General features: G+C 40.0%; 4 protein-coding genes across 6 annotated transcripts in view; 2 read left to right on the forward strand and 2 right to left on the reverse strand.

The window, feature by feature from the left end:
* Positions 1-86421, forward strand: part of COLEC12 (collectin subfamily member 12) — a 95674-nt gene extending 9253 nt beyond the window's left edge. The window contains exons 2-10 of the mRNA XM_084306675.1: positions 1368-1418; positions 66716-66838; positions 72855-72953; positions 75494-76540; positions 77932-78420; positions 78864-79000; positions 79792-79901; positions 81598-81743; positions 82937-86421. Coding sequence (XP_084162801.1) covers positions 1368-1418; positions 66716-66838; positions 72855-72953; positions 75494-76540; positions 77932-78420; positions 78864-79000; positions 79792-79901; positions 81598-81743; positions 82937-82956 — 2222 coding nt within the window. The 3' untranslated portion in view covers positions 82957-86421. The remainder of the gene's footprint in view (positions 1-1367; positions 1419-66715; positions 66839-72854; positions 72954-75493; positions 76541-77931; positions 78421-78863; positions 79001-79791; positions 79902-81597; positions 81744-82936) is intronic.
* A 16048-nt stretch (positions 86422-102469) lies between these two features.
* On the forward strand, positions 102470-121944 carry THOC1 (THO complex subunit 1). The gene is made up of 21 exons (XM_084283086.1): positions 102470-102540; positions 103141-103214; positions 103318-103378; positions 104499-104565; positions 105408-105526; positions 106223-106271; positions 106767-106862; positions 107151-107233; positions 107749-107822; positions 108434-108542; positions 109771-109902; positions 111177-111277; positions 112788-112854; positions 113026-113076; positions 113705-113775; positions 115031-115126; positions 116001-116066; positions 117985-118068; positions 118293-118440; positions 119851-119929; positions 121537-121944. Exons 1-21 carry the CDS (start codon positions 102493-102495, stop codon positions 121830-121832), a joined length of 1971 nt encoding a protein of 656 aa, XP_084139212.1. The 5' UTR covers positions 102470-102492; the 3' UTR covers positions 121833-121944.
* A 969-nt stretch (positions 121945-122913) lies between these two features.
* On the reverse strand, positions 122914-139673 carry USP14 (ubiquitin specific peptidase 14). 2 transcript variants are annotated; one of them, XM_084307017.1, is made up of 17 exons: positions 139515-139673; positions 137934-138079; positions 137305-137337; positions 135783-135887; positions 134520-134623; positions 132149-132207; positions 130158-130288; positions 129788-129868; positions 129348-129427; positions 127791-127905; positions 126360-126425; positions 126053-126145; positions 125414-125542; positions 124567-124627; positions 123770-123877; positions 123460-123637; positions 122914-123150 (listed from the first exon to the last, which is right to left on the reverse strand). In XM_084307017.1, exons 1-16 carry the CDS (start codon positions 139528-139530, stop codon positions 123486-123488), a joined length of 1479 nt encoding a protein of 492 aa, XP_084163143.1. In that variant the 5' UTR covers positions 139531-139673; the 3' UTR covers positions 122914-123150; positions 123460-123485. The 2 variants fall into 2 exon arrangements, with proteins under 2 accessions (XP_084163143.1, XP_084163142.1); XM_084307016.1 differs by having other exon boundaries at positions 122914-123637.
* Positions 139674-144539: 4866 nt separating this feature from the next.
* Positions 144540-231662, reverse strand: ROCK1 (Rho associated coiled-coil containing protein kinase 1). Of its 2 annotated transcripts, XM_084281827.1 has the most exons (35): positions 231643-231662; positions 230871-231520; positions 204126-204207; positions 200070-200170; positions 199141-199278; positions 197647-197822; positions 194797-194881; positions 192801-192945; positions 192357-192495; positions 190994-191085; positions 190605-190764; positions 187855-187921; positions 183752-183840; positions 182131-182179; positions 181413-181548; positions 180985-181076; positions 180599-180845; positions 178720-178826; positions 177432-177582; positions 176425-176585; positions 175473-175657; positions 174908-174977; positions 173376-173470; positions 172174-172339; positions 171279-171372; positions 167038-167126; positions 166240-166428; positions 165551-165716; positions 156688-156758; positions 152764-152852; positions 151583-151661; positions 151198-151459; positions 150207-150414; positions 147722-147799; positions 144540-146059 (listed from the first exon to the last, which is right to left on the reverse strand). In XM_084281827.1, exons 2-35 carry the CDS (start codon positions 230961-230963, stop codon positions 146056-146058), a joined length of 4155 nt encoding a protein of 1384 aa, XP_084137953.1. In that variant the 5' UTR covers positions 230964-231520; positions 231643-231662; the 3' UTR covers positions 144540-146055. The 2 variants fall into 2 exon arrangements, with proteins under 2 accessions (XP_084137953.1, XP_084137954.1); XM_084281828.1 differs by lacking the exon at positions 147722-147799.
* Positions 231663-238753: the final 7091 nt, after the last annotated feature.

The following is a 238753-nucleotide window of genomic DNA, read 5'->3' on the forward strand; positions in this document are numbered from 1 at the left end:
AGTCAGATGTGGATTAGATAAACCACGTTGCCCTCCAGAGAAACAGGAGGTGATTGTGTTAGCAAGGGAAGGCAGGAAGCTGAGGGCTCTGGTGCTGTTATCTTTTTTTGTGCAGCTTTTATCTTTTGTGCAAGAAGGGAAGATTTTTACTGAGTAATTCACTGTGGGGATGAGAGGCTTGCTTGTTGGCTGTTAATAGTTGCTTGGTTTGTCAGGATTTGTCATGTTTTTTCAGGTGACTGTGTCTTCAGATAAGGTTTGGTATGATTGTGAGGTGTTGGGTTTTTTTCAAAACCAATCCTGATCAAAATGAGGATTTTGACCCTCATTTTGATCCTAAGGAGCTTCCACTGGTTCTTGCATTTCTTAAATGTACATCTGAAATGAGGGTCCAGCTGAAGACAGACAAGAGCACCTCTGACAGCGAGTGAAATGTGTAATTTCTGGTGAAGAACACAAGTTTTGAGCTGTTTTGTCAAAAGTGCTGTCTGAGCAAAGGGTGACGTTGTGTGAAATGATGCATTTCAGGGACTTAGCTGGATCAGGCAACATCTTTCTTGGACTGCAACATGTCAGAGGGAGGCGTGGGTCAGATTTGTTCCTGGTCATACACCCAAAAATTTAGATTTTGCTGAGCCTGGATGAGGACCGTATATTTTCTTCACCTATCCTTCCAAGGCTGCAATGCAAGTGAAAGCGTGGGTGCAGACGGATTTTGGAGGGCAGGGCTTGCTGTCAGCCCCTGGCATTTTCCGCAGCATCGAGGCAGGCTGGCACCCCTTGAGAAGCAATGCCCTAGGTGTTGATTTAAGAGGGCCCTGGAGGCTTCCCCACTACATGAATAGGTGCATGCAGGAAGGGGAATGTTCTCTTCTTCTTCCCCCTAGAAATCAGGAATCTGAGGGCAACCTGGGCTTGGGTAGAACCTGGTTCAGGGAGCAGGCAGAGCTCTCACTTCCCTCTGCCTCAGCAGAAGGAAGGGTCAGGTTAGTAGAAGGAGGTTGAATGCACAAACACAAACATCCTTTTTATTTAAAAAAAAAAAAAAAAAGTTGTGAGTGTATTTCTTCTGCTGATGCCAGCTTTTTCCTTTGTGTAATTGCTGCTGGAAGGAAGCGAAGAGAAATCCAGCTTCCGACAAAATACATTTGTGATTATTAGCATTTTACAGCTTGGTAGCTGGTGAAGATGAGAACAAAAAGGCTGAAACAGTTTTTATATTTGTCATCTGTTTGAGTTTGTCAGCTCTGTGTCCCGCCATTTAGGGGATCTCGCCTCTTTGGGCAAAGCTAGTGCCCCTGTAACAAAACCTTCCCATCTTTTTCCAGTCGTAGTAGTAACCTGGTGCTGTATCTTTCTTTCTCCAGACGATTTTGCAGAAGAGGAGGAGGTGCAGTCCTTTGGCTACAAGAGGTTTGGTAAGTGACAGCAGATCTTTCAGCTCACCATTGCTGAGTGCTTATGTTAAGTGAAGCAACTGCTATTAAAATCTCCCTTAGTGGCAGCATGAAAACATAGAGGTACAGGCCCATCATCAATGCCCATTCAGTCTGATGTCTGCCTAGCAGCAGGTGTGATGAGAAACAAACCAATTAATTACTGGATCATTGCATGAAGTAGTGTTATGAAAAGCATGTTCACACTTCAACGGAGAAGTGTGCTGGCTGTAAAAAAAGAGTCCGAGCCTCTGAAACATCATCTGTGCCTTCCTTAGGCCCCAGACTGATGCACAGCATGGTCTGTAGGTATCTCCAGAGCAGTTGTATGGGACCTTCTGCACGCTCTCCAAAATCATTGTGACAGCTGAGCCAGGAACTATTCCAGTACTATTCGTGACAGCTGATCTCAAAAAAAAAAGGAAGCAAAAACATACAGTATAAATGCATTCTGATATCAAAATACAGTCCTGGTAACAAGAATCCCTTACCACAGCTCTATCTGCCCCTGATCTGGGGGATATGATGATCTGGGTGTGTTTGATTTAACCAAAACCTGGTTAAACTCTCCCATGTGGTGTTCAGGGATTGAGCATGTTCTTTGTTGTGCCTCTGTTGATGTAAGGGAACTTTTTTGCCTGTATTTACCTTTGAATGAACCCAAAGGTTGGACTTAATACGCTGCAGAATAACGTTTTATACACTACACTTTAAGCTAAAAAATTCCATATAGATAAAATCTTAAAGCAATGTTGATCAATATTTTTTTTTCCCAATGCTTGTTCATTGAAAATGGCCTTGTTGTGGGAAGAAAGCAGGGCCATGTGTCTCTGAACAGGGATCAGCATCCTTCGAGACTGGAGCAGGAGTCATTTTCAGCAACCCCATTTGGCAAACAGATAGGAAAAACAGGCTGAATTTAAAAAGAAAAAAGAAAAAATGTCAACAATTACGTCCAGCCCAAGAGGAGCAGGGGGAGACACACTTGTGGCATAAGGAGTTGCAGTGGCTGGGAGGTGGGGATCACATTCGCATGACCTCTTCTACCCCCTGAACTACTCCACCACTCCCTGCTGTTGAGCTTTATTTTGGATAGGTCAGCCAACCACAGAGCCAGCATCTGTGGCTTGGAAAGTCCTGCCATACGGCTGCACATAGTTTGTTTCTTGCCTTTTTTTTTTGTTTTGTTTTGTTTTTTGTTTTCTGGATTAGGCCCCGGAACAGCAAAAAAAAATCTTGAGAAATGGGAAAAAGAATTTATCTGTTCATTTCTGTCACCTCCAGCTGAGGAGAATAAGAAATATTAGGGTTCATTAGCACCTATAAAAACAGCTTCCCTCTGTGTTGCCCACTAACTAACCACCCCATGTCAGCATGCTCTTGCAGTGAACTGCGAGAGGTTTCAGCAAGGACTGTGTGTCCCACTATCCTCACAGTAAGAGTAATAGTTGTTGTGACCTGATGGGGTTTCTGGGTCTTGACTTGCTTTCCTCCCTTTCTTTTTCTTTTGCCCTGGGTAACATAGTGCTGCCCACAAGAGGTAGGTCAGATTTATCTGCACTTGTCCAGGAGTGCTGTTGCTCTTCCTAGGGCAGAGGGCAGGAGGAGAATGCCAGCATTTGTGGAGGTACCCACAGGGCACAGCCCACCTACAGGGTTATTTTCCCTCCCTTAGAAATCCTGATTTGATGCATTCCCATTTCTACAGTGACTGCTGCATCTCCAGCCACCCTCCAGGCTACATCTGGGGGGAACAGGAGCCATATACCCTCAGCAGTGTTGGCTCCTCCATTCAGGAAGGTGACATGCACATCTTTTGGAAACCTGAAATATGCTAACCATCCAGAAAGGCATTTCCAGTGGGGCACCACAGGTTGCTATTGGGCCTGAAATACAGCCAAGTAGTTTAAGACCAGTAGGAAGTGTTATGCCTGCTGTCCCAGATTGTGTTCCTTCTTGGCCCTGTGTCCTCATTTGTAATACCAGGTAATATTGGGAGCATTCAGGTAATTAAAGATATTATTAAGGATAAAAGGAGAAGGATAAAGGAGAAACACACTATTACTAATGCTGGGGAAGAGGAAGGATGAAATATGCCTTTCATACCATTGAGAGGTTTTACATATGGCACTAAGGGATGTGGCTTGGTGATGGGACTTGGTGGGTCAGGTTGACACTTGGACTTGATGATCTTGAAGATCTTTTCCCACTCCCATGATTCTATGATTCTATGTTTGGAGAAGCCCAAGGCAAGAACCACGCTTTGTTATGCAAGACTTTGACAGAAGGTCATTTTGAAAGGAGGCCTGTCCTGTCTGCTGGGTGGTGCTGTAGAAATCTCAGCACTTGTCGTATATAGCCACTGGAGTGAGCTAACAGCCATAGCTATTTTGTTTGTTTCAGGAGCCATCACATAGCAGTTATACGAATATATTGTGACCAGAGGAGTCCCTGTCCACCCTGTTAGCACAAGACAGGGTAGGAAGACTGTGACTCAGGTGCCTTTGACTCCATCTTTTGTAAGAGGGAGGCTTTGTCTGAAGCAAAATGTGTTCCGAGAGGGAGATGGCTAAAGCACAACTTGTTCATAAAGAACATGGCTTGTGGTGAGTCACTGCTGGCAGCTGGGAACATGTGTTGGTCAGCATCTGGCACGCAAAGCCTTGACCAAACTGCTTTCCTCGAGTTCAGCTGAGGAGTTATTATTAGCTGCCTTGTTGCTGGAGCCTGTAGTTTGGTTCAAGGAAGGAAGAGATCTGTGAAGGGCAGGAAGCACTCTCAAGCAATACTCATTTTAGGGAAGAAGCTTTTGAAAAGCAGAGTGAATACTCACCATCCTGCCAGCACGCACCGCTTCCCCTTTCTCTGAACCTTTCTGTCCCTCCTCCTCAGATAAGCTGATTTGAGAGAATTTATCATGCAACTCTTTAGTCCACTGAACTCTAACTGGTTATATTAATCCAAACACACTAAGCACAACACAGTAACACATTAAATAACAATCAGCACACGTGTAGACAGCCTCGAGATCCTAGGAAAATACACACCAGCATTTTTTCGCTTTTGAGTACAGGACAAATTCACTGCAGGGGGTCAGGGAGGTGGAGGAAAACGCTCTTTCCAGCTGACTGAGGCTGTTTGCTTCTTCTCAATGGATGCTCCAGATGTGCAGGGATGCTGCCAGAAGAGCGCTGGCTGGTGGCTCGGCTGCCCATGGCTTCGGGTTGCTGCACTGAGAAAACTATGAAGCATGTTTCTTATCACTGTTACTTCATCATCAGTCACTGCTGAGGCTGCTTTGAAGTTATCTGCTCCAGATAACCAGCTGTGCCTCTCCACTGGCAAACCTCTACTGGACTGCCAGATTGCCACCAATGTTAACCCTTCCTTCAATCAGAGTTTTACACGCTCTACCCCCTCTTTGGGAAGGAATGAATGAAGAGAGGTCAAAACTTGCTCTTCCGAATTACACATTTTTGGGATGCTCAGGCTTGAGAGCTCATTTTCTAGATGGTAGGTATCAGGATGAAATCTCTTTATGTTCGGGTTTTGACTCTCTCCTCCGAGATTCTAGTTCTGATCTTAGTTGCAGGCAACGGAATTAAAGGGAACTAATGGACTTTGAGGTGGCAGGTCTGATCTTCCCAACTTCCAGCATTCCCAGATAAAAGACATATAGGCAACAGTGAATTTTGTTCTTTTATGTTAATGTTTTAGAACTTAAATCCTACACTTAGAGTATTTACTGTATGAATTTCAATGTGAAGTTATTCATCAAATGTACATTGAGTAGTTTGGAGCTGTACCACAATATGAAATAAGCAAAACCAAAGGGAATGGCCTTTGAACTGGTGCAAGCCCAGTTTTCATGTTCCAGAAAACAGACGTTCAAGAAATGAACTGAAAGTCCTGATGATGATGAGAAACCTCCCAAGGAAAAAAAAGATAGGGCCAGTACGCTGCAGATAAGCAGAAGACTAAACAGTTCATGTGAGATAATTAGCCTTTGCCCTCAAAAAACAAAGCCTGAATTGGAGGCCATAAGCCTGTCCTAAATATTAGGGCCCATCTCGTCACCTGTGCTCAGGACAACGTGTCAGGACCCTTCACCTTCCATGGGGGATGCAAGGGATGACTGAGTGGTGATGTCCATTCCATGCAGTTACAACAAAGCTCCTGACCGTCATTCCAGCTCTGAGAATTAAATCTTAGGGATTCCTGGGCCAAGAAAGGACAAATCATCTTGCCACACATTAATGAAATCTGCTATACTAAAACGAGGCTGGGAAAAAAAAAAAAAAAAAAAAAAAAAAAAAACAGGTTCTAAAACATAGTTAGAAAATATATTTTTTTCCCCCTATGATTGTCTTAGGGACAGCTGAACTTGATCCATGTAATAACCATTTTCTCACTTTATATTATTTATAATATTTTACACAGAGAGAAGCTGTATATCATTTGGTGTGTATTCCTTTGATAGGATACAACTGGGGAGTTTAAAGAGTTTAAGGAGTTTAACTGCTGATGAAAGCCTTATGAACAGTTTACAGTGAAAAAAAATGAAAACTTTGAGATAGAAGACTTTTTCAGAAAATGATTTAAACTAATACATTTTTTTCCTGTCTATAAATAACAATTCAAACACGATCATGGTAAGCTTTTTTTAAAACTTGTGACTTGGATTTCTGTGATAGTTCAGAAATAACATTTATTCATTAACACTGCACAGACAGAATAATTTTAGTCTTTATCCCTGGATAAATCCAGGCCATTGTTCACATCTATAATAACATGCACAGAAAAATGTCTGGCATCAGTCTGGTGGTGAGCTATATCCACACAAACCTTAAGCCCCTGACGTGAAGAATAAATAAATAAATAAAAATCTAAGCTTTAGGAATTTGTCAACTTCTCTTTATGGTTTGTAAACGACCAGCAAGGGATTTCAGGTGCCACAAGCCACATACCTCTCTGGGCATTCTTCCACGTGTCTGCCTGCAGCGTGCAATTGTGTGGCTTAATAAAAAGTCAGGGGTCACCGTTACTCAGAAAGCCAGAGGAAAGCCTGGCGTGTCGCTTCCAGGTCAGCAATCTGGCCATGTGTATCAGATGAGAGGATTTTGTCTGCATGTGTCCTGGGGTAATTAAACCCACACTGTGTGGTGGTGTCGGCGTGGCTGTTCATTTTAGGCAAAAATATTTCATTTGGAGCCTCTGTTCCCATTGCAATGTCTCCTCAGGTGAGCCCAGCATCACCAGCTGCCCTGGGGCTGATCCTGGGGGCTGAGGAGTACACAGGCACTGTGTGTGCAGGAGTTTCTTTGTTTTTCTTTTCATTTTCAGGACGTATCCAGAGTACTGGGGCAGTTAGCAGGGAATTGAGCTCTAGATAAAAAAATAAAAAATAAAGAGGAACGTATGCAGGGAGCTGTTGTCAAGGTGCCTGCATACCTCTGGCTGTGTCCCTCCTCTGTCAGCAGCTTCTGTCTCTTACCATGTAGAAGGCACAGCTGATAAATAGATTGTCATTGAGATATCCCAACTGCAAATACAAAACTGCCAAATCTTTCTGTGCTGGTAAAGACGGAAAGCAGTTGGCGCATCCTGACAAATCCATCAGCGTCAGGCAGTAATAGTGAGATCCAAAATGTTGACAGAGCTGTGTGTCCCAGGCTGACGTAGCCTGGAGCTGTAAGAGCTGTTGGGGTTGATGGGCATGGAGCTGCCCTTCTCCAACCTGTCCTGCTGTGCCTGGCTGAAGGCACTTCTCCTAATCCAAGCCCCTAAAGAGGCCTCTTAGCAGCAGAGTGGGTGACCAAAGTCATTCCAGCTGTGTGCTGGTCTGTAGGCAATCTAGTTTTTCTTTGTTATGGGTTTTTCCCAATCGAGTGCAATTAAAATTCTTGACGTGTTTCTTCCTATATTGCCTTTGCACGCCTGGAGTCATACCTGCTAAGTCAATCTCTGCCTTTCCCAGAGATGCATTGGAAGGTGGCATGGTCACCATTATGTGTAAATTTTGCTTTCTATTTTTCATTAGGGCTATAAAATAGGTGTGTGGGCTGAGTAGAGTGTTGTATTTACAAACAGAATGAAAGATGCTGGCTACACTGTAAGCAACACCTGGGGATTTTGTATTTATTTTCCTGTAAACTAGCTGGACAAATAATGAAGCACTTTGCATCAGGTTGCTGCCAAAACACCTAGGCTGCATTTTGGACTGTTTAAGCTTCATAAGTAATTACCTGTGAGATTAATGTCATGGAAGGAAACTACGAATTGTATTTTTGGCACTCAGTACTGTTTCCATGGAAAAAAGCAACACAGAAAAACTATGGAAGAAACGAAAATTTAAGATAAGAAGCCATTATAAGGAGGAAGGGGGAGATAAAATAGTTGGAGATGCCTGCTGGTGGGTTCTCCCAGTGTTGCCCTGTAGCTGTAGCACACATCAGCATTACTAATGTCCCTGGTGAACTTCCCTTGAGCTTTATTTAGAATACAAGTCTGCCTCTGTAGCCAGCAGCCGCCATACTTTGCTCTTTACAGCCCGCTGCTAACTATAAGGCTGCAAGTGCTCAGATCTGCCTAACTGATCCAAGGCTTTTCTGTACCTGCTTCAGAGCCATCCCACACCAGGAAGCTGCAGTGCTGTGCTTACTGCTGGTGTCACAGGTTTGGAAGAGGCACACTGGTGTACACTATGGCAGGGGATGAAGTTTTGCCTGGAGGATATGTTGTTAGATATACCTAGCAGCACTCAAACATAAAACCCCTACCTGTCAGGTGCTGCCTGCATTTGTGTCCCAGACACCTTTTATTTCTTGGGATTTTCATCAAAATGTCCAGGAGGTCTAACACTGACATGCCAAACCTGATCCAGCAGGGCACTGAGCTCTTGGCAGACTCTCTTCAGCATCCCAGTGCGTCCTCAGAGCTGCAGTCGGTGTGAAGCAGTCCTGCTGCCATGACTTTGTCAGCAACTTGTGAACAGCAAGCATGCTAACAGCAAAGAGCTGGATGTTTTACTTAGCAGCTACCGAGATGAATAGTCGGCACAACTCAGCTTGACAGACGTGTCGCTAGACACGCGCACTGCCTGATTCAACAAGCTCCTAGCTGTCAGATTAGGAACAAAGGTGCCACAGAGTTTTGACATAAAATGCCATCTAATATTACGCCAAGCTTCTCTTGGACCCAGACCTGGTGGTCTCTGCCCTCTCCCACCCTCACACTCAGCAGCCCTGAGCCTGGCCAGCATCCTGGGATCGGTGACACCACCCATGCAATATGTCATGTTGTTGTACTTGGCAAATTCCATGATGATTTCAGGGAGAAAATCTTATGTTCAAGGATTGACTTCCATACAAAAACTTAATTTAGGGGATAGGCTGGGATTAATTCCACCTGCTTGGGAGCCTTTAAAGACACCCAGCCTTCAAATGGCAGTGGGAAGGAGAGACAGAGGCTATGTGAAGGGAGATCTGTGCTGAGCCAGAGCTTCTCATTCCTTGCCATTTTGAGTGACTGTACAGATCCTCATCTCCAGGTCTCTGTTTTACATGCAGAAATGCTGGGGAAAGCATACAAATGCTTCAGGAACAAAGCCCATGAGAGATAAAATGGATAGTGCAAATAGACTCAAAAAGCTTTTCGGGCTGTTTTTGCCTGTTGCAGACATTAACAAGGAACAGCACGCTGCTTCGCGAGGTTAAAAACTAAATCAAACTCCACTCTGCTGCAGCGCAACAGCTCAGCCAAAGGAAAGCTGGAATACAATATCCCCCAGTCTCAATTAATCTTCTGCATATGGGTAAACCTAAGCAGAGCAGGCAGAGAGCCGACAAATTTCCGCTGGTCCCGCTTCGGCCCGGGAAGCGGGTGATGGGAGGGAGGCGCGAGCGGGAAGAGGCCTTGTTGGGTGCCTGGAGCCAACGGGGAGGCCTTGCGCAACAGGGAGCAGAGAGCTTTGTGTCCTGCTGATGCTCTTCAGCTCGGTCAGGAATGCATCTGGAAAATCCACCCGGCCAGAGTGAGAGATGGATGCCTTACGTAAATAAAACGTGCCTGGGTTTTCCATGGCGCAGCTAGTGGCTCTTAGTGGAGGCAGCTGGAGGTTTTGTGGGAGCTCGAGTGCAAGACCAAAGGGGTCCACTTCTCTTCAGCCTGGCTAGGGCTCATTAGGAGATTTTGTTTTAACAGTCTTATCCAGATGTTTAGGTCCAGCTTAACTCAACCTAGGAGCAACTGATTTTTTCTGCAAGCCATCCTGTGATGCCACAAACAGGCAAGGCAGGCAGGTTTTCTTTTAAGGACGTGAGGGCACTAGGATCTGCTCAGCAGGGCTTCACCACATATGTTTCAAAACACGGCATTTTAAAAGTTTGGAAAATGCCTATTGATTTTCTTCACGTAACGTATTTCTGCGTGCTTGTTACCAGGGTCTTGGCCAGGAGCACGGAAAATTCCACCAAGTTTTATATTCTGAGTTAGCCTGGGAATGGGCATGCAAGCTTTCACTTGCCAGGCTTGTTAAGGTCAATGGAGTCTACTCGGTCGTGTTCAAAGGCAGAAAAAACACTAGCCTTGTATATTTTGTTAAGAGGCTAAGGCATGATTTCAGACCATCTGTGTGTATAGGGACAACTGGTAACTGGAAGATTTCTTATATACATTTCTGCTTTATTGTTTAACAAAGAGCAATCTCATTACAAAAACTTAAGTAATACACGGAGCCAAGGGATATTTTTCTTCCTTCCTCCCTTCTCCCTGGAAGTTAATTGCTTTGGGTGGAAATACGACATATAATGCCCCATGTAACTAATGATTTCATTTTAAATCTGGCCTGGAAGACTCAAGTTTGGAGGGGAAGAGCTCTTGTCCTTAATTAACATTTTGCACAGGCTGAAGCCAGAGTAATCTGAACACCCACTGTCAAGTTTCAATGTAGCATCTGTGCACAGCTAAAGTCACTTCTCCCCAGAAGTTATTGCATATCACCGTTTGTGTGCGCGGATGTTTATATTTAAATGTATGTGCTCAGTTTCGTATGAATACATCCAGATTGGATTTGGGTCATTGTGTTGGACTACCTGGCAGCACAACTTCAAATATACAAAACCCAGACCCGCGGACGTTTAGCTGTCGTGTAGGTTCCATCTGGAAACGTGTTCCGAGTGTGTTTCTGGGCGTGCTGTTCCCATGGTCAGGAAAGCCAAAAACCTGAGAGGTTGGTTCTCCTTCTCACCCTGTTCCAAGACCCCAGTTGAGAGTTTAGAAATCATCTTGCCACGCCAAAGAATGATGCTGCATGTATGCATTCCTAAAATGGGCCAGCTAAGCATTGCTCCATAACTTATTTGTCTCCTTCGGAAAACAGGTTTCTGCTTGATTAATGGTACTATGTGTTTAACCTCTTTCACAGATGTGTAAAAATGACCATATGTGTATTTTGGTGCTAGGGGAAGTTTCTTTATTAAGTGGACTAAAGGATATACAGCATGGCTCACTTCTAAGGAAAGGAGAAGCAAACAAACCAACATCTGGTTCTTCTGCTTATTGCAGAGGATTTGAAAAATCTTTCCTGACTATTAAAATATCTAAAACTGGTGCATTTTTTAAATAGTTGGTCACCGTTAGCTAAAATTAGGAGAACACTTTAAGGTGTCAAAATAATGACTTGAATGTGTGTGAGGACTTGAACCAACCAAAATAGCGGAGGAAACGGAGGAGGAACAGACACGTCTGTCTGGGTCATCAAACAGAACCAAATACAGACCATTTTTCAGGGGTCTGTAATTCAGCCCCTCTTTGTTCCATCCCTGCTGGTCTTTCCTCTGTCACGGATCACCCTCCATGCAGGTTCCAAATCTGCACGTGAAACCATCTCTGGGGGAGATCCCTTCATTTCTGTGGCATTCACAGCTCAAGGTGTGGTGCTTTGCGGAGATGCTGCTCTGGGGTGCCAAAAGGGAACCCCACATTCTGCTGTTTCTTCTCTAGCCACAGCAGGAGCAGAGCAGAGGTGACTCCTGTCCTTCTGCTCTGCCCATGGCCTGGAGTAGGCCAGCAGAAAGTAGAAAGCAGATCTCAGCCCTAGGCTCAGTGCTGAGCCCACCAAGACGATGCAGCAGGGAAATTTGGTAGCAGGAGGAAATGCCTGCCAGTGTCAGAGTAGCCTGAAAAACCCATAAACTTCACAGCTGGCCTCTTGCTTGAGCAGACCCTGACTCTGGGCTGGGATCGGAGAAGGGAGCTCAAGTTTTAACCCCTCTGCCCAGCACGTTTCTGCTCCACTCACTGCCACGTGGGATGGGGGCAGTTAGCCGGTGTTTTGCCTTTGCAGCAGTGGCCACATCTGTGGCTCTGCTGCAGCTTTGCATCCCAGCTCCTGAGCAGCTCGTATTCATGGCAGATGGCTTTGGGAAAAGCGGCGTTGTGGGGCTGTATTTTGTTCTCAGCCATCTATGCGAGAGGTTACTGTGAGCGGTTCTGTGATTTATTAGAGAGAAACGGGGCTGTGTTCACCACAACAAACCCTTTCTATTGCACTTGGTTTGAATAGCAATTGAGCTTCTAATCATGTCTCCAATGGAAAGAGGACTCCTTGTGAAGTCCGTCATTTATTGCAAAGAAAGAAATTTCACATGCCTGAAACCAGATGACCTAAAAAAAAAAAAAAAAATCAAAATTCAGAATAATCATAAGAGCTTCAAGAATAAGTATTTGTCCAGCAGGAGTTCAAGGTGGCCTAGGAGAGATTTAGGGGAAGTCTCTTTGTAAAGGGAAGCAGAAGAGCTGACAGTGAAATTAAAAGGCAGCCTACTTAAGCAGTACTTACGTCACTGCAGTTCTCTCGATTTGGAGCTTGCTGGTTGCGCTGATGTGGCACTATAATTTAATCACTTTATTTTATTTTTCCCCCTTCTGGGAGGTTTCTAAAACACTCTTTTAGAAAGAAAAATAAATAATCTCTAATGTCTTTTCAGTTATTCTTCTGGGAAGACTTGTGGTGAGTTAAAAGAAAATACTCAGTGAAGCTGTGAATGGGAGACATTTCCAGGGTGGGTGTGTTTTGAGGTTTGTTTGGGTTTTCATAATACTCTACTCCTATGTCTTTTTTTTTTTTTTTTTTTTTTTTTTAATAGCTTTCAGATGCTTTTAATACAGTGGAAATTCAATTAAGAAACTCCTCCAAATTCCACAAGTTATGGGAGCTTTGTGGAGCGACGTGTTATAGGACCATCTCAGCCACTGCAGATACGCCCTGAGGACAGTTCTCTGGTCCTGCAGCCTTTACTTGGGTGAATTCACAGCAAGGAGTTCTTTTGCGGACATTTTCTTCTCCTTTTGCTTACAGATCCACATTCAAAATGGATTTGTAATCTCAAAATTGTCGTAGGCACAATTGTTTGTGGACACTGGAGTTAGGAAAGCTGAATGGGGTCAGATTGGGTCTCTCTCCTGCCCTGTGCTGAAGTGCGGTGCTGACAGCAGCAAAGAACAGAGGAAGATGCTGCAATGTGTGTGAGATGCTCTGGGACTGCAGTATCCATCGTGAGAGTGTATCCACAATTTTTTGGATGCCGCTCAGCACAGTTCATATTTCTGAGCCCATTCATCCAAAGCAATGCAAATTGCTCCAACTGCTCCCGCGCTGCTTGGAATTGCTTTTATTTTACATGCTGTGCTTTACTTCATCAGCGCAGGGCAGGCACGCTGCAGGATGGGGTTAAAAACATCTGCAGCTTGGAAACCAGCGGCGTTCCCGGGAGAAGGCGTGAAGCTTGGGCAGTGCTGACCTGTTTCCTGCTTTTGTTATTATTTCTGCTCCGTAACCGAATCTCGGCCGGAGCTGGCACGGACGGGTGTGAGCCCGGTGCAGCTGTGTCAGCAGGGCAAGGGCCGCCGCTGCCGCTCACGTCTGTGGGGCCAGCCACCCAAATCCCAGCAGAGAGTTTGCTCATTTGCAGGTCATTCCACCTAAATCGGTGGGTGCTGGCTGCCCTTGCTTGCAAGCTCCAGGGAGCAGCACAGCAAGTAGGAGAGTAGGTAGCGAGGGTCAGCTGCAGCTGTCCCCATCCAGAAGGGATGTACAGGGCTATAAACATAACTCCTTGCTGCTTATATAGCTCCCAGCACAGCCCTTTAGGAAAATCCCATAGCAAATAAGTATGGCATTTAAAACACTGGGTGGGGATGCTTTTTTTCCGCGTTGAACTCCAAAGCTGTTAATAGGCTTTGTGTTCCCAAAGAGAAAAAGCACATTACCCACACATTTCCGTACCACACAGTCTGCGTGGCATCACAAGCTCAAGTGAATAAAACGGCATGTGGGGGACGGGGAGATGTGTAGCATTTGCTCAGTGCTCACCCCTGGCACAGCCCCGTGCCTCTCCCGGGCAGCATCACCTTTCCAGGTGCATCTGCTGTGATGCCCTCTGGCTTTTTTCCTCATCTCCCCAGCTCACCAGGGCCACAAAAAGTCATCTTCACTTTCTGTTTGTTTTTTCTTCTTCCTTGTGAGACCGATGCGAGCTGGTCCTGCCGTCGGGTCAGTGTTTGATCTTTTTTCTAGCGCGGGCTGTGTGTTTTTCAAAGGGTTTTGCTGCCAGAGCTGACCACTACTAAGAGAGAGGGAAAGCAGTCAGCAAACTTCCTCGTTTACAAATGTGCTGCTTGAAAGATTTGCAGATTACATTGCTTGTTTTTCAAACCAACTCACAAGGATGTTGCCAGCAGATTTCCAGTAAACTAGACATTTAAGTCAGAGTGGCTTCTTTGAAATATTTGAACAGTGGTGTATGGAAAGTTATGGTGAAAAAAAAAACACAAGGGAGAGGAACTGCAATCTATATGCAGCTCTTCCTAGGGCAGATAAACAAACCGTCGTTCTCTTCAGCTTGTCATCTGTTATGAGGATTTTGCATTTTCCGCACAGATTACCCAGGCCTTAAAATACAGATTAGGCAGTTCAGCTGTAGTACACTAGGCAGAGAACGGGTTCTCTAGGGGATTTCTTGCTTCAAACTCTTTTGGAAATTCATGGGAGCTGTCTATAACACAATTTTCTCATAATCATTTTAAATGACTTTTAGGAACATGTGGAGAGTCTTCTGACTAGTCCTCATGAGCTACCTGCTTAGGTCACAGGTAAATCTACTGTAAATAGGTAGGGCTCCACTGACTGAAGTAGCGTGGTCCCTACCGGTGTCTAAGTGTGAAATGATTTGTTTGGATTCATGTCATCCTGATCTGTGGTACAGGGAGTTAAATGATGTTCATGCAGAAAGGTCTAAATAAGTACGTTGCTTTAAATCACAGTAAGATTGATCGTATACTTTCATGGTATTTTGTGAGATGGGGTCAGGCTCTCAGTGAACAGGACTCATTTCATCTACGACAGCATATGCCATGCTGTCCATTAGCACCTGTCAGGGGAGTCTCCTGGTTCCTCCTGCAGAAAATAAGGTGTTGAAGTATGTTTTAAGATCCTAAATATCCATGTGGATCTGTACCTGGCCATGACTGAGCACTAGCACAGGTTGCCCAAAGAGGTTGTGCAGTCTCCTCCATGGAGATCTTCAAAAGCTGCCTGGACGTGGTCCTGGGCACCCTGCTCTGGGTGGCTCTGCTTGAGCAGGGGTTGGACCAGATGACCTCCACAAGTCCTTTCACACCTCAGCTACCTTGTGATCCTGTGATTTTAATTTTGCACCTTTATATTTTGTTATACGTATTGTAAAAATGAGCATAGCTTAACGTAATTATGATATCTAGTACATAACATAGGGTTCTCTCTCCCCATCCCCAGTTCAAGAACATTATATGAATAAATAAACAAGTGTTTGATAAGACTGGTATAGTGTCAAAATATTTTTGTGTCTCACTGTGAATGTATTAGAGTTTTGCAATAGTAAAGTTAATCCTATAGGATTTACTAAAAATAAATAACATTTTTTAAAAAAATCCAGTTCTAGATCTTCTCACTGAGCAATAGTAATATCTCCTTTTATTTGTTTTGAGATTTTCTACAAGCTGTTTCGAAGTGGATGTTCCTACATCCACATTGCTGTTTCAGTAATTTTTAATGAGTAAAAGAGTTGCTGAATGTGGCCCTAGATGACTGGGTGATAAAATGGCCAGCAGTTGAACTTGGTTTTAGGACATTTTATGCTTCAAAACTGTATCAATCTTCATCTCTATTTGTTAATATGTATTATCCCACTTTGTATGTTTCTGATATTTTTTGAGCTTTTACTGGGGAAAAGGTTAAAAGAAACCAGATGGATAACTGGAGAGTTTACCACCTTGCAGCTCTGTTCTCTATCTGCATTTCTTGCTGCGCATAGAAGAACCATATTAGTTACTTCTAGTTACACTCCAGCTTTCTTTCAAATACATGCTGAAGGAGAAGTAGCAAGGACCAGGCTTATCTGGCTTGATCTATTTTGCTTCAAAAAGCATCAATATTCTCTCAGCTCCCTTGAGGCAGTCCTCTGCATTTATCTAGATTTAAGAGGGGAGTTTGGTGCTACTTTAACATAGCTATTCCTCCAGGCCACGTGCATGTCCCTGCTCAGTCCATGACCTGAGAGAGCCTTGCTTTTAAGACAAAACATGGTTATGAGCATGAGCAGCATCATGATCTCATCCGAGCTCATGCTTCCAGCCGTTTACTAGATGGCATCTCCACTGCAACTGCAGGGAGTGTGCTGGGAAGAGGCCATAGGAGAGAGCACCTGCTTTGTTCTCGTTGCTGCTCGTTGCAGGATCAACGTGGTCTGGGCTAACCAGCACTGACAGCAATTAAGAGTAATTGAGGTTGTCTTTCTAACTCAGTGATTTCCCCGTAGCTTTTAATAAGGAGAAATCAGAAGGAAAAACAAATGCTGTTGTTCCCTAAGCTCTCACGAGCCATTTCTGATTGTCTCGGGATTCAGCAACTCATTAGATGGAGAATTGGCAGTGTTCAGATTGAGTAACACCAGTTTTCTGCATGTCTCTATGATGACATTTTTGTTTACATTCTTTCAACATGTGGAATGTTAATTGTTTTTTTTTCTTTCTTTCTTTTTTTTTTTCCTTGGTACAGGGCTCTGGGGTTATTTTGAGTCTGAGCTTGTTTTCCTCCATTATGTAAGAATTCAAGATAATAGGAAGTGTGATGTGCTTTCCTCTCATGATACTGCACTTAAAGGAACTGCAGAGGCAGGGCTGGCCAAACAGGATCCTTGTCACAATAAATCACTGTCTTGGAAAACATAGCACTAATAAGATTTTTTTCATGGGGGGGTAGGGATTAGAGTATTATCTGTTTAGCGTGATGAGGACAAATAAGTACCATATAGACTACAAAGGGGAACCATGCTTGTGGTGGTGACAGCCCTGGCTGCCTCACCTGCAGCTTTTGCACTGGGCAGTCTCCTCTGGGACCGTGTCTGAAATACCAGACCTGTGAGCAGTGGCCGGTGGCTGCCAATGAAAAGAAAAAATGTCTAGAGAAATATTTCTGTTTTATCCCCCTGTCCCAAAACGTGTTGCTTTTTTTTTTTTTTTTCTTCCCATTTATTTTGGCCTAACTTCAGGACCCCAGAGCAAGGATCACAAATGGTTGGTGAGATGGGGAAAATAAGGAGCCATGTCAACTGCTTGTCCTGCTGCCCATGCAGTGGGGAGCCCCTCATGCCCCCCAGGCAGAGGATGCCCTTGTCACCCCATACCTGTAGGCGGATTTTCATATTCATGCATATCTAAGAATGTGGGTCTTCAATAGCCTCTCTTCAGAGAGCACAACCAAAATAATGAATTCTCTGCCATGTTCTCCTCTTATACACAAGACTTCTTTTACAATAAAGCCATTCCAACATTGCTTGGCATCAGTGATAAGCTGTGGTGGACTGATAAGCCTCAAAGGGGAAGATTGTTGGGAAAATTTTACTTGTAAATGCATAGGCTTTTTCAGATACAAGGAGGCAGATGCTGATAAATTCTTCTAGTTTACTACAGTTTCTCCTAGAAAATTTGCATTTTTCGCTTTCTGGACATCAAGACTTCGCAAAAAAGGCTTACAGGCTGGGTACTCCTTTAGGTACCCACCAGGTAACTCAGATATTATTTTGGAGACTCTATCCTCTCAGTCTATCTGTAAACAAAAAACATATGTATTTATCGCATCATAGAAGAAGCAAAGAGAATGAAATGCCTTAATCTCTGCTTAGCTACAACTTTGAAAATACTTTTTCAAAACACAGTTTCCATGTTTAAATAACAAACTGACATGTTCTTCCTTCTTATGCACCAGCTGCCTCGCCCAGATGTTCGTGTGCAGTACTCCTGTTGTCTGTGCAGAAGCAGTCATATTCAAGTTTGCTTTTCCAAAGCCTGATTAAACCAGGTCCATAGACCAGAGCCTTTGCCATCAAGGGCGGAATCCTTTTGTTGGCTGTGGCTGTCACCGGTGGCACTGCAAAAAGGTGTGAGGAACTTTGCACTGGCAAAACATCAAATAACTTGCCCCTTCTTTGGGCTTCTGTGACTTAGAGGATGGCCTTCATGCAAAAGGATGAAGATCCAGAATTTCACCCTGGTTGTTACAATAAACACTTTTATATGTCACCACTTTGAGGAGTGAATCTGGGAGCTTAATGAAAGACAGGATAGAAAATATATTTTTCTGTCTGTTTTCGGCATGGTTAATGGCTCATGTATTTGTGATGTGGAAGTTTCTAAGCACCAGCTACCTCTACCATTCAGGTCTCATTTTTGGGGTAACATACAACAAATGTGATTGCATTGCACACAGCTGAAATTTGTTTTGAATTCCAAGTATATTCATTTGTTTTTATATCCAAATACTTCTGTTCAAAGAGAATGCGGTGTTGGCATATTGCTCCAAAACTAGACTTTGCCAAAAACTTTGATTCTTTTGTCAAAAACTTTGATTCTTTTGTCATAGAAAAAAACTCTGTTATTTTAATGTTTTTTATTGCTGCCCTGAATAAAGACAACATAATTTGCTCCCTCTTCTCCCACCAACACGGGGCAGCTGTAGAAGGGATCATCTAAGAAGATCCCAGAATGCTTTATTTCAAAGTCTTCAATTGAACTGAAATTTCAAAATTTCTGAACTACTCAGCTATTCCACTTTATTTTGCTTTGGTATTAAATTCTGTTTCTTTGTTTCATGGGGAAAACGGATTAGATGAACTATGTCTCAGTTTTCACCAGGAGGCTGGGCTCCTCAGCCAGAGATGCATGGAGTCTCGCAGCGATTTAGTAAGAAATCCTGTCCAACTGTTTCCCTTTTTCGTCACCTCAAAATAAACACATTTCAATTCAGTAAACCAATTTTTCGGTTTTACAGAATGTTTTGATGCTTGTTCATTGTAATTGCTTTCTCCAGAAATCTAAACACGGACAGCTTATTCTAGCTTTCCTAAAAGATTTGAAAATGTTTGTAAAATTAAATCTTTTGAAGTGGAACTGCCTTATTCCATCGACACAATATTCTACTGCAAACTTCCACTGGGTTTAGTTTCCAAAAAAAGGTGTCACATTCTTCACTACGGTTTAATCAGCAGCACACTGCTCTAAAAATATTGCAGCCTGCTGCTCCATTTGTAGAAACTATACATTGCATATGTGCAGAAAAGCTGAGAAGTGGCTAAAACACTTCATGCTTGCAGTGAACAACTGTTCATTTCCTGGTGTCTAAATGATGGGCTCTTGCTTTTACTAATGGTGCTGGTTTTGGTAGTATCTGTTGCTGAGTAAACCTTATGCTAAGAACTGTGCAGGTATCAAAGTGCTTGTGGTCTCAGGAACTGGGATAGCAAATAGTGGGTAATAACCTGTGGGCCAAGGGGATGATGTGGCAGCATTGGTCAGCACAGTAGATCTGCAGGCTTCCAAGCTGGAGGCCTAAATGGAGTAGAAGTAGAGGACCAAAGGGTGCAAGTGGACACTGAGGCAGCATTTTGTGAGCATCTGTGATTCCAGAGAGCCTCCCCACTACTTGAGGGCTGAGTCCTCAAGTCTGAAGAAGTAGTAAATAAAGGAGTTTTTCTGTTCACTCTCATACAAAAACAATGGTGCCCAGTGATGTAACAAGAGGTGACGGGCACAAACTGAAACACAAGGGTCCCCATGAACATCAGGAAGCACTTCCTTGCTGTGCAAGTGGTGGAGCACTGGTACAAGCTCCCCAGAGAGGTTGTGGAGTATGCTCCTTGGAGATTTTCAAAAGACACCTGCACAGGGTCCTGGGCACCCTGCTCTGGGTGGCCCTGCTTGAGCAGGGGTTGGAGCAGGTGACCTCCAGAGGTCCCTTCCCACCTCAGTCATTCTGCAATTATGTGACACTGTTTTCCACAAACATTATTTTGAACAGCCAACTGCTTCTAGATCTGTTTGTAAACATCTAGTAAACAGAAGGTCGAAGTATTAACCAAGAAAATTCATAAAGTTTTTGTTGTTTTTTTTTTTTACCTTTTGAGGTTCTGTTTCATCTAACACATCTACATCTGTTGCTGCAAGCCAAGGAGAGTCTTTATATGTTGGTCATCTTCATCTCATACAAACTTTGTAACCTGGAACCCACACAGGGACATTTTTTTTTTTTTCTGAGAGGTTTCTGGTCACTTCTTTATATATATATATATTTATATATATATTTATTTATTATATATTTTTGGAGTGACAGTTTTTTATATCAGAATATAATGTGAGTCTGTTGTGCACAGTCAAAAATCCCTGAGAGGATATCTAGTAGAGCTCAAAGTAGTTCCTGGTTGCAGCCAAGGTATGCCTTAGAAAATAAATAACTCTAAAACTTGAAGGAGAGGACATGGGAGTGGACGATGGGGAGACGTGTAGCGTTCCCATTTCTTCTGATCAGATCAGCAACCGTTTAGCATCAAGCACTCTGGTTGTGGCTGCAAAACTGCTGAGCTTCCCACACAGATCATGGCTGCATTGGCCCTGAGCACTGTGTGCTGTAAGAGAACTTGTTGACAGCCTCCTTGCTGCAGCAGCATCACAGACAGTATTACAGCTAATTCAGCCTCTCTGGCAGGGGTGAGGCAAGTTTGAGGCTTCTGCGGTGTCCCTTTGCTTCCACATCAGTGTTTCTGAGAGCTTACTCAACTCCTTGTAAGCAAATATAAACAAACTAGTTCAAGTTGTACAAATTCCAGAGGTGGTACCAGGGCTCGCAGCTGTGGCAAAGCAGGAGCGTAACCTGTCCTGAACAGTGGGATAGTGTTTTTCCTGAAAGCCTCTCAAAGCAGAAATGGAACCTGCTGAAAACATATTTTTACTCCGATGAAAAATCAACTGTTAAGTTAGTGGATTTTCTGATATTTAACTTTTTCTGTTCGCCACCTGAGAGGATGGCAGGGGCCGCTTATTATTTCTGTAGAATATTTTCCTAACAAAGAACCAAGTTTCATGTGGTTAGACCATTTTCAGCAAAAATAAACAAACTGAATTTTATTATGAAGGAAGAGAACAGCGAGAGCTGACTCTCATGCAGTTTTTTCCAGACAAAAATCTATGGCATTCAATTATATCTTTGTTTTGGGACTGTGTAAACAGACAAAGTGCCTGCTGAACCTGATGAAAGTCTTCCCTTGGATTACTCAGGCAGTCAAATCCATCAGCTCTGCCTAGTTTTTCAGCTGAATTAGGTTGAATGGAATGGAGCCAGGTATAGCAAAGCAAGCTGGACAGATCATGCTTCTGTACAATGCATAGCTTATTGTACTGATATTCAACATTTTTTTGAAGGCTCGCAGCCCGTTCTGCTGGATGTTTGTAGGTGGATGCTGGCTGTGTTTGCCTTCTCTGAGTGACTGCCATGAAATGTTCAGCTCGCAGAGGGAGGTCAGCATTGAGGGCTCCCATGGTCCGTTATGGAGCAGTCCAGGAGCTGGCTGCAAATATTTTATGATCTGCAGCATTACAGCTGAAGTCCTCTGTGCCCTAGCTCCCAAGATGTGTAATGCAAACAGGATAAGCATTCTGTTTTTTTCTGGTGAGGACTGCAAGTCTTCCTGACCTGCTATGTTTCTCTCCAAAAGGTTTTGGACAACTCACAGGAGCTAGGGAACAGCCAGGGGGTTGAGGTATTAAGTTGTGAGGAAGCTTTTTAAGGATCAGTTTCAGGTGTGCTCATTGCTGAGGGCTAGTGAAGTATAGCTGCCTTTGGCTCAGCATGCAGCAGTAAAGGAGGGGCTGACTCCCTTGTGCATCACTCTGGGTGGTGGAGGTCTTCAGGGGACAGGAGTTCCCCTGAGCTGTCTGGGCTGCTCAAACCTTTGCACCCTGTTTTCTGCCAGCTGCAGGCTTGTGCTGGTGGGGAAGAAGCCTCCATACCTGGTGTGAGCACCCTCAGCTCACTCTGGCCTCTCCCTCCCTCTCATCTCCTCCCCAGGCTGCAGTGGGCTTTTTATGGAAACTCCTGGCTCCAGTGCTCCTCGGGTGACCCTGTGACGTCTCCCTCTGTTCTCAAAGGATAATACTGAGATGTTCAGCCCGTGGGCCAATTCGATATAAATTAAACCCCTGGTGCCTTTCCATGTGGGGGATTTGGGATTGCACCATTCCTTCTTCTATTCAGAGCACTTTTGGGGTGGTCTTCATACTTCTGAGACTCGCACAGCTGTACAAAGCGTATATCCCAGGCAGCGCTCAGCATGCAGGCCTCTTCTTCAGTCCACGGTCTCCATCTCTGGATGAAGCACCAACAGGGGGTCAGAGGACCAACCACCACCAGCTCACCCCCTCCCCGTGCCTGCAGTCATGCTCCTGGATGTGCCTCTGCGTTTGGCAACGGGAAGGGCTGGTTAGGCCTCAACCTGAGCTGGGAGGAGGCGTTTGGAAGAAATGCCAGCAAGCCATCAGATAGATGTGTCTCCTGGCAGCACTGACCTCTAGCCCTGTCAAACTGGGGAACTGGCACTTGGTCTGTCTCACCAGTCTAACTTGTCCAGCCTCAATTTTTTTTATTTTTTTATTTTTTTCCTATTGAAAACATTTCATCATGGCTAAGTGAATTAAGGAGGCATTGGTGTGAGAGAATTTTGTGTCCTGTACCGTCCATTAACTATTGCTTACACAGGACTGTGAGCTGCAGGCTTTTTCTGCTTCTCTTCCCCCCTGTCTTCACAGGCTATTTCCATGACAAGATTAAACAGCCTTCCTCAGGATGCAGGAATTAGGGTGAAGGAAACAGTCATTTGCAGGAAGGATGGAGCAGCATGGAAAGATATGTTAACCTGGGCACTGAAATAAATTCTGGACTCTTGAAAATGTTTTGCGGGGGCCATCCCAAAGCTCATGTAGTCTCAGTAATCCATGATCTCTTCCAGCTGTTAGCATGAGCACCACAGCATAATAATCACCTCAGCATGCATTACTCATTCTTCGTTTAATGGTATGTCTCTTTACTTATTAGATCATTGACAGAGGCAATAAGCCATCCGTTGAAGGAGACCTGGATGTAATTATGCATAGTTCGACTGGATCCTATTAGTGCTAAACAACAAAAGATGTTACACGTAATGCAAGTTAGTAAGCTACACGGAGGAGTATGGCATAGTCAGGAAGACAGGGACTGACGCTCAGCAGAGACTGCTGCTTGCAGCGATGCAGTCCCGATGAAATATTAGCCACAGTGCATGTTAGCAATGGGTCATTAATTTTGGCTTAAAATTCTCTCCAGGTATGAGAAAGAAACACTGAGATTACACAGGAGGAGTTGACTAATGACAAACAAAACCTTGCCTGGCTCAGGAGAGCAGGAGTCTTTCACAGTCTATACTGAGCATACGTCCAGGACGTGTGAAGACAAGAAACATTTCAGGCTGGTGCCTCTGCTTTGTCACAGGAATAGGTGTGAAATTCCTGGGGAATCCTCTGACCCTCTGAAACAAACCAGTAAGAGCCAGACAGACCGCTATCAGCCGCCCACAGCACAGACATCAGGTGGTGCAATGCAGGGACACGCAAACACGTTTGAGCATTCAGGGCCAGGGCTTCTCAATCCCTGCCGTAGGGCCTGAGCAGGCTAATTAATCCCCAGCCCTGTAAAGTACCAAGATTGTTTTCTGATTTACTTGCTTCCAATGTGCTGTTTGCACCTGGGCTCAGATCACTAGGAGATTTAAGGGACCAGTTTCAGGCTCTGGCTAGATGCTAGTCTTGCCAGTGTAATTGTGCTCAAGCACTCAGTTTTGGACAGCTTTCCTCTTAGCACTTGGAGACCCATAAATGTTTAAATGAAAAGGTTAGGGGAAAAAATCCCTCAAAAGTGAATCACTTGATTTACCACTTAATGTTCTTGGTATCAGTGCAATACTGTTGGCTGACCGTAACAGTGTTAATCCACCATAAAAATGATAAAAAGAACACAAATTTTCAGTCAATTGTGCAGGCTTTCCCTGTTGGTATAGCTGTCAAAAGAATCTTCCTGATTTTTAATAAGAAATAAAATAGCTGCAGCGTTTAGTTTGTACTTCAAGTGTTCCAACACAGTGAAATAACATAGGAGTTAGGGCCAATGGGCACAAGTGCTGAATGTAATGATGATGAAAGCAATACTAGTAGAATTAGGGAAATATCCTGGTCATTATTATTTTTGTTATTATTATTTCATCAGAGGCCATTATCCTACAATTTTTCTTTCAGAACCAGATTTCAAAACTCATGAAGAGATTTTCTTTACCCAGTCATATTTCAGGAAATATCATTCTCACAGCATATATTTACAGAGAAAGATGCTTGGTTACATCTTTCACATCAGTTTGACCTATTAAAGACATCTGAAGCAAGGAAGATGTTTACTAGCCACTCCTCCTTTTTTATTAGAAAAAAATAAATCAGTCTGTCTCCAGCACAGATCTTCTGGTTTCTCATATACCATATCATGGAAAACTGCATATTCATCAGCAAGGTGAGGAGAAATGAAGAGTTTTTATGAAAATCTTTTTTTCACCAACAGTAGGAATTCACTGCTCATCTCACAGTGATCACTGATGTTTTCAACAGGGAGGCAAGGCCCCCAAGCAGCGTTTCTTGGTTGCACCTTAAATATATTATGCAGGAGAATGTATTTTAATTACATACATAATAGCTTCTCTAGCATACATCCTTTAGGAATGCCTCCCTCTTCCCCATCTGGTATTTAATCCATAATTCAGTCCCATGTCTCAGCTGATAGCACATTCAGAGGGAGCAGATGCCAATTGTACCACTGTTCAAGACGAGTTGCATCCAGTCGGAACTGGTAGGAATCCAAGCTCAGTTGCATTGCAGGAAGGAGAGATCAGATCTCAATTTTAGATCAAGTTTGACTTTGTGATCTTTGTTATGAAGTGGTTTCATATCTGGGAGAGATCTGTAGTTTGCACAAAGTTCAGACCTTAAAATGCTATTTTTTCGAAGAGGTTTCTGCCATTCAAAATAAGCATAATGTTTTGTTACATTCAAACAAGAGCCTAATATATTTTCCCATGTACCAAGCTCTCTGATCATCTGTGGTAGCTGTGTTTGTCTCAGGTGAAGGAATTTTTCAACTGCAGGAACCGAGCATTGTCCAGTTTTCTGTTTTGGTTTTTAAATGAAACTGCAGAAGTACTGCATGTCCTGTACTGACTAAAAAAGTCATTAAAGAAATCACCTGAGAGAACTTTGCTGTTGTTTTCAGAAAATCCATGACACCATTTTCAGGTAAGACATTAAACTGGAGAAAATAAATACAAACCTCCCAAGTCCTACATTTGACAGGTATCATCCAGATTACACATCTGTGAAAAGACAGACTTTTAGACCCACAGACTTTGTCCCGGATTTGTGTGTTGTTTCACTTGTAGATGGAGACAACTGGTGGTCCACCAAGGCCCTCTGTTTTGTTTCCAAGCCATGTTGTAGTAGGCAAGTGAGCGCTTGTAGAGACTGAGTTAGGAGCAGCTCTCAGCTGGCATTAGTACTTGCTGACAGGCAGAAAATTTCATTTGCATAGGTTTTATCAACACTATTTTTACACAGAACTTTTGGTAACAATAACAGTAGCATATCTTCTTGTTTACTGCAACGCTGAGTTATTGACACACCACTTTCCCTCCTAACCATCAAGCAACGCAGGGATTTGGAGAGGTGGCTGAGTTCAGTGGAGTCAAGCAGGCTTTTTTTGAACTGCACACTTACTGTAACTATGGGAGAGACAGAAACAAAGTTTGGTAACCCATCTCGAAGACCACCAGTTTGTTCTGTACCCCAGTGTCTAGAATCACTAGAGTGTGGGTCTCAAGATCAGTGGAACAAGCCAGCTGCCAGGTGTATACTAGCAGTAGTATGGAAAAGTAGTCACTTGAGGCAGCAAGTAAAGTGCAACTCTTCTACTGCTGAGAGAATGGAAAGTAAAATCGGTCTTTAGACTGGCAAGGATGATATCCAAGCTCTTTGGCTCCCCTTTGACAAGGGTAATCCCCTTGTTTGTTAGCATGTATGACTCTCCTTGACCCTCAAGAAGTAAAAAGAAACTTTGGAGGAGTATTTCATCAGATGCTTGCTGAGCAGGCTGAGCAACATTTCTCATTTTTTGAGATCAAGATATATCTTAGCATTTCATGAATTGCTGAAAAAAATCCCTTACTGACATTCAGCCAGGGTAGCCGTAGAAAGGCAGCATGGCTTGAATGTCTGTTGTAATTCCTAAAGTCACTTTAAGTACCCTGTGCTACTGTGGGAGAAGTAACTCCTGAAACAATGCGGCTCCTTCATGGCCATGTAATCTGTGCTGCAAGATGGTTTGGTGGCTACATTTCTGCAGGACAGGACCCTACTATGGTCTGCCAAGGCATGGAGCTGCAGTTAGCTACATGGCAATCACTTCATGCAATGCCAACAGTGTGATGAAGCTCTCTGTCGTCTTCTTCAAACTGAGATGCCCAGAGCAGAGTTCCTGGTTACACAATAAAATAATAAAAATGCTAGTTTAAATTTCGAATTAGTAAAGGACTATTTTTGGCTTTCTCAGAGACAGCATCTGTAAATAATCAGGCAGAAGCCTTTCCATAAAACAACACAGAAAAACCTCAAAGAGCATTTAGATTCTGCAACATTTAAACAAGATTTTTAACCCATGGGGAAGCCAAAATCAACACAATGCTTCCTGCACATAAAAGCATGGAATTTCTTAGCAGTGTGGGGGCAATAAATGACTATCACATTTCCCTCCTTTCTAAAAACTAAATATTTTTCAATGGAAATAGTAATATCAATGGAAAAAGAAAAGAGGGCTATGAGTTATGTAAGAATTGATTTAAGGTCTGAACCCCCATACATTGCAGACTGGAGGCTAGTTAAAGAAAAACTTAAGCTGCTCAGTTTTGCTCTAATTGTCCTCCAAACTCAAGAGATCAAATATGCTAGCTGAGATCCTTCTTGTAAGCATCCAAATTCATGACCCAAGTTTCAAGTTCATTCCTGCTGCTCCCAGCCAAGTCCATCTGTAATGCAAACAAAAGAAGTGAATAATATACTCTTAATTATGTTCCCTACAAAGAGGGGGGAGCATGATGACTAACAGCTCTACATATGTATGCTCCTAGCAACCCCTGACCACAGCACTTGCCCACAGTGTGTGTGAAATCAGAAATTTGACCATAACCAAGTGCATATGGATGGGTTATTTGCTAAGGAAAAAAGTAAACGTTGTCCAGTGTAAAAAAATAATACTTTATGCAAGATGCTGATACCTTGATTTCCTGGCTCTTGCAGGAGGAATGCTGTTGGCTTAAGGGGCTACTGAATCAAGCTCTTGTGTGTTGAGTAGAAAATTGTTTATTTCTGTATAATTTCAGTAGACTGGCTACATTTCTGGTCATTAGGTTGACCTGACTAAAACCTATATATCTTCAAGCTGTGGATGAATCAACATGTAAATATGATTTTGGGGGGTACAACTGGTGCAGGCAAACAAAAATGATACATTTTATGATTTAATACAGCTTCGTGAGCAAGTTGTGTGGTTCCATGAACCATCCCTGGTTTGTGAACTGCTGCTAAAGAAGGGCTGAATTAAAAATTTATTTCAGCTGTGTGAAACTGAGTAAAGAAGCAAAAATCACAGCCTTGTGATTCCTGTTTACCAGTCTGGTTAGTTTTTAGCTCTAGTTCATAAGTTGTCATTTAGAGTGACTAATTGTGTAGCTTCCCACAAACAGTGGATTTGTGTCTTTTCCCAGATGAGGCGTAGTTATGAGAAGTTATATAGTACAAGAGTCAAGCTAATGGCATGGCCAAAGTGTGCCTAAATCTGTTTTTCTCTGCTAAATGATTTTGCTCATTTTGATATTCCAAGAGATGCCAAGGCAATTCCAAAAACAAACAAAAGAAAGCAGTGTTTTGCCTCATCAGCAGCTTTCAGACTTAAAAAAAAAAAAAAAAAAAAAAAAGTTGTGGCTCAGACATAGGAAAAGATCATCACAGAGATATTGAGTTACCAAAGCACATCCATTGTAATAAATCCCCAGAGCCCTCAGTAATGTGTCATGCACAGTGGGTGAGACCTGGGAGCCCAGCACAGCCATAACTCTTGGCAGAACCGTGTCTCCTGGCCATCTCCTGCTTTTTGGCTCCTCTGGGCACGTAGTGCTGGAGCACAAGGAGCTGTGCCCCTTCCCAGCTCATGGGTGGTCTCTGGACTTGACGCTGATATTTTCAAAGGGACAAAGAGCATCTAAACTGATCCACACCTTTGAAAATACTGATGGACTAGTTGGGCCTACCACATCACAAAAATGCTTTGATTAAAGCACAACATGAATGATGAGAAACTTCATCTTTTGGAGACGGAAAGGTTTTACTCTGTCGCACAATGTCGTGCCCTAAGTATTGCCTGTACATTAATTTGCTTGCTTGTTAACGCAAGTTGCGGCTTTATGCATTTCTTTTTGACTATAGCACTTAATGATTTATGGAAGATACAGCGTAATTGGAAAGCATGCTGAACAAAGGAACTAGCACAAGAGTTAACTAACAAAGTAGGGCAAGCCTTCAAGTGCAATAAGAAAATGTCACCTGTAATATGGGTGATGGAAAGGTTTTTTAACTTGTTCAACATACATGTCTTTGATATACAATTATTCCGGTTGTATAAGCCAATGAGAATAGATTTTTAGTACCAAAATTACCAAGACATAAGAAGCAGACATATTTCCCTCTAACTTGACCACAATGGTCTTACACTGCTACATTTTAATACAGGCATTCAAACTTTTTCACATTAAATGCAGAGCCTAGGCTCTGCCCAGGCACAGTTGTGCCCAGGCACAACTTTTCACAGTGCTTTTCATGAGTATGAAAAGTCGAGGTAGGAACAGAGTTGAGGAAGTCTTGTAGATAAAAAAAAAAAAAAAAAAAAAAAAAAAAAAAAAAAAAAAAAAAAAAACCACCAATATCGTACTATTCAGGTATTATGAAACATTTTTCACTCTCAACTCAATAGTTAATATGTGCAGCATGATAAACACAGAAGTAATAGTGCACAATATGGTTTTGAGTTTTTTTTTTCATATCTTACCCATTCAGGCTCTTCATACCATGCGGGTAGCAAACAGATGTATTACATTACACTACATTAAATCCTGTGGAGGCAATAGTCTTAAGTGCTGCGTCAAATATTTATAATGTGGAATTATTTTAGGACAGGAGCCAAGTGCAATATGGCATCCTTCATAGCGTCTCTCTTGTTTTTGTAAGAACCGGAAGCTTAGCTACTGCCTTACAATCATGCTTCTTCTCTGACTTCCAACATCCCTTTTCATTTGTCACCATCTGAATGTGTTTTAATTATTATCATTTACTAGCGCCTCTATTGTTTCATAAGCTTTCTCACTTAATCTGGGAAAAGCCAAGTTTTCAGGAGCTCCATCCTAGCCCTAACACTCAACTGGGTGGGCAAGACCCCGCTCTCTCGTGTCTGTAAGACACATCCCGTGCCTACAGCTACAGGTGAGGTGCTCATGTATCATCTGTGTGGTTGGGTGCAGGGTGACCCACGCCATAGCCCTGGCCACAACAGGGGTCCTAGGACACATTTGGTGCTTCTGGTGGCCCAGGGGAGATGAGTAAGGGCAAATAAGCTTGGTACATCCAGCCAGCTGTGTTACGATTGAGTCGCTCAAAAGAAGCTACATGGTGGCTTTTCAAGACTGTATTCTCTTTTGTTCATGAGACAATAATAATTTCAATAGAGTAATTTCCACCCTTAAATATACGTTATCTGCAGAGTGTTGCATTTCTAGGTGTCATCTTACTTTTCTTTTACTTTGCAAAAATTAAGATCCTAACCACAGGAGCCTATTCTGAAAACACGCAACATATCTTTAGCTATTCTCTCATTAGAAAATTGGCGTGTTAAAGGAGTTTGTTGTTAATCTATGGCCATGTGTCTTCTATTTATGAGTCTATTTAAATGCCAACATTTTGCATGCTTCTTTTCCTTCCCTTTGACTTCCAAGCTTAGCCAAATCACCTTTTTATGGAATTAATTTACATGTCAAGTTAGTCATTAGAAATTCTTTACTCAAAATTTTTGGTAATATGTTCATTCTTTACTCAAAGTTATTTCTTTCCAAATGCCTTTGTTGCACAACTAGCCATAGGACTGACTTCATAAATGAACTGTTCAATTCCATTGATCATTTTAATAATTTACCCACAAATACAGGTTCCCACCTCCCAGCTTCACAGTTTGACATTCAGCAGGTGAACTTCCCTTTGTTTTTAGATGACTTTCTGAAGACTTTGAATGTCCTTTTGTCATGCACATGATAGTTTTGGAGCATGATCTGTGCCTGCTGCCAGCCTAGCACCCCAGCTGGCCTTGGTTGGGCTCTGGCAGCTGTAGGGTGAGGGTGCACCTCAGGTAGGTCCCCCCAAAGCCCAGGTGCTCAGGATTAGATGCTGATCAGCATGGTCCCACAGATTTCACATAGAGTCTACAAGAAGCCCACAGACTAAAGCCTGTGGGGGGCAAGTGCAGCCTGCCTTACTCACACACAGTTTTCTTTGCCGTAAAGATGCAGCTTCATGTAACCTAAGTTACACAAGGCTGGTTTGTCTCCCTCTTACCTCCTCTTTGTGGTTAGAATATTTAACATATTGGCAGATGCATGAGAGCCTGTGGGTCAAAGCTGCCAGAACAAGAACATTGCTCTTCATAGTGTGCTGCCTGAGCCTGCTGGAAGGATTGGTCTTTCCCTCTGTGTGTGGCTAACGTAGCATGGAGGATGCCTGCACATTTCCACAGGGTTATAGTGTACCGCCTCAGTCTCACGAGGGGATACATAAACAGGACTCCTGGCTATCGCCTGAAGTAAGCCTTTACACTGATCAGCCGTTGCAATATATGGCATGCCGCCCCCACCACCCACCCCACAAAAATGTGATCAGATAGGGAGCATGCAGAGCTGAGCAAAGAGATATGTGGCTTTGTCTTCTACAACAAATGTTTGGCCTCTCCCAGCTTTTGTCTAAGCAGAACCAGTGCTTAAATCTGCAAAAGAGGACATGCATTCCTTTCAATGCTATCAGTCTGTTGGGCATTTTTCTCCACATTTGAGAATTTGGAGAATGTATTCAACTATGTAGTGGTGTTTTATTGATATTTGCTTGCCTTAGAGCTTATTTCCAAACTAAAATCAATACCTTCTTTATTCTAATGCTTACTGTGGTATGAAGAGGGGCAGCTATGAGCAAGTATATAGCAGGGAAAATGAGGACAGCCTCCAAGTTTCTCTCTTTGTCAGGGCCCTCTTTCAATACTTCCAATCCCAAATCCTAATGTGAAAGCACCATAATTCTTATCATGGCATCTTGACAACATTAATCCTTTTTTGCTGGCACAGGCTGTAACTCACTCTTCAACCCCTTTCTCCTGTTTGAAAATGTCTCCAAGGAAAATGGAAACCACTATCTGCTGTTACTTTAAAAAAAGCAATTGAAACATAAATATCTTGCCACAGAAGTCCAAGTCAATCTATTTTTTAGTTTCTCAAATTCAGCACAGAATTTTCTCATTTCATCAGAAAGGAACATTGTCTGAGGTTTCCAGTTCCTCTGGGTGGGCTCATGAGGCAGTGAAATGGAGGGGTGGTTTTTTACCAAACTTGGCTCAGTTTTGTGCGGCAGCTCGTAAATACAGTGATTTGCATAACCTCTCCAGCATCTGAGGGAAAGAGGCTGTCAGTCAACACTTCTGGTATGTCAGGGTCATTCTTAACAGATTCGATCTGAAAGAGCACCACCAGGGTGAACTTCATGTCTTCCCACTGATGTGACCCACATACTATCTGAGACGGGGAATGATACCTTCAGTCAAGTCAAAATGAAGATGATTACCTGATGAGACCATTCAATCTCTGAGCCTTTTATCAGTCAAATTTCCTACGTGATATTCTTGAAACTATCTAAATTTGAGGTCTCACTGAGACATAAAATACCCCGAGTGTCAGTCTGGTTTTCATTTGCACTCCTTCCAGATATGATGTAATTGAGAGCAGACCTAATACAGTTTATCTATAGCTTCCATATAACTCTTTTAGGCCTGTTTGATTCCTGGTTTCATACAGGTTCTGCAAGCATGGCAATGAAAAATAACTTCAAGAAAAGAATAGAAAGTGTACAGAGCGTATTTTGCACTGACTATTTGACTAGATGATCCTGAAAAAAATGTATATTTTTAATTCATGCTTGCCTTCAATGTAACAAGGTGATATTTTTTGCTTGTCTTCTAAGGCTTCTTTGATTTCAGGAGGATTTAATTGTTAAGGCACTTTTGAAAGTTACAGAAGGTTTGTATTGGCATCTTTAGGTGATACTGTGCTTGTAAGATGTTGTGCCTGTGTGATTTACTCTGAGGCCCAGTGGAAACTAATGGAAGGACATTGTTCGCTTCAAGCCGATGAGCTGGCTCCTGGGATGGTTTTCCTCAGCTGTACCATCATGTGTGATGTACAAGAGGACAACAAGGAAAATTTAAATTAAATTACTTTTTTTTTTTTTTTTTTAATTAAGGCAAATGGCTTTGTGAAAATGGCTACATCTGGGTCTGAATCCTTCCTTAAACCGTCCATCATTTCCTAGGACAAGTAAGAGGAGTTGCAATCCTTGACTATCTGGAAGTCTTGCTTTCACACTGTGCAGGTAGTTAAGTGCTATTCCTCTCCCCCTCTGAGCAGGCTTGGAAGAGGGAATTCTTTTAGTCAGGACTTCTGAAGGCTTATCCACTGCCCTATTAATCGCCTGTTATGGCAAACTAATCAGCTTCATTCTTCACATATTTCCTCAACATTTGCTTGGAGCTGTTCATTAGTTGTTGGTTTTTTTTTTGTTGTTTGTTTTGTTTTTGTTTTTGTTTTTGTTTTTGTTTTTCTGTTTCACTTTAGATATAAAGAGTTGTTGGATGTTCTGGTATATGGTGGTATGCCTTCCTCCTAAAGTCCACTTATTGGCTAATATTTTTCTGAAGTAAATATTTTAAAAGCAGTCAGACTCTGCATATATCTGTGATAGCTTTCCATCTTTTACATCCAAGTATGATGATAAAAATAATACCTGAGTTGTAGATTTGTACGTTGTTCTTTTGGCATTAGATGTTTCTGACCACATATTGCTTAAAGTGGTAAATGCAGCTGTTGTCTTCCTAATTTGTGGCCTCATCTCCTTTTCTCCATGTCCAGGGGAACTGTATCTTATTATCAAGGTATGAAAATTAATTGTGTGCATTGATTCTTCCTTCCAAGTAATATTTATACTGGCCTCAAGGTTCTCATTCAATTTTTCTTTGGGGGGTAGGGGGGGAGGAATTGGGGCGGAGATGACAAACTAGTCATAATTTATTTTTGTGATGCTGAATGCTACTTAGATATTTGAATTTTGTCTGGGTTCTCACTTAAAAGAGCAGAGCTATCAGCAAAACATAGCTTACTGTTGATAAACTCAGTGATAACTGTATTGTAGACTGCTACACGTTTTTCCCCAAAAGTGAAGTGCTAGTCAACTAATAGAGCTGGATGTGGGGATATTACTATGGTGTGGGAAGCATACGGTTAGTATGAGTAAAAGAACCTGGGAAGAAATATAATTTTTGAAAAGATAATTTTTGAAAATAATAATAAAATAAAAATATATTTTTTGAAATTTGACAGACTGGTGAATTCAAACCATAAAAGTGTCTTTGGAATTTTTCTAGATTTTTTTTATAGAGAGAGATATTTTTTATCTCAGGGAGATCTTAGCTGGGAGTTTTTGAACTTATTCAGGATGACAACTATAAGTACCTTCTTTTATGTAGAGAGACTAATGAACAAATGTTTTCCCACTCAGTTTCCACAAAAAGGGATTTGGATTTATTTTTACCAAAATGAAAAATCTATAAACTGTCAATGAACATAGGAATTAGCCTGTTTCAAAGTTAAAAATCAACTTTGCTCTCGTGAGCCGAGTACACGGGAGAACAGCAATGCATTCTGTTTTGATTTTCAGCCATGAGCCTTGTAGGCTCTGAGGAGCCAGAGAAATTGGAGAACATGGAGGAGCTCTTCCTTGATAAGCTGGTGGTTTACTGGGCTGACACAGTCTCTTTTGGGCATTGGAAATGCCTCAGGAATGGGTTTGGGAAAGTTAGGGAGGGTGTGCACCCTTGGGGTAGCACCATGTGGTACTGAAAGCATGAATTCATCATGATTTTATTGGAGCAAAATGGTTACCCCAAAACATTTAGCATGATTAATAAAAAACATTGTATTGGATGTAAGGAGAAGAATGTGCTTATAAAATTAAAGACAGATCCTCCTTACAGTCTATTATAATGCCTGCCTTTTGTAGACCTGACTATTAATCAACTTTAAAAAGGGACCGAAACATCATCATGCTGAACCTCATTTGAAGATTAACAGTTAAAGTAGAAGGGAATTCAGATGGAGATCCTTCTTCTTCTTCATTTTAAATAACTTATTTTGAATAAGGTCCAAATGCAAAATCAGAGTAGTTTTCTGATGCTTTTTGTCAATTGATTTTACTTCTTTTTGACAGATTCATCCCTGTGCAAATGTCAAATATGAACTCCCCGTGGAGTCTAGAGTTTGGAATAATTCAAGCTTTGTCTGAAAATCTTTTTCCAAGCACCAGTACTGCCATCCTTTGTGTATATATGAAGTGCAAGCCTTTTTGTTACATGAAAATGATTGAAAGAATTTTTTTCTTAACTGAAGACTGGTTGAGTAATGTTTAATGCATTTAATTCCAAACAGTCAGTTCCACGTGTTATTATAAAATGCTTTGCTCTGCAAAAAAAGTAATCTCTTCATTACAATTTTATAATGCCAATACATCCTTCTTTCTCATGAGTCTACTAAGAGTGCTATAAAAAGATCCACTTATACAATATGCCTGTTTCTGCATGTACAAACACATAAAACATACATGAGCATTACACAAGTCTGTGTAAGTAGTATCATATAGAGCTGCAGGTTTATCTTTTGCCACATTTATGTTGTTTAAGATGATGGTAAGTTTCCAATCATATTTTGCATATGTTACACTGAGAAACAATGAGAGCTTTCCAAAATAGTTTGGATGCCATATAATTATTTTAGCAGCTGTGGTTTCAGTTACCTTTAATTAGTTCCCCCTGCAGCTCTAAATAAAGAGAGGCTTCTGTTAAATGCAGTTACTTTCTTCTGCAGATGGCGTGGTAAAGCGTGGCTACTCATAAAAGGAGGCTACTGAACATTGCACGGAAAACCTGGGGGCTTTGATCAAATATGATTATTAATTAAGGACCAGTTCTGTGTGGATTATTCATGATTTCCAGTAATCATGATTTAATATCAGAATGGTCAGCCTAAGGTCTTATGCCAGCTGACATTGTTAAAACAGTTAGCTTAAATGCTAAAGAGCTGGTGAGACAACCCTCCACCACGTAAGCAAATGGTGTTTTGACATTGCACTGTGTTTTCCTAAATCATTTACTTGGTTCACTGACCCTGTCATTCCTAGAGAATGTGGCTCTGTCTCTATGAACACATGTTAAGCAGACGAAAAAGCCTCCTATAGAGTATTTCTTTCTCTTACATATAGGGCAAATTCTCAGATCCCACTGAGGCCAATATGGTTTTAAAATGCTTCAGATAGGAACTGTAGGACCACATTCTGTTTCCATGGGACTTAATGGTACATGCCAACTGGCATCCATAGGATCAAATGTAGGCACTACTTCCTTCCAACAAAGATTTCATACAATCCTTTCTTGTAGTGTCCTTCAGATACTTCAAGTCTGTCGACTCTATGATTCTTCAGTCATAGTTATAAACAAGACTCACATGAAACACAGTAAGGGTTGACAAAAGCACAACTTGATATTTAAGAATTATTGTTTCTCAATGTTTACTTTTCTTTTTAAGTTCTGAAGGATCAGGCCACTAAGATAAACATATCTGACTCTTATGGCTGCTGACTGACTGCACATCAGTAAAGGAGTGTCTGCCATAAACATTATCATTTCACTGAGCAACTCTAGCTAGCTTCAGCCAGGAATTCTTGGAAAGATGAACTGTCAGAATACATAAGTATTTCTATTCAAGTACTATCACTCTGCAGAGGGATGCAGATTTGGGATGGGTATGCCTGTTAGGTGTGTAGTGCTGGTCATAACTACGGCAGCTTGTGGGGGCACATCCCGAAGAAATTTCTGTATCACATTAGCAGCATTGGTGTGATTTTGCTAATAAAATTAATCACTGTCAATAGGAAACTAGTTGTTTTGATGGGTAAATTACAGCTCTAAGCGTGCTTGGATAAGTGAGAAAGCTGACCAGAACAGGTAAGAGTCCCATGAAGTCTCCGGTTTTCCCAAAGAGGCTGAATATGTTGTAGTCCCTTGGCACCAATAAAAGTGAAATGCAGAGAAAAAGGAGAATGGTACAAGAGTCATGACTTATTCCCTGAGCTTCTGCTGGGAAGGCACTGTAAAATTTAGTGCAGTAGGTCTCACTAAGTAGGAGAGCTCTGCTGGCTTCTTGCTGTCATTTCTGGATCATCTAATTAATTAAAGAATCGTTTCTGTTGCAACCACAAATGTTCCAGTTTGCACTATTACCCAGGGTCAGAACTTGCCTGACCTCCCTGGCAGAGGAAGAGAAGAGTAAGGAAATTGGAAAAAAGAGAGTAAGTAAATCTCTTCAAGGAAGCCTTGTTTCCCTCACTCCCAAACCCAGAAGAGCAGAAAAGGCTGAATTGAAAGAAAAAAGGGCTAAAACTAAGGCTGATTAAGAGAGGTCCAGCCTGAAGAAAAGGCAAAGAATGAAACAAGTAAGACAGAGAAAAATAAACTTCATTAAGAGTAAGCTTGGATGAGAGAGTCGGCTGGCAGCCAGGAGGGAGCAGCTGCAGCAGGAAGGCCCGGATCCCATTGAAACAGAAAAGAGGCCATCTCTCTGTTGGAATGAAAGGGAAACAAAAAAATAATTCACCTTTAAAGACACAAGAATGGGATTTAAGGCAAGGGGAAGGGCAGAGGGGAATGAGAACTTGTGAATGAGATGAGTTATTTTTTCGAAGAGCAGTGCAATGACTGTTAAAATCCTTCCAGAGATCTGCGTGATGGTGCAGATAAATCAGAGTGGCCAGAACGGATAAGCCACTCTGAGCAGTTTCATGTTGCATTAGGACTTTCAAATGAATGCTAAGCATCAAGCAAATTTCCTCATTTTTACCAGGGGAGATGAGGCAGATGACATACCGTACTGATGACATCATGCCTCGTTCCAGATGTGAACAAAGAGGGAAGAAAGTGTAAGATAGATATTTCACCACAAGCCAGAGCAGTCCTCAATATTGAGGGGGAACACGAGGCTGCAAATCTCAGCACATTGAGGTTCAACAAAATAGAAGACAAGAAGAAGCAGGGTGAAACCCTGGGCAATCCTGAGAGGAAATTTCAGGTTAAGGCAACAGAGAACTTGTATCTTGAGTTAAATACTTATACCTCCTTGAAAATACACCATGCATAGTCATAGAAGCATAGAATGGTTCGGGTTGGAAGGGACCATAAAGATCATCTAACTCCAATCCCCAGGCCATAGGCAGGGATGCCGCCCACTAGATCAGGTTGGCCAAGTTCCCATTTAGCCTGGCCTTGAACACCTCCAGGGATGGGGCATCCACAGCTTCTCTGGGCAACCTGTGCCAGTGCCTCACCGCCCTTAAAGTGAAGAATTTCCTCCTAATGTCTAGTCGAAATCTATCCCCTTTTAGTTTAAGACCATTCCCCCTTGTCCTGTCATTATCTACCCAAGAATGCTTCTCCATCTTTTTATAAGCCCCCTTTAAGTACTAGAAGGCTGCAATGAGGTCTCCCCGGAGCCTTCTCTTCTCTAGGCTGAACATCCTCAGCTCTCTCAGCCCGTCTTCACAGGAGTGGTGCTCCAGCCCTCTGATCATCCTTGAGGTCCTCCTCTGGATCTCCTCTAACAGCCCCACATCCCTGTTGTGCTAGGGACCCCAAACCTGGGCACAGTACTTCAGGTGGGGCCTCACAAGGGTAGAGCAGAGGAGTAAGCGAATGTCATCAAAGTTTCAACTGGCTGTCATTTAGAAAGACCTGGACAGGCTGGAGGAATGGAGGAACACGATTTTCAAAAAGTTCAACAGAGAAAAACACAAAGTCCTGCCTCTGAGAAGGAAGAGCATCTGGCAGTGAAACAAGCTGGGCCCTGGCTGGTTCAGGAGCAGGTGGGCAAAAGACGACCTGGGGCCCTGGTCATTAACAGGAGGACAAGCAGAAAATCAAAGGGAGTGACTTTCCTCTTTACTTGGCACTTGTTAGATCATATACGGACTACTGCAACCAGTTTTGAGCCCTTTGGTACAAGAAAAGAAAGTCAACTAGAGCAATTTCAGTGGAGGGCCATCAGGATGGTCAGGGGCCCTGGGAAGAGAGACAGTGGGACCAGAGCTGAGACAAGAGGGCATAAGGGGCTCCTATCAGCAGCCTCTGGTACCTGTGGGGAGATAATGGAGAAGATGAAGCTGGGCTTTCCATCGTGGTGCATGGTGGGAGAACAGGAGACAATGGACATGAGTTGAAACAAGAGACGTTCACGTGGGATATAAGCAGAAATGGTTTCACTCTGAGGACAGCCAGGCAGCAGCACAGGTTGCCCAGGGAGGCTGTGCAGTCCCCATCCATGAAGGCTTTCAAGACCCAGCTGGGCAAAGCCCTGAGCGACCTGGTCTGATCTCACAGCTGGTCCTGCTTGGAGCAGGAGGCTGGACCAGAGACCTCCTGAAGTCCCCTCTAACCACAATGATTCTGTGTTAGAATTTTGTTTTCAGAGTGATTTTTGTCCTCTAAGGTGAAAATAGAAAGGGTCTTGAAGATGGCTAAAAAAAATAGTGACAGATGATTGCTTTCATTTGGAAGTGACAAGATGGAAGTTCTACTCCCTAAGACACTCTTCTTAGTAAGGAACTAATTAAATTAGACACTAATATAGCTGTTCAGCTAAAACTTCTTGTAGAGATGAGATGAGGACTGAAAGAGTATGTTCAACAACCAGCTTCCTGAGGTGACTCTCCTTTTTGTTCTACATTCCTTCCTTCCCAGTTTATGAAGTGCACATAAAACTGAACATTTTTTGAAAAGTCCTACAATAAAAAAAAATAATAATAATAAATAAAATATAAAAAAATAGTAATTTTTAAAAAGCTTATTTAATTCTGGGGGAGGAATGGAAATAATTAATGCATCTGTTTTATTTTTCACTTCTTTTTCTTGATCTTATAACTTTTTTTTATGATGGTAGAAGTTAATTAATAATGAACTGATGTGAATCTCTTGGTAGTGTGGCTGTCATCTTTAAATAGGTGATGTCTTGTGTGCCAGATACTAAAACATCTCACAACTCTACCAGAAGTAACTGTTTCCCAGCACTGCACGAATTGTCCCAGATTTATACTGACAAACTGTGCAAAGACATTCCGGAGTTTTACAATATTGCAATGCATGTTAAAGCTCTCCTGTAAACATTAGCTTAAAGAATAACCACCATTGTGGCTATTTGAATCTTTTGCAACATTTTCCCAAACTCCCAAGTACTATTGTAAACAAACAAACAAAGCCACAGGAATGATTACAATTAAGCCGTGTAAACAGGCTGCATCCAGATCAAAACAAGGGCTAGCTAAATTCAAACAGTTATGGTTGCGTTCTTATGCAAAAGAGGTTGGTCTGTAGTCCCAAGGCCCCTATCCTTGCTTATTTATATCAGTCTTTCCATTATGTTGTTTACTGCTAGAATCTGCACTTGGATGAACTGGAGGCTAGAGGACAGCCCTGAGAGGCTGTGTCTCAGCCTTGGCTCTCCAGTGTCTGGCACATCTCTCACATAACCATGGCCTAGTGCCGACCTTCCACCTTTTAAAGCTTTCAGGGGTAATTCAGTACAATCACACCCACACTCCTGGTGGCTTCTCTGAGACGTGGTTTCTCAAGGTGAGCAATGTACATGCAGCCTGAGTTACGGATCACCCATTCCTGCTCAGTGCAATGGTGCACAACACAGCAGAGCCCAGCCCAAGCAGAGCCCCCAGCTCTGCAGGGAGGTTGGCTTGCATTTCATCCTTATCTGGCACAGGCCCAGCAAGAAGAGATGGTGGGAAGTCAAAGGGGCATTGAAAGAGCCTGAGGAGGACGTCTGTGCAGAAGGAGACACAAGGATGATCCTGGACTAAACAAAGAGCAAGAGGAGAGGAGAAGGCAGAAGCAGTGAGGGCCATCTCTAGATGAGATGGGAAGATTTGGGAATCAGTGTATGTAGCAGCATACCCAAAAGCGAGATGCTGCCTAAACTTTGTGTGGATCAACCCCTGGCTGTCCAACCTAAGCAAGCTAGCTTCTTCCAGCATCTTCCCAGCATCTCAGCTATTGCAGCTTAATGCAATGTCGAACACGAGAGATGTGAATCTGTGCAGTGTGTTGAAAGAGTTGTTGTGACGTGTTGCCTGTGGTGAGCAATTCCTAGCAAGTGGGAAGCCAGTGTGAGGCAGCTGTTGCCTCTGAGTGATCCTCAGGGGTAGATCCAAGCTTGAGTACATTGCGGTTGTTACATCTTGAAGAAAAAATAAATAAGTAGAAAGCTTTGGTTAACTACGGCAGGACGTGGGCCTGAAGAAAGGGTTGTAAAGCCTTCAGTGAAGTAAATCTTCCAATGATGCAAATACATGTACTCTGGCAACATAACCAAGAGGGTGGCGCCAATTCCAAATCATGAGCTTCTTACATGGAAGAAGAATGAGCAGTGGAAACAACCCCTTCCAGTCCACAACTTATCTTTCAGTCCTGTCTCTGGAGCTTCATTCCAGGCCAAGCTGAGCTTCAGCAAAAACTGTCAGCCCAAGCCCAAACCAGAAAGTGAGAAGCAAAGAAAACTGTATTGCACAGCTTTATTGAAGGCAGGTTTGACATACACATTTTGCCTCTGAATAACGTGGAAGCCACATAGCACTTGCTGAACAGGACCATTGGCGCTGGGATGGGCAAAATAAATTGCATACACATTTTTAATTTCTAGTTTGATTTCTTCAAAGTCTACTTTGTCAAACCACTGTGGAATGTTAACTAAACTTTTACTATCTCTTTATATGGCAGAACAGATATTTTGTATATGCTTATTGTCTCTAGTTGAAGCATTTTTTTAATCCAATCCCAGGTTTCCTTGGTTTTCTCAAGATAAAGCCAGAAATGTTAATTGTTGTCAAATGTTTTACACTACTTTGGTAATAGGAACATAAGAATTTAGGCACAGTTAGACTTAGCTTCAGTTTTGACCTATCTGTACCCAAGTGCTTTCTCTCTAAACTCTTCCAGTTCTCTATATCATGCTTTAAAGAACATAACTCTTGTGAGTGGATATATAAACATCCCCCCCACAGTGTGAAACGAGGCGGCGTGCAGAACGTGTGGTTGAAGTTGTCAGCTACAGATATTTCTCCACATGAAGAAATGGATATCTCAGTGACATTCAGCTGTTTTCAATCTGCTGAAGTATTTTTTTTTCTTTTGGGGTACTAATTCTTTTAGGTTTTTGGTTAAATTAAAAAGATGGCAGGCACCTTATAACTTCTCTGCAGAATTTATAGTGGATGTCTCTGTCTGTAGGTGGTACATCACACAGATATGCTGCAGTAAACAGCTTCAGATGAGATCTCATGTGCTTGCTGTAAGACTTGGAGTCTAGCACTGTAGGTCCCTTCTCTGTATGCCCTCTCACAGAGACATTCTCTGAAAGCTGTGAGAGCTACACCATCCCTGCCTGATGCTGTTATCTTTTTAAAACTTTCTTTAGCAAAATAGGACAAGGAGATGGTCTTGGGATTCTTGATGTTTCTGGATGAAAGAAAGAAAAAGGCTAGAGGTAGATCACTGCTAAAGGTATTCAAAGGACAGAAAAAAAAAAAAAAAAAAAAAAAAAAAAGGCTTTATCTTGACTCAAAATCATTTAAAAAAAAAAAAAAAAAGATATGGTTAGCCCTCTACAGACTTTCAAGATGGTTAGGAAAAATAATATGAAGAGATTTCCCCTCTTTGTGCAAGGACAAACTAATAGCCTTAGCCTTTTGCTCCAGAATGGCAAAAGTCTGGATTCAATGATGGGAATTTTCTTTTTGGTGTAAGGAGCAGTTACAAGTTGAATACTGGCTGTAAGACCAGACCTTTAAATGGCTTTTCTGAGTATCAAAAGTACTGAGAGCAAAGCTGCTGACCCTGCACAGTTATCACATGGCCTGAGCTAGATCTGAGGCTTTGAATGTCAGTGGAAGCTTAGCCTGGTATCAAACTTTGTGTCCCACAATGAGTAGGCTTATTCTCAGCATCCCATAGTGATATAGGTATTTGTCCTTGTGCAGAGGAATACAAGGCTCATCTGTCTATCTGAACACAAATGCCCGTGAGGGGTTTGTGTGCACAGTGTTTTGTGAGAAGCAGACTTTGGCCTCAAGAGGACATATCATCCTTTCACAGCACTAATCAATCAGCATTTATAATTTTACATATAAATGCTTTTACACAAGAACATCGGCATCTCTTCCTGGCCCCTCATTGCTTTTCATTGCAAATCACAACTGTAAAATGGCTCAGCTTTGAAGCTGGAAAGTGAAAGCCTTTTTATTCTCCTGGATAAGAGCAACCACATGAGGACCTAACTTGCTTCGATTCACGTGCAACATGCTTCATATGTCTAATTGATTTATCTTAGCTTTCCCACAAGTCCTCACACAGACATGCCTCAGTGCAGCTTGAAAGGAGGGAGTACAACCTTATGGCTGAAAAGCTGGTGGTAAGTAATTAAACCTAGCAGCAGCAAGAACCCCTGAGACAAAATCTTTGGCAGTTTTCTACACCATGTAGTGAGCTTGGGTCACCAAGGGCCTGTAAATAGCATCATAATGACTGGTTCCTCAGCAGGGATAAACATGTGCTTTGAGTTTTCTAAATGATTCAGAGGCGTGCTGTGAGATAACTACTGATAACAAGCAGATGTGAAGTTTGCTTTTCAAGACAGGGAGGCAGAGGGGGAAAGTCAAGTAGATTTTTGGCTTATGGTCCACTCAGAAAGCCTGATATTTGAACATCATTAAGGCTTTTTTTTTTTTTTTTTTTCTCCAGAAGAGCCACTCAGCTGTATCCAATGAAGGTACTGCTTCAGTTCTTGTGAGGGCTAGTGAGATAACGTAGGCAAAGCTTTCTGAGAGTCTGTACCTGAAGACAAGACTAGAACTTTATTTTGCAAGATTAGGAATTTGTATACCTTCTAAATGCATTTTACATTATGCTAGTGTCTTCCCAAAATCTTTCTCAAAACTTACGTATGCAAAATGTTTTTTATTGGATTTTTTTTGTTTGGTTTGATTTTGTTGCTTTTTTTAACATACTTAAGCACTGAAGGATGCGTTTCATCACAGCAGTCAGTGGGACGCAAAATTGTTACACCAATGTGAACAACAGATCTATGCTGGTGCACTGATGGTACTCAGCAGCATTACTTCTGTGGTGCTGTAAGCACAGGGATGGGGTCAGTGTTAATGTGGGGCTCTCAGCACTGTGTTTTGTGTTAGCAGGATAGATGTGGAAGTAGCATTCCTGTAGGATGGTGTGTTTGCAGGGTCTCAGAGGAAATCTGTTGGAGCCTCCCAAATCAAAGGCTCTTACCAACAGGTCACTTGCTGTTTCTCAGGGAGATCTGGAGTTTCACTAATAATATAAAAATGAATTAAAAGAAAGAAATTGCGTTTTGTGCATTATTAAAAAAGCTAAAGTACATGGCAATACTTTTCTCAGTTGCAAAGATCCCTGGCAAAGTGAAAGCTGGGATAAAAGCTGTTACAGGGCCCAAAAACAGAATGTGGACCATTCACTAAGAAAAGAGTCTGTTATCCACAGTGATTTTTCTGAAACATACTGAAATATTTTCAGGATAAATTTTTAAATAAGCAATTTCATGTGAATTTTTTAGGATTTCCCTTCTAAATAGAGTACCCTAATGTCTTACAATACTTAAAAAAAAGGTAGAATTTCCCTAAAATAGCAAATGAAGGGAAGAGTTTCCACTTGCCTGTTTGTGGTGGGAGGGGATTAGAAATGAAAAGCCTCCTGTGGCTCATCAGTTGCCTTATACCCATCTGTGTTGGCCTCTTCGGTTTCTGCTTTGTCCCAGATTTCCCAACAGAACTGTACTGACCTGTTGGGTATGGGTTTCCTACCGAGCAATGGCTCCCTGTGTACTGTGACATCAGTGCACTGTCACAGAGCCACAGAATGGTTTGGGTTGGAAGGGACCTGAAAGCTCACCCAGTTCCAACCCCCTGCCATGGGCAGGGACACCTCCTGCCACACCAGGTTGCCCAAAGCCCCATCCAGCCTGGCCTCAAACACCTCCAGGGACGGGGTATCCACAGTTATTTGAATGCTGAGCCCCACAGTGCCGTGGTGATGCACAATGCCTGTGCAGGGAATCGCCCCTGGTCTGAGTGTGGAAAGAGCCAACTGGGCCTTCAGGCTGGCAGCCCCCACGCAGTGGGGTTGTGGTGACACTCAAGTCCTTTGTGTCCTGCAAATCTGAATGTGACCAGTCTGACCCACACAGCTCTTCCAGCACCAGTCCCAGCACAGTTACTACAAATGAGAGGGAGGTAGCCAGGGTCACTACTGGTGCAACAGGAAAACTGAGTTTTTATAAAAATTTCCCCCAAACGCACAAAAGGGAAGAGCATGACACAATATTAATTGTTTCCTTTCCGATCTCCTTCATCCCAAAGAAGAGTCTAGCACGGCTCAGGAGGCCTCTGGGAGTCTTTTGTACGAACATCCATGTGGCATCTGAATGTTCACTGTTTGCAGTTGAGTCCATTTCCTATATGCATTGCAGCTGGTTACTAGCTGTTGTGAGATACCCTTTTCTCCATCTAGACAGTGACTCATTTTTATAATCATATAGGCTGTTGCTATTAACTATTTTCAAGAGCTTAGAGTGCTTTAAAAATGCAAAGGCTCATAACTTTACAACCAGAGGGTACCATTATGACCATGTCATCTGACCTTTTACAGAACAGAAGACAGAATAATTGCTGAATGATGCCCATAAATTTTTTTCTGGATGTAAGGCATGTCTTTTAAAAGACATCCAGTCTTAATTTTAAAACTTAATGTGACAGAGAATCCATTAAATGTCTTTTCTACTGCTTCCCCATTGTTAATCATCATCTCTGATACAAAAAAAAAAAAAAAAAAAAAAAAAAAAAAAAAAAGGCTTGTGTTTGCTAGGAAAATGTTTAACTTCTCTGCCCACTACATTAGCTTTTGTTGTGACTTTGTGTACTAGAAAGCCCCGTGTTATCAGAAAGGGTTTCATCTATGAACAACACATGAATGTCAGCTTAGCCTCATCTTTGATTAACTGTATGAAAAGAGGTTGTTCAGTCCCTCATTTTAAAGCATTTTTTTATCCTCTTTTCTCCTGTACTGTTCAAGCCATTGCTGCATTTTAGGTTTTCAATGAGTGAATGCAAAAATTACGTACATTATTCCAGAAGTGTCACCAGACACAGTTATACCAGATCTCTAAATCTTGGTTATACATCCAGCCATTGCATTTGTCCTCTCCTCAATAATGGGTTTCCTGCTGACAGGCTCTGGTGGTTACCCCCTCTGCCACCACCCTCTTGTTGAAACACTCTCTCCAACCTGACTGGGCTTTTGGTTTTTATATTTAGTTAAAAATATTTTTTTTTAAATAGCGGCCAAGTTAAATAATTTGCCCCACAGCCCAATTGCTTTGTAGATTTGTCTCATCCATATTTTTTTAAGTTTACCTCCTCTGCTGGGGTTTCCAACCCTGACCATACATTCAAGACCCACAGGCTATGCTGATCCCTTCTGAGTGTCCTTGGCAGTTGCCAGGTATTTTATGCTGTACAGACATAATTGCTCGTATCCTCACAAGTCCTGTTAGAGGTTATATTGCCATCTGAAAGGATGAATACAGATTTTGCATCAGGCTCTTTCTGGCTTAGCACCTCTTTGATGTGTCCTATTTCAACAGCCAGGTAGGCTGCCAGCTTAATACAAAAGAAAAAGGTAATGTTCAGACAACGTGTTTCTCAATGCAGTGATAACTGTCTTTTGATACACCATCAACATCTATTTCTGTCACAGACGTCTTACATGAGCTGGTTCTGTGATTTTGGTAAGGCATATGTTCCCCTGAGTCTTTGTTGAAGTGATGTTGCCATGGAAATAGGTGGATTATTTATCTCCTGCTCTTTTGGGGGCTGAGGGGGCAAGAGGGAAAGATGTTAGAGGGTTTGGGGCTTTGTTTTGTTTTGCTTACGAATTTTGTTCTGCAGTATTTCAAAGGCCCTCACTGTCAGGACTCCAGACAGAGTATCTATAACACTGCATTCACCAAGTCATTCATAATGCACATGGGGTTACACCATTCAAACTGGAACACATTCCAGGTTGACTGTAGAGCCCCTGCCCTGAATTTCTTCCAGGTTAGGCACAGGGATGTATGTGACACAAGGGAAAATTCAGAAGAAAGCCAGGCCACCGACACATGTGCAGTGCAGCCACTGGGTCTCAATGGCACCAGGGACTCCTGCAGAGGAACAGAGAGCAGGAGGTGATGGAGCGGGGCTGGGGCTCTCCTGGTGCACAAGGACCAGAAGACAGAGAGCAGACCCAACGTCTCACTGCATGTCTGCAATTTTGCAAGGGAAAGGATGAGAAGAAAGAACAGGGTTTGAGAAGAGAGACTTCAGGAGTCAGAAGATGGGTATAAATTGACCTCTGGAGCTACCAATAGGTCCATTTATGTGTTACGGAGATGGAGAATTGAAGGTGAGAAGAACAGACACATAGCAGAGGAATGCAGAAAAAGCAAAAGAGTCAGATGGAAGAAAAGGAGTTAGCAGTGCTCTGCTGGAGGAGGTCAGAAAGCAATGTAAAGAATCTGGTGTCAAGGGGATTTTAATCATTGAATCAAGAGGTGGCCAACGTGGGGTCCAAAATTTTAGTAGAAAGAATGTGGAGAAAGCATATTGTAGAAACTTCTAAAGAAATAACCTATAGGACTTAATGACAGCTTCAGCCTGAGTTAAAAATCTCAGATTTATTCACAAACCAGCAAGGAATGAGCCATTGATATGCTCCCCTTTGAAACAACATGGAAAATTAACACATTCTTGTGGATACCTATAAGGAGGGATTTCTGGCAGCTTTAATCTTGTGTTGTGCAAAGCTTTAGCTATCACAGGGAGAGCTGAAATTCCTGAACAGAGGAGAAACATCCTGCAGAGGCAGGCAGGGTACCAAAAGAAGCGGTGTGTAATATCTAGCTGTCTATGTGTTCGTACGGGGGAAATTAGCTGTGTGACAGGTACTGTCAATGGAGTGTCAGAGACCTGCAGAGCTCTCAGGATGTTTGTAAGGGAAAAGATAGGGATGTGTGAAGTAGACTGAAGTGACTATTCAGTGAATGACACCACATCAGTCACTCTGTTTTTACCTCCTCTGGCTAAAATTCAAAGTCTGGTTACAGAGGGCTAATTTATCCGAGTCCTGTTCTCATTTCTCCAGTACCTACCAAGCTGGCTAGCTAAATTAGAAGAGAGACCTGGGACTGGAGCAGCAGGAAAGCTAGGTAAGGATGGAGGGATGAAAGCTGGGATCACACTATTCCTCAGTCTCTCATAAATACTCACTTGACTGAGTGATGTGCTGTTAATTATGAAGCATTCTGAATGCAGGTCATTGCTGAAGCTGTTAAGTGAGCCTTTATATTTTTCTCATATACAACACATATAAAGGAGGAAGTACAGGAGGCATTACAATCATGCACAGTGCACAGTGACCATGTAGACAGGCTTTACTTTGCAGTAATTCTCCTAATAAAATTATTCCCTATGGCCCAGGCTAGATCTTGTGCATTTGCACAGTCCCCAGTGGTGTTGATGGAGGCACTGCCTCAACAGAGAACCAGGAAGGGCTACTGAAAGATTTGATCCTGCAAAGAGAGAAACTGATTTTGAGCATTATTTTTGTTCTGAGTCAATGGCCTTTCTTCACTTTTCAAGCCCATTTGGGCATCCCAGAAAATATCTTAAAATACACAACCAGAGCTATTGGACACGGCTTCTACAGTTTACTTCAACAAGTAATATCTAAAATACTTCAGGTGCTGTTCTATTTTTGCTTGTCCCAATTTAGATCTAGAGTTACAACTCTGGAGTCGTTCTGGATTTGTGCTGATGTAAAAGAGTTGAGAATTCAGTTCAGCAGAAACAATTTGTTCAGAAAGGCAGGAATTTCCAAGAAAACCTTTGGCTATGGCTTTGCTTGTTGTATCTCTGCAGTAGAGGGACCAGATGTTTCAAACCCTACCTGCTGGGGATCAATTTTTGTTCCTGTGCTGTTTAGGGAAGACAGTCTGTATTTAAAGTCAAAGGAGTACACAGAAAGGTACACTTAAAAATCCTCTATCAAATGTAGCAGAATACTGCAGATCTGATCAATGTAACATATTTTAGGGTTGAAAATTGACTTATGCTAAATACCTAAATTTGGGGCAAAATTTTTGTAACCAAAGTAAAGAATTTTTGGTTAGAAAAATGTTAAAATTATAGAAAAAAAAAATCTTCTCTTTTCAGTTCTGCAGTCATTGAATCATAGATTTTCCCATGAATTCATTGTTTGTACCAAGTATGTAGGTTTCTTTGTCTAGAGCTGTTGTTTCGTTCTGCCTGCTCTGCCTGAATCAGGAACTCCAGTCACTTTTAGATTGACAGAAATAAGTAAGGAAGTGGGATTAATCCATAGTCTTCAAAACAGAGACCTTGGCTATGAAGGAACTAACTAAACAGTAATAACAGACCAAATTTTAAAAGAGTGGAACCACCAGCAACTTCAGTTAACCTCCTACTCATGTATTTAATGCTAAACTGTTTCTTTGAGTGGTCCCAGTTTCATTAGGAGTTCCCAGGTAAATTTTAAATGCAGGCTGTTTCATCAGTTACTTTCCTGAACCTGGAAGTGCTTTACATTCTTGTAGCAAAAGAGCATCCATTTTTCATATTCCAAGTAGATCTGAATGGCATGTCACACTGAAGAAATGTTTGTTTTGCTAACTAGCATGTAGAGGCAGAGGAAGATACACTTGAAAAACTGCAGTAAGGTCAGAACTAGAAAACCCACTAATTTCCACTTTCTCCTCATTTTTAACAACGATGACGTTTTATGCTAGATATCCTGAAACTCTTTATTACAAAACATCTTTAAATACTCTGTTCACTTGGCAGTCATAATACTTTAATTGTGTTATCAAACAATTGCAGAGTTAGGGACAAATTCTGTAGATTTCTGAATGCCTACAACTGCAAGTGAGTTGGCACATCTGCAAGGCCATATGAATACCAGACTTGATTTACAAGGTGAATTTACAGTACAGAAAGTTACCCTAATTCATTATAATAATATTTTAGAGCTGAGTTTCAGCCTCTAATAGCTGCTAAACAAATTCAATCTGTTTAAATAAATATACAATCACCAAGAAGAGTGTTGATCAAGCAAAGTGAAAATACAAATTTTAGAAGCCATATGTTTTGTAGCATTCTGTGTCCTACAAAACTGGAGGACGGTTCATCCTCTTTCAAAAAAAAAAAAAAGATCTGAAAAGCAGGGAATGGACAGCAATCAGCATGCCAAATTTTGTGTTAAGTTTTATCTGTGAGATGGTAATGACTATGTGAGGCTCCAGGGAGCAAGTACAAAGAGAATTTGGCCTTGCTACTATAAGAAAGTGAAACAGATTAATCAGAGACTTAGCTTGAAGATGGAGTGAGCCAATGGGAACTGGCAATGAATCCGAAGACTAAAACTTAATGAAAATTCAAGGCAATGTTTTCTACGTTGTAAGGTTGCCAGGTACTATTCAGATAACTTAAGAAGACACAGGCCCTTGGTATTTTGTTTTGCAACACATTAAGCAACCTTGTTGAAATGCCACTCTGTTAATTTAAGGCACCCTCAGTATTACAGTGGCATTTTATCAGTCAGTAGGTGTCAGACAAACTATATAATCCATTTGCCAGCAGTGGATGCTCAGCTTGCCACATTTGGATGCCTACTAGACCAAAATGGCGCAAAAAACAGCGGTACATCTACAGGATGCCGAAAAACTCAGCATGAATGTGAACTCCCCCGGCTGTGGCGAACACAGTGAATAATGGAAGTTGCAGCTTGAAGGGAGGCACTTTTCTTGACTGCGAAATGCTGATGCACTGAGTATTCGTTACACCATGAAAAGCTGACAAGAAACCTCATCAGTCTCTGTTCTCCTTGCAAGTTGAGGGAACCATCCCAACAGAAAGTTTGCAAGAAAACAGGTTTTAATGCTTACACCTGTGTGCACAGTTGCCCGGTAGCCCTAGAAATTTTCCAGTACTCAATGTATATCATTCATTCTGCCTTCTTTGGATGTAATCAAATTGTCCTGAAATGCAGCATTGACTTTTTTTGCTGTAACTAAGGGGTGCAAATACAGCAGGCACTATGTTTGGGGTAGGGACTCTAGGGACTGGCTGGATCACAGTGTTTTCTTGTGAATACCAGGTGAACTCAATCTTAAATAGTACTTCAGTAAATAGATTCTAGAAGCCTGCAGTTAGCACTTTCCAGTTTTCCAGAGGATGCTACTGTTTCCCATCCTGGTCCTAAATCTTTACTTCCCATATTGTGCCATTCAGTAGTCACTAGCATTATCAGCAACTTTTCATTGATTTGTATAGTCATGGTACATGTGGTTTAATACTATATCTTTTCACGTTGTGTATTAATTGACTGAGACATTCTTCTTCTCTCATAATTTTCCATATACTTTGAGTGCTTTTCAAGGAAGAAGTTACACATTGATAGAAAAAGCTTCCCTCCAGAATTTGGTGAGCTACTCTGAAATAGTTCTTGCAGACTGGAAGGGTCAGCTTCAGGACTTGGATTCTGTACATTTATTTTAAAAATAAATACATGAATAAAAATAAAGAAGGAAAAAGATCAGAAATGTGTCCTTTCACCACTAGCTGAGAGATACATACTTGCTTTAGTTGTTGTCCCTCTAGTTACCTGTGTGACTGAAGATCCTGCCTGAGAATGGCCAGGTCTCATGCTGAAAAGGGTGCCCAGTCTCAGGGCAAAATAACTGGGAATGTGTTAAGAAAATGGGACCAAAAATCCCTCTCCAAAGCTCTCAACATCTTCTGGTAATATCACAGGCCCATGATTCAACATAATGGACTGTCCCCAGGGAGTTTCTCCCATTGTATTAATAGCTAAAAGGCTTTTAATTAGCTTCCAGCCTTTATTCTTTTTGATTCACATTCTTTTGTTTCTTCATCAAACAGACTTACCACATGCTTTATAAGAAAAAAAAAATAAAATGCTATGGTGTTCCAGCGTACAGAGAGCTATGCTGACCCTCATCATCTGCTCTCCCCATCCAGTGCCATAAAACATCTGGGAGAGTTATCTGCTCGCTCCCCGTTTTCATTCTGGGCTAAGTTATATGCAAGGGCACGTCTCCCTTAGGGCAGTGAGACACCTTGTCAGCACCACTGATTTCCCCTAAATACATAAGCTTTCTGTGCAGCAGGCCAAAGCAAAGACACACCTATTTCCATTTGTAGGGATTAGAGCCAAAGCACTTAACTGCTCTGACCTCTTGTGTATGATAGGCCGTACAATCATATCCTGTTACTTCTGTACTAGGTCCAATGAATTGTTTTCTGGCTAAAGCATATCTTTTAAATGAGGAGACAGGCTTGATCTAAGGACATTAAAATACAGGGAATCCCCAGTGATGGTAATTTGTTCCAGTTGTAATCACCCCCACTGCCTGAATTTTTGCTTCATTTCCAACAGGCATCTTTTAACCTCCAACTTGTAACCAGGGGTTCACGTTATGCCTTCTCTTCACAGAACTGCCCTTTAGTGCCAGTGCTTCATTAAAGCACCCAGAGACTTCAGGCAAATCCTTTTTTTTTTTTTTTTCTTTAAAGTGTTTTCTTCTGAGCAGAAAAGGCATTTGGATCAATTTAGGCTTCTCACTGCAAACCCTGTTCCCCTGATAAGACTCATAGCAAGGTAAGACTTTGAGACTCCATCCTATGGATGTAGTTGTCATCCATCCTATGGATGTAGGGGTCATGGGCATCCATGGCGCGATGGCAGCCCCCTCCCATATGTGCTCCCTTGGAGTTTTCAGCTCTGGAGGCTCCTGACCTCACCAGGAGCTGCCTTTGGCCACCAACTCCAGCAGGCCTTTTCTCATGGCCTATGCACAACGTACCTGGCCCACAGCCACCAAAGCTGTCCAGGCTGCAGATGTTGTCTCCAGCGGGAGAAGCCTGGAGAGCTGCAGCGATGGGTCAGATTTTTTGGGTCCCTGTGTCAAGCTGGCCGTCCATCAGTGACGTGTTCCCCAAAGCCTGTCCAACTTCCAGCTCCTTGTAGCAGGCCAGAAAGCTGGATCTGCCCTCTTTTGTACTAACGTTGTGGTGGGAACCCTTTGTTAGTCTTCTTGTCTTCTCACCTGTCGTTATCCTTCTTGGAGCCACTGCTCTCCAAGCACACACAGCACACAAGGCTTATACTTTTTTTTCCTAACATGCTTTAGCCATGCAGACAGTCATTTTCTGTAAGTGGTCCCAGCTTATCCCGCAGTTCAGCTAGCTTGAATGGCTGCCCTGTATGGCTCATTAGTTACGTGTTAAGTTTTGTGGTCCTTTGGAAACCTTACCAAGTTTGTGTCCACAGCCGAGAGAGGCCAAAGAAGGATCTCCCACAAAGCTGGATGCTGTTTTCAGACAGTGCAAAACATTATGGATCAGCTAAGCAGTTTAGTAACTAATGAAATAATGATTAAAAATAAAGTGCTCTTCTGTCCTCTGGCTTCTGTCCATGTACAGCAAAATTCTGACCTGAGGTTGCTCATGCACCTTGGCAAAAGACCTAGAGGAAATTTCTGTAAGTGCCTTTAACTTGTGCTTAATAAAGCTCTCGATAAAACTAGGAGTGGAAGAGAGAAGAACCTGCCTAATAAATTGTACTACCCTTAAAATTTCTACAGGATTGCAGTGCCTTCACTGGGTGTATCCTCTCTTATCTTTTGACACAAGAGCTACCAGGATATTTATCAAGCAGTTTAATCTGTTATATTTGCATTGTGTGTGCAACCGTGAGCTCTAATTACACTGCATTCATCTTGTAAAACTGTAGAGACTTTACCTTTGATCTTGCCAGTAAGCAACAGTATTCACGTGGCAGGATATGAAGGAGCTGGATCCATTCATTCACCTTAATAGTTTTAAAAGTTTGTTTTCAAGCATTAAAGGAAGTCTTACTTAAGCTATTTAAAGAGGAATGCATCTTTCAAGTGAGCAAACAGGATGCTGTCTTTTCTTGTGGATCAGGCCAGTAGTGCAGAACAAGAGCAAGCAGAGTGGTAAAAACCATTATACCCTTGTGTGGCAAGGCTACATCTTCTGTGTACAAATATTGCTTCTTTGTGGAGGCTTGAGTAAGATTGTCAGAGTACAAGGAGGTGATGTGGGACACATGCTTAGCAAACAAAATACGGCTTTCATCAAATTCACGCTAATGGTTCTGCTCACACTGAAAGCTCTGCTTTTCATGATCTTGTCTGTGACGTGAGCCTCTAGCTATAGTTTATGGCTTTCAACATTTCCAGCTCTGCTTTTCAGGAGTATATAGTTCAACCATGGAAAAATTAATATTGGGCTGGAACTTGGCATACAAAGAACCAGCCAAGAAGTGAATGCTCAAAGTCAAATAAAACTGCTGAGAAACAGATATTTTTAGAAATACTTTCACTTTTAAACACGAAAATTATTTTTCAGCCTATTATTTAGAAGGCTTAGAGCAGTACAGGGACTTTTTGTCTGTGGGCTCTGAAGACACAAGGAAGAGTTAAAGTTCATCAGACTTTTCTTAAATAGGTTATAGTGCTATGTGTTGGGTTTTTTTATTCCAAAGTTTCCACTGAGTTGCCAGTCTGGCAGCTTCACCTGCTCTTCTTGGTCTATGCTTTTAGCTTGGTGTGGAAGAAAAGCCATTTTCCAGCTCCCTGGTTTGAGTGATGCACCTGCAGTGCTATAAATTGTGTGCAACTCTGTGGAAGCAAGAGAGGTTACACTTGTGTAAGTGCAACCATGATAAGAAACAAGAGTGTTTAGTGCAGTGATCTACTGAAAACATTTGACACTTGCATTGAGCAAATAAATTATAGTATCTCCCCACTTAGGTTGAAAGAGTGTGGGTCAAGGGTGCAATGTATTTCTCTGTTGGAGTTCCAAAGTGCAGCTGCAGAGTATGGCATAAATAACAGCAGATATTGACTTCTTTTGGAGTGAAAAAGCAGGATGTATTGACCCTGAAGTTAGATATTGACCCCAGATTTGCTTCAGTCTGTTTTTGCTTGAAGGAACAATAAATCTTGGAGTTTGGCAAAAAAATAAGAGTTGAAAAACAAATTCAGGCTTGACATAGTTGTGTGCAAATTTGATACCTTTCCAAGTATAGAAAGGGTCCATTTCCCTTCTATTTCCAGTGGTATATCACATCAAAATAGGGAAACTTGATTATTGCAACAATTATTTGAAGACTACAACATTTTTTAACAAGGTAAAACGTATGATTTAAAAATGCTGGAAACCAATGAGTAAGTTATAAGGCAGACATTTAGGTTTGCAGTCTATAACACTTTGGCACTAGCTTCAGGAAGAATATTTTTTCAAAATCAAAAAACGTACACATCTCATCATTCTCAGTTCACTCCGTTCCTTTTCTCCTTCTTGCCTGGACTGTTTCCTTCCAAAGAAGTAAACATTCCTTTCACTTGCCTTTGGCTTGCTTTCACAGAAGCACAGGCTAAGATTTGGGTTTTTATTTTGTTGTTGTTGTTTTCTACTTTAATGTATAAGATTATACATTTCTCAAGAACTTATATATTTGCAAATTAGCTGAGAAAAAAAAATCGGGTCTTACAAATTCAACGCTAATTAAAGCACATACAGTTGGTAGCAAAATCTGATTTCTGTATTTGTCCTTCTGAATAAGAAAAACATTTGGTTCAGTTTAAGCCTTTCTCCATAAGCCTCAATTCCCTGATTCCTCAGCAATGAGCCTGAAACGCCTGGTTAACACCTGAGGCCTCTGCCTGCAGATGTGGGAGTCACAGGAGTCCATGGCTGCTCCCCTACATGCTGCTCTGAAGCCAGAGACCCTAAAATTCCCTGGCTCCATTCAGAATATTTTGCAAATACTTAGTTTTCCATGATTTCATAAGGTCCCTAGCAAAGGATTAAAGATGTTCTTTTTAGCAAATTCAGCAAGGGGTATATGTTTCAGGAAGATTATTATTATTGCAGGCATTATTATTGCTATTATTATTGTTACTGTAGCAACACGTCTACTAGTTTGTTAGGGGGTGGTCTAACAAATTTCCCATGATACCTAAAAATGGCAGGTTGTTACAAGGCAGGCATGTACAGAACAGATTTAGTAGGTTAATGCTTCTGATGGGTTTGTCAACTTTTGTGTTTCTGTGTTTGCAGTAGAGTTTTCATCTCTTTAATGTGGTGATTGCATTGGCATTAGGAAGATGGTAGATTGGTGCTACATGGATGGGTAGTATGTTCCTTATACTCCTGGCTAACCACTTACCTTGTCTGTGACAAGTGCTCTGGATGCCATTTGGCATAGCTTTTCCTCACTTGGAATGAGCAAATTTAATTATTCTATTTTCAGTGACTGTCAAGACAGTGTAAATTTGCTTGTTTCTTTATTAGGAGGGAAAACCAGAACTGCATTTATCAGCCATGCTAATCCTGCACTACCTTTGTGCAGGAAGTTATAGTAATGTATGGAAGAATAAATTTTCCTCTCTAAATACAGAGAAGAACACTAAGCAGGGAAAAATCACAGGAACTGTGATGGTATTAGGTGGAAACACCCCATTTATCAGGGCTGTTGCTCCTTACATTGCACAGCCATTGCACATTGGCTCAACTGTGAAAAATGTTCTGATCACATCAGGAATTCACTCTTAGTCTGCTTTTTATCCAGGAAATTGGATGCTGGTGAAATTGAATGAGCCGGGACATGGGGAGAGCTCAGGAGCTGGAGACAGTGCAGGGCATGGAGAAGAGAGGAGAGGGGAAAGAAAGGGGGAAGTGAATGAGAAAACTGTAAGGTGGTAGCTGAAATGGGTCACAGTCCTTTCTTTTAGCCCAGAAATCTAGCTTTATGGAGAAAAACACATCTTTGGAAAATATAAGATTCAGGAAAAGGATATAGAGACTGAGGTTGGTTGGGGGAGGTTGGTTAGGTTGAAGATGGAAACAGGGTTTTTTTTGACTCTACTATCAAGACCACAATATTTCTGAAGAAAAAGCCATACCTTAGGTGGCTTTAGAAGAACAGTAAGGTGAAAAATAAGTCCTACCCCTGTCAGCCCCTTGCCTTTGGAGGTGATATAACACTGTGTTCTCGATTCAGATGAGAGGAGTAAGGCAGCACCATTCCAGAGGAACACTGTGCCTGGATATATTCTCACTCCTGTAATTGAACATGTAGCCTTAGGAGATGAGGTATGAATTTACAGTCAGTGGATTTGTGACCTCAAGCTGTGTTCATTGCAGTGCCTGCGTTCTTCTCCACTCAGGTACTTCAGCCATGCAGTCTTGATATTTTCATGGAAAAGGTCAGTCAGAAGTGGCAATTCACATTCACAGCCATAATTAAATAAACCAGTAGAGCATGCCTCCATAAATGTGCTGTTTTCTGCACCCGCATTCCTCTATGAGGTCCTACTGTGTTCTTCCTCATGACCCTCTCTGTCTTTGGGACCCAAATTCAGTTGCTTGGTCATGTTCCACTCAGGAGCCTGTTTCACTGTCAAGCACCCAGCACCGGTAGGAACAACTTCACCTCATTTTTTACACACATAAGTCTTCCAAATAATGTCCTCAGACACACTTTTTAGTTGGAAAGAGGCAATTCCTGTACTAGAGGATGCTTCTTAATGAAGGCAAAAGAAGCCTTGCCACTAGGTCCAGTGAAGGCTGGATAAAGGCCTGCATTTCAGCTTGAGACATTTGATTAACTTTTTTCAGTCCTGTTCATGTCAGTTGTTCATCACAAAATTCCAGTTGGAACATGTAACAACATGTAAATTTGTAGATAAAGATATATCTGCAATTTAGTGCTAACTAATTACAGTCTTTATAACTTTTTCAAACTTTTGCTTTTCTGCGTGAAGTTGGATATACTTGATCATAGCCTGCAGGCAATTATTTTTTTCCTCCTGAAAGCCTCATCAAAAGCAGCTCTGTATTTTCCATAACGGAAAAAGAGAAATACATTTTTATGACATCAAGTATCGTTGAAAGTCTATTTTGTTCTGCTCCAGCAGGTAGTGGAGAAGAGAAAAAAGCTTGATGAATGAGAAGGGCATCCAGCATGCTTCTTCCTGCCTAGTGAAAATTGGTTTAGATTCATATGTGTTGCAGGAGTTTAAAAGCACTTTACAGAGACACATGGGATTTTATAATACGCTTGAATGAACGACCTGCCGCGACGGCATTAGAAGTGCACATGTGCACATGCACACGCTCGTAGAAACTTTCACAGAACAGATGGGCTCCAAGTATTCCCATTTGACTTGTGCAGGCACATAAAAAAGTTTAATTTCTGTAGATAGCTGGAATAGTGTGTGTGGCAGCATCAGTGAATACAGAGCTGTTGCCTCGTCACCTATGACTGGAGTGTTCATTTGGAGAAGGCAAGCTTTTCTTTGGACTGTAAAACAGTGATCTGACCTATCACTCCTCAGCATTGTCCTCAAAATGATGATAAAATTTGCAGAAGAAGTTAGTAAAACCAACAGTGGGAGCTTCCTGCAGAGAATGTGTTTTGCACCTGTGCCCTGGCTGACTTCACCACAAACTGACAAGCCACATTTGCAGCCCCAACTGAGATCGTGTTGCCCTCTTAAAGAAATGTATCTTAACATCCAGAAATCACAGAGTTGTTATTTTTTTCTACCTACCAGTTAATGTAACATCATTACTACAGTTCCTACACCTAAATGTTGTGTTATAAAAATATAGAATATTAGGGAAAATAGATACTTAGAGTCAGTTACCTTGTTTCCTTCTTTCAGTCTAATGTAATTTGAATTAAGGCTAAAAACTATGTACATTAATCATCAAATTATACCACGTTAATTAAGAGCTAAGTTTAATAAGGAAGCTTGCTTAGTTAAGAACAGAGGGCCCAGATGTAGACAGAAATGGCATTACTTTGCCATCTGGCTAAATGCTGTAACTCTGAAGGACACATCCCTTCTGTGATTTTGCTAAGGCTTTGTTCAATCTAGTTTTAATTAACTCATTGGATGGAATATCCTCAGATTGTCTTAGGAGACTATTGAACAAGCCAAAGATCTGGCTTCGATCTCCCTATAGCTCTGGCTGTATATCTTTTTGCGAGTCAATCTAAAACTCTCTTGTTTGGGCTACAGCTTGAGAAGGGCTTTTTGCTGTGATGTATTGTGGCTGTCTTCCTGTCATTGAACAGGTCTTTAATTCACACATGATTTTTATCTTCTTTTAACTGTGATATTTTTTCTATAATTTTCTGAAAAGCTTAATTAGATTTTTGGGGTTAGATCCAGAGGCATGCACTGAGTGATCTCCTGCTTGATTTTCATTAACCGAGGGCAGACACATCTCTCTTGTTCCAGACAGTTATTTAAAAATAAAATCACTTACTGTTTTTTGTTCTGGTTTGAGTTAAGCTCTAGATGTGTCTTTAAATCTAATAGTCTATGGGATGTTGGACTCTTTGGTAGTGTGATATCTTTACCACATTGCTATGGCTGGACCTTAAACTACTGCAAATCTATGATTGTTCTTAAACTCTACCACACTAGTTCTTTAGTTCTGCTCATAATATTTGCATAACATACAGTTCAGATATTCAGCAGTCTTTGTTCACTCTGTGTTGTGGTTGGGCTTTTTGTATCCTTTCAATTAAGATATTTGGTGTTTAATCACAGTAGGACATTGTTTAGTAATGGTATATAATTAAATGGTGATGGTTGTTGAAGTGTATAATTAGGATTTTTGACAATTCATTGTGAATCTCTGGTCTGCTGTGAAGAGGAACAAAGCCAGAGAGAAATGCTGGCTGGGTTATATAAATAAGTGGGAGATGATGGTCAGGCTGAAAATGAGGGTTCTCCCCTCCTGTAATGAAAGGCTTTGTGTACATTACATAGAATAAAGTATTTCTTAGGCTGAAAGCTTTCCAGAGATAACAGTGTTGGCCCTCTGAGACTCTTTATTATGTCAGATGTGGGATTATGGATTTACGGGAAGTGGCTGCTACCTCTAACAGACTTGGTCTCATGGAGGAGACTTTGTCTCTCCTGCCTGCAGAATTTCAGGCTGCAACCTGCACATCATCACAGCTGGGGGCTTTCCAAGTCCTCCAAGAGAAGAAAACCCCTCTCCACTGAAATACCCCAGGCTTTTTGGGCAAGCTGCCCTCTCATGTCTGCCTCCAGTTTCAGGGGACAAGGGACATGGATGGTGAGCTCTGCTGGCCCCAGCCCAAGCATTGTGCCCACAGTGGTGACGATGGCTCTTTGAGGGCAAGATTATGAAAAAGCCCTGTCAATGGTGGATTCTTTTATTGTCTTCTGGCCTTCAGCCTTATGGAAAGACTTCTTTTCTTTTCTTTTTTTTTTTTTTTTTTTTTTAAGAGTCTGAGAACATGCTGTTCTAAAATGCAATCTGAAAGCCTCTCATCACTATATAGCTGCAAGAAAGGGATATTCAGGTGAAAAAGAAAATACCCCAGTGTGAAGCTCATGATAAAATCAGAGGAACCAACATGACTGTCCCCAGGAGGAATTGCACAGTTCTTTCAAGAAATGAACCCCCGTTCACAGAGCAGGCTTTGGAGGTGTGCTTTTTTCCCTCCAGAGGTTATTCATGCAATCAGGTTGTGTGAGACCCTGTAGAAACCTGTAAGGACAGAGTGGTTTGGGTTTGGTCTGTTGATTTATTAATTTAAGAAGAAAGAGGCACTGTGTCTTGCAGTGTTTACTTGAAATATCAAGTGGCTGTTTCAGCCACGGCCTTGCTGCCATATTTCATGATTTTCCACCTGGCACAGGAAAGCTGGCACAAGTGAAGTGAGTACATACCCACTGCTTAGGTTTCAAGTTTAGCTGCTTTAAGTGCTTCCTAGTAAATAACCACAAACCTTTCCAAAATAAACAAAGCTTTCTTTTATCCCTATTTGATTAGAAAAACAGAAGCGAAACTACTGAATTCCAGAACAAATGACAGCATGTTTGTGCTTAGTATTTTTACCAATAGCACAGTAAAAATCTGAGCATGAAGTCAAGCAGGTCGTTCCCATTCACCTAGCCATAAGCCAGCATCGCACCCCCTGGGCTAGCAGGACCACTGTGATCATGAAGACTGTAGATGTGGGAGGAAGGCTGGCACCCATGGGCCCCTCAGGGTCTAGCAGAAAGGAAATTGTGGCAAGAGACTGAGCAAGGAGTGAAGCAGAGGGTAGCAGCTGGGACAATTTGGTAAACTCACTACTCTTCTATTAGGTCTAACAAACTGAGAGTCTTGGTTTTGCTGGCTGATAGCTCTCTTCAGCAAAGCCCCAGAGATGGGTTTGTAACTTAAGGACTCCTGCAGACCTGTCCTGCAATAACCACAAAGTTTGCTCATTCACCCACACGTAGCCCTAGGATGGGGTTGTCAGGAAGCATTTAGGTCACAGAGAGGGGCAGTGGCACCATGCGGTCAAGGGGCAGCTGCTCAGAGAATCCTCAGTCCATGCTGTGCTTACCAGGGCAGCAGCCTCATGCTAAACTCTCCCCATCCCATAACCTGGTGTTGCATGGCCTTACATATGGGGTTGGATCATCAGTAAGGGGGAAAAAGAGTGTTTATTTGCCTTTAGCTCAAGTTACAGCCTTTATAGTGCAAGGACATACTCCAAACTAAGGGAAGGAGATTTTTACTCAGGTAAAAAAAAAGGGAGGGGGGGAGGGGAATGGGGGAGAAGGAAAGAAAAAAAAAAAAGAAGTATGAACCAGTCTGAGCTTTTGCCATTTATAACCATTATAAAGAATGATTGCTTTCTGAGGTAAGTTAGTCATATGGAGCCATCAAATCATCCGTTTTGCTGACTGCAGCTAAACCATTCATGGAGGATCACAGGAATTGTTTCCATGAAGAGTAGGTTAATAACCTGTAAAACCACACAGAAAAGAAGACAAAAACTTCAGTTTGAGTTTTGTGGCTGGCTGGATCCAGTAATCTCAAAGCTACATGAGGTTTATTGTTGGCAAAGATGTATCTGCTTTTCATTTGAGTGTGCTAAAGTAGTATGCTGAGTTTGTGTCTGTACAAAAGCTTATTTCTAAAAAACATATACATACACAAATATGTATATATGTGAACATAAGAATGTGTAAGTATATATACTTATGTAATATATATATGTGTATGTATGTGTTCATTCACATGACAGAATTTTAAAATCCTCTCAGTCCTGTAAGACAGGTTTCCTTTCCTAATGCCTAATCATGTTTATTTGTATAAACAACAACAACAAAAACTGCTTTTGCACTTAGGTATGTGAATTTAAACACTTACAGTTTTTAAAGGGTTTTAGTTATCTAAACCTAGAGATAGATTCTTCCTGGGATCATCTACTTTTACTAGTGAGTTCAGCACCCACTGGGAGCTTGTTAAGTGCCTCTCAGTATTTGGTTCCTACCTACATGTTGCATGTACTCAATAGTTTATTCAGGCCCCTTTAAATATAGCTGTTAGATCTACTGCTCATCAGTTTTGAGAACATTATGCTGGAGAAATTTATCATCTGAAGGCTGCAAACCAGGCTTGAAGTCTTCCTTCCGAACTGCAATGGATGTTATCTCTTCACAATGAATCACACTGGGGAAAACCCCTCCTAACTAATGTACGTATTTTCGTTTCCTGTGCTGTATTTCTTCAATCATCTTATCAGCACATTTTTTGTCAGGATTGCAAAGGGAACCTTGCATCTTTGTCAAAACTAATCTGCTAGCAGAAATATTATGGGGCCACCTAAGATCCTGCAGCAAGAGCCAAGAAAAGAACACAGAGGAAAAGACTTCTAAAAGAATTATTCAGCAAGAAAATGTGTGTGCATAATCATCCTCAAGTGTTCAGAGCTGTGCTCCTGAAGCGCAATATAGTTGAGGAGTTAGGTATTTTATAAGGTATCTGCTGCATGTCAAAGAGCAAAGATATTTGGTCTGCCATTAAAAAACACAGAACAACAATGAAAAAAAATAAAAGCAAACAAACAAAAAGCTCCTCCCCCAGCAAAATCTCTGCTTATCTGGAGCCCAAAAGGCATCTGCAGATGTATACCCCCTGCGTGAGAACAAAGTCTTCAGTCACTGGAATGCAATGCTATAAAAACAAATACTACAAAGCCTGGTAACAGGGGGATGTCTCACTTGCATATTTTTTTGTGACCATCTTGGTTTGCAGAGAAGGGGGTCCCCAAAGCATGTGAGCCAGCAGGATCTCTTTGTACTGGGTCGCTGTCTGTTTGGCCAGATGTCTTCCCAACAGTGAGATAGAAAAACCAGAGATCTTATTAAAATAAGTCAGGGAAGGGAATGGAAAAAAGCATGTGTCCAGCGAAACAAGGCACATCATGTCCCATCTGATATTTATTAAACGTTGATCAAATCAGCAGTGAGAAATGCACATCGTGCGGAAGTGACCTTGGCTCCCTGGGTTTTGAAGTTAGTGACAAATGTCTGGGAGCAGACCAGCATTAAAACCATGTGTACAGGACATAGAGAGGAGTATGCTGGGCTAGAAGCAATGACAAGAAACCAAGAAGAGCAGACTGGAGCCGAGAACCCAGTTTTGGAGGTTTTATGTATGTTCTAGCAATGGAATGGGCATGCATAATCTCCCTGTACATTTACTATATGGCTTTCTGTATGAGCTGTTACACATCTCCTGGAAGAACACAACATTATGTGTGAGCCATGAAAACAAGCAGTCAAGTGGGTAAAAGTGCAATTGATTCCGGTGGAAGTTTTGTCAAATTAAAGCCCAAGAGTGGCTTGCTTCAAGACTTGGCTCTGAGCTGTTGTGATAAACCTGTAGGCTTTTATGCCAACCTGCTGGCTGTTGTGTAATCACAGTGAACATTTCAAACCACCTCCTATCTGTTCTTGCATAATGTTTTGGCTATCGTGTCTTTTCAGAGCAGCCCTTCAATAAATAAATGAGTGTCCTGAGAGTGTGGACTAAATGTTTCTCCTGAACCAGAACAATGTTATTTGGGATTGGTCCTAAAACAGGGAACAGGGAAAAACAATAGGGCAAGATGAAGCCAGGTTCCTTGCTTGGGGAGGCTATAGAGCCCTGATTACATTATAGTTCATCCCTATACTGAGAAGGTTGCACTCCTGGCTTTTACCTTTACTCATAGTCTCTTTTGTTTAACTGCACAAAAAGACATCAGAAAGAGTCTTCCAAAACTTTTCTTCAAGGTACCTCTATCTTCAGTAATTTTTAAATGTTTAGTAAGCTACAGAAGCAACTGGGATTAGCAGCAGAGGTCTATGCATTTGCAATAAAGAATACCTGTGATGGCTCTAGATGCCTTTACTGTGTCCATCTCTAGTGAAGGGAAAACAACAGAGCCTGTCAGAGCTCCCTGGCTTTTCACTGCAGCCCTGGACCTGGGGCACATTAGATGAGGGTTGGGGGGTTTGCTGACAGTCAAACACAGTTTTAAGCTGACAGGCAGAAAGCACCAGCAGGCACTGCTATACGCTGTTCCAGCCCCGGTTAGTTAATGGAATTGCTCTAGCCTGTGCTATCGCTTTAGTACACGGTGTTTATGTTATTAATACCAACAGCGCCAGATTGCTAAGGGATGGAAAGATCTGGCTTTTGTTGGGGTGCTGTTCCTCCGTCTGTTTGAAATACACTGAAAGTAAAAGTTCCAAAAAGCCAAAGTGCTCTTTTATTGAACCAGCGATAGAGAGGACTGAGACGAGTGAAACGAGATCTTTATGGTGCACTGGAGCATGCACGATACTAGGTGTAGGACTGCGATATATCCAATGACATCAGCACTGCTTCAGCTCCTTACACTACCCAGGAAGTTGGAGTACAGTGACAGAAAGCAGGTCAAGTCATAAAATGAGTAATCTTAATATGAGACTGCCATCAAGTGAAACTTTTCTACGTGTAGTCGCTGTCAAACGTTTTGTTTTGATTTCTGCCTCTCTCTGGGCTTTGTACCTCTGCAGTCTATCAGTCTTCCCGGTTATGGATTTGATCCTGCTTCCATTAACATGGAAATAATGAGGATCAAGCTTTCTGTTATCTGTACAGCTTAGAAGGTGAGTCTGATGTGCTTTGTGCTGCAGGCTTCCAGTGTTTTTTGACATGTGGGATGTTCAAAGACTTAAAGTTTGGGAATATGAATTTTAAACCCTTCAGAGGAGGAACCTTGCATTCAGCACACAGTACACAGCCCTCAATGAGCCCATCAGTACCATCTAACAGCAAAATGGTGCTCCTTTACTTTGTTTACTGCAAAACTTTAGAAAATTGTTCTTTCCTTCTTCGGCTTTTTCAGCAAGCAGAGCTTCCCCACTTGCAAACTCCTTGAGACTATCAACTGGACAAAGAAAACCACCTCACACACCAGAACCCATAAGCAAACTTGACTATCAAATTATGGACTCCTCACTTTTCTTTTTCAGGAGTTACCAGTCTTCCAAGTCCAATCACTGATAAATGGGCTCTCCAACTGCCCATGTGGGCACCAGCTCCTCTCCTTCTCAGCCTCACAGGGAGGAGTGAAGCTTTTCCCCTCCAGTTCATCTTCTGTGGCTTTGTCTTACTTTTCCCTACCATTCCTGACAGAACCAGTTGTTCCCAACTGGCCTTATGCCGAAACCTCAAGTAACCCAAATCTATGACATCGCATTCATCACATGGCAGAAGAACGTGTCGTCACAGCTGAAAGGTTTAGGAAACATGAGATAATGTAACGTGGAAAGCAGGCTGACCTGTGAGAGAGGCATTTCTGCCTTGTCCATGGCTTGTATATGCGCAAAGGGAATTGAGAAAAATGCGTAGTCAAATAAACTGTGTGCAAATCCTCCTCCTGAGTTGCTCCAGTTTGTTCATCCCTCCTTCATGTACCGTAGGCCCAAGGAAGTCAGTAGACATTATTATTTGAGAGAAATACAGTTGACTTAACATGCTGTGTTGGTCACCAGTCCTCAGTGACCCCAGGGGAAGAGGCCTGTGCTTTTTTCTTAAGAAACACAAAATAAAAACAGCTCTGCAGAGGGGCATCAGCTGGAAAAAGTAAAATCAGCTGTGGGCCAGGCCTCAGGGGAAATGTAAGTTACTCATAAAAAGCTACAGAGCAAGTCTTGATTAGTTAAGTAATCTGGTACACAGAATTTATTAGAACTTAAAGCTTTCCTGTGGGACTCCCCTAATAGTTCACAAATAGAGTAAAATATCAAAGAGATGCATATTTTGACAGACACAGAGACCTGCGTTTATCCTGGCCTATTAATGCATGTCATAAGGAGGAATAAATCCAGCCCTTTCATTTCAGTGCATTTTGCATGTTTCAACACATTCATGTTTCTCCCAAATTTCTTGGTAACTTAATGCCTCCAAAACTCTCAACCTGTTCCTGAGGAATACATTAAGAAAAGAGGAGTAATAGCTCCATGATATACTTAAAAATATCAAAACATTCTGCAAAAAAAGCTCGAATTTAGAATAGTGAGGGTTTGTTTTCTGTCATTGGTTTGAGGCCCTTTTTCTTAATCATGTCTACAAGGGAAAATTCACCAGCATTTTTCTGCTGGTATGGATCTGCCACTAGCTTTACCAGCGTAACAGCCCTTGTTCTCTTTGGAAATAGCGCTCTCCAAAAATAAAAATAAAAGTAAAAATAAAAATATAAAATTAAAAATAAAAGTAAAAATAAAGGCATTAGTGGTAATGGTTGCAAGGCAGGGCCTGTACCCCTATCATACTTCCAAAATGCTATTTTATTTCTGTGTTTTCCTTCTGCCAGAGCATCTACTGTCTCATGTTGCTTCTGCCGGTTGACAGAATGCTGAGAAAAAGCTGCTGTGGTGTGATGTCTGACAGAGGATATGCTAATAAACATCTGACTTCCAAAGCTCATCACAGTCTTGTTAGCAGAGTTGAAAAATAGTCTGGTCTCCCAGGAAAGCTCCAGTTTTTCCAGCAAAGAACCTACTTCTTTTCCACAGCCTAAAACCCAAAGTGACTGTATCACAGAGCTGATGCTTTAACCACTGTGGAGGTTATCCTGGAAGGATAGGCAGAAAGACACCCACTTATCATCTGCTTGTATAAGTATTTTGTTTGTTAGAACACAGAGGAAAGGAAAAGGGAAGATAAAACCAGCAAAGTGTCCTTTTCCCTTGTTTTAAAATTCTTTAAATCTTCTTTTGCAGGTATTCAGGAGGGGACTCAATGTACCAAGTGTAAAAATAACTGGGCACTGAAGTTTTCCATCATCTTATTATATATTTTATGTGCCCTGTTAACAATTACAGTAGCCATTCTGGGATATAAAGGTATGTATGAATTGAGTGCAACACTTCTCTTTCAGTCAAACATCCAAGAGCATTTCCATGTACCTGATAAGCAATTTATCACATTCTCACCTTGAACATTCACCTTTGGCAATGTGGTTTGTTGTACACACATGGCAACAAACCTCAGCCTTATATTTTCATTTTCAAACAATTGTGAAGTTTTCAAATTAGATTAGAAATTTGAAAAGAAGAAAAAGGTTAGAACAAATTGATCGTCCTTCCACCATGAAGGAGTAGCTGGAAGACTCAAAGCTCTGCAGTATTTGCTATGCCTTAATTTCATTGAGCCCTTTTACATGTATCAGCACCTTTCCAGAGCAAATGTCCAGAGCCAGGAATAGTCTTATTAAGATAATTATAATATTTATCACAGCAATAAAGTGTAGGATCAATATTACTTTGAAAAATCTGGAAGAAGGATTGAAGCGAGATGCCAATTTATTGAGTTGCCTACAATTATTTTTATGAACAAAGATGCTTAGAAGCTTTTGACAGTAATTTCAAAGATTCCGACAGTTTGGCAACCCAGTAATGAAGGAAAGTTCATATTTACAAGTCCACAGTAAGGTACATTGGAAAGCACAGCTTAAACTTCCCATACCTAAAGGGGACTAGTGAATTGTAGCAACGTAGACATTCTTATGAATGAATCAATGTAAATGTTTGCTTCTTGTGCAGTCACAGCTATAATAAGTTAAATAAATTAGATGTGAAGTCCTTGAAAGAAAAAGAAAGTGAATAACATGATTTTGAGCATTATAGTAGGACACTGCAGCATGTTGTGGAGAAAACTAGGCTAGCTCTAAACTAGCTGCTTCAATACAACTCTCAGTTGTAGTTTCAAAACCCCTCCAAGAAGCTGGGTCAAATATTCATGTGATTAGCATGCAGTGTGTCCTGTGCCGCCAACAGCTGTGCTCGTAGCATAACTGACATCATCTCTGGTCCTTTGCCAGCAAAAGAAAAGGAAATTGTAGAAATAGAAAGGGATAAATACTTATTTGAGAGGATTCACTGGAGTTGTGAGTGGGAAAAAAATGAAAACTGCTTGCTTTAGGTGCAAAATTTAACAAGGGAGATGAGAGAATGTGAAGGACAAATATTCTAACAGGATATATATATTCTTTTTTTACTATAAAGCAGACAGAATGTGGTAAATTAAAATAAATTGTAAAGAAAAGCAGTATAGTTGCTCAGGTATTCTCCTGAAGAATGTGTAAGTGGTTTCTGAAAGTAAGATTCTGAGGATAAAGATTCTTCAGGATTCGAGAAATTGTTCTTGATCTGTGAGGATAAGATTGGTATACTGACTAGGGGAGGACAAACTTAGGCCTTTTGCAGGTATAAATCTGCAGAGCTCTGCTTCCAGTGAGTAAGGATGTGACCTTTCCAGGCTATAACCCAGACACTAAACGCCTGGGATTTAGTGGAATTTTCCTCAAGAGCGTTTTATTACATGGTTGTCAGTTCTGGGGCTTACTAGGAGAATCAGACCTCACTTGGCATCAGAAACAGCACATCAGGTTGCAGGGACCATTGCTCTGCATCTTGCTTTGGCAAGCATTTGCTCCTATATATGTAGGAAGCAATAGCAATAAAGAAACTGTCCAAAAAAAAATCTCTTTGGGAGTTTCTCTTCCTCATTTCAGTCGACAGCTTTCCAGCTTCTTTCTCCATGGGCCTGCAGCACAGTCTTTTCCACAAGCCTTGCTCTCATCTTGAGGCCCCTTCCTTGCTACGCTCAGTTCTGGACTTGCTTCTTGCTCTGACTAGTTATTTGTGCCTGACCAGGGACTAGTCTTTCTGTTACAGCCACATTTATTCAGGGTAAGGACAAAATAATTTCCTTGCCCATAGAAATGGGAAAAAGAGTATAGGAACATGGATAATGCACATCTACACTGACCCTAAGACATCTTGGTAACTGCTCCACCTGAATTCCAAGAGAAAGGCATGCATTGAAAAAAAGTCCTTTTTGGTCCAAAGAATCCCTTCAGAACCTCCGAAGCAGCAAGCAGACGTATGTCAGGTATTAATTTCACCCTTTGTACCTTGCAGTTTAAGAGCTTTGTGGCCACAGTGCCTAAAGCGCTAATTTGCAGGGAAAACATGAGTTAGACAAAGCCCCAGCTGATGGTATGTATTCAAAGGAATTGCTGCAATATTTTTCTTAGTTGGAAAGGAATTAGGCCTTAAAGGAAGAACAAAACTCAAAATAAAATTTTATAAAGGTCTTGAACTCTCCCCTCTGCATCAGAGTTTGGCTTGTCTCTTTTATTGCAGTATTACACTGAGAGAAGGAATTCTGCTGGCATCAGGGATTCTTGCAGTCTCTTAGCTAAGTTTCCATTAAATTTGCCTCCCACACTTATGTTTATAAAGCCCCAAACTACTTTTAAAACTTTCATTTCCTACATAGTATTTAGATATCCTTTGTGATTTAAAATGTTAAAACTACTAATCAGTGGATTAAATATGGCAGACAAAAAATAACTCAATGGGAGGCAAAGTCAACATAGAACAAACCTCCAAATTGGTGGTAAAAATTACATAGTAGGTTGGAGAAACCTGAAACCAAAACATGAATTAAATACCCAGGTCATGAAGGAATAAAAAAAAAAAAAAAATGAGTTTACTATTCGTTTGGTTTGGAAGAAATATTAAATTATTGTTTTAAAACATTAATAAATGAATCTGTAATTTTTTAACATACTTTCTTAAATTAAATGTGAAAATACAAAGCTATAATTTTTCTGGCATCAGGCAGTGTCAGGTTAAGGTGAATGGTTTTTCTGTGACTCACTCCATTAAGGGAAGCTACCATGCTCTCAGTTTGAATGTCTGGTAGCTTTCAGTCGCTGGTCAGCTTGGTAGTTGGAGGTAATGCCAGGCGGGAAAGGCATTCCCAATAATAGGATGCCCGTCCATGCTACTGCTTTTGAATGCAAGAACACCAAAAGCAGCTTTGACCATGGGCCTGTACTCATTCTCCCCACAGGGCAGTAGCAGGAAGGGCTGCAAGAAGGTAAATAAGCCACAGCTTATGCTTGGGGAGAGAGTGTGGGCAGGAGACAGGTCAAGACCCCCAGGACCACAATTTGCTTGACAGTGGAAGCTAAGATCCTGCCCCTGTGCAAAGCAAATACATACAGACTTGCCCTCTGAGGGGAAACAATTAAAATAAATGAAATGGTTTGCCTGATAAAAGCTAATTCTGTACTCGATATCAGTTAATCTGGGTAAGACATCAACAGCCTCATGTCATATAGACAAAAATCACCACCTTGTGAGCAGCCTTCTCTTTGCAGCCTCTCTAAATTAACATCTTCCTGCTAAGCATCATGTCAGCCCCTCCTGCTGCCTGGTTGCCAGATACACAGCAGAATTAAAAGTCCCTACCTTCTGCAAGGTGCTGGGGACTGAAAAACCCTTTTACAGTGATCCTTTGTGGTCTTAGACAAAGTCCAGGCACGGTCTTCCACACATGCTACAGCCAGTTGTCAACAATACCAGTAAGGCGTCTGATTGAATTGCTGCTTCAACAAAATTTGGGGCTGTTTTACACAAAGAACATTCATGCTACAGAACACCTTCAGTCTTTTTAGTGTGGGCTTTTTTTCTTTTTTTTTTTTTTTTTGGCAATGCAAGTACCATATGCTGTTGTATCTGCAATTCCATCCACTCTCACCACCTGCCAGTGCAGGCTACTACATATTGATAGGATTTCTACTACTCTCATTTACTTTGGGCTCTTCAGGGGAATACGTTAATGTAAGTTTCCAGTGTTAGATTTCATTCAGCCATGACAACATTCTTGTTGTTATAGGACGGCATAAAGCCTCTGGTTTACAAACTTTAGATCTGAAATACAGGCTGTCACTCACTTGAACTGCAAAAGGAAGTAACTATATTTTCCTGTCATTGCTGTTACATATATTCATTTGCCATCTCCAAGCGTACTGCATAACTGGAGCAAACAGGTGAGTATTACACTGAATTTAATTAACATAGGCAGTCTGACATCGGTAGTCAAGGCAAAGATTCAGCAAAAACATTTGGAGTGGCACTGCTTTTTAAATCCAGATGCTTTCACTGGGTTCTTTGTAAGTGCCCAGAGTGAGCCATGTCCTTCACAGTGACTATCCATAAACAAAGCAGAACATCACAGACTGAACAAGGAGTTGCCTAGAGCTGGCCAGAAAGAAACACTAAGTATGGTCCACGCACTCATCATACATCTATATGATGCACAGGTGCATATGTGCATCAGTGGAGCAGGAGAAGCAACTGAAGGACCTCTGCTGATCTGAGCTCCAGCCTGTAAGACAGTCAGGTAGAACAAAGAGAGGACCAGCTCTGGCTTCATTTAGGAAAAATGGCACAGAGTAATTTGAAAAGTACCTTTAACAGGCAGAAGAACAGGTGAAACTTTAGTGCTATACTAGGAGGAAAAATTCTTTCTAAAGCAGATGGTATTGAGCAATCATCCCCCTGAAAAAGCAAACCATTATTGTAGCCTGGTGGTTAGCAGGACAGCTGCCATCACCTCAAAGACTGAAATCTTCACCTTGACTGTATGTTAGTGCACACATAGAGCTGCTCTTTTACCGGGTGTTGTTAGCAGTATAGAAAGGAGAAGGAAGGTAATTCACTGTAGGATATTTGGTCACTGAAAATCTTGAGACTTTTTCTCAATCACAACTCCAATTACCTCAGTAGAGTTACACCAGAGATAATCTTGGTCTGCTGTTTGTCCTGTTGGTTTGGGGAAGCATTAGAAGCCTGCTGTGTATCTGTGGTACCCATAGTCAGAAAAACAAGGGCAAAAGTTAATGAAGAAGGAGCCTATTGAAATGATCCTATTTCATGGCTGCAGATTACCTCACAAACAGAAAGAGTTAGTGGAATCCCCCACCCCACACAGGCCTACAGAATTGGTTTTGCTAAATAAAAATGTGGGAGACACCTTCCTTCTGTCTGAAGGGAGGGCTGGCACAATACTGCATGCAGCCTCTCCCAGGGTTGGTACAGATTCGTTCTGCTCCCAGTGTAACCAAAGCGCCAAATAATCAGGGGATGAGAAGTTTCTTCTCTGGTTGTGGTTTGAATGCAAAAGCATGTTAGCATAGGATTGGTGTGGAAGCTGAAGGGAGCTCCTAGCCTTACAAACACTTCACTACATACTTTTCATCACTAGAAGCCACTCCGTTTTTATTTGTTGTATTTGCTCTTTATTTGTTTTTCTTTTCCCATTTCTATATCAATTCCATCAAATCATCAGATTGTCTCAGTGACAAGAAAATGACTCAGACATTACAAAATAAAGAGCTCATCGGCGGAAGCCATAAATCTGCACTTGCTGACTGGCCACCATTTCAATCTTAATGAGTCAGAATGGTTTCAAGACCATTTTGAGTGATCCGTACCATTATCAAGATGTTTAAAAGTTTGTCCCAGCAGTATTTAATAATTATGTCTTCCAACTGCTATCTCAGACCAGAGTTTGCTAGCCAGGAGGCAATTCTTAATGATTAAAAGGCTCAGGAAAGAAAAAAAAAAAAAGTCTCTTCATAGAGAGATGGCTCATAACAAAATAAAAGGAAGCCTTTTCGCATGTCTAAGCCTTTAGCAACCAGTCTATGTTTACCACACAACACTGTGCTTGTAAACATGGAAATACCGTAAAAAGACTTGGTTCATGAGAAAAACTCATGAAGAGGGATTTTCTCATTCATAAGGAAGATTGCTCCTCAGCAAACAAATGCGTGGTGACTGTCGTCAGAGTGAAGAACTGGAGGACTGCTGGGTTCCACCAGCAGACAGGAGTTCATCTTTCAGCATTTCACAGAACAGCAGAAGTGTAGTGGCAAGCAAATCAATTTTGAGGCTTTTATTGTGTTTGATGTTAGCGGTGTTCTTCTGGTTTGCTTTATAGTTTACTAGACTTTTTCATAATTGTACTTCTTTCCTTAACATACTGTTCTCTTTTCCCTAGTTGTAGAAAAAATGGACAATGTGACAGGTGGCCTGGAAACATCCCACAGAAGATATACAGAAAAGCTCACAGAGGTGGAGAGTGGTCTGAAGAAATTAGGTAATCTACATGCTATCAAAGCCCCTTTGTATTCTGTCTTTGAGGTGGTCTGCTGGAAGATTGTGGCCAGAAATTTGTCAGAAAAAAACTCTGGCTATGACAAGATACAGCACTTCTATTCCAATTTCTCAAGTACTTGGGAAAACACTTAATAAAATTAAGACCACCTCTACCCAGGACATCGTTTTAAGAATACTTTAATATTTACAATTCCCACTGAAATCACTCTGAAATCATCTATACTTAAATACACACTTAAAAGTTGTCCTCAGGAGAGAGTCTTCTCTGAGTTAGAAATGCAAAATCTAGCAGAAGCTGTTCCACGAAACAAGACATTCTGCATAAAATGAGTATGTTACCTAATTATCTTGATGCTGTTTTAGCCCTTAAGATTCAAAACTCATGGCCATTGTAAGGGGTGCACAAATAGTCAGCTATTCAAAAATCTTATGTCTGAGGCAAGTTGATAACTTCCATAAAGTGTGTCTTAATCATCTCAGGGAATTCAAAACACAAAGTTGTTATGAGTTCATGTCTCTCAAATGTTACTACAGTTCTCAAATTTCAGGAAGATGGAAAAAGATCATGAGTAAGGATTCTACTCAATATATTTACATTTCTACCTTTCTTATTTGTCTGGAAAAGCAGCAGAGCTGTTTATTAACAACTTATAGGTACATAGAGTTTATAAAATTAGTTTTTATATAAATATTGATATGCACACACGTGTGTGCTTATGGAAATAAATTTTGTTTAGCTTCATAAACCATATATTGAGATATGTAGCTCTTCTAAAATTGACTAACTTGCAGCTTGATTATAATTTTTACATCTTTTTTTCTCAAAAAATAAAATAAAAAAAAAGCCTGTATTCTGAAGTGCTGTATTCACACTGCATTTACTTCAAAGACACGGGATAATTCAGTGGCATGTAGTTTTGCTGATACATAGAAGTAAACGTTACACCTTAAAGCACATGCAACCTTTTGTGTTTTTTCTTCTGATTAAATTAATCTCAACTTGGAGCACCTTTGATTCAGTTCATCCCAGACATTTTTACACACTGCTGGATGGATGGCCAGTGAGATGTTCAGGACAGTCAGTTCCCAAATAAGTGGACTTGCTATTGAGGAAATTAAAAAAGTTACAGGGCAGTTTTGTGGGTGGCATAAAGGTAAGAGAACTGTAGTAGGGTTAAAGGGATACCAGCATGTGGTAAATGAAAGACAGGCCTTCAGGGATTAGCTGTATGTGGACCTGGCAGTTGTCAGATCTGTGTGAGGAACACAATACAATTTGAGCTGCAACTGAGAGGTAAACATAGAGTCAGAGCTGAGAAGATCCTGGAGCGAGACAAACGGCAGGGAGAGGAACTGTGCTTGGGAACATGTCCATCCATGAAAGGCTCCATAAACACTTCAGACTGAAGTCTCTCTCACAAGTCACCATTTGCTGTTAGCCATCAGGACTCTCACAAGCACAGAAGAAAGCTCCATACAGAGCCATATTCATAGTTTATGAAAACCATCCTACCCTCTCTTGGAGACATCGGAAATGACAAACTTCAGGCTGTAATTCATAAATATAGCTATACTTAGATGGGACAAAAATATATGGTCTGTGTGTAGCAGAGGGAAGTGATTGAGGTCAAGAAAGGGAATCTTCCCTCAAAGTGAGTGTTGACTGCTTATTTCTTTGGTTTCTGTGTCCTGGATGATGAGCTGTGCAGCCTCAAAAGCTTAATCACACTCAGACAAGCTCCCAGAAGAATACTGTAGAGCACTGCAAGCAAGAGCTGAGATGTTCCTCAGTGATTAGAGTTTTGCCTTCCTGAAACACAGAACATGAGGAAACAATAACAGCAAAAGAAATGTCATTAGAAGCAATAGTGGTATGTTTGAGAGAGAAAAAAAAAAAAGGAAATCTATCATATCCTGTCATGTCTGGAGTACCCTGCTGGCAAAGCTTTTGTTTCTAGCCAGACTGTTTTAAAATAGGTATTAGAACTATTTTAAAACTAAACCCAAAATTAAAAAAAAATAAAATAAAATAAAAAAATATGTACTAAATCACTATGAAGATACTTCACCTGGCAGAAAAAGGAGGAAGAAAATATGAAGTGCTCGAATTTACTTGTGAGGTTTCAGCAAAAGCCATCTGTGACTTCAAAATATAAACCTTCTGATCCCTCTTTAGTATTTTGAATTCTGTTTACCATTCAGTTTTCATTCAAAATGCAAGCACTGTTTGACTGTATATATTCATCATAGTTTCTAACGGTAGGTTTTCCCATATATGACAATAGAGTTGTCATTTTGCTCTCCTCAGCAAGACACAAGGTCTTCGTCTATTTGACTTCTACTCTGTCTAATGACAAAACTTTGTTTAGTGTTTTTTCTTGTCTGGAAAATGTATTGTAGAAGTTCTATTGACAGAACATTGGATAGCCCTACCGTACTTAAAATATATTGTAATTCTTAATACTGTGTTGTAAAAAAATCATCCTAAAGCTTTTTTTTTTTTTTTTCCCTGTACAACAGATGACCAAGCTGGACAAAAAGCCATGAATACTAACACTGAACTGTCTAGCTTCAGATCTGACATTCTGGCTCTTCGTCAGCAGCTGCATGACATTGCAGAGAAAACTACCAGAAACAAAGATACACTGGAGAAGCTGCAAGAGTCTGGAAATGTTCTAGATGATAGACAGAGCCAAATGAGAAGTGCCTTAGATAGTAACTCTTTCATGATCATCAGTGTCAATAAGACTCTTCAGGCATATACTGGCTATATCAACAATCTTCAACAAGACACAAGTGATATCCAAACAAATTTGCAAAACCAAGTGCATTCTCATAATGTGGTCATCATGAACCTCAACAACTTAAACCTGACACAAATACAGCAAAGAAATCTTATCAGTGTCCTTCAGAAGTCAATGGAAGATACGAGTTTGGCTATTCTAAGAATAAAGAATGACTTTCAAAATCTACAGCAGGTTGTCCTTCAGGCCCGGAAGGACAATGACTGGCTTAAGGAAAAAATACAAAATTTACAGACTTTGGCTGCCAACAACTCAGCATTGGCAAAAGCTAACAATGATACACTTGAAGACATGAACAATCAGCTCAGCTCTTTTAGTGGACAAATGGAAAACATCACCACAATTGCCCAAGCCAACGAACAAAATCTGAAGGATCTCCAGGAACAGCATAAAGAATATGAAAACAGAACTGCTGCCAAATTCAACCAGCTAGAAGAGAGGCTCCAGGTCTTTGAGACTGACATAGTTAGCATCATTAGTAACATCAGCTACACTGCTCACCATCTACGGACACTGACTAGCAATCTCAATGAGGTCAGGACAACTTGTACAGACACCTTAAGTAAACATTCAGATGAGCTGATTTTTATGAACAGCACACTAGCCAATATTCGTTTAGACTCTGCATCTCTGAAGATGCAACAGGATTTGATGAGGTCAAGGTTAGATGTTGAAGTTGCCAATTTGTCGGTAATCATGGAAGAAATGAAGCTGGTAGATTCCAAACACGGCCAGCTCATCAAGAACTTCACTATCCTACAAGGTATGCAGGTCCTCTAGTGATGCCCATAACAGTCTTTGATGAATTCCTATTTGCAATACAGTAGTTCTGTGGAAGTTAGTGCATGTTGGTACACAGTCCTGGGGTTTTCCATTGTCTAATACTAAATTTTGGAAATGTATATGTAGCCTGAATTTTCCTTACTAATTTTCCTATGACTTCTTTACATGCCTAGAATGGGGATGTTATGAAAGAAGGTTCTGACTTAGCAAAATTTTTTTCTGACTGACTACATGGATCTGCTTTTCATTTAGTTTCTAAAATAAGCTAGTGAAGGTGTGGAACCTCAAAAAACCAATCCCTGCTAAGGAGGAAATGGCTTAAAAATATATATTGGACTATTCCCAGAAAGGTCCACCCTTACTGAAAAACAAGTTGCTATTTTACTTTAAGCCAGTTGTTAGTCTGCCAGAAAACATCCTACTTTGCTTAGTTTTTAATCCTGGGATACTTTATTTTCTTCAGAAAGAAATAGCATCAAGTTTAGGAGGTTTCTCCCAGCTAAATGAAAAGATTGCTCATATTGCCAACCTGATGGGAACCAGCCAGGCTTAAAATTCTAATCATAAACAAAAATTTGTTGTTCCAAATAGACTACGCCTGAATTAGAGCCAAGATTGCAAGTCAGTAACCTTAAGCTTTTTCATTTAAACCAGGTCTAAATGACTCTAGTTGAAGAATTTCAAATCTTTTTAAATGATGTTGAAAATATATATATATATGCAAAGTATTTGCTCATCCATGAATAGAATCCAGAATTATTGTTTATAAATGAAAAACTGCCACAATATTACTATTTCCTACCATGTGCATTGTTCTGTTTCCTGTTATAACCTAACAACTAATGAATTGTACTGGCCTTTCCCATAGTTGTCCTATTGCACACTTTCCACCTTTTGTGTCTCTTTTTGACAACCCGTTATTGACAGAGTAAGAAAGAAGGCATTACAGGAGTGATATTGTAGTCCTGTAGTCTAAGAGAAGAACAAGGAAAAAGGAGTGTAGAGGAATGGGAGCATCAACACGCAGTACTGCATGAATAACCAGCACAGAGCATGTGTTGTAGGGATTGGTACCTCAGCTGGTCACCTGGGGCATCATTGCACTGTCCAGTTCACAGGACAAGGTGCATCAGATGATTTTCCTCTGAATCTTGTATTTCATGTAGGCTTAGGAAAGAGAAATTGCGTATAATGCCTGAGAAGCAGACGTATGTTTACAACTACTGTTCAAAGTAGATGTTAGCATAGTTTTCACAGTGCTGCATGTCCAGTGTTGCTGGTCTGAGGTATTATATCAAACAAGGCCCCCGAATGGTGTTTTTGTTTTGTTGTCTGTTTGTATCCCCACTTTGACTGCTTACATTATTTCAGGCCCTCCTGGTCCAAGGGGACCTAAAGGTGACAGAGGCCCACAAGGTCCTCTTGGCCCTGCTGGCCTAAAAGGACAAAAAGGAGAAAAAGGAGAGCCTGGACCACCAGGACCTGCAGGTGAAAAGGGTCCACCTGGGCCAATTGGGCCACCAGGAGAAAAAGGAGGGAAAGGTTCAAGAGGATCACCGGGCTCCAAAGGCCAGAGAGGTTCTCCTGGCAAGACGGGTCTGCCTGGACCAAGCGGGGACCCAGGACCACCAGGACCACAAGGCAAAGATGGTCCACCTGGGCCACAAGGCCCACCAGGATTTCAAGGCCTCCAAGGAACTGTGGGAGAGCCAGGAGTACCAGGACCTCGAGGACTACCTGGGCTACCTGGAGTCCCTGGGCTGCCTGGTCCAAAGGGCCCACCTGGCCCACCAGGGCCACCAGGTCCTGGGATGCCAATGGCACTACAGAGTGAACCTACATCGGTGCCTGAGGCTAATGGTAAGCTATCGAAACACTGCATGCATATTTTACTGAGATCCGAATATATCTAGCAGAGGGTGGACACCAGAGTTAGTGGTTCAAATAACCTCTGCTACATTAGACTTAAACTTTGAGATTCATCATAAGGAGCCCTGTCAAATGAAGCTATGCTTGTTGATCTTCATAGGCGTGACCTGGATCTGATTTAAGTTAATATTTACAGCTAAAGAAAAATCAGTTGTATGAGTAATAAATAATTGCCTTGGCCACACAGTTTAACCTTGATTTCACAGTGTCAGGACCTTGGTAAATAAATTCTCAAATGATATCTAAGTATTTTATATGGCAGCACATTGTAGATGGGTGTGGGATCCTCCATTTATTATCAGCCAAATGCAGAAAATTACCACTGGCTCATTGATTTCAGTAACTGGTTTAACGCAGAAAAATTCACATCATAGGTTGTTCTCCTCATTGGAAGAACTATACAGAAAAGTGCTACTACATTTCAAATGAAAGAGAAATCTTCGAAGAGGCAAAGTTATTCTGTGAAGAGAGGGCATCACACTTGGTTATTATAAACAACAAAGAAGAACAGGTAACTAGTTTGTTTTTTTTGTTTCTCAAGGAGAGTCTGAGATTTAACAGGTGGAAGCCACAGGGCAAGTGGGAAGCTGAAAGCATCATGAATTCATATAGTGAAGGAGACGCGGTGGTTGACTCCAGTTAGCATTTTATCCACCTTCTGCCTGCTCAGCAGTTATTCCGTGTGCAAGACAGCATGAGCAGAGCAACTCACCCTGATGGTTGTGGGCACAGAGCACACAGAAAGGCTGGCGAGCATTGGAGTTTTGCACCTTTGGAGATGCAGTCCAGTTTGGCTTGCATATTATCCAAAATTGGGGGCAAGGTCTGCAGTGTTGAAAATAATTCATTTTTAAATTTCCTTTAAATATATGCAGCCTAAGACTTCTGTGACATGAGTGTTTTTAACTTAACTATATAAATCTAGCTGTACTTTTAGTACTGTTCAACATAATTATTCAGTGGCTATGTGGCAGTGGGAATGTCAAGAGACAATTGCTTACTGTCTGGGTTTTTTGGTGGTTTTGTTTGTTTTGTTTTTTCAATTTATAGCCATAAGAAGTTGGCTGTGACTTTATGTCAATCTAATTTTGATGACTAGCCCTCTCTACCACACCTGCAGGTAGCAGTATGGATTCTAGGCAGGGGGTCACAAGGCAAACTCCTAAAACCTATCTTCAGCTTATAAAAATTCCTCTGGCCATTCCTTCTCTGACAGCAAAGATGCTCATGAAGCCAGAGTATCTTATTAGCTCCAAAGACTATTGTGTTTACATGTTATGGACTAAGATCTTCCTTCCACAGCAATGGATAAAAAGGCAGATTGCAGGGAAAGGCAGCTTCTGGATTGGACTTACAGATTCAGAGAAGGAAAATGAATGGAGATGGGTGGATGGATCCTTACCAGATTACACGTACGTAAATAAAAACAATAGTGTTTATTTTCTGCAGATGCTACCACTCTTGCTGACACTTCTGAAAACAGCATTTAGAAATTATTCAATGGATCCAGAGTTTTGTAGATGCCAATGAAATAATTCTTCACTGAGGGTGCTGTTGAACTGTTTTTTTTCTCTCTGCCTTCTTCATGCACACAGCTTTATTTCCTTGCCAGGAGGAAAACTGAACACTGAATGAAAGAATCACATAACTACACACACAGTGTTTCTTGCCAAAACATTTGCTCCTGACTTTTATTACAAAGTTGAGATGGAAAGCACAGACTTTTTTCTGTCTTGGTTTGATTTTTCCTTATTTGCATTACAACTGGCTATAAATAGAGTGTTCGTTCTGATAAAAAATGACCAGCTTTCAGATAAAGCCCAAATCCAAGTGGAAAGCATTAAACATAAGGAAAATGCATGAAATTAGGGTGTCTAAGCTTTGGCCAGCTGAGGACTGAATTGGCAGCTCTCCAGGAATCCTAGGGCTACACCTAATTTGTCCTAAATGGAACAGATTGCAACCACCCAAATTTTTAATACCGAGGAGCGGACTGAAGAGTTTACAGATCTGAGCATGCTGTGCAGCAGAAAAACAGGCTCAGTCAGTCAGATGTTACGAAATGATTAGCTGTGATTTCATTGGTGTTCATTTTGATGAGAAACATGGAAAAAGTCAGATGCATTTCAAATGAGACATAATATTTTTCCCTTTTTCTCCCTCCCTGTTTTCATTTTTCTTCCTCTTTATGGCAGCACTGTGCCCAATTTCCACTTCAGCCACTGCTTTCAACAGATTTCCACCACCCCATGGTTTTAGGTGCCCTGTAATAAACTCAGAGCTGTCAGTTACTGATTTTCAAAGTATTTCATTATTTCTGGAAAGCCATGTGTCCTCCCAGGTGCCTGGTAAGACGCTGTGTGTCAGGCAGGCGTGTTTTCTAGCTGAGCATGGACCATATCAGCCAGCAATCACAAGCTCCAGTCAATAACCTGTTCCTTCAGGAAAATGGAGTTTTTAAGTCCCAAGGCTGGAAGTGTTTCTCACTTGTCAAACAAAAACAGGATGAGGAAACACTTGCTGTAAGCTCTTTACATGCTGAGTTAAGTTTCACCATCAAGGCTAATAATCTCAAAAGACATGTGGATACATATTTTGTACATTCCTTATAGGCTCAAAAGTTCACTTCCTGTTGAAACACCAATCCGTAAAACAAATAAATTCTAGCTGTGCCTTCTGAGAGGCCCGTCTCGGTGTAGACATTGAAGAAGGCACCGTGCTGCCATGGTTTGCAGTGCTAGCAAGCTGCCGGCTCGTCGCAGTACCGTCTGCTGGCAGGAATGAAGTGCACAGACTTTGCAGGTTTGGAACGATGCACACAGAGCACAGAGCACACTCCCACTGTATGTGCATGTACATTCAGAAACTAAAATAAAGTTCATCGGTCTAATTTTAGGTCTTTGAGTTTTGGCAGCCCGAGGCCGAATAGATTCCCTTCTCTGTTATACATCTGTTTTCCATTTCCAACAAGAGTCATGTATTGTTTGTCTCAATGTGTATTTCCCGTTCGGAACAGATCTCATGATGTTTTTGTTAATTTCTTGTGGTTGAAAAACTGTCATGTGTGCTGCGTTGTGCAATAATATCTATTGCTTTTTTTGTTGAAAGAAACTGGAAAAATGGGCAACCTGATAACTGGAGCCATGGGCATGGGCCAGGGGAAGATTGTGCCGGGTTAATCTATGCTGGGCTCTGGAATGACTTCTACTGTGAAGATGTTAACAATTTCATTTGTGAAAAAGACATGGACAAGGGTAAGTCAGGCACTTGGTTTGGTTATTTCACCCTACTGACAGCCGAATTCAAGTAAATTTTGCACAGGTAGTGGGGACATGATCCAGCCATAAAGCTAGTTGCAATGGCAGTGCTAAGACTTTGTGTAAAATGGATGATGGATTGATCACACTCTGGAAAAGCAGCCTCCAGACTGAGCGCAGGCATGACATGTTCTATATCTTGGCCATCTCCTGCAGACTTGAAATGTGCCTAAAATTTCAGGCATGATTTGGCACATGTGTTCCAGACCCTGGCCACAATGGGAGCTGTTTTTATAAACTCAGCAGCTAAGCAGGGGGGAAAGCTGGCCATTAGGGTGGCCCAGAAACCAGCCTTCAAAAAACAAATAGACTCTGTTTTGAGAGTTTGTGCAATACAAGGCACTTGGTGACTGCTAAGGAGGTCTTAAAATTCCCACCAGCAATGCTGCCAAGAGATGTCCTATAGTGCAAGGAGGCTGGGTCCATTTGCCATGCAACTGCTCTGTTGCAAATAATGGCAATTGAAGTGGAGGGCTCATAAACGGACAACATGTCCAAGCAGTCACCCAGGTGGTTTCCACAGGGGTTCTCTTTCTGGGTGTGCAGGCACTTCTGCAAACGGCAGAGTGCAGGTGGTTCACGTGGCTTCTTAGAGCCCAGCCCTGCCATCACAGAGCAAGGTGGTAGCCGTGTTCATGGTGGTGCTCTGCTTAGATGTTATCGCCTACATACAGCCTGGTGTAGCATTGCTTTGCCAAGAGTGCCTGGCTGCTCTGGTTGCAAACGTGTAGGCTGAATTTCAGTGAAGGTAGATGGAAATGTCAGCTACTGCCAAAAATACATCCCATCCACAAAAACATCCCCTTAAAGCAAAGCAAAACAAAACAAAGTGCTGAACAAGCTTTGTCTGTGTATAACCCTGTTCTAGTGTCCAGAGAGAAGGACTGTATGTAAGTAACAACATAATGTGCCCTCATCTTCCTACATACATTTGTTATTTTAGCAAAGCTTCATAGTTTACAAATATTTATCCACCAGGATTTACATATACTGCATATGAATCCACTTAAATTTTTAACATACCTTGATCTCAGTAAGCTTTCTTTTTGGAAATGTGTTTAATCTTCACAAGCCTTTTATGTGATGATTTTCTTTTTCTGTTTGTTTTTCTTTTTTCTCTCGTCCTGTAGAGCAAATAGTTGGAGTGTAACAGGCTGTGACTTTACAGATACCTACATATTATGGAAATTTACTTCAAGAAAAAGAAAATCCTGGGAGAGAGCAACATTGCCTACAAAAATTCAAAACAAAACAAAAGCAAACACTGAAAACTGGTTTAAATGCATAAAGGAATTCAGCAGCAACTCTTCTTCAGCATCCTACAATTGTTTGAGGCCTTTCTACCCACAGCATCAGGAAATACTGTTGGACTAATATTGTTCTAGATTTTCTTCCCAACCAGTAACCACATACATAAGCAACTTTTGTCTTCTGGAAGAAGACATGCTGTCAATCTGAGTAAGACTGTTGGCCACTCATCTATAGAAAAAAACATAAAACAACTGTGTACACAGTGTGTTTCATTTGCTAAAATCCCAAATGTAGGAAAATTATACAGATACACAAATATATAGATTTATATAAATATATATATATAGTCCAACTCTTATCAATAATATGGAATATACTTTTAAGAGCTTTTAAAACTTTGTATTTTTGTACAAAATATTTGCTTTTTACAATTGTTCTCTTTTTTACTGACTTTTTTTTTTTTTAATAAATATAGTGCACAGGGGCCAAAGAAAAAAAAAATAAGGTACTAATAAATCATTAAGGTTTGCTACCAGGCCTAGTTCAGCTTTAGAGAAATATTTTTCCAGTTAGAAATATTTGTACTTTCCCAGATGACTTGTTCTGGATAAATAACTTTTTAAACAGATTTTAGGTAGTGTTTTTCTTATTTTACGCAATCTAGTCTGCGTGTGTAACAATTGAGTTGACTAAGGACTAGATACTCATTGTAGCTCTGATTTCAGCCAGTGTTCCATCAGGGTTCTCCACAAAGACCATGTTAATAAAAGTTTTTCCTTCCTTCTTTCTTGCCTTCCTGCCTAGCTGTCAGCCTTCTTCCACTCATGAGGAAATGCCACAGAAGTTGAAATGTTTTCATTCCTTCTTCCTGTTTGTGAGGAATCCTGCCCTAATAGGTGCTACCCACATTGTAAGTCAAGCCCAGGGGACAGATTCTATGGAAACAGAAACAAAAGAGCTGCACATACTAAATCAAATATGTTTCTTTTCAAGACAGATTTCAAAATTTGGTAATAAAAACATGCCATACTCAGAGAAGTCTTGCATTTCTCCAAAATACTTTGTAAAGTGATCTCTCTATTTTCTTGGACCAGTACTTCTCTCCCAAACAAACTGGAAAATAAAATATGCTACAAACAGAAAGCAGTGTGGCTAAATGAGATGATATCATCAACCAGACAGTTTCCTCCACAGTCCCATGAGCCGTTGTCTAGGCAGCAGTGCTGCTTATCAGGAATTAAACAAATTAGCGACCCATTGAAGTTCATTAGCAGAAACCCTGGTTTTGGTTCACAGTTTTTATACTCTTCATATGGCCACACTCTGTACCACAAGGGAAGTTGTTTTGGCTTCTTCTGCTGGAGAGTTGTTTTTCCTTTGCCTCCTGACCTGCCATTTACCTTGGCTGAATGCAGATGAGGTTGTTGAAATACTCCAGCTCTGTTGGAAAGAGACAAGGTTTTGTACTTCAGATTTTCAAATATTGCTCCTAAGAACATCCAATTAAAGGTTGCTGCTTTCCGAAATCCCACACTCCCTCCAGTGTTCATTTTTTGGGGGGTGAGGGTGGGGAGAGAATGACTTTTAAAGTACAATTTACTTAAAGAAAATGCACAAAATATTACATTTGGGAATCTGTCCTGTGGCATATACTAGATGTGAGACAGGAACAAAATGAAAATTGCACATATTTAATTAAAAGCGAAAGGTCTGTGTATTGCAGCTACACAGACCATGTGTCTCCATCTTGGAGGCAGAGCCTTTCTTGAGATGCACTGCTTTTCCTGAGGCTTTTCTGTTGGCTTTCTCATCACATTTCATGCCAAACGCCCTGTCATGTTGGCCCTAGGAGCTGTGTGTAGATGCATGCTGTAGCGTTTACCTATATATTGTACATTGTCTATGGAGATTATGTTAAGCTGCTATTTTTGGATAACGAGGTACAAAACTATTGCTTTGCATGCTCAGATAGCTTCACAAACCATGGGGAATGAAGCTTTCCAGAGCAACACTGGATTAGAGGAGCACCTCCATCTTCATTATGGATGTCAGTGTATTTAGGTAAAATAAGCCCATCTGAGCATCTACCACATTAGATGAAGCTCTTTATGCTTTTTGCTGATGTGATGAACCTATATCCACCCAAGAAGTTCACAACAAACCTCTTTGTAAGTCCCAGATACACTGTTTTCTCGCCCTGATACCATCCTTCTCTTCCTTGAGCAATAGGGGTGATGGTACATTTCAAGGTAGGGTAATCCAAGAGTCACCTCATGCCCTCCACTCCCTCTAAAGAGGTTTTCCATGCAGTGACGATCAACACTGTAAGGTTACAGGAATGGCTGTTCATCAGCCAGAGCTGCTTAGCTAGTTGAAATCTAGCACAGCAGCTAAGCTAAATCACGGGCAGTTGGGTGGTCTTAGCATGGAAATACCCATTGAACTAGGACAATTTAAAGATGCAACATGTTTATAAATTAAATACTTATTTCAAAGTGAATTTCAATGCTGGGTTGTAATTATCTGTAATAATGCTCTAATTACCCACCTCTAACTGAGAAACAAAATGTGCCTGCTCTAAACCCTCTGTGTATTTGAAGCAAAGACTGTAGCTGTTAGTCAAAACTGGCTGGAGATGGATGCCACATTTGCATGCCTAGTGTATTCAGTCATCCTTAAAATCTGGCTTGAGCAGCCAGGAGGGCTGAGACAGACCATCCTTCTGACCTGGTGATCCTGCAAGGGGGAAATGGAGGTGTCAAATGGCAATGAAGGCTGAAATCACTGGGAGAACTGGGAGAGCGTTAAGGCAGCTCAAGAACCTGTCACAGACAGAAGAGATTGGCAAGGATGCAAGCAGGACACTAGAAAGGGCCAAGAAATTGTCATGAAAGTCAGAGCTGCCACATGGGGTCTGGAAAACATCCCTGTTAAATCTGCTTTCTTTATGGTCTGAGTGATAGCGCAGGTTGTATGGAAAGTTTTAAGTGATAGGAAATCATTTTGTCCCAGCTAGAGTTTTGGCTTTCCTCCTTAGGCGCAACTACTGTAACTTGGCATACTGAGTACACATTTCCATCGTTCTTTTTCTCATTTTACATCGAACTAAATGCAAGTTCATATCCCCTGGCAAGCACTCTGAGCGTTGCAGGAAAGGGAGAGGAAGGCAGAGGGGGTGCAAAATCATTTGTGATTTACATCCAGTGCTGGATCTCTTAAGTCCATTCCTGACTCATTTCATTAATTTATTTTGAATCACCTTCAGCTGATTGGAGCTTATACATCTCGAAACTTTCGTCCTCTTCGATGTCTATAAATAACACCTGCAGTTGTTCCAATAAAGAAAGCACTGAGTGGAAATGTAGAACCGAATGTTGTTTACTCCTGCGCGTGCTTTTGTAACCAAGAGACACATGGAGAGCTGTGTCTATAAACAGCCAGAAGCATTCATAGGCATTAAAAATCAAATTGGTGACCATTATTCGAATTAAAGCCTTTCTTCTCCCTTACACCTTCCTGGTTCCAAGCATGACTGTGGCTATTTTATCCTTTAGTTGCAGTTTTAGTGCATTGCTCCTGCAGTACATTAGATGCTAAAGACTTGGTTTTGAAGCTGAACAAGGCAAAATGCATCTAAGCTCCCTCTGGCTGTTCCCTGTCCTGATGGAAGAAGGCAACAAGAAGGGCCCCTTGTCCTTGATCGAGCAGGATCAGACCGTAGATGAGCCATTATCGGGTCTGCTTTAAACAGGCTGTTTGTAACAGCTAATCTGATCCTGCTACTTCCCTCTCTCTCAAGCGGCTGACCTCCACTTTTAATTTTCTGTTCTTGGCAGATGGCTCCTCTGTTTTTAGCAAGTAGCAGGAATTGGTTTCTGCTCACTGGCAAGGAGAGGAGCTGGTTGGAGCGCGGATGCTGGCTGTCAAAGGAAACAGCTCCGCAGCCAGTAGGGGAAAGGCTGCTGAGGAGACTGAGCTGATCCTCTTGTGAGAAAACAAAACCGCTTTTCCCCAGAGCAGCTTCCTTGGTTAGAAGCACAGCATCTCAGGCAGATGCAGGATCCAAAGGGAACAAAATGTCTCCGGCCCCAGCCTCCAGATTTTCTTTGCTTTTCTTCCCACCCCCATTCTGCTGAGGTCTCCGTGCACCTGGGGATGTTTGCTCCTCTGTGGACACCAGGCTGCACCAGGAGCAGGATGTGTCAGCATCCAAGCTTACTCCTAATCTGCTGGTAAGGAGCAGCAGTGGGACACAGCCACCTTCACCTGGCACTGCCTCAAGGCTGGGATATACAACAGCCCAGGCTGGAAGGGACCTGTCCAACCATGTCTTGAAAAGCCTCAGTGATGGGGACCCTACCACATCCCTGGGGAGGTTGTTCCAGTGATTGATTGTTCTCACTGGGAAAAATTTCTTTTTTATATCAAGAAACCTCTCCAACTTGTTCTCTTCCTGTGGCTCCTTGAGAGGAAAGGGCCTCCATCCCCTTTCTAGCCACTCTTTGAGTACTGGAAAACCATGGTGGGGTCACTGCTGAGCCTTCACAGAAAGAGAGTAACAGTGGGACAACTCGCTTCACCCATGGCCCAGCTAGGAGTGAGACAAGGAGGCAGCCATACAGCTCCTGGTGTGTACCCAATGTTCACTCAAAGGTCATTTGGGTGTTTATAGGCCAAAAAGCATTGTGCCTGATGGACAGGACCCTTGTTCCCTAGAAACTAGGCCTTCCTAAAGCCAGAGTCTATTTGTTCATTTATCATCTCCACCTCCTTTTTTTTCCATGTTGTTTAATAAATAAAGAAACAAATAAAATACTTGGCTAAATTTTTTTGAAAGTTCTCATGTGTTTCCTTTCTTAGGATGGAATACATTTGTTTGTTCTTTCCATCTGGCTCAGAGATGAAAAAAAAAACATTCTTTGATTTCTTTTTCAAAATAAACTCTGTGTAGTGCTCCAAAATTTGTGTCAAGATTTTTTTTTTCTTTTTTAATATCAGAACAATAAGGATGAATCACTAGGCAAATAATGCTCTTTCTGGAGAATATTTTGCATGTGGATAGGATTTTCTTATCCAAAGGGCTTCCCAGAGGCATGTAAGTATTGCCACCCTTGTTCTGTGACCGAGGGAAGAAGAATTTCAAGCAGTCAATTCATTTTGATATCTTGGTTTGGGGAGTCTGTTTCCATATGCTGGGGAGGTGATTTCTAAAGGCAATTTCTCCGATGAAACCAATATGGGCATAGAGCACATTAATATTCACACACCTCAATTTGAGAGGAAGGGGTTCAATGCTAAACTAGTCAAAGAGGCATTGCTCCCACATCACCATGCATATGGGAGGCTGCCGTTTCTGCTCTTGTTTTGGAGAGCAGACCTCAGTGTGATCCCAGCAGAGCAGCATCGGCCCAGCAGAGAGCAATGCCTTGCAGGGATAAGATGGCTCTAAATTACCAAGAGACCCTTTGATCACAGGAAAGCAGGTTAAGGGACTGCTGAGACTACTGACTCCTCTGCAGACCAACATCAATAACTCATCCAGAAAATGTGACAAGTCCTATTTTAAAAATAATTGGGGGGTGAGGTTTTTCTTTGCCCCTCTAATACTTTTGGCTACTCTTCAAAAGCTTTATTAGGAACCTTCTTTTAATAGCCGGCGTGAATGCAATTATGTCCAGTTTAGACACATTTGTTCTTGTTCCAGCGTTGTCCTTTAGCTTAAATAGCTTCTCTCCTGGGACTACCATGCAATTGTAGTGGTCAGTCTGGAGCCATTCATCTTGGGACACAGCAAGGGGTGGTTGGGAATGAACACGTCCTCCTGACCAACCCGGGAGCCCTGATGACAGAACCTGGCGCTGATTCCACCACCCATCCCCAGGAGGGATTATCTGAGAACATGTCACGCTTCTCGCTGAGGGGTGGAAGTTTTCATGCTCTTGTCTTGTTGGTAATGCTAGAGGATAGAGAGCAGCAAAATGGGAGCAGGGGATGGTCTCCTGCTGAACTGGAGCAGATTAGAAGTACCCGTGTTTTGTTTTGTTTTGTTTTTAACAAGATAATGACATTTTATAAAGCGTTTGAAAAATTTATCAGTCTGAGCTTCAGAGCACTTACTCTGGTTATACACCAGAGCAGAATTCAGGTTTAGGTCATACTTTGGCCCTTGATGTTAAAGGGATTAAAATCTCCAGTTGAGAGTTTAACAGGATTCTCCTGGTTAGCTTCTCTGATCTATCTGTCTTGCCGAGGCACAAATCCGAGGCTCAGACATCTGCATGGTTCCAGGCAGCGAGAGTTGCTTCCAAACGCCCTGCGTTTGCAGTCATGCTCTTGCCAGCCTTGCCAGAGGTCCTACTAGTGGAAGCTGCACATCTGAAATGCGACTTTGGAAGAAGTTTGTTCGGGAATCCCTCTCATTCAGAAGTCTGGGCATATTGCAGATGACATTTCCTTAATTCCAGCTCTATTACCCACATTCATCACATTCATATAAAACAGATGATGAATTATTGTTCTGAATAGTAACAATGTATTTCTGTCCTTTTTTTTTTTTTTCTTTTTTTTTTTTTTTTTCGTGTCAGAATAAAAGCCTAGGGTGGAAATTGGACAAAACATCTTTGGCATTGCAGTGTCCCACTGCAGCAAGCAAATAACATTCCTGGATTAATGCCTGTGAGAACAGCACGAACAGCAGGGAACATCTGAACAGCAGACAACTTAGTGCTATCTGCTCATGGAAGCAAACTTAACTCCAGGTACAGCCTTATTGCAAAAATAAAACTGCCAGAGATGAGGGAAAAAAGTTAAAGAGAGAAGAGTTAAAGACAGAAATGGAACAGAGGAAAACAGAAAGAGACAGAAAAGAGAAATAGCTGGAGAATGACTGAGGCGTAAAACAAACCCAAATGTTCTCATAGTGGTTTCTAGTAAGATCAACCACAGAGGAGCTCTCTTCTCAGAAACAATATAACCGGGCATTGTCATGGTCTCATAATTCCCATTCTCGGCTGGGAAAAGAAAACACCCTTGCCTTGCAAGAGAAGCATGTCATTCAGTTGGTGCCCGAAGTCATGCACTACTTTCCCAGCACAAACAAAAATTCCTGTTGGCTCCAAGTCCCCAAGGAGCTGGGTTGGGACTTTTGTTTTGGTGGTTGGTTGGTTTTTTCCTACGCGTCCTTTTTCCTCCTACACTAGTTTTGAAACACAGACTATTTTCTAGTTTTCCAGCTGTATTAGAAGTACAGAGCTAGGCTTTGGAAGAAAGATTAAAGCAAGAATATACAGCAGGTCTCCAAGCAACAAAACAATGTGTGCAGTGGGAAATAGGTCCACAATGGTATTTGGACCCATAACTCCTATTTTAGTACCAAACTCTCATTGGTATCTGCATTTGAACAGGTGCATTTAATGAACAGTCAAACATGCGTCTTTAATAATGGTAATAAACAGCAGTATAAATGCACAGATGTTGAAAAAGGGGAGTTACTGAAACATAAAGAAGGTACTTTGGCTTTGAAAAACAGATAGCTGATTGTTGAATGGAAAAGCAGGGACAGTTCAACTTGAAATGTCCGAAAGCTTTTCTTGGGTAAGGATTTTAAGTGTGTCATTTTTAAATGAGCGACCACCAGCTTTTCCCAATTTCTAATTTCAAGGAGCAAAACTTGGAGCCCTCAGGTGAGTCTCAGCAGTCACCAGCTGGTGATATCAAGCAAAAAGCTAATGCCAAATGCAGCTAAGACCTGTGTATTGCATTTTATCTAGCTTAGCCATGTTGGGAGTGGAAAGTTGGTCAAAAGTCCTGATCAGAGCTGTTGAACAGCTGAAATCAACTCTTTCTTTCTGTGTGTTGCGCAACGTTAAATCAGGGAGAAAACATTTTAAACATTGTTCCACTCAAGTATCACTGGGAGCACTTTATTTATTTTGCAGACATCACCACGAGGTTTCCCAGTCTGCATTTATCTCCTGGCATTTTACATATGAGAAGTCTAAAAATAAAATAAAACAAGAAAAGAAAAGAAAAAAAAAAAAAACACAGGCAGAACAGCTGTTGTTCTATCCAGACAATGCTCTGAATGAAAGCCATTATGATGGAGCAGACTCTGCAATTGAAAATCCATTTACATTTTCAAGTCTGATTCCAACTGTAAATCTTAGGTTATATATATGACAGATTAAAAGACTTTGGCCCCACTACACTTCTCCCTGGCAAGAGAAAAACCATCTGCACAGCATCACTCGTGGTTGCTTCAACTCTGTAGGTACACATTTTTAAATGACATGGTGGTATATTTTTTCATTTCCTTTCCCTTCATTTTCACATGCAGCAAAATCATGTGCGCTGCATTTTCCTCAGCTCTGTGGTAGTTGGCACTCTGGCTAAGGAGACTGATGTGTGTTTTGATTTGCTTTTTTCCCCTCAATTTGAGGGGCTACTGCACTATTTCCTTTGTAATCACACAAGCCAGGGTGAAAACACTGAATGAACATATGGCTGTGAAACTGGGCAAAAAAAGCCAAGAATATTGCTCACTTTTCAAGCACAGAGAGAGAAAAAAAAAAGATTGTAGACCATGTAACAGGCTACACAAACCCATCTGGAGCTGACTCCTCAACACTCTGACCAGACGCTGGGCTCTGAGCTCCTCGAGCCATGGGTAATGGGTGAGGGATGACTCCATTGCTCTTCTCCTCAGCAAGGGATGGCACATCCAAGGAGTCACAGTGGTGTAAAACTTGAGGGGGAGAGAAGAATCAGACACTTTTTCAAACATATTTTGTTTAAAGGAGAGTTCTGCCTGAGAGAACAAACCCAGAAAGGAAGGGATTTGTTCAGGCAGTTACTCATAGGTGCTGACTGCTCAGGGCCATCGTCTCCAGCTGCCAGTTCAGAAGAGCTTGGTCTCATGCTGTGTCATATACACCACCCCTGTATGAACATCTCAGGTACCCAGGGAAGTTCTGCACCTACCATTTGGTGACATCACAGGGTGCCTGGCACACACCACAAATGCCGTGGAGCACCAGAAACCACCTTGGTCTGGTTTAGTGTGGTTCATAACATAATGAGATAAAAAGGCACAACACTGCAGCTCTTGAATTTGCTGGAGAAGCTGTTGTTTTTAGGGGTGCTCACGCAGTGACTGGGAGGTGGGCATTGCACTTTGTAGGGCAGAGCCTTGGCTGCCACAGACAAAAAAACTTGCCAAGAACATTTGCTTCATTGGTCCTTCTCATTACCACTTATGTGTGTTTTTTTTCCTACCAAACTACCGTAGAACAATCTTGCATTAAACATAGACTTTAATTGAACTAAATATTGATTTTAAAACAGGCTGTACCATGTCTAAAAGGGATTTGCTGAATGTTACTGCATTCACTGTAGAATTAGGGGCAGGCAACAGAATCAAGAGATATGTTAATATTCATCACCTTTTAGAAAACCAGGCAAAATTCACCTGTTAATTTAAAAATTGTACAGCTTGACAATAGAGGATTTACCCAGAAGACATCCATCCCCCCTACTTCACAGAATCCCCTCAAACACACTCAGTCTATAGGATCCTTCCTTCATAGGAGTGAGCGAGACTGAGTGTCACCTTGTAATGTTGTCCCAGAAGCTTTCCATGTGTAGCAGTCTGCCACAAAACCAGCTCATTTTCTTCCCCATTTATCTGAATTTCATACTAAATTAAACAGTAGTTTCCTATAATAATTAAAGCCTGAGCCTGGCAAAGCTATAGGATCTACAGGTGCTACCATCAATTTTCTGGATGACATTTGGCAAAGATTTGAAGGCCTGGTGTGGTAAATCACTTAAACTTGTGCTTGGCTTTAAACATATCACCGAACCTATTGATCAATGTCTAAACGACTCTTCACCCCGGTTTTGCTGGCTATTCACTACAGATGTTGATGAAATACGCCTGCCAAAGAAAGGTTTTGTGAGTTCCTGCAGAACACCTGCAAATGACCTTAGGAAAGGTGACTGGAAGATGGACTAGACATTAAAAAAAAAAAAAAAAAAAAAAAAAACTGAAAAATTCCTCTAGTTCACCAGATATTTATAATCAAATGACTCTTTGCCTCATTTACCCAATCGATAGCAGCTGACTAAAGCAGTTACGTATTTTCCTTAGATAAGGCAACGAATGAAAAGCCCACCCTGAGCAGGCAGACAGAAGTTTTGAGGCTGGATTTAGAAGAAGGGCTATTTGAGGTAGGTCCTACCCCTCCTTTTGCAAATGCAGAAAAAATAAACATATAAATAATTAAAAAATAAAACCTATGTTATCTACAGAGGAAAAACTGAGAAAATTACAAACTCTCAATATTGCTATACATGTACTGTAGAATTAAGGCCAGCTCTACCAGCCTGTACCTTCTGGCTATGTGAAGGAGGCACAGGAGCAGTGAGGCTACAGCAGCCTTGACTCGCTGCAAAAAGCATCCCACTGTTCTGGGAAGGACAATGATCTCTCACCAGCACCTCTTGAGTTCCCTTGTGCCAAAAATGCTCAAAAAGCACCTCTTGAGTTCCCTTGTGCCAAAAATGCTCAAAAAGCTCTAATAAGATGTGTGTTCTGTTTGCTCTGTTTCAAATTGTGCAGTGCCCCTCTCCCTCACTTACTTTTTCCTCATGAAGAAAAGACCAAGATCTTAAAACACGTTCACATGCAGAATTGCAGCAAGAGGTTGGTTCCACTGGCTGCTGCTGAAATAGAAATTCCTCTTCCAGCTCTGGATCTGAACGAAAGGCCCCCTGGGGCTATATTTAGTCAATTCAGAGTCTAATAGATAGCTGAATAATCTTGGGAACCTTCAGGTGAATGCTTTGAAAATGTTATTCATGTTCCCTTGGGTACCCCAGAAAAGTCATTTGCATGTGAAATTTAAGTTGGCAAGTTCTATATAACAAGAAAAGATGTGATTGGTAGAAAGCTGTAGCCAGATTTTATTTTGTTGTTGTTGTTTAGATATTTTTTCTTCGAGGTAGAAACTACACTGTTATCACTGCTGTTGTGAAGCATGGGGGCACCTCAGTTTATTAATCATACTTTAAAGAAATTAGACAAACATGTTTTTTTGCTTTTCTTCAGTTGAATTACTTTGCACGTTTGTCAGCTTTTTGCTTGTCTTTCTCCTTGTAACAAGTTCCCCATTTTCTACTCCCACCTGCCCTGAAGTGAGAGAAAAAACACTTGAAAACAAGGAAAAATATGCCACAAATTCATTGAAATTGACAGAGTCAAGGGCAAGTAAAGTGCTTGCACTTGTTTTGTGCATCTTCCCCCCCAGTTTTGTATGTTTTAACTTGCCCATCTCCCAGGAGCTAGAGAAACCCTTTCAGGTGCTAGCAAATGCTCCCCTTCAGCTGCTTTCCCCAGTCCAGCAAAGCACAGAATTGCCTATGAATGGTTTTTTGGACCTACCTGCTTGGTTCAGATGGTGCTTAAATGTTTGCTGCTTTGGGAGCTTCAGAGTCTTAGCTGGGGGCTTTAGCTTTTCAGCTTATTCAGTGTATTTCAAGTTAAGCAAAAAACAGTAGACTTTGTGTTATTAACAGTGACCTAGTGAAACCTTGTTTCTGAATAGCTGTTATGAATTTGTTGCTGTTACAGCCCCAAGCACAAGCTCAAATGACTGGTCTAAAATCCAAAACCATAGCTTAGTGGCTCGGTTTGTTATGCCACCATACAAACACTCTCATTTTAGTTACTCAATTGACAAATTTCTCCACAATAAAAAAGCCAGTGGTTGGTAGCTATTCCCAAATAACAGAATGGTTAGAGGACCTAAGTGTCATCATGAAGAAGAATACAATTAATACAATTAATAACAAATGTGAGGAAACTGAAATTCTGAATGATATGATAATGAATGAATACAGAAAGAACCCAAGCTTGTGAGAGAGGCTGGGGAACCTTCTAAGCAAGGAGAAAAATCACAACACTCCAAGTGCTACAGAGTTAGATATATTCTCATTACATGCTGTTTACTGTCAGTTTTCCTAAGAAATTCTATGTCTTGAGACCATGACCAAGCCCCAGAAGAAGTGGGTAGGCTGATCAGATTTTTCTTTAGTTTTGTAAGAAGCTGTCTAGAAAAGAGGCAGACGTGATTGTGTCTTGAGCAAGTCTGTTTAGCTGCTATTCCTAGGCTACAGCCTGAAGGAGGGGTGGATGTGTGCAATGAATTAAACTGTCGTGCCAGTAAGCTGGTCTACTCCCATTGCTGGCTAGAAATATGGCACAAAAGGAATTGGGGAGATCTTTAACTTATTTCTGTCATTCACATCCATCCCATCCAATTTATGGCACTCAACAAAGTGCCTAAGAGAGAAACCTACTTGCCCTAAGTTCTCTGCATAGACAATGAGCCACCATAGTATCACTCATCTCAACCAAAACCTAAATCACCCTTGGTTTTATCAGAAGAGATGCTCAGGAAGGCTGCGATCTTAACTTAGGCCCCAGATGACAGGGATCTTGGCCTTACTGAAGGAACTGGGCTGGCTACAAGGCGTACATGTAAGTAGAAATTAGTAGGTCTTTTACCCCTTACTTTCTTCTTGGTCTGTCTGGAGCTGCCATTTGCACAACTTTTGTAGGAGGGATGCGCAAGGGCTTGTCTTCTAGGCTCTTTATCTAAGAGGGACACCAGAGGAAAACAACTTCTTTCCCAGTCTGCCCCAGTGATGAGTAGGGAGATCATTAAAGAAGTCTTGGAGCCAAAGAGAGCTCTGCAATCAGCCAGTGCCAGTTTGCCATTGTGGGTCTTAGCACTCACTTTGGTCATTTGTTACCACTTAGCCAGATTCACCGGATGGGAGACAAGGGAGAATTTTCCACAACAGTGTCCCAACGATTGTGTCATGTCATAGGGACTGTGAGGAACACCATCCCTTGGAAAGGGCTTGGGTTGCACCACCACAGTGGGTTGTACAATTGCAGTAATACCTGATCTTCTGGGCCTGCACGTTTCCCTACATCTAGAGGGCATTGTATGTCTGTGATAGAGAGAAAGAGTAAACAGCTTTAGGTTTGCTACCATTTTCAATGCTAAAGGACAGGGGGTTGTGTGAGCTTTCTCCGGTAATGCGTGACATGTAAGGCTGCCTGGAAAAAGACTTGTGCTGGCAGCAAGCACTTTGAGATAGCTGACAAAAATGTAAATACTGTCCTGCTTCCAAGTTTGTTCAGACACTCTCTGACTGCACAGGCTATGCTTCCAAATGCTCCTCCATGCTGCAGTAGGTGAACTGTGCTTTAGTAGTTAGAGAGACATTTGAATAAAGACAACAATCAAAAGAGGAAATCCTCTCTCCATTTCATGGAGAGGCATGTTGCTGTTGCAGGGATTTTAACATGATTGGATTCTCTGAAGCAAATACGAGTGACTAATTTCCCATTCAGTGAATCCGCATATGTTCGGCTTTCGTGTACTGAAAGGCAGCCAAAGCAACATTCTTCCAGGCTTTAGGTTGATATAAATAAAGTATAGCAGAAAGTCCCGATAGCAAAGTTTATCAACGATACATGCCTTAGTTAGAATTTACACGTGGACAGGGCTGGGTTTTCTACTTTGTCTTTAACTGGCTCTTAATGAATGTCACCAGTTGCCATAATGTGGCAGTTTCCAGCTATGATCAGCCTGAGAGGGTGAAACGAGAGCTCCGTGCACAGATGATCTAGAATGACATTTAGACAGCAGCAGGCCGAGGTGAAATGCAGGTCCAGAAAGTGCAAGGTACTTCACAGACTTCATTTTGGGCACTGATACCTTACGGTCTTCAATATAAAAATAAATAAATAAGATATGGTAGAAAGGGATGTCGTAGTGAAGTGAGCCAGGAGATGCATCACACACAGTCTGCTAATTCCCCTTCTGGCCCTATGTTTTTTTGTGCATCTTAATAAAATTGTTAGCTATAGACCTTACCTATTTTAACACATTTAACTGAATCTCATTACAGTTTTTAGCACCTTTTTTTTTTTTTTTTTTTTTTCCTGTTCTTTCTTCTCTTCATTCTTCACTAAGGAAACCAACACATGTGAGCAGTCCATAGAGATGATGCAGCATCCAGGCAAGGGTATCCCTTCTCCTAAAATGTGTCATGTTCTCAAGCATCTTCTTCTGATCTCAAGACTTTTCCTAGAAAGTTTGTCTTGGTTTGGGGAGATTTTTGCATGGATTTCTGCCATAAAGCCTAAGCAGAGCTTTTTCTGACTGTATCTCTGTAGCTTGAACTATGAGAGCTGATTCCTTCTTTCCCTCTTTTTTATGCATATAACAGTGAGAGGTTATTTGGACTGGATGAATCTCTGGGTAGGGACAATTTCCTCATTACCCAGGCTCCCACACAGAGTTGCCAAAGAACAAACATTTGCAGCATGGTGGATTTCTTCCACTTCTGGGCAAGGAAGACTGATTGCTTGCACTAAGATCAAGTGCATTTAGCTTCTCTTTTATTCCTCCAAGAGCCTATTCTCCCCTTCCCCATGGGGCCAACCTCTTCCTCCAGATCTTCAAGGCTCTGATTCTGCTTCCTCACATCTTACTAGCTCCCATTCTCTTCCTCAATAGTTTTTTGGGATTCTCACTTTCCTGTCTTCTACCATCTCCACCCCAAGGCTGTTGTGCCAAGCAGTTTTGTTTTCTAACTACAAATTCATCCTCAAAGAAAAGTTCATTTGCAAAATCTTATAATCAGTATTAGTAGCTTACTTCTGCCATGTTGTTTTTTTTTAGTCTTGGGTTTTTTTAATGTTTTTGTTTGAACTAGACTTCTCGGAGCAGAGCTGTATTTAACTAAATACTGGCAAGAACTGTCAAAAAGAGGATGACAAGAGAGGGGGAATGAGTTTCAGTAGTGCAATCCACAGGATCTGAATCTGCAAAAATAGTATCACTTTTCAGCTGCGCAATCACAAAACAATATGGTATTTCAGAATTTATACCAACAACATGTAAAAGAAGTAACTCTAGGCACATGTGGTACAGAAACATAGGTAAGTGGTCTAGAAAATGCCTTCCTGCATTCTTTCATAACTGAGGCTGAAATTATGAGGCACTTATGAATAAAATTAAAAAGGTCCATACCAGAGTATGCTCAAAATGAGACAGATTTTCCAAGGAAATTCTAGCTACAAAAATCAGGCTAGTCCAAGTCCTCTGCTGAACTTACAGTAGTTTTATTAGGTTATAATCCAAAAGATATTACTGACTGAGGGAACGAGCTGCTGATACCACGATTATTGTGAATAGCAGCCAGATGTGTGACACCTTGCTTTTGAAAAAAGCCAGATTTCTGTAGTATTAGTGGCACAGAGATATAAAGTTCAGTAAATTCTTTTGGCAACAAAAAATGACACACATTCTCTGCACTGAAATATAAATATACAGAAACCACTTTTGCAAACTGAGACTCAAGACACACAGATGATGATGATAAACAAGCCAAATTCAAGGAAGACTATTAAAGATAGCAAACAATACGACTTGAAAACATTTAATGGACATTTATTTTGAAGACTAATAATTATGTAAAAAAAAAAAAAAAAAAAAAGTATGTTAATAATTATTATGATGAAAATAAAATGTAGAGAAATAGTTTTAGAAACAGACCAAAAACTAGTCAACAAGAATAAATTCCTCTCTGTTTTCCTATCTTACCATGCAGAATGAGTGACAAACAAGAGTGCAATTCAGCTCCAGTTTGGGGGGCAATTGCAAATATCTAGCTACCGTGAGTTGTCCAGTCGTCATCTCTGGTTAGAACAGGACAGTTTATTTGTATCGGGGTCAATGCAGATGTTGGACTCAAGTTTGGGCAGAACCTACCCACAAGCACCTTTAGCATGCTGCAGGAGCATCACTCCATGCTGTCAGCTTTCCCTGACTCCCATTTTTATTCTACTGTAAGGTCAAACCCTAGTCTTGAGCATTAAGGCCGTTAATGGGTCAGCTCACTTCCATTTGTGACCATATTTCACCTACATACAGAGTGGCAGTATTCTTGGACAACTGTGCTAGTAAGTCCCATGTCCCAGATGAAAGACATGGGTGAAACACTAAAACAGAAGGTTCATGTGTGGAACAGACTTCTAGGTGAGTTCAGATAAATGAAGCCTTTCTAGATACCCTGAACAAGTTATTTGAAAAGTGCTATCAAAGTATATCAGTGAATTTTTTGTGCTGTAACTAGGATGATAGAATAGGATCACATGGCATATATTCTCCAGCGATTTATTCAGGAAATTGTGTAGAAAAATAGAAAGAATTACATGCAATGGAATATTATCACGGGATTTAGAAATATAAAAGTTGTGTGTATGCTCTGGAGAAAATTATTGCATACTAATAAAATGTAGAAAGATTCTCTGCTAAGCACTTTTTAAAAATGTAACTTAAATTTTCCTGAGGGGCTATTTTCTTTTTTGTTTCTCCCTCATCAGTCTATTAGTTGTATCTCAGTCAGTAACAAACTAAAGTGGCTGGCAGGATGCCACCTAAAAACTAACTACCCAAGGTAATACAGCTTGTGTATTCTGGTGTTCATTTATTGCTTTAAAGATAAAAGGCTCTGTCTTGTGCAACTTCCCATGACTGGTTCAGGAATACCAGGTAAGCTACTTAAACCAGGCTAATAAGGGAATGTATCCATTTTTCATGCTGATCCTTGTGTACTGGATGTTGGGTGTTCTTGTCCAGGGAATAAAAGTGTTGAAAAGAATTGCTCCTTGAGCACAAGGAAGGGCAACCAAGGAGGGAGAACTAAGCACCGAGCACTACTGCCACCAGAGACAGAGGCTTCAGAGGCTTCCGAGTATGTTGTTCTGCAGGAATGTTAGCAGAAGTTAAAATAGAAACCCAGTTTGGTCTTGGAAAAGGATTGTATCCAGAAAGATAGTGTCTGGTTTAGGTGAAGCTTTTTGTAATTCCAACTACACAACCTATTGACATAAGGTAATGCGATCTCTGTTTTATCAATTGCCCTCTGAGCACAGAGATGTTCTGAGATACTGGTTTTGTTAATTGCTTTCGTCCAACTGGACTTTCAGCTGGAAATAGTTTTTAATTCTGGGCTCAAAACTGATTTGGCTTGCACTAGTTTTAAAGAAAGTAGTGTTAACTCTTTTCTTCCCCCCTTAGCTTTCTACCTAGTACATACCAGAAGACAGCATACATGATGGTGTACATTTCTAACATATTGCTAGTCAATTTAGGACGTTGACTCCTCTTCATGTTTTAATTTGTTACTGCCTTTACTGCTCCACTGAGTTTCTGATCCCCAAAGCAGAGCAATTTTGTCTGCCAGCCCAGGGCATTGTTTGGCATCTGTGCTTAAATGGTGGAAGATGCCTTTAAACCATCAGTTGTCAGTGTCTGTGCTATGGCAAAGCCAAGTGACAAGCAGAAATGTCATGCTGTTGACTTTGCTGTGGAAAGAGTAGTCTCTCTCAGGGATGCACAACTGCTGGAGCACAAACATCTTCAATCACAGCAGCCAGCTTGCTGGACTCTTGTCAATAGCCCAACACGAGTACTAACAGCTCAGCATCAGTGCCCACTCTGCATAAGATCTATAGGAAAGTGACAAACAGCATCCTAAACAGAGGAAAAAATCATGGCCTGTATCAAGCAAAAAATGGCTATTAAGTCAAAACAGTAATATTTTTCTTCTTTGTCTGTTCCTACACCAAGAAAAAAAATATCTTCTATTCTGTACTCACTACCAAGTTACATTGTACTTCAGGCTGGCAGCCCTCTATAACATCAGCCTTGGCTTAAGGAATATTTATATTCTACAAAGACACCATTTACTTTGTCAGTATCTCCTTAGGACACTTGCAAATGGCTTTCTACTGTTCTTGTAAAAGTATAAATGCTTTTTTTACCCTATTCAGAGAGCTCTTTGTTTCTCTTTCGTACAGCTCTGGAGGTGGGGGACAACATCAGAATAATCTCAACATAATACAGTGCCTTATTCATCTGAAAATGTGCTTTAATTTATCAAAATAAGAGATGAGAAATATCAGAAAGACATTGCAGAAAGCCAAGCAAACTTTCTTGCAAACCTGAATGGGTAATATTCAGTATGTCTCACAGCGTATGCAGGTGACTCATTCAAAATGATTAATCATGCCTATATTCAATGTTATGAAGCCCTTTCCCCCCATGGTTTTGAAATGAATTGAAACGACCCTGGCATACCCAGATTTTTTTTTTTTAAGGAAGTGTCACACAGTGGTTTCATTTATAGACGAAGGGCCAAACCTACAGCTGGCAGTGCCACCAGAACCAGGCGTCCATCCGCACCTCTGTTTTCTGGGTAAACGCTTCCCTCTGCCGGCAGAAAAACGAAGGAGCCACACAATAAAACAGGCTTCTAGCTGATCTTTGAGGTTTTAAATATTTGCTTTTAGAATAGTGAATGCAATTAATAAAATGCAAGCAATTACTTGTATTTTCCAGAAGCAGGGGGAAAAAAAAAAAAAAAAAAAGGTATCCTAGTTTTTCCTGCCTGCATAAAAGGAATCAGGCAGCACCTGTACTTTTCAACCAGGTACTGAACTGTGGTGAACTGTGTGCCTTGGAGACCTGGGAAAGTGCCCTGGGGCTCTGCTTTCTTTGAGGTGTCTGAATTATTATAATAATAGAATTATAGAATGTTTTGGGTTGGAAGGGACCTCAAAGATCACCCAGTGCCAGCCCCCTGCCATGGGCAGGGACACCACCCACCAGACCAGGTTGCCCAAAGCCCCATCCAGCCTGGCCTTGAGCACCTCCAGGGATGGGGCAGCCACAGCTTCTCTGGGCAGCCTGTGCCAGAGCCTCACCACCCTCAAAGTTCAAAGCAATATCAAAGTTCAGTAACTGTGACACTTTCGTTTCCAGACACTCATGCTTTCTGAGAAACATTTAGAAGATGTGTAAGCCAGTGTGTTCTAACATGATACTTCAGTAATATGCTACATCAGGAGTAGCGCTTAAATTCCACGTCCAGGTCAAGGCCTCCTGAACTATACGCTGTATGAACAGTACATTGCTGTATAGGCTGTATGAACAGTATATTGATTTTCTGGGCATGAAAATAAATAAATAAATAGGTAAATAAATAAATAAATAAATGTTGTGTTGTTGCTGAAATAATGACGGAGAAATTTTAAAAACAGGGAGCTGTATTTGAAACTGGCTGGCAGAGGAGGCGGAGGTCTTCAGAGCTGCTAGACACAGGTCTTTCCCTTCCACCTGCACAACCCAAAGAAACAGAAATTAAAGCTCAGGGTAGGGAAAAAGCAGCTTTTTTTCCACCATGAGGGCGGGGGGGGGGAGCAGCACCTCACTAACGGCCCGCCCTCAGCGCCAACGGCCGCCCGGCCGCCATCGCGTCATCGCGGAGCGCCGCGGGCCGGAGCCCAGCCATGTCGCCGCCGCTCTTCAGCCTGCCCGAGGCGCGGCTCCGCTTCACCGTGAGCAGCCCGGGGGAGCACCGGGGGGACAGGACGGGACCGGGGGGACGGCGACGGGGCCGGGGGGACGCGGGGCTGCCGCCATCTCGCGATGGGCCGTGCTGAGGGGGGCCGCGCCTGGCTGTGGGGAGGGCCCGGCTGGGTGCTGAGGTGCCCGTAACGCGCCGCGAAAAGCGGGGAGTGGGGCTCGCACCCCCATCCCAAACCACCCCAAAAACCCCTGCTGAGACGGGGAGGCTGTGGGGGGCTTGGGAGTGTGGTAGGTGAAACAGCGGGCACAACGCAGCGCGCCCCTTTGTGCTTCGCTTCCACCATGCAGCCCTCGGGTAGCTCGGGTGTGAGGCGTGATCTGCTCCCTCACATGCCTAGTTTGCTAAATATTTCGTGTTATTTACCCGATTTGTTTCCAAAGGCTCCTTTGTAAGTCGATACGCGGTTTGTGTTTACATGTAAATCAGTACACGGGGTGCAGTACGCGCGGTTCCCTCGCATTTCTGACCATCAGGTGGCAGAAAACAAAAGTGATCTGGCAGAAATAACCTTGGTACCATTCCAGCTTCATACTGCTCTTGTAACTTTTGTCTGTTCACACTTTGATAGTCTTCCACCAGAGAGGCCCTGCATAATAAAACTATCAAACCGCTGCTGAACGCATTTAACCAGATTCCTGGGAGGTAAGTGGCTGCCATTTGCTTTAAAAACTGCCCTTTTTCAGATCTTTTTTGTGTGTTCCTAATAATAACATTATTAACTGATGTGAGATGTTTGTGTTTGCAGTGAAAATGAAAAGAAGTGTACCTTGGATCAAGCTTTTAGAGTTATTGTAGAAGAAGAAATAGTAAGTACTTCAAACTGCTACGGCATGCCTTTTAGTATAAATCCAACTTTAATCTACTAGTTAGGATATTAGTTTAACAGCAACTTATTGCAGTATTGGGAAATACTGATTATTAAAAAAAAACAGTCTGAAAATTCGAGTTCATAAATACAGATTATTCTGCATTATACTTCAAGAGTAGGGTGGAGTGAGTTATCTGTTACTAGCATGTAACAAAGCTGCCTGACAGTAAACAAAAGGAAACAGAGGATGTTTCTGTTAGTATTATTTGAGTGTAGGTGGAATGGAGGGTAGTTATATGCAGAGGTGAATGACATAGTCTGCAGAGTAAATATTGTAGGGTCTTGTCCTGGTTTCAGTTAGAAAAGAATTAATTTTCTTCCTAGTAGCTGGTGGAATGCTGTGTTTTGGCTTAGGATGAGAAGAGTGCTGATAACACCCCGATGTTTTAATTGTTGCAGAGCAGTGCTTATACCAAGCCAAGGACACCTCAGACTTTTGCTCTGTCCTGCCAACAGGCAGGCTGGGGGTGCAGTAAGAGCTGGGAGGGGACAGACCCAGGACAGGTGACCCGAACTAGCCAAAGGGTATTCCATACCATCTGACGTCATGCTAAACAATATATAGGGGTGGCTAGCCGGGGGGAGGGGGCCGGACTGCTCGGGGTTAAGCTGGGCATCGGTCAGCGGGTGGTGAGCAATTGCATTGTGCATCACTTGTTTGTACATATTATTAGTAGTAGTACTATTATCATCATTGTATTATTTATATTATTATTATTATTATTTTCCTGTCTTATTAAACTGTCTTTATCTCAACTCACGGGCTTCACTTTCCATTTCTCTCCCCCGTCCCAGAGAGGGAGGGGGGAGGGTGAGCGAACAGCTGCGTGGTGTTTAGCTGCCAGCCGGGTTAAACCACGACAGGTCTTCAAAAGCTGGAACTGGTCAAGAAATGTTGCTCATTCAATAAATCTGTATACAGTTAACTGATGAGTAACAGGTTGAAATTTCAATGTCAATATCTGTTATAAATACCCCTGCTTAGAAACAAGAATTTTGGTTTCATTAAATATATTAAAGTCAGAATAAAGAAGTTTAAAACTGTTCTTTTTGCTTAGATAAATAAAGCTCCGTGTGAAAATCTCCTGGCAATTATTTCTCTTGCTATTAATGGAGTCACAGAAGGTGAGCATCTTTTTCTCAAACCTGTTGGCAGTTTGGGGGGCTGTAGGATTGTTTCTGTTTTTAATACTTTGATTTTTGTAAGTTGTATTCAGCAGTTGGCTTTGATAATATGTGGTGTTTACGGTAGTGGTTAACTCTGTTTAATGAGAGGAGTGAAATAAGAATTAAATTCAGTTACTTGTGTGACCTTTGTGTACTGAATGTCTCTGCTCTCCTCCCACATACTGACCTGCCAGGACACTGGTGTTTTTTAGATACTTGGATCTGTTTTGATAACTGTCATCTTCTGTGTCAGAAATCATTGTGCTCATCTCTTTTGAAGAGTCTTTCACATACTTCTATTTATTTACTTGTTCACGTTACCTATCAAATACTTGTTTTATTAAGTATAGCTCAATTACGTATGTGTCTTAACAACTGTAGAATAACATGATCTATGATTATGATGCATGCAGACATTAGCAAGGTACAGAGCATGGATATACATGCTTGAGGAAAAGACTCTCAGACTTCTTATGTGTATGCAGTAGAACTATGGATTTAGAAGTCTGAAGGAGTTTAATTGTGAGATGCAAGGCTAGCTGTTTGAGTCTTCTGAGAGTTTTAAAACAGTTCTTGTTTAGTGTTTTCTGCACACTAATACAAAACTCTTATCTGCATGTGTACACACATACAAAAATATCTTCAGTGGGAGTTCATACTTCAGCCAAAGCTTTTTGTTAGGCTATGTAGAAACCCAGGAGAACTTTTTTGCTTCTTTGGGAACATGTCCATCAAATGCCATGCATCTTACTGCATTCCAGTTCAAATTTGCTGAACAAAACACTCGCTGTTCCTCATAGGTATCTGCACTGCATCAACCCCTTTTGTGCTTCTGGGAGATGTTCTGGATTGCTTGCCTTTGGATCAGTGTGACAAAATTTTCACTTTTGTGGAGAAGAATGTTGCTACATGGAAATCAGTAAGTATTTTTCCAAAATGTATGTTATGCCAAAGCTTTTGTCTACCCAAACCATTTTTATGAACAGTTTTTAATTGTCTGTGCGGCTGTCTGTGTTAGAGTTGTAACATTAAGCATGTTTTGTTTTCCTTGTCTTCTTCTTTTCTTTCCTAGACTTCTTCCCATAGACATTCAGGCTGTTCTATTTGAGATAATGTAGTCTTCCCCAGTATATTCACAAACTGCTTCTTATCATTCATTCAAGCATCCTCATTTTCTTACTGCCAAACTACTATTACCGTCAATGCACTAAATCTTTTGTGTGTTGCTCTTTATATATGTATAGAAATAATGCACGGAAGGATAAGGGAAATGAGTGTCAAAATTAGTGTGGTCCAGGAAAAACAAAGAGGATCCCACTCATACAGTTCATTGTTATGTGTGGGGATTTTTAGTGGTTTGTTTGGGGTTTTGTTTTTTCCTTTTTATTTGAGGGGGGGGAACTGGATTTAAGTTTTGTGGTTTATGCTTTCTTGAAATCTTTGGGTTTGTTTGTTTTATGTTGGCCTTTCATGAAAACAGTTTCTTATTTAAGGGAAAACTGAAATTTAGAGTTAAGAGTAGGAATGACTTATACTTGCATGTGATTTAATTAAAATTGCTCAAAAACACTTTTGCTGTCTCTTAATGATCTCAGTACTTTTTACTCTGTTTCAGAATACGTTTTACTCTGCAGGGAAAAATTACTTGCTACGAATGTGCAATGGTGAGTTCTAGTTCTTCACAGGTTGTGGTGGGGGATTAAGGAACAGCAGATTAAAGTGAGTTTAATAATTTGATCAGAGGCATTCAATAAGTAATAAAAGCAGGTCACGTATCTTAGTGCATGTTCATGAGTCTTGCAGATTAATGTAAAAGTTATTCTGACCGTAGGGAAATCTCTTCAGCAGTGGAGGTACTTACAGAAGAACATCTGAAAAGTATTTATCTCTCAGCAATGACACGGCCCCAGTCAGAGGCAGTATTTGATTTGGATTTGTTTGAACTAATCTTTTCTTGCCACTGTAGGAATTCAGAGAATAAATAGAATACATTTGGGAAAACTGTGGCTGATCTGAGGAAGTTACTGGCATTTAAATTTACAAACCTCAGCATCTTTTCATGAGTTACGTGGGATGTGATTAGCAAGTCTTAAAGTCTAGCGTGTAAGAAATTGAAAGAGGGACAAATACTAATATTCTGTACTTTTTGCAATATTTAGATCTCCTAAGAAGACTATCAAAGTCACAAAACACAGTCTTCTGTGGAAGAATTCAGCTGTTCTTGGCTAGGTTATTTCCGCTTTCTGAAAAATCAGGTAAGGTTTTTCCATTTCATCACACCTAACACATGGCAAAGACTAAATAGGTTGCATCTTTTAAGCTTGTGAAGGTTGCAGATGAAATCCAGTTGGAGAAAAGCACTTTGTATCTTATTTCTTGTCTCTGTTGTTAGTGTTGTAGGTGGCTTTAATTTATTGTGATTTCAAGCACAGGTTTTGAATGCTGTTTCTGAGAATTTAATAGCAGTATCTCATAAATAATGAACTGAACTAACGGACTTATGAACTTCACAGCTTTGGAGACTGACCTTCTATTTTCTGCAGGACTCAATTTGCAGAGTCAGTTCAACTTGGAAAATGTCACTGTTTTCAATACCAATGAACATGAGAGCACATTAGGACAGAAGGTGAGAATTCCTGTGTCATTTTTCACTCATTCTGCAGAAACCTATTCTGTAACCACCTCAGCTTGCTTGTACAGAAGCGTGCTACTGTGCACATTGTACATTCAGAACTGTACGTTCATAATTTGGTTCTCCCTCTTCCAGACCAGCCGGCTGATTCTGGAAATGGGCATGTTATTTGGTCCAGTAAACTGTGTAGGCTTGGGGGTGGAGAGGGATCTTGATTTGACTGAGAGATGAGAACTGTAAAAAGTTTTCCATACAGTCTACAGAGAACAGAGCTTTCCTTTTGAGTTTGTTTTTTGTTTTTTATTTTTTTTTCCAGTGTAGGTCAGGCTACCATTTTAAAGTGTAGTATGGTGTTAAGACAAGGACTTGGGTGTTTACTGGAGATCTGTTAAATTACCAGCCTAAGCATTTGAAGTGCAATAATTGGTATAAAACTAAAGAACGCCATGAAAAATGTATACAAATTACAGTGGCACTTACACGAGTTCTTTATTATTTTTTCCTATTAGCACTCAGAGGAGAGAGATGAAGGGATGGAGGTAGAAGAAGGTGAAATGGGAGATGATGAAGCCCCAACAAGCTGGTGAGTTTATAACAAGTCTAAACATTGAAACGTAATTTTATAAAGTGAAAGGAAAGAACAGTTTGGAGAATAACTTTAAATGTTGTGCTCAGAATTCTACTTATTTCTTGCCCCTTTGTGACTGGATAGTTGTTGTTTTGTTTGTTTGTTTGTTTGTTTGTTTTTGTTTTTTTAATGGAAGCAGGTTTTTTAAATGGAAGTTGCCTAGAAGTATAAAGTCTACAGATTATTTGAAAAAAGTTTCATACTCTCGCTGAAAACTACTGGTATTCTTTCACAGTTCTCCCAAGTATCTTGACAAAACTTGTTCTGGTAAAACGTGTTCAGGGATAATGAGCACATGCTGTGTGTGCATTTAGGAAAAAGGACTTTGTTCTTCTTCGTTCCCCAGGCGGTATAAAACTCCTAGGTCCCTTTTGCTTCACCATTTGTGTTGTTATGATGGAAAAAGTAACAGTAGGCTGGATGGAAGACTCTTTTAGGGACAAGTTTTGAATGATAGACTTTTCCATAAGGGCTCACTATGGACTTTATTGCACCTTTCTGAGTGGACTTGAATTTAATGCAGTGCTTTCAGTATGGATTTTCTTAACCATATTTTTTTTTTCCAGTTCCATTCCAATAGATTATAACCTGTATAGAAAATTCTGGTCACTTCAAGATTACTTTAGAAATCCTGTGCAGTGCTATGAGAAGGTCTCATGGAAGACTTTTCTTAAGGTAATCTCAGTTCATGCGTTCAACAATTCATCCTAAGTAAAAAGAAAAAAATTTATGTAAGTAAAAGAGTGACTGAGCAAGAATGGAACAGTTCAACTGTTAATGCTATTGAAGATGAGGAACATGTGAGGAAGTGCATTTTGCTGGTTTCTAAAGTGAGCCTTTGACAGTAAACAGTATATTAAGCTGTAAATCTTCTAAAAAACTTGAGTAAGTCAATTACAGAAACACTTCATATGTTTCAGTAATGTCAGAAGTACTTTTTTTGTGATTTATTAGTTGCAACAAGCAGAACTTTTTAAATAGTTCTACCTAATCCCAGGCCTTTCTTTTGAGTATTGCTTATTTTTGAATGTTAATCCCACTAGATTCCTAAAATTGATAGGATTCTACTGAAACAGATCACTTTGTAGAAGCAATGACTTGAACCAGCTGTTGACTTCAGCCACCTGTTTCAATTTTGCTTACTTTGAATGTTGAGGATGATTTACTGCAAAGCTTACCCATTTCTTCACCCTTGGTCATTCAGTTTTTAACAGTAAAAAACTTTTTAACTTTTTAACAGTAAAGCCCACTTTAAAAAAAAAAAAAAAAGAAGTCTCTGTTCTCTGTATTGTAGAAATTTAGAGGTAACATCTGTACAGACATCCTTATATAAATCTGGTTAACGAGGTCTATGTCCTCAGAGCTCAAAAAGAAAAAAAGATTATTATAATAAAACATGGTTGAGAGAATGACGGTCAGGTTGAAGTCTTTCAGATGAATTTTTTGACATATTTTCTTCATTGCAGTTTGAAGGCTGAATTGATTTTAAGAAAAGCACTGCAAACTTAACTTTCACCTATGTACCTTTTGTAATAATTCTGAACAAATGTGATGATGTTTGGATGTTAGCACTATTATGATACATACTTTTTTTTTCTTCATAACATCTAAACAAGAAAGCGATTGTGCTCTATTCACAAGCCATAGCATTTTGTCCTTAGTACATTTAAATGCTACAGTTGAGTAGATATTCTGAAATGATAAATAATGCTTTGACTCATAAATAATGTTCAGAGATCCCCTGTGCATTGGTACATTGGCAAATAGGTGTTATTTTGACTGGCTGATAGCAAGTCTGCTACCAATTTTACTTGGTTGGCACTACATCTATTATAGTTCTCTAAATACAAGCTTTCTTAGTTTATTTTTTTTCTTCATGTGGTAAATAACTCTTGTTTTATAGTACTCAGAAGAAGTTTTGGCAGTTTTCAAAAGTTACAAATTGGATGACACTCAAGCTTCCCGAAAAAAGCTGGAAGAACTAAAAACAGGCGGAGAACACGTGTATTTTGCAAAGTTCCTAACTAGTGAAAAGGTGCGTGGTCTCTTTGCTCAGAATCAGAGTAGCTGATTCTCTAACAATCCCATTGCATTGACTGCTGTATTAAGCTAAATTTCTTCTATTCTTACATTTTATTCCTTCTCTCTGGATTCTGTCTGTTTAGTTGATGATTCAGGGACTACTGTTTCTGGAATAGTCTGCAGGAAAGCTGTTACTTATTTATTTCACTCAATACATTTTTGTTTGTTTGTTTTCATTTTAAAAAGGGAAATTAAATATTTCCTGAGCTGCTTTTTTATTGTCTTTACAATTACACTTTTGAAACTTGGCTGATGTGTTAACCGTATTTCCTTTTTCTTAACAGTCTTGTTTAAAATTGCTTTGAAAAAGGTATTGAGCATTTTGAACTCTGTTAAGAGTTAACTAAGAAATGAAATGCTACTGAATTGAATCCTAACACTTTTGTCTTCATTTTGGAATGACTTGTAACTTTAACTTTTGCAGGCAGGTGTTAGTAGGTGACAAAGCAAGTCACAATACGAAATAAGTTTTCTTTCTGGAATTGGGAGGGTGAAGAGAAGGAAAATGCATGCTTATAAGCCTTCAATTTCTGTGTCAAGAATTTTGAAATGATATAGAACTGGTTGCTTAATAAATACACAAGTGAAAGGTCTTTTTCTTTAAAGAATCTTCTCCAGTGCTCTCTTTGTATGAGATCATGGAAATCGTGTTGCAACACATGAGGTGTAAAAACAGCAGTGTACCAGTGTACGCTGGTGATGGGGGTAAACACTTTTTTGATAGCCAAACCCTTACATAGCCAGTAGTTCATAGGAAAAGGTAGTAAGCTGTCCTTCAGTTACTGAAAAATTTGAATATTTGTTGTTCCAAATTCGTGTTCATTTCAAAGTGAATGATTCCTTAGGCAGAATGTTGTGAAATCCAGCAGGATAAAATTCAAAAAAGAAAAACTTAAGAAATACGCTGTTTGCTTTTACAAGCATGTCCTTGTGATTCTAAGGAATGGGTTACATTAAAAGTTTTGATAACTGTCTTTCCTAATTTGTGCTGAATGGCAGTTTCATGTATCTTGTAGAGCTTTGTGGAGCACTGTCTTTAAAGTATAGGTGATCCTGAATAGAGATTTTTGTAATGACTTGCCATCATCATCTTCTTGTAAAAATTGTCCCCGTCTGATTTATCTGAAAATATTTGTTGTTTTTTTTTTTTTTGCAGTTATGCATGTTTAATGTCTTTAAAGTCTATGTGTGACTCTTTTTCTTTTTTTTTTTTTTTTTTTGGTCTAGTTGATGGATTTACAGCTGAGTGACAGTAACTTTCGCCGTCACATCTTGTTGCAGTATCTAATACTCTTTCAGTATCTGAAGGGACAGGTCAAATTTAAAAGGTAATACGGATTGAGTTAAACTGAAACATTTTAAAAGCACTTACATCTACTCATTCTAAGGTTCTGGTGAATCTTGTGGAGCCCTGGACTGGTAAATATAAGAGGTGGATGAAATTATTTTACAGCAGTAAAGGGGAGGTCTCATTCCTGCCTTTGTGTGATTCTCTGCTTCCCCTTGCAGGGACACCGGTGTTTGTTAGTCTCAAGTTTGTGCAGTTTTTTAAGACAGCAAAAACACATCTGCTTGTCTTGCAGAGTTTTCTGTCAGGTTAGTTAGTTGGGCGGGATTTCAGAGAAGCAGAGACCTCTAGAGGTTGCTTAAGGTGGGTGCCAGCCGTGAGAGGGAAGGAGTGCTTCTAGCAGCAGGCCATTAGGTAATGCAGGATACCTACAGATTCAAAATGATGGCATATATATCATCAACTTTGCCATCCACATGTGGCAGTGTTTGCTGATTTGTTTCTTCCTAAAGCTGTGCAGAATTATGTCTAAAACAGCAAGAGATAACAAGGGTGACTACTCCTTTTATAAACTGATGGGACAGAACAAAGCCCTGTCTTTTTCTACTCAGTACTTCAGTGTTACGCTGAAGAAAAATGTTCCTGTTCTTTTCCTGTGCCATTAACCATATGGGCACATAAAGATTAACATGTAAGGCTTTCACCTGTAATATACTGCCTTTTGCAAACAGATCTCAGTGAACTTTGCAAACTAGATCAGTTTTATTATCCTCGTTCTATAATTTATTTACCAAGGTGAGCCAGTGGCAGAGAAGGACTAGAATTCAGGTATCCTGAACTGCAATTCAGCCCTGTAGAGGTGGTAGTTGATCATTTCAGTGACAGTTCATTCAGCAGTTCATTAAAAGCACTCATTTATCAGTGGGCAAGGACGGTGTAATATATATATGGCATGGTATAACGGTAATTTGTTCACAAAACAATTCTGGTCTCTTCGTGGAAAGGAAATGAGCCACATCCTAAGTATTGTATTTATTTCTACTTTTTACTTTTTCACTTTTACTTACTAATTGCATTATAATTCTAGGTTATGCTATATAGAACTCATGGTTTATGGTACTCAAGATGTGTGTCCATATAATGCCAGTAGATTAATTCTTCCTTTTACTATGGTTTGTCTACAGTAGTGCTTTAGCCAAGGTTAGGAGCGGATCTTTTAAAGTCTGTTTTTTGTGTCCATTTGCTGTGCTTTGGGTCCACATAAAGATCTGTTCTTGAATCACACAAATGAACTTTCTACTGGCTGAAGTTAAACCTGGAAGTATTTTCCACAAGCACATCAAATTAAAGCCACAAACCAAAAAATGTTCAGTCCATGGGACCAGATCAGAGCACATTCAGAGTTCCTTCAACTCCCTTCCAACACCTCTTAGGAAGCACAGAAAGCATGTAGTGTAAAGGGTGTGTCCTCAGCACTATTTCAATGTTTAGTCAACTATTCACATAAAAAAAAAAAAGGTGAATTAATGTTTTCTCTTTTTCAATTCCAGTTCAAACTATGTTCTAACAGACGAACAATCTCTTTGGATTGAAGATACTACAAAGGCAGTTTACCAGGTTGGTACCATAGATTCTTATGTAGAAATTACGTAGAAAATGTAGTTACCTCATGTCATAGTGTATTAACCACCTTTGAAGCAGTAACAGCCATTTTGTTTGTTTTTTTTTCATAAATATTCTGTAAAGTATAATGTTAAAAAACTTCTTTTTTTTTTCTCCCAATCATAGCTTCTTTCAGAAAATCCGCCAGATGGGGAAAGATTCTCAAAAATGGTAGAGGTAAGAACTTCAGTGCATGTCTGAACCAAGGTCTCTCTAGAGTGTCTAAGGAGTAAAAAGGCCATATCAGTAATAAACCATCTCTTAGAACGTAAACATAAAGTCTGAGAGACCTTTTATCTCATCTCAGGAAGAGATCTCATAATATCTTTTAGTTTTAGCCACATTTTCCCATGTTTTTGGTAACGTGCTTTTCTTCTTTCTGCTGGGGAGAAATGGAAATGGTCATACATGTGCATGTATACTTACATGAGATCATTTAAAATTTATATATATGTATCTTTGCGGGAAGGAGTACTGTGCCCAGAGACATGGGAAATAAAACACAAATGGAATTTAACCTTTTTTCAATCTTTCTGCTTTCTGTTTTTAATTTTCCTTTGGCTATATCTCTTTCTTTGCTCAGAGAAAGAGAAATCAAGCCTTTCCCATAGTCATTGGAGCGAGGAGATGCACTGTTTTTGGATAAACTAAACCAACTACCTAATATTGTACTGATGACCTTCAAATTTGTGGCTGAAATACACTAAAACCAAGTTTTTTCCGTAGTTACAATGGCTTAATATTTGTGGGGCCAACTTTAAAGGTAATTATGACTCTGATAATATGGAATATTATGTTTCTCCAGCATATATTAAATACAGAAGAAAACTGGAACTCATGGAAAAATGAGGGCTGCCCAAGCTTTGTGAAAGAAAGGTATCTCTCTTTCAAAGTAGAAATTTGTCATTTATTTGAAATGATGGCTCGGTTTCTGAATATATATGCACAGTGTATATGAACTCAATGATTCACACAACCTAGACATTTGTATAGTTGGATGTCCCTTCCACATGTGCAGAATGCTCTTAGATTTCTGCCAAAAGTTTTAAGGCTTCGTTATGCCAATGAAGAGGTGGTGATGCATCTCTGGGTCTCAGGAGAGCATTCCTCATTGTCTCATGGCAGCATTTTGTTCTCTTAATACCAAGGATCCAGTGGTTGGGGATCACGTTGTCTCCCTTCCTGCCTTTGGCAGACGCTGTGATGAAGAAGTCAGTGCCTGACTTTGCTATTATAGCAGTAGGGATTGCCTCTTAAAGCAATTCCTTTGGCATTATGGCTTTAATGGGGCAGCAAACCTGGAATTATTATGATGTTTGCCACTTGGTGGCGATCACTTACCTGAAAGGAATGTACAGCTCAGTGGCTATTGCCATCAAAAGATTTCCTGCGTAATTAGTTACTAACGAGTGGCAAATATGAACTGAGATTCCATATGTGTGCTTGACTATTCTCTCCACTGGCCACAGCCCCTTAGTGGTAAGCAGCAGACGGGCCACTACCTTTTCACAAACTCTTTTATGCAAAGGTCAGGTGGAGCCATCTTTTCCTGGCTTCAAGCAGTTTATAGAAAAGGGAGGGGGGTGGTAAGAAGAGAGAAATAACTATTGGAAAAGAAAATGTAAAATTATTAATTAATTAAAATTATTAAATCTGACTTGTATAAATGTTCTGTCTCCTTCTTTAGATCTCAGCCAGAGTTTCAGCTTGGGTAGGTCTTACCCTTACCTCAGTGATGTGGGATCTCCATTCTCTGATCCCATGAAATCAGGTGCAGCTGGGGAAGGAGAGCTTGCAATCGTAGTGCAGATGATCCCAGCAGCAGGGTAGATCACACTTAGTATGTGCTGCTGGAATACATGTGATTTGCTTCTTTTTCTGTACTGGAACTCTGATAAACCTTTAAATTTGTGAGTGAACTGATTTTGGTGTCTGGCAAATGCTTTTCCTTATCCCTACTTTATGTTCTCTCTCCTCTTCCCCCTCCTTTCCACCCTGGGAATCTCAGTCCTTCTGAATACCTTCACTGTGATTTAACTCAAAGCCACCTGAAATGAATTGGCTTAGTTTTGTTTTCTTAAATATTATTGACTTGATATTAAAGAGCTGTTTTGTTTTTTTTTTCCTTTAGGCCTCCTGATTCTAAGCCAATGAGGCCTGCAAGAAAGAGGCCAGCTCCTGAGGACTTCTTAGGAAAAGGACCAAACAAAAAAATCCTTATGGGGAAGTACGTTGTGGTTTGTTGTTGTTGTTGCTTTTCTTTTTCTTTAGAGGGTTTCTGTGGTGGTGGTTACTTTGGTGGTTGATTTTTGTTTTGTTTTGTTTTGTTTTTTGCCACTGATTGTTTTTCTAGTGAGTGTTTTTCAAACTCCCTCACTTTGGAACTGCAAAACTTGGTTTAAAACTCGCAGTGGGCTTTTCCTTAGTCATCTCTTATAGATCCCTTATAGATAGTCCATAAGTCATAGGCTGCAAATCAGTGTTTTTATACTTGTTGGATCAGTTTTTATCCTTTTACTTTCTTTGTTTTTGCTTAACATGTGTCTATGCCATGGATTTTAAAATAACACCTACTAATGTTTTATCCGTGGGGCTAAGTAATATGCAAAACCTTCCATTGGAGAGATCATATCAAGAAGTATTCTAAGTGCTACATTTTTCCACTTTATTTCTAGGAGAAATTCTAGTCTCTGTATTGTAACTGTTCACCAAACCTAGATGTGGAAATTATGATCTCCTCTTGAGCCTCAAGATCTTGTACTGAGTTACTAAACACTGAGTGCTCAATGTCCCTTCTGAAAAAGAAAACGATAAATTATTTCATTTATCAAAACAAAATGTTCTGTCCACAGATCAGCCAGAGACTTAAGTAGAAGTTTAGAAAGTTGTTTTCCTAATTTGTAACATCAGATAACGTTTATGTCTCTTCTGGTAATTCCGAATACGTTTGTATCACAAAATTTGTATTACACCCTTTGTTATAAAGGCTTTGGGAAGAGAATTTGTGTAGCACTGTTTTGTGTGTCTGGCTTTGGCGAATGATGGAACGTGGGATGATCGGATGAAGGAGTTCAGTTTGTGTTTGTGCTCCTCTTTTTCAGTGAGGAACTGACCCGCCTGTGGAACTTATGTCCCGATAACATGGAAGCTTGCAAATCTGAGAGTAGGTAGGTAAGAAAGAGCACGTTATTGTCTAAAGCTAACTTCCAGCACTCTGATTTATGCAAAATTACAGTTATTACAAAGTTGCATGAGGGAAGTGTTTAAGATGTTTGTATAGAGCATTCCATTGTGCTGTGTCTTGAGAGAAGCTGATTCTGTGCATCTCTGTCTTGAAATCTTCTCACAGTTTTCTTTGCTATTGTTCACTCATCTAATAGAGGGTGATTGTATAATTAGGTAGTTTCTGTAATAAAGGAATTTTGCCAAGTCTGGTTCTAATGAAGTTGGCGAGCTATTTAGCCATGATTTTCAGGTAAGCTTGTGCTTACCCAAAACTTGTGATTCCTGGTGGATGGAGAGGAGAAAGAGCTGGGGGGGAGGCAAGGGGAACACGGACATGGACAGCAAGCATTAAAAAAAAATAATGGAGGGGGGGAACCGCATGTGATGGTTAACAGGAAAGAGCAGGTCCCAGAGAGTCTGGATTCAGTTTAAAGTTTTATTGTGGACTCTGTGACTGAACATGGTAAAGAGACTTTCACTTTTTTACATTGATTCCTCAAGTCTTTGTTAAGTGGGTTAATACTTCTTTGCCTGTCTTCGTTTTAGATAGCTGTTCTTGGGATAAAATCTGCTTTTTAAAATGTGCCAAGTACAATAGGATTGAAATCAGATGGGTTTTTATGGTGCACTTAAACATGCATATAGCCAGTAACACATTGTAAACACACATGCAGCACTGGTTTTCTGGGCAAAGTATGGTTCTCAAAACAAAACCAAAGTGAACTTAGAAACCAGCATTCTCTTTTCCCTTTTTTTTCTTCTTTTTTTTTTTTATTTTAATTTACCTGACTGATCGCTAGGTTCTCTTGTAGAAGCTGGTATCTCTGTCAAACATTAGGCAGGAGAAACACAGACCATGAGTCTGCTTTGTAGCACTGATCAGTTTGGCTCACAGTAACCTACAGCTCTCAGTAATGTTTGTGTGTAGTCTTCAAAGCAGAAAACTGTCCCTGATCATTGGGAATATTATTTTTGTTATAGCTTTAGGCCATGCTTCCTTATGTACTGGTTTGAATATCATATAGAAGCAACCACAAGCTGTTCAGAGAACAGAAATACCAGTTGACCTTTTAATGTGTCCCCTGTGGACCACAACTTCTGTCTTTTAAATCACGTTATCACAGAAGAGTTGAGGTTGGAAGGGACCTCTAGAAACCACCTCATCCAACCCCTTGCTCAACTACAGCAAGTTGCTCAGGACCCTCAGGTTTTCAGTGTCTCACCACAAGTGGAAGCTCCACAGCCTCTGGGCTGCCTGCTCTAGAGTTTGACAACCATCACAGAAAATCTTTGGTTTCCTTTTCTTTTTTTTTTTATGCTCATGTAAAATTTTCTGTGCTTGGACTTGTGCCCGCTGCCACTTGTGCTCTCACTGAGTAGCATCTGAGAGTCCAGCTCCTCCCTTCTTTGCCCTCCCCATCAGGTATATTATTGCTTTCTCTTCTCCAGTGTAAAGTACCCAAAGTATGTTCAGCAGAAAGTACAGGGATCACCAGGAGGAGTGAAACAAACGTGTCTGAGCAAGTCTGGGAAGCTGCTGAGATGAGATCATGAAGTACAATATTAAGCTGCCTGGTGCTTTCCCATCTAAAATTAGTGACCATAAATAACTGAAGTGGGGTTGGCAGTACTCTGGCTTTCCCTGGTTGCGGATGAGCTGGGATGTGAGTGTATGAGGGAAGAGACCGTTTTACTTACCCCATCCCATCAAGTTGCACAAAACAAACAGCCAGTTTAGATTCCTGTGTGTTTGTGAGCTCAGCATGTGGGGGTATGTTTGAGATGTTTCTCAAGTAACTGAAAAACAGCTATTTTATGTAGAATGTGCATAGAATTAAGCTCCTTACTTTATTTTTTTAGGGAATATATGCCAACGCTGGAGGAGTTTTTTGAAGAAGCTATTGAGCAGGCAGATCCTGAAAATATGGTTGAAAATAAGTACAAGTACGTAGATCTTTTTGTTTCACTTTGTTTTGATCTCTTGCATGTTTGGATTGTTAAAGAAAACCGAGTGTTCTCTATACTACTGTGCATCTGTGCTGGACTCGAGTAATACACAAAAAGTATAGATTTGGACAGAATTATATTAATTAGAAAATGACTCAGATATTTTTATGTACTTTTATAGATGACAGGGTGTTACCAAGCAAACTTTTTTTTTTTTGTAGGGCTGTGAACAATTCTAACTATGGGTGGAGAGCATTAAGACTACTGGCACGCAGAAGTCCCCACTTCTTCCAGCCAACGAACCAACAATTCAAGAGTTTACCAGAATATCTAGAAAACATGGTAATCAAATTAGCCAAGGAGCTGCCTGTAAGTGGTATTATCCTATAATAATCATCATAATAATAAATGAATTCATTTGACTTCCTGCTTGTCTCTTTCTGCAGTCCATTTGGTACATGGGGGGAAAAACACAAGAAAAAAGTTTGTACACTGAAGGAAGTATTGCAAGGAAAATTGCTTTAATCTGTGAGGATTCCAGTAATAGTAAATTTCGGATAACTTGGGCTAACATTAACTGCTGAGCTTGTATTCTGTGACCGAACAGCTGTGGCAATCCAGGCTTTTCTTCACCATTGCAGAGTTGGTAGATAGGAATATGTTTCTACCAAGCTACTTGGTTTCCGCGTTGCAGTGCAAACCCCTTCCACGGCAGGTGTAAGCTGGTGGTGTGGCTCGTGGCAGCAGTAGCTGTGGTTAGCAAAGGGGCAGCGTGTGCAGCTGAGGATACTGTGGTGTTGCAGCAAGATCTAGCAGGGCTCTTTGGTCAGCCCCCTGGCTTTTAAAGTATGTAAAGAAAAAAAGACCTCATGGAGCTGTAAATCTAATCCATTATTGCTTTGTATGTTCAACAATACAAATCCGAGGCAAGGGCTTTAGGGGTCTTTCAGGTTGCTTTATACGCAGTGGTAAGAGACGAGTGGTTGGGGAGGGGAACATTTTCTAAGCCTTTGAGTTAGCACGCAACCCGGGTATTTTGTGCACATACGGACCCTTGGTTTTGTATGTGAGACCTTTCTTGTCTGTGATGTAAAAATTGGATTGTAATGTGTAGCGTTTTCATTGCCTAGCCATCAGAATTAACTAGATGCTAAAAGCAATTTTAGAACAAATACTGGGAGGGAAGAGCGGTTTAATAGACAACTTGATGCAGTGTTCCTGGTGATGCTATGGTCCTGGACCAGATATTATGGCAAGAAACAAATGCATGGGTAAGGCCTGCGACTGAGATGTAGAAAAGGGAGCCTTTTGTTCATCTTGTCTGATCAGTAGCTAAATCAAGAAGTGAAAAGTCTGCTGATTGTTTACTTGTTTGCCACCTGTAGCTAGTCGACAAAAAAAAAAGTCTGAAAATACAGAAAACTTGAATTCCTGAGTGAGGAATAAAATGAGTGAAGATTTTTATTTTTTTTTAAGGAAGTAATAAAGCTATGCATGTTATGCCGCATTTGTAGGTAGTGTGGAAAGAACTGGAGAGAATCCTGTAAAGTCATTTGATAGCTTCATTAGTTTATTTTTTGGAGTTTTGTTTTTTAATTAACACTGTGTTTTATTGTTACTGGTGGTCTGGATGCGGAAGACTGGGGGAGATTTTTAATTCTCATATGGGATCATGTCAGATTTTCCATTCTAACACACGTGCCAGGGACCATCATAGAGCTGTAGAATTTCTCTTGAAACACAAAATTCATCCAATGATATTTAGTTCTCTCATTATAGCCTCCTTCAGAAGAAATAAAAACAGGCGAAGACGAAGATGAGGAAGATAATGATGCTTTATTAAAGGAAAACAATGAAAGTAAGATTTGCATGTTCTTAGTCTTTTCACAGTTTCTCTTGATGCATATAGTGGAAGCTGTGTTTAACTGTAGTTTCTGCTCAGGGTCACCAGTCCAGATTGCCCTGGTGCTTCTGACTTGTACCCGCATTCATACTGAAAAGTGCAGCTTGTCAGGGTACGCCTGTAGCTACCTCTCAGTCTCTCAGTCTGCAGTGCCAAAAGATAAGCATTTTCATTAGGGGCCTCTGCCATTTTTGCTGCCTGATGTGTGTTTAGTGCTCCTAGGCATTTGTAGCCCAAAGATGCAGAGTGGTAGAAATCCCAGCTGTTTCTCAGCCCCTCTTCCCTCTTTCTGCCCTGTAGAGGCCATGGGTGAGAGCTTCCCTCTGCCCCACTGGGGTAGGTAGTTACGGGACCTTCAGAAATGGCTGTGTTCCACTTTGGGTATTTTTACTTTCTGCATTTTTATCATCTGCATTTGTTGGTCTTGAAGGCAAAAGCTTCTCTGTGACAGAGAAGACCAAAACCTTCCTGACAAATATCATCTCTTGTTCCTCTCCATGACCCAGCCCCTTCGTGTGTGTCTCTTGCCAGTAACTTTGGTGTGTCGTGCTCTCAGGTGTCCTTCCCTGTCCCGTGTGTATGTCCATTGCCTTCCTCCATCCTCACTCCCGCCCCCATCTCCCAGAACCTCTCCCTGGTGCGGTGTAGCTCCGTGCGCTACCTCTTGGACCCAGCGTGGGCAGGGGGAGAGGTGGGGTGTGGAACCCGCACGCTGGCCACTGCTGCTGAGCCTCGGGGGTTTTCTGCTACTGGAAAGCCGCCTGTGGGCCTGTGTCAATCCCTCTTCTGCTGTCTTAAAGCAAAGAGGGGAGAGCTGTGCTCTGCACGTTTTGCTTAGAAACAGTGGAAGTGCTCTGCGGGCTTCTTGTTTTTATTGTTCATGCTCTTCTAGTCCTTTCCCTCAACGTAATGGTTTTACTGCAAATTATTGACTGTGACTGAAAGCGCTGGAAGGAGCTGAAGCTCCGTCTGTGCCAACTAACGCTTCAGGTGGGGTGAGCTATTTGCTAAAAATCAGGAATATGATGACTTTGTGTAAGTAACTCAATCTTTAAGGTGTTGGTTTTTTCCTCTTAAAGTGTGTAAAATACCTGGTTTACCACCAATGTTTATAGTCCAAGTTAAAGCTTTGTAAACCCACTTGTGTGATCGCTTGGCTTCTCAGCAGAGCACTGCATGGAGTGTTTTTATCTCGATGCCAGAATGACAGAAATGTCCTCAAAGTACTGACCACTTATTAAAGCTGATACCCTGTTCACTCTACTGCTAACAGGAACATGAGGCTCGTTAACCATTTATCCTGTAGCAGTCAAGCAAGGTGATGCTTAAAAGGGAGTTTTAAGAAGACAGGGATGTTCTTCTTGAAACCCACTACAGCTGTGAGAAGCCAGAGCTTTTGGGTAGGTTAAAGGCTCCATGGCAGGGTTATGTCAGGCTGTGAGTGAGTGAGAGGCTCGAAATGGGGCAGGACAGGGAGGAATCATTTGCAGCATCGACTGGAGACGCTCCCCGAGTCTCGCTGTGATTTTTATTGTTGGTTTTTTTTTTTTTTTCCTCTCCAGGTCCAGAGGTGCAACGGGACAAAGCTTTGACAGGCGACCAAATGGAGATCCTTGCCAGCCGGCTGGGGGAGCACTGGAGGGCCCTGGCCCCCTACCTGGAAATGAAGGATTCTGACATCCGGCAGATCGAGTCGGACAGCGAAGACGTGCGGATGAGGGCAAAGCAGCTGCTGGTGGCCTGGCAGGATCAGGAGGGTGCGCACGCCACAGCCGAGAACCTGATCAGTGCCCTGAGCAAAGCCGGGCTCGCTGACCTCGCGGAGAGCCTGAGCAACGACGCGGAGAGCAGCAGCTAACTGCCCTCGGGTGCTAGCCGGGGTCCGCGGTGAGGTAATTGTAGTAATTGTTGGTAGGTAGCAGCCCTTTGAGAGGTGTCTGGTGTTCGATAAACAATAAAAACCTTTTTTTATAATATTGTTCACTGTCCAGGTTTTCTGAGAAGAGGATTAGGCAGCAGGCTGTAGCTCGGATGGGGGAAGCGTAAAAGGGAGGCTGTGTCTTTGTGGGGTTTCTCAGAGCAGGGAGTGGTGTGAGAGGCTCCCGTGCCACCAGGTGGGTGTGCGGCAGCTGCAGGCCATGAAAACAGACGTGGGGCAGTAACACCTCTGTCACGATACTGAACCGGGACAGACAAATACCTTATATGTGAAGTGATGTGGTGTTTTGCTGTAAGGTGATGGGGTTTTGGAAGGGTACAAGCTGTTCCAGGCAGTTGTTGTATTAGCTCTTGCAAAAAAAACACAGATTTTTGTGATGGTGAGTTGTAGCTGGCCTACAACTTGGTTCACGGCTCTGTCTGGTAGAATTTCTATCGCTCAGTGAAATCTCTAATTACTGTTTAGAAAACCGTATCACGAACCTTTTCTCTGCAGCGTGTTCTATTTCAGTTATTAAAGCGTACCCATGGACATTCCAGGGCGGTTCCCTACCTTAGAGGCAAGTTCCTGGCTGCAGTGCCACTGATGAGAACTCTGTGGGGCTGCATCTCCTTTACATTTAGTGGTATTAGGAATTCGATTACTGGGGACTTAGTCCAAGCCTGCTCAGGCTGACAGCGCTGGGCTGTGGTGTCTCCACCTGTCTCACACTGTAAGTAACAGGTAGCAAGGTACAAAATCCTCAGCTGTGACTAAAGGTGCTAGATTAATCGAGGTGTGCTGGGATGCCAAACAAACACCTCTTCTGGGCCAAGGCAGCATTGCTGCAGGGCTCTGACCCACCACCAGGCCTGAGAGGACCCTCTGGGGGAAAGTTAGTGAATGTGGGGATCCCGCTCCTTGGTTCATGCCCCACTCTAGAGCTTAGAAAAAGAGAGTGGCTTTGTTACATGGCTGCGGTGGCCCAAGAAGTGCGAACAAACACGTACTAACTACGCTATCCAGACATGAACTTCTTTTTAATGGAGACACATTGTTGATCACAATTTATTTCCAAGTCATGAAATGCCAGCAACAGAACAGACTGAATCAGCAGGTCAGGCTGGACAAATACTTGATTGTAGCCATGGTTGGTGGCTATGGGCAGCAGCACTGAGTTACGCAACGAGGCAACAGTTTTTTCTTCCACCTTCCCGACACGGCTGCCAGGTAAGGCCAAGGATGGACAGCTGATGAACTGTACGAACCATGCAAGAGTAACAAATGTGAGAGTAGGTGTGTAATAAATACTTGATGACATTAGAGAGGAGGGAAGGGAGGGGGAAGAGACTCGTTTTAAAAAATTATTTTCTGCAAGACGTTAAAGCTATTTTAAGTTTTGTCACCACCACGGTGGGCAGCCCAGTCCAGCAGTGACTAATTGGTACATGGATCAGTTTTTAACCAATCTCCCTCTTCACATGAAAAGGTTTGAACAAATTTAGGTATCCACTTGCTAAAGCTCTGGGGTTAAAGAAGTGATCAGTAATCAACATTTATTTCACACCTAGGCAGAATGACTCGAACTGAAGACTACTGTTCAGCTTCATCTTCAATTACTTCAATTCTGCGAGGCCCGTAGAGTAGAACGTAAGCTATATGCCAGTCGCCACCCCCAGATAACCTCAAAATGTCTTCAGGTGTAACAATGCTGACTTTGTCATCATCAAACTTAATCCACTCATCTGCAAGAAAAACAAGGGGATTATTTGTAATTTAGGCACATAAAATTGAGGGCTGCTCAACAGCCCCTTAACTACCCTTCCCAGCTTCCTCCTTTGACGTGCTGTTTTATTTTACTCCATTTTTATTTTTACCTTGTTTCCTTTTAACCCAAGACACATAATGCCCAGAGGAACTTGATCTGCCTTGATGTGTTAGCACTGCTTGCAGGTCATAATAGCCACAATTATTAGACCCAATATCTGAAGGAGAAGGGAAAAAAAGAGTCAATTCAGGTTTACATGGCAGAACCTTAGCATTTCTAACAGCATGCAGCCCTGTAACGTGTTAGCCACACTGGCTAACAGCCACGTTTACACAGCTACAACATTGTAGCTGTGTAAAACCCCATTTACAGCATGGTTCTAAATCCCTGTGAACTAACAGCAGCAGCTTTGAGACAGGCTATTCCCTGAAGAAACAGGGAACGTTGGGCATTTTCATGACATAAATTTGTATCCTGGATGCAGTGCAAATGCAGTAAGCCCAAAGCACTGAACAGATGATGGATGGTCAGTAAAGGTGATGCTTCTGGGCAGGCTCAGCCTTAACACGTCCTCCTCAAGTTTTTGCTTCCATTTCAGCTTCCCCCTCCCACTGACAAGGAAGCTCACCAAACAACTGCACGTTACATGCTAATGTCTCTTAGGTGCACGTTTTCCTATACATCAACGTGTCAGATGGACGACAGTCTTGTCAACTGAGTGGCATTTTAACTTGCCTAATCTTTCAGGTTCTTACATTTCTGTCACTTTCTGAAGACTAATATTCAAGGGCACTAGAAAAAAACAAAATAAACAGGGTTCTCAAGTACTCCTACTATCGGATTCACTTAAGCATGCGTTTTATGGGAAGTTACTTTAAAACAGCTACGCGTCCCCTCCATACTCACCATCAGGAAAAGAGAAGGGTTCATATTTAACTTCTTTCTGTGCACCATCGCTTTTACTAGACTAGAAAACAAAATATGCCAAATTAAAGTGGAAATGCTTTGGAGAAAAAGCTTTAGCGCAATCCTATACATATATACACATGCATATATTCTGATATACAAAACCAAACTGTACATGTATTTTCCCAGGAACATTTGAATTCTCATGTGTGAAAGCCTCCAGAACCCTCAGTTCCTTCAGAGGGAGTTTTTCCACAAAGGCAGGGTTTTCCCAGCTTTTTGGCTACCCAAACAAGCTCTCCATGTTCTATATGCAGTGATGCCCAGCACTGGTTTTAGCAGTAACATGACTATCAAGCGCACAATCCTGCAAGCAGTTGCATGGTTCTACACCCTGCTCCTACTGACTCCAGTCCCAAAGCAGACCCACCAGGAATAGTTTCCCTGATCCATTAAAAAGTATTTTAAAAGGGAAACAGTCACACTCCCTTGTTTCAAGCAGAACACTTTGAACACTGAATTACGATCAACTGATGAGTTGATTGGCCTAGTGTATATAAACACAACAGCGTCAAGGTGTTATGCTTAAGTGTAACATGAAACTAAAGAGCTTTTTACACCATCAGTAACATAATTCATTTCATCACTGTAACTCCGATTAGAACACAGAAGGGTTGTACAGAGATCCTGCAATGAACATGATCAAAGAACCTGATTAGATTAAGAGATGCTAGAAAAAAACATGTAATGCTTTGGCCCATAGTATCAACGCTCGGATATGTTTAAAAGCACTGCAGATGAATGACATTTCTGAACAAACTGCCCATGAAAATGCCGTAAGACTTACATTCTTTGGCTGCTGATTTACTTTTTTGTCCTCTAGATCTTTGAATTTTGATCGATAAGAAACCATTTTTTCCTGAAGATCTGGCGTACACAGCTCATACACATCCAACATGAGAGGAAACTTAACATCCTAGGAAGTGAAAAGCACAAATATTATTAGGATAATTTAGTATTCCACATTGAATTGTTCTCCCATGGGAGAACAAGTCACTAAGTCCAATTAACTGCAACTCATCATATATTATGACAGCTTGATCTACTTTAGTGTGTAAAATAACCTTTGTGGATAGTATTTGAGTAAAGGACTACAGTACTTTCCACGGAAGTATGTCTCATTTGATATAAACAAACCATTAACTGAAGTAAAGGGAGGTAGAAAATTCTAATGGCACTGGAGCAAATTCATTTCTGTCCCTTACTTCCCTCTTCCCCAGTTTATTTTGGTAGTACAATTGACCACGTACCATCACAACTGGGAACAAAACTGCTTTGTCTCAAGCAATGCAGTTACACTGTTAATATTTTAAATAATGTAAAAGTAATTTTAAAGCAAGCAATTCAATAAATGATTTGCAGGTATAAATCATCTACCTATGATGAAAAGCATAAAGAATTAAACTTTACCATGCAGAAAACTTACCTTAAGAACTTTGGCATTCACAGATTCTTTCTCTTTGTAAAAAAATCTAACCATCTGAATAGTCAGGTACGCTGGCAAGCGACTAATTTTAGACTAAAAAAAAAGTTTAGAAGACACGGTTACTTCAGATATTCACAGATCATGTCTACCTTATGCACTACTCATCCTAAATTATAAGGTGTTGTGGGAACATACTTGCACATAAAGGAATGAAACAAGCCCTCCCATCTTGTAGCTCTAGAGAGTAGTGTATGTACTCTACCATCGTGTGCTGTATCATAGAGAGAGCAACAGAAGTACCACTCACGGATTTGATATAGAGTGCATTTCTCTGCAAAGTCGGAGAGAGTTTGGTGATTTCCTCTTGAAGACGCTGTTCAAAAAAAAATAATAGACACACTTATCATAAAACACACATCTTAAAGCCTGACATGGATAAACAAACTAAATCTTATTCTGCCAATCTATTCTGTTGCTATCATCAGGAATTCTGAAATTCCTTGACACAACGGCCATGGCCATTCATTTGTTCAGCTCCACAGACCTAACACCACTACGCTTCTCTATACAGCAAATTTTATTTCGCAAAATGTGGTTCTCCTGCAGTTTAAGAATCTGGATTTGGTTATGAATGTGTCGTGCCATGCCTGGAACACAATGAAAGAAAATTTTGAAGTTTCCTGTGGCATGAATATTTACAGTTTTTAACTGTCAATCTAAAGTAGACAGAGCTGTGTATATCAGGAGAGAGGTGGTGATACTCTGCTTCCAGGGCCTTTTCCGAATTCAGGGAAAGACTGACGTGGTTGGCAGTGGTGGGACTCCCTTGCTACAGGCAATCCTATATAAGGATCCTGTAAAATCCCCATAAGAATTCTAGACTACCTTTTTGGCCTGAAAGTGGGGTTTCTTTTTTCATAATCTTTATAATCTGTAAGCATTAACTATTGATCTTGGTTTTCCTTCTAAGTTCTTTCAAAAAAATAAAGAGCAGATGCAAAGATTATCTGAGAACCGTGCAACTTGGTCCAATCCTGTACAAACCAAATCACTGCTTACAAACTTATTCTTACACTAATACTCCGTAGGAGCAGTTACTACAAAGTTTTATAGTAAATCCTCTCCTTGCTCCTTCAAATTAAAAAAAAAAAAAAAAAAAAGCTTAGAAGTATATACAAATGCACACGCAGACCACTTTAAAAAGCCCTATTTAAATAAAGAGCTTACAGATGATGTTGTTTAATGGAAAATTACCCCAACTCCCCAGTCTGCAAAACGGAAATTAAGCTTAGTTGTTCCACTACCTGTTTTGTTTGTTTCTCCCTCGTCAAACGCAGCAATCGAAACACTACCCTGTGTTCAAACTGACTTTTGGAGAACCATTTACAGCATGGTTAATTCACGATACTGCTCAGTCTAAAGTATGATTTGTGTAAAGTGTAAAAAAAAAATTGCTCAGCTGGCTTACAAGGAATAAATTGGCTTGCACTTGGATACCTGCATGAGGGAGACCATATCAGGATCCAAAAACAAAAAGTCTCTGAAGTCTGCTTTATATTAATGTGTAATTCATGTTCACTTCCATCCACACAACAACCCCAAAAAATCTTGGAACTCAGTAAAGCCTGGACAGCAGATGTGAATTCCAAGTCAGGCATAAATGAAAAAAGAAAGAAACATCACTGCGAAAAACAGGCCGTTTAGAATTTCAATTAAACGGAAAGCTGTAATGACTTACCAACTTTAATCCTGTAAACAGATATTTCACTTCTTGATTGATAAAGCAGCTAAGCTGAAGCTGATTCTCCTTTCCCTTAGTTACTTCCTCTTCTTCAGCTTCCGTACATTTCATGCTTCACAGAATTAAGGAAAACCACCAAGAGCTGAACTACTGCTATGGTGAAAGTAACATGCTGAATGGCACAGTAATTAAAATAAGACAATCCTGTGCTTGTGCATCACAGCACTTTGACTTCTACCAGTATAAAAATGAAGATTTGAAACAGACGTTCCTTCAGACCAGTCTGTTCCTTGTATCTAACCACAAGCGACAGCTGAGGCAGGCAGCATATCAAAGTAAGTTTTCAATCACTACCTAAGCTTCCAAGGACTGCTTTTTTCTTCCCCCCTACCAGGTCACAGACCATACAAACTAGCTGCCAATATCAAGTCTTGAAGCCCTTCTGTGATATTATTAATTATAAACAACTTCTACTCCTGCTGCTGGCCAGACTTCCCATTTCTTTAACTCCGCACGACCTCCTTTCTCTGCCTTGCATGTGTCCTCTTCACTGAAATTAAGCCCATTTCTTCATTATTTTCTACATGTTCCCCTAACCATTCCAGCCAACCTTCTTCGATATTTTCACTAACTCTCTTCTTTCATCCACTTCCTTTTACTGAGGTATTTTTCTGACTGCTCTGAATGCACCTATTCTGCAAATGTTGCTACCTTAATAAAACTTCCTAAGGCTTGCAGCAAAGCTTTTCTACCAAGTCCCTTTTTCCTGCCATCAGCCTATGCATTATTCCTCTTAGCTATTCACTTTGCTCCTCCCAGCTACTTCAGGGATAACAAACTGCATGGGATAGGGAGAGAGACGCATGACTCACCTTAAAAAAAAAAAAAAAAAAAAGAGGAAAAAGAGCAAAAAAAAAGCAAAAGAGCAAAGTTTACAGTATAAATCTTTCTGAAAAGTGATGGTGAGTTTAATAAGGGACAGGATTTTGGGAGGGAGAAGAGTAATTGGTTGGTATGACACGCATGCTCCAAGTGGCCTTCTGCTTTTGGTTCTCACTGTAAAAAAAGCTACCAGGAAGTTGTGAGCTGAATTAATTTCTTACTTTTAAATAATTACATATCTAACTTATTTCTTAAGAAACCAATCTCATATCAAGTCATCATTTGTCCATGTGTAACGTACCAAAATTATCAGCAACACTTGCTGATAAGCCAAAAAAATGCTACTTGGGAAGGTAATTACTTTTATTTGGATGAAGCGTCTCAGCACCCCTGAATCAGGTAACTGGAAATATTTCCTGGGGAGGAAGTCTGGTATTTAAAATCAGTGCTTTTTTTTTCCCTGTAAATTTCCATTACTTTTCTTCCTCCTCTCTCAAAGTATATGGAAACTTAATTTTACCTGCTGTGTACTCCTGCAATTGCCTCTTTTACCCAACAAGCATCATTATTTTCTCTGCTATCCTGGATGATGTTTTTCAACCCCCCTGCACTCAATTACTGAAGCGCAAAACTGTTGTCATTCTTTGTGCCTTGCCTTAGTGTTTAGGATACGCTGTTTCAAATTCAATGCTGAAGAACTGATCGATTAAGCTCTTCTTTTTAGAAGTTGTTGCGGCAGCTCCAGAATCTGTCTGTAAAACAAATTCTCTTATGATGTAACTTTAGATAGCAGGTAAAGACAGTTGTCTTCACAGACAAAATAACCCCAATTTATTTAAAGTCTTTGAAGCCTTTTCTTTCACCTTTCAACAGGTGCATTTTCTCCTAGTCGATCTCCTCATGCAGCATAAAAATTCTAAGACAAATGCATTTATACCATATATTTATACAGACAGCAATATGCTGATCAGACATAACAGAAAATAATTTCACTTCCTGGACTATAGACACGTATTAAAGAACTCGGAAGAGATGACTCTTAACAAAAATGTACGTAAAGTGCAAGTAAAATATTATAAATCCGAACTCCAGTAGAGCAAGACTACAATTACCTCCATCACTGTATCACCTTCTATGCCTTCCAGCTTCTGCTGTAGTACCCTCATCATCTGCACCCAGCACTCATTGGCATCCTAGGACAGCAACACAACGTTAAATGTGGCTAGTGGCAGAATGGCTGAATAAACAGTATTAAAACCATCCATCTACACGCTGTAAAACAAAATAAAGATTCCTTAACTAAGAATTTATCCCTATTCCAGCTTACATTTTCACACCTAGATTGCATTCAACTTTTCTAGAGAATATAAAAGCACAGTGGGATAAATTGTTTTAACAGCAGGAGAATGTTAACATATTTGTGTTCTTGACTACCAAGATAATACAGATTTTTCAAAGAACAAGCTAATAATCGCTCCTTACCTGCTGAAGGTACTGTCCTTGATCCCCTTTCTCTGCAAACTGTGGGAAGGCCATATGTAAAAACTGCAGAAGAATGATAGGCGGGATACTGGAGGAAGTTTTATCCATGGAATCAAACAAGTCCCTAAGAGCTTGAAAAAAAGTGAATATTGTGAGAAGTGGGAAAAAAATTCAAACATTTCAGGAAGTTTAAAAATAACAGTATGATGACAGCAACATTTAAAGATCGATCATTTAACAGTGTCCAATTTGATCTTTCCAAAACAGGGTGAAATTTTCCAGGTGGAAGAACAGATGCACCTAACAGCTCATTTGTGAACATGACTTTGCAAGTGTAAAGATGACAAATCTGAGCTTGGCACGTAGTGCCTTGTCTTTCCTGGCTGCTAAAAGAAAAACATTTTTGAACAGTTCAGATTTCACTTAACATTCAACTGAGGAGCAACGTTTTCACAGTAGGACAACACCTGGAGAAACCAGAAGGTGTTCACGATCTATACTCTAGAGCAGCTCGAGTTTCACCAGCTACTCAAAACCAAAATACGTTTTCCCCAACTAAAATATCTAGGAAACACTCATGCTTTACTTAACATCCAGAAAAACAAATATCCGTGTGCATATGTGCAGACAGTTCCTAACTATGTGTAATTCCATGAATGATACCAATTGCATGACAACACACAGGGCTTTCTTTTTGGCCCCAGACACACTACTGTACACATCTCACCTAACCATGTTATAGCATTTTACCTCCACAAATCACTTCAGATACCCGTTAACCCTCACAACAACCCTGTGAGGTAGGCAATGGTCTGCGTCTTCACTAATTTACAAGCGGAGAGATTAATGACTGAATGATTCACCTGGAACTGATGAATCAAGATCACAAGGAACCAAGGTCAGTTCCTGCCTCTCTTTAAGGAATACCTTCAGTGACTTTGGTAAGAGGGCCAATTGATACAAACAATTAAAAAAAATGCCCTAAGCGTCATGCAGGAGTTCTTGACCAGCCCAGCACTAAAGAGTTGTGTAAGATTTACTCAGATCTTAAACTACTACGACTCCTAAAAAGGTACAGTTGTCATCTTAAAAAGAAAATAAGGGACAAAGTAAAGGCAGTGGAAAGGGGAGGGGCAGGCATGGTTGTATAGAGTAACCATTGAACTTACCACCCCAAAATTCGATCAGCAGGCATACCCACAAACTGGACCTTTCCTTCCTTATATTGTTTTGTTTTTCCTTAAATGGACTGGTAGAAATCCCAGTGTCCTGGCCCAGCATCTTAGTGGGGCAATGAAATAGAGTGAAAAAAGAAAAAGTGGACAAATAATACCCTTGTTCAAGTGTAAGGGGTCTAACTAGAGTTCTAGTTAGAACATGGAGGTAAGGGGCCATGGTGAGCTCCCACAGTGTGAGCACCCAGATCAACACAGTAAAGAGGAACTTCCCTTTAGAAGATACCGCTTTGTTTCAGTTATGAAATCTGGAGCAGTAGGGTAAAGGCTGAGACCACAGATAAAGCATCAGCTACCACCCTGACAGTAATGCTCAGCCAATAAAACATTAAAAAATATCAGCGGAATATATATGCGAGGGGTACAGTGCTAGCCTACAGCTGCTCACAAATATTTCGGCACAAAACGATCAGATCAGCAGATGGACGCAGTCACTTAGAAATTTCCAATAACCTTATGCCTACATGTAAAACAGTAACAGATATGAATGCTTTGTATCTGAACCTAGCTAACGTTTGAATATACATGTATTTCTCCTGGTGTGCAGCTCCATAACACGCAGCGATGCACGCTTTGCAGCCATAGTCTAACCTTCAAAGATACTGAGTAACGAGTAAAGTGAGCTCTCCAGATCTGAAATTCCTAAAGTATATGCACTAAAGAAGCATACAGAGAGCTCTAACTGCAATTTTCATCTCTAGTCACCAGGAAATCACAGAGCACCCTAGCAGCCTATGTTTTTGTCTAAACACCAACCTGCAGTAATGTACTGAGCAGAGGCCATTTCTCCTGAAGCTCTTAAGGCACCACCATACCTGAAAGAGAAGAACAACAATTGGTTAAGTAGTCACACTCAATCACAAAGAGCACTCAAGTTTTTCAATCAAAGCAGGTGGCAGTCAGATTTAACAAAATCTATCAAAAGAACTCAATCATTACAATGGAAGTAATGGAAGAAAAGATTTACTCAAACCAAAGTCTCTGTTACTCCGCAAGCAATGCACAGGAGCACTGGCACACAGAAAATTAGCGTCCTTGAGAACACGTTAAGTGCTACTTCCCCAATCCATTTGTCTCAAAGAAGCATTCTGTTTTTAAAGAGACTGAGAAAAATTCTGAATAGAAGCTACCTGATTTCTGAAACGTTTGCCGCACTGCTTTAGACGCATGGGAAGAAAAAACCTTCAAGGAAAGATGTCAGATAAAACGCAGAGTTGGAGAGCAGTCTTCCTCCTTCCACAGCAGAAGTAAAACAGGGAGAGGTGACACATTTTGGAGGAGGGGAGGCATTTCCCACTCTGGAAAAGTATGCAAGCCTACCCACACTACCAGGACCTACTACTCCTCATTAAATGATTCCTTCATTTACCACCTGCATGAGGAACAGATGGCTTTCTCGAAGGATCTCCAGATCCTCAAAGAATTTCTGAAGTTTTGACAAATGCGAAGGCCAGCTAATAATCAAACTAACCACTTTAAAAAACAACCATAAATCACAACATAATAGCTTTTTATTATTTTTTTTTAAATCCTGCATACTTGAGTAGTTGTCAGGGAAAACCACACAGTTTAATGATTCTATTCCCACACAGGAAAACATATTGTCTCTTCTGATAATGTCAAGGGGCCTTCAAGCAGAAGGAGGGTGCGTTCTGGTGCAATCTCAGACTGAACTTTAAAAATCCTGCTCATTGCCAGATGATGAGCAGGAAGCTGGCCTCCTGTCATGCTACAAAAATGGGAACACCCTTGCAGAGATCAACTAAACGGATGATGAAAAATGAAGCCATACTAATAAATTTTCTCGTTTAAGACCATTCACCCCTCTCCCACAGCCACATACCCTTCCATACCGTTATCGAGCGGAGAAGGCCAAATAAAGGCCAACTCTCTGGTGGCAAACAGAGCAGGAGTCTACAGACCCTGACTTCCCACAGACAAAAAGGCCACATCTTGCACTGCAATCTGCCAGCTTTAGAGGGTACATTATGGCATTTGGTACATCCCATTTGTCAAACACTCTGATTCCGTGTAGTGTCACACAGAAATAAACAGACTTTTCGAAAACGACAACACCAAAAAGCAAGAAAAAAGTTTAAAACAGAGCTCCCCTACTTCACAAATAGTTCCCAGTGCTGAATAGTCGAGGCTCACTTGCTAATAGAGTGGAGAAAATTTAAGTACTTGAATAATTAGTGTTTATTCTGATTATTATAGAACATCCAGTTAAATACCAAGGTACCAAGAAAGCACTGTATTTTAAGGAAATCAATTTAACCAAGACAGCAAAGTTCTACCTAATCCTCACAATCTTTAAATACTGATGGTTCTTTAATTATAACTCATCAGGAGGACAAATCCAGGCTGATACTGCCACACATTCTTTCTTAATCTGATCTTTAGAATTTTCCCAAGAGTCTCTTGCAGATTCCTCACCAAAAAAAAAGTCTCTTCCATATTTCAGTCCAGAATCACACAAAAATCAGTCAGAAAAGTTACTCTACAATCAAAACCAATAAGGTAGATTCTTATAGACATAGCTTCTGTTCCCTACACATCCACATCACACAAACTCCAACTTCTTCCAGTTTGCTGCCACGGTAATGCCCACGGATCCATCACAAAGCTTCCCGTTTCATCTCCAAGTACCAAAAGGGCAACAGTGTTGGAATTTCATATTATAAAACTGAAAACACATTATTCAACAAAGCCATTAAGATATATATAATGTGTTCTTCAAAGGAACAGGACTCCCACACACTCCTTTCATACAAAACCAGGCCATACGAACAAACACAGAAACGAGGGTTCAGAGTTCAGCAGGCTTGTTTAAGCATTTTAAACAAGTCTTCGCAAGAGTTATTTTTTGGCTAGGCAAACCTCATTCTCTCCATTAAAAGCCAGTTCCAAAAAACACACAGTCCTAAGTCTTTTTTTTTTTTTAAAGCATAGACTAGCAAAGCCATAGGATAAAGTTTAATTAATCATTAGCTTAATCCTTAATAGATTTTAAGAAAAACTTATTGTTATGATAATCCATAGCAGGCATTTTGTGGAAGTCTTCTTAACACTATTTCCTAAGCTAAACAAAACATTCTAGTCATGGTATTTTTACACCAAATCCTACCTTTTAAGGGCCTCTTTCACTTCTGGCACAGAGCGGATACACTGAACTGTAGCGTTCATGTAGCAAGTGTTGCCAAGGTTTGTCAATCCACATGGTAATTCCATCTACCAAAAAATTTACAAGGGTGCTTAAAGGTCTGAGAGAGATGCGTAACCATTTTTTCATAAATGCTATAAACTGACAGCAACTCGCAAGAAAATGAATGATCAGAGAAGCACAAAAGCTGGAATATTCCATCAGACTATGTTATTGAGTTTTCCTGAGCCATTTTCTGCTTATATTAATCTATTTCACAATTTGTTGCTTTTAGAGGACATCCAGGAATGCTTTATGTTTTTTTCCCGTGCATGTTTAGTTTAACGAGCATATTGTTCAAGTATGGGAGTCATTTAGAAAGCTCATTTATGATCTAATTCAAATTCTGACCTTAAAATTCTACTTCCATCACATTTCCACAAATACTTCTGTGACCTACACTAATGTTTTAATTAAAATCAGTTTCCAGTAGAACTCTGAATGGGATGAAGTTCATAGCTAGAAACAAAAAGCATTCTTTGAATCCTTCTCCAGAAGTCGGCAACAGATCTGATCTTTTTACACAATTTGTTAATTTCTGAAGTTCTGACAAATGTGAAGGCCAGCTAATAATTAAGCTAACCAGTTTCAGAAACAACCATAAATCACAACATAATAGCACTTTGTTTCTTTGTTTTGTAAAAATCCTGCATATTTGAGCAGTTGTCAGGGAAAATCATGTATTTTAATGGTTCTATTTCCATACGGGAAAACTTATCTAATCCAGCAACATCAAAACTATCTTCATTTTGGAAAGAAAAGTTTACCTGATATAACATTACTTACAAGAACAAACAAAACCACAAACCAAACATGTTTTCCCTTCACAGATACAAAGAAGGCAGTAAACACTTTGCACGTCTAACAGCTCTTATTCAGATAAGAGTTATGGACAACAATACAGCAAGGGTAATACAATATTTGTCTTAAAAATAGCATCACTGATGCTTTTGAAGTGTGCAGTTTAGTAAATTTTCTAAAGAAAAAATAGCATTAGTTATTTGACTTTTAAAATATGTTCCAGACTTCCATCACTGGGTCATCCGTGTAAATTTTGTGTTTAAGAAGCTATAAATACTCAACCAAAGAATTACCATTTCAAAACGTACTTTTAAGCAACTACAAGTTCTTAAAAACTTGCCATTTTTTCAAAGGTCTACAAGAAACTGAAGTTGAGAATATGCTTACAGCTGAAGCCAACTGCTCCTCTGTCATGTCTTCTACAAAGACGGGTCGAGCAATGGGCTCTTCTGGGAGTGCATCTGCAGAGCCCATCATTAGTAAGGTCATCCCCTTGAAAGACAGTAAAAATAGTAATAAGTATTTAAGCTCAGTTACTTCCTTTAAAAAAAATCATTAAGGGTCTTAACATATTTCATGTACTTCCCCTAAGATAAACTAGATCTTCCTCTTAGTTTACAGAGCTGATATGCTACTGTTTCTTACAGGTATACGTCCCTAGAAAATAGATAAAAAAAAAAAAAATAACCCAGTGTCTCAATCTCTCAAAAAAAAAAAGGCTGTAATTTTCTAGTTATCTGAAAAGCATTCTGAGGATGTTAAACTTAACAAAAAGTCACTTCAGGCATGAGAACAATATAACAGTCAGGGGGGAAAAAAATCTTGTTACCATGCCTGCCGGACTATTACAAGGTAAAGGAGTCTGTCAGTATTCAACGGGGATAGAGCTATACATTAAAGGGAGAGAAAAGGGCTATCTGCAGGCCCTGAAAAATAAGGCGCTAAGGAGAAAGATGGGCAACAGAACAGACAGAAACTGCTTTCACAATGTAAATAAATCCCTAGAAGTTGTATATAACATTGTTAAAATAAATAAGGCAGCTATAAGCGTAACAGTATGCAGAAAAGGACAAGAGTATTACATTCTGGAGTTTTTGCTTAATGACCGCTACATGAGCTGCAACTTATTGCTACAGGCTGCTACGAGCTGCTCAGGAACTAATAATGAGGTTAAGAGTCACGCTAACTTACTCAATCTGCTCAATAAAGAACTGGAGTAAAACCTGTACCAAACAGATGTTACAAGATACCTACAGAAATGAAAACGATCAAAAACAGAAAAATCTTTCTGGTTCCCTGTTACAATATTACACAGGTAAGAAACACAAATCTGTTCACTTTTTGCTCTTTTTTTGAACAAATTCAAAGGTGGGAATAAGCATTACTGGTGGCTTTCTTTTTAAAGAACAGCTACCTAGTACAGGAGATGACTTTCTGTGGGTTGTTAAAAAAGGAAATAGGCAGAGCAGTAGCTTCAGCATTCCTAACGTAAGGATTCTCCACACCGTGGATGTACAAGTGCAAGGGACCACAGCCAGCGCCCAGGTTCACAAATTCTCTTAAATAACATCGCTTATTATCATGGGCACAGACAGACTACACGGAAGGCCCACTCATCTGACCAAGCACGTTTCTTGTAAGAAAGAAAGATACTCCAATAATTCATAAATATGGTGTAATTTCTCTGCTGATGCTAATTTTTTTATTATTATTATTTTTATAAATCAATGGTAAGGACTTAGTAAGAATGCTTAGCTGTGACAACTCTGCAATTACCCTTTATCAAGGCCTGATTTTTAAGAAAGAATACCCGCTAAGACAGAATTCATACAGAAACAAGAATTTTACATTTTACTAGTTTGAGTTTTATTTTGGCATTTAAAGAATTCAGTTACTCCTTAGAACTTACATTTTTTATTTTTAAGTTTCCCCAGTCATCATCCTGTATTTGAAAAGAAATAAAAGAGAAGTTAATCATTTTCCACCAAAAGACATTAATATTAATCACGTATTTCTAAACATACAACTATGCTTCATCCAAAATTCCAAATATAAATGATTTACACATCAAGTCTTGTCTGACTAAAATACAAAGTAATCAAACCATCTTTTAAATACAGCTCTTCATTTGCTCTTTAACGCTGCTTGGCTGTAAACATATTTTCTAAGAAAGCTGTCTATATTGCATTACACTGAGGCAAGTCTCCAGCACGCTAAGTATTTCTTAAGCATTTCTTAAACTAAAAATTAAAAAGTTGCATTCAGATTCCAAACATTAAAAAGGAACAAAAACACCTCCCCACCAAGCAGAGCAGATTTTGGGGCAAACGAGACAAAAAGTGTTTTAAAACAGCAGTACCTCCCAGTCATTTAGGAAGAAACTTTTGCTTATATTTCCTAGTAGGAGGCAACAAATCACAAAGTACTTGTGAAAAGTATACTCAGTATACAAAGAAAGATCTTCTAGGGAAACACTTAAAAATATTGTTAATTACGTTACAGCGCGATAAAGAAATAATACAGAAAAGAGATTTCTACCTTCAAAGTTCCTCCTTTAACCATCACCTTCTGTCTAGCTGGCTGAACTCCAGTCAGTGCGAACAACTGGGCTTTGAAGACCATTGGAGGTTCATCAGTGTTAAGCTCCACACCATCGAATTTCTCTTTTCCCCATTTCACATTAACTGCAAAACAAAAGTATTTTGAAACTAGGTTATTTCCTAATAGAAAAGAACAGAATTACCAAGATTGAGCCAGTGTTTCCAATCTTGGACTTTACACCATCTCAAAACATTAGTTTTCAGCTCTAAAATGTGTCAATAATCAAGCTAAGGACCTCTTTTAGTAAAGGCATCCCTACAAAGCAACTATATAGTTCTCCTTCAGTGGTAAACATACGCTCTTTAAAAACCAAGCTTTGAGAGCCACAGCGTTGGTTTCGCGCAGTGACACGAGGTGGTAAGCACACGCTGAGACAAGCCCCGCACCGTGGCACACCTTCTGCTGCCTCCTAACGTGATGTTAACCTGGCAGTGCCACTGCCAAGGCAGCCACTGTTACTGCCTTCCTCAGCTTGGGCAGCACGCACGAAAAACGTACCCACACCAAACACACGCAGCAGCCTCGCAGAGGCTGCAGATCCCAAAGCCTTGACCCCAGTATGGGTATAGGGCTGGAATTAAGAACTGAAATGATGCTGGGTCACACAAGGGTAGCTCTCAATGCTGGAAATGGGATCGCTGGCAGAAATGTTAGGCACAGCGACACAAAGGCACAGTTATTTTGTTTTGATAAGGCTAGCACTAACCAATGCAAAAACTCCTGGAATAAATTGTGTTTTTAAAGAAGAGTTATGCTTCTTTGATCTCTTCTAATCAATCACTCTCATATGTACAGAAGGCTACTTCAACATGCTGTCGTTTTGCTGAAAGTCTGCAAAATACAGCGCACAGCGATACCCTACGTGCACAGTGAGCAGCCAAAATATTGTGTTTTGAGAGCCCTATCCTTCTGCCTACCTGTCCAGCTCGTAAGTAAATCTACTGTGGCAATTCACTCCGGGTTTCTTTCACCACCAAACTCTTGGAATTGTGATTAAAAAAAAAAGAAAAAAAAAAAAACTTTGGAAGAGGTTAGGATTTCATGTACACATGGTGCTTGTGATGGGTAACAGGGAAGAATCAACAAGACTCGCCATAAGTTATTAGCCTGCACAGCACCTCAATGCCAGGCTTTTCGGTATGACTGGCAGAAAGCACCACCTCGTTTGCACAGCCTGCTGGTTTTTTTTTTTTTTTTTAATACAAATAACATCCATTATTTCGCACAGGCAGGATTTACCAAACCCCAGCCTCTTCCCATTTCCTGGGACGCGCACCCAGCCGCTGCCCAGGCCAGCCCTCGCGTTTTGGAGCAGCGGGGCACGCAGCCACCGCACATCCCTCCCTGCCAACTTTCCCTACAGCAGGCAGGGAGCTCCCCAGCCCACCAAACCTTTAACTCTGAACCCTGAGGAGCCCGGGGGAGGGGGCTCAGCCTCAGCTCGCACACGCGGCAGGCCGACGGCACCCATGGGCACGGCCCGGGGCCGGGCCGCTCCCCCCTTCCCCCCCGGCTCACCTGAGAAGAGCGGCATGGCGGCGGCGGCCCGCGGGGCACAGAGGGAGGGCAGGAGGGAAGGAGGAGGGCGGCTGATGGCGGCCGGGGCCGTGTGTCTGTCCGGGTCCGTTCGGCGGCGGCGCCCCGCCGGGCCCTGAGCCACGCCGCCCCCGGGATGACGCTGCGGAAAGGCAGCGGGCTGCGTGCGCACCAACGGAAGGGCGGCGCCGGCATGGCGGAGCTGCCGCCCTCACGGCCCCAACGGCCGTTAACCGCCATTAACGGCCGCCCGCCCGCCCGCCCCTGTGGGGAAGCGACCCCGGTTCCCTCACCCTGAGGGGAAGCGCTTCTGCCGCGGGGTGAGGGGGGAGCCGGCTCGCTCCCCGCTGACCCAAAATGAGCGGTTGCCCGAGTGGCACATCTAATTCGTTAATAAATTTTTTTGGGGAAAAAAAAAGTGGTTTTGAGCAAACCGAGCGCGGAGCCACCGCGAAGTGCGTCTAGGAAGGGTTGAGAGGGGATGGTTAACGGAGCCAGCAACTGCAGGTTTAGTTTTCAGTGAAAGGTGGCTGCTGAGGAATGCCAAAAGAATCCTCCAAAGAGTTAAAAATAAATAAATAAATAAATAAATAATAATAAAAAAGATACTACAACCAATAAGTTTAGGGACATTTCACCTGCTTCTACAAAAGCTATTGGTGGTTTGGCCAATTAAAGAAACCAAAACCATGTTTAAACATATAAAAAGCAAGTGAGTGCCAGAATGAAACATCTCGAAGCTCTCCTCTTGGTTTCCTCAGACCCCTCCGAGCGATTGCCTCTGGAGACCCCAACACTACTCCGCCAAGAAACATATTTCCTTCACAAACGCTGCTCCTAGAACGTGGTTTTCAGTTCCAAACAGTTTTACAGAACAGCCATAAAAAAAATAATCCAGGCCTTGCAAATAAGCTTTAACATAGAAGGCTTGGAAATTTAATTCTAGGTTTGTCCTGGAAAGGGAGCAAAGTGGATTCTGTTGTTCACTGTAGACATGTGAAGGAGAAGCTCTGGGGAATAAGGGTTGTTTTACAGTGAAGCTGTGATGGCTGAAGTGCAGCTCTTATCTTGAGTTATGACGGAGTTTGCAATTACTGAGGCAAACCTAAGCACTGTAAAAGGCTATCAGCAAGCACGATGAATCATTTACGAGTTTGGGTTGCTTAAAGGAGACAAGCTAGCTTTCTAGAAAACCTTTAGTCCAGCTCGGGTGAGGTCCTGCAGAACAGATCACAGCTGCCTGTTCATGAGTGTCAATGCAGGATATTTCCAGTCTAACCATTTGATCTCAATACTGACAGCCACCTATACAGAGATCGTTTATTCCTGGGTCCTAAACGAAAACTGAAGCTGAACAGAACGCGTTCTCCCTTTAGAGGATCAGGTCTCAGCTCAAGCACATACAGATCACATACAGAGTTTGGAAAGGCACTAGAGGGTGCTGTGCTGAAAGAGAAGAAACTGGCTTTGTACCTGCAGGAAAACACTTCCCAGCCTCCCCACGGTGAAGAGCCACTACCTCCTGCTTTTCCTTTTCTTTCCTCCATGATCTTTTAGGCCTTTTCGCTCCCGTAACAGCTTCGTGCCTGTTTCCTTAAGGAGAGGATCACCAGACAGATGCTGGCTTCTTTGAATCTTACACAACCTGACATAAGGAATATAGAAACAAGGAGTGCAAAATATAGAAACAGGAGGCCAGAAGTGCCTTTTCATGGCTGTGGTAGAACAAAAATACTACTCTTCGTTTCAGATAATTAGTGTCAGGAATTAAAATACTGCATTTACTTTTCTTGTTTCTTTACAGGAAAGATGCGTTATCCTCATCCAGTACATTGACACCTGCATGTCTAACTATACTTTTTTTTCAGCGAGGAACATAATGTTCTTGGGAATCCTTCTGTGTATCTTCAGGCTTTAAAAGCACTGATGAAGGTGTACTCACAGCTCAGGTAGGATCCGATCACGTGCAATCCTGTCTTACAGATAACCACCACACATATTCAACTCAGAAGAATCTTAAAGTGCCTTAGGTGTGATTTTACAGTGTCCTAGTGTTTTGTAGTGTTCTACACATTTAAAGACAAAGTTCTTCACCTATAAGGTCAGCATTCCACTTCACCACAAAGCTTTGACTGGCTCCAGACGAGGACCCAGAAAACAACCAACAGAAACAAGATACCTGAATAAACACAGTATGCACGTTTCCAGCCCCGCAGGGGGCTAAGCAATAATAATAAAAAAAAAAAAACATAAGGGGATCATAGGCTAGATGCTAGGAGGAAAGTCTTCACTCAGAGGGTGGCGAGGCACTGGTACAGGTTGCCCAGAGAAGCTGTGGATGCCCCATCCCTGGAGGTGCTCAAGGCCAGGGTGTGAACTAAAAACAGTGCTTAAACGTATAAAAAACTCATGAACTAGACGGTTTTTAACCCAAACCATTCTATGATTATCTACATAGGGATTGTGGCACCAAGTTGTCAAAGGGATCTTGTTTAGTGATAAGTAACAACAATAATATGGTATGTAGGTCTAGATTCTTGGCTAACATATCGCAATTATGGAAAACTAGGAAAAAATAATTGAAAAGCAGAAAATTAAGGATGCATGAAATCTTAGACATTTTTTTTCTACATTTTTTCCCCTAGTAACACCAAAACGTTTCAGGCCAAATAATTTAATATGTGATCTGCAAACACCTTTGCTGATGCATCCCCAGTCTGGCATTACCTTTTGCATCTGTCTTTAGGTGCATGCTCCTTCCACAGATGCCAAGGCATAACACGGGGAAGCAGCAGAGACCACAGAGGAGGATTTAAATTCTCTTAGACTGGCATTGTCCTGCTCTCATTCTTTTTGTTTTACAGCTGTACCACATCAGAAATGCTGGTTTCCTACTGATGCCCTAGTGATAATAGGGCAACCATGAAGGTTAAAGGAAATTGAAAACAAGCATAAAAAAGCAGCGTCAAGAGATGGAAAATAGAGGCAGATTTTTTTATGATCAATGCATACACAAACTTGCAATAAGTAATTTCCTTTTTACATTAAAAAAAAACTCCTCTTCCCTATTTGCATTTTTCATGTTTGTACCAAGTACATTAAAAATTACCACCACAGTTCACCAGCTCACAGAGGGAAGCTCAGCACCTGCCACCAGTGTTTTCTCACCACGCAATCATCGATTTGCTTCTGGCTATAGCCTCTGTGGCTGCTGCGAAAACCCACTTGTAGGAAAGGCAATACCATTTTCTTACTATTCAGGCTTTTTTTGCCACAGTTGGCTACTCTTCCATAATTTTTATTTTCCTGTTTCCTTCAGGAGAAATACTTGAAGAGGAAATGAAGAGGAGCAGATTTGGGCATTCTACAACCATTAGTGAGCTCTCAACCCAGTACAATAATATAAATGGAAATAAGGCAGCAAATAAAAATCACAGAATCTAGACGTCTGATTTCCCCAAATGGCATGTAAACCTACAGCTTCGCCTGCATGAATGAAGCCATGCTGATTTATGCCAGCTCTTCACAGCTACATTCTCTTGATGACTCTGCCACTGTTAAATGAGCAAAGAGAGGAATCATTAACACTGGCAAAAGCTAAACAAAAGAAGGCAAGACAGAAAAAGTGGAGCTGTAGTGAACATAGCATAACATTTTTTTATTTTTTTTTCTTCCTGCTAGATAGCAAAACCCATGTTTAGCAACTTTTAAAAAAATTGATTTAATAGCATTTTTCCCCAAAACTTTTGCTTGCAGTTGAGATTACAGGTATTACACCAGAAACCTTTGGCAGAATTTGTTATTCAAAGCGTAGCAATTGTTGTAGATAGGCACCTGGCTTAGAGAAAACAAGTGCCAACATCAGTACAGCAGCACACACAAACTGTAATTTGCATGTCTAGACTTTATTATTACAGTATTTCAGTTGCAACCTACCCTAGACATACAGGTCAACATAATTTTACACTTCATTATGTCTGCTGCTTTTTTTTCCCCAAGGAAAACCAGCATTTAAAAAGAACTGCAGCATTTCAGCACTGGCACGTCCTGTCACTTCCAGAGCTTTTTAGCAATCTGTAGAGCAAATCCATTTTTTCCTCCTCCCACCAGTCATTGTACATTCATAGCAGGTTTTACGCTTTTTTTCCAATTCATAAAACACAGACTTACAAGATGCATTTTTAATGTTTTTGAGAAAGATTAATTATTCAAGAGGGAGGCTCTGATCCTGTAGAGATAAACCAGTTACAAAAAGGAACAGTGGAAAAGCAATGCAAAAATTCATCTGGTTTGGTGCATGACCTGGCCCTCGACCTTCTTGCTCTAGATTTCCCATAATATATTTAATCACCCTATTACATTATTTCCCCTCCAGGTCCACGAGGAGAGGCTAGAGCAGGTCAGGAAGGTAGTCCTTACTACGTGCTTCATCCACAGCTTTGAAACTTGCTGACGTTTCTGATACAGCCAGCTCAACACAGGGGAACCTTTTGAAATCACCACATACCTTCCACCTATCTACACTTCCCATCACTGTGACCTTCAAAGTCACAATTGTTTGCGTAAAACTTGTCCCTACTGGTCCAGTCTTCTGAAGACTGTGGTGGATTACCCAGGGCAGCTCACAGACAGCTTCACGGCATGCACAGGCTGTTTTTCCTCTTTGGAGCAGGGTTCCCTCCCCTCAGATAAGACTTCTGCATCATGAAGGACGAAGCATCTTTACACCAGAACCTTTGCAATCACAAGGCCAGTTCAGCTGGGTGGCTGAATAATATAACTATGCTACTACAGCAGGCCAGGAGAATAAGGGAATGAAAAAAATTAATATGGTGTTTACTAATTCATGTGCAATAGCAAAAAAAAACCAACATTTTGGTCCCCTGATGGAAATGCACCTTCTGCTAGGACCTGTTGCAATGTCTGAATGCTTAGAAAGACGTGTAAGATGCAGTCCGGAGAAAACACCATGCCAGTCATTTTCAAACGGGTCCTTCCATAAATTACTTTATTTCTCATTAAATGAGCACAGAGTCATAACCATATTAATAACAGATATGTTTATTATTACATATCCATCAGTGCGGCTTTCAATACCACTTGAAACATGCATATCGTCCTAAGGACGATTCAGTTTTCCAGTGCTTCTTATTTAATACACAACTGCAAAGCCATTATAAATTACTGAGGAGGTATTTGGTTAAGAAATAAAATAAAATAAAACCATACTGCCCATACCATGAATGTATTCCTGCTACAAAGCAAGAAAGTCTGACAGCATTTACTGAAATTCCTGAATTACCTGGAGCTTGTGTTATATGCTTTTTTTTTCTTTTTGCATTGCCTACACATTTCTTGCCTTACAAACCAGAACCAGTCCCTTTGTAAGAGGAATTCTCGTTCAAAGACTGTATTTAATTTAGAAAATTCATCTAGCGTCTACAATACTTAAACCAATTAAAGTTCAGTAAAAGCCACTGATATACAATAGTTTTGCTTTTTTTTTTCCTTTTTTTGAGGTTTCCTTTGTTTACTTTTACATTTCTACATTTACTGACATGGCAATAATACAATTATCTCAAATTAAGGCACTAAAAGGACAACGTAAAACTCAGTAAAAGTGTTCTAAGAATAATTTACATTTCAAACAGTGCATATATGTTTGTTAACTTAATGTATGTTATCACTTAAAAATTGTAAGGCAATACATTACACAGTTATAGAAATGATGTACCCCAAAATATGCTTCCAAACTCGGTTCTCCTTACTGTTAGTTCCTAATGCCTCTAATAGTAAAAGAATTCAGTATGGCTTGGCAAAAATGCATAGATTAAAGGCAATTACTTGTTTTCCCCCCCCCCGCCCCCTTTACAAACCTGCTGAATCGGTATTTTGTAAAGCATAATGCAAAATATTTAACACTTTGATCCATTCCATAGTGGGTGATTAGCATTAAGGCTGTTAAGAACTCTGCAGTGAAGGCACTGAAGTTCAAGTGATAAGGCTTCATTTTTAAGCTAGTTCTGCAGTCTTCAAGAGCACAACTTTGAGTCTTGAAAGCAATTGCAGTCCTTCTCATTGAGAAACCTTCCTCCTCTACTCCGTTTCATATGCTCATCTTGACATAAATATTCCCCTCACAGGGTAAACAGTCTTCTTCTTTCACTGATACGCAGAAAGTTGGCTGTATTTCATCATGATTGACAGGCTTGCTTTTTTTTTTTTATCCAAAAAGGCAGCACCTTTTTTTTTTTTTATACACCTAGCTAAGCTTTATTTGCTTTAACTTGCATTACATAGTAATAATTAATCTAATCTACCTTTAGGCAAACCCGCAATTAAACACCCTCAGCGTGCTTTTGTGCCAAAGCAAGGAGGAGACAGTAATAGCAATCTTAACCCTGAAGCCTGTGATAGTTATGTTGAAAGGAACAACAGCCTGTCTGCACTGCTCGGTGTGGTTAAAAAAGCCCTGTTTTTCAGACCGCATCCCAGGAGATTCCATTAAGCACTGTACATGTGGTTAGCTGGAACAAAGAAGAAAACAGACAATTAATACTAAATGCAAAAATTAGTTTCATAATATTGGGGCATTATGTTAAGAGCCTCACCATAGAAAATACCTCAGTTAAATTATTTTTCAATTGACATCTGTAACACTAAACACATCTTCCACAACGCGTTCTTAATTTCTGACAACATTACATTTACACAGAGATCAGGCAGACGTTAATCATTTACCAGTAAAGCTGCAGTAAGAGTAAACAATCATGAGTGTATTTATGGCAAGCATAAGGTGACCCTCTTTCACTTGCAGGACAAGAAAAGGCTTTTGTCGGGCTAAGAGCGCACACATGCAGTTGCCAGAGCTCATCTGATACACAGGAGTTTTGTGTTAAACATGCATTAACTTGATCAGGTGCCCAAGTCCAAATATATGAAAACAAAGCACCTCAACTGTGCTGATACCAAGAGCATAAATTAGCATGCTATAAACTAGGAAGCAATTGCTAGCAAGTTCATTATGAAGGTCTAATTCATATTTATTAGTGGTAAGGCATTAAAATGAGGAGGAAGACTTAAAATGAACTCATATTTGAGGTTTGTTTTAATGGGTCTGATACACGTCCCATAAAGTCAATAGAGCACTGCCTATCAACTGCAAAGAAAGCCAGATCAGATCTAAATGAAACGTAATAAAAAATGTATTAAAGAGTGTGTTAAAGTCTGTATCCGTTCAATAAGATACAGAATGCCTGCTCACAAGGTAGGACTTCATGAGACTGGACTGTGCTATTCTGTCTGACAAGACAACAATTTCCAGATACTTAGTAACAGCTAAGATAAAAGTGCATCCCATAAAAAACACCACTGCTTCTCTTACTCCTTTCCTCTTACTCCTTAAGTACAGAGGTCAGGATGAGAACTGCAGGGTGCAGCAACTTGAGTTCCGGGAGGCCAATCTAACAACTCCCTGATACCTGAAAAGGGTTCCTCCTCCACTTATCTTCCCAGTCCCAGCGGAGCAGCCTCCTACCTACCTTTCCTCAGCTTCGGCAGTCACCACACTTCTCAGTGGGCTGATCCCACTCACCAAATAAATGTAGCGTTCTTTTTGACAGGCAAGAAACTGAGTTGTGGACCTTTATGAAAGGGACCAAAACGCTCAGCTCACGTACCTACCCAGGAGCAAGCGACAGAAGAGCAGGGAAGGAAGACAAAACAAGAATCCTCCCCTTAGAGTGGAAACCAGCTGTCAAATTAGCTCAGCTACTGTCCAATCACCAGTGAAGTGCTCAGTGTAAAAGATTTGCTGTAAATTTAATAATCTAAACATCTGGTACCTTAGAAGTGACTTCTCCTGCTGGAAGGCTGATGCCCCTTCCTGGGCATACAGAACAGCTTGAAAGAAGTTCCTACCCAATCTTTTTTTTTTTTTTCCTGTTACTTTTAAGCTTGGTGTAACTCCAAATCCTTCCATCATTCACTCACATCGCCTGCAAGTGCCACGCAAGCCCCGTTACGCTGCAGTTAGCCCAGCGTCAGCTGTCTCCCCTCTACACAGCGGGGCTGGAGCGTGCACAAAGCGTGCACAAAGCTGCCCAGCAGCTCCTCGAGCGTCGGTGCCGTGTGCGGGCTCCCCACCTGCCTCCTGCATGCAGCACAACGGGCTGGCAGCACGCACATACCTAGCGCTCTCGCTGGTCAAGAGCTGTGCCTCTCTAAATTGTTTATGCTCAACATGCTTCTTCCTCCACACTCGGTGCCTACAATATGCAGCAGTAAAACAGTTTGCCATAAATTAATTACGTGTTCTAAGAAACCACGTCAATATTAAACATCGTTAAGAAACAAGATTTCTAAGGTCAAATACTAACTATGTCACAAAGTTCACTAATGGATACAGGCCAACTCTAGGAAGAGCTGGGAGAGGGAGAAGGGATGTAAGGGTTTCTTTCTTGTTGTGCTTCCTCCTGACGTTTTTTCTCGATTGAAAACATTCCTGGATTAATTCTCTGCCAGAAATAGATACATTTACTGAGATAATCTGTGAAGCTCAAAGAAGATAAAGCAGGAGCGTGCAGTCTTCCTCCTTTTAGTGCTAGTGAGCTATTAGGATTGTTGTATCTCTTGTGTCTTAGCCAATGATCTTTAAAATAAGGTTTTCTCATTCAAATGAAAGTTCCTGTTCACTACCTCCATGTTTCTATGATTCTGTACCATCCTAACAAGACGAGGGCTCACAGGATTAATTACAGAATTTGTGTAACTGATCTCCCCAAACAGACCCATTCTTTTAAGAGCTACTGTAAGGTTTCACATTCACAGTTGTTCACCCTATAAGGAATTAGCTGTAAATTTAGGTCTTGCTGAATACCACCATGAACAGCATCCCTATTAAGACAGAATGAAAAAGAATTAATGAATTGATTTAAGAAATCAATCACTACTTTTGCTGTTCCTTACTTATTAACTCCCTGTATGACTGTAGTTGGTAATAGGGCAGGTGACAAGAATCCCAGTCTTGCAGCATCACGTTAGCTGCTGGTGGATGGCAAAGGTGACCCTCTGCACCTTACACTTGGGTAACTATCAATTTAAACTATGAAATGTATGCTGTGTTGGGCTTGTATCCTGTCTGTTTTTAAAGGCAGACCTTTTAAGGTCTGCTTTTAGTAACCTGTTTCTAGAATCCTCTGATTATTTTTCTATCACATGATATATGAAAATCACTTGGTATTTTTTTTCCCCAGTCACAGACCAAGAGTATTTCAACAGTTCTATTGTAAATAAAGATGTTAAATAACAACTATTAATGATGCATATTTTAAATCAGCAGATGCAACTTAGAGACAAATTTTTTAAAAGATATGGCTAATCTTGGTGGGGAGAGAGGTAACATTTTTTAATAAATCCCAGAAAGTTGAGGACTGAAGGAAAATTAAGTTTGGAAACACTGCAGCATTACGAAGCTTATGGAAGTTGGGAGAAGTGGACATTCTGTAGACAAGAAGATTTAACAAGATATCACATCTAACTGTCCACCTATTCAGTTATTTGGGGGGAAAGGAACATGAGTACTGTCAGAAAGCAAGTTAAAAATCAGTACGATGTCCTCGCATTAAAAAAGAAATATATTTTAAATCTGGCCCTGGTTAATGCACAGGGTCACAAATAACTCTACCAAACAACTGATGAGATAAGAGAAGACAGGGAATGAGTGAGCAAGGAGAAGGGATGGAATCATCATTTAACCTGCCTGACACTAACAGAAATAGCATAAACAGTCCGAGAATCCGGAAGTTTCTTGGTGGCTTCTGACACAAACCCATGAATCCCTGGTTGATGAGAAGCTCAACGTGAGTCAGCAATGTACATTTGCAGCCCCAAAAGCCAACCATATCCCAGGCTGCATCAAAAGCAGCATGGCCAGCAGGTCGAGGGGGGTGATTCTCCCTCTCTGCTCTGCTCTTATGAGACCGCACCTGGAGCGCTGCTTTCAGCTCTGGCGCCCCCAGCATAAAGACATGGACCTGTTGCAGTGAGCTCAGAGAAGGGCCACGAGGATGATCAGAGGGCTGGAGCACCTCTCCTACGAGGACAGGCTGAGAGAGCTGGGGTTGTTCAGCCTGGAGACAAGAAGGCTCTGGGAAGGCCTTCTGGGAAAGCTCTTATAGTGGCCTTCCAGTACCTAAATGGGGCCTCCAGGAAAGCTGGGGAGGGACTCTTTGTCAGGGAGCATAGTGATAGGACACGGGGGAATGGCTTTAAACTAAAAGAGGGGATATTTAGATTAGACATTAAGAAGAAATTCTTCACTCAGAGGGAAGTGAGATACAGCAACAGGCTGCCCAGAAAAGCTGTGGCTGCCCCACCCCTGGAGGTGCTCAAGGCCAAGCTGGATGGGGCTTTGAGCAACTTGGTCTGGTGGGAGGTGTCCCTCTTCATATTTTCCATATATGAACTGGTAAATATACGAATGGCAGGAGAATTCTGTCTATTCCCCCTTTCAGGATTTAAGCAGAGATTTAGACCACCAATTCAACAGCATTAACAATAGAGTTATTTCACAGTTTCCTGTTAAATAAGACTTAAAGAGTTTTTTGTTTTGTTTGTTTGTTTGTTTGTTTTTGAAGTTAAAAAGATCCATAGCTTTTGTAGTTTATTTCTCACCTAGTTTTTCCAGAAGTATTTTTAACAGCTTTTCGGAATGACTGATTTGCTGAGGATCTTGTAGACATAGTTCTAGGAGACGCTCGAACGAAAGTAGATGGCGGGTTCTTGGGGATCTTCTTTACTAAATGAGTCACCCACTTCTTCTGTTCATCTTGACAGGATGCCAGTAGCAACATGTCTCTTGCTGAAGTTACATCGTAACTCACTGTACATAAAAGGTAGAAGATGAATCAGGGAAAATTTGGATTTGTTATCAGAACAACAAATTATGACATACCAGTTGCACCACTGGAAAAAAGAACAGCATCTCTATACGTACTTGTATCTGAACGTTTTATGTATTTTTAGAAGGCAATAAACAGCAGGAGAAATTATAAATACTGTTGTTGTTGTTTTTTTTTTTTTTTTTTCAATTGTTGTGTCTCTTCATTAAAATTCTTGATTCTAACTTAAGAAATGAGACATTTTACACTCATTTCAGTCTTACGCTGGAGAAGTTGTATGGGTACCTCATGACTGACTTCCAGAGTACATACTCCAAGTGCTCCATTTCACAGGAGCACAGAAAAAGAAATCTTTACTCCAATCCATGAAGTGGCCGAAGAACCACTCTTCAACGGTCTTAGCACGGACTGGTGATGTGGCTAATGTATTGTCAGTATCTGGGGCTATGCGTAAGAACAGAAAGAATGGTCTGGGAACCAAGCAGCTGACCAGTACCTGCGCAAAAACCCCTAGAGACCCTTGTGCTCTCCAGGTCCTCAGCAGAGCCACAACAGTTACAGCACAAAAGGCCTCCCTACGCAGGCTTTCCACAGCTGCCTGTCCATAACCAGCATTAACGGTATTAGTGTAACAGTACCTTTCATATCTAAAACATAAAACTAAAGAGTACAACACTTAAAGTGCTTTTATTTTCATCCCTTAGGTTAGGAGGTCTGGCTAAAAATGCAGAGAAGCTGGAATGCTACAAAAAACATGAATGTACCTTTGCATGGTGCAATTAATTCCTCCTTTCTATCCAAGTGGTCCCTGTGGCACTTCACATGGCATCTTCGACATTCCAGGGCAGCAGGGGGTTTAAAGACGTGCCAAAGAGGTTTGGCACAGGCCTCACAGTTGGCTGGGAAGTGGTATATCGTTGGAATAAATTCATGGCCTTTGTGATTTAGAAAATTTGTCTTCTCTGCCGGCTGTACTGGTTCTACCTCCAAATCCTTCCTGCATTCTCCCTCATTAGCATACAGAATCTAAAAAAAAAAAGGGAATACCAGCATGTTACTGCTGAAGCACCACATATTTTGTATGTTTTTCCAAAGACAACTCTGAACTTTTTGAAGGGAATTAGAAATGACAATTCCCTTCTTTTTTACCTGGAATATTTTAGGAATTTCTTCAGTTTCTGCTCTATATACATCTCCTTGAGTTACAGGTCGGACGTGGAACAGCTTACTAGATTAAAAGAAACATAAATCAGAAAAGGCTAAAAGGTTACCGTCAAATTACTTTGAAGTTCTTATAAATCCTGTTTATGCAAGCAAAATTATATACTCCAAGGCTGTAGTATGGTTTCAGGAATTCACTAAAATCATACAGATCTTGTCTATCCAGGTAAGACCAAAAGTTTGGAAAGAGGATGATCTTAAAATGGATTAAAGATCCACCATGACAAATTTATCTGTGAAAAAGGCTTTCAAATTCTTCCTTAGGACAGTGGGAAGTCTGATTATTGCTAGAAAAGCATATTTACAGCCCTAGAAGTAACCATATCAAGCACAGCAATATTCTTTTTCACTAAATCATGTGATTAACTGAGAATCAATCAATGCAAGAAGATCACAAAAGGCAATCTGGGGTACTAGGTACTGAAAATGCTGTTAAAATTGGAACAAACATCATCCTGCACTGGGTAAAGGCTACAAGTCCATCCAGCCCAATGCTCTCTTTTCAACAGTAGCCATAACAGATGTTTATGAAAAGAGAGTAAGAAAAAGCTCAAAGAGAAAATAATGCTTTTCCTACTTATAAGCAATTGGCAGCTTAAGTGCTTCCTGAGTTTGTGATTACTTCCAGACCACTACATTTGTTATGTTAGTCACTGGCAGACCTATTCATAAATTTTGAAGCCTTTTTCCACTTACTACTCTATGACATCCCATAATGCTGGTCAGCTGTTCAAACATCACCATCATGTAACAGCAATGGGCTTCAGTCATATTTGACACATTTTTCCTTTATGTATCACCAATGGAGAGGGAACACAACTTATTTTTTCGCTTGAAATACATAGAAACCATCTAGAAAATTTAAAAATGCTTTGGGCTTGGTTAATACTGAGCCCTTCTCAGATTGCCAGAAAAAGGTGTGAGGCAAAGGGATGAGGATCTAAAAACAGAGTTTATACCTCGTTTGTGTGTGCCCCACAGCTATCATAACCTGAAAATTCAAAGTTATTTATGGACTGTTGAATCCAAGTGCCTAGGTTTGTTATCAGTGATCTCAGACACCGCTCTTTTGCCTATCTTTATGCAAAGTCAACGATAACTTCACTTACTCTATGTCTAGTACCATGGATGGGTTAGACTGGTCCTTGTCCTTTTCATCGTTATAGAACAGTATCTTTTTACTGCTCACCACGACATACTGGGGAAAGAAAGAATAAAACAAGTTAAAACTGCATTTAAAAAAAAAAAAAAAAAAAACATTTAAAAGCACATAAAAACCTGAGTAAAGTAAGGTTTTTAAACTAATATCAGCAAACACTTGTATCATTATCCAGCCAGCTATACTCCAGCCACAGTGATTGTGTGCTATCACTGGAGAACTCTGAAATGTCCACAACAACTCTGTAAGTCTATCTGTATACAAAACTCAAACTTCAGTTGCTACAGGGATGTTACTATGAAAGTTACTCCATCCCTGAGCAGCTCCTGGAGTGCAGAGTCTGTCACTTACTGATAAGCTGAAAACACCTCCCTTAGTCTAGAGACCTGCAGGACTCACCGGTACTTTGCACCAAACAAGTGGGGGCCTTTCCTACAATTTCTCTTTAATGGACCAGTGTAACAAAAAGCAAAAGCAAAGCAGCAGTAAGAGCAAACAAGTCACACTCTGGTATATATTTCAGATGCAGGAATAAACTGAGACAGCAGAGTAAACGTTTGCAGATGAAGAAAAAAAGAAATGGACATTCTTTTGCTGCATGCCACTTTAAAGGTCAAACCACAAAAGTACTTTCCAGAATTGTAAAGATGCTAAGAAACAGAAATATTAAGTAATGTGATTAGTTTATTTTTTTCCTTAGTATTTTAAAGCTCTTGCTAAAAGCCTACATATTAACATAACTATCCCATGCTACTGAAAAAATAGAGTACTTGAGAGTGCATGGGATTCTGAGGAATATGGAAGAGCTACTGGGAAGGCACCGAGAGTTTTAGAGCAGGAGTGGGTTTCAGGCTCCAATTCCAAGAAAATACACAAATGTTGAGTATGCCTGCAGCATCTGCCCTCCTGTCCCCAAAAGAGCAAAGATATAGTCCTCAACCTAAAGCATGCAGACACCTTTCCAGTGCCGCTCATAATCACACAACTATAAATGTTTCACAGAATGCTTTGGGTTGGAAGGGATCTTAAAGCCCACCCAGCTCCAACCCCCTGCCATGGGCAGGGACACCTCCCACCAGCCCAGGTTGCCCAAAGCCCCATCCAGCCTGGCCTTGAGCACCTCCAGGGATGGGGCATCCACAGCTTCTCTGGGCAGCCTGTGCCAGGGCTTCACTGCTCTCTGAGGGAAGAATTTCTTCCCAATGACTAATCAAAATTTCCCCTCTTTTAATTTTAAGCCACTACCCATTGTGCTATCACTACACCCCCTGACAGTGTCCCCTCTCCAACTTTCTGGTAGGCCCCCTTTAGGTACTGGAAGGAAAAACATGTTCATATGACGTGAAAAACAAAGCAAGCTGTTCAGACAGAATAAGAGTTTTGTAACCCACAAGCAAGTTTAAAGATTAAACATCTTTAACCTAAGCACTTCCCAGTGAATTCAGACCTTTAGCACTTGCTGCTTGATGCTCTTCAGTAGGACCTACCAGTCCAATGCCTTTGCTACAACTGTCCATAAGCATAAGCTCATTGACAGCTGTGGCAGTTCCCTCCCTGCAGTTTCAAGTGTTTTAGAAACAAGGTTTTAAATAAGTCTGACCTCACAATCCAAGTACACAAGTTACCTCAATAAGTTTACAGAAAAGTGCTTTTAGAACGTGTTGCTCAAGCTGCATGCTACAGCTGTACACAAACTACTGAACTGCATCTAAACCCACAAAAGGTGTTGCAGTTTTGTTTTGTTTTTTTGCCCCCCTGACAAAAAGGGCTTTCACCTCCTCAGTCAGGATTCTTTAATACAAAGTCCGATCAACTTGAATAAGTACCAAGTAGTAGTGGTGTGAGTCTGTGATTTTCTCCACTGAAGAAAAAGAGTCTGAGCTTGTATTCCTTTGATCTGATTCAACAGAGAGCTGATGCCTTCTCTGCCTTTGAAGTACACACCTCTGCCTTTCACAGATAAGAGTAAGGCCTTAAAATGACTACTACTAACAAATGCAAATTCTGACTGCAATTGAACTCAGTTATCACTCTGCATACAAGTGTTGGTGAAAGAACAATTCAACCTCACAGAAAAGTTAACTAATAAGGCATGCAACAGCTTCAACATCCTGTTATGACCATGCAAAAAAGTATTTTTATCATCTCAACTTGGGATGAAGTTCCAAATAAAAATATGGCTAACCCATTTTAATGATAGCTTGACCTCTAAGATCAAGTCTTTCTTCTCAAATGAATCTTTTCCACACTCAAAAACTTTCTAACTTGAGCTAAATAACTGAGGGCATGGGACAGAAATCAGAGCCACTGACATCTGAGTCAGAAATGTGGCAATTCAATTTCTAACAACTCAGACATCAACCCAATTATTCTGCTAATACGGTTCGCAGTTACAGCTGCTGCTAATACAGTTACAGCTTTCTTTTTAACTTAACCTGGATGTGGCTATATTTGAGGTTCCACACCTCCCACTAACCCCCAAACTGAAAGCTAATTAGAGCAGGAGCACATGAAGAGGTTAAGTACAAGCCAACTTGTTTCAGATGCAGCATAGTTCAGCCAACAGCACACACACCCAAGTTAATGTGGTCCCTCACTACTGGGTCTGTGGTTTGAATCTCAGCTAGCTTAAGGATCTTGTCAGCATGATTCATTTTATGACAGAGGCATCTATTTGTAGCTCAAATTCCTTCCAAGTGCAGGAATTATTATTTAAAATAGCAAAGTATGAAATATCTTGAAGGATCTAAGCATGCCTGAAGAAGCTCAGATGGCCTTTCGGTGGAGAAGCTGCATTTATCACAAGTTTACAAATTTAATCATCACAGAGTGAATAAATATTCTCCATTTCTAGAAGACAAGTACATAAAGCTGCCAGATGTATTCTGATGGAAAAAGGATGCAATATTTTAGATAATCTAGAGCAGAATAAAGCTACATGATTTGTGGCAGAGGCACTGCCAAAAGTCTGACAGCAAGCTGGATAAATCAATCGTGAAACAACAGAAGTCAAACAGCCTTAGCTATCAAACAATTTTTGATACATGTTGCACATCCATTACATCAATTCTGGAATAAATTTACAAATAGGTGTATTTCCTGAGGCACCTGAAAAACATTCTAACACTATTGTCGTTTGACTCAAATATAGCACCAAGAAAATCCTTGATCTTGTCCTTTAAATTCCATCCAGTTCTGCTAATACAGAGGCATTGAAAGACACAGCAACTAGAAGCCAACTGAAAAGCACTTAAAGTATCTGTTAACAAACCTAAGGTTCCAAACTGCAGTAATCAAGCAGTTTCAGTATGGTACTTGATTGCACTGACTCTCATCTGAGGGTCTGGGGGAAATACTATAAGTGGTTGTTAGTTGAAATAATGTAGAGTTTAACCCTCACTCTTCACAAAATATTACTGGTAGTAATCTGACAGACACACCACCTTCTACAGAGGAAAAAAAAAAAATGCTACTACTTTCTTTAGAGTGGGAATTCCATCAGAGAGGCCCAGCTTCTGAGATTAAACCAGTCTCTTCAAGAAACTAACCACTTTAAAATAAGGGAAAAGGAAATGTCATTGAAAATTATCCATGACAATTTATAACGAGAATGAAGACCAAGGCAAAGTAGAATCCAAACAGGAATCATGATTCTAAGATGCTCATTGTAAAGCATTTCCTCAACCACCTGTTAAAAATTTGTACAACATTATTATCACACTGAACTTGATTTTTTTTTTCCTTAATAATGTCTAGGCACTAAATAACTCCAATAATTTTGTTTAAGAAAGATGAGTTGTAAAGCAAATTCCATCATTACTCTATGCCTAAAAAGCTTTTCAAAGGAGTTAGGGAAGAAAAAATCAATTTGTACCTGTTTCTTCCAGCCATACCGCTTTATATTTCCTTTGTTTGGTATTGAAAGCCAACCTTCAAGTCTTGATTCTAGTTCAAAAGAAAAAATAAATAAATAAAATTATATATTTAATGATAATAAAAAACAACACAAAGCAAACTACTACTAGAAAGGAAAATGTACTACATGCAGTAATAGGCAATTACCTATTTAGCAAAGCAAAATAAAAAGCACAGCTGAATAAAATGAAGATAAGCATTTATTTCATGCTCCGTCACAAGCTAACACTATTATATAGTTACTGTAGAATAAAGTGAAACTGTTTTCCTTGATGCCAACATCTGAACATAAATGGTTTGCAAAGGGTCAGGCACAGGGAGACTGCTTTGAAAATGTGTTACAGCTTAAATAGAGGACTATTAAGAGCTTTTCAATGTAAATATCATTTACACTCATAGGGGCTACATGAAAATATTCAGCAGGAAGATGCAGCAAATAAACCAGAACCACATTTTCCAAGGGAAACAAAAAAGGAGAGCGCACAAGAGCAAGCAAAGCTACACAGGTGTTCCATTACTCACAGAAGATAAGCATAGGAGATAAATAAATAAGGAATGCAGGAAGAATCAACTGGATATAAAGAATAAGAAACAGGCATTTTATTCAAATTTTCAGTGGACAGTTTTCCAAAGATTAATGTAATAACTTGTTTTGCTATCACAAAACCACTAATTTAACAATTATACAAAGAAGGGTCACAAGAAAAATAAGTCTGCCTAATGTGAATCATGGTCTCAAAACTTCCTCCAGCTGATACTGTCAGTTTATTTTTACTTTTTGATATATATTATTAAAATTACGTAGCCAGGTAACAGAATCAAGAATCCATGCTGACTATCTTGACTCCACTAATCAAAACTGACATAGAGGTCTCAGAGTTTTGTAAATGGAAGAATGAAGTAATGAAAATGAAAATTTTCACTCCAGAACTACAAATTAGCCTGTATTTTTAAAAAATCATATAATATTCTAATGATTATAAAAGTGTGATTCTGTAAAATAAAGCATCAGTACAGAAAAATAGCTGATAATTATAAAGAATGCATACATCACAGTTAACTTGAACAGCAGCATTAAAAACTTAAAAACATCAGGTTAAAATTTGCTGAAACATTCTCCACAAATATTTGTGTAAAAATAAGCTACTGGTTCCCTTTATAATCCCATGATAATTCTGTGAGGTTCATCCCAGTAAGCTCTGAAAAATACACCCAGATATGCAGAAGATACTGTCCATACACTTTGTTTTTTAAAATTACAAGGAGACTGACAGCCCAACCTTTTACGAGACATTAAAATTAGGCTTGGGAAAATAAATAAATAAATAAATAAAATTAAAAAAAAAAAAAATCTTTCCAACATTAGCCATACAGTATACAATATTTGAAAGTAGAATATACTTTAAAAAATAGAATCACCTCTTAACATTTCTCCACACACTACAGAAAATCCTCAAAATACTTGGTGGGGGCACTGAACTACCAAAACTACAGCTGGGAGAAAAGCGTGTTAACAGAACTCCTTCCAACATGAAACCTGCCTGGAAAAAAGAGAAACGTACTTCTTCCCTGCCTCTCAAATTTGGGTAAGAATTGCAGGGGGTTGGGAGGCTGCCTCTCCTCCTCCCAGCTCTTGATACTTGGGGGCTTTGGAGAAGGAAACATATTTCCTTCATGTTCGCAGGCATCACAGCTAGTTCTTACCTTATTTTGAATATTTGTTCCTTAATGATCAATTTTACATCAAGAGAAGATTCTTTCATTTTTAGACATTTTAGAAATATCCCAAAGCTCTAGTCCTCTGTTGCAAAACGAAGTGATTTGTTTTGAAGAACATACTACAGACTACTGAGATTCAAAAGGAACACTACAGATCTGGGGAAAGAGTGGCACAGGGCAATTTGAAGAGAGATCTACTAACAACACATTTTTAAGATGCACCAGGTACTATGATGTCTATACAGACAGCACGAGGAGGAGTATTTATCTGAGTTCACTTTATTTCAGTACGTTTTGGAAGAAATTTAAAAGGAAGTGGAAAAGTGGATGAGCTGTTAAAAGTGAATTGGTTGACATTCCTTTCTGTTCACTACAAGTCTATTTTAGTGATCAAATACTATTTGAATGAGGAATAATTTCTGAGCTGTGAATAATGTCTTGCAGTTGAAAATATTTTCTGAATGTACTCCTTTTCAGCAAAGCCAACATTTGTCTGGAACTAGATGTACTCTTGAAAGGGCAGATGAGCCCTTTCGTTCCAGCCATGCCACAAAGGTTTGTCTTGAGTACTATTTGCAGTGCATTTTGATTTCCCTTGACCAAGTTAGCAAACAACTGCAAATGCTCATCTGGATTTTTCACAAATATCTGATCCAGAAGAAGAATATTTATGAGAGTTCTGATTAAGTAGTTAGGAAAATGTGGGCTATCTAGACTATAAAAAAAGAATCTTCCAGCTTTGTCTTTAAAAGTAGGCTGAAACCTATTGCCTGACAACTTCCCCGTATTTTAGAAAGAATACCAGAACCTAAACGTAGTATTCCCAACCCAGAAAAAACAAGATAGGCCTGAAAAATATGTTATGGCTAGCTGGATTCAAACAGTATATGAAGAAAAAAATATCTGTGAAAGGTACAGTTATTATAATTATCTGCCAGAATATATTAGAACAGGGATTTGCGTTCTAAATATCTTCATGGCTGTTATTCATATTGCCATCACTGTAATTCAGTACATTAAACAGGAGTTCTAACAGTATGCCTTCAATAAAATTACAAAAGACAACCATTACTGTATTGATTTATGAGACTACTTGTTGTTTTGGAGCTGAGGTGCCCTTATAATCAATACACTATGTTCTCTGTTTTCAGGAATCCCTGCTCCTCAGGCTCTTCCCATAATGACAGAAAAAAACAGGGATTACTACCTCACTAACTTCTTCCAGTCCACATTCCAAAAAATCTTTCACCTAGATGGTCCACATTCATTATTCTATCCTGCCCCTGTCAGACATTATTTAATAACATACACTGTAAACTACTCTGTCTTCCATTTAAAACTGCAGGGCAACTCAATTGTTTAAATTACCTTGCAAATCAGATTAAAAGAACTAATTCACAACAGGTTACGTGCTGTACAAGGATCAGAAAAAAAAAAACTTGAAGATCATGATTAAGTTTTGTCTTCACAAAGAACAATTCTGCTAGCAAGTCTTAATACTTAAATGATTGTAAAATCTAGCCAGAAGGAAGAGGCTTTCTAAAGGCATCATAAAAAATGTTGTATTTCAGCTGTTTCAGCAAGAACTCTAATGTGAGATATCAACTGAGACAATAGCTACTGTCCGAATTGATGATAAAAAGTGAGAATTATGGGAATTGCTTAGAAGTGAATATAAGAAAGACTTTCCTCTGTCTTTCTCATCAGGAGAAGAAAAATCCTAAAACCAGCCTGGATCACCTGAATAACCTGATCCTAATCTTGGGATTAAGTAAATTGTCCTGGAGGTACGATAACTTGAGGGCAGGGGTATTTAGTTCCATGACACACAGACCACCTCCAAGTGAGATGTAGCTGTGAAGAATACATTTTAGTATTACCCTGAGCTTATTCTAAGAATTTATCCAAGGTCTTCTGACACCAAAATTTCACAAGATGCTCTTCCTGTAAATTCTGAATTCTCTTCCTGCAGCCTCTCTGGTGACTAGCACCATAAGCTCCCTGAATAGAAAAGAGATCCAATAGCCTGATCCCTCCACCTCTGGCATGCAAGATAGTGGAAAATGCCTAAGAATCACAGGTTTCTTTGGAATGCTGCCAACAATACTATTGCACCATTTCATACCAAGCTTTTTTTTTTCCCCTCAATTAAACCAGAAACTGCCCATCATCAGAACTGAAACCATGGAGTCGTTCTATGTTTACATTATTTTGTGTTTTCATTTTTTCCCTGGTGATTTTTTTTTTCTTTTTTTTACTAAGAAAACAGGAAACTGAATAAATCATACTGTATTTATTTAGTAATTCTACTGTTTGCATTAAATATTCTAAGGAATGTCTTTCCCTTAAAAGCAGATGCATCAGCTAGAGAATCTTGACTACCCATCAGATCCACGCCTTAAACAAGAAGCTATTTGTGCTCTGAAGAAACGTCTGTGTATGAGTTCCTCACCAAAAACACTGACCAAATACTTCAGAAAACATCTGAGAACAAGAATGGAAATGCTACAGAAGTGATGGGAAACTAGCACACAGTTGAAGACAAAGTTCACGCTACTAAATTGTAACAGATGAACTTCTGTGGCATGCCACCTTCTGTTTTGAAGAATAATTATTTGGCTTGCAGAAAAATAACTACGTGCTAGATAATTTGGATGGACAGAAAGGTAACCTGGAAGGAATAGAGACATTGTCTAAGTTAGATTGCAAGTTAGGAAAGCTAAACTACAGATAGAATTCAATCTGGCCAAAGTCATCAAGGACAAGAAGGGCTTCTACAGGTTCCGCAGTGACCAAAGGAAGACTAGGGAAAATGCAGGCCCTGAAGGAAACAGGAGACTTGTCTACCTTGAACAGTGAGAAGTCTGAGGCAGTGAGTGCCTTCTTTGCCTCAGTCTTTACCAGCAAGACTTCAGAAATCCCAGGTCCCAGAGACCAGACTGAAAGGCTGAAGCAGAGAAGATGTATCCAGCTCTTCTTTGGTGGAAGACGATCAGGTCAGGGAATGCCTGAGCAAACTGGACATGCAAAGGTCCATGGACCCAGACATAGTCCTGAGCAACCTGCTTGAGCAGTTGGTTTGGACCATATGACCTCCAGAGGTTCCTTCTGACCATTCTATGATTCTGTCAACATCCTTTTTCTATGGCATGGGATACTTAGACCTTGAAGACTGGCTTTCTTTTCCTGCTTATAATGCTAGTGCACTCCTGTGCTCTCTACTTACCTAACAATGTGTTAAACATGACTATACTTGTATTAACGTCACGATTTCTCTCAATTACCTAAATTGCTTCTTATTCAGATTCTAGTTAATTCAATCTTGCTCAAAAAACTTACAGTGTATAGAGACATAATCTAAATTTATTATTAAGTAATTATACATCAGAGGCCATAACATGCATTAGACCTCTAGGACACTAACACCAGCAACAAAACTGCAGTAAAAAACAGAGACATGAAAGAAAAAAGCACAAAAAATGAGGGAGAGGGGTGAAAGGGTGGTAAAACAGAAATGGAGGGGTAATGAGTATAGAAGACAAAGGGAAAGACTGTAAGAATTTCTGGTAACTATGATATTCTAATTAAAAATGAAAAGGCTGCTGACCTGTAAACATTTGGCATATACAGAAATTTCTGCCTCAAAAATCAAAGTGGAGGGTCAGACAGACAGAAGCCTGTCGCATGGTCCAGAAAAGGGCCACGAAGATGATCAGGAGGCTGAAGCACCTCTGACCTAGTGGGTGTCACTAGAAAGAGAAAGGCTGAGAGAGCTGGGGATTTCCAGCCCATAGAAGAAAAGGCTCTGGGGAGACCTCATGGCAGCTTTTCAATACTTAAAAGGGGCTTATAAAAAAGACATCAACTTTTTACTTGGGCAGATAATAACAGGACAAGGAAGAACGGTTTTAAACTAAAAGAGGGGAGATTTAAATTAGAGGTTAGGAGAAATTCTTCACTCAGAGGGTGGTCAGGCACTGGCACAGGCTGCCCAGAGAAGCTGTGGATGCTCCATCCCTGGAGGTGTTCAAGGCCAGGCCAGACAAGGCCCTAGGAAACCTGATCTAGAGGGTGTCATGCCTGCCTGTGGTAAGTGGGTTTAACTAGCTAATCTTTAAGGTCCCTTCCAATCCAAGCCATTCTGTGACTCTATGAAGCCTATGCACATCTCCAAAGGGAAAACTGGATACCTCATGAACACCTCATGAATCACACAAAGAAACAGCATACTCCTACAGACTTTGCATGATCTAAGAGACAACAGCATCACATTGACATGTTATTAATCTTAAGAAGAAAATAAGGAAGCTGCTACCAGATGGAGGCAAGTGGTGTTTTCTTCAGTGCAATACACAAGTGCCAGTTTGCTGAAAATGGCTGAGAAGCAAAGTAAGCAAGATTAATGCTACCCTTTTATGTTAAATAAATCTAGTCCATTTTCTTGTAGAGAAATGTAGGCTTTCTATTTACAGGAATTCAGAAATTCTCAGAAAAAAAAAAAAAAAGAAACTACAGGCTTCTTCATTTAGGAAATGCTATCAAGCATAAGAGACATTTCCAATTAGTAATTTGAGGTGGAAAAAAATGTTTTAACAAAAGTTAAACATAAAAACCTCTGATTCCTTTTTGGCCCTAATTAAACAGAAACCACCGAGAATTAGTATCAAACGAAAAGCTCATGAGAAGCGCTCCTGAAAAGGATTTAAAGTTCAGGAATACCTAAGGGGGTAAAAAAGGGAGTTCCTAGCAGGTAACAGACAGCTAAGAAAATTACTTCATCTATCTAATAGCTCTAAGAATCCCCAACATTAAGTTTTAGTGGAAGTTTGGCTACAGAAGACATTTCTAAAACAAATAAAATTATATTTACATTACAATATGGCAATATCCTGAGGGTTTTTACAGATGGAATTGTCAGAATGCAAAAGGCTTCTTGGAAAGAGTGGAAGTTGCAAAGAACAGACCACATGATTATCTGAATAGAAATTCATTCTAAAACACAACGGATTTCAAAATGAACATCTGAAAATATACTAGGGGAAGACAGGATACAAAAATAGACACAGAAAAGAATAACTACATAAAAATATACTGCAAGTTCCACAACCTACCTGAAATTTAAATCATTTTACGACCCTTGGAAAAGTTCTAGAATGTAGCAATCTGTGCAACATGAAGTGCATACACAGGAAAAGAGACACCTAAAATATTTCTATCTACTTTTATCCAATTACTTATCCACTGAGGTCTTAAAACACCTAATATAGTATTTTATTTTCACATTTTTGAATCTGTTTTTCTATAGTGCAATTAGAATGTAAATTTGAAAGACTAGCATTTATTAAGAATTTTTAAAAAATTATGTAACTGTACACAGAAAATAAGCCTCACTCCAATATATGGAAATTGTAAAGCACTGATTATTACTAAATATTTTCTCCCATATCTACAAATACAGCAATGTGAATATGCTAACTAATTATACTTTTCAAATACTGGAGGGTGGAAAATCACTAACCAGTGTAACAGTGGGTCTCAAAATACAGTGCCTGTAACAAACTATATGGAAATGGTTAGCTATGATTTGTCTGGTACTATTTGTTCTTCTTTTATTCTGTTGAATCAGAGTACCACACTCTGCTATGTATGTAGTGGGTTTACGTGGCAAGGTTTTGGTAGCAGGGAGCCATAGGGGTGGTTTCTGTGAGAAAGATCTAGAAGCTGCCCCATGTTTGGGAAGGGCCCCATTGTTTTCCAGATCCGAGCCAATAAGCGATGTTGTTTTGCGCCTCTGTGAGAGCATATTTAAGACAGGGAAAAAACGCTGCGCCACACAGCAGCCGGGAGACTCAAGGGAGCGAGAGAACAGCCTTGCACCAAGGTCAGTGTAGAGGGAGGGGGAGAGGTGCTCCAGGCGCCGGAGCAGAAGTCCCCTGCGGCCTGTGGTGAGGACCATGGTGAAGCAGGATGTCCCCCTGCAGCCCATGGAGTACCACGGTGGAGCAGGGTTCCACGCTGCAGCCCGTGGAGGAGACCACGGTGGAGCAGGTGGCCCTGCACCGACGGAGGCTGCCGCCTGTGGAAGACCCCTGCCGGAGCAGATTCTGGGCCAGACCTGTAGCCCGTGGAGAGGAGCCCACGCAGGAGCAGGTGACCCGGCAGGAGCTGCTGCCCGTAGGGGAGCCAGGTTGGAGCAGTTTTCTCCTGAGGGATGGACCCCGTGGTACGGACCCATATCTGGAGCAGTTCTGGAAGAGCTGCTGCCTGTGGGAAGCCCACGCCGGATCAGTTCATCAAGGACTGCATCCCGTGGGTGGGACCCCACAGCACAGGGGACGAGAGTGACCGAGAAGGAGCGGCAGAGAAGAAGTGCTGTAGACTGACCATAACCCCCATTCCCCGTTCCCCTGCGCCGCTCGGGGGGAGGAGGTGGAAGAGGGTGGATGGGGGGGGAAGGTGCTTTTGTTTTTTTTGTTCTTTGTTTTCTCACTTCTCTCGCTTGTTAGTTGTAGGCAATAAATCTTACTATCTCCTTATGCCGAGTCTGTTTTGCCCGTTACAATAATTATTGCGTGATTTTCTCGTCCTTATCTCAATCCTTGAGCCCTTTTCACATATTTTCTCCCCATTCCTCTTTGAGGAGGGGGAGTGAGAGAGCGGCTGTGGTGGAGCTCGGCTGCCCACTCGAGCAGAACCACGACAATGTATTATTTAAATTTCAACTGTTATTTTTCCACACAGGCAGTTATTACCACTTTTCATAAAGGTGTTACATTACTGTGACCAACAGACAAGATTAAGGCAATTTTGGGTTCAAGATATAAGATACAATCAAGATGTTATGTAAATTCTGGCCCTTTACTGTATTCATTGTACATTGCACACTACAGTCATTATATTCAAACAGTAATAATTACAGCTGTAAAGATATTCTTCTCACAAAAGTGGATAAAAATTATGGTAATACCATGCCATAAAGTACTAGGAATGATGTGAGAAGTTAAGACTCAAGTATGAGCACTTTAGCCGTAGCTGCTCATACAATACCTTCCTAAACTACACATACGAGCGAAATCAAGTACTTAAATGTGCTTTTCTCTTACCTGAAAGATTTCCATCTGTTTCATCTGTCTGGAGACTAGCAACACTGGTGGAATCCATTCCTTGCTGGAGGTCCAAAATTTTCCTTCGTAGTTGTTCTATATCACTCTCTTTGCTATCCAGCTGCATCTGTAGCTCGTTCCTGTATGTAGATTCTTCTGCTAGTTGCTGTATTTATATACACACACATAGTTACCTTGATACCAAAAATACGGTAGCAAAGTATTTTAAAAACAAAACTCTTTAGACTTTGAAAAAATGTAGTAAACACTTCTGATAGAATTAATATAAATTATTGTAATAGAAATGTTCCTGAAGTCTAGGAAAAATGTTAAATATCAAAGACATAGATGAAGTAGAAAATTTTAATAGAAATTTTAGTAGGATTTGTTACTTTTTTTTTTTTTTTTTGAGAAGACCACTGCCTACCAGAGAAAAACTATGTATAAATTGTATACTACACAATATTCAGTTTTCATAATGTACCAGCAGTTTCCATGCTTAAGAATTTACGAAGAGAAAATGAATGAGAACAAGGACAGCTACACACTTTCCAAGTTCTCCTCCTCACTAAAGCTCTGTAGGCTAGTGCATCTGGAAAAAAAAAATCCTTTTCTCACGTGGACTAGGAGCTTAACATTTTTCCTGTGCAGAAAACTTCATAATGTGACCAAAATTAAGATTATTTTACCGCTTGCATTTCATTGAGCTCCCTTTGGTATTTCACTACCATCTGATTGAATTTCTCTTTTTCTTGATTAAGCTCTAACTGTAGCTTTCGGTTTTCCTTATCTTTCTTCCTCAAATCTTGCGTGCTTGCTTTCTTTCTGTCTATTTTAAAATCTTTCCGATTCATTATCTCAGCCAGCTTATTGACAGCCTGTAAACAAAAACAGAAGATCATTAAGAAAAATTATATATGCAAGCAAGTTTCATACAAAGCTTCTAAGTTCATCTTGTTAGAGGTTTAGATCAAAGACTTGCATATTTTTGCTAAGAATGGGGGAGTTACACTTGAGTAAATCATTATGATCAATTCCAAAACCAAAAATGTGTCCTCATGGATACGCTAAAATGTGTAACTCAGTTACTGAATTTATCAAACTGATGCCCATTTCAAACAGCAAAAACACAAACAAGGGCTGAAAAACCTCCCTCCTTCTCCTCAAATCCAACTTCTCCAGTCACCTCCATCTGTCTTTAAAAAGGTTTCCCAAAATTACAGAAACACAGTCAAGTACAGCAAAATTTTTCTGTTGCCCCCACAAAACACGTCACCAAATTAAATGGTCCTTACTCATGTTAGGAGTAATACTGAGAAGTACTCAGCATCAACTTTCTTTCAACTGTAAATACCAATACATATTATACATCATGATTAATATAAATTTAATCTCAAGCTCTAGGAGTTAGTGGCACGAAAAATGAATGGGAATATATTGGATATGCAATGTCTTATTAATTTATTCAACTATATAGAAAGTAATACCTGAGTCTTCAGAGTTCTCTCAGTGTTGATACTCTTCTCATAATGCATTCGAATATTATTGATTTCCTCCTCCTTTTTTATTTTGTATTCTGTTAAAGTAATAATCAACTTTGAGATTTTAGGACAAGGTAAGAAATCCTAAACTTAATCAATCCTGTAATTGTACCATTCTATTTCTCCATATTCCTATTATGTTATTTAAAGTGCAAAATACAGTTTGCAATGATAGATATTACTGCCTTACTGCTACTGTAGAAAATTACCAGAAGAACATCTTAGAAAGGCAACAAGATGAAATACTGCAAACAACATGCATGTGTGTGTTTCCTATTAAGTCTGTTGCTCCACTCCCTTGGTGTTTGCTCTGTCAAAAATGTTTCTGCCATACCAAAAACATTGAGTAAATAGCCACACAGAATAGGACTGATATACCTGGACCCACTTTCAGCACAGATTCTGAAGCAAGGCATAAAGAAAGTATGGAGGAAAAGACTTTTTTTAAGAAAAAAATTACTTTGTTATGTTTCCTCCTCTCCAACCCATCCACCCACACCAGTTACTCAATTCTATCAGTCTTTGTATCACACTTCCAGTCTCCTGATTTGTTTCCAAAATTTCTGTAAGTACGCATTTCACTGATAAGGATTTCTCCACAAAAACTACAAACTACAAATTATTAAAGAATAATTTTCAAATACTTATAAAGTTAGAAACTTTGTAAACTAAAAAACACCAAGCAACTAAAAACTGCTTTCTCGCCCTATCCCTGGCAAATCCCTGCTATTACCAAAATGCAGAACAAAGGAAAAACATTCTTGTATGCAGTCCTTCCCACATAAATTTGCAACAACACTGGCAATACTACTGATAAGGCCTTTCCTCTCATAGTCAACATACATTAAAATATGCAGTCTGATTATATATTTATAGACTCTTGTTATAAATGGCTCAGTCTTCAAAATAGGATTATAATCAAAGATCAAAGTTTACAATTTATTAAAGGAATAGGGGTAAGCAAACAGCACTGGTGGAGCAGAGACTCCTGGCGCACCCAGCGCTGTTTGCTTACCTCTATTCCTTTAATAAATTGTAAACTTTGATCTTTGATTATAATCCTATTTTGAAGACTGAGCCATTTATAACAATCTGGGGGCTCGTCCGGGATAAGCTTCTACCCACTGTGTTAAATGATCTACTATTACCAATAGATATTTTATCCTCTCTACTTTGGGCAATTCAGTGAAATCAACTTATACTTTCTCAAAAGGCCTATAAGCTGTTTTGTTTTGTTTCTCCCTCCCGTGGCTGCTTCGTGAAACTCTTTCTTATTTATCTTCTGATAAGTTATGCAATGTTGTGTAATTTGCTTTGCTATTTCAAAAAAAAAAAAAAAGTGCAACCAAATTGTTTTAGTAAATGATCATTTAACGCCTTTGTACCCCAATGTGTTTGTGCACGCAAACGTCCCAATATTTGCTTCGCATAAGCTTTTGGCAATGTCTCTCTCCGTTCTGCTTTTATAATCAGTCAGCCCCCTTCCCCCCCCACCAGTACTTGGGAAACTGACCACACACCGCAGCAAATACACCAACACTTCTCAACTGTTAGTTACTTAGATAATGCTCCCACCTTTTTCTTGTCACACTCAAAGCATTTAAGAGCAAAAATAGGCTCACAAGATACACTGCCAGGCCCATATATTGGGCACCACCACTCAAAACTTGGATAAAACAGCACTTCTTTTCAGTCTGTCACGCACTTCATTCGTCTCCGCCCACTCCCCTCATGGAGAACACGGCTCCGCGGATCAGAACTCCGTGCTTGCTTTGCAGGGACGCTGCGTCTCACTCACACAGCACGATCGCGCAATCACACAGAGAGGCCTCTAACACACCTCATTCATACCACAAGAATATAATTTAGATTGATAACCAACCAAACAAGTATTGTCTCTGACTGTGTTCTTCATGGTGTGACTCCACTGTGTTTCAAACCCTTACACTTACACAAATACTTTCAACACAAAATACCTGGACATACGATTATTAACACTCCAGTTAGCATCCCTCCAGCAGCTGAAAACATACCGTTTGTCCGCAGCTTCAGGAGACGTTTGCTCCTGCGGTGAGCAGCTGAGAGTGGAGTCCCCTCCGAGCAAAACACTCAGGGTGCACCTAGGGGCGTCTGCTCCGCAGCCAATCCCGCAGCCGAGCAGAGTGTCTCCTGCCTGGCTCACCAAAATGACTCACAGAAAGCTGACTCCACAATCAGTAAGATTGTAAAGTAGGTATGTTTACTCAGTTCTGGGCAGCACGGGGCAGGTAGTCCCACCAAAGTCATGCACGCCTAACATGACAGCTTGCTCTGGTTTTATCTAGTAAAGAGTTACATATACATGAAGTTTGCCAACATTCCTATACATATGCATAACCTGTCCCTTTGTGAACAGTCCTCCTTATCTCAGACCCCTTGATTAAAGTCCGAACCATGAGGTTGTTTTCGATCTGGTTCTTGGGGTCCGAGAGGCTCCTGTTATCGGGAGGTATAAGTGCAGCACAGGCACATCACAAATGTAGCACATATTCATTCTTAATCAATTGCTCTCTAATTTCTAATTCCAACGTTTCAGCTACAGCATACTTGCTCTCTTCCAGATCCACGGGTATTCTACTATTACCATTAATGTTCAAAGCCTGACAGACCCTGTCTTCCGTGGACCCAAATATCAATCAAAATACATGGGGTCTTAAGGGTTCTTTTGGTCATTCTATCATATAATACTGGACCATTTTTAATTTACTCTTTAATTTTCTGGGGCCCCTATTGTTCCAATCATTATTCCTAATGGACTTTCCGGTAATTTGCTCCCTTTCTTCTGGTCCTTGGTCATCAATGCTGTCTGACCCATCTAGAAATTTTACTATAGCAATTCCCCACAGCCCTTGGTTACCTTAGTAAGAGTGTCTTGCAGGGGGTTTAGGACCTATCACCCACCCACAAATCCATGAATCCTATAGGAACCACTCTATAGGAATCACTTCCTTCACCGGCCAAGTCCCTCACAGGAGATTGGAACCACGGTTAGAAGACCTCCACACTGACTTTGGAAGTCTCAGTTACACTCTTACACACACATACAGGCAACCAGATCCCACCCAATCAAATGGTATACTCCTTAAACACTTACGACTCCGTCGTCTTCATTCGGATCTTCGCGCACAGAATTACGGGCAAAATACAGTGCTGCAGCCAGCAAGGGAGCTCATAAAAAAAATCAAATTCTTTGCCTACCTTTATTCAGGTTCAAGACGGCATTAGTCCCAACCTGACTCAAACAGGAGCCACCAAATGGTGGGGCGCCTCTCCTAGATCAAATCAGAATTCAGGAACCAAAGCCATCCCGGACGAGCCCCCAAATTGTTATAAATGGCTCAGTCTTCAAAATAGGATTATAATCAAAGATCAAAGTTTACAATTTATTAAACGAATAGAGGTAAGCAAACAGCGCTGGGTGCGTCCTGGTGGAGCAGAGACTCCCGGCGCACCCAGCGCTGTTTGCTTACCCCTATTCCTTTAATAAATTGTAAACTTTGATCTTTGATTATAATCCTATTTTGAAGACTGAGCCATTTATAACAAGAGTATATAGTCCAAATGCACAAAATTAAAATGCAAATCCACTGATATGAACGAGGTGGTAATTCTGAACTCAAGTGACTTCTTAAGGGAGCTGAAATATCAATGCAGCCTTACTGTACATACTGGAGATGGAAACGATGGAAAGAAACACTTCATTAAGTACATTTTATGCGATATGAAATGAGTCCTTAACAACTTTCATGCACTCAAGTGCATGGCTGGCAGAAAGGGTTAGACAGACAGCATGCGGAAGAGCTGTACTGAACAGGCATTCCTGCAACACCTGCAGGAACTTATGTGCTAACTTGCTTTAAAAACTGAGGGAAGCAAGCCGTGAAGATCACTTTTTCCTGCCCGCCAAAGCTGTGATTTTAATCATTTGCCGACAGTAAAGGTAGCACATGGGAATAGGATGTAAAAATAGTGGCAATTCACATGGAATTTCAAGATGAAAGCAGTGACTTATTTTTCCACCAAGCTATTTCACCACTATGGAAGACATACAGGACCGTCCTTTCAAATTTCCCACTTGCATTTTGCCACATGCTTCCAGTTCATTTGTGCTTCATAACAAGTGATTTAAAACTCCAAATATGACATACCTTCCTCCTGCTTCCTAATTTTTTCACTGATCTCTGAATTTTCTTTTGTTATTAAATCAACGTCCTTGGTTAATGTGTTATTAGTTTCTTCGAGCTAGATGAAAAACAAGCACATTTTAAAATAAAGAACTTTCCATAAATAAGAAAAATATTTATAACGCTATTATTTTAAATACACTTAATCTGTAACAGTCTTTTACTTGGAATGTCTTCCTCTGAGTACATCCAAAAAATCTGCTTATCGTTCAAAACTGAATTTAAAAAAAAACTTCTAATCTGTCTTGATTTACCAGAAGGATAAAAATATCACTGTCCCAGAAAACATTTTTAAAATGATTTTTGCAGAACTGACAACACTGTAGTATATAATCATAAATCCAAGCAAAGTTAGATAGATTGCAGTTATTGAATGTGACAGTTCAAGATTTTGTGGCACTTTGCAAAAAATAGTACCAGGGGTTCTTTTAAGGAAATAGTTTATTAATGGGGAAAACCTCAAGACTTCCAAGTACTGGTGGTTATTTTTGTTTGTTTGTTTGTTTTAAGGACTAAATGTTGCAATAAGATTCTGTAACACTACACAAATTTACAAGACTTGAAAAATAAATTGGGCAATTACAAGAAATGACTGGAAAAGGCTTAATAACTAATTACAGACATTGGCTTGATTTACAGTCCGGCTTCACCTCAGATTTTCATCTGAGTCTACATTTGTTTGAGAGTTCAGATGGTGGACACTTAAAAAACAGCTAAATCCCCACTGAGTACAAACCTAGGATACTGAAATCATCAGTTGTGCCCACAAGACCTTACAAATTAAAAAGATAGATTATATAAATATATATCCTCCAGCTGGAGGATATATAGAGATATTAATTAGAGCAGAATAATTTACCCTTCTTATGATGCTGTCCTTATCAGTCATTTCTTGCCTATGTCTTGATGCTGCTTTTTTGCTTTCCTGACTCAGTTCAAAATACTGTTCTTCAAGGAGAGCTCGTGCCAAATGTTCCGACTCAGCTTTGGTTTCAGCTAAATCCAGCTGTGTAGTGAGTGTTTCTCTGTAAAAAGAATAAGATTTTGCTTTTCCTATGCAAAATATTCCATATTTTCAGGACAAAGTGAACAAACCCAGATTATATCATCCAGTTAGCTGTTATTATCTTAGTTTCCTAAGAAGAACAAGTTTAAGACCACAAGCTGTTTTTGTTATATTTTGATGGACTACACAATCTACAACAGTAAGTTTACTATAATTCAATTCAAATTTATATCATCCATGAAACACCAACCCTTCAGAAACTAAGTGTCAAGTTCTCCTGCCTTTAAGGAATAAAAAAGGCAAACTGGGTAAAGTTTGGGAACAGTGGTTCTATGTCGAATTTGCAACTCTTTCTGCAAAGAGTTGCAAATTCTATCTAGAGCTTGAGAGGCAGTTCAGCACACAAGCCAAATTTTCTTGCTCTTGTTTGGAGTAAAGTCCTATATTCGCTTGCAATGAAACCCACATAAAGCACAGTGGCCAGTCTAGCACCCATGAGTCAAATTCACCCATCAACATGCGACTTGGCTCACAGCATGGGGAAGGAAATAAAGGTGGAAACACATTACTGAAGTATGGGCTCATAAGTCCTTCCTGCACTGCAAAACAAAATGTGTTTTATGCCATGAAGTATGTATTGCCATGGAATTAATTGATTTGATACATCTGTAGCATGTAAAGGCTATAGAAATATACAAAATATTTACCAGGATGGTACAATCAAATCAAAAAAGATGTGTGATTGTTTTTTTTTGTTTGTTGGTTGTTTTTTTTTTTTCAAGCGAAAGGACGACTACCACAGACTGGAATACTTTTTCAAAATTTTTACAACTTCCACATCCGAATCAAGTTCAAGCAAATATGAATAGCCATATTCGTCTCTGTCAGCACAGGCAACATGCTGTGTATTTGCCATTTTACAAGGTGTTACAGAAGAGCTTTGAGGCCTGTTTGAGGTTGAAAGAATTTAACATTTTACATCCGATACAAAATCTTCATGAGTGAGACCACTATATGTAAAACTTATGTCTATTTAATAAACACAATGAGCATACTTTTCATTTTGCAATTCCTGCATTTTTCTTTGAGTTTCTTTATTCTTTTCATCAATCTCCTCTTTCAGTTCCTTAACCTGAGTTTTGTAAAGTGTCTGCAAAAGAAAGCAGAAAAAGAGAGAATCATTACTCAAGTTCCATACAAAAATTTATGGGTTTGGTGCTTGGTTGGTTTTAATCTGTCAAATCAATGTATGCCAGTACTACCTTTAATGGAATTTCCTCCTCCTTGCCTGCCCAATACACTCTTTCCCAGTAGCCTTTGTGTTGGGACCTGATCTGACCAGGTTAGTTTTCAGTTTTCTTGTCTGGTTTTCTACGCAATTATACAAACACAGCTACCCACAAAAGGGAAGGAATGTACCCAGGGAACAAGTGAGCGGGTCTCTTGGAAACAACAGGATCCAACTGCATCATCTTTTAGATTTTGAGATAGGGATGCTAAGTCAAACTAAAGCTTAGTACTGTTCTATGCTTCCATCTGTTGCATTTTTTTTTTTGTATCTACGCATCTTTTCTCTTAGACTGAAAGAATTTCTTGTGTACAGATTAGCTTTGTATTAATAAGTGATTCAACAGAAGTCTTATCAATATGAATAACTTGTGTTCCTATTCACTGTATTAACACCACCACCAATTCTGTACATTCAAATTTGATCTTCTACAATAATGTACTTTTACTGGATTATGGATGCCTCTTGTTTAGACCACATGCTTGTGAAAAAAGAAAACTGAGAATGACACAACACACTGGATATCCTTGTCGGAAGACTTACAGAGAAATGCACAAAAACCTTAAACACACAATAAACTTATAATTACATGCAGTGTAGTAAATGCCTTTTTTTTTTTTTCCTCTCTCTTTACCTCCAAAGAAGAACTGAATTTAAAGAGTACTTCACAAAGTGCAACGTATCTGTGTGTATTCACAAATGTATTTAAAGTTCAGGCCTTATAAAGGATCTCATGCTATTTTTCCATTCAGAGAAATAGAACACATCACACTAATTCCATAAAATACACATCTTGGCTACACGGGATACAGAATAAGGCTCTTCTGTACTCTTCAGGGACTTGGGTGCAGAAATTTTTTTTAGAAGGATGAGGAGTAAGTGCAGAATGCTACTGGATCTACGGTTCTTAAATAGGTAGATCAATCATATGGAATATATTGCAGTATATACGGAGATTTTGAACTCTACAAAGTTTGCACTTATGTCAGGAAAAGAACTCTTTTCGAAGGATAAGGTACCAACTATTCTAATAAATAGATGATTGAGCTATTCATCTTAACATACTGAATTTGGCAATCAAGCAACTAAAAGGCATCACATCAAACAGACTGTCTGTAACATTATATTTATGTTCTCTAATTTATTGTTCGGTTTTAATCTCAAGCACAATTTTGTGAATTGATGTCTTACACCAGGTTAATTCAACTTACATTTAAAAAACCTAAATATGCAAAACTATTCAACTGTTCAATGACTCCATGTCAAAATGTAACATTCAAGATTCTTAGTGATCCTTACCGAAAAATACTGCTCAGCCTCAAGCTGATCCTGAAGCTCACGCATTTGACCTTCATTTCCTCTGTACTGTCTTTGAAAGAATAAAAAAGTGTAAAAAGTCAGCTACAAACAAACGACAAAAGCTGTTTCTAACCCAAACAGCATCCCACAATGATTTTATATTTCTGCACGCATTATTTCCAAGACCTACAGTTTGCTTTATCCTAAAATTCTGATTTAATTATGTTCTTCATTCTACCCTGATGATTGTTTTAATTATGTAAGCTAGAAGAAAAGTAGTACTTTAAATGGAGAAATGCTGAGTTATATTTTCAGCTGAAGGAAGCTATGATAGAAGCATGATTAATGAAAAATGTCATTCAAATTCAGAAAAATAATCAGGTAGTTAACGAGGATAAGGCTGTTGACTCCCACGCAGTAAAACCACAAGTCCCAGATGATACCAGTAGGTAGCATCACATTCAATCCACAAGGAAGACAAATTTCAAACAAAGTGGCATCTATGCTGTGATGTAAACAATAAGCCAGGGACTGTTCCAAAGAATAGCTCAAGACTTCTACTTACTTCGCAAGTTGAGCCAACTCAACTTCCAGTAATCTCTTTGCTTCCAGTAACGTATTGATTTCCTGTTTCAGTTGCTTCTCAGAACCCTTCAAGTTATCTGCTTCAAAAGCTTGTGCCTTTAATTCGTTCTGTGCCATTATTCTCTTATTTGTCTCTTGCTCTAGCTGCAATGTCAGATTCTTTACCTAAATGAGAAGTTATTTCAGTGTAGGAGCATTTGCTGAATAGCTAATTGCATTCAGACGAAAGTTTCATTTAGGGATTACTTGTTAAACACTGTTGCCTAGATGCTACATATTGTATAATGTATGAAAATATTCTTAAATCTCCAAACATTTTGGTACAACAAGCTTACAGAAAGCTTCTGTACAGAATGTAATGGTACAACACCACATGATAAATCTTGCCTATACTTTGTTTATTTCAAAGGCCCAAATGTATTTTATTGATCTTATCTGAAAAGCAACAATGGAAGAAACCCAAGTTATCTGCTGAAATGTCCTGCAAACCACCCTGTGGACTTCAGATCTTAAAAATTTCTCACCCTAGAAAACACCGCAGCCTACCAGCTAGCTATATGAAAACTCATTTACATGAGTCATAAAGAAAAGTGTTACCACACCCGTTCCCAGTGGTCTGTAAAGAAAAGTAGGGATCAAACTCTTACTAATATTACCTAGTTTTCACGTTCACTGATCTAATTGACCTTCCCTGAACAAATACTTTTCTGGGGAATGCAAACCCAGAACCATCCAAAGCCAGCCAAACTACATAGTCAAAAATCAAAAGAGCAGCCAAGAACAGAAATTACCTACCACCCAACTACAGTCTTCGGTGCTACCAATACACGTATTAGAAAGAAGCTCAGTGTAAGTGAATTTTATTTTCTATTTCTTAATGCAATTATCATTTCTTATTTATACAGAAATTTCATAGTGAAAATTCTACTTACTTCCTCTTCTAGTCTTTCCTTTTGCTCAAGAAGGTGTTCCAGTTTCTGCTGAGATTGCTTCAGGTCAAAGTCTAGCATGGAACACTGTTTTTCAGCCTGAACTATTCGATTCTCTGCCTTTTCTCTTGCTGCCCTTTCTTCCTTTACTTTTTTTTCCATTTCTAAATGGGATTAAGGGAAGAAAAACAATGAAAAAGAATATGTAGCATGTGCAAGAATCTCTTTATAAACAGTCTTACATTTATATTTATAAACAGTCTTACACCCTAACATTTTTCTGACCTTCTTGTTCAGCTATTTAAGTTCTTCAGCTGTTAGATGAACTGACTACTGAATAAAAGTTTCCTGGCATTGCTGCAAGAAACGTTTTAAAAGAAATATTAATTCCAATTTGCATTCAATGCATTGGAATATTATCATGACAAATGAAAAATAAACAGTGAAAAAAATGCAAAATTCAGTTTCTTGAAGCAATCCCTACGATATGTTATAGACAAAGTTTCATTCCAATGAATGGATAGTAGAGGGAAAGAAAAGACAGGCTATCTTCTCAGCTTTCTGAAAAGTTATGAACTCCACATGCAGATACCAATGACCTTTACAAATAAAACCTGATATATTTAACTGAGCTACCATGACACTTCTTTGATTCATGGATGCTTATCTATAAAAGAAACTTCACCATTTCAGACAATCCTTGGAGAAAGTCAGTATTTTTAATGCCATTACATAGTTGTGAATGTCCCAAGACATCTCTGTCTTGATAACACATTCTTTCAATTCCATTTAGCATTAGCCAGAATTATAGGACTCAGAAACATTTTAGAAGCCAATGAAGGTTCTGAATTGCAAAAGCAGTAAGCTATTTTGATTTGAAACGTATTTTCTTTATATTAGGAATCAAACACTTGTGTAAGAGTATCACATCATTAGCTCATGGGTTTAAGGTATCATAATTAAAATACTGTTTATTATGTATTTATCCAAAACTTACAAGAAATACTTACCACACATTGCAACTGATTTTGCCTCTTCTATTGACTGATGTTTGTCAGTTAACCGAGCTTTAGTCACTTTGTGTTCATTTACTTCCTGTTCTAACCGGTCTTGTAAGGACTTCAGTTTGTAGTTCAAATCTATCTCTAGATTATTCTTTTCCTAAAGATAAGAAAAAAAGTTACCAGGTTCCTATAATAATTTGTAATATCTGAAGGAATACTTCCCCCCTTCCCTTTTTTAGTGTTAACTTCTTGTTATGAAGAAATTCTCAATGTTATTTTCCACTTTTATAAAGAAGGCTAAGGGGCAAAATCTGTATTCAGTGCCCTGGAGAAAACTTCACTAGCTTTTATTTCTATTCTATAAATTCAGAAGATAATGAAATCTTCTCAATTTGTGTAATTACTAGTCAGCTAAATTGGAAACATAACTATGCCATTAACAACACTAGAGCACAAAGGAATTTTTATTATTGTCACCTGGATGCAATTACGTTATTTCATTGGTGGTAGCCACAGCCTTTAACATTAACTCACAAAACTAGCACAACAGATGAGCACTGAGAGACAGGACTTGCCTTTGGGTCACCACTTCATATATTTCCAAATGAGAAAAATAACTTCTTGCACCTTCCCTAACCTTCCAGAGGTGATTGTCTCTCTCTGGTTTATTTGGATAGGACACACAATACTGAAAATCTTTACCTGACCTCAAAACACAGAGCTATGCAAGTCCATCTGGAAAAAACAGTGCAGGATTTCCTTTTATTTGTTTTCACCTGAATCTCTATCTTGGGGCAGAGACCACAGATATTAGGGGAACATGCTGCTGCCATTCTTTAGGAAAGTAAAAATTTAAATGGCTCAGCTCCACAGTTGATAAAAAAAAAAAAAAGGTCTGGCACTGACCCAGCCAAATATAAATCAAGCAAAAAACAGAAAGTTTTTTTTTATTTGTTTTTAATTTCAATTCATAGATTTCTAGGAAGCAAGTTTAGGCAGCAGTGGTCAGACAGGGAGAACAAAAATTACTTGTTTTTTACAAAGGTCTGGAACCTTGACTATATAGTGAATGACAAACATGAATTTTACTCCCAAAGCTACAAGAACCATCTGAGAAGCTACAAGACCTTGCCATCCTGATGAGATCATAAATCAGTTAGCACTATATAGTTCATCATTTTAACACAGAACTGATTTGGACCCAGGACATAAACCTAGCAACATTTATTATTACTATTTGAAAATGCAGTCAAAACTGCCAATGAACATTAGCCTTATCATTATCTTCCCATACCTTTTCTGAATGATTAAGCAGATCCTGTGCTTGTTTTCTTTCTGCTTCCACTCTTTCAAGATTATTTTTAAGGTTTTTTACTTCTTCTTGTAAAGTTGTAATCCGAACTGTCAAAAAATGAAATACCACTCAGTATTTATTACTAGACTTAAATCAATATTTCTTTCCACAACCTTTATTGATTTCTGGGACTGTAAAATATTCTCACCTTCAAATTTTTCATATATGCAAATGCTACACATTGTAAAGCAAACTGATCTTTTTAGCTACACCATTAGAAATGGTTCACAGAAAACAAATCATATGCAAAACCTGGAACCTGCCTCCTGTCACTCCCAATATCCAGTATGAAAACTTCTTTCCATTAATGCAAATTCTGCTGTGCTATGCAGCCAACACCTTTTCTAATGTTAACTCCACTAATGTGTAAAATAAAATGCATTACACAGAGGCAATCTCAAACAGATATACAGGTGTTAATGAAATACATATTCACTTAACTGACTTGAGCATTCTTCCCTGAATAGATCAACTAATTAATCTCCCACCACCTACCAAGAGACCCTGTCAGGTATCAGATGTTTATATTAAACACTAAGTAACAGTACGCATTTCTAGAGTGAAAAGTCTGTACCAAATCCTTTACAACAAGGAAAAACTTACAAAAATATTTTGATTACTCTGTATTACACTCAATACCTTAGACACAGTAACTATAGTGTACAAGAATATACCTATCAATTCATTTATGTCTGTCTAAATTACAGAATGCTTCAATTAATTTTTTTAAGTATAAAGAGATACTCTGGCAATACAAAAGAAACTGCAGGACAGGGAAGAAGAAAAAGTCTTCCTGAATCTGCATTCATTTGAGATGTGCTGTTAAAATCAGCTGTATGAGTGTTTGAAATACATAAAGCTATTCATGTGTATACCAGCAAAGTACCTTACTCCGATGCCTTTCAGAAGAACCTCCCTTTTGAGTGGACTGTTGAGTTGAATGTGGTCAAAAATACATATTTCAAAGTGCACAGAAGTCTTCTCGTGCAATTTTGTACCTTCTGCTTGAATTTAACAACAGGCTGGACCAAACTACACTCCATGTCAGTGAAACTATACACTGACTAAACTGAAATTATTTTACTATACTTAAAGCATAGTGAACAGGCAACTTGATTCTTGATAGTTCTTACCTTGTGCCAAAGAACGTAAAGTTGACCTTAAAAAACAAACACACCCAAAAGCCCTCAACACCTCTCTCCAGTCTGTACCAATAAGCAAAAGATAGTGCCTCATGGGCAGTGATTCTCAGTACTGCTGACAGATGATTTAGAACAGCAAGTTAAGGTGCAGTATCCCTTAGCATAGTCATAAACTAACATATTTAAATAGTTTCTAGTGCTAAGAATCATAAGTATAAATGATAACGTTCTCCAAGTATCCAGATCTGTATCCCTTATTGTGCTTTTCAGCTTCTAAAATCACTTAGAAGCATCATAGAAAGAAAACAAATGTAATTTAAGAACAAAGTAGCATTCTCTAAAAACATAAGAGAAGACAGAGCAGGGTTACATCAACTTGGCTGCATCAAAGTTGGTAAAACACTGTGTTGGGTGTTCTCTAGCACTACTACCAGCTTTTCATATTTTTGTACCATACATTTCAGACTTTCAGATAGGTCAGATTTTCATATCTTGATACTCCTTCTACCAAGGGCCATTCGGACACGACCACATCTTCATGAATTATTTTACGAAGTCACACTCATTTTGCAGATTGGCTTTTCCTTTCTTCACATCTTTTATACATAGGCTTTTTTTTTCTTTTTTACTTTTTTTTTTTTAAAAAAAAGAGCAAAGTATGAAAAGAGAAAATTTACCCTGTAGCTCTCCAATCATTTCAGATCCATGACTTCTGTCCCTTCGTTCTGATTCCAGTGCTGCTTGCAGCTGGTAGTAATCTTTCTCCACCTGCAGTTTTGCACCTTCTAGGACTCTGCACCTTTCCTGCAGTTCTCTATTTAGTGATTCTACCTGACTTAATGACTTGCTCATTTCTGTGTTACCCTTTCTCAGTCTTGCTGCTGTATCAGATTCTGTCCTTATCAAGTCATTGGCTTCTTCTAGCTGTTGGGGGAAAAAAAAAAAAAAAAAAGATTCTCAAATATAAAAATGATTTATTGGAACCAGTTTTATTGTATCTGAATGCACAATACTGCTTCTCAGACCTAAGAAATAATGAAAGCAATGAACAGAAACAACATACTTGTTTTTGTAATTGTGTTATCTTCTCATTTGTAATTTGTGAATGCTGGTTGATTTTTTTCAAGTCTTCCATTTGATCTTTTAGTGTGGACACTGAAAAGAAATTACATCATTAACACAAGAGGTTAAAAAAAATCTTTAATTTTTACATAAACACATTAAAAGTCTTGGCACATAAGTCCTTTGTTGCCTTTTTTCTTATGTACATTTTTAGATCAAATTCTGTGCCTGCAGAATAACATACTGTAGAGAAGACAGAATAAGACAAAGACGTGTTCTTGTTAAAACTCAAATAAACTCAAAATTTGTGCTCACAATTTGAAAAGATCCCTTTTAAAGTTCAGTAGCACTCAACATGCTAACATAGTAAATTATTCCCAAAAAACATACCATATACCTAATCAGTTACAACATGCCAACATGGCATACCTTCATTTTCTGCATTCCTCCTCCTCTCATTCTCTTGTTCAATTTTTCTTTGGTAGTCATTTATCTTGTGCTGCAGTACCATCTTTTCCTTCTCAATTTGAGACACTGTTGTTTCTAAGTTCTTTCTCTGATTTCCCTAAAATTAAAAGCATCGTCATTTTCTATTTACATTTTAATGAATGATCCCTAAACCAGTATCTCTGCAACTAACTATGGACACTGATGCATCATTTCCAGTGAATGAGTTTGTCTCCCTTTAAAAAAAATTCAGAAAAAATGACTTTTTTCTTTATACTTCTACATTACAAATATACCAAATTACTGAAGAAGTTTTTGTTAACATTGTATTTAAATAACCATTAAATAGTATTAGGAGATGACATAAGGAACTCAACAGAAAATCACCTGTACATTAGATTTCAGAAAAACTCATTTTTTATGAACTCCAGAAAAACATTAATCTTGTTCATTGCAGTTTAACAGAGGGAACAATTTAAATCTGTGAAACATGCAGAAGCAAAAAGGCTTTGAAAATGTGTGAAAATAAATAGATGCATTTCCCAATGCTATGTATTGAAATGTGATCATCTGGTCTCAAATTTATAGTGAGAACAATTTATTTATTTTTTTTTGTCACAGAAGAAATATCTTGAATTGTGAAAGTACTATCCATATTCTTTACCCAACTAAGGCAGCTTCAATGACAAAAAATAGTTACCTCTTCATCCAGTTCTTTCATTATCTTGTCTAGCTTTATGTTTGAAGATCTAAAAAGAAAAGAAAAACATTTTAAATACAACAAGGATACATGATAAGTGTTTTTCTAGTTAAGTAATATGCAACCACTACCAAAGGCCTCAATTTTAGCTAATTCTATTTTGTAATAAGCATTTAAAAGCATTAGTAATAAGCATTTAAAAGTCAAAGAAAACATTCAAGTTTCATTGAAAATAGTTTTTTTTAATATATTAAGTATTTATAAACTTTGTTGCAGCTTATATATGCAAAACTTTAGGTGCCACATTTTGTCCCTAAACCTGAAATATAAAAACAGTGCATGTACACAACAAGCTAACATTAAAATTAGAATATCCTGACGAACTGCTGAAAACGTCCTCTACTTTTGAGCTTCCCAAATAGCTAAAATGGTTAATACAATTGTAGGCAGCTCACTACTATGTATAAAAATACGAAAGTATTATTCAAAAGGCTCCGTTGAAGCAATGTATTAGAACAGTACTATAGGCAGAGAAAAGTTAAGTGCATAGTAAAACCTCCAGTTAACTGGCAAAACACATTAATACAATTGTTTTTGCAGCTACTTATCCCTCTTCAAAGAGGTAAGAGGGGCCGCAGACAACATTACCTGGCAGGTATAATAAGCAGTTATAGCAATATATCCTACCTAACTACAGTAAACAGCACGATGTATCAGAGGACAGCATTGTGCTCTGACATCTTCAGCAGTGCTGCAGGAAGTACTGTGGTTACTGAATGTATTTCAAGAAACATACATCCTGCTTGCAGAAAGCAATCAAAGCACGTGAACAGTGAAGTTGTACATAGGTCAGGGACAGTGTCTCAGTCTAAATTCCCACTGGATCATCTTGGCTACCAGTTCCTGCCTAAACAGCTCACACAGTTACACACTAGGGTCCTAATTCTAGCCTTAGTTCTTCCCGTGTCCTATAACTAAGTTTTGTCTATTTTTTTTTTTTTTCAGGCTGTCAGGAAGACTTCAAAATGAGAAGCTAACTCAAAGAATTTAGTTGGCATGTATCTGAGTAAAAAAATCTGATTATCAGAAAAAAATGTCTACTGTTTGTAGCTGCAAGAAACTGGCAAACAGAAGTTTTTTTAACATGGCAGAAACAAGCCTTTAGAAAGAAAATCATTGGTTTTATTGATCAGCCACAGGAAGGAAAATAAATGAGGTCCTGTAACAATTACCATATATTTAGAAACCAGAGAGTCAATTTTAATAGTCCAGTATATGCAGTGTATACTGTATTTTACATTTCTCAAAGATCAGCCTTACAAATGCATACCTCAGCCCATTAAAAAAGTCTAAATTCAGAGATACCAGGTAAATTTAAATATGCAAGTGTTCAGAAAAAGCATTACATGGATGGTACTGAAAACAAAGGATTTCCTTAATGCTATATTCAAGAAAACCACTTTAAAACAATATTTGAATGATTTAAACCTCTGCCTGGAGCTCCTTTGGAGAAGTATAGCACAATTCTTAATGTTATTCTGGTAATCCCTAAAGCAGTAATACAGAACTCAAGTGTTAGACTTATTTAAATTATATAAACAATTAAAGTTCAAAGTCTCACCTGCACTTTTGCTCCATTTCATCTTTCAACTGCATTTCATTATGTAGTTGTTCTTCCAACTCATAGATCATTTTCTGCATATTTTCCAGCTTTAAATATATATTCGTACATGAAAGAACACGCATTAAATTGATGAACTTCAAAAAAAAGTATTCCAGAATATTCAGTGCTACTTATGTTGTATCACAGCCTACTTCTATCTAAGCACTGTATTTTTAGCTGAATCGCCTCCCCTAAAAAGCAAGTTAGTTACAAGAAAGAACTTACTATTACACAGTTATATCATTTGCACAGATAAAATGTTAAGGTTGTGCATAGTTCTGTCAAAATTCATGGGGCTAGGCTAGGTTTTTAAGTATTTCCAGAATTAGACCAGAGGTATTACTGAAAATTATAAAGAAGCATTTTATTAGCCTTAACGGTGCTCTTTTTCTAGCATGAGCTATCAAATACATTTTACAAAGCATCTTCAAGTTCTCAGTTCAGGAAGCAGAATCAGGCGTGTCAGTTATTAGCAGCGGGGGAAAATGCTCTTAACCTCTATTTAGTCAGGGCGAATTCTTACAGCTAGCACTGTACTAAGGTTTGAAAGGAGTAACAGGCTCCAGATGTTAATACAGAATGGTACTATATGGCATTTACTGTTTGCCAGCAAGATAAATTCACAAGTTCATTCTTTCCGTGCAGTCTCAAAATATCCACCTTCTACTGGATGCCTGTGCACAGTAATTGCACTCCAACAACAGCAAAATCCTCAGTAAACAACAAGATAGTATCAACTTTGAGGAAGCTCATTAAGTCAAGCCCGTGCTGATTCACTCTTCTAAAACTTCTCCACTGATCTGGTAAGGACTGCAGCCTTATTTAGCTTTCCCACATTTCCCTCAGCATCCTTAGAAGAGCACAGAGGAGAATTACAGTCCTAACCTAGATTCTCTTCAAAGCAATATATGCAAGTGCTTCTGACACTTTGTTGTCTTGTTCCTTGTTCTAACTTCAAAAACTCTGACAATTGCCTGACTCATTTTGCACAATCATCCCAGGAAAAGGAGCAACAGAACAGTTCCTCCTATGTCCACCTCTTCCTCTTTTTTCCCCCATAAAGTACATTTACAAGACCTAAAAGTGATCACGTAGAGGAGAACTTATGCTCGTCTTCATTCTTTCTCGATAGCAACAGTAAGTGGTCTCAAAAAGGACTATCCTGTGTTCAGTCCTAAACTAGGATTTCAGTCTGGAGACATGTTATAGCATGCTTTATCCATAGTAAGTGGGAAACCTTTCAAACTTCCAAACTTTACTCCTTCCAGTTCCAAGCAGCATCGTGGTGCTCCCAAGAACCAGAGATCCTTTCTCATTTCTTCCTTTTGCTTTCTTCCATCCTCTTCAGCTGCTCTCAAATTTGCAGAGGAAGAGCACAGACATAGCAACTGGGGACTAACAATAAATTTTATATATTTACTATTCCTTACTCCGAGTATTTAACACTACCTACCAGAACACCTTGGAAGAACAAGGAAATACTGGAACAAAGACTTCTCAGCACTTGCATTCATTACTGGTGTAACACACAACATAACACCACTTGGAAGAGACAACGGTTGTAGTCAAAAACCACAGAGAGACTGCTACTAAAGTAAACACCATGGAAAAGGGAAGGACAGCAAGTACACAACACATTTATCCCATTGGTACAAACCACTGAGAAACGAAGCACAGCTATTTAAAGGCTAGCTCTCACTTTAGCAAAAAGGGATCACATGTGATGCACAAAAATAAGGATCAAGAAGTTTCAACATAATTGCTCTTCCATTTCCTGGTTACTCATTTTACAGCCCCTTCCAGACAGACTGCATAAAGGAATTAAATGGGATGGATGAGGAACAGGTCTAAGAAGACATCTGGCAACTGAAGTGTCCCTGCACTGGATCCTACTGGTTCGGACCTCCATTGCTTCTTCCTGCTTCTTTCTCTCCCTCTCAATATTTTTATAGTGCTGGACCCCTAGGGGCCTACCTCAGCTTGCTGAGCAGTCAAATGACATTGATGCAAGACCACGGGCCTCCAGAGAAGTTTTGCACAATCGGGTATCAATAACCTAAACAATATCTTTGGAAAATCCTGAGTCACAGTTAACACAGAAAAAAAGCATTCCTGCATGTTTGGGTCTGACTGCAGCGTAGAAGCCAAGCAAAATCCCTCTGAAGCTGCCATACTTTTTTTCTTGCTGTTGTTAAACCAAAGCATTTTGCATCTGGTTCTGCACCCTGAACAACGAAAAAACCTGAAGACCCAGTTCAGAAGAATTTGTTCACCTCCTCCTCAACATCTGAACTGCTCAGAGTAGTTTAGGGTAGCACTAGTCAAAGAAAATAATATCTACAGAGAGGCCTGATATTCAGTTAAAGGCCATTGAATTCCATTTTTCTCCAACTTCAAGGTCTAGTTCTGTGAAGTTTTACACTCTTGCAAAACCCAATGAATTTCTTTGAAATTTCTGGCACACAGTCCCACCCAAGAGAGCCTCAGTAACATGCCAAAATACAGACAGAGTAGATAACATTGTGTTATATTTCCAGAACTAATTAATTTGCTAACCATGTGTCAACATTACCGTTTTCATTGCAGCATGTAATGAAAGGAAAAACAGCTGAGAAAAACTGGGAGATGAAAATACCCTGTAATAAAGACTTCACATTCATTTAAACCTATTACCCATATCCTTCCACAGTTTCCCCTCCCCATACTGTTAAAAATCACAAGACATTCAAACACCCCTAGCAACACTGACAGGGCTGTAGGGTTCTTTAACCACGTGCAGGTGCCATGCCAGGTATCCCCCTAATTCTGCCAAGTCTATTTAACAGCTATCTTCAAAGTCAACTAAAGGCCAGCAAGTAGCTTTAAATATTTGCAAATATTTCCAAACCTAGCTCTGTTTTTCATTTTGCCCTATCAACAGCCATGTACTGATGAAGAAAACAAAATTTATGGAGGACATCAAGTTACATAAATAAATCAAAATAATTCAGTGCTTAATAAATTCAGTTCGCCCAATAAATACCTAAGTAGTTCCCCTGTCCTTTACAAGTTTTCCTTGGGTAATACCATACACCACTAAAACATTTATATTATGAGTTTAAGAGAAAAAGGAACATGCATCAACATCTGCTTCTCTTCGACTCTAAATGGAAAACATAACAGAACAAGATACTAACAGAGTAAATCAATCAAAGCTAAAGACTTCTTTTAGAGTTCATTATTATTTTGACTGTGTTTTCTACTGGAAGGAAAGCCAATTTGAAAAATGTCAAAGCAGTCTAAGGAAATTATCCTAATTTACACCTGAACTTGCACAGAATCCAAGCACACCTTGTTTCTAACATATTGGCTTATCTTCCTGGTAACCAAATTGCCAAAATGCTTAGGAAGCAGTAACTTCTGAAGAAAGAGCTTCTGAACTTTCCTGTGAGTTTTTTAGGTAAGTTGTTATACAAATGCAGCTTCTCAGTGCCCTGAATCCCAAAAGGTTATGGGGCACCCTTGGGAAGGAGCAGAATACCTAAGGTTATTTTATTTGGAAAAAATAGAAATTAAAAAAAATAATCCCACACCGCCATATTGTCTGCCACCTCCCACTTGGCTCACAGAAAAAACTGAGAAATCTTAGCTCCAGCTTCAGCGATGAAACAGTGGGCTGCTGAAAAGCCCAGGCTTCCTTCCTATCACACTCGGGGCTAGAATTGATCATCACCACAATGCCAGTGTACACCTGGGATAGATATAGCACTCTGAAAACATTGCACAAACTCTTAGATATTTATGAAGATAAAAACCATGAATCCTGTTTCACAAGAAGAGTGTGCAGTTTCAGCTATTTTATTCCAATTTGTGAAAACTTATGTTTTAGGAAGAACTGAAATGCGGTCTTTTCAACAACTTTAATAGGCAAGCCACACTAAATAGTTTAATTTTATATACTGATCTCCCATATTTCAAACACTAAGACAGTTTGAGACATTTAAAATTCAGAGAATTTATACTGGTATATGCAACAGATTCTTTTCTAGGATACAATAAAACTGAAAACCAGTGAGACATACCACACTTTTATCCGCATTGGAGGCTGGTCTGTTGTCATTGGAATTTTCTGCAGAGACAGATAAATACCTGTAACAACATTAAAAGTTATTTTAAGATTTGTTTAAAGGCAAGGTTATGAAAAAAAAAAAAAAACATAATCATGATAAAAATAACACCCTCAGTTTTTTGCTCCAAAGTATGGATAACCAAATAGCAACAATCAAATTTTTCACTTCTGTACTTACATTTCAAGATTGAGCATATTTATTTGAAATAAACACAATTAATTGTAAAAATTGTCTTCAAACATAAAGCGGTATGTTGCAGAAGATGACCTCTTGAAAAAAGGACTTCTGCCAAGTATTAACACAACCACTTTTATTTTTTTTTTTTAAATAACCATTAAAAAAAAATCTTTGCTTTCCATGGTTACAACACTCTCATTGGCTTGCATCCCATAAATATTTATTCAGGCACTTATGAAACAAGTAGAAATGAAGCAAACTCTGCAGAGATTGTGTGTGTGTATATGTAGCTTCCAAAGTTACCAGGAGTTCCACACACAGTTTGTCCTGAAGCGAGAGTTATTTTACATAACTTCTCTAAAAATACCACAAATTTCTATTTGTCATGATTCTAAAAGTCATGTAAATAAATAAAAGTGACTGCCTGAGAATTCCTTCAGTATTTGGTGTGATGTTCTTGGCCTGATAACTGATCTAGAGAAACATGAAAGGTTCCTAACCCATCAGATTATGTTAGGAAGAAATCTCCAATACACGAGCTGAGGAAGATGGATGCATCCCATCTTTCCTTTCACATGAACAAAAACCTCCCAAAATAAAAGCCAAAGACACCCTGCAAAGCCGAGGTCAAATTAAAAATCTAAACAGCTTACAGACAATCAAGTGACAAAGAGAAAAATGTTACAGTTCCCTACAGAGGAAGGAGTTGGTCTCAAGTACAAGAAGTCACAATATTTTGCACACCAGGGCAACAGAGCAGAGAAAATGTGGTACTGAAGCAGGAAGAGCACCAGAGAAAACAAGAGCAGGAACAAACCTGAATCCTGAAGATTTCTGAACAAATCAGAACCCTGAAGAGAACACAGAAGCCACACAGAGCTGTGAACTGTTCTCAGCTAGTATTCCAAAATCTGTGTTGTAAGTGAAGTGCAATAACAAACCACCATCTTTTCTAGTTTGCAATCAGTGAGATTACAGCTGTAGAAAATATCCTATCCTAAAAGACCGTAAGACTTCCTTTAGTGACAGAAGTCATATCATGTTCCTATATCCCCACTGCTTTAAGCTCTACAGCATACTTGAAGCCTGACAAAAATCAAAGGAGATGGAAGACATTTGAACTTTTTCCTAAATACTCAATTGAACATATTGCAGCATAAAAAGGGAATCAATTAGGACTAGAGATTAAGCAGGTGCAAATGGTCATTTCAGACTTTTTAAGACTGTCACACCAGAGTATTATGGGATCAAAATCAGTTCTAGAACAGCATTTTCGTTCCAATAAGTGTATAAAGTAATTATAGTATTTAGTAGACATCTTCCACAACAGCTAAATACAGTCTAAGTTCTCTAAATTCCTGATACTGTCCCCATCCCAAGAATTAAAAGGGGAGAGAAGAATTTCAGTTATTAACAAGCTTCAGTATGCTACTTCACCTTCTTGATAACACATTCCAAAGTCTACCTGAAAGGCAAAAATTAAGACTTTTTATTATAGACTAAAATCAGAACAATAAGTAAGACTCTTGGACTGAACTCACACGAACTGTCTGCAAAGCTTGCAAGTTCCTTTATTCCTCACTATGCAGAAAGCAACAACAAATCCAACTCTTTGCAGAGATGGAAATAATTTCACCACAGGCTTGGAAAAGTGGTTCCTCTTCTATCCAATGATGGGTAACAGATTTATTTCCTTTAAGGCTTTCCTATTTTCTGAAATATTTCTGAATATTTTCTAAAGTATTTCCTGAAATACTATTAAAACTAACAACTACGGGTCTCTATCTCTCCATCTGACATGGTCTACTAGAAGACTTAAATCATTTTAAGCATGACTGACACAGACAACAATTAAAAGTATCTCTCAAAGAAAAAGTTAGATTTTTGAATGTAGATAGAGATATGGACAGCACCTACAGTAATAATGACTCTTAAAGTGTGAATCAATGTAATTTCAATTGATGTCATTTAAGGTTTCCTAAGCAACAGTGAAAACAGTAAAGCATCACAATCTCACTGCAGCTGATGAGTACTTTGAAAAAGAGAATTTATCACAGGTGACAGGCAAGTAGAAAATAGAGTATTTCTAGTAAGCCAGAGAGAAGCTAAGACAAGGTTTAATTTATCACATGCCTACAGTGATATGAAGTGTGGAATCCTTGTATAAAATTCCCAAACTGTGATTTGCAATGAGATAAAGTGACATTCACATCCCCAGTTTACAACTATATGGATACTTCAGTGCTCTGTAGGCAGCTCTGCCTAGAAACCACAACAGATTTTTCTTACTATTTCTGCCACACCACTGTATAACATACTTAATACAGAGCAAAACATTCACAAAATCAGTGCAATATTTTAAGGTACTGATGACTAGTAGTACTGGCTATCAAAGTGTCAAGAAAGCGTAATTTATTAGGATTCTGACTCATAAGTAAGAATCTGTACAGGCTTGTATTTACATAAGAGACAAAAAGGAGTCTTGACAAGAGAATATGCCATCAGTTTGCTTTGTCTGTACATACCGACGGTTGCTGTAGTAAGTAAATCCTACAAATGGAAGCTGGTTGCCCACAAATGCTTTCGGTATGGGAAATGTTTCTTCTTCTCCTTTGTCTTCTTCCAGATCATCAAAATTACTAGTGTCTATGTCACTGCTTAAGTCAGGCACAACTGGTGCTACAGCTAGGAAAAAAAAAAGGAGAATAATTATATGCTAGTAATTATTTTATAACTCAAGTGACACAACTAAGAGTTTTTTGGGTATTTCTCTTTGGTGTCTAAGAGATTTAATTCCATCCTTCAGTATAACTAAAATTTTAAATTTCATTAAAAAGAAATATAGCAGTTCTTTTGCTAACATGATACATAAAGTAAGGCAGATCACTGTCTCTGAGGAAAGCATTATACTTACTGTCTCTGAGAGTTTCCCAAGCCCACTGATCATTTTTGAAGAAAAGGTGCCGTTTAATTTCTTCTACTCCATTGCGTCCTAGTCGCACTTCCCTGTAAAGAATTTTTTGGTTTCAGTATAGTATGTAAGATGACATAAATCATTCCAAAGGAAAGACAAATCATAAGGAGTATCTAACAACAAAGAGGAACAAAAAACTAACTGTCAAACTAAGGCATGAAATAGATACACCTCAAAGCACTCAGATGACAATAACTACAGCAGCACAGCAGGTATATTTCAGAACACAGTCTGGTTTTAACACTTGTCTGTAAGAACTCCTGCTGCTACTTTTTCCACCGTCATGGACTGGCTAGGCAGCTGTCAAGCAGAAGCTAGATTCTATGCTTACTAGGAGATCATGCTGTTGCTTGAAGCCCATGAAGCTCAGCAAATGCAACAACCCCCCTCCACCTTCGTAGCCTCAGATCTCAAGCAAAGGTTGCAAAAGTTATGTTTAGATTAGTAAGCAGCGTGGGTACAACTAGAGCACACCCCCAAAGTGAAACAAACCTAACACCCGCATTTCATACAGGCTTTCTTTGGGTTGACTCTACCCCGATCCTGCGGACTGAATGCCCACTAGGAGCTGGGATTGCATTAGGGGCATTCCCGAACTGCACAGTTCGCTTTAGTTTTATCCCCAAGGAATCCATGCCCCTCACACTCCACAACATATACCAGTGTATCAGCTATTGTTATAGCTGATACTTAGGAGTAACACTTCACATGCAAACTAAATTTATAAGCACTCATCCTAGCACCATTTCCCTTCCCCCAATCTACTTGATACACCCACAGAGAACAGCAGCAAACACTTGACTCCTCTCCCAAGTTCTGGGACTGGACAAAATTAACCTGGCAATACCACCTGTCCAGTCTGCAGCATCTACTGCTTCGGGTTAAACAAAACACTGATTCAGAGTAGACAATGTGACTTAAAGCCCTAAGCAACTGAAGTTCTAAAGAATTACTGACTAAATTTAAGACAGCCTTGTCATACTTTAAGCAAGAGGCTAACGCTTTCTCATATTTTTGTAGCTGATGGACAAACAAAACCTAACTCCTATAAAGGAGAACATTCAGCTAACAGAAGTGCATTCAGAGCGCATACACTTACCAACAGCAGCACCTAAACAGGAATGGAGTTATGCTGCATTCATGCCAATACTATCAAAGTTCCACTTCTCTTCAGCAGTTTAGAAACCCCCACAAAATATATATAGATATACACGTACACACACACACACACACACACACATTCTTTCAACGTAATTTTCTTAATGAAGATTCACTTTCATTTTGAATATGGTTGAAATCTCACCTATCAGTTAAAAAGGCACAAATAAGGTTTTTTGCCTCTTTAGAGATATCGTTGTCATCAGGGAAGGTAAGGGAGTTCTTATGGTTCATAATCTTGCTGTATGTTCCAACCAAAGAATCTGCATAAAAAGGTGTATCACCTGAAAAAGCAGCAATGCAAAAATTTAAAAAGTAGATCAGAAGTATTGTAGATTTGATTTATAACATTTGACTTATGCACGCAACAAAGTGTAAGCACATAATTGAACAAGAGGTAAGGACAAATGTTTGAGAATAGAGTAGAATATTTTTAAGACATTTTTCCAATACCACAGCGAGCAAACCAAAAGTTATGTTAAGAAAGTAATAAATTAAAACAGTTACAAACAACACTGGTTATTTATTTTTTTTTTTTTATAGAGTGCAGTTAAGTACTGCAGTCAATTTTGATTAACCTACAACTCACCTACGAGCATCTCATACAGGAAGACTCCAACTGACCACCAGTCACACTCTCTTCCATAGTAACCATCACCACCCTGGGACTTCAATACTTCGGGAGAGATGTAGTCTGGTGTTCCTACAGCTGTATCACATCGTACCATACCTTCCTACAAAGAGAAGGAAAATAGCCAGGCCCAAATATAAGAACCAAAATTGCAAGCTGTTCTCAAGAGTTCATAAAACCTTAGTAACAGCAGCAAATCAACAACTGTCATGAATTGATGGGCGTTGTTTTTTTTGTTTGTATGTTTGTTTTTTGAATGGGTTCTTAAATATTTTTAATTACTAAACTACTAAAGCCAAAGCAAAGCCCTGGATTTGTCAAAGTTAACACAGTGGAAGTTGCTTAAAAACCTCTGTTAATATATAAGAAGTAACCAGAATTGCATCTCAGCCGTGTAATCACAGCTTCTCCTGCTCATGCCAATATAAATGTCTTATATACTGCCAGGATATAGAGTAAACAATGAAAGCTCCTCTCAAAATAGGCCAACAAATCAAGGATTTTGCTGACAGGATCAGCTAAACTAAGTTTTTCTCCTCCAACACAATATACTTAATGCCAGGAAGACTGCAATGCAGATAAGGCCCTGAAACTCGAGGCAGATAGACTTCAAAATGTGTGACAGATGAGAAGAACGTTTCATGTTCCTCACACCCCTGAGAAAGAACTAGCAGAAGAGATCAATCACATTGGGGATGGCATCAAGAATGCCAAAGAGGTAATCACTTGATCCTTTCCAGTGTTCAGGAACTTCTGGAATAATCCTAGAAATGGATTAGTAGAAAATTTGTACAATATATAACTAAGGAACAAATATAGCCAATGAACAAATCCAGAGTTGCATGTGCAGCAAATCCAAAATGCACCTGTATTAAACTTCTATCTATGATGAGCAGTTTCTTTCCCACAGAGCCACTTTCCTCTTCCAAAAGGCTAGAGGAACCCAAGACTAGGCTCTTCAATACACAGCTCATTTATTTAGTACAGCACACAATGTAAGGTGTTGTTGACGTGAGTTTACTTCTGTGACACCAATACACAGCAAATTTTCCTAATATTTTTACTTGCTTTTTGGCACTTATAGAAAAATATCCTCGTGCTTAACTGTATTTCAAAAGTCCTAATTTTTAAGAGCAAAATCAAAGATGAATCTGCATTAAGCCAAATTATGTGTCTGCTATTCCACTGTGGACTGGAAGTTGTGACTTAAGGAAACTATTTGAATTTGTACATGTAACTTGCACTTGGTTTTCACTGGTGTCTTTTATTTATGGCAAGGCAGCTGATTTATTCCAAAAGCAATTTATTCAAAGCTCCTGGAATAGGTTGAGAACGTGATGTATACATTACCCAGACTCTGTTAAAGTATCACCCATTTAAGGTTGCTTTCCTGGTATGGAGGTGGAGGCTAGCACAAACCAATCAGAATTTTGTGTAGGGAACAACAATGCTTCACAGTACTTAAAATACAATTTCTTTTTTTTTTTTTTAAATGACCTCAAGATATATTAAAAAAAAATAATAATAATCTGTGACAGTCTTTTAACCTGTTTCCTTCAGATTTGGCTTTTATATAGGTCAGGTTATGCTAGTACGTATATAAGGATTCAGCAACTTGGACGTGTTTTCCATCACTGAACTTAACTATCTCACTTTTTTCCATCGACTTTGATAGTCAAAGACTTAAAGAAATAATCTAGAGGAATCTATAAGATAATCAATGGCTTGACTTCAGGAAGCCTTCCTAATAAACAGTATAGAAGTTGATGCAATCCCTACTTCAAGAGTAATTTTTGCATTCTACATTGTCATTTAATGGGATGCTTAAATAATAGTAATGGCAAGAATGGAATCTTGGACACTTTTCTCTAGCTAAATTTTTCAGTATTTTATTTTCACTTTTACATATGCCTTCCTTTCACAAAGGGAAAAAAAGAAAATAAAAATTGTCTACCTTGTTCATCTTCATACAAGTACCAAAATCTGCTAGTTTTAAGTGACCAGCTTTATCTAGCAGCATATTATCAGGTTTCACATCTCTGAAAACAGAAAAACATTTGTGTAAGAGTAAATCAGTCAGTTTAACTTAGGAAAACAAAAGTCATCTATTTCTCAAATGTAACATGACAAGGAAAATACAACATGAAAGCACAACTATTTCCTCAATTTTTTTCCTTCTTATAGTATCATGTCCCACATACAGACTGTGGAACTGAACCATTAAAAAACATGATAATGGATGTGGGAACAGTCTCAAGTCACCAAATTTACCAAATCTGGATGTTACCCTCAAACCTCAAGTTTTCATAAAAAACCACGAACTTGCTGAAGTCACTCTCTACGAGGATACAGCTACACAAAAGAAATCCATTCTGGTTGCGAGTTAACCACCTCAATCCAGCCTTGAAAATATAACTTTTTTTTTGTATCACTTCTAATTTCAGGAAATAAATGCATGCTATTTTCTGAAGTATATTCACGTGAGCAAATAATTTTCTGTGGCCCAAAAGAAGTGTTGCTGTACTGCCTTTTCCACATCAGGGATTCTCTTACAGAAAGTTTTCATGAAGTAACTGTAAAGTTCAGCAATGTTAATGGTACTAAGTATACTATAGCAGAACCATAGTTTAAAAAAAAACACAACATATATATATAAAAAAAAAAATGGTTTCAGGTGAAAGTAATTTCTGGGACCTCAAATGGAAAACTCTGGTCCCTACAATGAAATGAAGTCCTAGCATTACCTCACCTCAGGGTGTGCAGTAGAAACGTATCAGTGTACACACCATGATTTGGTTGGGAATCTTTTATTTATTTTTTTGAAATACTCTTAGTCCAACTGCCTGATCAAAGTGCAGCTAAGGAAATCAGTTCAAACTTCAAAGTTGCATTCGGGTTCCTCAGGGTCAAATTCAGTCAAGTTTTGAATTTTTTCCAAGGATGGGGATTTCATAACCTCTCTACAACTCTCTTCCATTGTTTGACCACCCTCACAGTGAAAATTTATTTCCTAACAAATAACTGGATATTCACAGAACAAACATCTGCTGGTCATCTGCTCCAACCCTCCTGCTTAAGCAGGGATACTTAAAGCAGGTTGTTCAGGCAGCTTTTGAAGATTCACAAGGAGGGAGATTCCACAATCTTCCTGGGTAACCTGTGCCAGTGCTCAGCTAACCATTGCTGCAATTAGTGTCATCCACTGACCCTCATTCTTTCGCTGCAGGCATCTTTCCATTCCAGCTACATTGGAAACCTTGCTGAAGTTGAGGCAAACAACATACACATCGCTTTCCCCTCATCACAGAAGGCAATCAGGCTGGGCAGGCACACTTTACCCTTAAGTAAATCCATGCAGGCTGCTCCCAATCATCTTCTTGTCCATGTGCTTGGAAACTGTTTCCTGAGAATTTACTCCATAATCAGCCTGCAGTCCCCCTCTCAGGGCCATTTCTTTCCTTCCAGTCAACAGAAACCTCCTGATTGCTGCAGCCTTTCACTAGTCATAGAGAACAGTATCTCCTGATATTGGCTACCTTCCTCACAACAATCCATGTATCCCACCAGCCTTGGACTCTCATATGCCCCGTTTGCATACAGGGGGCTCAGTTTGACCTTTCTCTGCTAAAGTAATGAATGCTTTACCCTCCAAAGCCCTGCCACTAGGCACAGGTACCTGGGAGACCTGAAAGCAGACCTTATAAAGAAAGGCTGAGGCAAAAGCAGCAGCCTCAGGCCTTTCCATGTCCTCTGTCATGAGCCCATATTTGCATCAGCTTCTTTTCAGTCCTCAAATTTGAGTTAACTAGTTAAAAACAAATTCCAAAAAATCTGCTGTCAGAGTAATCTGGAGTTTGAGGAAAAGATTGACAGTGCTGTTGGCATCTTCAAATTTCTGTTTTCTAAAGCTTGCCAATACACCTGTACAAATGGTTCAGCCAGACAATTTATTCCTAAAATGTGGCATAGTAGCTACGTAATTTATGATGCTATAGATTCTACTCGAGCAATGGATTAATAGTTTTTTTTGTTGTTTTGTTTTGCTCTTTTTTTTTTCTGAAAAAACTTAAGTGTTAAAAGTGATCTTCTGGCCAAACTACAAATTGAGGGTATATACACTAAGTCCTTCTCAAGCTGTTTGTATATTTTCAGTTGAAAAATTTCTTCTCCTGCTTCTAGTAAATATGGTTAAAAGCTAAACATACAGAAGTTCAAATATCAACAGAAGAGAACACTCAGTCTGTCTGACAAGGACTACAATCCACTTGAGGGCAAGTACGTAATATGAAACAAACCTAAGTCCCTTTGCTCTGTCTCTATTTCCCACCTTGCCCCTTACAAGAAAACAGGTGTCTGGGAGATTTTCCTCACCCTGTTCAGTTCACCCTGATCACGCCACTGGTGCCAGCTGAGGCTTTAAATGCAGAACTGAGAGTTAATAATTACCAATAGTGTATACTACTGCTATCAAATTCTCCAAACAGTTTTTTCTAGTTAAGAAAAATGAACTATTTTGGGGGCCAACTTGTTCATGCCAAATCAGTTCTACATCTTTTGATAAAGTGGTACAATTTTATTGTTCCCTAAACTGAAGAAGATCATCCTGCTGAAAACCTTTACTTTGACTGTGTCACCTCAGCTTTGCACCTTCTGATAGCAAGAAGTTTTGAAGTTGTAATATGAAATAATTGTGAAATAATAATGAAGTCATATCAGCAATTTTAAAACGGCCTTAACCAATTAAAGTCACTCTGACAGCCCTGGGATTAAAACAACACTGTAACAATACTTTTTTCTTTTTCACCTGTGTATAAAACCCATTGAGTGAATTGCATCTAATGCAAGAACAACTTCAGCAGTATAAAATCTTGCCCATTTCTCAGGAACGTCGTAGTTGCTCATTAAATTCACAAGGTCCCCACCAGGCATGTACTCCATGACCATGTAAAGGTAACGGTCGTCTTGGAATGCATAAAATAACTGTAAAAAGAGCATAAACAAAAGAAAGAACAAGTCACTGAGTGCTACAGTTGTCTAATGTTTTGCTTGTTGGAAGTCCACAATTTCGGTGCAAATTGATTTACAAAGTAAAAGAATTGCTACAACTACTGCAGCAGCTTTGCATCATCCAGTAGACCTCCTAAAAAGGAATTAATCTCAAGTCAGTTTCTGCCAGATCTTCCATCTCTTTTTATTACTACAGAAGCAGCAGAGCTCTGGTTACAGATTTTGGTATTTATTGCACCAAACTGTAATCATTTCAAAGAAAGCTCATTGCATAAGAGGACAAGATGCTTCCTTACTCCCTGGGACACCAATTGACAAATATGTAAACATGGAACTATTGTATTTCAAACATCTGCCTGATTCTATTTGTGTTACCACAAAATATTTATTATTCTACGGCCAATGTATTCATTGTTTAGAAAGTGAACCTATACTTTAAACAATTGAGAAAAGTATTTCCCTTACAGCAGTAAATGCTCTGTTCAACATGACTTGTGCAAGTAGGTTTAAGCATGGTAACTTAAACCTTTCTGAAAATCATAAAACATAATTTTGCACAATCACTCCCAGACAGATAGCAACATATAAACATATTTGACTTAGGTAACTCTTGAATGACTTTAATTCTAACTTAACAGAAGTATTTACATGCTTAAGGGTAAGTACAGTTTAAATGAACAAGTTAAATGTGCACACAAATGTATGATGAAAGTTTCAGGTATTGTCCATATAAACTTCAAAGGCAGAGATGCCTCCCAAAAAATTGTCAGTGATAAAACTGAAATGAGGAAAACATAACCAGAGTTTATGTAATATATAAACTTATAATTTATACATTTATAAATAAATACATAATTTGTAAATATATAATTTATAAATATATAATATATATAATATATATAATATATGTGATTTGCAGTCATACATACACACAAATTGGAATATACAGAAGCTACATCTTAAGCACAGATTTCTGATATGTTGGCTACTTCCAGAAGTACTATAAAGCAGACTCACCAGTTTTAACTCATATCTGGCAAACCATTTTAATAACAAACAAAATAGCTTATCCTGTATTTAAGACAAAATACGATTTTGAAGGAAACACAATATCAGCTGTTTGTTGCAAACAGCAATTTCTACTGTTAATAACGTATTGCTCTGACAGATCCAGATCAATGTAACCAAAATGGGAGTTAGAAAAACTAAGACAAGTAAATATAAAGTCATGCAGTATTGTAATGGAACTATTCTACCATGACAGTATTTTTAAAAAGGAATCTCACTGTACCTGAACAACCCAGGGACTGTTAGCAAAAGCCATAATATCCCTTTCTTCCCAGAAGAAAGCAGAATCTGATCTTTTTATCATCTCAAATTTGCTTAGAAGTTTCATGGCATACACTCTTCTTGATGACTTATGCCTTACCTATGAAGATAACCACGACATAAAACAACACATTAGTTTCTCACCTTGATATATGAAGAACATTACTAGACTTCTTTTTCCTGCTTCACTATTTAATAGGTTTCATAAGACTCTTCACATTTATAAAGAATTACATATTGTGGGTCTACAAAATAATTATATTGTATTTTCTGACAATATATGCATTATTCTTAAAATACTTGCTAGAACTATCCAGAGTCCGTAGGCATAATAGTCACTACATGACTTGTAGGTACCTATCTCGAAAAGCACAAATAACGGCACCTATTAAATGCATAAGCATTTTCCAGAGATCATTAGCATACACAAATACTTGCTGCCTATTTCTAGTTTTTCCCACCAATTCTCATTTTAATAAAGCAGCATGAACAAGTCCATTAATCTATCGTAAACATCATACACATCTCCTCTCATCTTGTGAAAGATGTCTACAAGACTGCTGTATTCCTTGAACTAGCAGAATTTCTTCTAGTCTTGAATTGTTCAAGTGTTCAATTGCCACACAGTGGCAGAGGCTAATTTTGTTGACCGTGACTGATATATATTCAACTTTACCAGGAGAAGCATGCCTTACAAAGCAAAATAAATGTGGATTGACAGTACTGAAATGCAAGCTTCTCAGAAACATTTCCATGGGATAAAAAGAAATAAAATTTCATTGAGCTTAAGGCTATAAAACCCTAAGACTTCATCTTCTGAACACTGTATTCAGAAATAGACACAAACAAATACGACATGCATACATCCAAACGTACAGAAACACAACTTACCAACTGAACCTCCCCAAATGCCCCTCTACCAATCACCTTCACCACTTCGTAATCTTCAGCTTTCATGCGCAGATCTCTCATTTTATTTACTGTGTCTTTATCTGTATGAAAGAAAAATCACATTTCAGATATAATCAATTTAATTAAACCCATGAGAAATAAAAATGAGATGAATCATTATTGCAAGATATATTCCTCTTTAAGGGGACTTCATTTTTAACCTACCTCCCTACTGGAAACCATACTGCAAGCTGCATGACCTCATTCTCATTACTGCAGTAATCAAAACTTGATATAAAAATAATGCAGTAACTACTGTACAATCAAGTTACCGGAGATCTTAATTTGGGAAATTTCTTTTAAAATAGTTATCTGGAAAAAAAAAAGAGCTAAGCAAAAACTTCATATCCAGCATGATCTTGCTTGCAAGCAAATCTGTTTAAAAAGATTATTTCTGGATAACTGTGTAATACATCTGAGAAAATATCATAAAGTATACATGAGAGATACTTGAAGAAGCTATTTTTTTTTTTAAATAAGCTTTCCGTGTTCTGCAATTTTATTATTCCTATTGCTCAAAAAAGTAGATTTTAATTTAAAACATGCAGTGGGAATCACTGTAATTATTTATATAAACCTGTCATTCTATAAACTACAATAATTTACAAACTCCCAGTGGGCAGATATTCTAATTCCAAATTTGGTCAAAGATTAAAACAGTCTATTTTAATCCATGTGGGTCAACACTGGCATGAGATTACATGGAAAAGCTTCACATTTCAGTATTTCTAAAAAGAAGGAGCAGCTACTAAAACAGACACACTCCTAATAAAATACATTATACAACAGTATTTTATTTTCAAAAATAATACGCTTTTCTAAAACTTTAGGAAACAGTACAGACAGGGGAAGAGAAAGATGGAAAAATGTCATTTTTGTAGTTCATGTTTTAAAAACAGATTTGGCAGACAACAGAAGACTGCCCTTAGGCTTCAATATACAGAGGTCATTATCTAAAAGAAATGCAACATACATACAATTAAAATTCGTTATGATTTTATAATATTAAAGAACTAAATATAGTTTAGTTTGAATAAATATTCTCTTGAATTACTAACGTGAAGCCATCCCTTTACAATGCAGCATGACAAAAGTATTTCAATAAATGATGTTAGATCTGTAAATCCTGACAAATTATTTCACGTAAGGATCAAAATAGTCAGTAATTTGAAAAAATAATGCATTGCCCTATTTGCCCATTGCAAGGTGAAAAGCTGACCTATAGCAGAGGATGGGCAGGACTGCACAGAACTGATATGCAGCAATTCTCATGACAGCTTTCCAATTATTCTCAACTTACTGCCTAATAATCTCCTACCAGCAAGTCTACCAATTCTGAATGAAAAATCTTTACAAAACACAAGCTAGGCACAATATAAATGCATTAGTGTTTTCAATGACAAACCTCAATTATGGCCAAAACAGAATAAAGGAAAATCCACTAAGAGCAATTTAAGCTAAATATTTTTAAGCATCAGGCTTGTGAGCAGTTGCAAAATTGCAATTTACTGCTTGAGAGACGTACTAATGCCCAATATCTTCAGACAACATGTTACACTAACAACAGCGTTGGAAATTTTATCTTAATATTCAAAAGATCTGTCAAACAAGGTTTATCAGGCTGCAGCATATTTGAATAGGCAGCTCCAGATGTCCTGCTAACAGGGGAAGGCACAAGCAGCTTACACTTTATGAGCAGGTGGGGTGGCTCCCATGGCAAAAACCAGCAACTCCAACTTGGCCTGACGTTTGATGATAAAGCTTATACGTTGTCCAGAAATAAACCAAGTCCCTATATTAAGCATCTTGAATAGTCAATCTCTTTATTCTTTAAATCATTTATGGTAGAAAATTAATGAGGTTCCGTGTCTGTGCAAATAACCCTCACAACCTTAGGCAACAAATGGCCGATTTTGAAGACAAAATCTCCACAAACATACAACATAAACTCAGATAAATATAGGAGGGGATAAGAACAGGCTCATAGGGCAATCATCAGTCTGTAAAATAAAGTAAGCAAATTCTGATTTGCACTGTGAAAATTCATTTTAAAGTTCTAGAAAAATAGTGCAAACTGTTTGGACAGCTAATACTGCAAAAAGATTTTTAAATGATTTTCTACTGAAACTGAAGTTAACATTAAAATGTTTCTATACATCTTAGGGTATGTACATAAAGCCTTTTTTACTGTTATTTAAATCAGCAGTTTGAGACAAACTAGATTTCGCAGTCACTACTAAGGTCACTACTTATACCCACAGCTTGTTTTTATATTCCAGTAAAAACAGCAAGATTACAGTTCTAAAAGCAGTCTGAAGTGAAATAATGAGGTCTGTTCTCCACCTTCACACTGCTTCAGGTTACATTTTTACACAGGGTATAATTTCCACCTACAATATACTCATTATCAGACTGTAAATAAAAGTTTCCCTTTCCTTCACTCATCCCCAGATGCAAAAGTGAAGAGCTTCTGAAACTGATGACTTCACAATACATAAGAACTGCATTCAAAATATCTGCTGAAATAAGTATTTCCTTTGCCTAATCCAACTTCTCCTTTCTCCAGTTTCACCACACCTTCTCTGCAAATAACTAAGTATACAAAATGTGCGTGTAACAATGTGTACAGTTCCAAACACAGCTTGAACTGTGAAAAGTTAAACATTTGACCTTAGGTATTCCAGCAACCAGCTTACATGCAAGCAAGCCATAAACCAGATCTACTGGACTCGTAAATTACTAGAAATAGGGAATAAAGGAAAATAAAATCCACAAAATCACTATCGTGGCTTACACATGGACTGAGTAAACTATGTAAATATGCCTTGGAAAGAGAAGCAAAAATTTCAATGAAGCAAAGAGAAAAATTAGATTATTTTAATAAAATTACTTCATATTTGCCACATTTATTACATTTAATTACAATGTTTAAGCTTGTAAAAATCTAATAAAAGTTAATTTAATTTCAAGAATTGCCATTCAATCCACAAGCAGCAGCAAGTCTGGAACTAGCAAACAAATCTGCCATTATTTCCAGAATTTGACAGTAGTCTGTAAAAAAAACTTTAAAGTGTTTTTCTTTGCTTCATTTTTGTTTTATGAATATGAAAATTATGGAAATATGGCTTCTATTATAAGAATCAACTTTATTCATTACAAATATCCTTAGAGATGAGAATCTGCAGGAAAACTTGTAGTGGAAAAATACGGAGTAAAACGATAAAAATAACATGATTTCCTTCCTAATTTTAAAATTAGTTATGGCTGAAGAGTAAAACTAGCTGTATGTGGTTTTGGAAATTCTTTCACAAAAAAACAGGAATCAGAACTAATAAAAAAGTGAAATAGCACAGTGGTTATCGTCCAGTTGCAAAAATCAGGTAACAGAAGACCTGCTGACACTATGGTTTACCACTTTAAGTATTCTTTTTGCTGTCTACACAATAAAGCCCAAAAGATGGTTTTGCACCTGTTGATTTATCTTTTTTTTTTTTTTTTAAGATCATGAAAAATACCATGGTGACTTAACATAACTTTATGTATGTTTAAAAAGGGGGAAAAAAGAATAGTTCTACAAACACATCAGTGGCATGCACAAGTAAATATAAGCAGCTATGCAGTATTCTCATGCGATAATGAAAACAGAACTTTTATACTAAAAATGCCACAAAACACACATTCCAATCTGTCAGTGAACATTTCAAAATGACTTCTTGACACTACAGATATGTTACAGCATTTTACTGTTAACCGAACCACTGTGCCACTGAAAGCAACCCCATTTATATTAACTTGGGCACTCAGTTGCTGGGGAGCAGATTTCTTTAAGTAACTGTGTGAGTACTGACTGGGAAATAAATATGACTCCTAAAGCAATTTAAATCCAAAAACTTAATGCACACAAATTCTCTAACAGCCTTTCAAAAAGGCTAGAATCTCTTATTTCAGTTGGTATTTATAGTCTGTTAGTTAGAAACCGAAACATTAAATACTTACACCTGTTTAAGAAGTTATCAATGTTCTTGTTTTTTCTTAAGGCAGGAAAATCCAAGTCATATACCAAAGCATCTAATCCATCCTAGAAGAGGGGAGGAAGAAGGCAAAGTTAAGTGTTTGGAAAAACAATTAATAATTAATAATTAAAAACAATTAGAAAGAAAGAAAGTTTCTACCAGTCAATGAGAAGATAAAAATGTTTGTCCCCATCAATTTTCCAAACAAATGAAATCATTCATATTTAAAGATTCAATTAGGAGTTACATATATCTAAAGGACAGATGAAACAGCTATCACTCTTCTTCCACTGAGCTCTTCAAAACTTAATCTTCATCTCTCTCAGAACAAATACACTTCTATGAATTATAATTAACCTTAGAAGCCCCACATTTACATGTGAAGTAGTATTTTTTCCAAATAGGAAAACCACAAATAGCAGTTCTAATGAAGGTCATCAATGTTAAGAAGTCTCTACATATCACACAAGAGGCACCTGAATGTTAGGTGGCAACAGGCAAAAAGAACAATTATGTTAATAATTGAGTCAACTCCCTTCCCCCCCTTTTCTTTTTTAATAATAGCAATTACGATAACAGAGTTATAAACCAAAAACTTAATGCTGCATACACATGTGAATTCACTGATTTTTCACTGAATATAACCCTATGACCAAAAAAAAAAAAACACAAAAAACAAACAAACGTGTCCATGCTATCTATTACTGACCCGTTGGGAGTGAGGTGTTAGACCAGACATCCCTGATCTGATCAGGTCCGATCTGAGTAGATCTAGGTTTGACTGTTTTATAAAATCGATTTTTATAAAATCATGTAACACGGGCTTGAAAGCTGATCCATCAGTCCTAACTACTACTTCACTTGAGAGACTATGCCTGAAGTCAAATCAAGCTAGAATTTGAAACCAAGAGCAAAAAATTAAAAGTACAACAATAATCACAACTGCTTTAAAGGCTCGATGTTATTCTATTTAACTTCATTAAAACATTCCTCTGTGAAGTCAGCTCTCCATACAGTGCCTTAGCTTGAACCCTTAGAAATGTCACAAGGAAAATGACAAAGGGAAGCATCACAATATTTTCACAGCACTTCAAGTCCACTTCTGCATCCTGAGCGTATTAAAGCATCATCATTTTGAACTTACACCGATGACAAAAAAAGGAAAGCAAACGACAACGGAAAAAACATAATGGACTAACTACTTAATGCGTCCGCAATATAAACAAGAGTAAGAGGCCAACAACAACTTGGACTCAAGACAGATGTGGAAATAAAGCTATGCCGGGTAAACGCAACTTGGCAAGAAATCCTTTTAACCTCCTAAAGGATGCCTTTTCCAAAGATACACAGTAAACGTCCAGAAAATCCACTAAAGCATCTCCCTTCTTTGGTAACTTCAACGGAGGAACCACGGCTGCAGGACAAAGGCCACCACGCTGAGAGGAGCATGGGACATCCACAGGGCCGCTGGGCCACCTCCTGCCACTTTGGAGCACAAACAAGTGCTGGGGATGGACTGCCCCAATCGGGGGACATTTTGCCTGTAAACCTGCAGATCTGGGGCCTCGATCCATTTGCCTGGGGTCACAGCTGACACAAAACTCTTCCACACAGCAAGCAGAAGCAAAACATGATTCTCACAATCCTGCTGTGCTCTGGGGCAGTAGAGCTGCTTGCTTCGCTTCAAGGTTTGTTCCAGAAGCTGCCGTCTAGTCTTGTTTTTTTTTTTTTTTTTTTTTTTTTTTTTCTCCTTCAGGAAAGGAAAAATTTTAAAAACCGAATGCAACAAGCTAGGGCTAATGGGAATATTTACACATCTTTAACATCAATATTAATTTCTATCATAACTTTCCGAAATGTTAAGCCTACCAAGAAAAAAATCAGTAAGTGCAGCCAGTGCTACAGTTTCATTGTCAGGCTTGTTGCTGTTGTGTCTTTTAAAAAAACCCTACAATAGAGATGCACACAAATTCATTTGTAACAGGCGAAAGCAACTTTTCGGTACCGTTTAATTTAGAATTAACCATGGAAAGATTCCCCTTTGTGTCTTAGATGTGAACTTTTTCAAGTAAAACACTTAAAAATAAACTTTGAAATACAAATTCCAACTATTTAATGATCTCACACGCATTTCAAATCACACTTCAAGAATCACACAAACACCATCTCGGGGAGCTGCAGGCCATGAATTTCTTACTCAAAACAGTCTCTTCAACAGCAAGCTCCCCTTTGCTACAATACCCAGAGAAGAAACTGCTCTGGTTCAAATCTTTCTTAAAAAAATAAAGGGGGTGGAGGGAGAGCTACAATATTTAGATTTGTAAATCCTTAACTCTCAAATTTCGCTCCCAAACTTGAACTGAAGGAATTCATCTGCTTCTGAAAGGAGGCACAACCATTGCTGTTGATGGCTGCAGGGAGAACCCATCTCTCAGCTTTCTTCTTCCCATCTCGTTCAATCTTTCAGCTTACCGTCTGACTTCTTTCCTGATACCGACAGGAAGGGCTAGCTTTCCCTCAAGACCTACAGTAGCTATATCCTCCTACCTTTTAAAGTAAAAAGAACTTACAGGACAGTATACCGAGACATCATAACTGGTAGCCATACATCCAATAATTTAACGTGCTTTATTTAAATCATTAACATATTTTTATGACATTGAAAACACGCAAATGGGAAAAAAAAATCTGTTTTAATATGTACCTTCTTGAAATACAGAACACCAGCATTTCTTAGAAACATGTCCTGTAGCTTAGAGGTATTTTCAGCTTACTTTAAGCCCTACTTTATTCAGTCATTACAAAGCAATTTTCCTGTTTAGCTTTGAGGTTTACAGACGGACGTTTTCTTTTTATGTTAATAGTTAGACTAGAATACATTAGCTTAAAAAAGCAAACACATGATTTCCACTTCCATCCTCTCTGGTAACACTATTTCAGAGGTGATTAAATAAGGGGAAAATGCTTCCTTCCTAACATCCTTCACTCAGTTTCATGGCCTAATATACAATCTGTTCTTCATCACATTTGTTTAATGAAACTATCAATAGCTTCATAATTTAAAATACCTCATTTTATCCTGAAATTACTAGAAATTACTAGAAAGCCACTACAATGTACAGAGAGCTCTTCCATACCAAACCAACATTTCCACGTATCTGCATTGGTTTTGTTCATCACTACCCTACAATTTCAAAAGAACAGACACACAGAGTGAAATGAAAGGTCAGCAAGGACTCAAGTACTGTCTCCAAAGATGAGGATTAGTACGTCTAAGAAGAAGTATATGAAAAAGTCCCGCACATTGGAATACATCTGATGTATTTGAGAGTACAAAATTGCAGTGCTGTACTTAGTAGCTCCCATGAGAACTTTTTTCAGCCCTTTTTTCTAATCATTTTCTGTACCTGCTTAAGTGTCTTGCATTTACATTGTATCTATGTATCTACAGGTTATGTGAAAGCATACCTCATTCTGAGCTTGCCATGCTTCAGTCACCAAAGTAACTATAACTTTGTCTAGATGCTTCATGACACCATTTTACACACCTCCATCACTTTTCCCTTGGCTTTATCTTTTCTAGTTATGCTTGTATAAGAGATATTCCAATTCTCACCTTCACCCAATGCCTTGTTTTGTCTTCAATTTCCACTTTATGCTTTTTGTAAGTTATTACCTGAGCTATTTGGGTAATTTTGATGATCCCTCTATGCTAAAGTGACTCTTTCACAAAACTGGGTACTATAAATCAGAGCTAGTTCAACACTCAACAACACATCCACACAAATATCAGTTTCTCTCCTGTATTGAGTATCACCTACTACTTTTAATCACCCAGGCACCAACAAACGTTATTTTTTTCTTTGATCATTGATTTTCTCATCTCGACGTTCACCACTTTAGGTCGCTTATTTCCCCCTTCTTTTTTCTACAGAGAAAGAACAACAAATATGCTATATGCTTACCAACTATTCTAGTGTTGTAAGAACAGTTTTAAGCAGTAATGTAGATAAACAGTAAGGTTATACACAAGCAAAAACACTACGTGCCCTAACGAGACACTGACAGATCAAAAAAAAGGTGGATAAATATCAACCAGTCTCAACAGCCTTACTATTTGTAAGAATTTATATAAAACCCTTTCCTAGAACACCAGAAGGACTCCACTGTGGGAGCTCCTGTAAGCTTCTTCATGAAGAGGTGAGCAGAACGGTTTCTGCTGTAGCTTTTTCCTTAATTTTCCCTTCTGTTTTTCTATACATCTGGAATGCAATAACATGGAAGTTACCGGTAACGTAATTACACAATTTATTAGCAGTAAATTCCACAGACTGTTATGCTAACCTCTTTTCATGAGATTGCTTTAAAATTTGTAGGTTTTCTTCAATTCCTTAAGCAGTTGCATGTCAACTGGCATTATTCCCACATTTTCGTCTGCACCTATCCCCAGAGTTTTCATGCATCAAGCTGTCAGTCCTACCATGACTGCACTGGACCGCCTCACTCTGTAAGTACGTTCCTAATGGCAAAACTCATTACAATATATATAGTATCAGTTTTATTCAGATGTAAGAAATTAGCACTAATGCAATTTTATAGTGAAATGTAGTGTTAGGATGTTTCAAAATATACTCTACCAAGCAACTCCAATGTGGCAAAATTTATTATCTTAGGACCTGTAAGTGATATAAAGGCAAGCACATATGGCCTACATGATCAGGATACAGTTACAGGCTCTACTTTGTTTTTATTTTTCTTACTTAATACGCATTTCATTATGACATACCATCATGTAGTGAAAGCATATGATGAAGAAAAATGTACTAAATCCATCTGAAACTCTGCTAGGGAGACAACTGTTTATTTTACTATTTATCTATCATTCAAAGAACCGAGAAACACTCAATGGGTGTTATCAGCATACAAAAGTTGCATTCCTTGGACTGCCTGGCAGCTTTCCAAGCTTCAAGTCTTTGCTACTTTTCCTTTTTTGGCGAGAGCACAGTAAGTCTTAAGGGCTACAACTCTAAGTATCCCTGGTTTAGTTCCCTGTATTGTAACTATTTTCCTGTTTATTTCTATAGTACTAAAGCTTCCTCCCCTGCTTTAAATCAACAAACCTGGCTGAACTTCATTTTCAAGCGTTCATCGCAACTCGTTGCAATGCCCCATCACACATGCATGATCTCTGTGGTAAATTATCAACAGAAGTAGCCTATTTCAGTCGTATAAGACGGTTTTATATCCTACTTTCCAACTCGCATGAGAATTGGTACCTCAACTGCATTAAAAAAAATTTGGAAGTTTCTCTGAATTGAATGATCTGATCTTTGAATTGTCTGAGGGACCTGGAAAAACTGGCTGGAAAAATTGGCAAAGAAGAATCTCGTGGACTTCACCACATGTAAATGGCAAGCCCTGCAGCTGGGGAGGAAGAGGCCCTGGCACCAGCACACGCTGGGTGCTGACCAGCTGCACAGCAGGTCTGCCAACAAGGACCTCAGGGGACAATGAAATGGCCACAAGCCAGCCGTGTGCCCTCACAGCGCCCTGGGCTGCATGACGCAGAGCAATGCCAGCAGGACAAGAGAGGCAAGACTTCTCTCCTCAGACTGCTGGAGTGCTGGGCCCAGCACTGGGACACCAGTATAAGAGAGCAAATCCAGCCAAAGGCCGTGAAGATGATTCAGGGACTGTTACAGGAGGCTGAGGGAGCCCGAGAAGAAAAGGCTCACAGATCTTGTCCACGCGTATGAAACAGAAGGGAATGAAGAAGAGGACATACTCTTCTCAGTGTTTTCTACCAACAGATGAAAAAGACAACAGGCACAAGTTAAAAAACAAGATTCTCTCTGAATACAATAAAACTCTAAAAAGATGTTAATGGTCAAATACTGGAACAGAATGCCCAGAGAGGACGTAGGCTTTTCCCTCCATGGAAATATTCCCAATCTATCTGAACATGGCCCTGGGCAGTCTGCTCTAGCTGAACCTGTTTGAGCAAATGCATTGAACTAGGTGATCACAAAGTGGTTTGGGTTGGAACGGACCTTAAAGATCACCCAGTTCCAGCCCCCTGCCATTGTCAGGGACACCTCCCACCACACCAGGTTGCCCAGAGTCCCATCCAGCCTGGCCTTGAACACCTCCAGGGATGGGGCAGCCACAGCTTCTCTGGGCAGCCTGTGCCAGTGCCTCACCACCCTCTGAGTGAAGAATTTCTTCCTGATGACCAATCTAATCTGCCCTCTTTCAGTGTTAAGCCATTACTCTTTCTCCCATCATTACAGCCCCTTACAAAGAGTCCCTCCACAGCTTTCCTGTAGGTCCCCTTTAGGTACTGGAAGGCTGCTATAAGGCCTCCCCGGAGCTTTCTCTTCTCCAAGCTGAACATCCCCAGCTCTCTCATCCTTTCTTCATAGGAGTGGTGCTCCATCCCTCTGATCATCCTGGTGGCCCTTCTCTAGACTCATTCTATTATGTCCATGATACAATCAAGAGGTCCCTTCCAACCTAGTGATTCCATTTCTCCAACACCAAAAATTCCTTCCTTCTTTCTCAAGGCTACAGCTATGCTTTTGGTTTGCATGAAGGTAGTTTCCGAAATTAATCATCTTAAAAATATCCTTAACTCCCTACCACTAATGCAAGTGATAAGTAGGCAGACATTACAAAGCTTAGCTCATGCTGCTTGATGTTTCTTCAGCTCTCATCAGAAAAAACTTTGGGCTCTATTTGATACTGTTTTAGAAAACACCCTACTTCACTGATAAGAAAAAACACACAACTTCCTTCTCATGTCCAACGTTATTCCCTCTCCCACCCTTTTTTTTTTTTTTTTTTTTAGTGAGCAAGTGTACATCTACTTGAGAACAAGTTCTGAATAGAGCCATACAACCCACTAATTTCAGACAAGAACAGCTTGAACCAACTTTCAGGCCGGCAGGACTACATTTCTCTATCCCTAGTCAAGTACGCTAGAGATTGTATAGTTGTAAGTTAACCACGTTCATTTATTTTGCTGCCCAGAGAACACAAAACTGTAATATAGTGCTTCATCTTCAAAGCAGACAAGTGAATGTACACAGAATTAAAACACTTCACTGAAGAATTTTCATTACGTTGTTAGAGCAGGCAGAGTATACAAACTGACAGGAGCCTGAGTACGAGGCACTTGATACATCGCACTGCTGCTGCCAGCTACAGTACCGCAGAGCTGGTTACTGCTTCGTGTCTTGCAATACTCCGAGAGAGCTTTCACACACTGAGGTTAAGGACAGCCTACACATAAAGAAAAGTTAAACTCATTGAAGAGCTAAGACTTAAAATCTCGGTAAAGACTTAATCTCAGTAATATGATCTTGAAACCTCAAGTCCAAGGGATTGAAAGCAGTAAGGGTTATTTTCACTTCAGCCTTTTAAAGTTTTTCCACATGCATTGCAATCCATATCGCACCTCTATGTGGTTATATACGAGTCCATGTACTTACATACTGCTCAAACGCCAGCTATTCCAATATTTTTGCTGACAAGTTTCCATGGTATACACTTACTGCATGAGTCTGTATGCTCAGAAATGTATGAGAAATATATTAGATAAATATATATAGAATATAGTATGGAATACATATAATTATATATTATATACATGCAGATACATAGAGAATATTATATAAATAATATATAAAAATACACACTTGCTAACATCAGACATCTCGGTCTCATTAACACCCTTATTATGGCTGAAGAAAACCACAGGCACGAGTCTACAGAGAGGTCAGCATAGCTGTAACGCTCTTTCAAAGGCACGTAGCATTTAGGGCTCTAGCTGTTTTGACTGAAAGCAAGTGGCAGTTTCTCCAGTCAGAGCCCCTCGTCCATTGACTAGATGCAGATCTTGGATCCATAGTTCTGTTCTCAGTCGCACCAGTTCAGACCACTCACTATTTGATGCCTATAATTACAGAACACGCATATTATCTCAAGATACATTTCAGACATAAGGTCGTCGCCCCCTCCAGCTAAAACCTATAACGCTATTACAGCACTCATTTCACTGCACTAGGAAACTGTACTGTGGTTAACAGTCTTTATAACCAAGCTTAAATTTGGTACATTGGTATTTTACAGTTTGAATTGAGCATTATATTTAATTCCATTTAACATTACATCTTTAAGAAGAGCTCTAAGATGAGAGAGCAACATCTTTAGTGAAAATGAATATATGCACCAAAAATCATCCATAAATTTCAGTAAAATTTATGCAGAAATAGGTACAATAGATGTTTGGAAGCAGTCCAGGGAAAGGAGCAACAGAAGTGAAATGTGATTGCTCTGAAGTCAAGTTAGGTTATTTCATTTTGCAATGAGACATCCCTTGTCTGAAAAATGTTCTTTCTGCTTTTAAAAAAAAATCGTAACTAGTAAAGTTTGCAGTTTCCTTGATGGATATGTAACTAGTTTTTCTCCAAAGCAACCATCCCTCATCAGCCATGTCGACCTGTTGTTGTCTGACCTGGATCATACTTGCTGCAAATAAAACTGTATCAACTAAAAAGATGTATAAAATGATAAAAAGGCAAATTCCATCTACAGCCTTGACAGCTATCTCTGGAGATTAAACCTGTTCAACAAATATGCTTCTGAAAATACTCTGCAACATGCTGTAGCTAAGAAAAAAAAAAAACTCTATTACTAAAAATAGCATCTAGACCACAAAAATCTAACAAAAAAGAACAGTGACTAGAGATAGGGGCTAGACAATTCTGACTGAGTACTTTTTTTTTTTTTTTCTCTTTTAAAGCAGAGGGCAACCAATTAATGAAATAACTTTCCAAGAAAGATATTATGATTTTTTGAGAAATCTGGAAACACTAAGCAAAATCTCTATTACCCTTTGACCAAAAGGGACATTCTTCCCTAAAACTCCAGAGTACATCAAAACAGCCTTTCAATTAGAAATGAGATGTAGCCATGACAGAATTGCAAAAAAAGAAGGGAACCAAAAAATTACACTAAAAACATTTTGTAGAAACTAAACTAGTAATTTGTCAAACTATATTGCTTCCTTAGTTGTTACAAGCAACCCATAGCTTGAAAAAAAAGTGGAAAGCTGTACACAACTCCAGAAGAATATCAACTTGGAGAAGCTTCTCCAGTTGTGCAATCTCCCGTCAGAGATCTCTAGCTCGCTTTCTGCAGCAAACATTCCACCACAAGCAATCACACGTCAAACAGATATTCGAAATATGCAACTAAACAAGAATTTAGCACTACTTAAGAATTCGTGCATCATTATGCAGTTTTATAATGCAAACACTCGCACAGCCCATAGGCTTCTTTTTTGCATATCAATTAAAAGAAAAACTTCAGTTTCAGGAAAATGAAAGATTTATGCGTACAGAAGAACAACGCTCTCTATTCACTATTTTTCCATGATGAATATAGTCACAAGAATGATTTTAAAGTTTTTTTCTCAAAAAAGGTAATAAAAATTCCGTGAGAATTGTTTTAGATAGCAACAAGTTACTTCTACTGCCAAGAAGTACGAGTCTTCAGAATTGACAGGATTTTGTTACTAACAGCAACAAAACAGCAAGTTTTTCACATTTTTTCAGGGATTTGCACCACTAACACTGAACAAAGCTCTTCTGATAACAAATAGCTTCTCGATTCAAGAATCCAATACATTAAATTTATAAAACGGACATACAACTTCTTACCCATTGCCACTAAGCAATTAAAAACAAAGACTCGCTTTTTGAAAATCCACATGAAGAAAAAAGTGGCATCACGGACAGATAGTGCCACTAGTAACTACTTGAAAATACACTTAAGTATCCAGTGTATTTCCAAGTCATTAACAGTAACAGCTTCCAAGAGTAGAGGCCTCTGCATTCACTAGCAAACCCCAAAATCCCAGTATTTTTTTTTACGTAGGATCTCACCATTATTTAAGACCAATTTCTTCTAAAAGCTTTTTACCCTGACACCACAGCACAATCAGGACTAAGATCCTGAGTGCTCTGGACTGCAAATAATAAAGAAGTGCAACTCCCAACATTAAAAAGCTACATGAAAACACGGTTCCGTATTCAAGTACTGCAATTACGGAACAGCACCAAGGCTGTCCACCAAAGCTTAGGGTGTCTTTTGCAATTTTGAGTTTTCCACATGATAATCAGGAGGGGTTTTATTACATGTAACATAGCAAGTTTACAAGTCAGTTTACCTGAGATTTTCAAGCACAGTTTTTCAAGATGAGGGGAACTATTAGGAATTCACTGGTAGTACCCAACACTTTCGTCTAAATTAGAAACTAAGTCCCTTAGATGACATATTAGGCTTGCAAGTTTGTTGTTTGTACTTATTGTACAAATAACTTTTTCTATGTTTTTTTTTTCAAGCCTTGAGACTCATGCTTAAGGAAGCTAAAGCCAATGGCGTCATATACCAAAATTTCCAGTACAGTCACTCAAGCATGAGACACATTTCCAATAGAGCTGCTCAACCATGAGACAGACAGCAAAACATTGTCAAACAGCAGTATCCAACTTGTGCTACACTGGATATTTACCCCAAGTACTGCTATTGTAGGGACAAAATGCTAAGAAACAGATGGAAAAGTTATTCCAACATGTTTCTCCAGCTGCACTGATATTAAAGAGTAGGGTACATCAACTCCTCCCCTGTATTGTTCTCCCCACAGAGAGCACTTCAAAACCTGGGAAAAGCACTTCCCCCCCCCCCAAGAAGATGCAGTAGATGGATCCATATCCTCCAAAGGCATGATTTCCTTTCAGATTTAGAAAAGGGTAGAAAACAAATCTTAGCCCAAGCGGAAAGAGAGCCAGGGCTGCCTGGAGCACTGCCACTACCATGGAATCCTGTCAAAGTCTCTCCTGCCTGTCCTTACAAGGGAGCACGGCTGAGCTTGGGCTGATTATGTTAATCTCTACAGGAGATGAAGGCAAGCAATACTTCTGTCGCACCATATAAGCCAGTCATGAAATAAATCAGAGCACATGAACATTTCTGTTACATTTTCTGTTCCTCCATCCCACAGACTGCTTTGAGTATGTGCCATTTACTTTCTCGTTAAGCACAGAGCAAAAGTGACAAAGGCATGTTTTCTACATAACAAATTGGAAGCTAATGAAAGGCTACATTTGACTCGTGTCAAACTACTTAATAATTATTTTCCTAGAAAAGAAAGCATCTTACGAAAGCGTTTTCCCAGCACCCAGTCTAGGAAAGACAATGAAAAGCATACTATTCTCTTGGCAATCTACGTGAAAGGGCGCGTTGTAGGTAACTACCGTGTAAAAGCAGTTCAAAAGCCATGTCCAGTGATGTCTGCCACTGCCAATCCATATGAACTCTGTGCACTCTTGGAAAACACCTGGCAAAGCAGGTTCCCAAATTCTAAACACTAGAAAGTATCAACAAGTGAGATCCCAGAACATAGGTAACAAGGAGTAGCATCACCTCAACAAGTCAGATTTACGCTTTCCTTCAGGCTTCCTGCACTTCACTTGCCAGAAGTCCCTGCTGGACCACAAAGGCAATTTCTGAAGAACGACACAGAATATATACGTGTACACAGTTGGTCATTTTGGAAACAGCTGCTTGTCACCAGCCACAGCCATTTTATCATTGAACATACTTACCTTGCCTCAGAATCCATTGACTTCAGAGGAAATTAAGAAACAAGTCTTTTGTGGTGCTCAACCAAAATGTACTGGCCTGGAAATTAACTCTGTCATTTCAAGTTCACTAAATTGTGGATTACTGGTACACGATTTGGTTTAGAAGAGCAAAAAAGCCACTCAGCTTTAGGAGAGGCCTAGCAGCAGGAAATGTGTGTGGATGCATTCTGTATAAACGCAGAGACACATCCCATGCAGCTAAACCTGAAAGGTGACCAAAAAAACCCCTGACCTATCGCTTTCATTTTGATTCACTTTTTTTTTTAATTGTTTGCTCAGCATGAGAAATAAGAAGGACCTAAAACTGAGGAAGTGAGAATAAGCCAGTCCTTTGCAGTTGAAAAAGTTCAAGTAGTTCATGATGCAGAGCTCTAGGCTTCACATAATTTACAAAGAAGACAAGCAATGCTACATTTCATCTGACAGTGCCATATAAAAGAACCAAGATACCACATACCAATAGGACTTGCAGCAAATAAAATCAACAGATTCTCTTTTTTGAGTCAGTGTGGATCAGCTTTTAAGATCATATCACATTCAAATGTTTGGAGCTTCCTTCCAATTTGGATTTAACATACACAAGCATGTGACTGATCCTTTTTTAATGTTTTTTTTTTTTTCCCCTCTCTGCCTATCAAAAACTACAACAGTACAAACCCAAACTCTTACAGAGAATCTTACCTCATTGAAAAAAATCCTACTCCAGTTACACCTAGAAAGATCATTCTTAGTCCAGTTTATAAAATTTGGCTTTTAAGCAAGTCTTAAATGAGAATGCAAGTTTAAAAGATGATTATTTCACCAAAATACAACTACATTTGCACATGTTACTGTAAGGAAATACGAGAAGACCAGGAGATCAACATCAAGATTCAAACCAAACCCATCCACAAATAGGTACGTTCTTCTGAAAACCTAACGAAAAGTTCATGGCTGTCAGAAGACAAGAGGAAGAAAGTTTAGAAAAAGAGCTGAGTGGAATAGTTTCAAATTCTCACATGCTGTTTCTCCATAAATGTTAAGATTAACAGCTGAAAAACATCTTCTGAAGATCCCACAATCTGACTAACTCTGGCTCCAGACATCATTCAATATTGTAAGCAAGTCAAAAATACGATTTTAGTTGCTGAAACGCCAAAGACACCAACAAAAACAGCAAAGCCAGAAGATATTGTACTGGCATAGGATATTGCATTTCCTATACCATCCTCAGAATAAATTTCTATAGGAAAAAATCTTTCTGTAGGAAGGAAAATGAACACCTGTGAGTGTCTTAAAAGATAAACAAGGCTTACATCTCCAGTTCTGTGAAGAAGCGACTACCAGCACATTGTGGTCTGACCTGGTCAAAATGCAAAGCTGATGGCAAAAGGCTGACTAAGAGATACCCTGATTTAACCTCTCTTCCCTGCCACACACCACAGTAACATCCTTGAAACTGCTTATCTAGCATAGCAAGCATAGGAGCAGTTGCGTTCTTCAAAAGAGAACGGAGGACACTAACACCCTTCATAACTGCAACTGAGACAAGACCTAAAGCACTAGCTGGAATTTCAATTGCTCTTCCCAATGCGTTTTCCTGATTCCTTTTTATTTTATCTAGTATCTTTTCCTGCTAATCATGATACTACCCCCTGAGAAGTAAACATATAGAAAAGGAAGGTAAACTTTAAAAAGCATCTATATAAAAACTACAGCCACTGTGTGAAGCACGAGGGCAGTCATGGTGCTAAGCACTGACTTACAAACAAGACTCAAGAAGCCATTGCAGCAGGACTGTCTTGGCCTTCCTCTACCTGGGGATTGCAGCTATAAATCTGTAGCAAATTTGGGATTGTAGAAACAAAACTCTAGAATCAATCTCTAGCACCTATAATGTTTATCACTGCATAAAAATCTGTTGAGAAAAATTATATTTGAAGTTAAGAGTCTGGGCTTCCCCCCCGTGTTTGTTTTTTTTTTTTCCCCAATTTTTAGGGCTCTATCAGAAAGACACCAGGTAGTAATACAGGTGAGAGGATGATACCCTATTTACTGAAAACTTTTGCTCTATGCCAACTCTTAATTTGGAGAGTTACACACTAATTAAGCAACTTCTCACCTGCGGTCATCTATCAGATGGAAGAAAGACAAAAATGAGTCAAAACTTACCAAGTGCAGAAGAACTCTAGCTCCTGATCATTTTGGAAATTTCTACAGCTTAGTAGAGAACTTTTCCCAACCCAAATGGAAAATTTGAACTTATAGGTTTAAATCCTGGGAATGTTTTATTCCTGCTTCCAGAGTCTTCATCTTCATTTGAGAAGTATTAAATGTGACCAAAAAAAGTTAACTGCTCAGGAGCTTTCTACTGCATTTATTAATTCAGACAACTGCAATTTGTAGTTTCCAGTCAGGTGCTAATAAATATTTTTCTGAAGTATTTTTCATCTAACAGTTGCAGCAGTTCATTTTTTTTGTCCATTTAGAAACTAGAATTATGTATTCATTCTGTGGCTCAGTTTCCTTTATCTCTTCATGCCATTAGACTTAAAGGTTTTCTTCACTTTTTTTTCCCCAACCAAACCTGATGTTACAAGATAAATGATACGCACATTGTGCTGATTAGCATGGATATCATATCCTGCATGATGTTGCCTGGGAACAACTCATACATACATGCACACACTAACCACACAGGCTAACTTGCGCTGCTGAAAACAGACTGTTGCACTGACATTCAAGAACTTCTCTGAGGCTTTGTAACCAAAGCTAGAAAAAGAAATGGAAAACCAAGACATGAAACACTGCACAGGTTTACTAATCTTGAGATTCTTTAAAAATAATATATTAGACAGCTCGTGACAACTAACCCTAATTCAAATATATATATATATATATATTTCTACATTATATAGATATATATAGGAACATGGTACTATCTGAATCATTTGCTATTTTGTGGATCATATCAACAATATATAGAAATATTCTCAACGTAACTCTTCCTAACAAAATCTCAAGTAGGAAATTATAATTTCACAGTACTGAGAGCTAAAACTCCTAAGCATTATTCTGAAAAACAAAGTAGTTCAATCAAATTTGGAGGATTTTTTTATTTAAAAAACATACAGCTTATGTCTGAACTTCGCCTTATTTTCAGTCACGAACACATGAAGTACCACGAATGTTCCAAACAATTATTTTTATTTCTAGCCAACTAGCATTTATTTAAAGATCTCAAATGAAACTTTCCACAGAAAGGCTTTCCTTGAAACCTGTGAAAAAGACTAAGCAGCGAAGCAAAAGTAAAGCAAGAATTGCACGTATATGACCTCGTTAAGGTAGGAAAAACTACTACATACTCAAAACATAAGGCTAAGAAGTAGCCTTTCAGAGAACTAATGAACTGTATTTATTGCAACCCCCAAGAACTATTTAGGTCAACGAAACATTTCGGTGATCTTTCCCCCTTCCCTCCTACTTCCCTCCTTACACTAGTGGAAATCATGGCAAACAGGAGCAGCCTCCTAGTATACCACCGAGCATTATCACCTAAGCACTGGATGCTGTGGTTTGTAAATTTAATTGCAGTTTAAGATGCATACATCTTAATATTAACACCTTGACATACACATACAACAGACAGCTCAGTCAAGTGGTACTGAACTGAACTTTCATGAAGCTCTTGCTTGATTTGTCTCCAATTCTCTCCCCCCCAATACAATAACCCCCTAGCATAATGTATTCAAAGTTGAAGACTTGTCAGCTACATTATGAACATCAAAGTTCCCATGCTTCTAAAACCAAACGGCATCATAAACGTTTACTTCTATTATACTGAAGCAAAGCAGTTTTTAGGCTCATGTACTAAATCAAGAAGAAACTAGTTTACTTAAAAGCCGTATCTGGAAGCCATAGCTACATACAAATAAGTTTGTTTCCCTTATTTATCACTGATAACTAAAGAAAATACAATGCTAACTCTACTTAACAATCTGGAAGCAATGGCTTAGAGTTAGTTAAAACTCTGCTATAAAAATAGTACAGTTTAACACCGCATCTTTGTTGGTATGATATAAACAGTTTCACATCTTCCTTTCGATCTGTTTAAAAAGTCCTCAGGGTTTTTTTTGTCCTTACTATTTGCCACATGGGTACTAGAAGCTTGATGTCTGCTTCCAACTACACAGGGACATGACATTGGTAGTACCGTGGTCTCTTAAAAGAGTACAACCAGCAGCTTGCCTCCACACCATCAAACCTACAGCTGGAAAAAAAACAGTACCTCCTTATTTTAGGAGCTGGATGGAGAAACGAAACGCAGTCTCACAGAAAGCTTAAGAAAACTGGACAACCCTAACTTAAGTCACCACAGGCCAACCAAATGACTCAAGTCCCGAAGTCATCTTTAATTATAATCTTCCTAATTTCTGTTTTCCAAAACTTGTGTTCATATTTGTATCTTACAGACAAGGCTTCCTTTTAAACAAAAGGCTTTTTTGCTGTTTTCATCCCCCTACCACCATCCTTGCCCGTGAAAACTGAATAAAACTAAGTGCAGAACACAAAAGCAGCATCAGAGTTTGATACTGCACTGATGCTCTCCATGGGTTGATACTTCATTTACTAAGAAGGAGAAAGAAGAACAATATTGCACACCAACTTGCATTTCAACTTCAGGTTTGATATTTGATTGGTACTTGGAAAAGTAAGAGTATTTAAGTGGAATGATCCACTTTGCACAATCTCAAAGTCAAATGAATAAGCATTTATTTACCAAAATCAGCAAGAGTGATGTAATTTATGGTAGGCAAATATATTCACCATGAGTATTTAAGAATTACGTTAACTTGAGAGCTTAGGAACAGACAGGATTGGCATTATCGACAAAACGACTTCCGTTGTCACCTCCCCAACTGTTCTCCCATCCTCTTCCCATCAGAAGATCGCTTCTTCTGCAGCAGAAGTGAAACTGCAATTAACTTAGTCAAACAACGAAGAATGAGATCTTGATAACAGACATCCTCCCCCAGTATTAAAGTGCCCTGGAATTCCAAAAGCAGTATTTTGCAGAGCTGAAGAGGCAGGTGTCTCGCCCAACTTCAGCAGAAGCTCTTTTGGCTAACACTTCTTACACTTTCTTCTGGAGAAAGAAGGGAGACTTACTAATGAAAATAGCTCATTTCTGCAGCTCCAGGATGGAAAAGCTGGTTTTCATTGTACCTGAGAAACATTTTTTTATCATGATACCTTCCATGGAAAGTAAGATCAACCTACAGAAGGCTGAGCTAAAGCTTAAAACTATGGTTAGACAAAGTTGCAAGTTTTTTGTTTGTTTTTAAAGGTTGTCTTTCTCCATGGCTATGAAAACAGTTGATTGCAACTCCCCAGGGAGAACAGTTAAATGTACTGTGAACACAGAGCACTTCTAAAAGTAATTCTCAAAAGCTGCCAGTCATATTTCATTCCCTCCCACACGCGCTTTTCCTAACCCATCGCTTCATGAGACGAATTTTTAAATTAAACATAAACACTGGTAACTCCTTGTACTGGAGAAAGCTTACCCTTCCACCCTGCTTGCTTCAAACACACACTCCTCCCGGATACTGTTATTTTCTCCCACAAAATGTGATTAACACAACACAACTGGCAGGGAAGTTCTGTTGAGTGATTCAACATCAGCAAGGTCTGACGTCTTACATTTTCTGTTTCGGACAACTAACCAACCTCTCACAAGACAATTTGAAGGCAAGTCTTTAGCTGCCTATTCTGGTCAATTTTTAAATTGAAAAATTAAGTTTATGTTCCCATGGCATCTGAAAATTGGGAAAAAACTTCTTGACCTGCAAATACAAAGTTCTAATTGAATCATTTTATTTATTCCTGATCATTTGTATGAGTTCAAACTGAAGTGAAAAGGGGTATATCAAAAAATTCCCCTGGAATTCATATTTCTCTGACTCTATTTTCCCGTGAACTTACCAAGAACTGTGATCTCTTAGAGACAAAAGTAAGTTTTAGTCCTTTCCAAATTCCAAACTTAGGCATCAAGTGGAACCAACAAAGACCTCTGAGCGTGCAAGTTCCTTGGTACAAGAGCTTCTGCATGTTACAATTCTATTCTTTAGATAGATACCCCCAAATTCTCCTGAATATGGTGAGGGCCTTCACAGCTTTCCTGGAATCGTGGTGTGACCAGACCTGAAGATCCCTCCAGCAGCTGCTTTGGATTTTAAAAGCCAAAACCATCTCCAAACGCTTTAGAGCTATGCTATGTCCAGAAACTGCATGAAGTTTGTTGGGCCTGAGCAAGGCTTAAAATAGGCAAGAGCATTTTTGTCAAAGACGAAAGCTCTTCCAGGATGTGTATCTGTGCTCTACAGAGGAAGCCTCACTTCTTAATGACATCTCCAACTCCAAATTCGGTGTACTTTGATGGGGAGGAGTTAAAAAAAAAAAAAAAAAAACACAGACACTTTGCATCAACAGTTCAACTTTCACTCCATCGCCCCTAATGGGCATCCCGTCATTTCCGTTGCTCTCTTTGCTCTGCTGGTGTTAGCAACAACAGCTCCTGTTCCAAAAGCTGTGATAATTGTTGCCAGCAAGGCAAAAGCTTCAAACCCTAACAAGTCTATCACTTGGCTGGCACCATTTTCAGCCTTGTACACATACAGGAGAATAGATAGTATGCAGTTGCGAGTTACACCCTTTACACCACGTTATTCAGAGCTGTTTGAATGATTCCTGGGCCAAACCAAACCACGTCACCAGTTTGCTGGCAGGTGAATTAGTAGTAACTGGAGTTTAAGGAGGATAACAGCCCAAAGATGTGTTGGCTCACCTCTAAAGTCCATCCAGCTTCCTCTGGATGGCATCCCTGCCCTCCAGTGTGTTGACCACATCACTCAACGTGGTGTCATCAGTAAGCTTGCTGAGGGTGCACTCAATCCCACTGTCCCTTTCAGCAAGGATGTCGAATATAAAACCGAGACACAGTTGCAAGGCACCAGTATTGCCTGTTTTCAGCATCAGCTTTACATTCTACCTTGTGTTGTTCTGCGCAACCTGACATCTGTGACGAAAGGCATGGAGCAACTGTAACCAGCATGAACTCTTTCTCCTACCTACAGCCCCCTCTCTTCCCTGTGGGATCTTCTACATCCACTTCTACTCTATCATCTCCTGGTCAGAAAAGTTTCCTCCCTCCAAAAGTCCTTTTTGAAAACAGCATCACTCCAGACTTGCAGTCAGATGTGCTCCAGCCATCAAGCATGAAATGAGCATGCTGGATTGACACCCACACTGCGAGAAGATGGCACTTGTTGCACTGATACGTGGCACTTGAGCTTCTACCACATTCAGCCTCTCCTCCCCTTCTGCCTACGCCCCAGGAATGGAAGGTTCCTGCCCCATTAGCATCAAAGCCCTTCACGTTCCCCTACCAAGAAGGGGAAAGCCCTACATAACCTCCCTCACCTCTTGTCAGAAGCAGCGTGATGCATACACTCAGATACAGAAGTGCAACAGGTCACAATCACGAACTGAGGTGGCACTGCTGGAGCGTAAATCTGACATCAGAGCAAGGCAACTTCTTTTTTTTATTATTATTATTTTTACCCTTTTTCTCTCCAACAGGAAAAAGAACTACATCTGAGCTGTTTCAACTGCAGTCACAAATTAAATGTAACGAGCTTACTAATTTACAGTAGCTTCCCCCTCAGGTGATCACCCTTATGCACAAAGTCTCCAATTCTACAGTTGCCTCCATGCGGGAAGGTTCTTCTGGTCTTTTTTGGGAGATACCTTTCAGAAGAAAAAGATTCAGGCTCCAGAGAGATTTTCTGACTGCATTAACAAGGCTCAACCGCTTAGAAAATGATGCGTCCATTCAAACAAATGCAAGATGAGCACCCGTGACTTTTCTGTTTGGCTTCAGTGAATTTTGTTCTCCTCTTCTGGAGCATCAACGAAGTAAAAATGTTGCTGCCAAACAGCAAAACACAGGCTTCCCAGAGAGGTTATGGAGTCTCCATCCCTGGAGAGAGTCCGAAGCCATTTGGTTGCAGCCCTGGGCAAGTGGCCCCAGGCGGCCCTGTGTGAGAAGGGGAGGGACAAGATGACCTCCAGAGGTCCCTTCTGTGCATGTATCGAAGGTGGAAAAGACAGACTTCAAAATCATTTTCCAAATTAACTGATTTGGAAAAAAAAGGAAAAAGGTTTTCACCTCAAGAGCTCCATCTTCTTTAAACACAAACTCAGTATCATCCAACAGTGACCAACACAAAATTAGCCCTGACCATCCATTCTTCCCTCATGCTTTCCCATCTCAAGGAACTACCATGGCTATTACAGAAATCCTAGCAGTCATCTTCTGAAAAACGTATCTTCCCCTAACACTAAAACCAGTGAGAATTTCCTACCTTAAATGTCAAGATGATGAGAGAAGCTTCTGACCTTCCCTTCTTTAGAAAGCACAAGCCAGACATGAGGGACTTTTGTTTTGCGTAGTCAAGACTTTCTTTTGCCATTATTTGCTAAAGAAGAAACCCAACTTCTGGAGAAACAGTAGCAGTTGGTGACTACATGGGAAAACAGTCTTTTTTTTTTTTTTTAATTAATGCAGTTTATGTGGGGATATCTAACTTCACTAGACTTTATCGGGAAATAGCAGTTTTCTCTGAATATATTCATGTCTTGGCATTTAACTTACATGAACACTACGCAGCAATAACTGAATACTGCACAGCTTTTAAGAGGGAAAGAGGACAAGATTACTCATCAATATTTGCCCAAGTATTAGAATTCAAGAATTTCTTAATTCCTTGTTTCTGAAGGGAATATTACAATTCGTGAAGATCTGTAGGAAAAGCAAGTAGCTGTCCCACTTGTATTTCTAGATCAATTACGAGTTTTGTAGACCAGATATACACAACCTAGACAGGCATTTAGGTAGTTCCAAACCACAATCCAAAATAAAGCCTTAGTTTGTCTAGTGTTTTCTACAGAGGTTTCCAGGAATCGTGTCTTTGCACCATCTTGAACCACACAACTAAAAAAAAACAAAGAAAACATTCACATTTTTCTGTTTCTTTTACATAGGCTGAAGAAATATGACCACACTGGAGAAATTAAGGAGGGAAAGCTGAAATATAGAAGCCAACAGTCGGATTTAAATTAGAGCCTACAACAAAGAGATTTTAAGGACTGTCCCCATGACATAGCATTGTATAAATATTGACAGGGAGTGGCAATCTTTCAGTAAGCAAAAACCCATGCGCTACAAGATTTTGAGTATCAGAATAGACTTTGACCTGTGCTTTGACCAGCTGGTGCTGGTCCTGTGGCAGCTTTCCCTTAGCAGAACAGGCAGCTAACCAGTCAGAGCAACTGCTGCTTATCCAGATCGCCTCTCCACTTCTGCAACCTCAACACCTTCAAGATGCACCTCAGCATGGTGCTGCACCACAGCTGGTGCTGTTTGGATATCAATCCATACTGAAAAGCTCAAGAAGAAACCCGACTGAAGATGACACTACGAGACAGCAAAGAGTCTCAGCACAGCAAAACACTGCAGTCACCAAGATCTCCAAAGCATTTTTACTTCCCTGAAGATCATGTTTCAGCTCTTGTTCAAGCCCTGTTTATCCGAACGTGTATCTCAGCAGACTTCTGAGGAAGATGACAGTACTATTTGCACTTGTTTTTAAAAGTGCTATAATTGGGTGTTGCCTGCATAGCGTTTACAGCTTTATGAGTATTGTCTCATCACCCTTCTGGCTTTATTGCTGCTTCAATGAACAAATGAAGGCAGAGGCAGAACAGTTTTCAAACATTCTCCGTTTCTGTTCTCAAAGACGGAAGTTCAGCTTTCCTGCATGCCCATTTAGAGCTGCAATTTCTTGATGACAAAGGAGTTTTGATAAATTGCATCAACTAAAGGTCAGGAGAAATAGAAGGTTTTAAATACATATTTCAGAACCTCTCAAATTTAAGATAAACATCCCGTATTGAGATAAACATCTCAGTATTCCTTGGTAAGAGACCTAAAAAAAACAACTTTATTTTCATGTAGTGTTAAATTACATTCTAGGGAATTCTACTAACACCAACTGTGAGGCTACCAATATCACTTGGTCCTAGAGCTCCTAAATATTTATTAAGTTCTCAACAAGTGGCTCCCAAAGCTATCGTCTTCCAAAAAAATAAAATAAAAATCAAAGAACTACATACCCACAGGTTGATTTTCAATTTGTCCAGCAAACAAATTCCAGGTGTTTCCCTCTTCCTTCCTGCCACCCCCAAAAAACAAAAATATTCCACAGTTGCCAGGGAAAGGACATTGTAAATGCTCTTTCCAAGTAAAAATGTTTGTAAGCAAACTATTAAAGGTTTTTATTTTTGTGTTTTTTTTGTTCCTCCAGCGGTCTTGCTGAAACATGTCTTAAGATCAACTTCCTATTATTCCTGATTAAAACTTTTTACAGGAAAAACAGTAATTATATGCCTACAGCCTCTAGTATTACAAGCAGGGGGATCACTCAGTTAACAATTCTTGTGTAAGACCATACACTGTGAATCAAATGCTAACGTGATAGTCCCACCATCTTTACTACTACTCTCTAGGGGCTTGCATAATATTCAAGACTCCTAGAAGGTGCAACCTAAGATGCAAATGCAGTTCTTGTGTTTCCAAAGCCGCCTTACAGTTGCATTTTACCTTTTATCATTAACTTCACATCAACATAGCTCCTGAAGTAAAGGTACTTTGACTTGCATTCTTTACTGCCCTCCCCATTTATTTACCAAGTCTTTAACCACAAGGTCTCCAAAAATGCTTTCCAACAAGTTTTAAGTGGAGAAGATAAAAAAAGGTTTAGTAACAACAGAGATTTAAACCCCAAATTCTAAAGTGCATGAGATCTTCTCACCTCTTCCAATGCAAGACAGATGAACATGAATTCATCTGTCCAAATATTAATTAGACATAAGAAAACGAGGTGAATCAATGTCTGCACTTGTGCATTTTTGTTATAACAAAAAACGGAAGACACTAGATAAACCAAGTTTGTCACAAGCAGCACTCACTGTTACCAGCTGATTTGAAGCTAAACTGCTGAGCAAGTGAAACAGGACAGCTTTGAAGGCTGAGACCATCTGAAGTCTTAAAATCAACTACTCAAGTAATTGACAAAATATTTGAATAACCGAATTACTCAAGTGTCCACATAAAACGTAGAAAGACTCTTTCAGAGTTGTTAGCAGAGCAAAGAGAGCATCAAGAAACTTCTTCATGAGACTTTGCTAGTTACTTTTCAATCAATCACATGCATAAGCTGCCTCAGGTCAAGATGTGCCCCTGTACATCCACAGATCATATCCCTCCCTCCCCACTCTCCAAAACCTGGAAGCCTATGAACTCCAAGAAATTAGTAAGGAACACCGAGGAAAAAAATGTTGTTATCCCAAAATCATAAAAGCATTCTCGGTGACTGTTATTTTCTCCTGCTTAACAGCTTTAATGGAACACTAAGCTGAAGATAAAAGGGACACGGTTTAGTGGGTGACATTAGTAGCAGGGGGATGGCTGGACCAGACAATCTTGAAGGTCTTTTCCAACCTTAATGAGTCTATGATTACATTGCCCTTATCTGCATTTAGCACTCCAGTGGTATGCACCAGTACCTGACCGTCACACACCCTACAGCGTGACAACTCATCTAGCACAGCCTTCACAATCCTTATTAGGTCTTTCCAAGGCACAGAATGCTAGGACGTGGCATGTTGCGAGAAGTACTACGTGATGCTGCGGCACACACTTCACCAAGAACACAGGCTCTGGCCTCCCCTTGGCTCACGGAAAGGACAACCTGTCTATCGTTTCCCAGCCTCATGCTAAATCAAGCCCACAGAAGTCACAAAGATGCAAACAAATTTAGTTAAACAGTTGCAACTTACAGTTTTCTGGCTTTGCTTTTATTACAACCCTGTTTGTTTTTCCTTTCTCTTATGCACTTCTCCCTCCTGTGCCTCAGGTTTATTAATTTCCTTCCTGTGCCATGTAAATTGAAGTCCTCACTAGGTCTCTTCCGTTTGCTCTGTTGTCACAGCTCCTCTCCCACACCTTCCTGAATCTGTAATGCACCTTCCTTTCTAGCAGACCTTCTCCCCACCTGCCCTTCCCCCAGCCGTCTTTCCTTATTGTTCTCACACTACTTCACATATAAATTTAGGATGCTTCTAGCACACAGAAGCTAGCTTATGACATTCACCAAAAAAATAAAAAAATAAAAAAATAAAGGTTACAAAACTGATTTGAAGTTTATTCCATACCTGCTTTCTACTCTACAGGGGCTACAAGCTGATGAGGGACGGAGGGATGTAACAGCAGGAGTGGAAACGAGATAAAATAAAGCTAAAGAGTAGAAGTAAAAAGCTGAACTATCTTAGGAGAAACCAAGTGCATCGCTAAGACTGCTCCTCACAACCAAAAGCATGTTTCTTGAAACTAAAGGAACTCCAGCATTTTAAGCCTGTATGTATAGAATATCAGATGCTGAATTTAAAGCATCTGTGCAATAGATGCTTTCTATCAGCCATATGTTACAGCTCCGATGAGTTACCTAACACCATTGCTGAGAAGTGAAAAAGTAAAACCAATTCACGCCTTTACTCAAAAGAAAAGGGGTGTTTAGATTTTAAAGATGTTATAAAATCAGATAAACATTTTTATTGACTCTGATTGTATAAACTTGTTTTTGTTTCCTTTGTATTTGTACTGGGCCAAGAGACTGACAAGTTTCCTTAGCCTGAGGAGGAGGGGTCATCTTAAAAGATACTTCAGGTGCAGATCAATTACATCTATACCTAAGCACTTCTTCCTTTAAAACACACCCAAACAGATTATGATAATTTAATAGATACTTTATATCTTGAACTAAGAATGACACCGGTAGCGTGAATCTCACATTTTTTAAGTATAAAATACTTAAACTCTTTAGAAGGGGTTTCATACTTCAATTCTGCAGAAAAGAGCCCTAGAACTGATGAGAGATCAAAGTCCAGCCAGAAAGTGATACAGTGACCAAACACACACAAAAGCAACCTAATAGTTCACGTGCTTTTTTTTTTTTTTTTTTTAGAATATGCACTTTTGTTGTAAAAGAACATTACCTGTAACTAGGGCTAACAAAAAAATAATTCTGATGGCTGTAATGTAAGAATCTGCCTTTAAAAGAACACTCAAAGGTATGCCAAAAATCCCAGAAAATTTCTAAAGTCTCCTTTTAAAGGACATTCTTAAGATCTGAGACGCAAACACACGTTCTAAAACTTAACACAAGCATGACAGGAAGCATCCCAATGAGTTCATTCCCAAAATGACTACAGCTTAGCTCCAAATTCTGACTAAAGTAACAGAAAAGGGGCAAATCCTTAAACTGATTAAAAGATCACGGAGTACAGTTAAAAAATACTATCAACTGCATGCCTGATATCTGAAAGCTCATTAGTACTGCTGTAGGAAGGCCCCCCCGAGGTATCGCCAGCATCAACACACAGACTAGGAAACTGAGTCGTGGTTAATGTACAAACTCTGGCCTCTTAATTCATTTTATAACCTTGACTTCTGCCTATAGAGGCCGGGTGTAATAGAAGATTTGACAGTGCTGTCCTAAGTCATCAGAACTGACAAAGTATACCCTAAGCATCAGATCTGTTCTCATTAGCTGTGGCTCAAAGATGAAAGATATGTAAACTAGATCAAAAGCAGCAAGTTAACTGGAAGATGCAGCGCGCTTTCCTTAGCAGCAACAACATCCGTGAGGCCCTGCTTTTACCCAGGGAGGGAGTTTGAACCTGTCAACACCTCCAAACATCACAAATCAGTAAAAAGCTAGACAGAGTACACACTGTCATGCACTTAGGCAGTCTTCCATGAGGTTCTTTTCACCTCTCCACTGCTTTAGGCTTACATGAGCTATCTGGTAAAAGCTGTATAGGGGAAGACTAAAAATGACTATTAGGAAGCATCTCCACCCCTCAGTCCCCCCATAACAGGGGAGTTCATCCTAGGCACCAATTCAATTTACTTGTTCTCTTTGTGACAGCAATAGACGGGGAAGAAGGGGACCCACCTACACACTTCCGAACTTGTATCACTTCCTACAAAGAAAAGAAATTCACTGGTTTGGCATAAAAGTAAGCATTACACTTTCCTACTTAAGGATATCTCTAGGCGTACCAAGGCACCCATCTGCATCCCAAATCCTGACTGGATTTGGCAGACACTTTGGCAAGGTATTTTTTGTAATCAGAACTAAAGTACCACTCGCTTTTGTGCAAGCAACTGTCAAATGGTATTGGTTTTGTGTCAGGAAGTGTTGTGTTTTGCTTCCTTATGATGCAATTACAACACTGACAGCATTGCAGAGAGCCACTGAACCATCAGGTATGATCACGTAGGGAGCCAATTAGCAGGCAATTGTCCACCCAGCACACCAACTCTTTTGATATGCATTTAACCCCTCTGCTGTGACTATCGTGCCACCTGCAAGGGTGTATTAATCTTTCAGCTGTATTTTACATGGCATTAGTGCTTGCCAACGTCTACGCTAAAAAGGAAGCAGTCAGTGCTGCAGTGCTTAACCACAACATGAGAGGACTTCGCTCTTAAAAGGGGTAAACACTTTCAGACAGGGAATTGGTAACAAAGCTATTTACAGTCGTTTGCTCGCACAGGGGACTGGCACTGAGGAATTACAGCTTTGCACAAAGCATCCGCTGGTGTCGGTGAAGCAGAGAAAGGTGCGTGAGGTGAGAGGGATGACAAGCCTGAGGCAGGACCAGGCGAGCTCGTCCTTGGCATGAAATCCGCTCTCCCTCGCAGAGAACTTCACGCGCCCATAGCTCAACGCTGAGTAAACAACACACCAGCGCGGAGCGGAGCAGTGACTCAGCCAGCAGCCGGAGATTCAGTCCCACAGGGTAAGAAATTTGGGGCGGACGGCTGCGGGGACCAGCAAGCTGTCCCTACTCACCAGCAAGCAGTCCACGTTCACCTCGGACTTGGGGTCCTTTAGAGTCACGTCGATTTTTTCGAACCGCGCCTCAAAGCTCTCCCCCGTCGACATGTTTCCAGGGATTGGAAAGGTCCCCTTTATCCCAGAGCAAAATAAGGTTAAAAATAAAAAAGAAAAGGGAAAAAAAAAAGAAGAGGAACAGGCACAAAAGAGAAGCCACGCAGCCCAGGCCGGGCTGGGGCGCGCTCCCTGCGGGCTCCCTTCAAGCCGTGAGTCCCTGAGGCGAGGGGGGCTGCTCCAGCTCCTGCTCCAGCTCCTGCTCCAGCTCCTGCTCCTGCTCCCGCTCCCGCTCCCCGGGGCGCCTCAGCGCCGTGCAGCCGCAGGTTTCCTCTCCCTGCCTCCTCTGCTCGGGCCCCGCTGCCTCAGCAGCCGCATCCTGCCGGCCGGGGAAGGCGCCCTGAGAGCCAGCGTAGCGGTTCTGGCTGCTGCTGCTGCTCCTTCCTCCTCCTCCTCCTCCTCTTCCTCCTCCTCCTCCTCGTCGTTGTCGTCGTCGTCGCCCCGCAGCAGCAGCAGCAGCAGCCGGCGGCGGGTCGGTGCCAGCGTCCCGAGGGCGGCAGCTCTCCCTCCTCACCACCACCGAGAGAGGGAAGGTGCAGAAAGCCACGAGCCTGCAGGGGGTAAAAAAAAAAAAAAAAAAAAAAAATTAGAAAAAAAAAATAAAAATATGAATAAAAAAAAAGAGGGAGGGAGCGCTGCGCCCCCGCGGGTGCCGGGCGGGGAGGCGGCTCACCTCACGGCGCGGCGGCCGCCAACATGTCCGCCTTCCTGTTTGAACGGGGGGGGCAGGCTCGGCCAGCACGGGCCGGCGGCGCGCATGCGCGGCGCTGCCCCCCCTGAGGGGAAGGGGAGGCGTGAGCGCGCCGCTCAACGGTCGGAGGGGGCGCGCGCGGCATGGGCCGTTAGGGGCGGTTAGGGGCGGTTAGGGGCGGGGCTGCTTTCCTACCCCTCCCCACACACACACACACACGCACAGCGCCTTCAGGTGTTAAAATGGCCAGCGCCTTGCTGTAAAGGTCGCTGGAAGCGGTGTGGGGCGGCAGCTGGCTGCTAGCTGGCTGCGTTCAGAGGAACAAGAAGCAGCATTCTACGTTTTGCCTTTTTTTGTCCACAACTGCTTTCATATATACATACACACACATATATATACACAGAATCACAGAATTTCTAGGTTGGAAGAGACCTCAAGATCGAGTCCAACCTCTGACCTAACACTAACAGTCCTCCACTAAACCATATCCCTAAGCTCTACATCTAAACGTCTTTTAAAGACTTCCAGGGATGGTGACTACACACACATATCAGAGACTCATTAAGGTTGGGAAAGATCTCCAAGATCACCTGGTCCAACCACTAGTTTCATTTACCTGAAAGCCTAATTTTCTGCTATGTTACACAAAACCATGTTAATGATTTATTTGACACAGGTACATTCATTAGGTCCAACAAAGTAATATGCATATATAGCAATGTATATTGTATAAAACAGCAAATACAGAATCACAGAATCATTAAGGTTAGAAGAGACCTCCAAGATCACCTGGTCCAACCATCCCCCTACCACCAATGTCACCCACTAAGCCGTGTCCCCAAGCACTACGTCCAGCCTTTCCTTGAACACCCCCAGGGACGGTGACTCGACCACCTCCCTGGGCAACCCGTCCCAGTGCCTGGCTGCTCTTTCTGAGGAGAAATGCCTCCTCATATACACATACATATATAAGAATTACGTACACTTAAAGGGAAAATGCATGCTGTAACCACGTCATGCTCGTGTTTGCTTTCCCTCGCCTTGTGATGGCCATTACCACACCTCTTTGTTTGGGAGGGTTTGGTCGCGCTTGGAAATGGAGATGCTCCATTTCAGCAACCACGGTCCGCAGAGAACATCCCGTGTGCTCCGCCAGCTACAGCATTAGGTCTTGTGATCACTCCATACATCATACAGCGAGTCGTCCTTGAAATGCAAAGGAAATGCTCCTTACAGACCTGATATCAAACAAGGTGAAAATCGCTGTTAGAGATGCAGAGCCTGATTCGCATCGCTTTTAGGCATCTGGTTTAGCCATTAAACACACACAGGTATGATGCCAGGCCTCAGCAGGGTGATCCCAAGCCTCTAGCTGAAACAATGCAAAATTCATGAGGCCTGTAATAGAGAAAGGAAGAGGAGGCCTGAACCCGCAGCTTGCAACCCTGAGTCATGCTCCAGATGCTGCTTATGAGTTTTGTCCAATGCATACGTGAAAATATATAGGTGGTCTTGGAAACACAAAACTTATTCCATCCTTTCCAGGCCTCCTTTCCACAAAGCAATATGGATCGTGCCCCCTCTTGCCGAGTGCATCTTGCATCACTTTTTTACAGTGGCCCAGCTTTAACAAAACAGGCAGGGAGAAGCACTGCCCAGTACATCCTCCAGCAATTTTGGTGAGGGAAGCTGCTGTGCTTGTGCCCAGCTGCATGCAAACAGTGTATTTTGAGCATGGCTATCAGATTGGGCTTTTCTCACAAGTATGGTAAAGTAAAAATGTCTGTCTGTCTGCCTCAAAACGCAGGAGAATTTGCGTGGGAGGTGGCTCAGCCAGCTGTCTAGGAAACTGTGAGCACTGCTTTGAAAATGTCAAGGGGAGCAAAAGGGAAAATAAAGTCTAATTTTAAAAACAGTTAGGGGTTAAAAGTGTCTGGTGAGATAAAATGCTCATGTTGTAACTCCAGAGTGTAATCTAATAGTTACTAATCTGGTGAACACTCATTCACGTTTGCTCTTGAAACAAATTTTCATGAGCTGCAGTCAGACTGTTTGTATCTTTATGACAAGGAACTCGCGTATTTCTAGCTTTGGACACTTAGGAACCATCTGAAGTTCCATCCTAGATAAGCAGTCATAATGCATCGAACACAATGTCTTACTTTGTGTTTGCTTCCGGATAACAAATAAACTAAAAATGGATAATTTCTCCTTCCTGCGTTTGTTGCGTCCCAGATTTTGGAATTTAGCTAGCTTTTGTTGGGTGAAATGGCAATTACTCGACACATGTTTCACCTGATAACGCTGAGCTGATTAAGCTTGCAAGCCTGGAAGATCTTTTTTTCTCTCTTCAAAAGCATGCAGCCTCTGATACGGGAAGGTGTCTCTGCGTTGGCTCGTGTCCATGCTTTGTACACGGACAAACTGATTTCCTCAATAAAACAGGAATCATAGTCCTCACATGCACGTTATCTGCCTATTTTGTAAGATATTTAAATGTCTCTGTTATTAGTGTGATACAAATACGTGCAAAATTTGACAAACGTGTCAAATATGACAAATACTGAAAATTATGTCAAATTGACACTGACTTAAGAGCTGATTGCTTGACAGAGATCACAATTTCCTATTAAATACAAAAGTCAGTAAAACAATTACCACATTATACAATAAAAAATACATGTAATAGCATTTATCACAGAAATAACATTCTTGTACTCTACAGTAATAGGACTTCAAATCATAGCAGGTTTCAAGGTCACTTTCAGGACATTAGCAAAAAGCAAGAGCAAAACAGCAGTGGAGTACGTGGCAAATATTAGCGGGGCCCTCTCTGAGCAGGCACCGTGACTCCCCACACTGTCACAAAAAGAGGTAGGGACGACTAAGTGAGAGACCCCGTAGTAAGGTTAAAGGCCATCTTGATTTCGATTTCTTAGGTCGCCGACTGTGAGTCTTTAAAAAGAGTACACCCACAGAAAGCGAGAGAAGGCGAGGATTCGCTAACTTCTGATGTAAGTACTGACTTCAGGAGAGTTACACAAGGCAGAAATAAGTCCACATCCTGTTCACCATATTAGGCCAAGTTGGTAACGTGGGACCTACCTTCCCATTCAACTTCCTATTTAGTCAGCATGAAACCTGCAGCAGTTAAATCACGCTACATGAAGCCTGCCTTTGGTCCACCACCCTTTTTCCTTGTTTGCCATACAATATTGACTCAGGTTTGCCTCAGCTCTAGTCTTCAGGGCACTTAATGGTGTGGGCCAGTATCTCTTGAAGCTGAGCTGAAGGCTGTGGACAGCACACACAGTCCTTAAGCAAATCGTTTTGACAACCTGTGCACCAGAAAGGCCTTTGACAGGCGCTCTCAGTATTCCAAGCAAGGACTGGTGGCACGTCAGTGTATCTGAACTGCCCTTAGGTAATGACAAATTCACGCCAACACTGAGCTCTGTGTACCTGCAAAATCTGAAAAAAGGCTGCACTAGGTGGCGAATGCTGGTAGCAATAGTAGCTGGAGGCTAACTAAAAGCTCCAGTCACGCTGCTGGTCGCAAGTCTTCCCTTGCAGGCTGCATGCTGGAAAAACTGAAGGAATTACAGACTGTAGGTTAGAAGTGCAAGATGCTTGAGGTAGTGAGTACGTTAAAAAGTGGCACCAATGGGAGTGAGAAAACCGAGAAGTGACAGATATTAGTCATACATAACACTTAGTACAGGAGGAAAAGGCATTTTGGTTCTTCCAGGATGAGGAAAAATGTAGGAAGTAGAACAGAATACAAATAGAATAGAATAGAAATTGCCTGGACAATAAAAATTGCTAGCAAGAAGGGACAAATTTGAATACAATCAATCAAAAGAGAATTTGGCTTGGATATACTCAACCAAAGTACCATCTTTCAAAACTCTGTAGATGCTGAAACCTTGCAGTATATGCCTATATAGACAAGTACATGTCATGAATGTTAATAAAGATGGAGAGCTCCAGGCACATGACCTGGCATATTCTGATGTGTCCCAGCTCCTGGACAAAGTTTCCTGCTCTTTCCTCTTCCAGCACCGTGCACTTCCAGGCACAGCGGCACTTCTGCTTTGAGCTTAGCACTGGAAACCTGGGGAGAAACCGGGGAGAACCTGCTCCTGCAGCCTGCATGTGGTGAGTGATGAATAAGAAATGGGGCACCTGGATCTTTGTTGGCTTCTCTTGAATGAGCTAGAAAAAAAAATAAAAATCACCTTTTGGAAATTTTGCAGTGTTCTGGTGTGGGCCACTGAAAACAAAGCGTTGCAAGCTGGGAAGTGAACTGGATGGGATCGTCTGCTCCAGTGCAAACACAGATGCGTCTGCTGCCAGCAGACAAGGGCATGGTTGTATAAACAGCTCCGCGTAGACCCTCCCAAAGCAACTTGTGCTGCATCTGGGAAGGAGGGGAGCTGCGAGCCCGGAGAGAGATAGCAATCCACAGGGTAAATATCTGGTCACCAGATGGCTCAGGCCAATATCAACCGCGAATGCGTATGCAGCGTAGGCTCCCTGTGCTTTTATGCTTTAAAAGCACAGAAAAAATACTGTGACCAATGTATGGCAAAAGCTCACAAAGCGATTTTAAATCAAATCAAAACAAAATTCCACTGGAATGCTGAAAGCTTCATACCTCAATAAGGACTATTTCCGTGGCAAATACTGTTTTCCCACTGAAGCCACTTGGTGGGTACAGAAAACGTTAAGATGCCAGAAATTCTTCTTCTGCCCTGGGAAAAAAAGCTTTTTTATTTTCACTGTCCTGGAGCTTAAAAATGGCCCAAGTACTTTGTGCCTGAAATCTTCAAAAAACCAAACAAACTCAACTCTCAGTCCAAACAAACAAACAAACAAAGCCAAAAAACACACATGGAAAGCTTTAGCCTGAAAAAATGGTTTCAGAAAATTAGGATTATATTAAAGCAGGAGCTAAAAAGTAATCTCCTCATCGTATCATCTATCAGGGTTTTAAACAACAGGGAATTATTTGTATCTTTTTATTTCCAGTATACGTAGAGTGATTACAGTCATTATAGACCTCTTTGTAGATTAAGCTATCATGAGTCTGACTTTCTGCTATTAATTTGTTAGCTATGAATCATCTACAAGATTAAGAATTGTTCTTCCTACTTCCTCAGTTCTTACTCCTAAGCTCTGTCCCAGAACAATTTTCTCCCACCCCACCTTATTCCTACTTCACCCACATACACATATCACATTTCCTGTGGCTGGATTTGTTCTGCAGTCCTTAACTGAAATTATTCTTCTGAAGGCAATAGTTGAAAAGTAAACCAGGCTGAGTTTAAAAGTAAATTAGCTTTGATTCTCCTGGCTTTAGTTTTATGTATATTGCCCTAAATATCTACACTGCCTGTAAATGCTTTGCTCTTTTGCTGAATACTGTGTCAAATCCATTAAAAAAAAAAAAAGTGTTTTTATCTTGGGCCTGGGAAATATTTAACAGTTTCAGGCTTCAGCAGATAATTAACTTTTAAATTACACATTCTGTAACTTTGCTGGAATAAAAGGTGCTGGCTTTATATGACCCTTCTGTAGACAGAATGATGGAAGTCACGTTTCTTGACACTCATCACCCTCAAAAGTTTTTCAAGACAAGTTATAGACAACCTTTTAATATCATGAAGTTTCATGTGATTGTATATAGTTTACGTCTTACTTATGAACCTAAAACTTCAGGCATGCAAATGGCACCACGTGTGCAGTTTTTAAAAATCCATGTTTCAAAGTACTGCCTGTGAGATACTTAAAAAAAGATCATTTTAAAAAGTTTTGTCACCAACAAATAGTTTGAATTCATGTCAACTGCAGAAATTATAAATGAGTCAATTTAGCAATTTCTGGGGGCCTTAAATAGTTAAATCACAGCAACTGAATTACTGGTTTTGTTCATGCTCAGGACGTTCTTGAGTTCTTCTGCTAATCTCATGCCACTACGGACAGTCACCTAATTGTCATTTTACACCAGCATGACCACTGTAGTTGTGTTTCTGGAGCTCTATACACTTACAGCACATCTGTATGCTTCAAGAGAATCTAGTCTTAAAGGACAGAGAAGATTTTCATTGGATTTTTATTATAATTTAGCTTTCATTTGACCATAAAATCCAAGAGGTGTAAATGGAAGTCTTATAGGTATGATCATACACAGAAAACTGCATGTTTGAAAGTATGGGTGAGGTTTCTCGGGTCTAGAATCAAAGGGTTAACCTTGCTTTTTCTTCTCTCCCTCCCCTCCTCAGAGATAAAAGACACCAAACTTCCTACCTCTTGTTGCAAAACACCCTACATGTCTGTTGGGTAACTCAGCTCTTACTGCTTGGAAGGGGGTAATTTAATATCAGCTTTACCTCGTTATTACTCTGATTGCTTCAAGTCAGTGGTACTGCCTCAAACTGGTTCAAAAGGAAGAAATGGGCTCAACGATTCCTAATCTGATGAGAGCAAAACCAGCCTGACAAAGTGACAACCAAGGGCTAGGACCTGGCCTCTTCCTGAGGTTCACTTCAAAAGTGGAGTAGACCCAAAGTAACACGTCCTTAACTTCAAATTTCTCAGGCAGAGGGAAAAAAGAAACTCAGCCTGCTTTTTCCACAGGGCCCAAGTTAGCCCAGGCCTGGAGAATGGCAAAATCATCCCAAACTGTCCCTGAGCACGTGGGGCACCTGGCGCATGTTAGGAGAGCTTCCAGCCGGGCTGGTGGTGCAGCCACCTCTCCCTTGGGCACGGAGCAGGATTTCAGCCCCCCAAGGGAGGTTGGCCCCACTTGCCCAGCACAGCCTGCCAGTAACACCAAATCCACAGCAAATTACCCAATCCTATGGCAAATTTTGGATTCCCCTGCACATTCAATGCATGGGGTGGGTGAGTGAGCAGATAACAGGCATTATTCTGAGCTTGGTCATAAGGAGAAAGCAAGGAAAAGGGGGAAAAAAAAGTGTTTAGAAACAGTCTAAAATACTTGTATGAACTTAGTTTTGTGTGTCCTACGTTTTGGCTTGGAATCTCTTCACCTTTCTGGAGGGCCTATGTCAGTGAGAAATTTTTTGAA

Source organism: Netta rufina (genome assembly GCF_964035555.1).
Source record: "Netta rufina genome assembly, chromosome: 2".
NCBI lineage: Eukaryota > Metazoa > Chordata > Aves > Anseriformes > Anatidae > Netta > Netta rufina.

Coding starts and splice junctions, on each gene's coding strand:
- THOC1 (XM_084283086.1), top strand. CDS start 102,493: ATGTCGCCGCCGCTCTTCAGCCTGCCCGAGGCGCGGCTCCGCTTCACC. Junction 104,566..105,407: donor TATTAATGGAGTCACAGAAG/GTGAGCATCTTT, acceptor TGTTCCTCATAG/GTATCTGCACTGCATCAACC. Junction 111,278..112,787: donor GGACAGGTCAAATTTAAAAG/GTAATACGGATT, acceptor TTTCAATTCCAG/TTCAAACTATGTTCTAACAG.
- USP14 (XM_084307017.1), bottom strand. Junction 134,624..135,782: donor AGGAGCAGTTGGCTTCAGCT/GTAAGCATATTC, acceptor ATTTTTTGGTAG/ATGGAATTACCATGTGGATT. Junction 132,208..134,519: donor GTGAAAGAGGCCCTTAAAAG/GTAGGATTTGGT, acceptor CTTCTCTTTCAG/GTATGGTGGTGCCTTAAGAG.
- ROCK1 (XM_084281827.1), bottom strand. CDS start 230,963: ATGTCGACGGGGGAGAGCTTTGAGGCGCGGTTCGAAAAAATCGACGTG. Junction 174,978..175,472: donor GAGTTGGCTCAACTTGCGAA/GTAAGTAGAAGT, acceptor ATTCTTTCAAAG/ACAGTACAGAGGAAATGAAG. Junction 165,717..166,239: donor AGCTCAATGAAATGCAAGCG/GTAAAATAATCT, acceptor ATATAAATACAG/CAACTAGCAGAAGAATCTAC.